Below are 288,358 nucleotides of genomic sequence, written 5' to 3'. Positions count from 1 at the left end.
CCAGTTGACGGAGAGACATTTCTGCCATAAGGAAGATTCTTTTCCCTACAAAAATTGCTCTCTGTGAGTGGAGTGGCCCATTCTCTCTCAGAAACCAATAACATCACTATTCTATAAAGGTAAAGGTAAAGGTTCCCCTCACACATATGTGCTAGTCGTTCCTGACTCTAGGGGCGGTGCTCATCTCTGCTTCAAAGTCGAAGAGTCAGCACTGTCTGAAAACGTTTCTGTGGTCATGTGGCTGGCATGACTAAACTTAACTTTGGGCTGCTGAAAATGTAAGATCAATTTCAAAATATAACACACATTTCTATGGAATCCACCAGATGAAGCAAAGATGGCAATATTAAACAGAACATGCTAGGGTTCTTCCCTGGGTTAAAATCTGTTCCCAATTTCAAGCCTTTGTTTATGATAAAACTGCATTTTCAAATGCTTTTGAAAGTTGTACATAAAATGAAGGACAGTTCTTACAGATTTGGTTTTTGGGGGGAGAATTTTTGAAAAGACCACATCAGGAATATGTATGCAAAATTGAAATACTTTTAGGAAATAAGTGAGTAAACAGAAATAGAACTGAAAGGGGGATCAGACTATTGATTCAGTGCTGAACTCCCGTGGAAAGCATTCCTAACGGATAACTGTTTAATAACCCCATCATATCTCTCAATAATGTGTTTGATTTTGAAACTTGTTACTGTTTTAACATATTTTTTCCTTAATTTAAAGCCATTATTCTGTGCTGTGAATCCTTGAATGATATGTAAGATATCTTGACCTTCTTCTGGGTGACATCCTTTAAGGCATTTGAAGAATGTTTTATATCTTCTTTCACCTGTTCTCAAGACTAACCAGTTGATTTCCTTCATTTTTTCCTTATAAGTTTTATTTTCTAGTTTCCTAATCATCCTCTTTATTATTTAATTGATTTATACTGTATGACCGCCCTTCTGATGAACACGAGTCTGAGGAGTTCACAATACTGAAATAAGTAAAAATATATGTATATATATAAAAAAAACAGCAGCCAAAAAAGTCATGTCAACAGTCATTAGATGATGACTATCACATAATCAGTGCTTCAGTCCTGAGTGCAGAACCAGATCTTCAAGGACTTATGGAAAGTCAGCAGCAGTGGTGGGTTCCTACCGGTTCGGACTGGTTCAGCTGAACCAGTAGTGGTTTGGTGGCCTGGGTTGCTGGAACCGGCAGCGACCCATGCCTGCCACACCCCTGAACTGGTTCTTCTGGTGGTGCCATATGGGCTGCCATCTTGTTTTTCACTTCTACGCATGAACAGAACAATTTTTATTGTACATGCATGCAGTGCACCTGCAAGCAAACCGGCAGTAGTGCCGCCGGAACCCACCTGTGATCAGCAGGGTTGGGGCCAGCCCAATCTCTAAAGAGATAGTATTCTATTTCACAGATTCAGCTTGATTGAATCTTTCTTAAATGTTCAAATTAGAAGTTGTATGCACATTGTTGCAGTTTTTGGAATGTTGTAAATAAACAAATAAATCAGGACTTTGAAAAAAATATGTTTTGAAAAACTGGAAGACTAATTGTTACCAAAATGTATGGATTACACTAAAGATTGTCATGGCGCTGTGGGTAGTCAGTTTGTGAAATTTTGCTGCACCCACTGATCAAGTGGTCATTGTAAGCCTCCCTGAGTCCTCCGGGATTGGGCGGCCTATAAATTTAATAAATGAAATAAATTTAATAAATGAAATGAAGAGGTCGACTGTCTAGTCTTTCTCATTACAGAGGCAACGTTTGCTGTTGGTGGTAACATGTTGAATTTACGCCTTCATGCAGTTTATGGCTAAGGCTTGTTCTTGAGTTGCCAAAATAAAGCCTTCTGTTTCTTTTTTCAGTGCTCCTGATCTTAACCAGTTCCAAGTTAGCTTTTGGTCAGCTTTGCCTTCAATACTTTTCAAGTATTGGCTATGCATAGCTTTGTTTTTCCAATTTTCAGCTCGCTTCTCAGTTACTTCTTTCTTATATTCAGCTTTTGACTTAGTTGTCTTTAAAGGGCCTCCTTTATTTACTTCCTTAATTATTGGTTCTTCAATTTTCTGGATGTAATCATTCAAACTGTGTTTTTGTTCTTACACAATCTATTTTACTTGTAGGAGTCCTCGACCACCCTCTGCTCTTGTTAGATATAATCGGTCAACATCACTTTTAGGGTGCAAAACATGATTCATTGACATAAGGGTCCTTGTTTTTCTGTCCAAATTGTCCAACTCCATCTGGGTCCAGTCAATTATTCCTGCAGAGTATCGAATCAAAGATATAGCCCAGGTATTTATGGCTTTTGGACTTTAATATCATGCGAATTCATCAAATGTACTTGGCTGAAGTTAATTCCTTGACTTTATTATGCATTAAGTCAGAAGCCTCTAAAATCCCCAAGTACCTATAGCCTTCTTCTGGTTTTACTGCCTTTATCATTTCTTCATTCTCAAGTTCTATTCCATCAGCTTCTATGACCTTGCCTGCTTTGGTTGCTATTGTTGTACATTTGTCAATTGCAAACTGCATACCAATGTCTTGGCTAAATTCTTTTGTGCTTTCAATTAATAAATTCAGTTCAGCTTTTGTTTTACCAAACAGCTTCAAATCATCCATGTACACCAAGTGCAAAATTTTCAGTCCTTTCTTTGCAAGTTCTTATCCATAGTTCATCTTCTTCAAAATGATTGTCTATTATTATTATACAATTGTATCACAGCGGCCAGTTGTTTCGCTGGATTTGGCATTGGTTACTAGTCGGGCCCCAACCAGGGGCCTAGGACGTCATAACGTATTTTCGTAATATGCGTGCAGATCCAAGCAGTGCGGCTTTTTGCATTTGACTGATGGTGATTTTGTCAATTTTTAACTGTTTTAAATGTAATTCCAGTGCTTTTGGAATAGCACCCAGTGTGCCAATCACCACTGGAATTACCACTGCTGGTTTGTGCCATAATAGTTGAATTTCGATTTTTAAATCCTGGTATTTCACATTTTTTTCATGTTCCTTCTCATCAACCCTGCTATTACCTGATATTGCGATGGCTATGATTGTGACCTTATTTCTCTCAACCAGTGTGATGTCTGGTATATTATGTGCCAGTATTTTGTCCGTTTGTGTACAGAAATCCCATAAAATCTTGTAATATTATTATTATTATTCACATCAGCCAGATATTTAGGCTGGATTTGGCATGTTTGTACACCTATTAAGACCTTCCCAAGAGCCTGGGATAGGAGGATGTACTAGCCATGTAATACACTGTTTTGCCGCTATCTCTTTTCATTGGCCTTTCTTATAGGCCAGTTTGGTTTCTTCAGTATTTAGGACGCCTTCACGGTTTACTAGTTTCAATGCATCTTCTTCACTGTTCAGATATTCTTCCAATGCTCTTTTTCTTTCTTCAGCTGTCTGGTGTACTTGCAACATCCCATGCTCACCTATTTTCCTTGCTAAGTAGAGTCTGTCAATGTTGCTGCAGGGATGAAGGAATTGTCTCAATGTCATTATTTTTTTAGTCTTCCCATCCAGGGCTTCTACTGCAACTTAAATCCAGTTCACTATTTGACCTGCGTATCTAATGGCTCCAATTACCCAGATGTCAATTTCTTTGATAGTACTTCCTTCACTGAGTTTATACTCTTCTGCCTTCTGACTACTAACCTTGTCTTCAGCACGCTTGATGTTCTTGGCCTGAAGGATGCCAAGATATTTGCAGTGATTTTCTTCATTCCAACTCTTGATGTTATTTCCATTGAGCATTTTTTATTCCACTTATGCCACTTGTGTCGGGAGGGGGGGGAGGCAAGTACTCTGCCAGCAAAAACAAGTTCCTGAGCTCTGTTTTCAGCTGTGACAGCCTCCTGCAACCATCTGTCAGTGAAAACAGAGCTTGGGAGGTCTGCCTGCATTTGACACCCCTGAGTTAGAGCATAAAATGGCGGAAGGAAATTGTACACGATCAGAAAAAGTGGAAAGAGCTGGTCCGTAGAATTATCCAGAGTCTGACATGATTGAATAGATATCAGATGCAACCGCAGCACCATCAATCCAGTCAATAACCACAAATTCTCTTCCTGATGAATTATGAAGATATGAAATCCCTATTCCCAACTTGTGGTCTAAGGACCATTAGTATCACAAGAAGAGATGCAGTTTAATTTTTAATTTGGAGTTCCTAGGAAACCTCTGGAGTAGTTTCATATGTTGTGGTGCTAATAGATGCTGCATTGCTGATCCCTGATTCACAAGTTGATCCTCACAAATTTTCACTGATGATATTAAGACCTGCATTACATGAAAAAGCCAATGCCTAATGCATTAAAGAAAATAGCAATTGTGACATTTCAAAGTATTATTTGAAGGGGGAAAATTATGTTTTTGCAGAAAATTCCAGCCAACTTAATTCAATTTTTATATTATAACTGTTTAAAAAATCTATAAAAGTTAGCTATTTTTTTCATCTCTTCATATGAAACAAGTATAAATACGCGGCCTATTTTGCTATTTTAGCTACAGCTTCAAACAGGGGAGAGTTGTTAATTGGTTAACTGTTTTATCAATCTATATTCTAGGTAAGGAGATATGTATTCAATTCATTCATTCATATCTGGGTAAACTATTTTAAAATAAATTGGAACTAAGCTAAATTTATTCATTTTAAAGCTTTTGTTTAACCAACTGATAGTCAACCTGGTCCCTACTTTATAAATCACCATCACTGTGGAACTGGTGGGCGGTTAGAAATTTTTACTACTAACAGAGATACAAAAGTGGGCGGTAGGTATAAAAAGGTTGACTAGCCTTGGTTTAACCCTTTGAGGTAGTTCAGACAAAGATATAGGTAGTCCAGACTAAGGTATAATACTATGAGTATTATATCTTTGAGGGACGTGGTGGCTCAGTCGCTAAGACACTGAGCTTGTCGATAAAAGGTCAGCAGTTTGGCGATTCAAATCCCTAGTGCCATATAACAGAATAAGCTCCCATTATTTGTCCCAGCTTCTTCCAATCTAGCAGTTCGAAAGCAGTTCGAAAGGAAGTAGAAAAATAGGAACCACATTTGGTGGGAAGGTAACAGCGTTCAATGCACCTTCGGCACTTAGTCATGTAGCCACATGACCATGGAGATATCTTTGGACAGTGCTGTCTCTTTGACTTTGAAATGGAGATAATCACTGCCCCCTAGAGTCGGGAACGACTAGCACATATGTGCAAAGGGAACCTTTACCTTTTTATTATATCTTTATTGTAAAATTACATTAACAGACTCTTGCAAGCACTCTCCTTCTTCTTACTCCAGGAAGCATCAATTTTAAATGTTTCCTTGTAGAAGTCTCCTTCTGTGGACTGAAATATCTTTTATATGCTGGTTGTCCAGTCCACCAGTGTTCTCCTGTCTCCCAAGGTAATTCTCACGTATCGTTAAAATACCTCCAACTTATTTTGCTTTTTCTCACTTTTCTCTGAGAAGAAAGCCATTTTGTTGCATTGTATCCAAATATTTTTCTACCGCTGTTGTCACCAGAATTCTAAAAGATGATGATAAAGACCAAGCCCTATGAAAATAAAAGTCTTCCAATTTTCTAACTCATAGGTGTTATTATCATGTGCAGCAGAACCACAAAGAAAAGTCTTAAGGTGAACTACAGTACTGCTTCTTCCATCTCAAATTATTCCCATACTAAAGAAACTATAGGAGAATTTCTCCTCCCCTTCCTGAAGAAATTTTGGTGAAATGCTTCTTTTGGGCCATTTTCTCTGGTCACAAAAGTACACATTTGAGAAGTTGCTTATAGAAAAAGCTAGAATAATTTCAAATCCAGCCTTCTGCTAATTCTAATAGTTGAAGAATTAGCAGTGATGATAAATCATCTTCTTTCTTTTTTCTTTGCTTCAGATTCTTGCAAAATCACGACACCAAATTATGTCTTTTCTGGCATGCTATTTTGTCGTAGGAACAAAATTAAACATTTTGCAACGTTCTCCTGAAGTGCCGCAATCAGCCTGTTGACACCTGCAAAGATAGCATTTCTGAGGTATATCATTAGAGATCAAGAAACCCAATGTCATAAAAAAAAAAAAATAAAGACTGTGATTATGTATTACAGATGGCCATGAGTACATCTATTAATAATGTCCTTGTTATCAGGTGCAGGAACATTGTTGTGATAGATCATCATATCTCGGCTATCATAATAGCACTATTACATCTTTGTATTGTAACAAAGAAATAGATTTAGGTTAAAGTGTAGAACAAAAATGAGAGCCAGTTTGGTGCAGTTTGGCTTGAAACCAGGAGACAGGTTATTTTTAAAAAACAAATTAACAGAGTTGGAAGGGACCTTATTGGTCATTTAGTCCAACAATTCCCCCCCCAAGCAGGAGACCCAACACCATTTCTGACAAATGGCAGTCCAGTCTCTTCTTGAAAGCTTCCAGTGATGAAGCTCCCACAACTTCCAAAGGCAACTTCTGTTCCATTGGTTGATTGTTCTCACTGTCAGAAAATTTCTCCTTATTTATAGGTTGGTCAGTTTCCATCCATTATTCCTTGTCTGGCCTTTGGGTGCCTTGAAAAATAGCTTGACCCCCTTTCCTCTAGGTGGCAACTCCTCAAATGTTGGAACACTGCTATCATGTCTCCCCTGGTCCTTCTCTTCACTAGACTAGCCATGGCCAGTTACGATAACCATTCATTGTATGTTTTAGTCTCCAGTCCCCTAATCATCTTAGTTGCTCTTCTCTGCACTCTTTCTAGAGTCTCAACATCTTTTTTATAGTGTAGTGACCAAAACTGGATGCAGTATTTTAGGTGTGGCCTTACTAAGGCTTTATAGATTGGTATTAGTACTTCACTTGATTGTATTCTTCTGTTAATGCAATTTAGGATTGCATTGGCTTTTTTAGCTGCCACCACACATTGTTGGCTCATATTTAACTGGTTGTCCACTAAGACTCCGAGTTCCCTGTCACAGTTGCTGCTATTGAGCCTGGTTTCACCCAGTCTATATCAGTGGTGGGATTCAAATAATTTACCAACCAGTTCTCTGTCCTAATGACCAGATGGATAGGCGGGACTTAGTGGTCATGTGACCCGTGTGGGCGTGGCCAACTCAACATTACTCAGGTCGATGGAGGCTTCGCCTTAGCTGTTACAATGTAATAAGGGTTAACCGGAGAGGCAGTTTCTGTAAGCAGGGCAATAAAGATTAAGCTAGAAACAATACCAGAATGTTTCCTTCCTGCCTTCCTTACGGGATTAGCCCTGTAAAGCGGAAAAAAAACCAAAAGAAGATTTCTTCCAACAACCGGTTCTCTGAACCTCTTAGAAAGTTAAGAACCGGTTCTCCTGAATAGGTGCGAACTGGCTGAATCCCACCACTGGGGTACTCCATCTCCAAGAGCTCTAAATCCTCTTGAGCAGGGGTCCCCAACAGTGGTGGGTTTCACAAAATTTTGGAACCTCTTCTGTAGGCCTGGCCTACTTTCCGGGTCCACTGGTGGAACCTCTTCTAACCGGTTCGGTAGATTTGACGAACCGGTTCTACCGAATAGGTGCGAACTGGTAGGAACCCACCTCTGGTCTATATGTGTACTTTTGGTTTTTCTTGCCTAAATGTAAGACTCTACTTTTCTCTACATTGAATTTCATTTTTTTAGATACGCCCCATTGTTCCAACTGTCCAGTGTTCAAGAGACTGTAAATTCTAGTTCTGACTTTCGGGACAAAGCCAACTGGGTGACCTTGGGCCACCTTAAGCTACTTTCTCTCAGCATTAGAAAGGAGACAAAGGCAAACCACTTCTAAAAAAACAGGTAAAGAAAACTACAGGGACTTGTCCATGCTGAGAACTGGACATGATTGAAATGAAGAAAAAAAAGGTGAAAAAAATGGAAATGGACAAATCACTCACAAATTCAATATCATTATGAAAAAGTGGAAACTGAGACTGAAGTTTGGAAAACGCAACGCAACAGGAAAAGCAATGTTCTTCCTATGGGTAAAAATAAAATAAAATAGGAGGCATAGGTTATGAAGTGATGATTGCTTGAAAGGAGAAGGCATTTGAAATGAATCTCATGCTGATCTTCAGTCATGTGTTATATACAAGTCACCAGTAAAAAAAAAAAAAAGGATGATGTAATTTTAGATTGCATGAATAAAAGCCAAAGAAACTGTCGTTTCATTCCATTCTGTTCTGGCCGATAGGGCTGTGCAATCTTTTGAATTCAAATCAAAATGTGCTAAACTTGGGCAAATAGAGGCAATTTATAAAACACCTGATTTATTATAAATTGTCATCATTTGTACTTCTATAAGATGTAGGTACCTAAATACACAACTTGGGCATTTACTGAGGATGTCATCATGAGAAATTCCATTTGGTTGTTATCTTATTTTGCTGCAGACATCACTACCTCTGCTCTCCCTTGCAAGTACTAACCATGTCTGACCCTGCTTAGCTTGTGAGCCTGAAAAGGTTCACCAGATATTGCCAACATATTAAAAATAGATTTGGTTGTTTTTTTAAAGAAAATACTGTTTCAAGAATAGCAATAGCACTTAGACTTATATACTACTTTACAATGTTTTGCAGCCCTCTCTAAGTGGTTTACAGAGCCAGCCTATTGCCCCCAACAACCTGGGTCCTCATTTTACACACCTTGGAAGGATGGAAGGCTGAGTCAACCTTGAGCTTGGTGAGATTTGAACTGCCAAATTGTAGGCAGCTGGCCGTCAGCAGAAGTAGCCTGCAGTACTGCATTCTACCCACTGCACCACCACGGCTCAAAGAATGGCAAAAATGTTTGCATATGCATTACAAGGCAGTTACATTTTGTTTTCCACAATGCAATGCAATGCAATGCAATGCAATGCAATGCAATGCAATGCAATGCAATGCAATGCAATGCAATACAATACAATACAATACAATACAGAGTTGAAAGGGACCTTGGAGATCTTCTAGTCCAACCCCCTGCCTAGGCAGGAAACCCTATACCATTTCAGACAAATGCCTATCCAACATCTTCTGAAAGACTTCCAGTGATGGGGCATCACAACTTCTGGAGGCAAGTTGTTCCACTGATTAATTGTTCTAACTGTCAGGAAATTTCTCCTCATTCTAAGTTGCTTCTCTCCTTGATTAGTTTTCACCCATTCCTTCTTGTTCTACCCTCTGGTGCCTTGGAGAATAGTTTGACTTTGGGGCAAAGATATTGGAACACTGCTATCATGTCTCCCCTAGTCCTTCTTTTCATTAAACTAGACATACCCAGTTCCTGCAACCGTTCTTCATATGTTTTAGTCTCCAGTCCCCTTGATACAGCATGGGTTGCACAGGTAAACCCACCAGTGGCTGGCCAGATTAGGTGGTCTTAATAGAATGGACCTTATAGATTCATTTTAGTTTAGCCTTTTACTCCAGTGCCCTGGAGTCCCAAAGTTGACTTTTAACTTCCTCATATTACAAATAGGGCTGAACAGTGTGGCAAGACTCTGTAAAGGAGGGGCACAGGAAGCCAGACGTGGGGGAGAGATACAACAGAGAAGTTGCAGAAAACTGTTGGTATGAATATCTGCTTTTGTATTTTTCCAAGATGTACTTCCCTGTTCTGGACAGGGGTTTTTACGTTTTGTATGAATACGCCTCTTTAAACGCCCTCTGATTGACGAAGTTTGATTAAAGGTATAAAATCACTGCCCTGGGCGTAGCCAGGCCAGTTCAGATGTTGGTGTGTGAACACGCTGAACTCGATGCATCCAATAAACCTGTTTCTCTTCCTTCGTGGTCTCAAGTCCTGATCTTTCGTAAGTAGATTACAAACCTCAATCTGCTGCAACATTTTTGGCGAGCCAGCCAGGAGTTGAGGGGTCTTTGGGACCCTCTGGAGCGTCCACCCCGGTGTCAGAGCTCATCTTGTCAGGGGGAACCTCCCTGGCGCCAACGGGCCCGTTTGATCCGAGGGACTTCCCAGCGACAGAGGGCTCTGGCAGCAGCGTTTGGCGATTCCAAGAACCACCAGAGAAGGACCAGAGACCAGGCATCTAAAAGGCATCTAAAAGGCTGGCCAGCATCGCAGGAGGGAAGCCAAGTACATGAGGCAAGTACTGTGGGAACCCTATTTAGACCCGGACTCCTTGTTGAGCCGGAGGTGAGGCCTGATCTCCCTCACTAGGTGAAAGGTTTTGGGGAGGATTGTCTAGTGTATGTGTGTGTGTGATTGAGGGGGGGGGGGGCTACTGCATTTCCCTACGATAGCCGTGTCCATCTGGTATCCTGGGTTAGAAGCCTGTGTGGGATGATTGTTAAATTTTTGTTGTCTGGTACCCTGGGAGGAGTTGGGGGGGCAGCAGTGTTCCCTTGACCCCTTACAATGTATGTTAAATCATTTTAAAGAAGGATATGTGACTCAGGACTATGGCATTGAGTGAAGCAGGCATGAGCTTAAAAAGTTTTGTGAATCTGAATGGCCCACTTTTGGTTTTGGGAGGCCCAACAAAGGCAATTTTTGATCCCAACATAGCTTTGAATATCCATAGGTTAGTGTTTGATCCTGTTCAAACAGGATCCGTATATTGATGTGTAGTACAATTTGTTGAGGAGACAGCTTGGCTAAAAAACAAATGCAAAAGACCAACAGTGTATTCTTATGGCTGCTTGGGTTGCACACCCCAGATGTCCCAAGCAGAGACCACCAATCCTAGCTAGTGCCCCAGAAGAGTTGCCAGAACAGGAAGAGGATCACCACGACCCTCACCACGACCATGCCAAAGGGGGGCTACACCTAGTAGCTCAAGAGACTTGAGGGCATCAACAAGCCGAGCATCTGTGGAGTGGATAGAGTGAGGGCTGGACGGTGTGACCTCTATGAAAGTCCTGTCAGAGGGACAGGGGATGTGGACCCTCTGAGCTCACCAGAATTTTGGGAGAAGAAGGAAGAGGAGATAGAGCAGTCTGAAGAGAGGGAGAAGATTAGAATTGCAGTGTCTAACATTCTAAAACCTGATGTTCCTGCTCACACCAATCTGGCTGACTTTATTGAGCAACGATTCCCTTCAAGGGACCCGAGATGGAGCCCCTATGACCCCCACCAGTTGACTCTGCTACGTAATCATCAACAGTTAATTGTAAGGGCTGGCCGGCTGGGAGGAAAGCCAGCCACTAAAATGTCTGAACTCTGCCGAAAGCCCTGAGGTTTTTATTTATGGTAACCACTAACCTTCCTGAAAATATTCGGATGCTAGCTATGGTCTTTATTTCTCAGTCATCCGACACAAGCTGTAGAAGCTGGAAGGGGCACTGGGGAAGCCCCTCAATGAGCTTATGAAAGTAGCTAGAAGAACTTTCGTCAATAGAGACTTGTTGGAGGAAAAGAAAAAAAAATCAAAAGATGCAGAAAAAAAGCAGAAGTGCTCGCGGCAGCAATTAGGGAGGGGAACAGGCCCCCACCCTTGGGACGGAACCGATGTGCCATCTGTTATGAACATGGCCACTGGGGAGGGGAGTGCCTCAACCGGGACTGGGCTCCACCCCCTGAGGAAAGGGAAGATGACCGCCCTAGGATCCCCCCCCCCTACCAAGCTGCCCCAGGAGACCTAAATCTTACAGGAGGGCCTTCAATGGCATGCAGAGGAAAATGGTTTTCAGTCATTGATTCAAAGGATGCTTTCTTTGCAATCCCCATCAATCAAAAAAAAAAAAAAAAGTCAGCATTCGTTTGCCTTCAAATGCCCAGTCACAGGCAGAAAGCAGCAATATGCTTGGACACGTTTGCATCAAGGCTTTGAGAAAAAAAAAACTCCCCCACCTTATTTGGAGCTGCATTAGCCATGGATTTGAAACTTTTAGACATTGCCCCACCTGATGTGGTTTTGCAAGATCTAGCTGACTTGTTGGTCACAGGCCAGACGGAGGAAGCCTGTCATGCCAATGCAGCAGCCCTACTGCTCCTCCTACAGGAGAAAGCCTATGAGGCCTCTCGGACCAAAGCCCAATTAGTCCAATTGGAAGTTAAATATTTGGGCTACAACATCCAGCAGGGACAAAGAACTTTGGGCCATGAGAGGAAGGAAGCCATTTGCCAATTTCCAGCCCCACGAAATAGGAAGGAATTAAGGAGCTTTTTGGGGGCAGCAGAATTTTGCCGCATTTGGATTCTCAACTTTGCATTGTTAGCAAAGCCACTTTATGAAGCTACCAAGGGGAATGGAAAAGGAACCCTTGAGTTGGGAGGAAGAGGAACAGAACAGCTTTTTGGAATTGAAGCATGCTGTGACTCAGGCTCCTAGTTTTCTGACTTGACAGCCTTTTCAGTTGTTTGTGGACATTAAGCAGAATATGGCCATTGGGATACTGACCCAAAAAATTGGGAACATGGTATCGTCCGGTTGCATATTTGTCCAAACAGCTGGATCAGGTGGCCAAAGGGTGGCCAGCCTGTCTCAAGGCTGTGACAGGGACTGCCCTACTTACCCAGGAAGCCAATAAGCTCACCTTTGGACAGCAATTAAATATCTACACCCCCCATGCTCTTCGGGCTGTCCTAGACCAGAAAGGTCATTTGTGGCTTACCAATCCACGAATGTTGAAGTATCAGGGGCTTATTACACATAACCCCCTCATCAAGTTTGTCCAATCTATGCTTTGAATCCAGCAACCGTGTGGCCTGAACCAGACTCTGAAATTACTCATGATTGTTTGCAAACCATTGAAGAAATCTATGCCAGTCACCCAGATTTGAAGGATAAACCCCCCTCACACAAAGATGCAACTCTTTGTACAGATGGAACCAGCTTTCTACATGAGGGCGTGCGAAAAGCAGCTTATGCTGTAGTCACCCTTGATGATGTGTGGGAAGCCATGCCCCTACCACCAGAAACCAGTGCCCACTTGGCAGAACTACATGCCCTCACAAGGCTTTGAAATTGGCATGAGATCTACGAGTCAACATTTACACAGAGTCCAAATAGGCCTTCCTAACTGTCCAAGTCCATGGAGTTTTAGGAAAGAGCTCTTCACAGGAAAAAGGCCTCATCACAGCTGGAGAAAGGACATCAGATATGACCCCAAATTATGCGTTTGTTGGACAGTGTGTGGGCCCCCAAACAAGTTGCCATTATGCATGTATGGGTCATCAGAAAGGGGTTTCAACAACTGAAAGAGGAAACAACAAAGTTGATCAAGTTGCCAGAGCAGCAGCCTTGGATCCCCCTTCTCTATAAGCCACATGCCTCACTCAGCCCCAGGAAGAACAACCCCCATCGTATAGTCACTCAGGAACCCAGCAAGCTGAAGCAATAGGGGTGGAACTACTAGATGGGTGGTGGGTTCTGCCGGACAAAAAGGTGTTTGTTTCCCAGCAGTTGGCATGGGATGCTGTCTCCTCCCTGCATAAGCATTTGCACTTAGGAAAAACAGCTTTGAAAAAAGCCTTGGCTCAGGGAGGTCTATATCAACAATTTTCTAGCCTGGCAGCTGCTGTTTGCTCTCAATGTCAGGTATGTGCTGCTAATAACCCTCCGTCAAGGCCCAGTTTAGGTGGGAGGGTCAAGAGGGCAGATCACACCATAGAGGATAAGTTGGCCAAAATTTGTCAGGAAACTCATCTCAAATGGCCGGATGATGCCCACAGCATGGCGTTGCTGGCAAAGAGGTGCACTCTCACCGAGGAGTTGGGTGTCTCGCCATTTGAATTGTTGTATGGAAGGGTTCCTAATTTGCGTGGCCCACAGGTGTTGCCCAACCCCAAGTTACAGACAAGGTGAAGCTCAAACAGTTGCAAGCCCTGAATGCCATAATCCACAAATTGCAAAAATATGTTTTGTCTTGTCGTTCTCATGAAATTGTAACTCCAGTCCACAACTTCCACCCAGGACAAGAAGTCTGGGTGAAGGACTGGTAGAAGGAACTATTGGGCCCCAAATGGTGGGGGCCGTATACTGTTGTTGTTTTTTCTCCCCTTGTTGTTAAGGTAACTGAAATTAGGCCTTGGATTCACTGGACCCGTTTTAAATTGGCTGCGAAAGCTTACTGGAAGGCCTCCAGTGACCCTGCCAAGCCTCTATACCTCACGTTTTGGAAACACCAGGAGGAACGCCACCTCTTCTGCGGACACACGGGAAGCTGTCGCTCTACGAACAGGTGGTGAAGAACCAGTGCCCTCTGCAGGTGTCGCTCCAGGTGCCGTCGACACCCATCGCACAGGCAACATATCGCGTCTACCATGGACACTCCGCCCCGTCCAATGCCCAGGCACAACCATGAAGACTGACTAGCGCCTACGCCGAGCTGCGTGCATTAGGAGAGGCCTGATGCTGGCAGTTCTGATCGTGTTTTTTTTCTCCTATTCATTTCTATTCTCATTGACTCTCTTTATCTCTATCAGGCAATCTTGGCCAGAGCAAAGGGTGAGGCCCATTGGTGGTGTGGGAAGTTCCGAATGATTACGAGGACCCCCACTCCATCCTTTCCTATAGGGGGGAATGAGGATAATGAGGGTACTCCCCAACAAATGGAAGCTAGGCCCCTCACCTCTATAAATGACTCCCCTGCACAGGTAACTTCTGAGCCAATGCTAGAAGAAATGGGTTCAGGGCCTTTCCCCTTTTGCAAAAACTGCTTTTATCAGGGTGAACAGGGACTGCATTTTGTGTATAATGAACGCTGGTTATTAAATTGCCATCCGGAGGAGGGGCTATCCCCCTGTTCAGAGGAGACAGGGAACTATTGGCAGTGTTGCATGAACCCCAATGTCACAACTTGGGCACCAAACAAATGATATACTTTGACCATTAGGTGCCATCGAAAAAAGCTCATTCAGAGACCCTTCCCAGACCCCTTTCCAGAAAGGACAAGGGCTCAGGTGAAGCGGGCCCCCCTTGATTTCAGTCTGAAAATGGAATATGACATAACTTATGACCAGATTCCCATAATAGTGGAGATAACTTGTCAGCTTATTGGGGATATAGGGAATCAGTGGTTTCTACAATGGTGGTCAGAGAATGAAAATCTGTCAAGCATGGATGCACAAGACCTGAGTAAGTACTGGCGCATAGGTGTAACGTGCAACAATAGTGCTAAAGCCAGTTGCCTGGAGGTCTGGATAACCCAATCCAACTACTTGGAAACATATCAATGCCATGCGGGGACACTTGATAAGAACCTCAGCAGAACAGCTATAGCCACCCTAAACACACAGGGAAAGGGAATGGTGGTTCTGGAGCCACTCCTACAACAGGGTAGGAACCCCCATCCCAGATGCACCCCTCAGGAGGGTGGGAGGGGCAGCCACAAGGGAAGGAAAAGGGAGCCCCAAGGGAACCCAGGGCCACAAGGGAGGCCATTACCCCCTCTCCATTGGAATGCCCTCAATGCCTGCAGGATCCACAGAAGGACAAAATGAGAAAAAAGCCACAAAACCCCATCTAGCACTTGGGAAGCCCCGGAGAACATGTATTGGATTCGTGGCACGTTGGCCTACGAAGTCCTCCCTGTGTTCTTGGATGGATAAAACTTTCGTTCTTTCTGTTGCCCATCCAATCACGACAGGTGCTAGGGGCCCTGGTGTATGACTCAGTAGGCCCCATCCGTCAGAAGAGGAAGGTGGACACAGCCTTCTCTAACTTTCCTTGTAAGGAACTGGCTGAATACGAGAAATCTGACATGTGGAGCTCAGAGAGAATCGTATGCACATATGGGAGGGCCACTAGGGCAGAGGATGGGTATTGGGGTTACCGCACCCCAATCTACATGATCAACTGGATCATGCATTTGCAGGCAGTATTGGACTTGGCTGGGGAGAGGATTGATAAATCTTTGAATATCCTCTCCAGTGCCACTGGCAAACTCTGTACTGCAGTGTACCAAAATCGATTGGCTCTTGATTACCTCCATGCAAGGGAAGGAGGGTCTGTGGGAAGTTCAACTTGTTTAATTGCTGCCTTCACATTGATGATACTGGACGTGTCATTAAGCAGCTCACCACAGAAATGAGGCAACTCACTCATTTCCCAGGGTAGGAATGGAAAGGATTTGATTTCACCTCCACTTCTAACTCCTGGTTCCCGAAATTGCCAGGGTTTCGCCCCTCTTGATGGAGAAATGGGCCACTGCAAAGGTCCTGGCCCTGGTGGGATGCTCAGAAGAAGGACGCTCGAGCAAATATGTTGGGCTCATGCTTCATGGAGAGGAACCTGCCATTTATGAAACTACACAGTAATCTTAGGATTGGGTGAAGTTTCAATAGGGGGGAATGATACAGCATGGGTTGCACAGGTAAACCCACCAGTGGCTGGCCAGATTAGGTGGTCTTAATAGAATGGACCTTATAGATTCATTTTAGTTTAGCCTTTTACTCCAGTGCCCTGGAGTCCCAAAGTTGACTTTTAACTTCCTCATATTACAAATAGGGCTGAACAGTGTGGCAAGACTCTGTAAAGGAGGGGCACAGGAAGCCAGACGTGGGGGAGAGATACAACAGAGAAGTTGCAGAAAACTGTTGGTATGAATATCTGCTTTTGTATTTTTCCAAGATGTACTTCCCTGTTCTGGACAGGGGTTTTTACGTTTTGTATGAATACGCCTCTTTAAACGCCCTCTGATTGACGAAGTTTGATTAAAGGTATAAAATCACTGCCCTGGGCGTAGCCAGGCCAGTTCAGATGTTGGTGTGTGAACACGCTGAACTCGATGCATCCAATAAACCTGTTTCTCTTCCTTCGTGGTCTCAAGTCCTGATCTTTCGTAAGTAGATTACAAACCTCAATCTGCTGCAACACCCTAATCTTCTTTGTTGCTCTTCTCGGCACTCTTTCTAGAGTCTCCACATCTTTTCTACATCGTGGTGACCAAAACTGAATGCAGCATTCCAAGTGTGGCCTTACCAAGGCATTATAAAGTGGTATTAACACTTCACGTGATCTTGATTCTATCCCTCTGCTGATGCAGCCTAGAACTGTATTGGCTTTTTTGGCAGCTGCTGCACACTGGTGGCTCATATTTAAATGGTTGTCAAAGATCCCTCTCACGGTTACTACTATTGAGCAAGGTACCACTTATACTCTACCTGTGCATTTCGTTTTTCTTGCCAGCGTTTCAGGACTGTACACAAGGACCGCTCAGATTTCTTTTTATTGCAGACTGAACTTCAGACATGGAGGATCAGCCAATTGTAGATTATAAGGCATTTTCCTGTCCTGTCATTACAGCTGGAGAGGATGTGGCTGGGATGGAGCACTGAGTGTTCTTTGTTTTCTTTTTAATGCTGTTGCAATCATATGACAGGAAAAGTGTGCCCCAATCTAAGCAGCTGAGAACCATGGAGTAGGAGATGGAAAGCTAAGATTCCCCAATATGAGAGTCAGTGGGGAGGCTGGAAAAGTAATAAAAAGTATGAATGAACATAAGTAACTTTGATGTAGTGTCAGTGGACTAAAAAGTAGTTGACTGTGATTCTAGTTCCACATTAGGCACAAAGCCAACTGGGTGACCTTGGGCCAGTCCGCCTCTCTTACTCCTAAGAAGTAGGCAATAGCAAACCACTCCTGAAATCAATAGAATAGAACAGAACAGAACAGAAGAGAACAGAACAGAACAGAACAAAATAGAATAACAGAGTTGGAAGGGATCTTCGAGGTCTTCTAGTCCACCCCCTGCTCAGGCAGGGAACTCTATACCAGGGTGTCAAGTTGGCAGCCTGTGAGCTGGATGTATCATGCCCATCCCAGCTCTGCAAATGGGAAAAAGTCAAGAAACGGCAACGTGATGCCGCCAGTTTTACACCCGTGCCCAATACCATTTCAGACAATCTCTTCTTAAAAGCTTCCAGTGTTGGAGCATCCACAACTTCTGAGGGCAAGTTGTTCCTCTGATTAGTTGTTCTAACTGCCAGGAAATTTCTTCTTAATTCTAGGTTGCCTCTTGCCAAGAAAACTGACTTGAAAGCATGAAAAAGAGAGAAGGTGATATGCAATCAAGAGATAGGAAGTTAATCATTCAGCAATTTATCTTATAAATGACAACTTAGCCCAGATGGCAAGACATTTCAAATTTTTCTATTTTCAAATCATCATCTATTTTCAAAGAGATTCTGCCTTAATAAAATCACTATACACGAGGACTGGAAATTCTCTACTGTAGTTAGGGTAGTTGTTTCTTTGCCTAGCTGTGTGGGGCTTGATACCCTGTGTTGAGAAATGAGTTCACATCAGGAGCACTAACTCCCCACTTTGCAGTCTTGATCCAGGGGATAATTTGTTCTCATCCTAATAAAAGGAGCGACAGTTATCAAACCAGGGCACAGATGGAATTGTCCCCCTTTACAAATGAAAGGTGTCCAGCCGCTTCATAGAAATCGTGAGAAGAAAATTGGTCTAAAATTGCCTACATAAAGAGGTCTCATTTGAAATTAGAATATTTGTTGGAGTCCTTTTGTTGTAACTTTCATTTAATGAATAAAAGTTGGATTATCCTTCCTTGGATTAACTATTTGCAGTCTAATGACAAGAGGGAAATCTGACAGTCTCTAGATCCCCTGCATGGAGCAGTTTCCCTATCTTAATACCGTCCAGCATTTTATCTAGATCTAGATTTTTATACATCATCATTATCATTATCATCATCATCATCAGTTAGAAGGGACTTTGGAGGTCTTCTAGTCTAATCTCCTGTGCACAAACAAAGACCCTATACCATTTCAGGAAAATTGATGTCCAGTCTCTTCTTTCTTTCTTTTTTCAAGAAATTTTTATTTTTATTAAACAAACAACATACAAACACACAAAAATCATCATCACATACAGCATGTCGTTTGGTTACAAGTGTTTTTGCATCCATATTCTCAAATAGCATTTACAATCACAAATTTTTCATCTAGTATAACTAAATACCTCACTTTCATTGTACAATATATATTTAATTACAATTGCAATTGCAATTGCAATATTCTAAGTTTAACTAAATTTAAATTAATTTTTATTATAGCATTTCATTACGTTATCCTGTTTCATTACGTTATCCTGTATCCATCCAATAGTAGTGCAATCTTATACCTCTTGCCATTTGTAGTATTTGTGTTCTAATTGCTTTCTTGGTAGATCTTATGTGGACTTCTCTTGGCAACTTGTTTTTCACAGCATATCTTGTAAAGACTCGAAACCCCTCATCTGTTCCTTCCATCAACTTCCCTATTATTTTTTCCCAATAAACCTGATTCCCTTACATTCTTGATTGTCTATTTAATAACAGTGTACCTTTATATAATCACGAATCCCAATATGAAAGAGATTTACCAGCCATTTATATTGGTATATCACTATTTTCAATTATGCATAATCCAGTCTCTTCTTAAAAGCCTCCAGTGATGGAGTACCCACAACTTCTGAAGCCAAGCTCTCCCATGGCTGATTGTTCTCACTGTCGAGAACTGTTCTTCTTAGTTCTAGGCTGCTTATCTTCTTGGTTAGTTCCCATACATTGTTTCTTGTTTTGCCATCTGGTGCTTTAGAAAATAAGTCAAACTCCCCCTCTTCTTTGTGACAGCCTCTCAAAGATTGGAACACTGTCCAAATTTAATTCTCTAAAATAAACAATGTTTACATCACTGGAGATGGTGGTGGTGATGGTTTTCCATTGCATAGTTGCTTGACCCATTGTTTATATTCTACTGCTTGAATTCCACACAATATTGATAGTTGTCCATAATTTTGTGCAATGAAAAGATTCTTTCCCATTCTTCTCATAATAATGCATCTCATTCTTCCTTCGCTCAATCTCATGTTCTCTGAATTTGCAGGAAAGGGCTTCAAACCACGATTGCTTATCTCTTCCATTGCCAGTGACAGTAGCAGCTGGTGGTACTCAATCTCATCTACAATTACAAAGGATGAATCACAGGTATGATTCAGCAGTTCTCTGCTGCTTAGCAGGCTCGGCCAGACCAAGGTCTGGCATTAACCCCACTCACTTCCTGCTGCTGGGTGTCAGTGCAATCTTTGAACCTTCAATGAACTTGAGGAATGTAGATTTCAGGAAATCACTCAGCAGAAGAATAAGAGGGGTGTGGTTTTTTTGGAAGGGGGGTCAAATATCAATGAATAGAGGGGTTTAAGCAACTGCACTAGCCCATTCTTGACCATATCCTATGGAACCTTAAAAAGAAAATGGCATTTACTAATTTAGAAGGAGTAAGTATAAAAACAACAATTTCAGAAACGCAAACATGCAACCATGCTGTCAGCATTCCAACTCATTCCTCATTGCAATTCGGAACTCTGAGACAAAGTCCATCAAAGTAAGATTTTATTAGAGAAGTCTTATTGGCACATCTGGGGAAAACCCGAATCTGAAATCCCATGTTTTCCCCCACCCATACTAGATCTCACACTGCCCTGTCCAGTAACATTCCCACCACATGGCCCAACCAATCCCCTGTCTCGGCTGCCGCCAAAATTTGTTCACTCCTCTCCAGGTGACAGCAGACTAACCTTGATCTCATGTGAAATAATGTTGTTATGATTTACTCCCTTCTCTACACTCCTGTAAAATATGATCAAAAATGGATCCAGGGCTGACACATGCACATAAATCACAATTCTTTAATTTAGCACATCACCTTAACACTTGTTTCTTTTTACAAACTCAAAAGTGGGTTTCCTGGGGGAAACAACTGAATAATCAATGATGGGATTAAAAAAACATTACTACCGGTCCTGTGGGCATGGCTTGGTGGGTGTGGCAGGGGAAAGATACTGTAATATCTCCATTCCCACCACACTTCAGGGGAAGGTTACTGCAAAATCCTCATTCCCTCCTGATCAGCTGAGACTCCGGAGGCAGAGAATAGATGGGGGTGGTTGCAGTCAGAGGTGGTATTTACCAGTTCTCCAAACTACTCAAAATGTCTGCTACCGTTTCTCGAGAACTGGTCAGAACCTGCTGAATATCACCTCTGTGAATAAGATACCATTATTATGAACACAGAACAACTTGTATCTAACTATGTTGCTGCAGAAACAACATATTGGATAATAGCAGAGGCTGCCATAAGTAGAATAAGGGGATGAATATTCACATTCCCTCCTCTCTCTTTTATTGGCAATCCAAAGATGTCAGATTTGGAAAAGGGATGGAGAAAACCCAGTGAATGCACAAATTGGTTTATTATTTCTGCACACACATCAATAAGGCTAATATGGTGCCCTGTGTATATACAACTGTACAGAATAACACAGGTAATCGTCTCTGATAATGGATATGAGTGAATATGAAGTAGTGAATATTGTACTGAGCTAAGATTGAGAAGACCACATATTCAAGCAATCGTCAACCACAAGAGCTCCTAAGTGATTTTTGGGCCAGATGTTCCCTATCAACCCAATTGATTGCGTAGGATTATTGTTTTCACTTCTACTGTGTCAATTTTATGCTATTGCAGATAATTCTCCCCATGCATTGACTGAATGCTGCTAATCATCAATCATCACTTCTGGGAATTTATGAAAAGGGCAATATATTAGTCTTCTTATCATTCATATCACCCATCTCCTCCCACTTATGACTGCATGACTGTAACTTTGTTGCTTGTATCCTTATGATTTATATTGATAGTGCTTGTTTCCTGATTGCTTATTTGTACCCTATAACTATTATTAAGTGTTGTACACCTTATGATTTTTGATGAATTAGGTTGTCTTTTTTATGTACACTGAGAGCATAAGTACCAAAGACAAATTCCTAATGTGTCCAATCTCACTTGGCCATTAAAGCATTCTATCCTATCCTATCCTATCCTATCCTATCCTATCCTATCCTATCCTATCCTATCCTATCCTATCCTATCCTATCCTATCCTATCCTATCTATACAGACTGTTTGGTGAAGGGACAAACACTCTCTTTACATAATTCATTGTATATTTGAAGGTGAAATGTTTGATGTAAAGATCGTATGTGAGCTACAAACATTTTTTTTCCACAGGAGAAAATTCACAGGAGGGAAGTCTGGTTGAAACTTTGTGACTAGACCACCAACTGTGCATATTTGGGATATGATGAGTAAGACCACCATTCATTCTTGGAAATGTTTCCTGTGGTTTCTGTCTGCAATCCAGATTTAAAATCACATCTTCTGCAGCAGATCTGTATTCCAAGTAAGGATCAGCCAAATGTACAATTGGCTTATACTAAGAATGTGTGTGTGTGTGTGTGTGTGTGTGTGTGTGTGTGTGTGTACGTACATCAGTGGTGGGTTGCAGGCAGTACGCCCCGGTACGGGCGTACCGGAGCCTGCCCGGAGCACCGGATACCGTTCTGGTACAGTGCTCTGGAGGGCCCACCCACCAGCCCGAGCTCCTTACCTGTCTTTTAAGGCTTCCGCACACATGCATAGCACATACAGCGCCTGCATGATGCTCCGCTAAGCCGCTGGAGCATTGCGGAGGCTTGCAGAAGCCTTGCTGACAGGTAGGATGCATGCACATATCGCACTGTTGGAACGGAATCTGGAACCCACTACTGGTACATACATACATACCTACATACCTACATACATACAAACATACAGGTTTATCCAATGAAACTCCAGCAAGGTTTAACAGGGCATTGAAAGTTCTAGCTGCTGCATTGAAACATGGTAAGCTCAACTAGGTTTAACCTAGTTAAAGAGTCACTTGGTAGAGAGATAGGCGGTATATAAGTTTTAAAAATACATAAAATAAAAAAAGTGTAACAGTTATCCTTAGATTTTCAATTTCTCCCCCTCCTCTCTTGAATAGTGTCAAACTCAAGGCCCGCAAGCTAATCTAAGAAAGATATCCTAAAGGAATTTCTCCTCTTGAAATAAGAAAAGGAAGTGTGAAAGCAAAACCACCATCAGGAGCATCTTCTGGTGCTTCCAGTAACAAAGTCCATTCATAGTCTGCTGAACAAAAATCAAAAGCACTTAGCAATAGTATTTAAACTTACATACAGCTCCATAGCGCTTTGTAGCACTCTCTGAGCAGTTGACATTGAGTGAACATATTGTTCCCAGAGCCAACATATTGTTCCCTTATCTTCTGATCTTGGAAGGATGGAAGACTGAGTCAAGCATGAGCTAGTCAGGATTAAACTCCTGGCTAAGGGCAGAGTTAAACTGCAATACTGCATTCTAACCACTGTGCCACCATGGGTCTTAAAACAAATTCTTAAATATCCTGAGAATAAGGTATAAAAACAAAAACATTTTACTTAATATTTTGACAATGTATCAGATGCCCTAGGCTGGCTCAAGCATCGATACTCATTATTTTGGAAATTGCCATAATTTATCCTTCCATATGCAAACACTAGAATAGCATAGGAAGGAAACATTGAAAGAAAGGAGGAATATCTTGTGAGAAAGAAAATGTCCTTATTTGCACTGTGCTTATTTAAAAATAGTGTTTACTAAGAACACATTATTAGCCTCTCGCAATTTCCCTTCCTTCAATGACTCTAAGAAGACATGGGAAAATCGAACCTACACCAGTAGTTTACCAGGATATAACAGGAAAAGTTCATGACCAAGATCCAATCTACTGTATATCAGTCAAGTGATGAAATTTCTCAGATTTCCTTGGTCTATGTAAAAAAAGAATGGAGCGGGGGAGAGAGTGTGGGAGAGAAAGAGAAACCATAACTTCTTCTATTGGTTGGCTTTCTTTTCCATTCACATTCCTGCAACTTGTTCTTAGTTTGAAGTGATTTCACTAGTTCTGAGCTTTTGATATTTTGGCACCATCCTATTTGCTTCATTGCACTTTAGTATTTACCAATATAACTAACCCAGATAGTGAAATTGCTTGCTTGTGTGTGAATGGCCAAATTTACGAAATTGGCAAAAGGATTATATTTTGTTTAAAATCAAATCAAAGTAATATACAAAACTAGACAAGGCGTTTAGATGGGGAGGAAAAAAAACACCCTGCAACATTCAACATTGAGAGAACTGGCATGGACCCAATTTAGATTGGTTTGCTATCTCTCCAGACCTATAGTTCAGAGGGAAGTGACCTCACCTCTTAATGTCCTTGTTTTCTCCTAATGGCATTTATAAATGGTAAGGTTAACAATGGTAAGGTTAACTGGTTTTCCCAGTTACAATGTATGGCTATGAAAGTTGGACCATAAGAAAGGCTGAGCACCAAAAAATTGAGGCTTTTGAACTATGGTGCTGGAAAAGACTCCTGCGAGTTCCTTGGACTGCAAGGTGATCAAACCAGTCAGTCCTAAAACCCCGACTGCTCTTTAGAAGGCCAGAACTTCAAGATGAAACTTAAATACTTTGGCCACCTAATGAGAAGGAAGGACTCACTGAAGAAGAGCCTAATGCTGGGAAAGATTGAGGGCAAAAGAAGAAGGGGACGACAGAGAATGAGGTGGCTGGATGGAGTCACTGAAACAGTCAGTGTGAGATTAAATGGACTCCAGAGGATGGTAGAGGAAAGGAAGGCTTGGAGGAATGTTGTCCATGGGGTCATGATGGGTCAGACACGACTTCGCAACTAACAACAACAAGGTTAGCAAACACCTGGTAAAATGAGACCCTGTCTTCCTTTTTGTCCTCAGATCTTCCATCCAGGAGGCATAGCCTTAAGTCAGAAATTGTGAAGCTTTTTGAGTATCTTTTTTAAAAAATTGAATGTTATCGCTAGAGTAGAGGTTCAAATTTAAGTGTAACCTAGTTAACGGTCTTTTTCTTTCTTTCTTTTGTTGCCTCCACAGATTCAGGAGCCTAGATTTATTCTATTTGTTTCCTGGTTCAGCAATTAGCTTCAATCCATCCCCTTTAAATCTGTGATCACTCGAGTCCGTAGACCACGCAATCGAGCACAACATAGGGTGAAATTTGAAAAGTGCATGGTCATCAGTTCTCTATTACTGCTAGCATATATCCTTGCAAATAAAAATTTGTTGGAAAAAGGTTGCTATTTAAAATGTTTCTGAATCTGTAAAAAAATAATTTCATATACATGTAAACCTAAGTACTTTTTTTAAGACTTTCATTGACATTTTTTTTTATGAATGCCAAAAAGCAACAACAAAGAGACAACAAAGCGAGAGCCAATATTATAAAGTAAGCTTTTCATTGTAAATAAAACAATTTGGTACTCATTTTTTATTTTGTCACCGTGGTAAGAGGAATTTAGATATTCAAGATGAGTTAGGGTCGAGCTGCCATATCTGGACTGCAAAAATAAAGATAACACTAGATGGCGATGAAGGGATTCAGCACATTAACTCTTTGATTCTATCTTTTTATCCAGATTTTTGCTGTGGTAGCTCCAAGGGAGAAAGGGAAGGGAAAAAAGCCAAGCGTTAGGTTAGCAAAGAAGGAGATTTTAAGGTAACTAAATCAAGTGTGGGTTTTAAAAGTTTTTTCCCCCTCACAGGGATAGAAAAAGATGGTTTTTGCTATAGAATTTTTGGGTTTTTTTGCCTTCCAGGTGAAGATAAATTGAGTGCTGAAGGAAGTAGGTAGTTTGATGTAAATAAGTAAACTCTCATGTTTGAGCAGCAAAAAAAATCACTGGACTTAAATTTAATTGAACCTCAAAACAAACTGAGCAACAGGAGCTTCTGATGATGCATCAGAGATCAGCATGCCTACAGCTTTTTGTATTAGTTGAAGTTCTTGAGTAACAACACACAAGCGCAGCCCTATGTGGAAGATATTACATAATTCAAACCTGGAACTTGTCATTGTTTTAAAGTCATTGTCTTGGAAGCTGATCAGAAGTGCTTCTGTACACAGCCTTCACCTGTGGGATCAGAAAAGGCTAGTTCTGGAAGTGCAGACTATTCTTTCAGAAATAACGGGTTCCCATATGGACAATTAGAATTGTGAACCATTGTTGCCCCAACAGAACTTCCTTTTAAAAAAAATCTATACTCAGTTTTAGTTTCTCTCATCCAATCAGTGGTGGGATTCAGATACTTTAACAACCGGTTCTCTGCCCTAGTGATTTCTTCCAACAACCAGTTCACCAAACTGCTCAGAAAGTTAACAACTGGTTCTCCCGAAGGGGTGTGAACTGGCTGAATCCCACCACTGCATCCAATCCAAAAAGAGTGTGAAGAGGTTAGAAAAGCAATGGGGTAGAAATTACCCACGAACGATAGATAGATAGATAGACAGACAGACCAACCCTTACACAAAAAGTGGCCCTTTGTGAACAGTGTCAGTAGCATTCTTCCATGGAACTCTATTCTAGCTAAAACATAAACAAAAATCAAGGATGTGATCAAGAAGCATCAAGAAGCAATGGGTGGAAATTAATCGAGGAGAAAAGCAACTTAGAACTAAGGAGAAATTTCCTGGCAATTTAGAACAATTAATCAGTGGAACAACTTGCCTCCAGAAGTTGCGAATGCTCCAACACTGGAAGTTTTAAAGAAGATATTGCATAACCATTTGTCTGAAGTGGTGTAGGGTTTCCTGCCTAGGCAGGGGGTTGGACTAGAAGACCTCCAGCTCTGTTATTCTATTCTATCAGCAACATATATTGACTCAGAGATCATTTGACATAGGTCCACAGTCGACATGGCCTCTGCAAACTCTTGAGCCATACCAGACCATCCAGAGTTAAAGTAGGTACTGAAATCATCCCTAATAGACCAGAGGACTTTAGCACCAACTCCCCAAACAGCTTAATTTATGCACCCAAGACTTTACAACGTAACCAGATAGTCAATTCTCAAGCAGAATCACTACTCTATCTCTTAGCCACTTTATGTGATAAAGGCACTCAATATATGGCTAGAATTCTGGCAAGGTCAGGGTCCTTCTTGTTTGGAAGGATTTGGGTACACACTGATACCATCAAATTAAAACTAATATTAACTCTATCTCTGGATACCATAGCTTCAGGCTATAAGGGCCTTTCTTGAGCATTTCTGCTCCTTGCAGTGAATCCTGTATAATGACTTCGGGATTTTAGAAACAATAAATCTATATTGCTGGGAAAGAAGAAGATGCACAGGCTCTCCTTGAGCATTAACAGAGAAGACCCGTGGATCATTTTGTAGCAAGTTCTTGTGCTAAGCATTTATGTATCTTGAGAAGTGCATCGTTTGTTCAGCCATATTGTCATTTGTAGCCATGTTTCCTGTAAACTGGTACAATATGTCTCAATCAGAACATTTTTTTCTTGCATTAAAAATCATCTAATTTACTCATATTTGGCACTCAAGCAAAACCTGACAAGTCCTTTTTCAAGGGTTTTTTTCATTGTTTTCTGATGAATAACTGCCTATGATAATAAATAATTATCATGTCTTCTTTTTTTTATTAAAAAGCAAGGACAAGAATATGAAATTACATAGAGGTGGTTTTCATTTAGCCTACTGATTTCATTAGTATTTCATTAACAGTCTTACTGTTTCACATTTTGTTTAAAGGAAATAATAAGATGGGGACTATGGGAGATTTAGTAGTTAGCTGTGGAGATGATTATTCTCAATGTCTAAGTAGAAAACAGCCTAGAATTTGCCAGTCAGAAGGTTCAGCTCTTCCGGCCATGAAATCCAAGCAGCAGGGCCAAAGAACTGGCATTCAGTTGTTTTTAACTTTTTGTGACCTCACAGACATAGTTTTGTCAGCACTCTCTGCTGGAGATTGTTTCTTGTCAAAGTTCCTACTTGTGTCATCAGTGATAGTATCTAACCACCTTGTCAAGTGGCCAAGGTGGCGCAGTGGTTAAATGCAGCACTGCAGGCTACTGCTAGATCAGCAGTTCAGCGGTTCAAATCTCACCGGCTCAGGGTTGACTCAGCCTTCCATCCTTCCGAGGTGGGTAAAATGAGGACCCAGATTGTTGGGGGCAATATGCTGACTCTCTGTAAACCGCTTAGAGAGGCCTGAAAGCCCTATGAAGCGGTATATAAGTCTACTGCTATTGTCTCTTATAACTCTCATTTTCTATTGCCTTGTATTTTTCCTAGCAGTGAAGTCTTCTTCAAAGACTCTTGCCTTTAGCCTATGTGACCAAAATATTTAAGCTGTAGCTTAATTATTTAAATTTCCAGTGAATACTATGTTTTTATTCAATTTATTATTAAGTTATTTGTTGTTCATGTGGAAAACACAATTTCTCCACAATTCAAAGGTGTGGAGAAAGTTTTTCCTTCATTCTGATATTGTAGTATTCACAGCCAGATGATATAGCTGGGAAATCCATGGCATTGCTATGTGCCACTGAGTGGTCAGGGTAATGCATCTGTATTTTAATATTTTTGATCAATCATAATCTTTTTGATATCTCTTGTATCATGGTTGCAATCACCATTCGTGTGCATTTCTGAGCCTTGGAAAACAAATCCTATTAACAATAGCATTTAGACTTATTTATACCACTTCACAGTTCTTTACAGCCCTCTCTAAGAGGTTTACAGAGTCAGCCTATTGCCCCCAACAATCTGGGTCCTCATTTTACCCACCTCGGAAGGATGGAAGGCTGAATCAACCTTGAGCTTGGTGAGATTTGAACTGCCAAATTGCAAGCAGCTGGAAGTCAGCAGAAGTGTCCTGCAGTCCTGCATTCTACCCTCTGCACCACCATGGCTCATCCTATTAAAACAAATCCTATTACTATTTCATTGGGTTGGCCTTTTGACATTAATCTCGGGGGTTTTCAGTTTTGGGTTTTTTTTTCTCATAATGAGCATTACATGCTCCTCTTTCACCATGATGCCCCACAAAGATGTCCTTTCTACGGTGGCACCATACCCCTGAATATGCTCTCCTTCTGAAATCCAGGAAGCACCTACTTGTTGTGGTCCACTAGTGGCCAGCAGAGCTGGCAGCAGATTCGGACAGTGAGGAGAGAAGGTTGGGAAGGAATATGGGCCAGTACTGGAGTCTGGGACGAGGGCTCTGCGCTGGAGGCAAAGAGGGGGCCAAGGCCATCTGGTATTTATTTGCTGCCTCTGGAGTCTGACATCAATGAGGTAGAAGAACAGCGGCAGCCTTTTCCAGTGTCCGTGTCAGGTGCTACTTCATTTAATAATCAGGAAAGAAACCACTCAACGCCATTTGCTTGAAATTAAGTGTACTTTTACTAATTACAAATGAATAGTAGCGAAGCAAAGCTGAATCTGGTTAATTAGGCGCGAAAGCAAAGAATATCATGTATAGTTCAATCCCCTCCCCTTGGCACCCCAGTCCATAGTCCAATTATAATTCACCCAACTGTCAGGTGGCAGATATCTTCAAAAAACCAGGATGGAATGCTTTAACCTTGGCAAGAAACTCCCTTCCTCCGCATGCACAATGAGATGGTCAGGAAGCATCTAGAATCTTCCTCCAGCACATGATTCCCTTCCCAAATACCATGCCTCCCCTCCCCGTTTCAATGGCAGCCGAAGCAGCAGCAAAGCAGAAGCTGACAATCCGCATGTGCAGAGCTGCCAGAAGGCAAGAAAAATTAAGAAAACAGAGTCGACTTGTGAGTAAGGCTTGGAGATGATAGGCTCCTCTCAGGGGTGGGATTCAGCCAGTTCGCACCTATTTGAGAGAACAAGTTCTTAACTTTCTAAACAGTTCAGAGAACTGGTTGTTGGAAGAAATCTCATTTTGTGTCCCCCCCCCCCCACTTTACAGAGCTAATCCTGTAAAGAAGGCAGGAAGGAAACATTCTGGTCTTGTTTCTAGTCTAATCTTTATTACCCTGCTTACAGAAACTGCCTCTCTGGTTAACCCTTGTTACATTGTAACAGCTAAGGCGAAGCGCCCATCGACCTGAGTGACATTGAGTTGGCCACGCCCACCCAATCTCATGACCACTGATACCCGCCTACCCAGCTGGTCATCAGGGCAGAGAACCAGTTATTAAATTATTTGAATCCCACCACTGGCTCCTCCCATAAGACATAAAAGAGGAGCAAACAGGACATGAGCTTTTGCAGGAAGCAATTAGTTCATCGGTTCAAGCTTTGGAAAGTTCTGTTTGACTTTGTGCTAAGTTTGCCTTTGTTATGCATTTGCAATTAGGTCTCTGGCAGCATTCCAAGAGAGATAAAGTGGGTTCTTATCAACAATCCCCTGAAAGACTGTGGCAACTCAAGCAGACATCTGACGGAACCTTCCCAGGCTGTTTGGGAAGCCTTGCAGACGGGGAATGGCCATAATTTCCAGCTGTATAAATAAAACAGATTTTTTAAGGCTAAGATTGTGATTTATGCTTTCTCAGGAAGCCTATGTCATAACACTACTATGAAAACCTAGAGGTGCCTGCTGATAACTCATCAGTCGAATACTTCCCCCCCACCTTCTCCGTGTTTTAATGTGTATTTGTGATTGCTTACTCTGTTAATGTATCCTTTACTACATATTATATTGTGAACCTGTTGCAAATTGCTTTGAGGTTCATAGGAAATGAGATAAAAATAACAACAACAATGACGACAACGATGATGATAGAAGAGAAATTAGTTCATGAGAAATCTCTTTTTCTGTCTGTTGGAAGAATCGGGGCTATGTGGCTGGCAAGAATTCAGGTGGATGATTAAAGGTTGTGTCTGCTGTTTAGTCATATACTAGAATAGAGTTATTGCTTCTGAGTTTATCAGCTCCATCCTCCTACCATGAAACACAGTTTATTTATTTGGTTTCATTTTGATTTATCTGACAAATGATGCAGCTTTGTTATATTTATCCTGTTGACTTGAGTGCTGTATATGTATCCTCTGTCTGCAGTGAGAACAGATGTATTTGAGGCTTCCTTGGAAGAACTTTTTTTCTTTTTTTATTTATTTATAATTTTTTTTATTAACAAACGTAAAATACACACACACAAAACCTAGATGAACACCACATTTATACAATACAATACGAACAGGAGCTTCCTGTTCTTTCTAATAGCAATTATCAATCGATACCACTCACCTTGTATTATTTCCCCTTCTATTGTATTTCATTTGGATTTCACTATTCTTAACCCTCTTATTTTACTCATAACTATTATTTTTTGAGTTTTGTTATATTCCTTCATTAATTCTCGTTTCTTTCCTCCATCCACCTATACCATTTATCCCATATCTGGTAGAATTCTGATTCTTCTTTTCCCTGGATTTCTTTAGTTAGTTTGTCCATTTCAGCACAATCCATAACCTTTCTTATTATTCCATCTTCGCTTGGAATTAATTTGTTTTTCCATTTCTGGGCAAAGGCAATCCTTGTCACCGTAATTATATGTAGTATTAAATATTAGATTTCTTTTTTGTATTTCACAGACATTATTCCTAATAAAAAAACTTCAGGTTTCCATTCTATTTTAACCCCTGTTATTGCTTCCAGCCAATTTTTGATCCTTTTCCAAAAATTTTTAGCCTCCTCACAGGTCCACTATAAATGGTAATATGTTCTGTGTATTGATTCGCATTTCCAGCATGTTGGAGAGGAAGAGCTTTTTTCTTTTCCCCTGATTTAGTGTTTCATACTTTAAGACCCCCTCACAAAGAATTGTTTCTGTGAAGAAGAAACCTCCAATTTGTGATAAACCTTAGCATTTATGCTTCAGAAAAGGGCTAGTTAGGATGATCATAGACAAAAAAGCTGGAACGGCTTGCCTTCAGAAGTTGTGGGTGCTTCAACACTGGAGGTTTTCAAGAAAAGACTGGACAGCCACTTGTCCGAAATGGTAGAGGGCCATGATGGCAAACCACAGGTGGCACACAGAGCACTCTGTGGCCACATGAGCCATCACCCCAGCTCAGCTCCACCATGCATGCACGCATGCCTCCTGCTGGCCAGCTGATGTTCAGGTCTCTTGTGTGGGGAGCATGTGGGAGATGCGCACATATGCACGAGGTTCGCATGTGTATACCTGGGGTCAGGGGTTCCGGTGCAGCCCCCCCCCCGCAGCCCATTTTTGCTCCCAGGAGGCAGGGAGGCCTACCTATTACACCCAAAGCAAGGTGGGGAGTCACATGCACATGCACGAGGGGAGCGTGAGAGGTTGCACACACATGCTCAGGGGGACAGGGAACGTGGGGCTCCCACACACCTTGCATTATGGGTGCGGGCAGGCACGGGTGCTGTAGAGTGCGTATGCCCTTTCAGCTTGCAATGACAAAAAGGTTAGCCCTCACTGGTATAGGGTCTCCTGCCTGAGCAGAGGGTTGAAGTAGACTTCCAAGGTCTACTCCCAGCTCTATTCTGATTCTCAATGTCTTTGATACTGTAAGTATGCAAGCAGACGATTTTTACTGGGTTCCATTTTTTTCAGGCCACTTTCTCCACCTGGCCATTTGCATTTCAGAACATAAGTTTCCTGCCAGTTGGGTCAACCTCTGTTTAATTTAGCATTTTGAATAAGATATCTAGTTGAGAACTCACCTGGAGTTCAACCTGTGTCCATACTCCTGGACGCTGAGGATAATTTCCTCCATGGAAAACATCAAAAGAAGTTTCAAAAAGAGATTCTGAAGATGGCCCAGATTTCAGAGGTTGGGAAATTGGAGTCAAAAGACCACAAAGAAACTGACAAGAAATCTGTAGCAAATTACTTTTCCTTTTCTTTGGAAATAACTAACAATTAGCTACATCTTGCTTCCAGATGTATGCAATTGATCTTGTTGTTTATTTGATTATCCTCTTTGGGTTCATCCATCCACCCATACAGCTGATGTGAACTGAGGACAGAGCAAGATGGAACAGTTAAGTCCAATTTATATGTACTTGCAAGCAAATGCCAAATCAGTAAATGCCAAGAAATGCTCCAAGGGAAGAGTTGAGATGCTTGGAAGTTTGTGGATGTTAACTACATACATTTCCCAGTATGTAAAAAAATGTATGCTTCAATAAGAAGCAGCAACTAGCAAATCTTGATTGGTCTTAGAAGGTAAATATGGTTGGTCTTAGTATTTGGATCAATAATCCAGGGCTGTAGACTGAACTGAGAAATGGAGGGAAGACAATATCCTGACAACAAATCACTTCTGCATCCTACTAAGAAAAAGATATAGATATATCCATATAAAGCACTAGGACTTACTTCTGATTCTAAGGTGGCTTTTCTTTACTTAATGAGCAGTATGGGGACTATCATATATTGTCATAATAATGTATTTGACCAATGGAACTCCTCTACATAGTAAGACACTCCAAATCAATAATATTTCTTGAATGACTCCCAATGCAATAAAGGAAGTCAAGTCATTCAAGAAATAATAATTGATTTGGAGGATCTTGCTATGTAGAGGAGTTCCATTGATCAAATATTATTCAAATGCCTGAAGTATTAATCACTAGTAGGTAAGGCACCAGGCTAGAAACTGGGAGGCTGAGTTCTAGTTCTAGCTATCTGCATGACGTTGGGTCAGTCATTCTTTCCCAGCCCAGCTTATTCACAGGGTTGATGTCAGTGGTGGGATTCAATTTTTTTTACTACCAGTTCTGTGGGTGTGGTGTGGCGTGACTTGGTGGGCATGGCAGGGGAAGGATACTGCAAAATCCCCATTCCCTCCCAATCAGCTGGGACTCGGGTGGCAGAGAATAGAAGGGGGCAGGGCCAGTCAGAGGTGGTGTTTACTGGTTTTCCAAACTACTCAAAATGTCCAACACTGATTCTCCAGAACAGGTCAGAACCTACTGAATACCATAAGGTGACCGGATTTTCAGATTGGTAAAGAGGGACACCATTGACCGGGGGCGGGAGGGAAGGCTTGATTAAAAATTTTATATTTTGCCAAAAGGTCACACAAGGCGATTACATGACCCCAGGACACTGAAAGCATCATAAATATGAATCTGTTGCCAAACATCAAAATTTTGATCACGTGACCATGAGGATGCTGCAAGGGTCGCTAAGTGTGAAAAATGGTCATCAGTCACTTTTTTCAATGCCATTGTAACTTTGGTCACTAAATGAACTGTTTGAAAGCTAAAGCTAGCTTGCATTATACCACCTCTGCTTAATGTTGTGGGTAAAATAAGAGGAGCAAACAGTATTAGGAATGCTTGCTGCTATTAAGTTTTTGAGAACTTCAACCAAACTTAAAACCACTTTGGGATCCCTAATATCTGGCTGCTTCAATCTGGAATGAGGAGCGGGATATGAGAGAACTAGATCCAGAGGGCTTGCTAAAATGATATTTTGCAATAACAGCATGCTTCCATGAATTATGTTTTTCACAAGACCTTTAAATTATGGGCAGTGCTTATCAGAACATGTATTTTTAACCCTGTGTTTTTTTTTTTTTATAGGAACACATTTCCTCCTCCTCTTTTAATCTCCTCAATCATAACTGGCTTGCAATCAGAAAATAGCTTACAAAACAAAAGAAATTTCTTATGTGTTAAAATTCATTGAACTTTAGTTCCTGGAGACTAGGATGTTAAGAACTCAACCATCAAAGTGATAATTTTTTCTTGATGATAGCGCTCCATTCTTATAGACTGTCACTGTATTGATATCACTTTATGACTTGCTATATAATAAAAAAGGAAATTACAGAAACAACTTCTTTTTCTTTTCCATATTTCTTAAATAGCCTCCATAATGCAGCCAATACTGGTGGAAATCATTTCTAAAGAATCTGAATTGTTCTCTGTGGGGAGACTAGAAAGACCTTGGATCAGATCTATTAGACCTTTTATATCCTTATTTTGAAGAGTCCCTAGGGAGTGGGTGGCATATAAATACCATTAAAGTTTGAAAAGTAAAGTTATTTTGAAAAGCTTTTTTTCCAGTAACATTGTATTGCTAACTAGGGCATACAAAACCTTTGCCAGACCAATTCTCAAATACAGCTCATCCATCTGGAACCCACATTGTTATGTTGGATGTTAATATGTTTGAGCTGGTCCAGAGGTATTTCACGAGAAGAGTACTCCACTCCTCTGCTCACAATAAAATCCCTTATGCCACCAGGCCTCGAAATTTTGGGCTTGGACAATCTGAAACTGTGCCGCCTGCAGTTGGACTTAAGCATAGTACACAAAATTGTCTGCTACAAAGTCCTACCTGTAAACGACTACTTCAGCTTCAACTGCAATAATACATAGGCAAACAATAGATAGAAACTCAAGGTAAACCGTTCCAAACTCGATTGCAAAAAATATGACTTCAGCAACAGAGTGGCCAATGCCTGGAATGCTCTACCTGACTCTGTTGTTACATTCTTAAACCCTCACAGGTTCAACCTTAAAACTGTCTACCATGGACCTCACACGATTCCTAAGAGGCCCTTAAAGGGGGGCATAAGCACACCAATGTGCCTACTATCCCTGTCCTACTGTCCTCATTTATCTGCATCTACTTCTTTGGTTCATGTTTATGTTCATACTTATACCTGTTATCTTGTACATGTTTGACAAACAAACAAATAAATAAAATATCATAATTAGTCCTGGTTTGAAAAACAAAATATGTGCCAAGGGAAACAGGTTTTGGGTTTTTTTTACAACTATGCAATGTATGGTAGTTTCAGTAAAGGAAGAGGAATGTTTTAGATTGTGAAATAGCTGAGGATGCATATACACAAAGGCCAATTTTTTTATCTCTTGTATTGGAAGAGGCATGATGGCACTGTTTCAAATAACAGACAGCAATTCACATGAGGATGACAGAGTCTTAGTCATCTTTGAAGACAGCACTAGCATTTAGATTTATATACCACTTCATAGTGTTTTTCAGCGCTCTCTAAGTGGTTTAGAGTCAGCATATTGCCCCCAACAATCTGGGTCCTCATTTTATTGGCTTCGGAAGGATGGAAAGCTGAGTCAACTTTGAGCCTGGTGAGATTTGATCTGTCAAACTGCTGGCAGCTGGTGATTAGCAGAAATAGCCTGCAATACTACAGTCTAACCACTGCACCACCGCCCGCTCTTCTCAAAGGTTTAATTAGGAATCATTTTATAGGTATCCATGATAAACCTTAGATGTCCTAAAATATTTGAAAGACCATCAATAAATGTTTCTTTCATTCAGGATTCAGGCTAGAGTACTTACTTAGCTTTAATTTATTATTTAAATTCTATCTCGGTTTGGACCTAGGAGAAAGTTATTCCCACAATGCTGATTCAGCTCCAGTTACCAATGTTTTATTTAGATCTATCTCTTCTGGCCTTCATAGATAGGCAAAATGCATTTTGGAAGAGAGCATAAACATAAATTACTAAATTTTGAATAGAATAGAATAAGCACTTTATTGTCACTTTAAATGTACACTAATCAACATATATGAAAATGAAATTTTGTTGCATTTGGTTCTCAAAAGATAACCATTATGCATATACCCACAAATACAGAGAAATATCACAGTCTAGTTCAGAGGTCAGCAACCTTAAACACTCAAAGAGCCAAAAAGATCCTAACCGGAAGCCCCCCACTCAATTCTGGAGCTGACCAGAAGTTCGATTTCCCCACCATAGAGTCTCCTCCTAGCACAGCGTCCCTTTTCCTTTGCTTGCCCTAACTATCAATTGTGGAATCAACTGGTGATAGAGAGCCACAGGAGAGGAATGAAAGAATTATATGCGGCTCCAGAGTGGAGCCACTCTGGAGCTGCATGTGGGTTGCTGACCTCTAGTCTAGTTCAAATGTATACATATACCTGGTGGGGGGGAGGGAGAGAGAATCCTGCGAGTTTACAAGACTGATGGCATAAGGAACAAAGCTGTTACAGAATCTAGTAGTCCTACTATAGATACTTTGAATCCTCTTCCCAGTTCTTACCCATAAAGTGGGTATATGGGGGTCTCTAATAATGCTTTGAGCTCTAAGCACATAGCGCTTATAAGCAATATCCTGAATAATGTGAAATGAGCTTCCTTCTTAAGCTTCTTCTTGGATGAGAAGTGAAACATCTTCAAAGAAAACCCAAAAAGTCCAGTTTTGGGACAACCATGACCTGGATGACTGAGAATCTCCATAGACATTTAGCTTCCTATAATCTTCTCAGCTGTCCTTACCACTCTCTGTATGGACTTTCTATCTGAAGTACTGCTGTCACCAAAACAAACAGTGATGCAATTTATTAAAATGCTCTCAATCGTGCCTCTGTAAAAAGTGGCCAGGACAGAAGGAGAAAGATGTGCTCTTCTCATCCGATGCAGGAAATGCTGACACTTTTTTCCATTCTTTTTGAACCAAATTGAACAAGGATAATAAATACTCAGGTGAGGGGCAAAAATCAAGACACTTTATTTCATTAGCAGAAGCATGTAACAATATGAACATTGAAGAACCTATTACAATCATTCTTCAGCATTCCATGTTTATAGGCTGCAATCATCTTCTGACCATTTCCATCAATTTAAACCATTCTGAGTATGTAAAAGATGTTATTTTTATTTCCCCCTACTTTTAGCTTAAATTATTAAATTACAGAGTGCATATACTCACAGTTTCCTTGAACTGGAAAAATAGATAGCATGTATGCAATAATAATTATCCAGTCATGGGATGTTGTGGAGATGTATTTAAGTGTAATAGGAAGCAGCCTGGTGTTCTTTACCTTTAATTATATACAAACATAGGAAATAAATTTGATGTAATTGCACTTTCAGTGTGAAGCAGAAAGAAATCTCCATTCAAAGAATTGGTTAGAATATTGAGTTACCATATTTTTAGGAATATAAGATGCACCGAAGTATAAGACACACCAAGATTTTGAAGAGGCAATTTTTAAAAAAAAGTTTTTGCACTCTGCAGACCTCCCAAAAACAGCCCATTTTTCGCAAGGAAGGGGCCCATTGTTTGTCAAAAAGGGCCATGCATAGCCTTTAGAGGCTTGTAGAGTGCTCTACTTCAGTATAGTTTCACCTAGTATGCTATCCCTTCAACTTCCATTTATTTTGCCAGCTTGGCCAAAAATGTTGCCTTATAGCAGTCTTCTGCATCCTTGGCAATTTTAAGATGTGTGAGCTTCAGCTCCCAGAATTCTCTAGCCAGCACAAAGTCTATAAAATGTAAAGTTGCTAAGGTTTAGAATAACTGCCCTAACAGAATAATAGAGTTGGAAGGAACCTTGGATTTCTTCAAGTCCATGGGCATCAAACTCGCCATGTCACATTGCCATCACATGACATTTTGCAACGTTTTCCCATTCAAGGAGTTGGGGTGGGCATGGCGTGTGACACATCCAGCCCACGGCCACCAGTTTGAGACCCCTGTTCAGGCAGGAAACACTATAGGATTTCAGACAAATGGTTGTCCAATCTCTTTTTAAAAACCCCCATTGTTGTAATACCCATCACTGGAAGCAAGTCGTTCCACTGATTATCATTGTTCTATCACTGCCCTAGAGAGATTGTTTTGAAATATTCTTAGATGATTCCATATAAAGTGGATTAAACGGCTTCCTATGAAGGTATCCACCAGGGGACAGTGATTAAAACTGTTATAGTATCATGACACAAATCTTGTGACCACAAAGTTGCATCTGACTTTGGTATGCCAATGCAAAAAGCTACTGGGATTGATGTGTTGTGATGCTTGGATGCACATCTATTGTTTTGTTCATTATAACAATTAGTGGCAGACACCTAAATGAGGTGATGAGAAACACTAAAAGTTAGAATAGCTGCTCCAAAGGATAGTTTATTTTAGATGTAAGGAAGGTCTGCCTTGAGGTATTTAATAGGCAATGGCTTGCCACAGTTCATCATTTGCTTAGCTTCCCCTAACCAGAATACCTGTTTGTTCAGTTCTATGAGACAGACAGCCCTAAAAGTATGATAGAAAGTATTTGAGGTTTAAAAAAGGAAATACACCTCAGAAGGAAAGGACAAAAATAACAAATTAATCCATCCAGTTCTTAAACCATATCAAATGTATGATATTGAATTAAGGGTGCGGTCTGTTTTGGTTTAACTCAGCTGTATTAAACAAGGAAATTCCCAGGTTCAATTGACATGCATACATAAAGTGCTTACTGAATTATGCCTATTTCCTTACCAAATAAGTTTATGATATAAGAGAAGGGAAGGTTCTTCCTTTTGTTCTTGATCTCTCTTTTAAAAGGCCTGCCTATACCTCGTTAGGGGATGTGGTGGCTCAGTGGCTAAGATGCTGAGTTTGTTGATCAGAAAGGTGGGCAGTTTGGCAGTTCGAATCCCTAGCACCACATAATGGAGTGAGCTCCCATTACTTGTCCCAGCTTCTGCCAACCTAGCAGTTCAAAAGCATATAAAAATGCAAGTAGAAAAATAGGGACCACCTTTGATGGGAAGGTAACAGCGTTCCATGTGCTTTCAACATTTAGTCATGACCATGGAGACATCTTCAGGCAGATGTCTTCAGCTTAGAAATGGAGATGAGCACTGCCCCCTAGAGTCAGGAACAACTAGCACATATGTGGAGGGGAACCTTTACCTTTACCTTATACCCAGTTATTGTCTAGTCCTTTATTGTTTCAGAAAAGAGCTATTTTTTGGGGGTATTGCCTTTGGGTATTAATGCAAAGATGCCCCCATATTTACAGTAAACTGTTATAATGTAAGACTACTGGAATTATCAGCAAAAATTCCCTGATGTACAGATTAATCACCTTCCTTTGTATGCAAATAATTTGTCTGAAATGGTATATAGGGTTTCCTGCCTGAACAGAGAGTTCAACTAGAATACCTCTGAGGTCCCTTCCAGTTCTGTTCTCAGAATTCCCAGTCAACTTGCAATTTTTAGAAATATTAGAAGTAGAAGTTCACACATTTTCAAGTTGCCCAGGGCTGACAAACACTGTATAGTGCCGAGGTGGTGCAGTGGTTAGAGTGCAGTACTGCAAGCTACTTCAGCTGACTACTAGCTGCAGTTTGGCAGTAAAAATCCCACTGGCTCAAGGTTGACTCAGCCTTCCATCCTTCTGAGGTGGGTAAAATGAGGACCCAGATTGTTGGGGGCAATAGGCTGACTCTGTAAACCACTTAGAGAGCGCTGTAAAGGTACTGTGAAGTGGTATATAAGCTATTGCTATATATCCATTCAGTGAAGATAGTAAATACACAGCTAACAGTAACAGCTACATTTTCTAAGAGCCACAAAGAATTGGATACTAGGAACAAGTAGTGCAAACAGCAGACAAACATCGTGACGGCGAGTTTCTGTGGGCCTCTCTTTTCTGTTACAGAAATAATCCATCCAGAATTATGGGGAGGATGTGAACTCATGCACAGTTCCCATGTTTCAATTGGGTAGCTGTGTTTTAGATAACATCAATGATTCAGCATGCTGGCTGAGGAATTCTGGGAGTTGAAGTCCACAGGTCATCAACTTGTCAGGGTTGCAGACCCCTGCTCTATACCATCTTGGAATTTCTTCAATTTATGCTTGTTCACTGACTTAAGTGAGATCATCATAATCCACTAGTGCATTAGTGAATTAAATTAATCAATGAAAAGCATACTTGTGATCCCTTCAGACAGTGAAAGGTCTATGAAGAATGGGCCTAATGAAGAATTAGATGCTGATTAAATTAATCAGATTAATTTTGTAGGTGGAGAGTATATTGCTGTAAAAGACAAAGTAGCATAAGATAAAGTCATTTAGTTCTTGAGTCATCAGGAAAATCTGTAGTCTGTATTCCTTATTAAATCTCTTATTATATGCTGGAGAAAACAGAAAAGCTAATCTTTATTATCTTAATCTGAGATGTCAATAGTCCCCTTATGGAAAAAGAACATGGGACTAGATGTATCTTTGATATTATATATATTGTATATTATATAACTGTTTCAGGGTTAGATTAGTTTATTATATCTAGCCTTCTAAGGTCTCTTTCATTTGTTGTTGTTAGTTGCGAAGTCATGCCCAACCCATCGCGACTCCATGGACAACATTCCTCCAGGCCTTCCTGCCCTCTACCCTCTATCATCCTTTGGAGTCCATGCCTACTGCTTCAGTGACTCCATCCAGCCACCTCATTCTCTGTCATCCACTTCTTCTTTGCCCTCAATCTTTCCCAGCAATAGGCTCTTCTCCTGTGAGTCTCTTTCATAGGTCTCACCATTAAATTACATATATGTGCCTAGAAATAAAATCCCAATGTAGACCAATGTTCATAAGTGTTATCCCAAGGAAAGCATGAGAAAGGAAATATCCCCAGTAAAAATCCTTTCTTGATTCAACAGGTGGCAACACTTAGCTAACTTTGGAAGTTAAGCAGAGTCTGGCCTGTTTGGAATGTACATGGGACACAATCAGGGAATACAATACAATATTTTAAAATAACATTTTGGAAGAAGGTAATGACAAACCAGTATTATTGCTGTGAAACTGTACAGTTATATCTTTGGAGTTACCAAGAGTCATACCTGGTTCAAGGGTGACTATTTAAGATTTAGGAAAGAGGTGAGAAATTTAAACAGCTGAAGACAATCAATGAGGTAGTGAATGTATATGTGAGAAGGCAAAGATTATTTTCAAGTATGGGGAAGTAAGGAGATAATATACTGAACTAGATGATAACACGACATTGCCTGGGTATTTATTTATAGAGGGAAATGTCCAAACCAAACATAATTTCTAATGTTGGATTTTCCACTTTACCAGAGGGAGCCTCATTGTGGAGTACTGTGAAGCCATTACCATGGAAACTCCACTGTGCTGTACAGTAGAAGCCAGTATGGCAGTATGGCACAACAGGCTGTATCTTAACAGAAAACACACCCTGAGGAGTGTTAGGGGTGTGTTACCCCAACAGTATTTTTCACCAGGGGGTAAGTCATCTGTGTATCAAGTTTGAAATTGTGTTCAAACCTGAGGCATTCTGAAGTTATGTCATATATTATATAGATAATAGATGGTGCTGGTATGGATTAGTCTTGCCATGCTAGCTTTACTTTACTCATATCTTGCCTTTCATTTATCTGTGTTCTATTTTGTATATAAACATTACATTATATATATATTGTGTATATAATGTGTAATGATGCTTATCTCAGAAGGCAATAGTGTCATGGATATGTAGATTTGTAAATATGAAAAATGTTCAGGCCACTTTTAATGAAAGGTTTCATTATCTCTTTGGTATTCAGTACATTTTCCCTCCTTGTTAGGATAAATATAAATATTTAATTAAAAAATAAAAATAATGAACAGGAGATGAGAAAGCTGAGGTTACTCTTCCATAATTGTCAATAATTCTTCTTCACTTATGTTCATAAAGTCAGGAATAGCCTAATAAAATTTTGTATTAATCTCTGTATTATTTTGGACACGTACCCTGGGAATAAAAATAACCATGTATTTCATCATTGAAAATAGCAACAACTCTTTTTCGCCTACAGAACTTGTGGGTACTCCAACACTGGAGGTTTTAAAGAAGAGATTGGACAATCATTTGTCTGAAATGGTGTAGGGCTTCCTGCTTGAGCAGAGGGCTGAACCGGAAGAAATCCAAGGTCCCTACCACCTCTTTTATTCTGTTATTCGTTTTATGCAACCTATTCTAATAAATGTAATGGCAGTGTATTAACAGCATTTGTGGTCTATTTATTCTTCTCTTGTTTACTTTCCTAAGAACTGTTTAGTTTGTTCAGGTAGAGAATTACTGTTTTTTTTTGGCTTACAAATGGGCCTTATCTGGTATTGAATTTGCATGAAGAAAATGGATGTATGCTTAAGCCATGACCTTAGTTTTCTGTCAAGATAATGACAAGTAATCATATATTCTTCATTTCCAGTTCTAGTTTGAAAGCAGTGATCTGTAGGACCATGGTGCTTACATTCAGAAGAAAACAGCTTCTTTGTGGCTGATATTTGCTCTCTTGTGTCCCTTGAAAAAGGTTAGTCATTTTGGTCATTCACTTATATATGATTGAATGCTTGGATAGTACTAAAGCAGGGAAACAGGGAAGTTTTATTCAACGAAAAAAGCCATTTATTTGTGCTTCAGTTCTATGTATCATTTATTGGTTGGCCAACTCATAATGGTTTCTATATGCACAGCAGCTAGGCAAAGTGAAGAAAAGCATCAATGAAGCAGAAGGGCCACTGTTACCATGCTTAAACTAATATCCCAAGAAATGCAACCATGGATGTGTGCATAAGCGTTAATTAGGAATGAAATTGAAGAACTGAATTTATATACTTGCAGTGAATCTATCAATACCCAAATTCTTCCATGTCATCATCAGTGGCCAATGCATCTTATTTAGGTGTCCCAGTTCTTCTTTAGAAAGTTAAGGGCTTAGTTTTCTATTGATATGCATGCACTGCGTAAGAAATACTGTTGGCTTTCCAGATCCTATTAAAAATGAAACTATTTTGGAGAACACTCGGGACATGAAATGATACCATTCATTATGACACTGGATTTGTGTGGGTTGTGTAGGGAGGACACTTAAGACTGTTTTTGTATTTCTGTTTAATTTTTTGACTGCAGATATTTTATATTCTTGCACTGGAGGTATCATAAACTTGAAGATTCTGATTATAGTGGATATAATCCATCCATCCATCCAGGCCTGAGGAGATGGGGGTGCAACCGGTACATTGTGCCCATAGCAATAGCAATAGCAGTTAGACTTATACACCACTTCATAGGGCTTTCAGCCCTCTCTAAGTGGTTTACAGAGTCAGCATATTGCCCCCAACAACAATCCGGGTCCCCATGGAGCTCAAAGGGTGCTGATGAACGGGAATGTTTTTTAAATTTTTTACAAAAACAATTTTTTAAAAAGAAAAACAATATTGGATATATGCTTCATACTCTATACTTTGTGTGTATAGCAAAAGCGACTTGCAGCCTTGTTTGACATAATTATTAATCTGAAACTCAGTGAACAGTTATTTATGTAATTTATTGAATGTTAATTTAATTACTTATTTATTTAGGTTTGCAAGTTTAGTTTCATTTTGTTTATGAATATATTTTATATTTCACTTCAGTTTATGCATGGTTATGAAATGTCATCTCAGAAATCTGGAGCTTAAAAAAGCTGTATATTGTAAATGTACAATTATGACATTATTGATTTATGTGTCCATGTGTAGGTGAGGCGGGCCCATACTAGTCTTGATAATACTTAATAATCCTCTTGGTGGTCTTGCATCCATCCATCAATCCTTGGTCTGTTGAGATAATTTCTTAAGAAATTACATGCAAAAGGTACAATTTTCTCAGCTTCCTTTTCATTCTCCCTTCCCATTTTCATAACTCATTTGTGAATTAGATAGTATCTTCCACCAGGATTCAAACCCATTTCTGTAAATGTCTGGAATGGTCATACTTGTCCTTAAAGTGATTTGGCCCCCATGGTTGAGTACAGAAGGGGTCCCTTGTAACCTGGAAAACCCCACTATTCTAATATAACATTCTTAGTTTTATAATACAGATTAAAACTCTACCTCTTTTGAAGTCACATAATTGAGATCAAGAAAAGGGAGAGGATTCATTTCCTACACCTTCTTTAAAGGCAAGATCTAAGTTTCTTGGAAATTAATTTCCTGCTGGAGGAAAAATCATCAATTTCCAGCAGATTAGCTTCCTGAGAAACTAAACCCTGTGGTTGAAGGTTCTGGAATAACATATAAAGCATAGCTTTGCAAAGCAGTAGTGTTGAAAATAGTTGCTGATTATCTTTATTTGGTTCCTTCAGACAGTGCCTGTCTCATCTTGTAACTTTAGTATTACATTATTCATCATCATACTGCAAGCCAAAAAAGGAAATCAATTTCACCACATTAAATTATTTTTGTACTCTGGGCTGCTTTTAAGCACTGACAAGTCTCTGGATGTCAAAAAAAAAAATTGGCCCTCCGTGATTATTCCCTGGGGGAGCATTAAACTAATACCTGTTTAAACTTTCTTTTTAATGTACATGCAGATTTTAAAAGAGTGTTCAGAAGCAGTTTCAAATCTGTCCTTATATTGCTCATAATAAAAATTATTTATGGAATGGTATTATTTATGGAATGATATTACTCCACCATTGTCACATGGGCTATATTATTATGTATTAAAAGCATTTTTCTCCTTAATGATATTACTTCCGTGAATATATTTTTTTCAGATGTGAACATTAATTTTTGACTTTCATGAAAGGACTCAAGTATTTTTTTCTATTTCATCTTAATATATCCAATTTTCCTTTTAGACATTGTAAGAGTTCTGACCCAGAATAAATTTCTCCAATTTTGATAGAAATTTGAAAAGTGAACAACCACTGTTCTGCCAATGGATGTATGCTTAAGCCATGAGCTTAGTTTTCTGTCAAGATAATAACAAGAAATCATATATTCTTCATTTCCATTTCTAGCTTGAAAGCAGTGATCTCTAGGACCATGGTGCTTACATTCTGAAGAAAACAGCGTAATCTTAGTTCTTTGTGGCTGATATTTGCTCTCTTGTGTCTCTTGAAAAAGGTTAGTCATTTTGGTCATTCACTTGTATATGATTGAATGCTTGGATAGTACTAAAGCAGGGAAACAGGGAAGTTTTATTCAACGAAAAAGCCATTTATTTGTGCTTCAGTTCTATGTATCATTTATTGGTTGGCCAACTCATAATGGTTTCTATGTGCACAGCAATTAGGCAAAGTGAAGAAAAGCATCAGTGAAGCAGAAGGGCCATTGTTACCATGCTTAAACTAATATCCCAAGAAATGCAACCATGGATGTGTGCATAAGCATTAATTAGGAATGAAATTGAAGAACTGAATTTATATACTTGCAGTGAATCTATCAATACCCAAATTCTTCCATGTCATCATCAGTGGCCAATGCATCTTATTTAGGTGTCCTAGTTCTTCTTTAGAAAGTTAAGGGCTTAGTTTTCTATTGATATGCATGCACTGCGTAAGAAATACTGTTGGCTTTTCAGACCCTATTAAAAATGAAACTATTTTGGTGAACACTTGGGACATGAAATGATACCATTCATTATGACACTGGATTTGTGTGGGTTGTGTGGGAAGGACACTTAAGGCTGTTTTTGTATTTCTGTTTAATTTTTTGACTGCAGATATTTTATATTCTTGCATTGGAGGTATCATAAGCTGTGAAGAGTCTGATTATAGTGCCAGTGAGCAACTTGTAAATGGCTTGACATGGATGTCCTTAGGAGAAACTCAAGAAATAAATATAGAACATTGTTGGAATGTTCTTGGAAGTCTCCTAATCCAACTCCATGCCCTACGGCATTCCATGGTTGTCCAACCTATTTTTGAAAACCTCCAGTGATGGAATGCCCACAACTTCTGGAGGCAAGACTTCCCACTCATTAATTGTTCTTATTGTTGGTAAATTTCTCCTTCATTCTGGGTTGGATCTGTTTTTAATTATCTTCCATTACTTCTTGCTCTGTCCTCAGGTGCTTTGGAGAATAAATTGGTTCCCTCTACTCTGTGACAGCCCCTCAATTACTGGAAGATTGCTATTATACGTATCACCCCAAAACCTTCATTAAACTACACATACCTAGTGGGGTATCTAGGTATGATGGTTGTGCTCATATGATAACATTCCATCCTTTAAAAAAAACAAAAATGTGCATTGTATATATGACAGCTACTGAAAAAGGAACAGGGCATTGATCGTGCAGTCAAAACAGATGTCTTGACATTTTGGCATGGATGCTTGTGAGATGAGGGTGCAAATCAGTATCACAGCGTCACTAGATGCTTTACGTTCTTCTAGAACAGGTGTGTCAAACTCAAGGCCCACAGGCCAGATTGGGCATGTGGGGGGCTTAGATCTGGCCTGCAGGGCCACCCTGGGAACAGCAAAGGACCAGCCTGTGGTGCCTGTGTGAGCGCAGAGCTCAGGATCTCCCCATGTGGTCCTCCCGAGCTCTGTTTTTGGCTGCAACGGCCTACTGCAGCTCTCTGCCAGTGAAAATGAAGCTCGGGAGGGCCTTGGGAGGACTCTGTTTTCACTGGCAGAGGGCTGAAGGATGTCAAGCTGGCCACACCCACCCTGGCCACACCCACTCACAACCTTGATGCAGCCCTTAATGAAATTGAGTTTGACACCCCTGTTCTATAATGAGAGATTCTCAAATATTACCTTTTTGTTTCATTTTTTTGTTTTCCTTAAACAAATCAATGTGGAATTCCAAAGAAAAATGAAGTAATGACAACAGCAAAAAGAATTGAAAGACAAAAAAAATATTGGGAAATAATCTGCTTACCATATAGAGAGAGGCAGAAGGATTGGCTTAAAGAGAAAGAGAAATATTTTAAACATATTATATAGCCAAATGTATTAAGGAAGATATTAATACATAAAAAGGTGTTCAGATATGAATACTCTTTAGTGATATCCTTTGCTGTTGTTGTTTCACCCAAAGCTACTTACTATATTTTAAAACACTGCTGAGACAATTAAAGATTCAGTTCTCCAGCATATTTTAATAATAACTTGGCAGCCTGTAGTAGGAACATATTTATGCAGGTACTCATTCCCCCCAAAAAATGTATGATATGTATTTTAACTATGTTTTATGATTAAAAACACCTTTGCAAATACATATTCCCTAAGAAACTGAAGCTGAAATAGCCACTTAACATGAGTGTTCATATATATTAAAATAACTTGCAATTTAAATTGGAATGGCAATAAAATTTTGAATAAACAGAAGATAATAACATGGACTTGAAATAGCCTCACCAGTTCCGTCTTGACTCTCTTTGGCTGTGGTTTAGCTGCAAAGGCATTTAAGGATTCAACTCCTTTTTCTTCAACTAATCAGAGCTTTACTTCATTCAGGATTTAAGATTTGGGTGCTTTCACTGTTAAAAATGTATTTTCTGGTGGAAATATGACAAAAGTTTCTTTTGGAGACAATCTCATAGGTTTTATATAAGCAGCCCTCGACTTACGACCAGAATTGGAACCAGAATTTCCATCATAAGTTGGTGCAGTCATAAAGCAACTCATAGCATGACTGAATGGTGGTTTTTACCGCAGTCATTAAATGAATCACATAGTCATTAAGCAAATACAGCTTCCCTAATTGACTTTGCTTGTCCGAAGCTGGATGGGAAGCTCACAGATTATGAATGGGTTTGCTTAATGACCATGCCGTTTGCTTTGTGATTGTGGGGTTTGCTTTGCGACTGTGACATCCACTTAACAACCAAGACAAAAGAAAACAAAATCTCATTAAAGTAAAATAATTTTAACCTATTCTGGAACTGCAGCAAGAAAGTGGCCCATGTTTGTGGGGAAGGGGAGATGTTCCATAAAGTGGGGAGTATCGGCAGTGGTGAGATTCAAATAATTTAACAACTGGGTCTCTGCCCTAATGACCACCTGGGTAGGCGGGGCTCAGTGGTCATGCGACTGGGTACGTGTGGCCAACTCAACGTCACTCACGTCAATGGGTGCTTGGCCTTAGCAGTTACAATGTAATAAGGGTTAACTGGAGACGCAGTTTCTGTAAGGAGGGCAATAAAGATTTGGCTAGACATAACACCAGAATGTTTCCTTCCTGGATTCCTTATAGGATTAGCCCTGTAAAGTGGGGAAAAAAACAAAGTAAGAGTTCTTCCAACAACTGGTTCTCCAAACTGCTTAGAAAGTTCACAACCGGTTCTCCCAAATAGGTGTGAACTGGCTGAATCTCACCACTGGTTGTCCTGCCATTTCACCCACAGCTCTGTTGAGGAATCAGACCAGACGGGCAGATTAAATTCTAACAAAGCCTTGCCTGGGGTATCTTGGCATTCTGCCATTTAGAGCTATAAAAAATAATGAGCAGCATTTTTAACCGGGCCTAGAAGCCTAGTGGTATCTACGTCTATATAAATTATGGACACAATATGACTTCATTGGCACGTTTGAATTGTGGCCTGTATTATAAAATCATTTTGCTCTGGCTTGGGAAACATGAATTGGTTCAATTTGCAAACAAATCAATGCCATGAATTTTTCCACTTTTCATCTCCCCCTGAAACCTGTCCAGGAGGGAGAAAAAGAGGGAAACATTTTTCAGACAGTCTGAATCATCCCAAGGGTCCCCACAAATTTTTCTACTATGATAGTGGAAACTCATTCACTTATTTCCCCACCACCTCCTGTTTAAAAAAATGTTGTATAGAATGGATGTCTCCTCCATTATCTGAATCCTTATATTATTCTGTCTGATTCTATTTCTTACCTCTGCAGCAGCTGGCCCTATTTGAACACCAGCAATGCAAACGTCTCTTTATCATTTGAAATCAAATATGAGGGCAAAACCCAATTTGTCCTGCTCTGTGTTAGGAACAAAGTGAGCACTTTAACAAGCTCCTACAACTCTTGACATGCAGGTTAGATAATCTGGGAAGTAGCAGGTCTGCAACCCCACTGGCCCTAAATTAATACACCAAGACAACCCCAAAATGCATCTGAAAGGAAGACAAAGCCAAAACAAAAGTAGAAAATAACCAGGTAGATTAGATAGATAGATGATAGATAGATAGATAGATAGATAGATAGATAGATAGATAGATAGATAGATAGATAGATAGATAGATGATAGGTAGGTAGGTAGGTAGGTAGGTAGGTAGGTAGGTAGATAGGTAGACAGACAGCTATATAGATAGATGGAGATAGATAATAGATGATAGATAGATTATAGATGAAAGATAGATAGATAGATAGATAGATAGATAGATAGATAGATAGATAGATAGATAGATGATAGGTAGATGATAGGTAGATGATAGAGATAGATAGATAGATAGATAGATAGATAGATAGATAGATAGATAGATAGATAATAGATGATAGATAGATGATAGATAGATGGATGATAGGTAGATGATATAGATAGATAGATAGATAGATAGATAGATAGATAGATAGATAGATAGATAGATAGATAGATAGATAGATAGATAATGGATGGAAACTAATCAAGGAGAGGAGCAATCTAAGAACTGAGAAATTTCCTAACAGTAAGAACAATTAATTAGTGGAATGATTTTCCTTTGTTGAAGATGTTCTATCTTTGGAGGCTTTTAGGAAGAGACTGGATAGTCACGTCTGCAATGGTGTAGAGTTTCCTGCTTGAGCAATGGATTGGACTAGAAGACTTCCAAGGTCTCTTTCTATTATTCTATTAAACCAAGACCATTGGTTAAATCTGTGCAAACCATGCTTGCTTCCTTCATATTCATGTGCTGCTACATATATTGTCTATTATTATTTAAATTTCTAACCTCTTCTTTTGGAGAATTTCATCCACTCTATTCAGCCATCATATTTTTGGTTTGCCCTTTCCTCTCAACTCATTCATTCTTCCTTCATAGATCTGGTTGATCAACCAACTCAACATACTTTTGTGTTGGCCATTCCCATTTGTATGCAATCCACATTCATTTAATCATGGGCCAGCCAGTTTACACATTTTTGAAGTGCTCAATTCCTGCTCCTTTCAATTTACTTTTATGTTTCTCCTGATATATCCAATCTGGCTCTTTCCTCAGCCATTTGGGCCAGAAAGTTTAATGATCTCTGCTGGATGACAGGTTGGTTAGTTTTATTGCTGTTTTTTTGTGGTAATTTGGGGATGATTTTTCTTCACCTCAGATTTTGGTTATGTAGATTATGTTTGTTTAATTGATTGTTTTGCATTTTTAACTTTTTGTTTCAACTTTGTTTTAACTTTGTTTCAAAGGGGGGGGGGGCTTTGCCCAGGTTCGTCTGGTGCACCAATTGCGGCCCTATTTGGATCGGGAGGCACTTCAAACGGTTACTCACACCCTTGTCACCTCAAGGCTGGATTATTGCAACACGCTCTACATGGGGCTACCCTTGAAAAGCATTCAGAGATTGCAGTTAGTCCAGAATGTGGCCGCGCAAACGATATTGGGTGCACCGAGGTACACCCACGTTACACCTGTCCTCGGTGAGCTGCACTGGCTACCAATTGGTCTCCGGACGCAATTCAAGGTGTTGGTTATCACCTTTAAAGCCCTACATGACTTAGGGCCAGAGTACCTTCGAGACAGCCTACTGCCACATACCTCCCAGCGGCCAGTAAGATCCCACAGATTGAGCCTCCTTCAGATGCCGTCAGCCAGACAGTGTCGGCTGGCGGGCCCCCGGAGGAGAGTCTTCTCTGTGGCTGCTCCGACTCTTTGGAATCAGCTACCCAGAGAGATCCGGACCATACCCACTCTCATGGCCTTCAGGAAAGCTGTAAAAACTTGGCTGTTTCGGCAGGCCTGGGGCTGTTGACCTCACTGTTGAGGTCCAGCCCCGATTAGAATGAATGTATGAGGTGTTGCTATTTTAAACCGTTTTCTTTTGTTATGTGTTCGTTATGTGTCTTTTTTTTTCTCTTTATTTTTGTAAGCTGCCCGGAGTCCTTCGGGATTGGGCAGCATATAAATGTGGTTAATTAAATTAAATTAAATTCTGCAACCACAATAATAGCTGTGAGATGGTCAGCGGTATAAATTGATTGCATAACTAAAATAAAGTAAAGCTTCAAAAGGTAATTATAATGGGAACATTCAACATAAGAAGCATGAACATAAGAAAGCTCAGCACAATGAGATATGAAATGAATTTACTACTCATTGACATTTTAGGCTGAAGTATAGCACAAATTAGCACTTAGCAAGGTAGCAATGAAAGCCTCAAATGAAGTAATATAAATATCTTTATGTTCAGATGCTGGGATAAAAGTGATCAAAATAATAATTCTATGTTCAAAGATCAAAATTCTGCATCCAATGTTTTTGCCTGTCACACTACATGGAAAAGAACAAGTAAGGTAGCAAAAGTATTGATGCATTTAAAATTTGGTGTTAAAGAAGACTCCTGAAAATACTATGGACAGCAAGGGAAACAAATGATCATTAAATAACTCAAACCCAGGTTGTCAAGGCATAAACAGTGAATCAAATTTTTAGAGGATCGGTGAAAGGGCGAGGCAGGAGCCAAGACTGCAGAACGAAGAACTTCCTTTGTTCACAGGTTAGAACTATGTACAGGCGATTCAGCACCTTCCCTGCTTGACAGCTATTTATACGGAGCTGTCAAGCAGGGAAAGCCAATAAGCGCGCCCCTAGCGGCCCGCGCTTAGCCAAGCCGTGCCTTAGCCAATCAGGGTGCGGCTTGGCTTGTTGCTAACTGCTAGGTCGTAAGTCGAGGACTTTCTGAGTCCTCAACAAAATTATCATAACTTGCACCTTTATTTGAGGACTCAACTTCCTTAAGAAGTCCATAATTCTGGGGAAATGGAAAGAAAGAGAAGAGGATGACTAACAACAAGGTCGATGGACTTGATTATAGTAGTGATGGGTGCATCTGAAAGACTGAGGATAGATATACTAGAGAAGATCTAGCTATGTAGGCACTAAGTATCAACACCAAACCGATGGAAAATAATCAATCATTTATAGCATTCATATTGAATTCCACATTATCACTATCTTTGTAGCTCTTCCAGCAATCTCTCAGAACAATTTCATCCAAGATTATTTTATCACTTCAACAAAAACAAACCAGCTATAACATGGGTTAGCATTGTATGTAAACCAGGATTAGAGACAGCAGGGAAATAAAAGTAAAGGGATGACTGGTTTTTTTTCCTGAGCTTCTGGGAAGATTGGTTTGACTATTGAAACTTTGTGTGCTTATCAGCACAGCTCTCCTCTCACCTGCAATCTGAAATGTGTCATTCCACCGTTTCACAGGAAGAACAATTCTGAGGCTTATGGCACAGTTAGAGTGGTCCTCTGTCTTAAATTACTGAGGACATTCATGTTTGAAAGCGTAGCCTTTCAGTGTAGGCATCCATCATGCTCAAAGATGGCCAAAGATATCAGAATAGAGTTGGAAGCGACCTTGGAGGTCTTCTAGTCCAGCTCACTGCTCAAGCAGGAGACCATATATCATTTCATGTCCAGTCTCTTCTTAAAAACCTCCATTGATGAAGCACCCACAACTACTGAAGGCAAGCTGTTCCACTGGTTAATTGTCTTCATTGTTAGAAGTTTCTCCTTAATTCCAGGTTGGTTCTTTCCATGATTAGTTTCCATCCATTGTTTCTTATTCTGCCCTCTGGTGCTTTGGAAAATATATTTACCCCCTCCTCTTTGTGACAACCTTTCAAATACTGGAGTACTGCTACCCCTAGTCCTTTTTTTCTCTAGACTAGCCAAACCCAAATCCTGCAACCATTCTTCATATGTTTTAGTATCCAGGCACTTAACCATCTTAGTTGCTCCTCTTTGACTTTTGCCAAAGTCTCAACATCTTTTTTGTAATGTGGTGACCAAAACTGGATGCAGTATTTAAGGTGTGATCTTACTAAGGCTTTATAAAGAATATAAGAATAAGCATCCAGTATGCTTTGAGTGGCCCATCAACTGTTCTCATAAGTTGAACTGGTATTCTGTATGGATCACCAATTATAATTTCTCCACTCAAATAATTCCACTTTATTGACAGTATTTCTAATTTGGTTTTTATGTATGTTTTATTAACATATGCAAATATTATGCCAACCCCGGTTTTCTTTTGTCTTCTTTGTTAGTATTGCATAAAAGAACTTAGTTGTAAGTGCTGGAGGTTGAAAGTGTGAGTTTAGGAGCTCATTTAAGGACATCTGTTGTATTTATAAGAAATTAGATTAAAACCAGGCATTTCCTGGTAAATAGCAATGCTTCTTTGTCACAGGCCACCACTGATTTCATGCTCCTTTTTTTCTTCTCTTGGCTACAGCCTTTCTCTCCATATCTGGAATCCATCAACATCCATCCCACATTCCATAGTATCCAACAATATTTCGAGGGGTGCTTGCTGCTCAAAGATGCTTTGACCTACAATTCCCATCAGTTCCAGAAAATGTAATTAATGATCAGGGTTGATTGTAGTTGTAGGCCAAATTATGGATACAGCCCCACACTTTGGAAATCTAATCAATTATCTTCTTCCTTTGAAGTTGGCTCAGAGGCTGGACCAGATTCATTTTCAAAGCTGCCTAATTCTTCCAAATACTGGGGCAGATTTAACATTTCCCCATCTGTCTCCCTGTTTTATTGGATCTTCTTTCAGCTGGCATCTGGATCTCTTTGGAAACAATGTTCCCACTTGATCCAGCTTTTCCCATTAAAAGCAACAGACACATTCTTCTTATCCATGTGCTCAAGGAAATATCCTCTTTCATTTTTCCCTCTGGAAAATGTTCTTTATGGGAATTTTTAGAACATATTCTTAGGATTACCTTGCCTTCACAAATATAAATCTATACAACTGAATATTGAGGAATCAGATTATGCCATTTCATATCCTACTGGTGTTAAGATAGGTGAATACAGAGAGAGGTGGGGGAGGGAGGGAGGGAGGGAGGTATACTTATGCATACATAACGCAATAAGAAAAAGCATTAACTTGGTTTATAAAACTGAGTCATTGCAATTTTAAGAAGAAATAAAATCTGGCTTTATCAACTGTTAGGGAGTGGATAAGGATAATGTAGCTAGTCAACTGCATAATAACTCAGAGAGTATACACAACAAATCTTGTGATTTAATAAAGATTAATAAGAGTATTACGACCTCAGATTATTTTAGGGTAAATCCATGAAAGCTGATGCTATAATAAATGTGTTAGTTCCTTAGTTGCCATAATCCTTTGCTAGTTTTGGCCCAACAGACTAGCATAACTAAACACTGTTAAGGCTTCTGTATATAAAATGCACACGTAAACAATCTTGCATGTTGAGTATCTTGAGGAATAACTTCATAGTTTGAAAAATATTAATGCTTTGTTAAGGAAAACGTCTTGTATTAGTTTTCACTTTATTTATGAATTCTTTAGTAGCAAAGCCTCTTGTGACTTCCTAACTAAATAACTTTGGACATGTTTCCATAAACGAAAGAAGAGCAGAAGGATTATTCAAAATAATTTGGTCCACCAGAAGACAATCAGAGTTACCCTTTTCTAATAATCTCAACATGTTGAATCATTTACCACACATTCTTAGAAGGAGCCTTATTAAAAACATCCCAAATCAACAATTAATAAGAACAATAAGAAGTTCTATCCCATATGGATTTTGTTAATAATATTCAAGACAGAAATGGGGCAGGGTAGAGAATAATGCTGATATTTGTGATCAATTGTACATTCACCTTGCAAAAATTATATCTCCTGTTCCAATGAGTTAAGTAAATAAAGCCTAATAATAATAGGGTAGAATTATTAAATGTTGCTGTTTTTCAGTGCAGGACCCAGAACTATTGTTCTCCAACTCAGCAAATAAATGTATTGGGATTGTCACACCAAAATTTCCATCCTAATTGAAAACAGGTGAAGTTTCAAAATACTTGAAGGTTTTGAGTTTTGAGAAAGCGGCTCTGGAGATTAAAAAAGACGATTGCCATCTAATTCACTCGTGCTGATCAACCTTATTGCTGCAAATTGATGGTTTATATAATATAAATCTAGTACATTTCCCAAAACTATGAGAAGTCAATCTGCTGCTCAGGAGCCTACATTGATTAATAACAGCCGAATCTCTGTTCTTTTTCCTTCGTTGCTTTATGTATGGAAGCCATTTAGAAAAGACAACATTCCTATAAAGGAGTGATGGCTAACCTTTTTGTTGTTGAGTGTCGAAAATGTGAGTGCACGCACACAATAGTACACGCATGTGCCAGCACCCATAACGCGAAGTGCCCCCACATGTGCATGTGCTCACAATCCACCTCCCATGTCCCCCCATGCGCGCTGCACTGCTCACCTCCAAGCTGAGCTTGGTTTTCCTCCAGGGCGCCGGGGGAGGTCATTTTTGCACTCCCCAGGCTCCAGGAAGCCGCTGGAGCCTGGGGAGGGAGAAAAATGGACCATTTCCAAACTTCCGGTAGGCTCATTGCTCTCCCCAGGTTTCAAAGGCTTTCCTGATGCCCGGGGGGGATGAAAACAGTCTCTCCAAGGCCTCTGGGAGGACAAAAATCAGCTGGCCAGCACATGCATGCTGGAGCACATGCGTGCTGAAGCTGACAGCTCATGTGCCAGCAGATATTGCTCTATGTGCCACCTGTGGCACATGTGCCATAGCTTCACCCTCACAACTATAGCTGTTGCCTTCAAATAAAGGATAATAGACATAGATAGACATCATTACAGTGGTGGGTTTCAAAAAATTTTCAAACCTACCCTGTGGGTGTGGCCTCCTTTGTGGGAGTGGCTGGCCGGCCATGTGACTTGGTGGGAGTGGCTTGCCGGCCATGTGTTTTCTCTCTCTCTCTCTCTCTCCTTCCTTTTGTCTCTCTGTCTCTTTTTCCTTTTTTTCTTTCATCTCTCTCTCACTTTTTCTTTCTTTTTTTCTTTTTTCTTTTTTTTCTTTCTTCCTTTCTCTTTCTCTTTCTCTCTCTGTGTGAGTCTTTGTGTGTGTGTGTGTGTGTGTGTGTGTGTGTGTGTGTGTGTGTGTGTGTGAGTGGTGGGTTTCAAAAATTTTTGGAACCTCTTCTGTAGGTATGGCCTTCTTTCCAGATCCACTGGTGGAATCTCTTCTAACCGGTTCGGTAGATTTGACGAACCGGTTCTACTGAACTGGTGCGAACTGGTAGGAACCCACCTCTGCATCATTATATCACATACATATATTAACTTGAAATTAATGCAATGGATGAATATTTACTTTGTTTTCAAGTGGTTTATATTCAAAGATCAGCCATTTAGAACAAGTAACTAATATGGGACTCTGTCCTTCCTCAACATTTCTGAAAAATGTCAGCCAGCAACAAAAACCCAAACATAATTAAAACATTTTTTTTAAAACAGGGAAGACTTTCAAGATTCTGATATATTTGTATGAGGTCTTGGTCATTTCAGTAATAAAAATAATAAATGTTTAAAGAACATTTTTTTTAATCCTGCCACCAAAAAATGTGTCACCTGAAAATGTTGACTATAGCATGTCAGATCCAGTAACACCAACCGGAATTTGACTTAATTATTCCACATGACTTTTGTGTAATCTGACACAAAAACATAGTAATAAAATCTACATTAACCATAAGATGTTTGTTTGAGTGCACGTTTGGATATCTTATGAAATGTATTATACTGTATTTTTCAGAGTATAAAGCACACCTTCCCCCCCAAAAAAAGAGGGTAAAATTCTTGAAAAAGGGGGCATTTTTTGCTCGTTTTTGCCCCCTCCCATCCCCCAGGAACACTTTGCGGGCCTCTCAAACTCTCTGCCCAGTTTTTCACAAAAAATGAGGCACACAGAGGGTTTGGGAGGTCTGCAGAGTGCAAAAACTTGTTTTTAATTTATCTCTTCAAAATGCGTCCTATACTCCGATGTGTCTTATACTCCAAAAAATACGGTAGGTAGGCCTCCACTAATGAGCACAACTGAGCCCAAAATTTCTGTTTCTAAGCAAAACAGTTGATAAGTGAGCTTTGCTCCATTTTACAACCTTGTTGTAAAATGAATCATTTGCAGTTGTTAACATAGTTGTTAAGTGAATCTGGCTTCCCCCATTGACTTTGCTTGATGGAAGGTTACAAAAGGTGATCACACGTCCCTGGCTTTTATGCAATCATCATAAATATCAATCAGTTGCCAAGTGTCCAAATTCTGATCACATTTGCAACATGGGGATGCTGCAAATGGTCTTAAGTATGAAAGGTTATAAGTCACTTTTTTCAGTGCTGCTGTAACTTTGAACAGTCACTAAATGGATTGTTGCAAGACGAGGACTGCCTGTACAAGATAAACCAATAACAAAAACAAGAGAATAAAAAATAAAGCATCAGCTGTTTTCTTTTAAAAACTCCTACTGACACACTGTTGTGGAATTTATTCACTTGTACAAAAACTCTTATTTTATTACCCTATCTGCAGGATGGCACTAACAATTGCTGCGACAACAAAAATTGGAACGTGTTGAAAGTAGCAAAAATGGTTCCTTTGTGTTTTAAGTATCAAGCCGAAAGCATTCAAAGTATGTTTGAGAAATTTAATCTGAAGGGATACTGATGTGAAATGCTGCGAAAGACATTATTCCTTCATTCAGCCACGTTCTTGGAAGTTTAGCTATCCATTTTGAAAGCTTTATAAAAACAGATGCTTCCACTGTGTTTGCAAAATATGTTTTCTATAAACTTTGCTCATTTGTTGCTAAGTTTTTAAAAATCAAGATTTTTAATGAAGTCGTCCTGAAATGTACCCATCCGAAGATAGTAGGACAGGCAGAGACTCTCAGGGACAGGTGGTCCCACAAGTTACCTGGACAAGCGCCGCCTACAGGGTAGTGGTGGGATGCTGTGGTTTAACAACCGGTTCAGTGAGTGTGTGCTTTGCGCGCAGGCACGCCTAAAGCGCTTGCAAGCAGCGCTGAAAATGCAGCATTTAGAAGCTCAGCTGCTTACCTTCCAAGTCAGCAACGGTAAGTAGAACAGCGAGGTGGGGGATCAGCTGTGCCGCGCGATTGAGATGAGCTAGAAAGCAGGAAATAAAGGATGGAATAGGGTGGGGGGTGGGTGGGTGGGGCCAGCTGACCGTCCGAACTACCGATTCACCCAAACCGGTCCAAACCGGCTGAATACCATCTCTGCTACAGGGCCTTAAAGGGATGGTCAGCACCTTGACTTGCATGCAGAAAGCAACTGGAAACCAGTGGGGCTCATGAAGCAATGATCTTATTTAGGTGGACAGTTGAGGACCCAAGAGTACATTTGCTGCTGCCTTCTGGGCCACTTCCAACTTCCAGATGTTCTTCAAGGGCAGCCCCATGAGGAGTGCATTGCAGTAATCCAAACAGGGGATGACTAAGGCATGGGTGGCTCTGAGCGAGGCATAATTATATACAAACACATTCAAAATTGAATTAAAAGATATTAGACAACCATTCTAGTCATTGGGGTGGAGATGGAAACAGACACAGTTTCTCAGTTTTTTCAGATGGGAAAGATCTTTGGTTAGAATATGACTGCTTTTTATTTCCTAATATTTGAAAATCACTGCTAAGTATACTTTATTCATTAGGAAGGAGCTTACATGACTGTTTCAGTAAAATAAACTATAAAGTGCTTTAACAAATTGGGTTCAAGAAAAAAAAATCAGGAAATGAAGAAAACAAAGGGTTAGGAATCCCCTAAAGAACTTTGTTGCAAGACTCCTTGAACTTTGTGTTCATCATTTTCAAATTAATTTTTTAAAAAGCCATTTCTGTTTGTCTGCTAAAACCACAGCAGTTTTGCATTCCGTTCCTCTGTTTTTGGACATCTTAATCGAGCATTTGGAATTATCTGTTTTATACAGTGTCATGAATCTTCTGAAGTGAAGGACTGAGGCAGTTCTTAATATTTCCTCCTTAAGCTACTGCTCTACCATCATAGTTAACCTGCCTTGTAACTTTGGCTTCACCATTTCCGAATGTCACCTTCCCATGGCATAGGATATATGATAAATGGCACTAAAGAACTTGAAAAGTGTGGTCAAGCATGGGCAACTCTCTTAATTTTGAGGCCCCAGAGGTGAATAGAGAAAAATCCCAGCATTTGTTTAGCAAGTTCAGCCAATTTGCAATTTGGAAAAAGGAGTACCATATTTTTCAGAGTATAAGACGCACCCCCCCCCACAAGAGAGTGAAAATTTGGGTTTGTCTTATGCACTGAATGTAGCCCCACTTTACCTGCTGGCACCTACCCATTGGCCTCTGCCTCCCAGCAATTTGCCTCCTTGCAGTAAACAGCAAACAGCCTGTTTCAGCTTCAGCACAGCCTGATTAGCACAAGCAGCTGATTGTCAGTTGGATCAGCCTCCTGACGATCAGCTGTTTAAGGCTGCAGGGATTGCCATACCCTATTGCTGCCTCTGCATGCCCCATTTTTGGCCTCCGCATCTCATTTTTGGCCTCCACACATCCTGTTTTCTACCCATTCTGATCTCTGCTGCCCGGAACAGGAGGAAAATGGGGCACATGGAGGCTGAAATGGAAGGCAGAGGCAGATTCCCCCCCCCCCTGTTTTCCTCCCCAAAAGCTAGGTGCGTCTTAAACTTCAGAGCATCTTATACTCTGAAAAATAAGGTATTTTTCAGCCATAAGTTTACAGAAAAGACTTGGCTCTCTTCAGCCTTTCTTTAGCAAGCTACCGGTGGTTACTAATGCTGCTTACAGCCAGAGAAACAATTCTCCTGCCTTATTTTCTATCATTCTCATTCCAGTTCATAAAACAAAAATTGTTTTAGCAATTTTTTGAATTAGAAGATTATTTACTTATTTAGTGATATGAAAGCTGGGAAATGTTTCATTACACACTGCTTGATAATCACCCTGGCTACCCATGTGTCATTAAATTCCAAGAAAAAAAACATAATAAGATAAATCTTTGTTATAAACTTGAATGGAGTTCATTTATGTTGAATGGAGCCAGCGTCAGTAGTGTACCTACACCTGAGGAACTGTTGTAATTTTTTCTCCTCCTGGTAGAAAAATTGGTTACACAATGTCTTTGCCTGATAATTTAGTAAGTAATTTTGAAAGATTGTCTTGCTCTTAATTATTGTCTATTAACTCTTGACTCAAGGGCAGCATTGTTTAAATACCAATGGTTCAGAGATCATGGCAGAAAAGCGCTATCATCCTTTGACCCAGGGGTGGGTTTCTCGCCCCGTTCCAACCGGTTCAGTTGGAACAAGGCCGGCGGCGTCCTCGCGCACGCACGCGGCGTCCTCGCACATGCACGCGGTGTCCTCGCGCACGCACACGGCACGCATGTGCACGCACGCGGCGCGCGCATGCGTACTAGCGTCTGTGCGATGCTCCAGCTGCTCCTGGAGGATCGCGCAGGCGCTGTATGCGTTCTGCGCATGCGTGGAAGCGCAGAATTCATAAAAACCGGGTAAGGAGCGGGCGCGGGTGTGCGGGCGCACGCGGGCACGGGGGGGGGGGGCTTCGCCGTTCCCAGAAGTTACTTACTTCCGGGTTCGGCGACCAACCGGATCGCAGGGACCGGTGCGAACCGGTCGAAACCCACCCCTGCTTTGACCCTTACTTGTGAATTTCTTGGGTATATTTAGTTGACAATATATGGAATTAACAAGCATTCCTCTGATTCACAAAGATTTTTTTTACATTCTTATGCTAAAAATAGGGAAAAATAGATGGATGGATCTCATAGCTTAAAAGGATTCAGGTTGCCAGCAGTTCCTGTACCTGCCAATCTTCAAACAGTAGGTCTCTCTGATCTGATCTTCCATTTACATCTTTATGGATTGTTCATCTCTATCTTGCACATAACTTTTTGTTATTATATTTCCATTGTTTTATATCACGAATTTCATTTCTATATTGAACAGTGTGTGTTATAGGTGTCCAATGTGTTAAAATATAAACATCCTCATAATTATTCTAATCATGTACATATAGACATATAAGCAATAGTATCAAGCATTATTGAAAAATATACGATGGTGCTGGGTCTCATAACTGGAGGGGACGAATCAGCATACAGGGAAGAAATCCAGAAGGTATCCACATAGTGCTCTAAAAACAACTTCCATCTAAATACTAGTAAGACAAAGGAGATGGTGCTAGATTTCCGGAAGCACAGAGAGGAACCTGCCCCACTGTATATCGTGGGGGTCTGTGTGGAGAAGGTTTCCTCTTTTAAATTCTTGGGAGTGCTTATTAGTCAAGATCTCACCTGGAAAAACAACACGTCTCTGGTGATTGGAAAGGCCCAACAGAGACTTCATTTCCATAGAGTCCTATGAAAAAATCAGGTGGAACAACGGCTGATAACCTCTTTCTATCGGTCCACAATAGAAAGTGTCCTCACATATTGTATTACAGTATGGTATGCTGGTTTAACAGCTGCGGACAGGAAAGCACTATAGAGAGTGATCAATTCGGCACAAGAAACCATTGGTTGCCATCTGACACCACTGGATGACACCGCCAGATCTTGCTGCTTCAGCTGAGTAAGGAAGATACTCAGAGATGATTCATACCCTGGTCAGTGTCTCTTTGCACTTCTACCAATGGGCAGAAGACATCAAAGTATAGCCAGATGAACAAGTAGTTTAAAAATAGTTTCTATCTTTGGGCTGTCAGACTTTTAAATACAACCACAATCACTCCATGCACATGCAGAAACATAGGACTATTTTCTTCTTTTACTATCTTTTTTCATTTCTTCTATAATTTTGCACCAGGGAGGCTAAAACCAATTTCATTGTATTTATTTTGTACAATGTCAATCTTCCATTATAATATAAATTATATAACCATCAAAATATTTGCTAATCATTTTTTTCTTTCTTCATATTTAGTCCATATTTCACATAAATCCACTCATCTAACCTCTGTATCTGTCAGCTAACCATTTGTAGAAAAGTTCCCATGCCATAAAATATTCTGAATCTTCTTTTTCTTTGATTGTTAAGGTTAACGTATCCATTTCTGCACATTCCAGAATTTTTTTGATTACAATATCATCTGTAGGGGTTTCTATATTTTTCCAGTATTGTGCGCATACAGCCCTGGCTGCCTGCGCATAACTTTTTGAGGGAAATTTATGGTTAGCTTGTCAGGAAGGTTTTTGGTGTCAGTTTGATAACAGCTCAAATTGTACCGGATAATGGATGTTTGACATGCAAAGCAATATTTGAGAAATATTGACAATAGTTTCTTTGTTTAGAATGTGGTTACTTCAGCTGGCACTGAAAGCTGGATATCACATAATGCGAATTTCCTCAATACTGTCCTTGTAGTTATCTTGGTAAACAAAACCTGTAAACCTCTTGAAATAAAAATCTATCGTTGCACAATATAGGAATACAAAGAAGGTCTCTAAGTGTGGGAAACTATTTATTCAAATTACCTGAGTTGCACAACCTGGGAGCTGAAGGCCTCATATAAGCTTTGGTTACAATTTTCAGGGGCCTCCAAAGTCTTATACAATTTTTATGGTTGCAGTAGAGGTAAATCATGAATAAAGATTATCATATTAACTTTCTTTTAACTATATAAGTTGAAGTAAATTCAAAATAAATTTTGTGGGGTCATTAGTGCTCTGAGCTTTCATGGAGGGTTTTTTTTTTTTTTTTGAGACATTTCATTTCCAAACTAGGTAACATCATCAGTGCTTGAAGGGAGTGGAGTGTGCTTTCATTTTATATACTAGTGGTTTTCTCTATCAGTATTGGTGGGAGTGGTATTGATGGTTTCTTGATTAGGCCACTGTTTATTGTTAGCTTGTTTGTCTGGGTTTCTAGTTTCTTGACTGGAATATTGTTTACTTCTTGGTTGTTGGCCTAGTGTTAATCCTGATGTTGATCTCTGTACATCTGGGTGTTGACTGCTAATGAGGAGATCTTTTAGTCTCTTTGTTTCCTTTTTGGCTTTTTTATTGTCTCTTTTAAATGGTATGTAGTTGTTGTTTAGGTCTATGTGCATGTTGATGGTCAGTTTGTCTGAGTGCCAGTTTTCCGGGAATTTTTGTACTTAGCTTAGTCTAAGATGCTCACAGTTTTCTAATTACTGTTAAGTCTGTGAAAGTATTGTGAAATTAAGGAGTTTTTATCATGCCAAATGATAGTCTCAATTGTTTGGAGCCTTCTAGCCCAACGTGCAAAGGCCCGAGTTTCGCTTTGACTTGAGGAAAAAGTTGTACACTTTTGAAAGAGAACATAGAGTTTTAGCTCTATTGAAAAGCCATCCTTAAGTAATAAGAATAGAGTTCATGGTAAGTTAATTAAATGTCTTTTGGAAGACCTTTGATGAGGTTATAAGCCAATGCTCTGAGTAAAAATATTTTTAATATGTATCATATGATATATTTTTTTCTTTGTTAGCAACAAAAATATTTTTAAAGAAAAGAGTAAGCTGTATTTTAAGGTGAGTAATGCACAAACAACCTTCTTAGATGCCAGGACAACTAACTCTCAGAACAGCTCTATCAGATGCTTCAATAGAAATGCCTCAAATCTATAGTATATACTTCTGCAGCTGCTTGGGGGCAACCTCTGATGATTGATAGTAAGGAGGACACTAAGAAATAAAACAGGCAGAAAAAATCTTCAGGTGTAGACACAAGAGGCAGGATTAGTTCCAGATTTATGTACGTCTGTCCTCAAACCCATACTTGGAAATATTAACAACAGCATCAGTCAAAGATAAAACTAGAAAAGGGGTATTCTGCTTCTAGAGGAACATGGTGGCTCAGTGGCTAAGACATTGAGCTTGTTGATCAGAGAGGTCAGCAGTTTGACGGTTCGAATCCCTAGTGCCGCATAATGGAGTGAGCTCCTGTTATTTGTCCTAGCTTCTGCCAACCTAGCAATTTGAAAGCACGTAAAAAATGCAAGTGGAAAAATAGGGACCACCTTTGGTGGGAAGCAGTGGTGGGTTCCGGATCCCGTTGCAACTGGTATGATGCAACGGGGACTGGTGTCCACCACATGAACACACACAGCACATGTGCATATGTGTGCAGCACAAGCTTACGTCCTTACCTCCTACGATGCTCCAGCTGCTTGGTGGAGTGTCGCACAGGTGACGTATGCTCTGTTCACATGTGTGGAAGCACCGAAGAGCTCAAATACAGGTAAGGAAGGCAGATAGGCAGGTGGGCCCTCCGGAGCACCGTACCGGAATGGTACCCAGTGCTCCTGGCAGGCACCGGTATGCCCATACTGGGGCATATTGCCGGCAACCCACCACTGGTGGTAAGGTAACAGTATTCTGTTCACCTTCGGCATTTAGTCATGCTGGCCACATGACCATGGAGACGTCTTCAGATAGTACTGACTCTTCAGCTTTGAAACAGAGCTGAGTACCATTCCCTAGAATCAGGAACAACTAGCACATATGTATGAGGGAAACCTTTACATTTACCTTATGTTGCTTCTGCTCCTGTTCAATAATTCTAAACATGTAAGTAATCATGACTAGCAATGATTTCAAGTGGGCCATTAATATTATCAGTCAAATTTAGAGGAGGCAAAGAATATAGGAGAAATGAATAATACTTCTTTCTTTGCTAAAGCCAGGGAGACCCTTGAGCTCTGATAGGCCTCATAATACATATCAGTAATAATTTGGAGATATGCTTGGTAAATTTTCAACTGGAAAGTCCTACATATAATAGCCTTCCCATCCCCATTCCCCTCCCTCTGGATGTGCATCTTAAAATGTTGTTCCTTCCTTGGGATTGAGAGAAGAAAATCAAAATTTCTTCTGACACTGTGATAACTGCATGGTTCAACTCAGTGTTTCAAGTCCAATCAAAAGAAGATGGAACCTCCATAACTGCACCATGCAATGCAAAAATTTACTTCATTCAGATTCTGAGTATGAATTTTCTCCTCTCATAATGTTCAGATGCATAATGAATGAAGTCAAATTTCCCCAAGAAGTTTGCCTCCAGCTCAGACTATGAATCAAGAGGCATTACATGTAGCATTATCATTTGGTTTGGACTGGATCATTTCTTGAAGCATATACAAAAGTATATGAATATTAGGCTCTGGATCATCACCAAATTCAGTAAAACATTTTATCATTGCTACCATCAATCCAATTGCACATGTCACAGTATAATAGTATAGCCTTTATTGTCATTGTGCATCATGATACAATGAAATTGGTTTTAATCTCAATGGTGCAATCCATGACAAAAAATACAAACAACATAAATAGTATAAAAAATAATCCCTATGCAAGTAATTAGGAAATTACCTCCCAAAGACCTATTAGATCCCACAGATTAGGCCTCCTCCGAATTCCATCCGCCGGCCAATGCCGGTTGGCGACCACCCGGAGGAGGGCCTTCTCTGTGGCTGCTCCGGCCCTCTGGAACGATCTCCCCATGGAGATCCGGACCCTCACCACCCTTCAGGCTTTCCGCAAAGCTGTTAAAACCTGGCTGTTCCGACAGGCCTGGGGCTGATGAGTTCCCATCCCCGCTCGAATTGTGTGGCTGTTGATTGCTTTTAAACTGTCTTTGTATTTTGTTCGCTTGTCTTTGTTTTTTGTTGTATTATCCCCTCCCCATGGTTTGTTAGCTGCCCTGAGTCCCTCCGGGAATAGGGCGGCAAAAAAGTGAAATAAACCTATAACCTAAAAGAAAAAGAAAAACTAGTCATGTTTCCACATGTGCGTGGAGTGATTGTGGTTGTGTTTAAGAGTCTGACAGCCCAAAGATAGAAACTATTTTTAAACCTATTTGTTTGGCTGGCAATGCTTCGATGTCTTCTACCTGATAGTAGAAGTGCGAAGAAACACTGACCAGGGTGTGAATTATCTGAGTATCTTCCTTACTCTGCTAAAGCAGTGAGGCCTGGCGATGTCATTCAGTGGTGTTAGAGGAAAATCAATGGTTTCTTGTGCTGAATTGATCACTCTCTGTAGTGTCTTCCTGCCCACGGCATAAACATATTGCTTATGAGCTGTAGATTTAAGTTTACCATGCAATATTTATTTAAACATTTTACTTGTTGAACTGCTTTTTCCTATGCTAAATTTAGATTATGTTTATAACTTATTTTGAGGGCTTTGGATGGTAAATAAAATGGATTGAATATTCTGTTAGGTATATTTCTTCATAAATGAGGACAGCTTAATTTAACCTTGTAATGACCAGATTTTGTTGTGAACTGCAAATTTTGAGAGTGACAATTCTACCGCATCTCTTTCATTCTTTCAAATTGTCTATCTATAGATATGAAAACCCTATCACTGCATTTTGGGAAGGTGGGTACAAGTGAATTAAAATATTTAATTTGGTTACTTAATGAATCCATTTTCTGAGTTTGCCCAATACATTGGATCTTATACTAACCAAACAGGTTGGGTTTAAACAACACAATATGGTTTATATGAACATTGCCAACATTTCAGTTCTCAAAACAATAAAACAGTTTGCCTCTCTGTGGCCATATTCATCCTAAGTACGAAGAGAATGTTTAAACAAGAAAAAAAATGTATACTTGATTGTCCTGTTAAAAAAAACCCCAGTATAAACTAATCTATTCTGGAATTCACTAATCCATTGCTAGTCCTAGATGGACCTTTTGCAGAGTTGATGACTGAGTATAAAGTTAATAAATCAAATGTGACAGCTCTTTTGCAATTCCTTTATTATTACAACCTCAAGACTATGAACAGGTGTCCAGTTAGCTTTTCTAAGGACCCATGTAATGCAAACTCAATGAATGTTTATCAAGTTATGTTCTTTGATGAGTACTTAACAATAAACAAATACTGTGAAATTGTAATATGCAGAGTAAAGCTTTTTGCGTCTTGAAAAAAAATTCAAAGTGCTTGTTCTTGGCAACTGCCTGGATGAATCCCAGCCCTTTTCTTCACAAGATTTTCAGAAGATGATTGCCATTATGTCCTTCCTAGGGCTGAGAGAGAGAGTGACTGGCCGAAGTTCATCCAGCTGGCTTTGTGCCAAAGGTAGGACTACTGTCCTGGTAGATCTTACTACCGGTAACTCTCTACTTCTCCTTTTTTTAAATGTTTCATTGGATTTTTATTTTTAAACATAAAACAACACCAATAAAAGAACAGTGTGGCCTCTGGGTATATCTCATATTAATAGAAATAACAACCATCAATTGTTACATTAATCAAATTTGTATAATCCTAATATTAACATACTTGATTGTTTTAGTTATTCAATGTTTCATGTTCCATTCTAATATCAATAATCTTCTTAAACATGCATAGTAATACCATCTTTCAATCTCTCATATTTTCTTTTAGTTATTACTTATATTCAATTGATATAGATATTATAACTGCTTAAATTCCCTCTAATTCTTACTTCTACCTCTATTTTGATTTCTAATCAGGTCACTCTTATTAATCCTAATATTAATACACATATTCTTATTTCTACCTCTATTTCTAGTTTTTAATCAGGCCATCATTATATTAGAAAAAAAGAAGAAAGAAAGAAAAAGAAAAAAATAATTTATATCCATCATCTCTTGCCTGCTTTAATACTTCAATTCTTATTCATTTTTTGGCTTTCCTCCCATACTTCTCTCTTGGATCCTTGTCTCTATCAACATTTATATCTTCATTATTCCATTTAAGTATTTCTCCCATCTCTATCCTCCTAAGCTGCCAGATCTCCAAAATATTCACCCCTACTCCTTTCTCCCTTTCAAAAACCTCTTGCAGATTATCCAATGCCAGTTCCAATTTTATATCTTTCAAAAAAAAATCCTCTTGGTTTATTTGGTGGTTTGTCTGTTCTATCTTTTCCTCCATTCTTTCTGTTGCCTTGTCTCTTTCCTGGACTCTTTGATCTTCAGTCATTGCCAGCTATGTCATTTTTTTCTAATTTGCCACTTATGCTTTAGATCACATATTTTAGCTCTCGGTGGTTCTGTATTATGATATCCCTAGAGCTTTGAAGCATTTCACTAAATTCCTCCTGAAAAAACTTCTTATCTTAGTTTAATAGATTGGCTTTTAGTCAGGGCCACAAACAATATATTCAGTTCCCATTTTGCTCAACTCTTTACTTCTTAATGGATCAGATTATCAAAACATAATAAGAAATAAATAAGCATATTGCATTAACTGCCTTAAAAATCCATTGGCATTCCTCCACCTGTGTCTTTGAGTGGTCTCTCAGGTTCCTTTTTTTGTCTGGCCAATTAATCATTCAGTTAAGTCCTCACATATATTTAAAATTATTGCTTTACCAAAATCACATGTACAAAACCCTGTTTTATTAAACAGTAAAAACGTTAATTTCTTTTTATTTTCTCTCTTGAAGGAGAAGAAACTTTCTTTAGAAGCAGAGTTCTTGTTCATCACTTAGCTTTGAGGGGACCTAAAATTACGGAGTCTCCCTAGTTTCTAAGAAAGACATTGTAAGGATCTTCTCCTTTGTGTTTATTCAGGTCGAGAGGTGGGGACAGATAAGAAAACTGCATATCCTGGAGAAGGCATGGCATAGTTTAGCATACCAAAGCAGAGCAAAACAAGCAAACAAGGAAACCAAACCAAACCAAAGGAATGGGACAATTCACCACAGCCAACTTGCTGTGGCCACCTCACCACTGCCAGCTCTTCACAGTCAACTCTCCACGGCCAAGTCACCAGGGCTAAATTTGCCATGGGACAACTTGCCATAGGCAACTTGTCATGGGTCAATTTGCTGCAGGACAAATTAACAATTAAATTCAATTATTTAAAATAAATTAAAATGTTTGAATTGGTATCATTCACTTTTCACTTTGTTCCTCCTTGTTCCTCCTTCTTTAAGTGATTCTATTCCAACATGTCTTTGATATTAGTCCAATTCCTGTCCCGCAGAGAGTTGCCCCACAGTGTGTTGGCCATGGCACATTGTCCCACTGCGAGTTGGCTGCAGCAAGTGGGCCATGGTGACTTGGCCATGGTGACTGAGTCATGGTGAGTTGACTGAAGAGAACTGACATAGATCACCCAAACCAAACTCTTCCATACCACAATGTCCAAAGCACCTTTAAAAAAACAACAGAATTTTAAAGCACCTAAGAATGAGTACAAAAAAAACCCCATTGGTTCATAGATTAAACATAAATTACAGACAGTTTAAAAATATTGAAGTTACATAATTTATGTTTAAAAACATGTGGTTGTTGTTCCTTGATTAATTTTCTGGAATCACTCGTAGCCATTATGAATTTATCTTTGTCAGAGAGCACCTCTACAAGAGGGTAGCCTTTTAGCTCAGCCTCTTCTTGAAGCTACTTGAATGATATGTCTCTAAGGCCACAGACTTCAAAAATCATTACAATATTACCAGAATTGATTTTTGTTAAAACCCTAAACTTCCTGGTGATGCAGTGGTTAGAATGCAGTATTGCAGGCAAATTCTGCCCATAGCAAGGAGTTTGATCCTGACTGGCTCAAGATTGCCTTAGCTTTCCATCCTTCTAAGGTCATTAAATAAAGACCCATATTGTTGGGGGCAATAGGCCGACTCTGTAAACAGCTTAGAGAAAGCTGTGCAGCACTGTGAAGCAGTATGTAAGTCTACGAGCTATTGCTATTGCATAATAGGAATAGGAATAGCAGGTATGAAGAAGCAAAAGGCTACTCTAGGCCTGTTGGAATTCTCTTAACTATTCATGTTTACACGCAGTTCTCTTAAGATTAAAATTCTTTTTTCAGAAACTGTTCAACCAGAAACATAGCAGAGTGTTTTCTTTGTATCTGTCAGTAGAAAATTGGCTGCTAAAGACAATCATAAATTATCAGTGGCAACTTTGGAGATAATTTTAGTTGTAAATAATCAGATAAATTAATACATGGTTTTCTTTCTTATGCTGGCTAGATTAAACCTTGTTACCATGGACAGGATGGTGAATTATGAGTTCCTTTATTCTTCATGCCATATTCAATACTAATATATATGATAACCAACAGAGATAGGGGGAAAAGAGCAGGGGTGAGATTCTACCAGTTCGGGTGAACTGGTAGCTCCGACAATCAGCTGGGAGCAAACCGGTTTGCTCCGATGGTCAGCAGGGCCCGCCTGCCCGCCCCTGCGCTATACTGACCTCTATTCCCTTTTCTGGAACTTAGCTGATAGGTGCAGCTGAGCAGATTGCCATGCTTCAGCTGTTTTGTACCAGAGCTGCAGTAGAAAGTAAATTTTCAAATGCATTGCTCACTCAGTGAACTGGTTATTACACCTGTTGAATCCCACCATAGGAAAACAGGAACCAGAATGTAGATGATTCAGTCTGATATTAATAATTGAGATGATTCTACAGAGAATCAAAAATCAACCCAAGTATAAGCACTTTGAAAACAATGTTATAATTACTAGAGGTCAACTGGGATTTGTCATTAACAAGCCTTTGTCGGATTTATTTATCTAATATAATTTTCTTAGTAGAATATAGTAATGGTTGTGGCTGTATATGTGACGTAACTTAACTTTAGCATTTCATTCAGCATGTCATTCTGATTGACAAGAATATGCCCTAAATGAAGATCTATTAGATAGAAGAAAAACTGTATTGAATATCATACTCAAAGTGTTTCAGATCAAACTGGAGAGAGATACTAAGAGATACATGGTATTTGCCTCTATATTTGGCATTTTTAAAAAATAATTTCACTAATAGTGTTGGTGAAAATTAGAGAGAAGCCACTTTTATTTTTGCTCCTTACATCTTGAATTAATTTTCTCAAATTTCTCAGAATACTTATATGCTAATGTTCGTATATTTTTCATTGTATCAGGCAGGCAGTGAATTGCACATCTGCCAAAACTGGTGAATGCTAATTATGTAATTCCGAGTTTTCAACTGGAATATAGCTCCTAAAAAATTGCACTATAACAAAACTCCTATATACTTTATGAAGATCTTTCAGTGTACAGAAATGCACTGCGTACTTAAATTAAAATTGAAAATATCTATCAAGCCATGAAGCTTGCTGTTCCTCACTGAGATGTGATTTCTTACCATATGAGTTTGATTCTTAATCACAGAACAAAAACTGTCCAGAAGCCAGTGGAAAATTACTATATAAATAGTTTGCCACTCAGATCTGTTTTTAAAAGTGCAAGAACCCAGGGCTCCTTAATTGGATATAATTGGACATTCGGCAGATCTGCAATCATAACACCAGCTAGGGTAAACATCCAGTCAACAGATCATAAAAGTATACGTGACTTAGTTAATGGTGCAGGAGAGTTGAGTTCTGTAGAAAAAAATATATGGTAGAATAGAATAGAAGAGGAATAGAATAGAATAGAGTGGGGCGGGGTGGCGTGAGGTGGGGTGGAATGGAACAGAATAGAGTGGAGTAGAGTAGAGCAGAGTAAGTAGGGTGGGGTGGGATAGAATGGAATGGAATGGAATGGAATGGAATGGAATAGAATAGAATAGAATAGAATAGGACAGGACAGGACAGGACAGGACAGAACAGAACAGAATGTTTTATTGGCCAAGTATGATTGGGCACACAAGTAATTTGTCTTTGGTGCATAAGGTCTCAGTGTGCATAAAGAAAAATAAAATACATTAATCAAGAATCATGAGATACAACACTTAGTGATAGTCATAGGTTATCATGTGTTCTTGTTATCATGTGTTTTTAGTCGTGTGTTTTGTTATGAAGAGAATCATAACAAACATTGTTGAAGTGACAATAGGAAGGACAAACTTGACAACAGAACTATTTTGAGATGGTTTCTTGAGGATCAGCTGTTTTTTTCATCAGAACAGATAAGAATCAATGAAATGCAGAATTCCATTATGTATCCCCCCCCCCCCTTTCTGTTCAATCGTATCTGATTCTCTGAGATTGCCTGGACAAGTCCCTGCAGTTTTCTTGGCAATATTTTTCAGAAGTGGGTTTGCCACTGCTTCCTTCTGAGAGAAAAAAATAATCACTGGCTTAAAGTCACCAAGCTGGCGTTGTGCCTAATGGGAGACTAGAACTCACAGTCTCCCAGTTTCTAGCCTGATGTAAGCCCAGATGCGTACATGGTCAAATAATATTGTTCATATAGAAGAGCTATGTATCAGCAGGTAATTTGAAAATCTTTGAGTGCAATTAATTAAAAAAGGTGATTTTCTCTTATATTAAAACATTATCATCATTTTTTTTAATGACCCCATAATCCCTTGCGGCGTGGAGTCTGAATGGCACTGAGTGTTTACTGGCCGGATGCTCCTCCTGTTGCCAATACGAAGTTACATTCAGCAGATATATTCTCATCGTGCCCAGAGAGAGAGAAATAGCTGCCTCTACCTAGGATCGAACCCACAGCCTCCTGAATGTGAGGTGAGAGCTCCACCTCTAGGCCACAGCACCACTCAATATTAAGACATTATAATGGTGGGGGAAAAAATAGATAAACTGAAAAAGAGTAAATGAATAAACAAAATTAAACACAAAGGACTAAATCGGTAGATGAAAATGGTCCAATCTCAAACAATATGGTACTACTTTTTTGTTATTTGTGAACTGCTGGGTTGGAAGTTTTTAACAGTCAGAAATAGATCCTTAAAAAAATTAATGTTGTATAATGTTATTGTGGCAATATAATTAATTGCATCTCATCCAACCGAGAGCAAACTGCAATAAAATAACATAAAACATAAACCTTTTAACCCTTCTACTGGTAGTGCTTTTTCTGTTTTTACTTTTTTTAAAAATACCCTACTTCTAATACGAGTGTGGCAAAGATCCATGTAGACAGAGACATGGGAATTTGGCTAGGGAGTAACAGAAAGCAAACATTGGGCCTTCAAGTTGTAGACAGCCTATCAAAGTCTATTTTTCTCAGTCCCTTGAGTATTCAGGATCAGGGCTTGAAAGCAAAAACAAACTCCTTGGAGCCTAAGCAATCCGAGAAATCAAAGAAACCATCAAAATAAAAGATCTAACCAAGGTGATAAATGAATCTGGCAGAAGCAGATTGAAACTTATTCATTTGTTCTCTCTCACCATCAATTTTATTAAGTCCTTACTTGTCCTTACTTGTGTAGCCACTGGCTCCCTCCCTCCCTCCCTCCCTCTTTCTTTCTTTCTTTCTTTCTTTCTCTTTCTTTCCAGCTTGAGAAACAAGTTCCTTCTTTGCTAAGACAATGAGCTAAGATCCCAGCAAGTGATACGGAGGCTGGAGGTATTTGGTATATAGACTTGATAAGTCATCCAACAAATGCTTTTCCTATCGTTTTTTTCTCTCCTCTGTAGGCTTCTCTTTGTCATCTTTTACTATCCTACCTGACCTAGGAAGCATGCCTTTTCTATGGCAACCCTTTACCTACAGAACATCTCCCCCCAAGGTCCAGCAGGCCCCCACCAATTTAACTTAAGCAGGTAAGATCTGGCTTCCCCCTCCCCAAGCACATGAGGTTAGCATGGGACAAATTGGAAGGTCTTGGAGGCTGTCTCAGAAAGTTCAGATGTGAGGTCAGGTCCTTTTTATTGTTTTGATAGCAATAGCACTTAGACTTATATACCGCTTCACAGTGCTTTTACAGAAAGCTCTAAGTGGTTTTCAGAGTCAGCATATTGCCCCCAACAATCTGGGTCCTCATTTTACCAACCTTGGAAGGATGGAAGGCACTGGTGGGTTCTGGAAGCCACTACTGTTGGTTCGCTCATCGATGCACTGCACCTGCGCATGTGCATTACAACAAAAATTGCTCTGTGCATGTGCAGAAGCAAAAAACAACTTGGTGGCACCTATGTTGCTGCCAGTTCGAACCAGTTCGGGGCGTGGCAGGCCTGGGTCGCTGCCGGTTCCAGCAACCCTGGCTGTCAAGCTACTACCGGTTCGGCTGAACTGGTTCGAACTGGTAGGAACCCACCACTGATGGAAGGCTGAGTCAACTTTGATCCTGGTGAGAATCAATCCACCAAATTGCTGTCAGCCGGTGATCAGCAGAAAAAGTCTGCAGTACTGCACTCTAACCACTGCACCACAGTGGTTTGATATGCTACTTTGAATTCCTTTATGGTATCTATTGTTATATTGTTGGGTTGTGAGCTGCATACAGTTTGGTTTCAGATGGGTGGCAATAATTTTAATTATATTATAATTGCATTAGCAATTCCTCATTATAAAATAGAATTATTTTAAATAAAACACTTATTTAAAACAAAACAAACCAAACCAAAATAAAATAACAGGCTAGAAACCAGAAAACCGTGAGTCCTACCTTCCTTAGACATGAAAACTGGCTGGGTGACTTTGGGCTGGTCACTCTCTCTCATCCCAATTCACCCCACCAGGTTGTTATTGTGGGGAAAACAGGTGGAAGAAGGAATATTAGGCAAGTTCACCATCGAGTTAAAAAAGAAAATCAACCTTACTCTCTAATCCCTCTACCATCCTATCTTCAGAGCAGCTTTTATGATCAACCGGCATTGAGTGTATGTTATTCAGCTTGCCATGGCAACTATGGACAGGAAGCAAAATAAAAACAAGTCCCAAATAACAACTAAAAAACCCAACCAAAATCTAAAAACATTTAATTACCACTGAAATAAGAATGGATCTGATAAATTTAGAGCATCCCATGGGCTCAAAGGCGTTAAGGCTTTTCAAAAGGCTAACAGGGTTAGCTTCATTTCCAAGATCCAAGCAGATGATAGTATGTAATTATTTGATCCTGCCAGATGATGGGATGAATAGAAACAATCAGGGAGGAATGGTCCCACAAATAATGAACGTTCTTCTTTTCTCACTTCATTCTGCATTAAGAGAGCAGAATAATCTACATCTCTTTAGAAGCACAGAGAAATCCCATCTAACCTTTTTTCTTCACGTTAATATGAGATCAAGGCCAAGCTTTCATTTTAAAACTCCTTCTTGCCTTCTTTGTCTGCTTTATGTACAGATAGCATTTTTTGCAGCTGTTTTTTTTTTATTGAATGAAATCAATTGCCCCAGAAGCTAAGGTGGATGGGCATATCCAAAATACTGAAATAATTCTTCAAAATATATGTGCACATTCATTTCACCCCCTTTAATAAGAACCATGAATTTTTCTGATCATAAATACAGAGACATATTATAATGGCAAATTATGTAGGAATGGACTTGGGAGACAGGAAGAAGAGCAATGGTTTGATAAAAATCATTTGATTCCCAAAGAGGATGGCCAACAAAACCATCTCAGAACATACCCTCCTTAGTTTTCAGGAGAGTAGAAATGAAGGATGGGAGGCGTACTTTCAGATTTGCAAGATTTTTCTAATATAGCCTTATGCTTACGATAGAACTTGTATTCCTGGTGGTGTTTCTTGTCTGGACTATCTCACAAGTCTAATACACATTTGGGATGAAGACTGCTGTGTATGGACTAGTTGTTTGGATGGATATCATCAATGTTCCCTATAGAAAAATAATCCTGCTTTATATATAAAGACTCACTGGAGAAGAGCCTAGTGCTGGGAAAGACTGAGGACAAAAGAAGAAGGGGACCACAGAGAATGACGTGGCTGGATGGAGTTACCGAAGCAGTAGGTGTGAACTTTAAGGGACTCCAGAGGATGGTAGAGGACAGGAAGGCCTGGAGGAACATTATCCATGGGGTTGTGATGGGTCAGACATGACTTCGCAATTAACAATAGCAATAGCAGTAGACTTATATACCGCTTCATAGGCCTTTCAGGCCTCTCTAAGCGGTTTACAGAGAGTCAGCATATTGCCCCCAACAATCTGGGTTCTCATTTTACCCACCTCGGAAGGATGGAAGGCTGAGTCAACCCTGAGCCGGTGAGATTTGAACCGCTGACCTGCTGATCTAGCAGTAGCCTGCAGTGCTGCATTTAACCACTGCGCCACCTTGGCTCTTAAGGTGGCGCAGTGGTTAAATGCGACAGCAACAGCAACATGTATAAAGAGCAACCAGATAGAATGGAGCACTAAAATTTACCCACTTTTGATAATATCATATTTGTTTAGCTCAAGGTCAAGTAATTAAAAGTCCAACACTGTGTGAGAACAGGCTTGTAGTTCACACTCATTCCAAGTCTGAAACTATTATTTTTACCCTAAGAAGCCAAGTCCTTTTTTCGTTAATATGATATACACACCAAAAAAGATCCTTATTCTGAGAAATGAAGGAAGGCAGGATAGTCATCAGACAGTACGATAATATTTAGCTTAGGTTGTTACCATTATTGAAGAAGAGTGTAGTTGCAGCCCCAACAGCTGGGAAATACGAATTAATGCATCTTTGTTTCACATATACAGTACTATGTGGAGAGGATTTCATTGTTTGTTTTTCTTAATTGACTTTGATTAATAACCTGGTTCTAAAAGCATGAAACGTAAACAGGAAAGTGTTTTTAGATCATGTTGTACAATATATGTAGCATTAAAAAAAATATGTCACTTGCAGGCTCTATAAGGAGCACAAAGGAATCTGTAAGGTGTATACCTACGAAAATTGAGATTGTGCTTATAATCATATAACAGAAGTCTTATTGGTTTTTTTTTTTTTAAATATATTTTATTCATTTTTCACATTCCATTTGCAATCACTTATATACAGGGTATTTACTATAAGAAAAAAAAAAGGAGATAAAACGAACAAAAAAAGGAAACACAACTCATCATTCGCAACCCCACCTAACCCTTCCATCCTCCATACACCCCATCTACCCCCTCCAACTTTCCTTTCTCCCTCTAACACTCCCCTCCTACTTCCCTTTCCCCTCAAGCCTTCCTTCTCCCCTTACTCCCCACACACCCTCCTTACATTCCCCTTACTCCTTCCTTACTCCTCCCTCTTCTTTCCCTCTACCTCCCTCCTTGGTGTATGCCTTTATTCGAGTGTTGTTTGATCTGATAAAAGTAAAATGAACCAAGGAAAAAAAAAATAAAAGAAAAAAAAGAACTACCGTATATAAATACATTCTTGTTCTTATTAAGACTATGTTAACACCCCCCACCCCCCCCCACAAATCCCCATCCCTAATCCTCCCGACTTCCCAGGGCCCACACCTGGCACTACCTTCTGTCTAAAATATCTTGTATACATATGGATTAAAAAATAAAAGTAATATGTCAAAAGAAAGAAAAACAGAAAAAAAGAAGAGAGAAAAGAAAAGAGAAAAGAAAAAAAGAAAAAAAGAAAAAACAACCACTCTTTGTGTTGATCTCAGCCCCCCATCTTTATCTATGCTTAAATAGTATAAATCATTCTATCTATATTTTATTCTCGTCTCTTACTTCTTTGCTATTTACCCCAACCTTCTGTAGACTCTCCCGTTCCTCTTCCTAAACCTTATGATCCCTTCCAATAAAATTTAAGCAACGTGGTTCATGCCACATATTCAAATTACTTTGCAGAAGAGTAATCAAGCATTCCCTTCTAGTAAAATTTAAACAGCGTAAATGATCTTTCTTGACCTCCTTTTCAAACAGTAATTCAAAATAATCTAGCCAAGCTTCCCCTTCTTAGTAAAGTTAAGCAGCGTAGATCAAATATTACTTTACACAGAAATCAACTTCTATCTTAAGATAATTCCAACCGACTTTCTCTTCTAATAGGATTTAAATAACATAGTTCATTCCACATGCATTTTACCCTCATCCCTTACTTGTCTGATATTTACCACTATCAAATTTATGCTAACATTTGTTTAAAATCTAACTCAAAGCAATTTCAACCAACTTTCCCTTCTAATAAAAGTTAAATAGCATGGATCATTCCACATATTCAAATAATACTTTCAGCAAGAGTCAGTTAACCTTCTGTTTTAAAATAGTCCCTTCTAACAAAGTTTAAACAACATAAATCATTCCGCATTCTTTTTACACCTATCTTAAGATAATCCCAACCGGCTTTCTGTTCTAATAAGCTTTAAACAACGTAAATCATTCCACATATATTTTACCCTCATCCCTTGCTTGTCTAATGTTTACCACTATCAAATTTATGCTAACGTTAATTTAAAATCTAGCTCAAAGTAGTTTCACCCAGCTTTCCCTTCTGATAAGAATTAGTCCGCTTTTTCTACCGGAGAGAGGTCTCAAACCCCCATTCAGTCCTTAACTTTGGCGAATATTTTGAAATGTCTAAATTCTCGATCTCCGTTTTTCTGCTTCTCCGAGGGAGGAAAGGCTACCCCCTCCATCTTGCAGCCACATGGCCTGCCACTTGCCTTCTTCCGCTTGTCTCTCCTCTCTTCCAAGTGAGTCAGGAAGTCCCGCCTTCAAAGTCCTACAGTAGAAATCTTGAGCCTCCGAAACAGAGTTAAGACGAAATCTTTGATTCTCAAATGTAACCGTGATGCCGGCAGGGGCCTCCCATCTGTATCGAATCTGTTGACTCCTAAGCTCTTTAGTTAAAAAGGTGTAGTCCCTTCTTGCTTTCAACATCTGGAAAGGTATATCTTTGAAGACAATCAGGTCCTGGTCATCAACTCGGAGACTGTTGTTATGAAACTTTTGCACAATCGCGTTTCTAGATTCTTTTGTAGAGAAATGTATAATTATGTCCCTCGGGAGCTGTTGCTGTTCCGCTATCAATGAGTTCTGGCGATAGATTTTCCGAATCTGCCAATCAAAATTAAGTCCCGGGCTTCCCACCGCATGGCTGAAGGCTTCAGCAAAGGTCTGTTTCAGATTCTCTTGCTCCTTTTCACGGAATCCTCTGACTCTTATTGCAAATGCCTTCCTATTAAAATTTATCATCATAAGCTGTTGTTCAGTGTCTCTAATTTTTTGTTGTAAAATTTGAATATTGGTAGTCAAATTAAAATTAGCCTTCTCCAAACTTTCCAATTTGTTCTCTATTTCAGCAGAATAATCTGACAGGGCAGACACGGCTGCAAACGTATTCGCCTTCATTTGATTAACTTTAGACTTTAAATCATCATATAGTTCCAATACAAATTCCTTAATTTCTTGTTTAAAATCATTAAACATTTTAAAGAAATATTCCTGTGTTAAAAGTTCTCCAGTAGAAGGCATAGGAGACAAAGGCTGTGGTTCCAGTAAAAATTCTTTAAATTCTTTAGACACATTTGTAGCAAGGCGCTTCTTTGACCTGGGTGCCATAATAAATAAACAAGTAAGCAGCGCTTTGCTCCCCTCTGTTTCCAAAGAAGAAGGGTTTATTTTGTTAAGGAGCGGTCTGCAGGAAGGTAAAACCGGCTAAGTATATCCACTATCAATCATCCACGGAGAGAAATCGCCATTTTGAAATCCATTTAGACAAAGAAGTCTCTAAGACAAATGGTGCTGGTATTTAAGATAGTAATAAAAACATAAATCTCACAGGGGTGGGACCCGCCCGTATCAATTCTAGCTTGAAAAAAACTTTGTTTTGTCCTGGGGGGGGCTAGCCTGTCTGGGGCTGCCAAAAAAAAAAAGGCAGCTGAGAAGAACTGGCTGGAGATAAAAGCTCCGCTCCGGCTGGATCTAATCTCTATCCACAGCCAAAAAAAGAAAAAGGCTGTGGCTTACGAATAGACCCTAGCCTACAGAGCTACTCCCTGCCCCTTTCTTAGCCAAAAAGGGGTGCTATCTATGATCTTATTTAGATATACAGACCAGATCTCTGAGGAGCTCGGTGGAGCCCTCCTCGGCAACAGGCCACGCCCCCAGGAAGTCAAGTCTTATTGGTTTTTAATAGCACTAGCAATAAAACTGAGATTTATATACCACTTCATAGTGCTTTACTCTTAGCAGTTTACAGAGTCAGCATATTATCCCGACAATCTGTCTCCTCATTTTACTGATGGAAAACTGAGTCAACCTTGAGCCAGTCAGGATCGAACTTCTGGCAGTGGGCAGAGTTAACCTGCAATACTGCATTTTAGCCACTGCACCACCATGACTCCATGCAACATGTGGAAAAAAGAAGACAGCTTTGATTTGATCACACAGTTCCAATCATCACCATCTTTACTTTTATAATCCCATCCCATATGGGATGCCCCTGAGGAAGCCCTTACTTCTAAGGGGTCTTATCCATATGAGCTGATTTTCTTCTGATGCCACAACCAAGTATTGGCATTGCCTTGGAAAATCAAGGCAATGATTTTCAAGGCAAATTTGTTATCTAAGCCAACAAATGAGAACAATTGCATTTACAATGGGGGTGAGCAACCTGAAACCATGGCCACAAGTGGCCTTTGGCTTATTTTCATGTGGCCTTCAGCCTAATGTATCACTTGGAGAGATCTATACTTTCCCTAACAGCTGTCTATGAGGCATAGACAAAGACCGAAAGAAAGGAGAAGGTTGACATTTTTGTATGAAACACAACCCCAACGGATATGTTCTGTGATCTTGCACAGGAAAAACAAGTGGCTCTTAATAGGGAACACAAACATTACTTCCTCCACTTCACCCTTCCCAATTCTGGATTTAGAGATACAGTACTATGAACTAAGAGTTTCATTCTAGAATCTCCTGCACAATGTCTGCTAAGATTCTGATATTATCTTGTCAAAGATGAAAATATTGACGAAGGCAAAGAAATAAACCTTTTGATCTGTGATAGCACAGGAAAACATATTCTCCTTAGCTGAAATTAATTGACTGTCCAAGATGTATATGTTACATTTAAAAAACTAGCACAGTTCTGAAGATGCCTGTGGTTGGATTGTTAATACAGAACAGAATAACAGAGTTGGAAGGGGCCTTGGAGGTCTTCTAATCCAACCCCCTGCTTAGGCAGGAAACCCTACAACACTTCAGACAAATGGTTAACCAATATCTTCTTTAAAATTTCCAGTATTGGAGCATTCACAACTTCTGGAGGCAAGCTGTTCCACTGATTAATTGTTCTAACTGTCAGGAAATTTCTCCTTAATTCTAAGTTGCTTCTCTCCTTGATTATTTTCCACCCATTGCTTCTTGTCCTCATTTAAGGTGCTTTGGGGAATAGCTTGACTCCCTCTTCTTTGTGGCAGCCCCTGAGATACTTTAAATATACTTATTAAAAAGGAATTACCCATGAATAGAATACATAAGAGAATATGTTTAATATTGCAAATCTAACCACCCCCATCTATTCTTTGCCTCCCGTGTCCCAGCTGATCTGGAGGAAATGGGGATTTTGCAGTATCCTTCCCCTGTCACACCCACCAGCCACGCCCACAGAACTGGTAGTAAAAATAATTGAATCCCACCACTGGCGATGATGGGAAGAACTCAGTTCCAACTAATGATAATTGATGGGTTGTGGGACCAACAGTGTTATTTCCATCTATAATTGCAGCCTGTAAGTTTCAGAAGCCTGTAAACATAGGCTTTCTCACATCGTGTGTGGGGCAGACCAAAGTTGATTTTAACAGAGAAGTGTAATATAAACGATGCTTGTTTGTTTATTTGCTTGTTTGTTTTTATGTAATTTATTCCCATCTTGGTTCAGAGGGATTAGACTGGTTTACTGACTGAACTCATCCAAAACACAGGTTTGTGCTGAGGTTTGTCACTTTTATCTAGTCTTCCTTGCAGGGGTGAGAATGACTTTAAAAAAAGGAAGAACAGTATGTGCAAGCATGACATAGGCAGGTAAAATTACTTTCCATTACATTATTTATTCATTTATTTTGGTAACCGGTTTGGTGTAGAAGGACGTGGTGGCTCAGTGGCTAAGACGCTGAACTTATCGATCAGAAAGGTCAGCAGTTTGGCGGTTCGAATCCCTAGCTCTGCATAACGGAGTGAGCTCCCAGCTTCTGCTAAACTAGCAATTCGAAAGCATATAAAAATGCAAGTAGAAAAATAGGGACCACTGAGGTGGGAAGGTAACAGCATTCCGTATTCCTTCAACGTTTAATCATGCTGGCCACACAACCACTGAGACGTCTTTGGACAGCACTGGCTCTTCGACTTTGAAATAGTGATGAGCACTGCCCCCAGAGTTGGGAATGACTAGCACATATGTGCGAAGGGAACCTTTGGTGTAAGTGGTTAATGTGTTGAGCTAGAAACCAGGAAATTGGGAGTTCTAATCCTACCTTAGGCTGAAAGCAGGCTGGATTACTTTGAACCAGTCATTCTCTTTCAACTCAACCCACCTCAAGGGATTGTTTTTTGTGGGAAAAAATAAGAAGAAGAAAGATTATCATGTATGTTCTCCACCAAGCACCAATGCACTTCTGGATTGAAAGGATTAGCTGGTGACATCACTGTTGCCCAGGGAACATCCAGTTGGGAGGTCCTTTCATGTCTCCTGACAGGAGCTGCAGCAAAGGATGAGAGCTCACCTGACCCCATGGCAGCACACGGGTCTCTAACACAGGCTTGCTAACCTCAAACCCAGCATCCTAACCACGTGAGCCACTGTGTTTCTTATAAAGTGATAAAGGCAGGATAAAAATCTAATAAATAAATAAAGTAAAAATCAAATTCAATTTCTAAATCTGTGAGAAGTTATATAGTTGTACATACAGACATATATACATGATATGGGGAATCAGATGACAGTGAGGGTATATACGTATACATTTACACACACACACACACACACACACACACACACACACACACACACACACATTCTGATTCCCCATATCTCTTCAGTAAAGAGAATAATGCAACTTGAGGACAAGTTTCAGACTAATTGAAATTGCGCAAAGAGCTTTCTGATCTGGCTCCTTCCTAGTACAAATAACCACCACAAGAGGTAAAACCGTCTGGAGATTCCTTGTGCATTCTGTAAATTCATTTCCTAGCATTGTATTTGGTCTTAAATCCCCTATTACAATCCTTGGGGTGTACAAATATTTAAATATAGTTGAAGCTTCCATTGGATTTATAAAATATCTCTCTATTTGAGAGATGGGAAATGATTCTTAGCCCAACAACTAGTAAATCTGAATGAAAACAACGGGACTTACTTCTATGTAAACCAACACAGGACTGCACAGGTTAGCTGCTCCCTTATCACTGTTTACTTGAAAAAGTAATCTGTATGGAACTCGGCAAAGTTTATTTTTGAACAGCCATGTTCATGATTGCCCAGTAAGTGGAATATTCCACATACTAATTCTTCAATAGTAGATTTTGGTATTTTTCCATCCAGCATTCTTACATGAAAATAAAAAAAAAGATGTCTAAATTTTTTTCTCAGTAGAGATGAATGGAGCAAATTCTGAGAAAGGGGGAAAAGACACTTAAAATTAACTAGAGAAGGGCCTTCTCAGAAATTGAAATGCTTATAAGCAACAATAGAGGGTTTACAACAAATCAGGAATAGGCAATATAGGAGAATTGGAAGATGTTCTAATTGCTGTCATCTCCATTCTAAGGCTAAAAATGCAGTAGCATTAGGGTATACGATGATTTAACCTTATTTGCAAGATTGCACATCAAGTTAAATGTTCTGTTCAATCATGTTTGATTCTCAAGGACCACAAACACACAAACACACACATAAAGGGAGAGAGGGAGGGAGGGAGGGAGGGAGGGAGAGCTTAATCCATGCCAATGGTGACTTCTTTACCACAAGTTAGAATATCAATTGAATTCATTTAAGGAGAAGTAAACATCTGGTTGAATTAATTTGTGAGTAGGGAAAGATCACAATTAAATGGGAATCAGGGGAACCTAATGCTTGGTTTTTGTTCCTTTTCCCTCCCCTTTTGCACATTTAAGAAATGTGCACAAAGATTTGCATACATTTCCTTGCCTCTTTTTCCTAAAGTAAACATTCTGTGCACACTTTTCCTAATGCATGCATTATGCCAAACTATTAAGCTTCTTGTTTTTTTAATGCACTCTCTCTCTATATAAATGTTTGCATAGATCTTCCTAATATATGAAATTTTGTATATCTTTTTTAAATTGCAAAGCACAATGCTTTGAGGCATCTTTCTGCTGTCATAACAAATGAGTGTTTTTAGAGATTTCCTATACCATTATAAATGGAAGAGTAAAAGACATTGTAAGACATCAATACACAAGAAATGGATCTTTCAGAAGACCGTTTTTGGATAACATCTTCCCCAAAGCCTCTTTCCTGACCAGCCAGTTACTAATGCTGCATTTTGAATATCTGTCTGATCAGTCATATTATGCTTTCTGTTATCAGCTACTGAATCAGACTTTAGGGTTACTAAATGCTTTTCCTTTTTTTTAATGCAAAGTTCTTTATTTTGTTATCCTTATTTTCTGCAGTTTCAACACAGAGAGTTTGGAGTTGGGTAATCTTTCACCTATAATTAATTTTTGTCTCTAAAATGATTAAATATTATATTAAACTAAATGCTAGAGAGAGTACAGCCTCAGGTATGTTAGGTAAAGGTAAAGGTTCCCCTCGCATATATGTGCTAGTCGTTCCCGACTCTAGGGGTCGGTGCTCATCTCCATTTCAAAGCCAAAGAGCCAATGCTGTCTGAAGACGACTCCATGGTCATGTGGCCGGCATGACTAAATGCCGAAGAGACACGAAATACTGTTACCTTCCCACCAAAGGTGGTTCCTATTTTTCTACTTGTATTTTTACATGCTTTCGAACTGCTAGGTTGGCAGAAGCTGGGACAAGTAACAGGAGCTCACTCCATTACGTGGCATTAGGGATTTGAACCGATGAGCAGCCGACCTTTCTGATCGACAAGCTCAGCATCTTAGCCAGACATGGTGTCAGACATGTTAGTTCTACCCAAATGTTGATGCAAATCTAGGCCTTTTTCTCCCGCCAGCATAGACCTCAGATCCGTGAGGTAGCAGAAAAATATACTGGAATACTTTGCATTGCCTCATTTTTGAGCTTTCTTCTGCTTCAGGAAAAAGGTAGAGAATTGCCCTTTCAGTTTAATGTGGGGCAAGTGGAGAAAAATAAATAATTCATGGCTTTCCTCTGTTATCTTTGCTCTCCCCTCAAAGACAATCAGAGACAGAACATCCTGTCTGTCCTGAATTATGGGGTTGGGAATGGAGTTGAGGAGGAGACAAATATTAGCAGATGTTTAAAGAGGCAGGTTCAGCACTCAGCCAAATTTTGTCTGGCTTTTGCACAGACTTGAGGAAAGCCAATTATCACTTGAAATTTATGATCCATTTGTGATTGTTTGGAGCAGTGCTAAACATATGTCCAAAACTAAATTGAAAATTGGCTAACAAGAACAAGATTATGAGCCAGGTAGGATCATCAGGTAGAGTAGGGTAAGGGGTACCAGATAAATTTTACCAGTTGAAAAACTGCAGATTGCTTTAAAAAAGAGCAGAAAGTGACAGCTAGGAAGCACAACATTGGGAAATAAAGAGGACATAGTATTTTTGCTCATCATTTAAATCTATGCTGGCTCTTCCTTTGCCGTTGGATCCAAAAATGTTGAGAAAGAAAAGTTTAACAGGTTTTAATTGGGGAAGGGAAGAACCTTTAGTGTCTAAAGCTATCCTGCCCAATTTATTAGAGCAACTGATGGAGTAAAGTCGTCTGGAAACAATGTACTATCATCTACTAAGGTCTAAATATTTGATCATATTTCTCGTTTTTATGATCCTCTAAGAAACAAATACAAGATCCAAGAAATTCCTTGTCCTGTTTTTAAAGACAAGACTACTTTTTTTCCTATTTAAAAACTGTCTATAAAAGTAAATATAAATAGGGCAGATTCCTTCCCTTGATCAGATCTGCAGCAATTTTGCTGAAGTGTCCTAGGTCATGTCTTATATTACTAAAGAGGGAAAACACCACTGAAAAAGTTAAACATGGGTGTAAGTTGTCCCCAGAGAGCCAGCTTGGCATAGTGCTTAAGACATCAGGCTAGACCAAGGGTCAGCAACCTCTGGCTTTGGAGTGGCACGTGGCTCTTTCATTCCTCTGCTATGGCTACCTTTTGCCAGTCGGCGCCACAATTTTGAGAGGAGCTTCCGGTTGGGAGGGTGGAAAGCACAGCATGTTAGGAGGAGACTCTATGGCATGGGTTTTATGGTCAGCTTTACAATTGATAGGACTTTTGGTTAGAGCAGGTAGATGGAAAAGGATGCTGTGCTAGGAAGAGACTCTATGGCAAGGGGCAGGTTTTCCGGTCAGCTTCACAATTGATAGGACTTTTGGTTAGAGCAAGTAGATGGAAAAGGATGCCATGCTAGGAGGAGACTCTATGGCAAGGGGCAGGTTTTCCGGTCAGCTTCACAATTGATAGGACTTTTGGTTAGAGCAAGTAGATGGAAAAGGATGCCATGCTAGGAGGAGACTCTATGGCAAGGGGCAGGTTTTCCGGTCAGCTTCACAATTGATAGGACTTTTGGTTAGAGCAAGTAGATGGAAAAGGATGCCATGCTAGGAGGAGACTCTATGGTGGGGGAACAGGACTTCCGGTTGGCTCCAGAATTAAATGGGGGGGGGGGCTTCTGGTTAAGACCTTGGTGGCTCTTTGAGTGATTAAGGTTGCTGACTCCTGGGCTAGAAAATGGAGGACCACAAATTCTAGTCCAGCCTAGGGCCAGAGTCAGCTGGATTACTTTGGCTAATCACTTTCTTTCAGCCCTAGGAAACAGGCAATGACAAAACCATATCTGAAAAACTTTATCAATAAAACATTCAGGGACTTCTCTAACCAGTCTCCCAGAAATGGATCTAATTGAATGGAAGGGGAAAAGTTGCTTCTACAGTGGGCTGGGGATGAAAGGAAGAGAGAGTTGGGAGTTCATGTTCCTTAAGAAGGGTTAGCTGGGCAACATTATGCTGTGGTTAGAAGCAGTGGTCTCCAACCTTGGCAACTTTAAGACTTGTGGACTTCAACTCTCAGAGTTCCTCAGCCAGCAAAGCTTTGGGAGTTGAAGTCCACAGGTCTTAAAGTTGCCAAGGTTGGAGACCACTAGTTAGAAAGACACAAGCATGAATCCTTAGAAATTTCTATGGCCAGATTTACACTTTTTTCATAATATTTATGACAGCAATTTTCAAACATGTCAGACCAGAAAATAAAATACGTTTCATTGCTACTATTTGTAAGAGATATCTTTCTGAGCTTTAATATTCTTTAATATTATTAAAGAAAGATTATAATATTATGTACTTTTAGATGGACTTGAAGACACTTAGACAATTCCTGAAGTTTACCTGGACTCTATATATTTCTCATCAAAGAAATTGTTCAGGGTAAGAACCAAGATATTCAAACCAACCTGTCTGCCTCTTCATAATAATTGGTCTTGGGAGGCATCACCTTGTAAGGTCTTTCTAGTTTATCATTTCTATCAGGCTAAATAACATGGTGAACTTTGGAATGAATTTCTTGCTATTTTAGTGTGATGGGGGAGTTGTTCTCGTGGTTTCTTTTCCCACCGCAAGTAATAAGTTATTGTTTGGAATTCAAATCTCTCAGAGATTTCTGAATAATTTTCCATCACCAAATAGTTGAAATAAGTCTTTAATTAGCTTCCTTTATCCAGAATTTTCAAAAGGCCAAGAAAGTCTTGCAGTTACTACTCTTAGTTCTGTCAGATGGGCCATTAGTAACTGAAGAGCAATTGAATAAGTATGTGCAAATCTGATGCTTTGTTTGAATGAAGTGTTGTGGTCCACCTGTGGCCTGCAGAGCTCGCAGTAGAGTCGGACAGCGAGGAGGTTGGGGAGGAACATGGGTCAGTTCTAGAGTCTGGGGAAGGCTTGGATGAGGGCTCTGCATTGGAGGCAGAGGTGGGGCCAAGGCCATCTGGGAGTTATGTGCTGCTTCTGGAGCTTCTAGAGTCAGACAACAGCGAGGCAGACAAACAAGCTCCCCCTGTTCCCATTGCGCGCATGGGCAGAGCTGCCAGAAGGCAAGAACAGTTAAGACAGAAGGGACAACTCAGGAGCAAGGCTTGGAGGTGATTGGCCCCTCCCCTAGGACATAAAGGAGGAGCAAAGGGACATGAGTCTTTGCAGGAAGCAATTTGGTTCATGCTGGTCACTTTACCTTCCGAAAATACATTTGGACTCTTTGCTCCAAGCTAATTGCCAATTGAGTCTTTGGCAGCATTTTCAAAGAAGATAAAGGTGGGTGCTTATCAGCCTTATCCTGAAGGACTTTGGCAGCCTACTGTATGACTCTTTACAACTATTTGGGACTCATTACGGGCTGTGAATGAATATAATTCACAGCCTTTGAAATAAAAAGAAGGTTTTTGGACTTAATCGTTTTATTCAGGAAGCCTAGGTCAAAACATGACGATACCTGTGAAGCACTTTTAAAGCTCCTTTCCAAAACAACATAGACCCAGACTTTGAAAGAATGAAACAATGCTGCCATATTGCTTTAACTTATCTCTGGGTAATTTCAATCGGCAATATTTTTTCTCCCCCCCCCCCAGGAATTTGAGTTACATTGCTTTGCTAGCTATCTCCAAAAAGGATGAGAGTTAGTGAGCAAAGTTTGCTTACTGGGGACAGATTTGGGATGAAGATCCTGAAGTAAGAAAATCATAGGTGAGAACAAAGGTGCCAAGGAGACATCTCTCTCTATTCATAATAGGCTGTGAGATGCTGAAGAATCAATGCAACTGAGGTGGCAACTTTCAACAATTTTGGAAGACTTGGGACAGTAAAGCTGGTGACTAAATGGAAACAACCTTCACTCAGACAGAGCTCTTGAGCTCTTACAAGTCTGTTTTTAATCCTTTTGTGGGCTTTTTATCTTCAAGAATAGAGCAGGAAGACACAATCCAAACATCTTCCCCTTCTTGAAAATTTTCTTCTATTAGTTCATAGAAATCAACATCCATTGTTTTTTTTTAAAAAATAGCAATAGCAATAGCAGTTAGACTTATATGCCACTTCAAAGGGCTTTCAGTCCTCTCTAAGCGGTTTACAGAGTCAGCATATTGCCCCCAACAACAATCCGGTCCTCATTTTACCCACCTCGGAAGGATGGAAGGCTGAGTCAACCCTGAGCCGGTGAGATTTGAACAGCCGAACTGCAGAACTGCAGTCAGCTGAAGTAGAAAAAAAATGAAATAATTTTCTGATCTTTTTCTCCCTTAGAATCTACAGATATCAGTGTTCCAATAGCCACAAAGTAGTTAGGTCAAGTTATTTTCCAAAGCACCTGAAAGCAGAACAAAGAGCAATGGATGGAAACTAATCAAGGGGAGAAGCAATCAAGAAACAAGGAGAAATTTCCTGACAGCTAGAACAATTATTGGTGCAATACCTTGCCTTCAGTAGTTTTGAGTGCTCCATGAGTGGAGGTTTTTAATGAGGGGTTGGACAACCACTTGTCTGAAATGGTGTAGGGCCAAGATGGCGAACCTATGGCACATGGTGGCACATGAACCATCAGCTGCCATGCGCATGCCTCTGGAGCTTCGGGAGGGTAAAAAACGGGCCCAATGGGTGGGTTTCAAAATTTTTTAGAACCTTTTCTGTAGGTGTGGCTGTTTGTGGGAGTGGCTTGCCAGCCATGTGACTGAGTGGGAGTGGCTTGGCAGCCATGTGACTGGGTGGGCGTGACCAACTTATAAAATGTGGTGAAACTTACTTAACAACACTCTTGCTTAGCAACTGAAATGTTGGCTCAGAAACGCTAGCATTTGAAGCACGCAAGTCTTAAAGCTGTCAAGTTACAAGACCCTTGCATTCCTAACCCTTTAGAAAAAAAAAACCCTGGGGTGTTCAAACTTTAAGACTTTAAGACTTGCAGACTTCAACTCCCAGAATTCCTCCTCTCGCTCTTCATCTTGATGATGTGCGGACGGGCAGGGGTGAGGGAATTGGAACCGGTTCTAAACGGCACTGTAGATTTGTGAAACCTCCTCTATAGAAAAGGTTAGAACTGGCAGGAACCCACCCCTGCAATGGGTCTACCGGAAGTGTGGAAATGATCCATTTGTGGCTTCTGGGGGGCAAGGGAGGCCCTTTTCACCCTCCCCAGACTCCAGGAAAGCCTCTGGAACCTGGGTAGAGCAGAAAATGGGCCCAATGGGCCTACTGAACTTCTGGTAGGCCCTTTGGGCCCATATTTTTGCCCTCCCCAGGCTCTGGATACTTTCCTGGAGACTGGGGAGGGTGGAAACAGCCTCCCTTGCCCCCCAGAGGAAATACCAAGCTCAGCTTGGAGACAAGCAGTGTGGTACGCATGGAGGGGGTCTTGTGCACACATGCTTTGCATTATGGGTGCTGGCACGCATGCACGCTATTGTGTGCGCACACTCACATTTTTGCCACCCAACAACAGAAAGATTAGCCATCACTGATATAGGGTCTCCAGTTTGAGCAAAGGTTGGACTAGAAGACTTCCAAGGATCCTTTCAACTCTGTTATTCTGTTATTATTATTTTTCATCACATAAATCAAATGATTATTTCTCATGCCAGTTGTTTCATAATCTGCATTGTTTAAAAGGAATAAACACTTGGTTGTTTTTTTCCTCCCAATTTAATCAAAACCTGGGTCAGACTGAACTTTTGACAAAATGATTAGATTTGTGCAAATCATTCCTTTTCACAGCTTCTGATTTTAAGCCAGAGCAGTAGTCAAACACCTCCTGTTTTTGAAACATTTAATGTGTCTCAGTTGCCATGCGAATTGTAATTTGTTTGTTATTTCTTTCAGTAGGCATTTGAAAGAAAAACTCGTGTAAGTGCATAATTCATAATTTGCGTCACAAAATTGTGAATTGTACATCAGGCAGTCTTTTAACCGGAACAGCCTTCTACCATTTGGAGCCTGCCAGATGGGGTCCAACAATTCCCATATTTTGGAACCAACTTGGCTTTTAAATTATGAAATATCTACTGCAAAACTACTGGAGACCAGAAAAGCAGGAAAGGATGGGGTAGAATATTAATTTAGGCAACTATAGAGGCAATAGTTTTTTTAGAGGAAGAGGGTTGTTCATACTTGCCCAATGAGAAAGACTAGAGCTTCTCAGCTAGCAAAGGTTATCACAAGCTGCTCAGAACACCATAAACTGAGAGATTGCAGCAAATAAATTTGATAATAATAATATATAGCTTGCGAGATGAAAAATGACACCCAAGTGTTGACGCCAATGGCTTTAAATTATAGGATGTAAATCCTATAAAATTATAGGATGTAAATCTCAGTTCACTACTAGGGTTGTTTTTTTTTTTTTTTTTGGTAATAAGAAAAGTTTGAGAATAAAAGCACAAATTGGAAAGATTGATGGACATGCCTTCCATGTATGTCTAGTAGCAGAAGATGGATACTCACTTATCTTGGGATGGGCCACGGTGGTGCATTGGTTAGAGTGGAGTACTGCAGGCTACTTCTGCTGATTGATGGCTGACTGCAATTTGGCAGTTCGAATCTCACCAGGCCAAGGTTGACTCAGCCTGCCATCTTTCTGAGATGGGTAAAATGAGAACCCAGATTGTTGGGAGCAATAGGCTGATTCTGTAAACTGCTTGGAGAGGACTATAAAGGACTATAAAGTGGTATATAAGTCTAAATGCTAGTCCTAGTGCTATAAGAGGAGCAGGTTAGACTTGATGACTAGAGCATGGAAAATCCATGAACTGTTTTATTGGGGAGATACAGTATCTTTGGAGATTCTCGGTAATCCAGGTCATCGTTATCCCAAAGGGCAACTGGACTTGGGTTTTTCCTTTCTCATCCAGGAAGTTTCTTCAGTTTTAATTCCATGGAAAGAGTTTCGGTGTTTGCTCCAAATTGGACCAGCTCCAATTTTCAGTTGCTGAAAATTTGGTTTTGGTTTCCTGCTACTATGAAAAAAGGAATACCAAATCTTTGTGGTTTAAATTCAAACTAAGCTTAAAGCATCTTAAAAATAAAGAACATTTATCTTTATTGAAAAAATGTTCAGAGCTCACTGAATTTGCATGAGTCATTCTCTCCACTCTAAAACTATTAAATATTAAATAGTATAAAACATCCTTCAACTTGATGCTTCCATGATTACAACTTTGGTATTATACTATTGATCGCATAGTCAGCCAGAGGTTTAGACTAGATTTGGCACTTATATCCTCCTCTTAAGGATTTCCCTGGGACCTGGGAGATGTTGTTGTTTGGTGAAGTTAACACAAGATGTAAGCTGTTCCAATCTACTTTTTGCATTTGACTGATAGGAATTTTGTCAATGTCCACATTATTCAAATAATGCTCCAGAAGTTTCGAGATCACACCTATTGCCTGTTATTATTGATACTATCTTTGCTTTCTTTTCCCATAATTATCTGTGGAGCTTCTCAGTCATCCAAGTCACAGTTGTCTCAAAGGCATTTTTTCAAAAGGCAACTGGACTTGGCCACCAGTCAGGCTTCAGACCTGGCTGCAGCACAGAAACCGCTTTGGTCGCGTTGACCGATGATCTTTGGAGAGCCAGGGATGGAGGCCATCCTTCTGCGACGACTGCGGGAGGTGGGGGTGGGAGGCGCTGTTCTACAGTGGTTCTCCTCCTACCTCTCGGACAGGTCGCAGTCGGTGTTAGTTGGGGAGCAGAGATCGACCCCTAGGCCCCTAACGTATGGGGTGCCGCAGGGTTCGGTCCTGTCCCCCTTACTTTTCAACATCTACATGAAACCGCTGGGTGAGATCATTCGACGGCACGGGATAAAATACCACCAATATGCGGACGATACCCAGTTGTATCTGTCCACCCCGTGCCAACTCAACGAAGCGATGGATGTGATGAGCCAGGGTCTGGAGGCTGTTAAAGACTGGATGGGGGTCAACAAGCTTGTGCTCAATCCAGAAAAGACCGAGTGGCTGCTGTGTTTCCCTCCCGCGAATTGGCCAAGTGTTCCATCTCTCAGGCTGGGGGGTCAAATTATACGCCCCTCAGACAGGGTTCGCAACTTGGGAGTCCTCCTGGACCCACAGCTGACCTTCGAACATCATTTGTCAGCTGTGACCAGGGGGGCATTTGCTCAGGTTCGCCGGGTACACCAGTTGCGTCCCTACCTGAACCGGGAGGCCCTCACAACAGTCACTCGTGCCCTTGTGACCTCTAGGCTGGAATACTGCAGTGTGCTCTACATGGGGCTGCCCTTGAAGAGCATTCGGCGACTTCAGCTAGTCCAGAATGCGGCCGCGCGAGCTATTGTGGGTGCACCTCGCTTCACCCACATTACACCTATCCTCCGTGAGCTGCACTGGCTGCCTGTCGATCTCCGGGTGCGCTTCAAGGTGCTACTTATCACCTATAAAGCCCTTCATGGTAGTGGGCCTGGGTATTTGAGAGACCGCCTACTGCCAATTACCTCCACTAGACCGATACGATCGCATCGATTAGGCCTCCTCCGAATTCCATCTACTAGCCAGTGCAAACTGGCAACTACCCAGAGGAGAGCCTTCTCGGTGGCTGCTCCGACCCTCTGGAACGAACTCCCCGTGGAGATTCGGACCCTCACCACCCTCCAATCCTTCCACGCCACTTTGAAGATCTGGCTGTCCCGGCTGGCCTGGGTTTAAGATTCCAACCCCACCCGAATTGTGTGACTGTTGTGCTCTCTTTTAATATGTTGTATTGTTTCCATATTGGAATACTGTTTGTCTTCCCCCCCTCCCTTTTTGAATTGTGAGCCGCCCTGAGTCCCCCCAGGGAAAAGGACGGCATACAAATAAAGGAAATTCAAATTCAAATTCACCATTGTTCTACTTCTAGAACTGCAGGCATTTGTGTTTTGTGATTTTCTCCAGTTCTTTCTCTTCCCTTCTGTTGGTACTGCAAAATTTACTACCCAAACTTTTTTAAAATCTTTCTTACCAACAGTTATTAAGTCTGGGGTGTTATTCAGTAGTAGCTTGTCTATTTGAATTCTAAAGTCCCATTTTCTATTACTTTGTCTATTTTGTGGTCCTACCAGTTCTCACTTCAAATGATAATTCTAGAAGATATTTCCATTGTTGCTACTTCGCCATGCCATTGTTTGTAATCAGTCTATGTAATCTTGTAACAGCTAACTGGGTAGTCCAATGTTTCTTTAGCTTCTTTGCATTTGCTGTCTGTTGCTATCTTCTAAATTCTGGCTTTATATGTTCTTGAGGCTTGGTCTTGTTCAGCCAGAATAATCCCCTCTGTCTCTTTCTTCAATTGTCCTCTTCTTAGCCATTTCCAAAACTTATTTTTATCTGTTTTGCCTGCCAGTTTTTCTAGGTGGCTAGGTGGCTGAGGTGGTGCAGTGGTGAGAGCACAGTACTGCAGGCTTCTAATCTCACCAGCTCAAGTTGACTCAGCCTTTCATCCTTCTGAAGTGGGTAAAATGAGGACCCAGATTGTTGGGTCAATATGCTGACTCTGTCAAACTCTTAGAGAGGGCTGTAAAAGCACTATGAAGTGGTATATAAGTTTAAGTGCTATTGCTATTGGTATGGACTAGTCATGTAATATTTTGCCTTGTCATCTCTCTTTTCCACTGGTCTTTCTTATAGGCTGTAACAACTGCCTTTCAGATATTCTTCCAATGCCCCTTTTTCCTTCTTCAACTGTCTGGCGTACTTACAACATCCCATGACCATTTATTTTCCTTAGTAATAGACTCTGTCAGTGTCGTTGCATTGATTAAGGACATGATTCATTGTCTCAGCAAATTCATGGGGAAATGAATGCTAACATGAATTAATCTGGCTAATAATACGCTATTCCCAGAAAACAAAATAATTACTAGTGGGGATGACTCCCATGCAAGGGAATGAGTCAATGATGTTCGATCAAAAAATATCAGGAGACAAATGTGCCAAGATTGAACCATCCAAGCTTTGACATAGTACTCAAGCTTTGTTGGAAGTCGTAATAATATATATAAAAATACAGTCCTTTAGGGCCACCATATACAATGAGGGTCTGTGTAGTATATGGTAGTATGCATCCTTGATTCTTTTGAAACTTAAAACTAGCATAACAAACTAGAATTTTTGAGTTTGGTACATATAGCTATGTAAATGTCTTTATTTATTTATTTTGTCAAACATGTACACAATAACATGTTTAAGAATAAACATGGACATGAACATAGGAAATGGGTACAAATAAATGGGGATAATAGGAGAGGGACAGTAGGCACACTCGTGCGCTTATGCACGCCCCTTACAGACCTCTTAGGAATGGGGTCAGGTCAACTGTAGACAGTCAGGTTAAAATTATGGGGGTTTGAGGATGTAGCAACAGAGTTGGGTAGTGCATTCCAGACATTGACCACTCTGTTGCTGAAGTCATATTTTCTACAATTGAGTTTGGAGTGTTTTGTATCTATTGTTTGCCTGTGTATTATTGTGGTTGAAGCTGAAGTAGTCATTGACAGGTAGGATGTTGTAGCAGACAATTTTGTGTACTACGCTTAGGTCAGACCTTAATCAGCATAGTTCTAGGTTGTCCAGGCCCAAAATTTGAAGCCTGGGGGCATAAGGTATTCTATTGTGAGCAGAGGAGTGGAGTACTCTTCTCATGAAATACGATTGTATTAATGTATGAGTGAATGGAATTTTTAGTTGAGAAAGTAAATAATAAAACTTGTACCTAACATTTTTTTCTATATGTCTGACTCTCTAGAGAAAAAGAAGACAGGAAGCACTGAAGATGCTTCAGTGTTTTCACTGGTTGGAAGGATAATTGGAAGGAAGCAAAGAACATACATAGTTTCATCCAAATTTATAAGATATTTGGAAAAAAATACAATGTTAGGAATTCAAACATTCATAGGATTCTTCTTTTGCTCCTTCAGAGACTCTTTGTTAACCTCTCCTTAAGAATAAGCTGCTCAGGTGTGCTTTCAAAACACTCATCTACCCAGAAAGACGGTACAACAGGAGTACACCCTGACATCCAGTCTACTCAACTTCTATATTAACTCTACAGCCGAAAGATTAGAAAAGCTAGTTTTCCATCCACCTACACTTGCCCGTTTCACCACTCCCATCTTCTCCATGTTAACAATGCAGTGATCATTCCACATATTCCAATGGTCTTTAAAAAGCCATAAAGCCTATAGTCCAAATAGTGCTAATTGCTAGATATTGCCTGGTAGATATTAACTTTAACCAGCTACAAAGTCAGTTGGTGTCAATGTCATTTTTCAAGAAGAGCAAACCAAAATATCAGGAGAAATTGTTTTGAATTACAGGAAGCGGAAATGAATCTCTCTTTAAAATGTTGTTTATCATAATGATTTTCACTGACAATGTACTATAGAAGATTTAATTATGCCTTCTTTGCTGGGTAAAAATATGCCTGTTTGTGGTGATAAGTTGACAGAAAACTGATAGCAATCCCTTTTTCTTATTGTATTATTTTAAAGCACATAGTTATTAACTGTAATGACTGATGACATTAATCAATAGCTTTATTTTTTAAAAAAATAATCAAAGCTCTATGTTCTTTAGTTGTACGATATGACTGAAATGGTTGACAGAGATCTTTGTTCAACAACACTCGGTGTATTGATTGAGATGATGAAAGAATAAAGAATACATGAATTATCTGGGCCTGAATAAGCTATCCAACCCACACTGAAGTATTTTCAATGGATTGTTTTTTCAAATGTTAATTTGGAAACCTCAATCTATGTTTCAATTAGTGTGTGCAAGATGGTTAATCTGACTGGTATGCATGCAGGATTAGTTGCAGAAATGAAACATGCAGTGCCAAACATACAAAGCCAACAACGAGAACTAAAAGAATATGTCCCAAATTAAATGAAATGTTAAAACAACAACTGTCAAAATCATCATCTTTTCCAATTTTGTGCTTTTAACTCACAACTGCTTTCTATTTTCTGGGATGAAGTGAGATCACCCCATGAGTATCAGCAATAGCACTTAAGACTTATATACTGCTTCATAGTGCTTTTACAGCCCTCTCTGAGCGGTTTACAGAATCAGCCTATTGCCCCCAACAATCTGGGTCCTCATTTTACTCATCTCGGAAGGATGGAAGGCTGAGTCAACCTTGAGCCTGGTGAGATTTGAACTGCCAAATTGCAGCAGCCGGGAGTCAACAGAAGTAGTGTGCAGTACTGCACTCTAAGCACTGCGCCACCGCAGCTCTTATGTGTATATATATGTGTGAGTGTTGCCGATGAAAGGGGGTGTCTATGAAGATTCTCAATCATCCAGGTCATGGTTGTCTGAAAGGTCCTGTTCAAAAGGCAATTGGACTTTCTTGGGTTTTTTTCCCTTGAAAACGTTTCGCTTCGCATCCAAGACATTTCTTCAGGATCACTTGAACCAGAGGGCAAATGTGTATGGACCTTCTTGGTACTGCTGAAAGGACTGTGTTGTAGATAGGTTATAGGTGAACATGGAAGAGATAGAAGCCAAAGCCCTAAACTCCTTCACAGTAATTCTACCTACTCAATGGTATAGATATGTGGATGATACTAGGGTCAAGATTAAAACACAGAAATGGAAGTTTTCACCAAATATATCAACACTTGAACAGATACATTAATGGGTGGAAACTAATCAAGGAGAGAAGCAACTTAGAACTGAGGAGAAACTTCCTGACAGTTAGAACAATTAATCAATGGAACAGCTTGCCTCCAGAAGTTGTGAATGCCCCAACACTGGATGTCTTTAAGAAGATGTTGGATAGCCATTTGTCTGAAATGGTGTAGGGTTTCCTGCCTAGGCAGGGGGTTGGACTAGAAGACCACCAAGGTCACTTCCAACTCTGCTATTGTATTCTTGTATTCTTATTCTTGCATTAAGTTCACATGGGAAGATGTTAAGGAACACAGTCTGGCTTTCCTGAACTATGCAATACACATTAAGGAATTCAGAAGCCTCAACATCAGAGCATTCAGAAAACTCACACACAGATTCTCAATACCCACTGTAGCACAAAATGGGAGTGATACCGTAATGGGATTCAACATTTTTTATTACTGGTTCTGTGGGCATGGCTTGGTGGGCGTGGCAGGGGAAGGTTACTGCAAAATCCCCATTCCCTCCCAATCAGCTGGGACTCAGGAGGCAGTGAATAGATGTGGCGGAACCAGTCAGAGATGGTATTTACCAGTTCTACGAACTACTCAAAATTTCCGCTACAGGTTCTCTGACTGCTACCGAGGTGGCACGGTGGTTAAATGCAGCACTGCAGGCTACTTCAGCTGACTGCAGTTCTGCAGTTCGGCTGTTCAAATCTCACCGGCTCAGGGTTGACTCAGCCTTCCATCCTTCCGAGGTGGGTAAAATGAGGACCCGGGTTGTTGTTGGGGGCAATATGCTGACTCTGTAAACCGCTTAGAGAGGGCTGAAAGCCCTATGAAGCGGTATATAAGACTAACTGCTATTGCTGCTATTGCTATTACTGGTCAGAACCTGCTGAATATCACATCTGGAGGAGTGCCACCAGCTGAAGAGTTTCTAACCAGCAAAGAGGTAAAAGAAAAATAACTAAAACATATCAAGGAAACCCTCAGAAGTTGTGGCTGTCCCAACTGGGCCTTCATCAAATCCAGGAAAAGATCCAGCAGGAGCACCTTCATAACAGACAAAGAATAGAACAACAAATGAAGCAACTTTGTCATTCCATACGTTGCAGACATACTGTATCTGAAAATCTGAAATGCACCGAAGGATTGTCAACCAACACAACATATATGCACACTTTAAACCCAAGAATACATTAAGTTAGAAGCTTGTCCATCCCAAGGAAAAACACCCAGACATAAATTAAGCAATGTGGTATATGCAGTGCAATACAGTGAGACATGTACAGGTCTGTACACTGGGGAAACTAAACATCCCCTTCACAAACTCATGGCACAACACAGGAGAACAAACCCATCAGAACAAGATTCTGCATCTGAAAGACAAAGTCACACTCTTGAACATAGGAAAATACTCATTCTGGACAGAGGGGACGACTGGTTTGAAAGAGGGGTCAAAGAGATCATCTGTGTAAAAATTGAAGAACTGTCTCTCAACAGAGAGGGAGGGATACAACACCACCTGTCTACAATACAATCCTTTCAGCAGTCCCAAGAAGATTCCACACCCATTTACATGCTGATTCAGGAGATTCTGAGGGTACAAATAAATTCCCAAGTGGTCTCAACAGCATTCAGAGATCTCAAGGGTTGAAATGCTGTTTAACATCATCATTAGCACTGATGATGTTGCTCTTTATGGGTAATGAAACATCTACAAGAAAACAACAATGCTCAGAGAGCACCAAGGACCTCTTATACATGTGAATCTATTTTAAAAATGCAAGATGATCTTTAGACAACATTTTATGACCACAGGTAGGCATACACCAGCTACCATGAAAAAACAAGAACTTTAAAATGCCAAGGTAAAGTAACACTTTTCCTGGCATTAGAAACTATTATCTGTGGTAAAACTCAATTTTTTTTTACTATTGGTTCTCTGGGCGTGGCTTGGTGGGCATGGCAGGGGAAGGATACTGCAAAATCTCCATTCCCATCTGACTCTGGGGCCAGCCAGATGTGGTATTTGCCAGTTCTCCAAACTACTCAAAATTTCCACTATTGGTTCTGCAGAACTTGTCAGAACCTGCTGAATTTCACCCCTGGTTTAAACCCATCAATTGGAACATGAAATTGAACTGCCTTGTATACATGTTCTAACATTTGAGCAAATTCGGTTTCTTTATTCAGGGATCATAGAAAAATATATGTGACAAAATTATGAGTTATGTTGTGCATGGCAGACAGGCTCAATAATTCACAGACTGCAGATATTCTCAAATAAATTCAGAAGTGCTGGGAGTCCTGCTTGAGGCAGAAAGCCAGCTGGATAACTTTAGGCTAGTGTCTCTGTCTCTCTCTGTCTCTGTCTCTGTCTCTGTCTCTCTCTCTCTTTCCCTCCCTCCCTCCCACCCACCCAACCCTCTCTCTCTGCTCTAGGAAGCACACAATGACAAACTACTTTTGAAAATGTTGACAGGAAAACTTTAGGGGCTAGTCTAAGTAGTCACCTACACACTGACTTGAAGGCAATACATCTATCCATCCATTCACAAGTGAGGCATGATTCTTGTTGAATATGAAGATATATGTAAACAAGTCAGTCTGTCCCTCTGCTAAAACTGAAGATTTGTTTGGAGTTAGAACAAAGAATAATTGAACTTTAGAGAAGAGGCAAGAAAGGAAATAGGATTCCCTGATCGCCCTTGCAGTCTCTGTTTTGGAATTCCTGTAGAGGTTGGAAAAATCCAGTAAGGAAAACATTGGCTTTTGGTTCAGGAATCCAATTATTTCTGTCAGAAAAGGGACAACAGATTGAATTTTGTTCTAGAGTGTTGATTGTGTGCTTATGTAAACCTCCTGTTTGCTTTCTTTTTGAATATCTGTGTACAAATTCAGGAATAGTGTGCATTTCAGACAACAAACCTCAGTATAGGCATGTGGAAATAATTATTTAGAACTTCTTTGAACCAAAATAATAATTTGAATTCTGTCCAGGTTCTTTATTAAGAACTTTTCCATTTGTTGAGTTCTGCAGGGATTTTTAATCATACGTTTAATCAAACTCTGTTCCAACAGTGCATATTTGTATTTTTATAGAATACTTAACCTTAAAAATATATACTTAACCTTAAATATAAACAGTTTATTTTTTGTTTATTTCTTGAGAGATTGCTCATTCTCCTAAGGAAATACTGAATCCTATAGACCAATGTTTCTAAAAACTTGGCAAATTTAAGATCCTTGGAGTTTAACATGGCTGGCTAGGGAATTTTAGGTGTTGAAAAGTTTAAACTTGCCAAGTTTGGAAAAAAAAAACATTGTTAGGGATCCTTGCTTGGAGGGGTAATATTGATTAATAATCACTGACTGGAAATATAAGAAAAGCCATAAGCAATTTCCAAGGAAGAACATAACATATCTTTTCAAAGATATAAAGCAGGAAAACAATGTGTGGTTATAGATACAGGTCAGCTTCCTTCAAGCTTTTATTTTCCTCATGTGTAAGACTGTAATGTAAGCTAAGAAAACTGAGGATTATGTTAGTTGAGATGCTACGTATCTGGAAGGCATCATTGTCTGGTTTCAGTTACATCATGCTATGATCATATTATGACTCCAGGTGGAATGAGCTGTATGCCTGCATGAAGACTAGATGTATATTGTAATAAACATTTGCCTTCAGATGCAGAATTTCATCAGATGTTTACTTGTGATGCAGAATTTCATCAGATGTTTATCACTAACTGAGCAAAGGTGATGAATAATCATTATTAAGGTGTTAAGAATAATTGGAACCTTTTCAAGACTTTAGGCAATAGAGATCAATACTATTAAAATAATTCTACAATAGACTTTGTCATAATCCCTTTTTACAGTGTTTCTTAACTTGGCAACTTCAAAATATACTTCCATAAATCCAGAGTCGGATAATAAAATTGTTGGCTGGGGAATTCTGAAAGTTGATGTCCACCTAGGTTAGTGGCCAAGATGAGAAACACTATCTTAATAGGGTGTAGGGTGATATTGAAGTCAGTTACAACTGTTGCGTTAGGAATTCTATTTTAACTAACATAATTTTTTTAAAGTCTATACAAATTGAATTTATTTATATTACTGTTATGACTCTAAATAACTTTACCTGCATTCTGTTATTAAAATAATTGCTTCAATCTAGTAGTGACTCATGAATACAATGTAGATGCCTTTCTCACAACTGCGTTAAATACTGAAATTGAATTTCAGGAATGAAATTGACTTGCTAATCTTGTTTTTCAAATAATCCTTCTTTTTCAGTTTCTTAATATTCTGTACTAGAATCTTAGGTTTGCTTCAGTCTTAGTGTTGGTTTATTTAAATTGCTTACCACTCATTGAACATAATTCTAATCTTTTAACAGATTAAGTGATACAGCATTGACTGACCCATAGCTATCTATATGAGTTGGATCCATGGAACATTTTTGTCTCAGACCCTGGTTGGCAATATAATTAATCTGATGAATGAATCAATCTATTGTCTGTAACTCTGTAATACATTGAAGCATGAACTAACCAAAAAGGCTGAATTTACCCAACACAAGTAAGTCAAAACCCAAATTGAGCTTCCCATGCTGTACAAATGCACATAGTTAAAATTTTTAATTGATCTCAATAAACATACTGAATGAAGACAGCTGCTTTTTCATATTAAATTCCTAAGTATAGAATTAAATCTGAGCTATCCTATCAAGTTGACAATTTATTGTTTAATATTTCTGTCATTACTTTTATGAAATTAAGCATGGGAAATGGAAAAAAAGTAAGCATGATTAAGTTTGAATACTAAGGATTAGAAGCATCATGTCCGCCAAATACCACTCTTATTGCATATAGCAGAAAGAGAAGGAGAAGTAGAAAGAAAAGGAGATTGAAGATAATCATATTCAACACTATTATCAAAACTGTCCAAGACATATTGCATCAAAACATCAGAGTAACTGTACTTAATCAGAATTAAATAGTCCTTATAATCAGAAGATCACTAAACCAGGTGTTCCTTAAATTTCATGAATGTAATGAAAAAGGGACAACCATTTCTTAAACACAATATATATGATAATAGGTATATTTCCTTGTAGATGATTCCAGCAGGTGAGAAAAGATCTCACAAGTTCTCACAATAAGCAAAAGGCATCAGTGCACCTCTGAACAACCCCAAAGAACTCAGAATTTCCCTCTGATCTATATACCTTTAACTGCTACATATTATGGTGATTCCAATCACAGCTGAATCGATAGCAGTTTATTGGGCAACCCATTCACCATACCTTATATGTTTAGTTGACATCAGGTAGGAAATCCATGTATTGATGATATCAATGTGTACTGTTCACCTTCTGCAAATGAGCCTTCTGCATAGTCCTCTGACAAATTCCATACATGAAAAGCATATATGTGCAATCTATACTAGGTCTGAAACAAGGAGGAGCATGAACAATTCTACAGGGAATCTAGAAATACAGTATAATAAATGGTTTCCTGTTTGCATAAACAGCAGTAGCAATCTAGCAGCTGGCATGTTAATACTTGTCTTATAGTATTTGGATGCACAGAAATATGGCTTACTAAAAAAATGTGGACAACCTTTTTAAAAAATCCAATTCTTAATATGCACTTTACTAAAATGAAAAATGACCTTAAAACTGCACAGGTGCAGTGAGTATGGTACTTGCTCAATAGTAGTAACTATGAGAGGGATCTTGGAATCCTAATGGACAACCGTTTAAATATGAGCCAACAGTGTGCAGCAGCTGCCAAAAAAGCCAACACAGTTCTAAGCTGCATAAACAGAGGGATAGAATCAAGATCACGTGAAGTGTTAATACCACTTTATAATGCCTTGGTAAGGCCACACTTGGAGTACGGCATCCAGTTTTGGTTGCCATGATGTAAAAAAGATGTGCAGAGATGATTAGGGGACTGGAGGCTAAATCATATGAAGAACAGTTGCAGGAACTGGGTATGTGTAGTTTAATGAAAAGAAGGACTGGGGTGACATGATAGCAGTGTTCTGATATCTCAGGGGCTTCCACAAAGAAGAGGGAGTCAAACTTTTCTCCAAAGCACCTGAGGGTGGGATAAGAAGCAATGGATTGAAACTAATCAAGAAGACAAGCAACTTAGAACTGAGGAGAAATTTCCTGACAGTTAGAACAATTAATCAATGGAACAATTTGCCTTCAGAAGTTGTGAATGCTCCAACATTGGATGTTTTTAAGAAGATGTTGGATAACCATTTGTCTGAAATGATGTAGGGTTTCCTGGCTAAGCAGGGGGTTGAATTAGAAGGGCTTCAAGGTTCCTTCCAATTCTGTTTTTCTATTCAATGTAATATGTAATATATAACAACACTTTTGAACTCCTTTGTCTTATTAATTCAATATCTGCAGTTTGCATAATACTGGTTTAGCCCCAAACACTTTTTTTCTAATTTCAAATCCCATTTTGGTATTGCATTTACATATTAAGTATGGTGTGTTTGAAAATCCCTCCCTCCCTCCCTCCCTCCCTTCCTTCCTTCCTTCCTTCCTTCCTTCCTTCTTTCCTTGATAGGCTCACTGTTACTATTTTATTGAAAATCAGTTGCCATTCTGCTTATAGCTTATCATAACAGAAAGGAGGAATGGCAATCATTTATAAGCACTAGATTCTAGCTTTAAAATTGGCTCTAATAAAACATTTTCATAAAGCACAAGGTAAGGCAGAATTACCTGCCATACATATTCATCTACCCCCGCACCGCCACTCTGAAACGGAAAGAAAATTTTTGTATCCTCATATTTCTGCAGAAGATGGAAGAAAGTCATCCTGTGGGTATTGTTCTGCTAATAGGTATCAAGTGGAAAAAGTTGTTTTCCACCTATTGTTTTATGACAGTAGCAATAGTAGTAGCACTTAGACTTATATACCACTTCACAGTGATTTTACAGCCCTCTATGCAGTTTACAGAGTCAGCATATTGCCCCAAACAATTTGGGTCCTCATTTTACCCAAATTGGGTAAGGATGGAAGGCTGAATCAACCTGGAGCCTGGTGACATTCAATCTACCAAATTACAGGCAGCTGTACTACAGTACTGCAATCTAACCACTGGGAGTTGAAGTCCACAAGTCTTAAAGTTGCCAAGTTTGGAGACCCCTATAGAGGATTTTAAATGGAGAGATTAAAAATATTTTGCCTCTGGAAACAAGGATCTTATGAATTGCCCTACACATGAGGGGTGTATTTATTTATTTAGAGCAGGTTAAGATTTTCATATGGTTTGAACATCTATAAAATTCTTCATATATAAAACAGAATATCCATCCAGGCAAAATCTGCAAATATTGTGCACATGGGTGTGAATCTTGTCTGCATAGTAATGTATGAATCAGTATTTCTGTCTCTTCAGTTTTGATACGTTCTTCAAAGACATTCCCTGAGGATGTATTTGTATTTGTATTTGTATTTAGTTTATTTGTATGCCGCCCTTCTCCAGGAGGGACTCAGGGTGGCGAACAACTCAGCGGGGAAAGGGGCCATAAACACAGTACACATAATTAAAATACACGAAAATCACACAGCCATACAAGTTGAGAGGGGAGGGGAACTCATCAACCCCAGGCCTGCTGGCACAGCCAGGTTTTTACGGCTTTCCGGAAGGCCTGGAGAGAGGTGAGGGTCCGGATCTCCACGGGGAGTTCATTCCAAAGGGCCGGAGCTGCTACAGAGAAGGCCCTCCCCCGGGTAGTAGCCAGATGGCATTGGCTGGTGGACGGAACCCGGAGGAGGCCGACCCTGTGAGATCTAACGGGTCTTTGGGAGGTAATTGGCAGCAGGCGGTCTCTCAAGTACATGGGCTCCAGCACTGTCCAAAACTTTTTTTTAAAAAGTTTTTTATTAAACACACATTAAAACATTGGACACAGTGTAAACGTCCTGGCAATGCCTTTGCCGTACATACTAGAATATAAAATTAAATATTATAACCACCATGCTTATTTACAATTGGCCTATTCAGTATTTACAAATATTTAGGATATCGTATTTGCATCCATGTTGCTTTGTTCTTGTCTTATACATTTTCACTATTATGATTTCATACATAATTCCAATCTCTATTTTGTAAATTTTAGTCATTGCTTATTTTAGGTCTTTCCTTTTTTTGCTCCAACCATAGATAAAATTTATGCCAGATCTTATCATATTCTGATTCATCCTTCTTCAAATCCCACGTCAAGTTATCCATTTCAGCACAAATCAGAATTTTCCTAATTACTTTTTCTTCTTGTGGAATTTCCCTGTTTTTCTAGTTTTGGGCAAAGACCATTCTTGCTGCCATAATAATATGCATTATTAAGTAGATTACCCCCTTGTTATGTTTATCGTTTATGATTCCCAAAAAGAAAAAGTTCTTTTATGAATTCTATTTCCTTTGTGGTTCTCTCTATCAGCGACCTTTGAATTTTCTACCAATATTCTTTTATTTTTTGGCATGACCACCACATATGGTAGTACACAGCACAGTCCAAAACTTTTGAGTCCAAATGTTCAGCAGACTAAACCTCTGGTCCCAGTGGCTGATCCAGAGTGGATCCTGCGACATTATGCTGGAACACCTCTATTTGCCTTCATTTGTGACATTCTTCACCTGCCTGGTGAGACTTGTGCAATGCAATCTTCTGTGGATGGCTTCCTCTTGTCTGGGATGGAAGGATACATCAGAAAAAGGAATTAGAAGTTGAGTTTACTCCTATCATTGACTTTTGATGGTTAAAATCCTAACCACCTCTGACTGGGCTTTTAAAAACAGAATGGAACCACATTTGGTAATTACTTTTGATCAGCTTGTCGTTTAAAGTGGCTCTAAGGGATTAATATGTATAAAAGAAATAAATGTACACATAGCTAGATATAAGCTGTCTTGCATATAAATTAATACATTAGTAGTCTAATATATATAAAAGAAGTATAAATACATATGTATGGCATAAGAGGTATTGTAGATAAATTAATATATTAATAGACGACCATGTATAAAAGAAATATATGTACACACGTATGGACAAAAATGGTATAATGGAGGTATACCGATGTGAAAATGTTGCAAAGATGATAATTGTGTTAAAAAACTGAAAGAAACTATGCAATAAAAATATTTTTTTTAAAAAAATAAAGTGGCTGTTCCCCTTTTTTGGGTTGAATTGATAGGCTGAGAACTTCTGGAGTTGCAGTCTCACATCTGAAGGGTGTCTGATTGAAAAAAAAACAAATCTAAAACTTTCTCCATCTGAAAAACCTTTCTGTAATTCAGCAATACCTTCTGAAAATAATACCTTTTAGCTGTTTGTGTTGAAAAGAGCATTGCTAGAATTATTCTTAATCTAAAAGTCAGTGGCATAACTTTTTGGAGGCCAGTAGCCAGAACAGAGTGCAACCTTTATGAGAAAGGGAGAGAAAGTACAGCTTGTGCTTCACTTGTTTTCAGAAAATCAGCGTATCAAGCCTGGATATCACTCAGATGTATTTTTATCTGAGTTCTACCTTGTCGCTCGTAAAAACTACTTGTTAGTCTTAAAGAAAAAGAAAGTTTTCCATTTCTTTCCTCCCATGTTTCTCACTGCCAACTCCCTTCACCCCGCAATCAAAGATGACCCTCCAAGTGAAACATGCCACAAAATATTTCAATGTACACTATTTTTGTTTGTTGTTCCATGTTGGTTTTCCAGGAAATTCTCATTTGTTTTCTTCCATTTTCAAATGCTGATCAGTTTTTGGAAAAATGAATATAAACGGCTGCCATAAGGCTATTTTGGACCTGTGCTCCTTGGATTTTAAAAATGTTTACGTTATTTCTGCAAAACTTGCAATTTTTTTTCCTCCTGTTTGAGATGTCTCTCTCTTACATATGACTACATACATAATGGCAGGGATATGTAAAATTTTCATTAACAAATCCATTCCTCTGAATATAACCAAGTATCCAACAATAGCTGTACATTTCAGAGCACGCAATGTATATATTTTATCTTAATTATCATTCACTCTTAGCTTTCTTCTATGTGCACTGATTTTCTTTTTATTATCTCAAAACTGATACCAGCATGATATCAATTTTCTGGTAATTTTATGGGTGTGTTTTAGTTTTAGCTTCCTACTGATCAGTGGTGGGTTTCAATTTTTTTTAGAACCTCTTCTGTAGGTGTGGCCTGCTTTGTGGGAGTGGCTTGCCAGCCATGTGACTGGGTGGGAGTAGCTTGCGGGCCATGTGACTGGGTGGGCGTGGCCAAATTGTAAAATGTGGGGAAACTCACTTAACAATGCTCTTGCTTAGCAACCAAAATGGGGGATCAGAAACTCTGGCATTTGAAGCACGCAAGTCTTAAAGCTGTCAAGCTACAAGACCCTTGTACCCCTAACCCTTTAGAAAAAAAAACCCAGGGGTGTTCAAACGTGACAGCTTTAAGACTTGTGGACTTCAACTCCCAGAATTCCTCATCTCGCTCTTCATCTTAATGATGTGCGGATGGGCGGGGGGAGGGAGCTGGAACCAGTTCTAAATGGCACTGTAGATTTGTGGAACTTCTTCTGTAGAAGAGGTTAGAACTGGCAGGAACCCACCCCTGCTATTGATGTCTGCTTTTTATTGTTTTCTTGAAAAGCCTATATGCAATAAAATATTCATGGGGATTAATGTGCAAATGTTAAAAACAGATAGTTTGAAAAACCTGCATTAGTACTATTTTTTCCATGCTATTAGTCTGAAAAATATTGTAACTAATGTATGCTGAAGTGATCATTCTTTGTTAGGGCTGTAGGGCCGGAATCGCAATTGCACTTTCAGCCAATATAGCACTATAGTGGCCTTCCTTCTATGTTCCATATGCTATTTTTCAATTGGGTTCTTTTGGATGAGAATAATCAAGGATAGAAGTGAAATTGAGTGTTCTGGCAAAGCAAGAGAATTGGAAGCCTGCTTTTCTATTTTCGATCTCCCTTGTTTTGTTGCACCAGAATGAAAGAGAAAATTGATCCAATATTCATCCTTGCTGTGTGCAGAACTGTAAATCAAAGCAAGAGGAAAAATATCCTCTTAGCCTTAGCTAACTCCAACTAATCTTTTCCTAGAACTTATGAGCAAGCTCTCTGAGTTCTAATAATTTTTTAGAACTACCATATTTTTCGGAGTATAAGATGCACCTTCCCCCCCTAAAAGAGCCTGGAAATGTTGGTGCATCTTATACACCGAATACAGCCATTTGTTAGCTTCCTGAAGCCCCGTCCCCACATCCCATTTTTGCAAAAAATGGGCTTTTTTTTGCAAAAACAAAGGCATTTTCCCTTCCTGCAGCCCCCAGAAACACTGTGCAGGTTTCAGTAGGACTGAGGGGAGGAAAAATGCCCCCATGTTTGCAAAAAATGGCCCATTTTCCACTTGTTTTTTTGCAAAAATGGGGGCAGTTTTGCCTTCCCCCAGCCCTGCTGAAGCCTGCAGAGTGCTTGTGGGGGCTTGGGAGGACAAAAATGTTTTTTTCTTACTTATCTCTTTGAAGTCTTGGTGCATCTTATACACTGGTGCGTCTTATAATCCAAAAAATTCAGAATACCTTCTATAGAAGATACTTGGAAATGGGAGATCACTTGGAGATGGGGGATACTTCTAATGTAATCTACTGGATCCCCTGAATGGATTACCCCTGCAACTATGTAGGAGAGATGGAGGAAGAAGTGTCAATGGAGATTCTCAGTTATCCAAGTCATGATTGTCCCAAAGGTGCTTTTTCAAGAGGCCACTGCACTTTCTGGTTTTTCTTTGAAGACATTTTGTTTCTTATCCAAGAAGTTTCTTCAGTCAGAGCCAGAGGTGGGTTCCTACCAGTTTGCACCTATTCGGTAGAACTGGTTCGTCAAATCTACCGAACCAGTTAGAAGAGGTTCCACCAGTGGACCCGGAAAGCAGGCCACACCTACAGAAGAGGTTCCAAAAATGTTTGAAACCCACCACTGGTCAGAGCTGAAGAATTTATTTAGTCAATGTGTTTATTTAATCAATATTTGCTATGGTAATAGGTTTTTTTTTTGCATAAATATAAAAATGTTATGTAATTAATGTTTACCAAAGGATGCCTAAAATGAGACTCTAAACTAAGGTTAGCTACTTATTTTGGTCAACAGACCACCATCCAGAAAGGTTCAATTTTTTTGCTTCCTACCTGTGGTCATTAATTCATAGATTTGGGGCCATCAACACATAAATGAAGTAGAAGCTGGAATAGTTTATTGAAAAAAGCAATGTAAAAAAATAGCTTTTATATTGGGGGCAGGACAAGAAGCAATGGGTGGAAACTAATCAAGGAGAGAAGCAACCTAGGGAGAAATTTCCTGACAGTTAGAACAATTAACCAGAGGAACAACTTGCCTCCAAAAGTTGTGAATGCGCCAACATTGGAGATTTTTAAGAAGATGTTGGCTAGCCATTTGTCTGAAGTGGTGTAGGGTTTCCTGCCTAGTAAGTCATATGATGGGAGTCCATCAGGAAAGTTCAGATTGCAAAGCCCAAAAACATATTGGAAAAGGCATTGACAAACCAGTTCTATATTAATGTTGAGAAAATATTATTTTATTTATTTATTAAATGTATATGCCACCCATCTCACTGACAAGGTCTCCATGCAGAAACAAAACTTAACTTAAACACTTGACCTTAACAAATATGGAAAATTTCTTTGTTTAGGATTCTGCCAGTGTTAACTCTAGTTTAAAAATACAATTTGACTGACTCTGTCATTTAGTGTATGTTATCCAGCTATCTATATTTAAAGCAGGACTGGTTTGTGGTTCATAATCAGAAACCTTTCTGCATGGTAGCTGCTCATTACCTCTACCAAACAAGGCAATGAAGACAGATTCCAGCTGCAAATAATTTACTAACCATGCCAAAGATGTAATTCTGTGAATTAAGAATACAAGTTAACCAGTTTGTTGCATCTTTTGGAAAATCACCCTATCCTTCCTACTCTCATCTACAATAGTTGCTTCTACAAACTGCGGGAATCAGTTAAAGATTGTATGGGAGTCAGGTTGGAGCCGAGAGGACGTTGTTGTGACTGAATTTGGAGTTGCTGTCACTTAAAATTTGGAAATACATTTGACATCCCTGAACAACCCATCACTGCAAATCCTCTAAACCACCTGAAACATAATTTATATTATGTAGAAAATTAGCATTCAAATTATACCAAAAGGAAAAGAGAGGCTAAAATAATTGGGTTAAGAAGAACTTATCTATAATTGTCCCTTTATTACAGACACAGACTTCATTTTTTCTTCCATTACTTCCAAGAACTGAGTGACAAACTTTGAAGCATGGGGAGCCATAAATACTGAACTGATTTATTCTTAAGGGAGACAAATATGCTACAACCATGACTGGACATTGCTTCTACCACACTCCATAGATAAATGTTGAGGTATTTGGGACAAACAGATGTTGCAAAAGAGAATTGTGAACAAAACCAGGCTGAATGGGGCTTCTCAGAAGCAAGGGAGATAGATAGAAAAAAGGGAGGAAGGAAAAACTAAGCGTGATTATGTTACAATAAGTAGACTTTTCTCTAGAGGACAAGGCAAAACAATTTACGGCTGGATCTTGAAGAGTGGCATTTCCTCCAAAGAGAGGAAAAAACCCACTTGAAACTAGGGTTCTTCATTCAAACTTTACTGTGGTTAGTGACATATGACAAAAGAACAAAGAGCCACATTCTCCATAACACAGTTACAAAACCTTGGAATTAACACAAAATTTGCCTGTATGAAGCAATGACAGCTGTCAGAAATTGTTCGACTCTTCTGGAAATGATCCAATAATATACTGTAAATCAAATAAAACCATCCTGAGAACAGCTAGGATTTCTGTTTGCAAACTGAGTGATGAGAGAAGCAATCAAGTTGTTATAGAAAAGATATCAAAGGAAGAGACAGCCTAAATTCATTGTTTCCTCCAAATCACAATAACAAGTTTGTTTTAGCATGGCAGAAGTCAAGGCAGGCCAAAAGTATAGAATTACAGTGTAATAGGTTGGTTTTATGTTGAATAGATAGTTTAGGATCAGTAGAATAGAAATGGAAGATTTCTGTTTATATCCTGCCCATATAAATTACTTAGATCTACCTGATATATTATATTGTAGGTTTAGACCTTAATAGCCCCTTGAGAAACTGAGCTTAATCCAAGAAACTATGGTGGTTTGGGTTCTAGTTTTCTAAATGGAAGAACAATTGTCAAATTCTCAGTTTTTTGACTAATAGCAGAATGGCAAAAAAAGGAAAGGAATCAGAAGGTCCTCCACCAGTCCAGTTTCCCACTGCAGGGCTGCATTTGGAGTATTTGACTCTCTGAGTATGCAGACTATTGCAGAGTTCAGAACTAAAAATATGTACACTTGAGTGCATTGGTTTTAGTGCATTGGAACTCAATGATAGAGCAGACGTTTTGCAGGCAGAAAGTATCTAAGTTCATCTCCAAATAAGGTTGGAGGAAAATGTTCTCCCTAAAATGTTGGAAAGCTGCTCTTATCCAGTGTGGACAATGCAAAGCCAGAGGAATTTAATAGGTGGCCAATTTCCAAATTTCCTTTCTTTTTAGAGGAGTCTTTAATTTTATGACCTCCATTTCTACAAAGTACTTGAACAATAATCTAGTAGGAAACTAAACCTAGACAGCTTAGCAATTTAGCAAGTTCACTCTCTATAATATGGAACTCTTTTACAATTAACATAATTCTTAATCTGAATAAAAAGGAAGCGTAATACAAAGACAAAGATGGCAAAAGATAAAATTTTAGATTCAAATAGGGAGCAAGGTGCTTCTGAGACTTATGGTAGATTTTTCTTTGCCATCAAGCAAATTTCTTGTCCCAGCCAGACTTGATTAAAAAAAAGAAAAGAAACTCCAACTTATATTTAACTCTTGGTGAATATAAGTATGTCTCTAGGCATACTTATAGTATAGTATAAAAGCAATTTTTCACTGATGTTTCTCTATGATGTTCTTCCAGTCCACCCTACAGTTCTGCCACTTCCATTAGCTAGGGTTTTCACTCAAGCAAGACTGTTATCTGTTGAATCAGAGGGATGATTTACATTCTTTTAATTATTAATAAATAAATAAATAAATAAATACATGACATGTTGCAAAGCAGCAGCCTCCAGCATCATCTTCCAAGCATGACTTTCATGATTTCCTGGGCATTCTTGGGAGGGATAAAGAAGGTACTACTGCTTTTTCCTTTTTCTAAAGCTCTGCCCCCTTCTGAAAGGGAAAATATATGATAGTTGACTTCATGAGGAGATAAAGGGACCGGCAAGGACCAGTCTTCTCAGTTTGCTTGATAAATTAGCCCTCTGAGAATGACCATGCTTGCATTTCACAAGAGGAATTGCACGCTCCCCAAATCCCAACTATATCAGAGGTGGTATTCAGCAGATTCTGACGAATTCGGGAGAACCGGTAGAGGAAATTTTGAAAACTTTGGAGAACCAGTAAATACCATCTCTGACTGGCCCCGACCCAAATCTATTCTCTGCCTCCTGAGTCCAAGCTGATCAGGAGGAAATGGAGATCTTGCAGTATCCTTCCCCTGCTACGCCCATCAAGCCATGCCCACCAAACTACACCCACAGAACCGGTAGTAAAAAAAATTGAATCCCACCACTGAACTATATCTCCATTCCCCAAAAATTGATTAGGGCTGTTGTATACGTGGCAAATAAATAACTACTGTATATCCGAATGGCATTCATCCCTCAACTCTTAAAGAATCAAAGATAAAATGGCCAGTCTTTGGACAAAAACAGAACTCACATCAGGCTCTGTAGAAATGCTGAATTGAAGTCTTGTTAGTTTTGTGTGTTCTGAATAAATTGGTGGCTATTGTTATTATACCTGACCCTTCTAAGCATAATTAATTTCTGGAAATTGTGGTCACTACATGTAGGGGTATCCATTCGTTTTAACAATAACTTGCTGTTACATGAGGATAAAGTTATCAGCAGCATTGTTTATGATAATTAAATGGGATACCATTAAATTCAGAGCTGCTGTGCCAGTGATTACCAGTTGTTGGATACAAATCAGCATAAAAGAACTGCTGACTTTCTGCTTTTTTTTGCTGAAGTGCTAACATTCTTGTGCCATCTGCCAGGGTCCCTGTAGGAAACAGGATGATAGACTAAATCGAGGTCCTGTCATCAAAGCTCCTTCTCTGTCCTTAAGACTTTACAAAGAGTCCTTGGACTGCAACTTCAGGATCTTCAGAATCAGTGGTGGGATTCACATGTTTACCATCAGTTCGCAAATGTGAGTGTTTGTGCATGCATGCTCACGTTGCTTATGGGCGTGCCTTCCACACATGCATGCAGTTTTCTGCTGATGCACTTTGCATGCATGTGCAGGATGCATGTACACCGTGTCGAAAACAAGGCTACGTATGACATTATGGAGCTGGAGTGGGTGGGCAAGCTCACTTGTTAGTTGCTGCTACTGGTTCACCCAAACCGATCTGAACTGGTTGAATAAGAACCTCTGATTGGAATGGGAAACTACATTCACTATAATTAATAATAACTTTCAGAATTACAAACTAGCATTTCTGAGAATTGCAATCCAAGTGTTCTGGACAGCATCAGATTGGAGAAAGACCATCTGATTGGTCAGAATAGTAGCCTGTCATACAAAAAGAATAGCTCATAATTAAATTGCTTTTATCCAAATGCAATTTAGAAAGATATGCAGAAGGTAAGCTAAACAGTTATTCTCTGTCCTTAACACACATTCTTCCATTGCACATTTGCCTTGATTGGCCTGGAATCTGGATATTGTCATTCCCCACCACAGCGTAAGACTCACATTTCTTCTGTGCAAAGCTACTTCTACGTTAGCAGAAGCTACTGTTTATATTAAGCACCCTTATTGATTTCATGGGACGAGTATCTATTTAGGTTACTGGCAAATTGACGTTTGCACATTTTGCTGTGGCTGTTGGAGACGAGAGCCAGGAATCCGAGAGTTGGCAAAGTTACTTTGTTCAACTTTCTCAGCCTGACGAGGGTCATTTCCCAGAAGCTTTTCCTTTAGACTGGTGTTTCTTCTCAAACCCATCAGAATTATCACTCGTGACTTGGATGCCAGCTTCAATGATGTACTTGGAAAAATACTGTGTTCCATTTAGAACAGTGAGCCATCAGCTCCTTCCTGCAGACCCAGACAAAGTATTTTAGATGATTAATAAATACTACATTTATTCATATTCATCTATTTATTATTGCAATTGCATCCGGTCTTTGAGGAGCTGAAGGCAATGCCCGTAATTCATCCATACACCAACCTTCTAAGGTCGGTTTTCCTAAAAGACTTGAAATGTCCCGTGCTTCTACCTATAGCTGAGCTGAGCAAGGATTTTACCTACAGTAAACTTGAATCTATAATGGGACAATGGGGATGGCACCAAGGTACTCCTCCTGTACTGAATCTTCTACTGTATCTAAAGTGACCTAGGTTTTCAGAACAGTAGCGTTCATTGCATTTAGCAAAACGTTTGCAATCTTAGCCATGACCTGGTCTTTGCTTTGTACCTCCAATCTCATTTTTCAGGGGCTGCTTCTTTCTGACAGAAACAGAAATCCGCTGTGTTTTATGACTCTATCAGTGCTTCTTCCAGGAATCGTAAAATTGCAAATGTATTCTTTACAGCTATGTACCTTACAATAGCATTGTTCATCATTTCAAAGGACTTTGGAGAAACTCACTATAAAAGGGAGAGCACAACGGTGATTTGCTGCGACTATTATTCTCCAAACAGAGTCATGTTCCTAAGTCTCAGCGGAACCTGAGGTGGGAGTTTTAACAGTATCATTCTCATCCCAGATTCCAAAGATAATACTGACAAGCAATTGGCCAGTTTTTATATAGCTGCTGTTGTCCCAGAAGGTAAACAACATGGTGTTCTGCTGTAATATTCCTCCCTGGAAAGCATTTCTTCTGTTGGTCTGTGGCACTTAAAATAATAGAGAGCAACAGCATTTGAAAGACATGCTGTGGCTCAAACTTTAGAAGTGTAGCATTTTTCTCCCTTGCTGAGCAATGGCCTTACAGCAAATAAGGCTGCTTGCTATTTTATTTTATTTTATTTTATTGCAGGCAAGATAAATGGAACTCTTATTTGAAATGTCTGGTCTCTTGCTTTGGCCCTCATGAACTTCCATGAAGCACTGCAGAAAAATAGGGGAAACATTTTGGATTGGCCTTTATTTTTGCATGCCCGGGGGCTAAATAACAGTCACGGTATTGTAAGGTACCTTTTCAGAAGAAGAATTATAGAAATTAGTAGGAATGTCCAGAGAGGAATACCAAAGGAGATCAAAATGGCAGTCACAACCAAGCAACAATCTACACTTTACAATTTAAATTTACAATGTAAATTAACAATTTTCACGGGCAAACAATTGATATAAACTCAAAGCAAACCGTTCCAAACTTGATTGCAGCAAATATTTGATTTGATTGATTTAATTTGATTTGATTTGATTACATTTATATGCCGCCCTTTTCCCCAAGGGGACTCAGGGCGGCTCACAATTCAAATCAGGGAAGGGGGTACAGACAGGAAATAAAAAGACAAAACATAACAATACATAATTTAAAAACACACAACAGTCATACCATTCGAGATGGGGGGCAACAGCTCTTTAGCCCCAGTCCTGTCGGAACAGGCAGGTTTTAAGGGCTTTGCGGAAGGCCTGGAGGGTGGTGAGGGTTCGAATCTCCATGGGGAGCTCGTTCCAGAGGGTCGGACTAAATATGACTTCAGCAACAGGGTGGCCTGGAATGCTCTACCTGACACCGTTGTTACATCCTCTAACCCGCACAGCTTCAACCTACTGTGGATCTCACCCCATTCCTAAGAGGTCCATAAAGGGAGTGTGCATATGTGCACCAGTGTACTTACCGTCCCTGTCCTACTGTCCCCATCCATTTGTATTCATTCCTTTCATTCATATCCATGTTTATATTTATACCTGCTATCCTGTACATGTTTGACAAACTAATAAATGCAAATACAGATATAACTGGAGCCCTGCCTCTTTTTTGCATTCATCATGAGGAACATAAAAAAAAAAAAGACCAGCATTTGATTGTGACTACCATGCGAATATTCCTGGAAAACAGCAGGTAGTTTGTTCCTTCCTGAACCAATCTGTACTCTGCCTTTGTCCTTATCAACTTAGTAAGAAAGAAGCACATCTCTGAGTTGGGAGAGATGGAGAAGCAAGCTGAATGTTTGCCAGGGGAACGGCAGTATGTTGCAAAAACTAATTTTCCCAGATAAAGAGATTTCAAGGAATCCTTTCAGTAAGAGAAAAAAAAATCAGCCTATCTATAAGATCTGGGAAGTTTCAATTACCCTAAAGAAAATGTGCTGATTTAGTTCATCCGGTTTTATTTTCTAGTTCTTAAGAAAAGTGTATTAGTCCAGGCTAAATAATCCCATAGTTAAAGCAGACTTAAAGCCTCCTATGCAGTGGTGGGTTCCTACTGGTAGTGGTTTGGCAGCCTGGGTTGCTAGAACTGTCAGCGACCCAGGCCTGCCACGCCCCCAAACCAGTTCTCCAGGTGGCACCATAGGCACAGCCATCTTGTTTTTGGCTTCTGCGTATGTGCAGAACAATTTTTATTGCACTGCGCATGCACATGCAGTGTGCATCAAGTGTGTACAGCGTGTATCAAGTGTGTACAGCATGCATCAAGTGCAAATGCATCAAGCACAACGAGTGAATCAGCAGTAGTGTCAGCCGGAACTCACACCTGCTCCTATGGAGATATCTATCTATCTATCTATCTATCTATCTATCTATCTATCTATCTATCTATCTATCTATCTATCTATCTATCTATCTATCTATCTATTTCTCTTTTTCTCAATCTATCTCTATATCTATCTATCTATCTATCTATCTATCTATCTATCTATCTATCTATCTATCTATCTATCTATCTATCTATCTATTTCTCTATTTCTCTTTTTCTCAATCTATCTCTATATCTATCTATCTATCTATCTATCTATCTATCTATCTATCTATCTATCTATCTATCTATATCTATTTAACGCTCCTTCCCTCTATCCCCCCCTCTCTCCCTCTCTTCCTCTTTCTCCTCCTCCTTTTCTCTCTCTCTTTTTCTTTCTCATTTATTAATCCCAGTGACTGAAAGCAACTAATATCCATACTTCCTTATTGTTGTTCTTTCTTATTATCTTTTCCTTATTGCAGAACTAGAAGAACCTTATAAAAATGATGAGTCAGGTGGCTAATTTTCCTTTTGCTACATATTTGGAATTTTTTAAGTGAAGAAAATCCAAAAGGCAGTGGTTTGCTTTGAAGGGGAGGGCATCCCAGGTGCAGGCAATATGGAGGGTATTACTGAAGACACAAGGAGGCCAACAGCAGGCACAGAGTTGCGTTGTTTCTGCCAGCATGATGATTCAGCTCTTGTTTCCTTTTCTAGGAAATCAGCCAATTTCATCACTGACATAAACATGATCAAACTTTTTTTAACAGGAAAATAATCAAACATTCTACCTTTTTAGCTTTAAATATTAACATGATTGTAAAGAAAATTACAAATCTAGTTCAAAATCATAATAAAACTATTGGCAACTGAGGGAGGGATGAGATATGTGACTGTCAGTGTATGTGACGTGGAATCCACACCATTGTGAGGGAAATATGTTCTTATATGTCCCTCACAATGATGTGGATTCCACATCCAGCCAGTTGTCTTCAATACCGTGAATGTCTGTCAAACTGACACATTCACAATAATCATGAGCCTCTCCTTGATCTGGAGTGCTAACGTTCAGAGGACTGCAAGGAATATAAATCCTTCCATTCCCCAAAGTTCAGTCAGAACTGAAGAAGTTCTTGAGGCAAAATGTACTCAAGGGGGGAAAAAAGGCCAGTTGCCTTTTGAAAAATATATTTGGGACATCCCCTTGATCGTTGCCCCAGAAATCAATACAGTAGAAAGTGAACAAATTAGATAAATAATTAATGGCATTGGAATGAAATTGGTCTTTGGTTTTCCATAAAAGTTTTCTTCCATTTGATAGAGGTTTTTGTTTTCCATCTCTTCCTTTGAATTATTTGAATATTTTTGGTAGCCCTACTAAGTTTGCCTTATTGTTGCATAATAGTCTTTTTTTTCTGCCTGCCTTCCTTTGCTACAGAAAATGTCCAGCATAAAAGGAAATTGCTCATGGTTTAATTAAAGAGAAACAAGGAGGCCAAAGACTTCTAGATGTGTCATAATGTATCATATGTTGAAGGGCACTGAATTTTTAGACTAAAATGTAGATGGATTGGTCATGATGACTGCTAGTCCTAGGAACTTAGATTGTAACTCCCCTATTCCATTCCCCCTCCCATTCATACTTCAGTTTCAGGGACTCACTAAAATTATTTCTAGACCATTAAATTCACAACTGCAGTCCTAGTCCCCACAATGTCTGCCATATATCTGAAGTTCAATGCAATGTCTATCTGTGTGTCTCTCTCTCCCTCTCACTCTGTACAGTCAAAATCTTGGAAGATGGTCAAAAGTTTATAAGCTCTCAAATCTTGCAATATACTGGCAACACCAACAATCTTTTGAAATTTAACAACTTCTCAAGTTGTTAAATTTTGACCCTTAAAAAAGATTGTCTTTATATTATTTTTCATTTAATTTTGGAAATGCTGGGGTACCCCATGAAAGAATAAGAGCGCCATTGTTCCCACAGGGTCTTTACTGATGACCACCACCCCCCCAGCTTATATGTTTAAGTGACAGTTCCTTGAAAACCTCCTATGATTATGCTATGATCCACATTAAGGCAGGATCTGGCTGGTCTGGTATGTAGGGTAAAAAAATTGCCGTACTCTCATACACAATGAGATTGCAAATTGCAAGGAGATATTATAGTTTCTACATATGCCAGTGTAGGGACGCAGTGGCTCAATGGCTAAGATGCTGAGCTTGTCGATCAGAAAGGTCAACAGTTTGGCAATTCGAATCCGTAGCACCGCATAACGGAGTGAGCTCCCATTTCTTGTCCCAGTTTCTGCCAACCTAGCAGTTCAAAAGCATGCAAAAATGCAAGTAGAAAACTAGGAACCACCTTTGGTGGGAAGGTAACAGGATTCTGTGCGCCTTCAGCATTTAGACATGCTGGCCACATGACCACGGAGACATCTTTGGACAGCGCTAGCTCTTCGGCTTTGAAATAAAGATGAGAAACACCGTGACCCGTCAAAACCGCGGTCCACAAAAGCGCGATCGACGAAAGCGCGCATTTGACGTCATCACAGCGCGACGAAAAAAATTAAAAATTGAAATAACAATAAAATTAAAGCAAGCCGATTCACATAAAGGTAAGGGTTAGGTTTAGGGTTAGGGTTAGGGTTAGGTTAAGGGTTAGGGTTAGGGTTAGAGCGTTAGGGTTACGTTAAATTTTACGTTAAAGGTTAGCGTTAGGTTTAGCGTTAGGTTATGGGTTAGGTTTAGGATTAGATTTAGGCTTAGGTTAAGGGTTAGGTTTAGGGTTAGGGTTAGGGTTAGGTTTGGGGGGGTTAGGGTAAGGTTTTCGCTTTATTTTTACATTTTTCCATCACAGCGTGATGTTTTCGTCGCGCTGTGATGATGTCAAATGCGCGCTTTCGTCGACCGCGATTTTGTCATCCGCGGTTTTGTGGTGGAACCGAGAAACACACACCAGTAGAATTGGGAACAACTAGCACATACGTGCAAGGGGAACTTTACCTTTACCCTTACACTTGCCAGAATCCGCATCCCACCCAGTTATTAAATGATACTCCTAAGTGCACATTCTAGATGACCTCTCTAGCAAAACACATGGAAACGTACAGGGAGAGCAAATGAGTCTTAACAGTAATAACAAGTCTTTCACAGCCAGCTGGAAAAGAAACATTCATGGCAAGAGAGCAAAAATCATAAAAGCACCAAGTGACGCCTATAGGAGTTGTGTCAACAACAATGAGCTAGCAGTCATTATTTGAAGGCAACTTTATGGCAAAAACTGGATAGAAACACTCTTATTGCCTCAACAATGAGGAAGGAAAGAATAAGAAGGGGGAAAGATTTATTGCTACAAACCATGCAAGCAGACAGTTTAAGGGCCATATTTTACAGGGAAGAATGCAGAAGAGCCAGATGCAAATATCACATCCTATTGTAATTTATCAAGAAAGAAGCATGGCTTTGTTCCTCCAAATGGTTTATTGTCAACATGGGGGAGAGGGTTATTTTAAATTAACTGAGAATATGGTATTATTATAGACACGCGGTGGCTCAGTGGCTAAGACGCTGAGTTTGTCAATCAGAAAGGTCAGCAGTTCGGCGGTTTGAATCCCTAGTGTTGTGTAATCAAGTGAGCTCCCGTTACTTGTCCCAGCTTGTGCCAACCTAGCAGTTAAAAAACATGTAAAAATGCAAGTAGAAAAATAGGAACCACCTTTGGTGGGAAGATAACAGCATTTCATGCATTTTTGATGTTTAGTCATGTTGGCCACATGACCACAGAGACGTCTTCAGACAGCGCTGGCTCTTTGGTTTTTTAAACAGAGATGAGCACTGCCCCCTAGAGTCAGGAACGACTAGCACATATGTGCAAGGGGAACCTTTACCTTTACATTATGGTATTAGGTAAAGTTTTGCTTAACTGTCCAGTCCTCTTTGTGGAAGAAAAGAGGGCTTGAATTCAGAGTAATTGTTCAGGTAAACTCACCATTATGCAAAGGTGCTTTCTTTCAAAAGGCAACTGAACTTTGTTGTTTTCTTGAAGACGTTTTGCTTCTCATCCAAGAAGCAACTTCAGTTCAGACTGAATGGTGGAAAATTGAAGGATTTATATTTCTTGCAGCCATCTGGTCGTTATCACTCTTTCTGAGAGTCATTGAAGCCACTTGGAAGTTTATCTGTGCCCTCATGGTCACCTGGATTCTGTCATCTGTCATTTTTTCCCTTGAAATCCATTCATACTCCTCACCATTTGAAGGTTGTTCATCCCAAATGCATAACTAAATGTCCATGGAGCCTTTCAGTTCTAAAAGAATGTATTTTGTTATGTGCACTTCTTATGTATTTCAATTTTAGAACTTGTATTCCTTCTTCCATTGAAAACCAGTAGAAGTTGAACCTCTAGGAGGTTTCTAAAGGATATTTTATTTATTTATTTATTTATTTATTTATTTATTTATTTATTTATTTAGTTTGTCTAATAAATGGGGACAACTGGACAGGGGCGGTAGGCACATTGGTGCGCTTATGCATGCCCCCTTACAGACCTCTTAGGAATAGGGTGAGGTCCACAGTAGATAGTTAAGGTTAAAGTTATGGGGGTTTGAGGATGTAACAATAGAGTCAGGTAGTGCATTCCAGGCATTGACCACTCTGTTGCTGAAGTCGTATTTTCTGCAATTGAGTTGGGAGTGGTTTACCTTGAGTTTGTATCTATTGTTTGCCCGTGTATTATTGTGGCTGAAGCTGAAGCTGAAGGAGCTACAGATTAAACCAGGACATTGCAACTAATCTATAGGGAATAAGTGAATAATTCCAATAGTATCCCAACTTCGGGGAAATATAATATTTCTGTATAACAAATTATTTGAAATAGCTGCATCTTATTAAAGTGCTATACACTTGATATATAAGCTTGAAGCTTATCAGGCATAGATTTTTATTACCAATGTAGTTTGCTTATGGGACAGACTACAAAACTTTTAATGTCATGATGGAACTAAGGTTTCTGCCAACAACAAAGTTCTTTATGAGTGCAATATTCCTGCATACTTGTAATTTAGGATTTACAAGTCTAAGGTGTAACTTTTAGTACTGAGAATGCCTTCTCCACAGACAGTTTTCTTGGGGTATAACCAATGAAGTGCAATTCTTTAGCATTTCCTCCCTTAAACAGTACTCTGCAGATGAACTCAACTCTAACTCCACTTCCCAAACAAGTAAGTATGACTGTCCATGTTAACAAAGGAATCACAATCCAATCCATTTGGATAATAGAAGACCATGTGTGAACAGAACTGAACTCCAGACTAATTTTGAAGCCAACATACAGGGTGTCAGGGTTCCAAATAATATACCCACAGCAAACAAAACTCTGAGGCAGGTAGATTCCTCAAAGAATAGCTTTATCAGACATGCCATATCGCAGTAGTGGGTTTCAAAAATTGTTTGAACCTATTCTGTGGGTGTGGCCTCCTTTGTGGAAGTGGTTTCCCACCCATGTGACCGGATGGGAGTGGCTTGCCGCCCATGTGACCGGATATGAAGATGCCAACAACACTTGTCAGAACCACCTTAAATTACCTCACACACAGCACTGGCATGCATAAGAATATGAAGTAAACTTGTTTTTTAAAAGGCATCTTTGGTTTGCGTTAAAACAACTTCAACCCAGCAATGTTCTGATTGCACCACAAATGCAGTAGTTATCCTTACCTTTCGCAGAGGCACTGAGTTTTATAAATACGAGCATGATAGTGTAGAATAATCATATCCAAGGACCAGTGGTGGGTTTCAAAAAATTTTGGAACCTCTTCTGTAGGTGTGGCCTGCTTTCCGGGTCCACTGGTGGAACCTCTTCTAACCGGTTCGGTAGATTTGACGAACCAATTCTACCAAATAGGTGCGAACTGGTAGGAACCCACCTCTGCCATATCGACACGGGCTGGTGGAAACCAACTTTAAACATTCTTGCGGTTTTCATCTAATTAAAAGTAGAGGTTTTTCACTTTCTCAAAACAATTAGTCACCCGGTCCAATCAGGATACAGTCCAGTTGCTAGGTGACCTCAGTCTGCTCCTTCCAAGCACCTGCTGGAATGTCCTTAGTTCCCAAGAGAAAGTATTTTCTTTTGGCTACAAACCCCAGCTATCTCTACTCCCTATCCCTTAGTTGCAGTTGTGGCAGCCCTGAAGCCTCAACATGTCCTCAGTCAGGTCAGTTTCAGGGTTGACACAGGGGAAAATAACTCCTCTCATCCTCGCGTTTAACTAAGATGCAGGTCAATTGTGCGCTTTCTCAATCAGGTCTGGTGGCTGAGATCATTTTCCCAATTATATCAGGGACTGGGGAAAAATACTCAAGGAAAGAAGCTCTAATTTTGGTACAATCTGCAAGACTATGCTGAGAAGAAGGCGGGGCTTAGCAGTGAGAAGACGGATTTTCAGGCTATTCCTGAAATTCCCCTATTCCGAAGGAAATTGGATGGTCCATTTCGGACCCAAGTTGTCCCGGAGAGACAGTGAAAGATAGGAGGAGATCCAGTGACCCCAGAGACGTTCGCAAAGTCCCTGGGGGCTTGGAATTTAACCTCCTTTGCCAGTGACTTCTGGATTAGCTGTAAGCTAACCGAAACTGCAGGTTGCCCCTAAGAATGGTGAGAGTGTTTCCAGCTGGTAAGGTGATTTTATTACTCAGAGAGAGACGGTCCGCATAAAAATTTAAGCTAATTGAAACCAAAGAACAGAAGAAACTAGCGGCGATTTTGATCTCTTTATTGGTTTATGGATGGTGGTTACCCTATTTTTTAAATGTTTTAAATGCTACTTACATGGACAAAGGAAAGATTACTCCAACATCTCCTCTGACTCTCTGTAAGTGGGCTGTAAACCAATTTACTATAATTTGGCTCCCTACAACTTGACACTTTTATTGCTTGGCTGGGTTGGTCTAAAATCAGATAAGATTGTACAGCTCCCAGCTTGTTTTTACTTGCAAATACCTTAAAGCTTCTAAAGGGAAAATACTAACTGCGTACAAAGATGGCGTCTGTTCAAGTTTCAAATGATTCATTTCAAATGATTTTTTCCGCACTACAAAAGTTATCTGACACAAACGATAGATTTGAGAGGAAGCTGGATTATTTGCTGTTTCTAACAACAAAATATGAAGAAAAAAATGAGAATGTTGAATGTTTGAATGTTCCTGAAATACAAATGAAGGATGTCAGAGATGAAGATTTTCAATTTGCTGACATTCCGGGCATCTGGTTTACCTCTGAGGGAGAAAAAGATGGAATGTTTGAAGGGGGGGCAGCCACACAGAAGATTTACTTCGAAAGACAGAGCGTAGGAGGAATGAGAAGCATTAAAGAATTTATACTTTATGAAATATCATTTGCAAAACTTTTGATACCACCACTGAGAATTAAAGACAAGCTGAAAAGGGGAATAAACGGAGGACGGCAACATTATATGAGAGGCACCTTAAGCAAAAAGGTGCAAAGATCTTGTTTGGACTTGCTCATAAAGACGTTTGGAGAACTTGATCCACGAATGGCAACAGGATTAAGGAGGCTTTGTTATTGGAGAAACACAGGCTGATAGATGGAAGAATACAATTCAAAATTAGCTAAACCTAATTAATTTTATTTGTAATAGACATAGTTGAATAATAATTGATAATGATAGTAATGTATATAATGTGGAGTTGATATGATAAATAATAATTGGATATGAGAAGGGAAGGTTAGAAATATTTTTGGATCATATATAAAGGTTATTAATCACAATAATTATCACTATTAAAAAATAAAATAAAACTATATACAGTTAAATCTTAACTAATATGGGGAAAATGCTATGATATACAATATAATTACATAAAGAAAGGAGAATGATAATAAACTATATACATGGAGGATGGAATTTTTGGTATTAAATATTATGGATGTTTAGCTAAAACAGGATATGAGGATTTGATGTTAATGGAGGATTTTATAAACAAGTAAATGAAATGCTAGCATGTGGTTATGGATTAAATCTTTGGCATAGTTAAGGATGAAGGATGTTTAAACAACTGTAGTCAACTAAAAGTGGAGGTATGATGATGTCAATATGGTAAACATTTTAGTTAAGATATTTGAATTAATATGAATTAATGGAAGAGATGCACAAAAACATGTTGTAACCAGCTGATATACTTTTTTATAATATATACTTGTGTTTTTTCTTTTTTTCTTTTTTTCTTCCCCCCCCCCCCCTGCCTTGTTTTCTGTTTTTTGTCTTTTTTGTGTTTTGATTTTTTCTTTTCCCACTGGTGTGGGCATGTGTTGTTTATGTAACAAAAAAAATAAAAAAAATTAATAAAAAAAAATCTGCAAGACTATGCCATCCACACTGCTGGTTTATCAGCTTCGTACAATTTTGGGTTCTCTCAACTGACCATGAGCTGGAAGAACTGGGCCAATCTAGGAGATGAGCTGTCTATGTGCATTGGTGCTTCAGAACTGTTTCTATCTAACATGGCTCTTACACTGCAATTGTAAAATTGGCTACCTAATTTTCCTCATTTTCTTTCTTCCTTCTTTCCTGCTATGTTTTTAAAAGAATTGCTGTACGTGAGGGCAAGGGTCCTCTTATTAGTTACTGATCTTATGTGGACTGCTCTGGTAACACCTTCAACAAAGGAACAGGTACAATGCTAAAAAGCATCATAATTGAAAAACGTTCTTCAGCTGCATTCATGTTCTCCTCCTGGAACACACACACACACACACACACACACACACACACACACCATCAGGTTTCTGGATAGCTATGTGAAAAACAGGATATTGCACCATTTTGGTTCTCATGTTCCCTTCCTTGGAATTGTTGGTTCCTTTAAATTAAAAATTGCTGAAGAAAAGAGGTATATTAACGTTCAACAAGAGCAGCTAAGCAGCTTCCGCCATATCTGGCTAGTCTAGTTTTACAGTATTTGTTCATAACTATTTGAAAACATGCAATAGGTTTAATCATACTGAAGTACATGTGGCCTTTTTGTTATCTCTTTAAAGCAATGGGGAATTTAAGAAACAAAAAACAAACTCCCCCAACGTCAAACAATTAGTTGACCCTGGCAAAACAATTTCATAGTTTCTATTCCAGCTGTTATCCATGCAACTGATGGATACACAAGTAGTGCTTTTGTGTTTATTTTCTGATCTGCTGCCATTTGAATTGCTCTGTGAGTATTTTATCAATGTGCATCGCTTATTGGCAGCTTTTAAAAGCTTATTGCTGACTTCTTCCCAGCCTCCCTCTGGAAAACCAAAAAAATGCACCCATTACTGGCATTTTTTTTTCTTTTTCCCCATTTATATTTGTAGAATTGAGCGGAATTCTGACCAAGCCATAACTGTTGGCGCTGAGGAAATTTCAACCCAGCTGTGCAATATTATGTCACTTTGTTTTGAATCTTTATTTTCAGATAAATCTATTAAATGTTTTGATTGCTCACCCGTTTCTCAACAAAATTTGATCAATGATTCCTGTAAATATTTGGAGGCAACAGTGTCTGTTAAAGGCTGTCTGAGAGGGTTTTGTTTTGTTTACTGGAATTACAGAGGATGTAATTTCTTTGTCAACAGCTCTGTTGATTCCTGGTCACAGGATGAGTCCTTATAGTTTTCTTGCTACTGCTTGTTTCCTAGGACTGAGAGAAAGTGACAGGCCTACCCAATTGGGTCATTTGGTTTCTAGACTGATGCTTTAATCCAAACACCATGCTGGTTCAGTTATTCTGTATAGTCAACAGGCAAGAAGGAGCACCTTTGTCTTTTCATATGACTTTTGACTCCTTCATCCTATCCTTGCTCCTTTCTGCAACCACTCCCAGTCTATTGAACTGCAAGAATGGAAGAGTGCTTGTCCCTGCTTTCAACTTGAATTGATTCACCTTGTAATTACCATTCCTTCTTCCTGGGATACGGAAGTATTAGAGCTCCATTTTTGCCCATTTTTCTACTTGAATTGGTTTCTATTCTTTTCTGTAGTTCTGTAGTGTGCTTCTGAGACTTGGTGGTACAGGGACTTGAACCCACGTTCCAAATCACAACACAGCACCTCAACATTCATCCTTTAGCTGGCATAATGCATGGTGTAGGCAAGTGTGAAAGAAAGGGGCTGAGTGGTCCCCATGAAGAACGCTGGGCAAAGTCATATTGTTCATTACTCCAGTATCTACTGAAGCTCTTTAAGATACTGTCTGTCTGCCTACCTGCCTGCCTGCCTGCCTGCCTGCCTGCCTGCCTGCCTGCCTGCCTGCCTGCCTGCCTGCCTACCTACCTACCTACCTACCATATTTTTTGGAGTATAAGACATACCTTTCTCCCTTAAAAAGAAGGCTGAAAATCTGGGTGCGTCTTTTTTTTTGTCCCTCAAAACCCCTCCCCCTTCACCAAAATTGAGTTTGAGTTTTGAGTTTTATTGAACACTTATAGGCCGCCCTTTTCCCTGAGGGGACTCAGGGCGGCTTACAATAATGAGGGAGGGGAGTGCAAGACAAGACATAAAAGAAAATGTGAGTAAAAAATAATTAACAATAAAAGCACAACATTCACTCAGCATTCGGGCGGGGAGAGAGTAAAGTCCTATCCCCAGGCCTGACGGGATAGCCAGATCTTGAGGGCCGTGCGGAAGGCCTGGACGGTGGTGAGGGTGCGGATCTCCACGGGGAGATTGTTCCATAGCGTCGGAGCTGCAACTGAGAAGGCTCTCCTCCGCGTAGTCGCCAGTCGGCACTGACTGGCGGATGGGATTCGGAGGAGGCCTACCCTGTGCGATCTGATGGGACGCAGGGAGGTAATGGGCAGAAGGCGGTCTCTCAAATAGTCAGATCCACTACCATGGAGCGCTTTATGGATGGTAAGTAGGACCTTGAAGTGCACCCGGAGATCAACAGGTAGCCAGCGTAGCTCACGGAGGATCGGTGTTATGTGGGCGAACCGCGGTGCGCCCACGATCACTCGCGCGGCCGCATTCTGGACTAGCTGAAGTCGCCGGATGCTCTTCAAGGGCAGCCCCATGTAGAGCACATTGCAGTATTCCAGCCTAGAGATCACAAGGGCTCGAGTGACTGTTGTGAGGGCCTCCCGGTTCAGGTAGGGCCGCAACTGGCGCACCAGGTGAACCTGGGCAAATGCCCCCCTGGTCACAGCTGACAAGTGATGGTCAAAACTCAGCTGTGGGTCCAGGAGGACTCCCAAGTTGCGGACCCTGTCTGAGGGGTATAAATTTTGCCCCCCCAGCCTGATTGATGGGACATTAGCCAAATTGTTGGGAGGAAAACACAACAGCCACTCGGTCTTTTCCGGGTTGAGTACCAGTTTGTTAGCTCTCATCCAGTCTTTAACAGCCTCAAGGCCCCGGTTCATCACGTCCACCGCTTCATTGAGTTGGCACGGGGCGGACAGATACAACTGTGTATCGTCCGCGTATTGATGGTATTTTATCCCGTGCCTCCGAATGATCTCACCCAGCGGTTTCATGTATATGTTGAATAGTAGGGGGGATAAGACCGAGCCCTGCGGCACCCCATAAGTTAGGGGCCTCGGGGACGATCTCTGCCCCCCCACCAACACCGACTGCGACCTGTCCGAGAGGTAGGAGGAGAACCACTGCAGAACAGTGCCGCCCACCCCCACCTCCCGCAGTCGTGGCAGAAGGATACCATGGTCGATGGTATCGAAAGCCGCTGAGAGGTCAAGGAGAACCAGGATGGACGCATGGCCTCCATCTCTGGCTCTCCAGAGATCATCGGTCAATGCGACCAAAGCGGTTTCTGTGCTGTAACTGGGCCTGAAGCCGGACTGGAAGGGGTCAAGATAGTTAGCTTCCTCCAAGGTACGCTGAAGCTGGAAGGCCACCACCTTCTCAACAACCTTCCCCACAAAGGGGAGGTTGGAGACTGGACGGTAGTTATTAAGAACTGCTGGATCCAAAGACGGTTTCTTCAGGAGGGGTCTCACCACTGCCGCCTTAAGCGCAGTGGGGAAGTACCCCTCCCGAAGAGAGGCGGTAACAACCACCTGGATCCAGCCTCGTGTCACCTCACTGCTGTTGGCAACCAGCCAGGAGGGACACGGGTCCAGTATACAGGTGGAGGCGCTCACAGCTCACATAGCCTTGTCCATATCCCCGGAGGCAACATCCTGAAACTCAACCCAGAGATGGTCTGCCAAGTCATTCCCTTGTGTCTCGGCTGGATCTGCAGGAGTGGAGTCCAGGTCCGATCGAAACCGAGCAACTTTGTCCGCCAAGAACTGAACATACTCCTCAGCCTTACCCTGTAGGGGGTTCCCCGTCTCCCTCCTATTTAGGAGGGAGCGGGTTATCCTAAACAGGGCGGCTGGGCGGGACTCGGCGGACGCTACCAAGGAGGCAATGTGTGATCTTTTGGCTGTTCTCAAAGCCCGAATGTACTCCTTGGTGCATGCTGTCAACAGTGCTCAGTTCGACTCGGACCTATCGGACCTCCACAGGTGCTCTAGGCATCTCCTCTGGCACTTTATCTCCCGGAGCTCCTCGGTGAACCAAGGAGGCCTCCGTGAGCCGCTGACCCGGAGGGGCCGTAGTGGCGCAATCCGGTCCAGAGACCCTGATGCTGCCGAGTGCCAGGCCGCAGCAAGAGTCTCCGCCAAACTGTGGCCGAGAGCATCTGGAATAACCCCAAGCTCCATCTGGAACCTAACAGGGTCCATAAGTCGCCTGGGGTGGAACCACCTGGTCGGTTCCTCCTCCCTACGGTGGGGGTTTGGCCTCCGGAAGTCTAGCCTCAGTAGGCAGTGGTCTGACCATGACAGGGGAATGGTCTCATTTCTCCTCAGACCAAGATCATAGCTCCACTGCTCCGAGAGGAATACGAGGTCGAGTGTGTGCCCCGCTGAGTGGGTAGGGCCTCGGATTACCTGGGTCAAGCCCATGGCTGTCATGGAAGCCATGAACTCCTGCGCTCCATCAGAGTGTTCACCGAGCGAAGGCAAATTGAAGTCCCCCAGAACCATGAGCCTAGGGAACTCAATTGCTAGCTCGGCTACTGACTCGAGGAGCGAGGGGAGGGCTGCTGCAATGCAGTTGGGAGGCAGGTACGTTAGCAGCAAGCCCACTTGACCCTTGAGGTCCAACTTCACTAGTAGGGACTCACACCCGGCAAGCTCCGGAGCAGGGATCCTACGAGGTGCTAAAGACTCCCGGACTACAATAGCCACACCGCCACCCCTTCCCTGGGCTCTCGGCTGATGAAGCACCTGAAATCCGTCTGGGCACATCTCTACGAGGGGGACTCAAAATGGCCATGCATAGCCTTATGGAGGCTTTCAGAGAGCTCCTAGGTGCTGGGGAGGGCAGAAATGAGAAAAAAAAGTTTGCTCATTGTTTGCTCAATTTTGTCCCTGACCCAGCCCCCAGGAGCACTCTATAAGCCTCCTAAAGGCTATCCATACTCTTTTTAAAAATGGGCCATTTGGGGGAGGTTTGCAGAATGCAAAAACATTTTTTTTAATTTTCCTCTTCAAAATCTTGGTGCGTCTTATACTCCAATGCATCCTTATACTCCAAAAATATTCTTTCTTTCTTTCTATCTATCTATCTATCTATCTATCTATCTATCTATCTATCTATCTATCTATCTATCTATCTATCATCTATCTATCATCTATCTATCTATCTATCTATCTATCTATCTATCTATCTATCTATCTATCTATCATCTATCTATCATCTATCTATCTATCATCTATCTATCTATCATCCATCTATCTATCTATCTATCTATCTATCTATCTATCTATCTACCTATCTATCTATCATCTATCTATCTATCTATCTATCTATCTATCTATCTATCTATCTATCTATCTATCTAGCAATAGCACTTAGACTTATATACTCCTTCACAGTGCTTTATAACCTTCTCTAAGTGGTTTACAGAGATAGCCTATTGCCCCCAACAATCTGGGTCCTCGTTTTACCCACCTCAGAAGGATGGGAGGTCGAGTCAACCTGGAGCCGATGACAATTGAACTGCTGGCAGTTGGCAGAATTAACCTGCAATTCTAACCACTGCACCATCACGCTTCCATGGAGCTACATATCTATTTGGGCCTTTCTTCAATGTGACAGGTTCCTGCCAGTGATGGGTTCCTACTGGTTCAGACCAGTTCTCCCGAATCGGTAGTGCTGCCTTCAAACAGAGAGCGAACTGGTTCCCTGTTCCTTTGAAAGTGGGATCGCTCACCCGCCCCTGGATTACCTTTATTCCAGCTTCTGCAGCACAGCTGATCTGGGGCAGCAGATTGAATTGCTGTTCCTCAGCTGTTTTTCTTTTTTTTCTGAGTAATTTTCGTTCAATTGTGCTCACACACAGAGCGCACGCTCAGTGAAACTGGTAGTAATGCCAGTAGGAACCCACCACTGGTTCCTGCATACAATTTTATCCCAAATGAACATTTTGCTTGGTATTTTCTAATTACATATTTGTATTTTCAGTTCATCTTTCCATGTGTGTGATCATTTTTATAATGAGAGAACTGAATGACCAAACTCAGGGATGTGTGGCTTTTGATTATTAACTACATCTTAGTTGATATATAGCTATAAAAAATTAAGCAGGTATGCATAAAAATGTAAATTGTATTGCTCTTCAATCACAGGAAGTGGGGTTTTTTTCCCTGAAGGATCTGCTCCCTATCTTGAAAAGAAAAAGGCCTTTTTGCGCAATTCACCCAATAGTTGTTGGCCTGGAAGCTTCATTGAGATGGAATCTCAGTAATTTGAACAAGCAAACAATTAGCAAGGCACGGAGACCCAAAAAAGCTGGAGTCCTTTGCTGTGGGAACAAATCTGAGAAAAACTAACAGATTTCTGACTGCCAGAGACAAAAGGCTAAACAGCTGTTCTTGCAACATTATGGTATGATTGAATGCTTTCCGTTTTATGGCAGGTTAGCATTTCTGGGTTTTATATGAATATTACTTCCATATAGGAAACCCAATGTACTCTTCCGTTTAAAGCATTGCTTTTCAAAGTTGGCAACCTGAAGATGTGCAGACGTCAATTCCCAGAAATCCTTAGCCAGATGGGGATTGTCTCCTTCCAGTGGCTGTATTCCAGGGTCTTGAAATTGGGTTTTCCTCATTGACTAAAATTGAGATGCTCGATTTTTAACATTATTCATGGAATGCAGATGCTATCAATGAATCTGGGATCCTCTGGCAACTAATTGGCAACTAATTGATGGCAGCAATGGATGGCAGCAATTGAGACCCAGCATAGGATAGTACTTTAGATAATGGGTTAGGATCATGGAAATCCTGATCCTTCACACTTTTCTCTCACCAAAGGCTATCAGTCATTCACCATATCTCTGCCTAAGCTGCTTCCAGGGTTGCCATTCCTGGCCCAGAATGTAAGCCCCATTGTGTCCTCACTAAACAGGCAAAACAGAAATGCAATAAAAACATGAAATGGCTAAACTCTGTTTTAGGCCCAGCACTCTTCAACATCTTCCTCAAAGGCTTGGATGAGAGGCTAAATGGGGAACTCATCAAATTTGCAGATGACACCAATCTGGCAGAAATAGCAAACACTCCAAAAGATAGGCTTAAGATATAGAAGGATCTTGATAGACTTGAACAGTGGGCACTATCTAACAAAATGAAATTCAGTGGTGAAAAAGGCAAGGTTCTACATTTAGGCAAGAAAAACAAAACGCACAGGTACAGTATAGATGGTACCTTGCTCAATAGTAGTAACTGTGAGAAGGGGATCTTGGAGTCCTAGTGGACAACCATTTAAATATGAGCCAGCACTGTGCAGCAGCTGCCAAAAAAGCCTATACAGTTCTAGGCTGCAGAAACAGAGATCATGTGAAGCGTTAATACTACTTTGTAATGCCTTGGTAAGGCCACACTTTGAATACTGCATTCAGTTTTGGTCGCCACAATGCAGAAAAGATGTGGAGACTCTAGAAAGAATGCAGAGAAGAGCGGCAAAGATGATTAGGGGACTGGAGACTAAAACATATGAACTGAGAAGAAATTTCCTGACAGTTAGAACAATTAATCAGTGGAACAGCTTGTCTCCAGAAATTGTGAATTCTCCAATACCAGAAGTTTTTAAGAAGATGTTGGATAGCCATTTGTCTGAAGTGGTGTAGGGTTTCCTGCCTAGGCAGGGGGTTGGACTAGAAGACCTCCATGGTCTCTTCCAACTCTGTTATTCTGTTAAACTATATGATGAAAGCATGGATATTTATTTCATGTTAGAATATGAGAAATTGTACCAATCAGATTGCACCAATATGTCAGATGGGATCAGTCTATTTTTTGCTTTTATTATTTGTGTGGTATTATGATGAAAAAAGATGGGACACACAGATGATTTTTGGAGAAATATATCAAACCACTTTCCTAGATAATACTCAATTAGCAACTGTTCATTTAGTGATCATTCAAAGTTACACCACAATCAGTAGTGGGTTTCAAAAAAATTTGGAACCTCTTCTGTAGGTGTGGCCTGCTTTGTGGGAGCTGCTTACCGGCCGTGTGACTGGGTGGGAGTGGCTTGGCAATCATGTGACTGGGTGGGAGTGGCTTGGCAGTCATGTGACCAGGTGGGAGTGGCTTGGCAGTCATGTGACCAGGTGGGAGTGGCCAAGACGATATCACTGAATTCTTTGCCCCAATGGATGATCTACAAAAAGAAGATATAAAAAGGAAATTTATCATTTTGTGCACTTACTACTTAAATAAGATTAAACTAAGTACACAAAACAATAAAAGAGCTACGTACAAAAGGAAGATGTCTGTCCTTGCCAATCTTCAGTATCACTGACTCCAATGAATGGCCTGCACAAAGAAGAGATACAGAAATTAACTCTTCCATTGCATGCACTGCATTAGGATGAAACCAGCACACAAAACAATAAAGACAGCTACTTACAGAGGAAGGATAACTGTCCTAGCGGTCATACTCTGTTGCCTCTTCATCCCGTTAAATAATACGAACTGCAGAAGAAATAAAACAATATTGGACTTGATTGTGGTTGTAAGCTGAGGACTACACTAGAGATAACAGAAGGCACCTCTGTTTTCACCCAACAATGTACAGTCTTTTCAGGAAGGATGTCCCCCAACAAACAGGAAAGATATAATTTTTCATCTAAGAAGTTAGATCAAGAATGAATGTCATAGGTAGATTTACCGTGCAATAAAGATTTCTTTTTCTGAAATTTATACCTCAGTTCAAAAAACAGAAATATATGAATTAGGTTCAGTACTTAGGACAGACCAAGTAGCTATTCAAGAGTTAGTTGTGTCATGGTTAGAAGTAATGGTAAAGCAAAATAAGGATTTAAAATCAGTAATATTTTGTTGTGTATTTCAAAGGGAATACAATACATGTTTAATTTTACACATGTTAACAGCTGCTGGAATTGTGTTTGCACAACAATGGAAAAACAAAGATATGAAAATGAATACATATTAGAATGTGGAGGAATGAATAAATTGACAATTAAAATCAAGAAGGCTTCGAATACTTTTTCACGTGGGATTTGTTTTATCAATTGCTAACTAACAGAAACAGAAATCTAAAAGTATGAAAGAAAACATGTAAGCAAAGGTCACTAAAATGTACAAGGAAATATTATTAGTACTTGATCATTATTAATGTGTAGATAACTGTGGGACATTACACACACACACACACACACACACACACACAAACTATGACAGTGCCAGGAAAACACCAAAAAATAAAAAAAATTTCCCCCAAAAGACTGCAGATGAAACCAGTTTTTTCCCCTAAGCCTAAGGACAGAAAAGACAAAGCCACTGGAATAAAAACCATCAAGGCATTGTGGGAAATTATAAAGGACAGTGCCAGGAAGTTCACAGAACCAGCAACCACCTCACAATTACCTAAACAACCAGGTATCACACAGAAACACACAAAATCTGGCAAAGCTGCCTTGCACCAACGTGGCCTGCCCATAGAAAAGCAGCCACTTTGTGATGCATAAACCATGCACCAATCTGCAGACTTAAAAGCAACATATTGCATTACAAATAAACCATTTGCAAAAAGGAATAGCATTTCTTGTAATAAACATTCTATAAACAATAAATAAATAAAAATTCCCTAAAATATTTTTAAAAAGATATTCTATAAATAATAAAAAATCCTTAAAAACCATTTAAAAATATTCTATACACAATAAATTAAAATAAAACCATTTAAAAATATTCTATACACAATAAATTAAAAATAAAACCATTAAAATATTCTATACACAATAAATAATTTTTTTTAAAAAAATAAAAGCAAAAAGGAAAAAAAATGGCTCACTTACCAGCAGGCAGAATCAGCAGCTCTCCGATGTGATGGATGCAAGGAGCAATCAAGCTACCAGGCAGCAGATAAGGTGGCCTGGCTTGCAGGCTTAGCCAGCCAGGCAAGGCTGGGGACTCAGTGGCAAGAAAGGCTCCAGCTGGCAGCAGGACTGGCTGCCAGCAAAGGACTTCCTTGGACTATCTTTGTGAGCACAGGGCGACGGGAGGTAGTTTGCGTGGAGCGATGGCGGTAGTTTGCGTCAGCTGCGCCACACAAACTACCTCCTGCCGCTCCGTGCTCAGCAAAGCAAGTCCGGGGAAGTGTTTTGCTGGTGGCCAGACCACACCGGACTTGCTTTGCTGAGCACGGGGCGATGGGCAGTAGTTTGCATGGCGCAGCTGGTGCCTAGGAGGTAAGCTCCCGCTGCCGTCCCCACTATGGGGCCCGTGCTTGCTGGGGGCCAGGCATCTTAGGCAAGTCCGGGGACCTTGCAAAGGCCTTGCGAGGTCCCCGAACTTGTCAAAGATGCTTGCCACACCACATAAGCTCCTACTGCTATCCCCACCACTACGCCCGTGCTTGGTGGCAGCCAGGCACCTTAGACAAGTCTGGGGACCTTGCAAAGGCCTTGTGAGGTCCCCAAACTTGCCAAAGACTCCAGCCACGCCACATAAGCTCTCGTCTCCGTTCCCATCCCCATGGCCATGCTTGCTGGCAGCCATGCGGCCCTGTGCTATAAGCAAGCCCGGAATCCTTGCAAGACCGTAAAAGGTCACCAGACTTGCTTATAGTGCAGAGAGGCTCCAGCTGGCCTGCCATGCCCCTCCCCGTACTTTGTTGCAGCTTACTTACCTCCTTGGCAGGCAGTGGTGCAGATTGGTGGGGAGTTCAAGCGAGCGGTGATCGGATGGGCAGGGGGAGGAAGGGAGGGGGCTGTGGGAGGCGTTCTGGTACTGTCCTACCACTGGAACCGGTTCTAAACAGCACGGTAGATTTGTGGAACCTCTTCTATAGAACCAGTTAGAACCGGCAGGAGCCCACCAGTGACCACCACTGAAAAAGGTGTGTTATGATTGTTCTTCACACATATAACCTTGCAGCATCCCCCTGGTCACATGATCAAAATCCGGCATGTTATTTAAGATGCTTGCAGCATTCAAGGTCATGTGATCATCATTTGTAGCTTTCCCAGCTTGCGTCCTCCAAGCAAAGTCAATTTGAGAAGCTGAATTTGCTTAACAACCATGTGATTACTTAACATCTGCAGTGATTCACTTAACAATTGTGGCAAAGAAGGTCATAAAATCAGGCATGATTCACTAAACAACTGTTTTGCTTAGCAATGGAAATTTGGATCCTAATTTTGAATTACCTAAACAGTGCAAAACATCAAAAATTAACCACTGATATTGATATTGTGAGTGTCAGATCTATGTTTTAAGTGCTAGGAATGACTGAATGAAGTCCATTGAACATAGAAGAAACATAATAACTTTCTTAGAATATCTATTGAATATATAATATAAACACAACTGGGATTATTAATTCTTTCCCTCTAGCTCTTTTCTCAGTGGCTGAGATATCCCCTATTTTTTAAAAAAAATCATTTTTTTATCTCTGCCATGTCCATTGCTGACCAAAATCCTTGCTCCCAAATGAACAATATACAAATTATAGCCATGAAATGTTATAATGCCAGTGACATTATTTATAATTTCAATGGTTTTCCTGCAGCCATTGTAGCAATACAAGCATTGGAAAGTGTTGCTCAGATAATTTTGTAAAGCAGTTAAATAAAGCATTAACTTGGGGCAGTGGCAAAAATAATCCATTTAGGTTAACGCTACATACCTGTCCTTTAGAACCAAAAATCAAATCATTTTAGCTTGGAGGAGTTACATAAGGATGAAAAGCTCATACTTTATTTTAATTACTTTCATGGAATTGTAATTAGACAAAGCTAAAAGAAGAGAACCTGAGGCCACTCTAACATTATGAAACTAGGCTCTGGACTGAATTAAAATGAAAGACCACTAGATGGCAACAAAGAAATTTTTTAAAATATAATGTCTCCATGATGACGCCATCTACTGGAAACTCACATTTTGCACCCAAGATATGATTGCACTATAAAACTCCCAGCAGCCCTTATTGGTGGCAACTTTCTGGAAGGCCCAGATTGGTAGCATGAAGCTGAATTTTATGATATATCACAATGACATATTTGACAAATGTAACTCAGTATTATCTACATCCAAACTTCCCCCATACTAATATCTTAGAGATATACTAGGCTACATCTCTTGTGACCTACATCCTTCTGCCTTCCTTACCTGATAACTGTTTGGCATATGAATGGCTTGGCAGAAATTTCTCACTGATCCACATAATACATTATTCATTTTTCCTGGTGGGAAACATAGTCTCTAAATTTCAGAAGCCATTTGAACTCGAAGCTCAAAACAAATTTGAGGGCTCCTGGTTCCTTGTTGTCCATTTATCTCTGCTCTCAAGTTGCAGAACCATAGGAATCACATTTGGTGGCATGCTAGTAAAGGTAAAGGTTCCCCTCGCACATATGTGTTAGTCATTCCTGACTCACGGGGGCGGTGCTCATCTCCGTTTCAAAGCCGAAGATCCAGCGTTGTCCGAAGACAAGTCTCCGTGGTCAGCATGACTAAATGCCAAAGGTACACGGAACACTGTTACCTTCCTACCAAAGGTGGCTCCTATTTTTCTACTTGCATTTTACATGCTTTTGAACTGCTAGGTTGGCAGAAGCTGGGACAAGTAACGGGAGCTCACTCCGTTACACAGTGCTAGGGATTTGAACCGCTGAACTGCTGACTTTTCTGACTGACAAGCCCAGCGTTCCAGCTACTTAGTCACCGTGTCCCTGGTGGAATAATAATAGTGCCCTAATTAATTTGAAGTAATAAGCATTCTTTATAGATCTTCCAGTGTACAGTAGTACTGAATGTAGATTCCCACTTGCTTGAAATCTCAGCTTTCTTTTTATGAAAGAGGAATGGAATTCTAATCCATATGGTTAGAAAATAGCCTTCCTACTATAAAAAGAATGCAAAAAAAAAAGCCCATAAATCATTCTTATTTCTCCCCATTCTTAGTTTTATATTAATCATTGTAAGTTTATTATTAGTGTGAGATTTTATTTGGGATGATCGGCTGTTGGTCTCCAATTATAATACTGTAAGTAGAAAATCCCAAGGTATGAGCATTCTTGTTTAAAGCTATATGCACAGGTGTAATGCAGAACTGGGTGGATAAGTAAGACTGAATAGTTTCTGGCCCGAAGGAAGGAAATTGTCAAATGAACAACATACGTGATAAATTGAAAAGCATTTATGCCCTGAAATATTAATGGCCTTAAATGCTGCTGTTCAGATGTTTTTTCAATATTTGTTGTGAGTCTCCAAGGAAGAGTGATTATAGTATTTGATAGGAAATGGTTCGAAATAGATTGCTCTGAAACAGACATAGCATGTGTGAATGATAAGTGAATGTACATTAAATTTTTGCTAGTGAAAGCAAAGTTTCCAGCTTCAAGGCCAGATTAGATCACAATGATGAGACTAATGAAGTAAGAAACATAGCAAACAGCAGGAGGACAACAAATTGACCCAGACAAATAAATATATATAACTTTAAATCTCATTCCCAATCTATTTTAAGTAAATCTATTCATCGTGCATTTTGTTTTTTAAAAGTTCAAAAAGAGGAAAAAAAGGAAATCGTTTTTTAGGTAACAATATTGAAGGATTGGGGCTGGGGGGGAATAGCAACATTTTGTTGAATCCCAGACCGCTAGATTTTTCTTCTCATAATTTGAAGGCATATTGTGAAAGCTATTTGATTTCTCATTACATTGAAGAAGAGCAATAAAAAATTAAGGCGTGATTTGGGACACAGCATTGAAATACAATGAGGCATCTCATGTATTATTCTGCAAAGCTATTACAAGCCATTACAAATGTGTGTAGGGTGTGTGTGTGTGTGTGTGTGTGTGTGTGTGAACGCTCTCTTCTCTTCTAGTGGTGTGAACATGATGATTTATAGGAAACAGAGTGATGAGGAAGAATCACCCAATTGGAAGAAAAAGTTAGAGAATAACAGGGATAGGTTCTAGTCAGCGTTACTGCCGGTTCGCTCGTTTGCGCACTTTGCGCATGCGCCGGATGCACCCTGCACGTGCATGCACAGTCCAATAGAAATTGTTCTGCACATGCATAGAATTCCAAAACAAGATGGTGGCAGCAACTGCTGCAACCAGGGAACCGGTCAAGAGGCGTGGCCAGCCTGTGTCTCTGCCGGTTCTGTGATCCAGGCCGGCATACCACTAGCGGTTCGTCGAAACTGAGCCGAACTGGTAGGAACCACCTCTGGAGAATAATATGTACTAAGACACTAACATTTGAATACCAGACAAAGAAGTAGCAACTAAACAAGTTTGCCTTCTGGCAGACAGGTGCTTTGTAAGCCACTGAATGGCCCCACCCCCGGCATCTATTTTGGGAATTTTAATATAATGTTCATGCAGTGGCAACTACTGTTCTGACCTAGGCTTCCCCAGCAGCACAAAACTGAGTCCTCATCTTGATAAACCGCTTTTATTTAATTTACAGTGATTTCCTCTCCAGCAAAGTCGTGGCCCATAGTTATATATACTGATCTTGTTGTGTTCGTGTCTTTTCCCGTGTAAGATGTAAGAATCGTACACGGGAAAAGACCCGAACACCACACACACACACACACACACACACACATACACACACACACACACACACACACACACACACACATACATACATACATGGGGGGGTTGTGTTTTCAGCTTATTTTATATTAATTATGGTACTTTGTGTTGTAGTTTGGTAGTTTTCATGTAGAGAAAAACTTAAGTTTTTCTCTACATGAAGGTTTTTATAGAGATATTGTTTTAATGTTTTATTTTATATTTATAAAATTTATACCCTACCCTTCCATGACAGAATCTAACCAAAAGCAGTTCAAAAGACAATGAAGTGTAATTAAATTACTTAAAAATAAAAGTGAATGCAATATACCATGATTTGAAATAGAAACCAGCAAAACATATACAATATGTTAATAATAGCATGGCCGGGTGGGAAATTCTGGGAGTTGTGGAAGTCCACAGGTCTTAAAATTGCCAAGGCTGGACAACCCCAATTTAAAACATTTCTCACCAGCAGTATATGACGCCTGGATATTTACTCAATTTTCAGAAATCTCTTGACTATTCTGTTACACAGAGAACAGGGATATTAACAGTGATAGAGCTGCCACGTGGATAAGTTTTAGTATTATTTTTTCATTATTTATTATATGTTATTTGAGCACCAGTTACCCTTTTTTTAATTGCACTGATAACTACAATCTTTTCTGCTCTGGCATTATTAAACACTCTGAATCTTTTTTCCACAAACACGGTAAATGGTGGCATTCCTGCTTCTCCAACAGCAGATGTTAAAAGGCAGTGATATTTCAAAGCTGAAAACGTTAAAACTTCTCTTATCAAAGTAAAACAAATCATATCCTAAGAGATTAAAAGTAATCTTGCATAGAGTTTTGGCTAGGGCCAGATGTTTCAAACCTTGGCAGCTATCCCTTTTGATGGAGAATTGATGTTCCACTTTATTAGGACGTGATCCTAGTAAATGCAGCTTTTTTTGTGATTATGGCTTGAGGGCGATTACTTAGAAGAAAGCAGTTAATACCACTTTCTTCTATTTTCAGTTGCAGAGATGTTTATGAAGCTATTGTCAGCCTAAAAGTTACCTCATTATTACTCAGTAGCCAATACCATTTTAGGCTTATTTTCTGATTATAGTCTTATATAAACTTAGCCATTTTGTGATTCAGTCAAATCTTGTGATCTCTAGCCAGCACTATCACACTAACTGTCACATTACCTCATTTTGTTTATGACCAAACACTTCTTTCCAGATAATTTAGGGAAGCATAACTTCGCTCTCACTTAAAGCAGAGCCTATAAGAATAAGTATAGAAGTAATTTTTTACATTGTAACTTCAAAAAGACATCACGAAGATGGAATGTCGAGGCCGTTGGTCCAGGCGGGAAGCACTCACGCATGCGCAATCCAAGCATCTGGTACATCCTAGAACATTTCTCCAGCACATCGAATAACCCCTCCCAAATACCAGCCCTCCCTCCCCGTTTCATGACAGCTGAAGCAACAGCAAGGCAGAAGCTGACATCCGGCCGTCCCCCGGAAAAAAGGCTGTTAGGCCTGAAAAAAAAAAAAAAACGAACAGACAAACAACAAAACATAAAAAGAAGAAGGGGGGGAGAGAAAATTAAGGCTTGTCGGGATAAGCAGCATAAAACTTTTGAAGCAGTCGGGGAGCACGAACATGGGATTTATCAACCCATTCTGTGTGGGAGGGAGGAAAATGCTTCCAAGCCACCAGGTATTGGATGCGATTACGATGCTTGCGGGAATCAAGAATTTCACGAACTTCGAAATGACGTTCCCCATCGACTAGTAACGGAGCAGGCGGAGGATCATCAGGGGGACGCAAGTGGGAAACCCGAACAGGCTTGATGAGGTTAATGTGGAACACCGGGTGGATCCGGTTGAGGTGTTTGGGCAATTGTAAACGAACAGAGACAGGATTGATGACCTTTACAATGGGGAACGGGCCCACATATTTGGGCCCCAACTTCTTTGATTTCTGCGTAGTGTGCAGGAACTTTGTTGACAAATACACCAAATCCCCAGTTCGGTATTCATAGGGCTGAGAGCGTTTCTTATCCGCTTGTTTCTTATGGGCCTTATGTGCAGCGTCCAAAGTGGAGAGGGTCAATGGCCAAACTCGACTGAGACGCTCACTCCAGTCCGCAACTGAAGGAACCTGCGGTTGGTCCCGAGGCAATTCAGGAATAGGAACAAAATCCTGACCGTAAACGACCCAAAAAGGGGTGAAACCCATGCTGGAATGAACCGAGTTGTTGTAGGCCACCTCAGCATGTGGTAACAAGTCTACCCAATCATTCTGTTGATAATTGATGAAACAACGTAAATATTGCTCAAGAACGGAATTAGTACGTTCACAGCCGCCATTAGTCTGAGGATGGTAGGCGGAGCTAAGGCCTTGGGCGGAGCCAATGCGTTTGAGAAATTCCTTCCAGAAATTAGATGTGAACTGGACACCACGATCGGAGATAATGCGGTCGGGCACTCCATGCAAACGGTAAATGTGGGAAATGAAAAGTTTAGCCAAAGCCTTAGTGGAAGGAATTTTGTGGCAAGGCACGAAATGAACTTGCTTGGAAAACAAGTCGGTGACCACCCATATGACCGTATGCCCCTGGCTTTCGGGAAGCTCAACAATAAAGTCCATAGAAATCTCCTTCCAAGGGGCAACCGGCCGAGCGACAGACTGGAGCAGCCCTTGTGGTTTCCCCGGCGGTCTTTTGGCGGTGGCACAAACTGGGCAACTGGCCACATAAAGTTCAATGTCCTTTTTTAAAGAGGGCCACCAGAATTGCCTCTTCACTAGATGCAAAGTTTTGACGAATCCAAAATGACCCGCCAATCTGGAATCATGTGCGCGACGAAGGACCACGAGCCGTAGGGACGTGGGGATGTACAATTTGGCGCCAATCCACGGCAGATCATCCCTCATAGTGCACTCATCCCGATGGTTCAGGAACCAGTCATCGTGAGGAAGCGCTTGTTTGAGGTCAGAAAGAAGATCTTGAGGCACATCCTTTTTTGCTCGGGTCTGCTGGCGCGTGACCACTGGAGCCGCTAGGAGCGGTTGGACGATACTTAGTTTAGAGCAATTATATTGAGGTAGTCTGGACAAGGCATCAGCCATGAAATTTTTTCCCCCCGGGATATACTTAAGTGTGAAATTGAAACAGTTGAAATATTGGGCCCATCGCATTTGTTTGGGGGAGAGACGTCGTGGCGTTCTCAAAGCTTCCAAATTCTTGTGGTCAGTCCACACCTCAAACGGGTGTTTAGCGCCCTCTAGGAAATGGCGCCACATGGCTAGGGCCCAACAGACTGCGAAAGCCTCTTTCTCCCAAACCGCCCAACGACTCTCCGTGTCAGTGAGCTTTTGGGAGGTGTACGCGCAAGGTTGTAGGTTACCTTGGTCATTGGCTTGCAGCAAAATGGCCCCCACAGCGACGTCGCTGGCGTCAGCCTGGACGACGAAAGGCCTGTCCAGGTCAGGATGCTTTAGCACTGGCTCAGCGGCAAACAGACGTTTAAGTTTTTCGAACGCTGCCTGGCATTCCATGTTCCAGTCCAGAGGCTTATTAGGTTTAGGTTTCGGTTCCCCCTTCGACTTGAGCAAATTAGTTATAGGAAGAGCAATTTTAGCAAAAGAAGGAATGAACTGACGGTAGAAATTAGCAAAACCCAAAAATTTTTGTAACTGTTTACGAGTTTTGGGTGTGTCCCATTCAGTGACCGCCCTCACTTTCTCAGGGTCCATTTCAATGCCGTCAGGTGAGATGCGATATCCAAGGTAGTCAATTTTAGTTTGGTGAAACTCACACTTAGACAATTTGGCATAAAGATCAGCGGCTCGGAGTTTTTTCAAAACAGTGCGCACAAGAGCGACGTGTTGGTCATAAGTGCGAGTATAGATAAGGATATCGTCTAAATATACGATAACTCCTTTGTAGAGGTGGTTGTGCAAGATCTCATTGATTAGTTGCATGAAAACTGCAGGAGCCCCCTGTAAGCCAAAAGGCATGACCCGGAACTGGAAGCAACCAAGAGGGCAGTTGAAAGCAGTCTTCCATTCATCTCCCTCCTTTATGCGGACCCTATAGTAAGCTTCCCTGAGGTCCAATTTAGTAAAAATGCGGCCCTTCCCCAGCTGGGCCAACATGTCTTTCATCAACGGGAGTGGGTAGAGATTCTGAGTTGATATAGCGTTCAGGTTTTTAAAATTACAACATAATCTCAGAGAGCCATCTTTCTTTTCACGAAAAAGTACAGGGGCAGCCACTTTGGGGCGAGCCGGTTCAATGAATCCACGTTTCAAATTTTTATCAATGAAAGTCCGCATTTCCTCCATCTCCCTGGGTGACATGGAGTAAATTTGGGGTTTTGGCAGTTTAACCCCGGGTAAGATGTCTATGGAACAATCAGTAGGCCTGTGGGGAGGCAGTTTGTCAGAAGACTTTTCGCTGAAAACCTCCTTAAGGTCCCAATACCCTTTAGGAATTTTCTCCTCTCCATCAATCCTCTCCTGCCCTCTAGCGGCCACTTCAGGAGTGTCAGTCATAGGTTGCTCCGGAGTGCCCTCCCCCTCTGGAGGCTCCTTTGTGCGAATGCGCAAGCGGCCTGTTCGCCAATTTATGTGAGGGTTCCACTTCCGGAGCCATGGGAGGCCCAAAATTAGTGGCCTGTCCATGCCAGGCGCAACCACAAAAGAAATTAGTTCAGTATGGGAACCCATCTTCATCTCCAAGGGCTCCGTAAAGAAATGGGCGGGTCCCCCCCTGCAATGGATCCATCTATTTGGCAAAACACAATCGGGGTTTTCAAAGTGTGCAATTTAAGGCCCAATTTTTCCACCATGGCTGGATTGATCATGGACCGGGAACAGCCCGAATCGAGCAAGGCATGAAAGGTTGCTGGTTGCCCCTCAGGGGGAACTTTTAACTCTATGGGGATTAGCAGGGGCCCTTTGTTTGAACTCACCCAGTGAGGCGATGTGTCGTCATCGGAGTCCTCAGAAGAAGAGGAGTTGGCGTTCGCGTCTCCCTCCAATGCCTGGGCGAAACGGGGGGGCCTGGAGTCCACAGCGAAGGCAGCTTCCTTCTTCTTCTTGTCGGAGACTCTGCCAGACTTCTCCTCACGTTTGGGTGGGGGCTGGGCGGAGATGGGCAATTTAGCACGACAGTTGGGGGCGGTGTGCCCTAACTTCCCGCAACGGAAGCATGTTATGGGTCTGGAGAGCCCTGAAGGAGGCCCCCTCCCCTCCCCCCGTCGTTTGAATTGCGATTTGCCATCTGGAGGGGGGTGCTCTTAGCAGCTTTCTCCTTCCTCTTCTTTCTTTCCTCTTTAGCATAACGGAGCCTGGTTAAGTCGAGTTCAGCGTCAGCTGCGTGTTCAAACCAAGTGGTCAACCGTCTGGGCAGGTTGCAATTGACACATTGCTGATAAATATCTTCGTCTAAGCCCGAAGCAAATTTGTCCAAAAGGGCGTCCTCCCCCCATCCTCTCATATATTGGGACAGACACTGAAATTCCTGGATGTATTGGGCGACAGGCCTATCGTCCTGCTCGAGGGTTATAAATTTCAATTTGCTCCGCTTCTCAGTCAAAGGGTCATCAAAGCGTTGTCGGAAAGCCTCCATAAATCGGTTGAAATCCCCCAAGAGGGGGGAGCCAGACATATGTAGAGCTGTGGACCAGGTGGCTGCCTCGCCGTCCAAGGATAGGAGAACCATTCTGACCCTCATGCCATCTGTCTCAAAATCACGGCCATAAATTTCCATGTAATTAAAAACTTGCATAATAAAAGAGGCCAGGCTAGCAGAATCACCATTGTATCGCACAGGCAGGGGAGGGATTTTTGCCATCCTGTGCCTTCGGGGAGGTGGGGCCCCCGGTCCAGCAAAACCTCTAGCCACAGGGGGTGAAGCAGGTCGAGGGGGGGTGTGAAGGCGCGCGTGGGTATTGTCGCTCCCAGCCCCTCCAGTCTTTTTCATCTTCCCCACTCCTTTCCCCAAAATACCTTTGACCCCAATAATCAGGTAATTCACTCCTCTGGGGTTTTCTCACGGCTCCCGTCTCCAGCGTTCGTTGTCAGGGTTGCCTTTGGGTGACCCCTGCATTCCAGCTTGTCTCTTCCTCTCTTTGTCCTACCGAAGTGGACCATCGTGGGGGGGAGGGTCAGGCTGGCTGGATATTTGTAGTTGAAACAAATCTTCATGAAGTGAGAGGTCGGGAGGCCCGGGCTCGTGAAGCGAAAGTTCGGGAGGCCCGGCTCCGCTGGTATCCACATCGCAAGCGGCCCCCTCCTCTTCCCTGATCGGTGAAGACATTCCTCCCTTCACGGTAGACGTAAATCTCCTGGAAAGGGAATTAAGTAGACTTTGCTTCTTGTGAGCATCACTCCATTAAATAATTAGGAAAGAAAGACTAAGAAGTTCCATGCGTTGGAAATCAAAAGCACTTTTACTAATTACAAATGGTAAGCGAGCAGTTGCGAAGCAAAGTCTACTTAATTAGGCGCGAAAGCAATTGATATATAGAATAGTCCATTCCCCACCCCTTAGGATCATAGCCTCAGGCCAATCATAAGTCCTTCAAATGTCAGGTGTGAGATAACTTCAAAAAGACATCACGAAGATGGAATGTCGAGGCCGTTGGTCCAGGCGGGAAGCACTCACGCATGTGCAATCCAAGCATCTGGTACATCCTAGAACATTTCTCCAGCACATCGAATAACCCCTCCCAAATACCAGCCCTCCCTCCCCGTTTCATGACAGCTGAAGCAACAGCAAGGCAGAAGCTGACACTTAGTCTCTCTTTGCACATCCATTTCTAATGCACTTGTGCAGTGGTGGGATTCAAATAATTTAACAACCTTAACAATCTGCCCTAATGACCAGCTGGGTAGGCATGGCTCAGTGGTCATGTGACTGTGGGAGCATGGCCAACTCAGTGTCACTCAGGTTGATGGGTGCTTCGCCTTAGCTGTTACAATGTAATAAGGTTTAATGGGAGAGGCAGTTTCTGTAAGCAGGTCAATAAAGATTAGGCTAGAAACAACACCAGAATGTTCCCTTCCTACCTTCCTTACAGGATTAGCCCTGTAAAGTGGGAAAAAAACAAAAGGGGGTTTCTTCCAACAATCGGTTCTCCAAACTGCTTAGAAAGTTAACAACCGGTTCTCCCAAATAGGTGCGAGCTGGCTGAATCCCACCATTGCACTTGGAGCACTCTTCCATTCCTCTCAGGCACATTCCCTTCTAAAAATTGCATCCTTCTTACTTGCTCCAGAACAAGATCAGTCTGCCTACCATCCTCAACCCACCTTCAGTCATTTGGGAAGGAAAATTCTGCCTGATCTTTCTTGCTATGTATCATAGTCCCCTTTTCACCAACCCTCCAAAGATATGCCTGCAAAAAGACTGCAATGGGCCCTTTTTTTGCTGGCATGGGTGGGAGATGAAAAGAAGCAGGGGACTCAGGGGTGGGTTTCTGCCAATTCTAACCTCTTCATTAGAAGAGGTTCCACAAATCTACAGTGCTGTTTAGAACCGGTTTCAGCTCCCCACCCCACCCCTCCCATCCACACATCATCAAGATGAAGAGCGAGAGGAGGAATTCTGTGAGTTGAAGTCCACAAATCTTAAAGCTGTCAAGTTTGAACACCCCTGGGTTTTTTTCCCTAAAGGGTTAGGGGTGCAAGGGTCTTGTAACTTGACAGCTTTAAAACTTGCGTGCTTCAAATGCCAGAGTTTCTGAGCCAACATTTTGGTTGCTAAGCAAGAGTGTTGTTATGTGAGTTTCACCACATTTTACAAGTTGGCCATGCCCACCCAGTCACATGGCCAGCAAGCCACTTCCACCCAGTCACATGGCTGGCAAGCCACTCCCACAAAGCAGGCCACACCTACAGAAGATGTTCTAAAAAAATTTGAAACCCACCACTGAGGGGACTTCACTAATCAGGAAATACATTGACTGTCCAAACAGATCAGAGGTTGTGTTCAGCAGGTTCTGACCAGTTCTGGAGAACCGGTAGTGGAAATTGTGAGTAGTTCAGAGAACCGGTAAATACCACCTCTGACTGTCCCACTTCCATCTATTCTTTGCCTCCCAAGTCCCAGCGGATCGGGAGGGAATGGGGATTTTACAGTAACCTTTCCCTGCCACACCACCTGGCCATGCCCATCAAGCCATGTGTCAGCCTCTGCTTCGCTTACTTGCTATCGGCTGCCATAGAAATGGGGAGGGTGGGGCATGGTATTTGGGATGGGAATAAATGGTACAGGAGGTGAAATGGAAAAGGGATTTTCTTCTCACCGTCTTCTGCACATGCTGGTGGCCAGTGTTTGGACATGGTCAAGGTCAACCATCTTGCATAACAACATGATGAAGCCTTTGGGAGATGCAATCCACATGACACCTAAGGGAGTTGCAGATTGGACACTGGAGTGGGGTCATTGGAGGGAGGGGACTGGGTTATCATTTGATATGTTCTTGTTCGCGCCTTTCTGGCTCAGATCTTGCTTTACTTTCGTTGCTAACTTTTCATAACCAGTAAAAGTATTTTAATTCCATAAACAATGGAATTGGGAGTTTTATTTCTTGGTTATTGATGGAGGCATGCCTGACACCATGCCACACCCACCAAGCCATGTCCACAGAACTGGTAGTAAAACAATTTGAATCCCACCACTGAAACAGATGTAGAAAACCTTCCCATCGCTGTGACCGAGGGGAAGAAACCACTGAAATTCAGAAAAGGATATCTTCATTTATACCAGATTTATGTTCAACGAGCCAACATAATCTTTTTCATGGTATTTCAAAAATGTTGCAACGTTGGGAAAACTGAGAAAAAAAGGTCTTAGTTTTTTAATCTTTTGAAAAATCTAAAAACATCTGCCAACCAGAATATTTCTCTATTGATAAGAACAATGTATACTGTAAACCAATGAGACATTTTCCCCCTAAGATTCCAATTGTCTTTTGTAAGATTCCTAAGAAATTCTAGATAACCCCGCGTTAGCAGGAATCATTTTTTACAAGTCTCATGTGGTTTCTCTTATGTCAGGGCTCAGCCAAAAATATTAAGTTTAATAGCTTTTTAATAGTTCTGATCTAATTAGTGTACCAACAACTAAATTCACATAGATACTATAAATGGATAGCTGGATGGAGATAGGTATATGGATGGGAAATGAAAGAGAGAGAAAGAAAGAGAAAAGAAGAAGAAGAAGAAGAGGAGGAGGAGGAGGAGGAGGAGGAGGAGGTGGAGGAGGAGGAGGAGGAGGAAGAAGATAGATAGGTAGATAGGCAGATAGGCAGATAGGCAGATAGGCAGATAGGCAGATAGGCAGATAGGCAGATAGGCAGATAGGCAGATAGATGATAGATAGATGATAGAAGATAGTAGATAAATGATAGATAGACAGACACACAAACACACAGAGACACAGACACACAGACACGCAGATGGTAGAAAGATGAATAGATAGATAGTGATAGGTGATTGATAGATAGATAGCTTGATTGATTGATTGATTTCAGGGTCAAAACTGTATAATAAATTAGGACATAATAGAGAGGCAGAATTCCAATTATTTAATAGCAGACTAATGGCTTGTCCCCAGCTATTTAGGAAGTAAAGATCTATGTTTGGATAGTTAACTATTTTCCTAACAAGAGGACAATGTAGAATGATGTGCATTAATTTCTATATAACGCATACACTACAATTAAAATAGAAATAAAGTGCCTATTATTTTAGAAGAGAAGAACATAGCAATTGAGCTTAAAAACCAGCCTTGGGGGGGGGGACAACTCTTTGTACAAAGAATCCAATGAAGAACCGTTCAACTTGCCCTTGACAGATCATTGTTTTTAGTTCTTTAGGATTTTGCAAAGCAAAATAAGAAGGAACAGCTATGGAGGCAAGAGGAAACTATAATTGCCATCTTTTCTCTTGTCCACATGGAAGAAGATCATTTTATCTATTACCATTCACAAAAAAATAGCAAAGAATAAACTGTCTTCTTGGTGGTATCACAATGACAAGACACATGAAGTCTACAAGTTTTTCTTAACTGTATAACATAGCAGCAGCCTGTTTTAATTCCATTAATATTGTTTTGCTTTGCATAAAAGGGATATCTTTTCTAAAACAGTATCTTTTATAGGGGATACTGTTTCTGAAAACGTTTTTTTCCCCTTTGTAAAAACAAACTTCTCCATTCTAGGTCAGTATTTTTTATTAAAACGGATTTCTCTCCTAGAAAGCAAAAACATTACTTGTCCATCGAAAACATGATCGAGAGGGACCATTTCCCCAATTAACAGTTAATATTGCCTTCCCCCATGATGACACTTTAGTCCTGATGCCACTAGTGAGACACTAATAAATATAATCCTTAATAGTCAGTCAAGGAAATAACCAAGCAATTTCCTATGTTTGACTTCCATTTGGCTCTGTTTAAAATGTACACAGTCGACAGGGTCTGAAACAATACTGCTTGCAAGTTTAGCATGGATCACAGTTCTTCATTTTTTATTACTCTGTTTCTGCACACAAGTGAAGGCAAGAGCAGCTGATTTCCTATGCCTGGGAGATTACTAGAACTGGCCATGTTGTTTGAGCTTCCTCTTAACTTCTTCCCAGGTCCACCATTCCAACCAGAGGAAGTGATGTGCAGGAATGACTGAGCTTGTCTTCTCTCTCTCTCTCTCTCTCTCTCTCTCTCTCTCTCTCTCTCTCTCTCTCTCTCTCTCTCTCTCTCTCTCTCTCTCTCTCTCTCTCTCTCTCCTCCTCCTCCTCCTCTCTCCCTCCCTCTCTCCCTCCCTCTCTCCCTCTCTTCCTCTCTCTCTCTCCTCTCCCCCTCTCTCCCTTTCTTCCTTTTTCTCTCCCTCCCTCCCTCTGCCTCTCTCCCTCCCTTACTCCCCTCCCTCTCTCTCTCTCCCTGTCTTCCTCTCTCCTACTCTCCCTTTCTTCCTCTTTCTCTCTCCCCCTCTCCCCCCTCTCTCTCCCTCTGTGTGTGTGTGTAAACAAGGAGGAAAGGAGGAGTCAGAGGGGAATGCTTTGATATCTCCAGTGAATAAATTGCAAGCTCCTGTTTTGTAAATATTGTATCTACCTATCATTTAACAACTACTGTCCATCTTTAAGAACTGGTGCCTGAACCTGCTCCTTCCATTTCCTCCTCTCCACCACCTTTCCCCTTTCCTCAAAATAATAATACCAATAATACCAATAATACCAATAATACCAATAATACCAATAATACCAATAATACCAATAATACCAATAATACCAATAATACCAATAATACCAATAATACCAATAATACCAATAATACCAATAATACCAATAATACCAATAATACCAATAATACCAATAATACCAATAATACCAACAATAACAACAATAACAATAATAACAATAATAATGATGATGATGTCGTCTGATAAATTTTAAATTTATCAGACTTGAACATTCTGATTCTACAAAAAACCACCCTACTTAGAGCAGCTTATATCCTCCGACGTTACCTTAACAATTCCTAGGTCCTTGGTTAGGACTTGAGCTGTTGAGCTACCAGCCAGCCCCAAAGGCTGTGAATCTCACCAAAGATCATCATCATCATCATCATCACAACAACAATAACAATAATAATAACAAAATAATTTAGCCAAGACATTGATTTGCAATTTAGAATTGATAAATGTACAACAATGGCAACCAAAGCAGGCAAGGTCATAGAAGATGATGGAATAGAACTTGAGAATTAAGAAATGATAAAGACAGTAAAACCAGAAGAAGGCTACAAGTACTCGGGGATTTTAGAGGCCTCTGACTTAATGCATAATAAAGTCAAGGAATTAATTTCAGCCAAGTGCATTCGACGAATTCACAAGATATTAAAGTCCAAATTGAATGGAGGAAACATCATAAAAGCCACAAATATCTGGGCTATACCTGTGATGAAATACTCTGCAGGAATAATTGACTGGACCCAGATGGAGTTGGACAATTTGGAGAGAAAAACAAGGAAGCTTATGACAATGAATCATGCTTTGCACCCTAAAAAGTGATGTTGACCGATTATATCTACCAAGAGCAGAGGGTGGTCGAGGACTCCTACAAGTAAAACAGACTGAAAAACACAGCTTGAATGATTACATCCAGAAAAGTGAAGAACCAATGATTAAGGAAGTAAATAAAGGAGGCTTTTTAAAGAGGACTAAGTCAAAAGCTGAATATAAGAAAGAAGTAATTGAGAAGCGAGCTGAAAATTGGAAAAACAAAGCTATGCATAGCCAATACTTGAAAAGTATTGAAGGCAAAGCTGACCAAAAGCTAACTTGGAACTGGTTAAGATCAGGAGCACTGAAAAAAGAAACAGAAGGCTTTATTTTGGTAGCTCAAGAACAAGCCTTAACCACAAACTGCATGAAGGCAAAAATACAACAACATCAAATGTCGCCTCTGTAATGAGAAAGACGAGACAGTCGACACTTGATCAGTGTGTGCAGCAAAATTTCACAATCTGACTATCTACAACACCATGACCGCGTTGCTAAGATCATTCACTGGAAATTGTGCCAAAAGTTTGGATTTGAGTACAGCAAAAACCACTGGGAACATCAGGTTCAGAAGGTTTTAGAGAATGAGAAAGTCAAGATCTTCAGAATTCAGACTGACAGGTATTTGCCCACAACACACCTGACATAACAATAGTTGAAAAGAAAAAAGTATGGTTCATTGGCATTGCAATACCTGGAGATGCACGAATTGAAGATAAACAGCAAGAAAAAAATCACAAAGTACCGGGACTTGCAAATTTAAGTTGAGCGACTGTGGAAAAAGAAATCGTGTGTTCTCCCAATTGTAATTGGAGCCCTTGGAGCAATACCCAAAGGGCTACCTCGCTATTTGGAAATTTTAAATTTATCAGACTTGAACATTCTGACTCTACAAAAAACCACCCTACTTGGAACAGCTTATATCCTCCGACGTTACCTTAACAGTTCCTAGGTCCTTGGTTAGGACTCAAGGTGTTGAGCTACCAAACAGCCCCAAAGGCTGTGAATCTCACCAAAGATTAACCAAAATAATAATAACAACAACAACAGACGAAACAAGAATACAGAAAAGATGTGATAAAATCAAGAATGGAGAGTTGGCAGAACAAAGCATTGCATGGCCAATTTCTGGAAAAAATAAAAGATAAAGTTGGTGGTGAACAAACGTGGTTATGGTTAGCAACAGGTACATTAAAGAAAAAAACAGAGTCACTAATCCTGACTGCACAAGAACAAGCTATCCGCACATATGCCATTAAGGCCAAAATCGAAAAATCCTCTGATGATGCCAAATGCAGACTTTGCGAAGAAGTTGATGAAACTGTTGATCACATACTCAGCTGCTGTAAAAAAATTGTGCAGACTGATTATAAATTGCGGCACAATTCAGTAGCACAAATGATCCACTGGAATATGTGCAAAAATTATAATATTAAAACAACAACAAACTGGTGGGAACATAAGCCTGAAAAAAGTCACCGAAAATCAGATGGTCAAGATCTTGTGGGATTTCCGTATACAAACGGACAAAATACTGGTGCATAATACACCAGACATCACACTGGTTGAGAAAAATAAGGTTACAATCATAGACATCGCAATACCAGGTGATAGCAGGGTCGATGAGGAGGAACATGAAAAAATCGCGAAATACCAGGACTTAAAAATCAAAATTCAACGATTAGGGCACAAACCAGCAGTGGTAATTCCAGTGGTAATCGGCACACTGGGTGCTATTCCAAAAGCACTGGAATCACATTTAAAACAGTTAAAAATTGACAAAATCACCATCAGTCAAATGCAAAAAGCTGCACTGCTTGGATCCGCACGCATATTATGAAAATACATTACGATGTCCTAGGCCCCTGGGAGGGGCCCGACTAGTAATCAATGCCAAATCCAGCGAAACAACTGACCACTGTGGTACAATTCTGTTATTGCGATAATAATAAAAAAGGCCCAAAGGGCTACCTCATTATTTGGAAATTTTAAATTTATCAGACTTGAACATTCTGATTCTACAAAAAACCACTGTTACCTTAACAGTTCCTAGGTCCTTGGTTAGGACTCGAGCTGTTGAGCTACCAACCAGTCCCAAAGGCTGTGAATCTCACCAAAGATTAACCAAATTATAATATAATATAATATAATATAATATAGTATAGTATAGTATAGTATAGTATAGTATAGTATAGTATAGTATAGTATAGTATAGTATAGTACAGTAAAGTGCAGTGCAATACAATACAATACAATACAATACAATACAATACAATACAATACAATACAATACAATACAATACAATATAATATAATATAAATAATGCTAAATAATAAATAATAAATGGTAATAAATGATAAATAAAATAAATGTACATTAAAATAAAATAGCAGGCAACTCAGATAATAACAAGAGCTGGCAATGGCTAAGAGCAAGAAAGTTGAAGAAAGAGATAGAGAGACAACAGTGTGCAAGACCAAGACTTAAGGGAAATGCATACAAAGCCAGAATTGAAAAGATAGAAATACACAGCAAATGTCATCTCTGCCTTCAAGCAAGAACTGCTGGGACCACAAAATAGACAAAGTTGTAGAAAATGAAGAAGTTAAAGTGCTCTGACATTTTAGAATTCAAACAGACAAGCACCTGGTGCATAACACCTCAGACTTAACAATTGTCAATAAGGTCATTTTCTGGATAGTGGATGCCACAGTACTTGAAGACAGCAAAATAGAAGAGAAAGAACTGGGAAAAAAAATCACAGAACACAAACACTGGGAAATAGAAGTAAAACTACTGTGACAAATGAAAGCAATAGGCACCTTGTGTGCAATCCCAAAACTTCTATAGCACTACTGGAACACCATTGACAAAATCACTATTAGTCAATTGCAAAAGGCAGCTTTATTTGGAACAGCTTACGTCTTGCAATGAAACATTTAACACCATTAAATAAAACATCTGTCCTACCCGGTTCTCTGGGAAAGTTTCAATAGCTATATAAATTGTTTTGTTGTTGTTAGTTGCGAAGTCATGTCCGACCTATCATGAGTCCATGGACAATGTTCCTCCAGGCCTTCCTGTCCTCTACCATCCTCTGGAGTCCATTTAAGTTCACACCTACTGCTTCAGTCACTGCATCCAGCCACCTCATTCTCTGTCGTCCTGTTCTTCTTTTGCCCTTAATCTTTCCCAGCATTAGGCTCTTCTCCAGTGAGTCCTTTCCTCTCATTAGGTGGCCAAAGTATTTGAGTTTCATCTTCAGGATCTGGCCTCCTAAAGAGCAGTCAGGGTTGATGACCAGTTTGATCCCTTTGCAGTCCAAGGAACTCGCAAGAGTCTCCTCCAGCACCAGAGTTCAAAGGCCTCAATTCTTTGGTGCTCAGCCTTTCTTATGGTCCAACTTTCACAGCCATACTTTGCAACTGGGAAAACCACAGCCTTGACTATACACCCTTTTGTTGGCAGGGTGATGTCTCTGCTTTTTAGTACGCTGTCTAGATTTGCCATAGCTTTCCTCCCCAGGAGCAAACATCTTTTAATTTCTTGGCTTCAGTCCCCATCTATAGTGATCTTGTATACAAAAATGCCAAATTCCAAATGACACAATTGGGTCCCCAAAACTTACTACAAAAATAAATTAAAAAATCACCAAGAAGATGTCAGCAAAAAAAAAAAAAAAAAAAGGAAAAAGAGAAAGCGAAAGAGAAATAGAAGGGAGGGAGGGAGGGAAAGAGAGGGAGAGAGAGAGACAGAATCTTTAATTATAGCTCATGGCATTACAGTGACAGCACCACACAAACCCCACCCACAGTGGCATCTTAAACCACATATGAATCTGGATTGTATTTGCAGCAGAATATGGGAACAAGCCAGCCTGGCCTGAACAAAACAAAATAAATTAGTGATCACTGTTAATTTTAATTCAATTTTTTTTTTAAAAAAAATGTCATTGTCAATTTTAATTGGGTTTGGGATATTCTATTTAATTTTTTTTTAACTTTTGTATTATGTGTTTCTTTTAGTAATTGTACGCCGCCCTGAGTCTTTGGGAGAAGGGCGGCATATAAATCTAATAAACCTAAACCTAAGACCATTGATTCCTAAAATTTAGAATGGGCTCTACTGCTTCAGACTGTACAACCCAATTAGAAAACTAGTAGAGCAAAAAAATAGTTGGGTCAGCTTATCTCACCTTTGTGTCTCAATTTTCTACTTCCAGACATTACTTGCTCAATTTTACATATGCATAACCACACACAATTAAAAGCCGCAAACTGCTTTCTGCCTAGAAAATTTTTGCAGCCCATTCTGTTCCAGTATACAGGTAGTCCTCGACTTACAACCATAATTGAGCCCAAAATTTCTGTTAAGGGAGACATTTGTTCATTGAGATTTGTCCCATTTTATGACCTTTCTTGCCACAATTATTAAATGAATCACGGCAGTTGATGTTAGTAACCCGGTTGTTAAGTGAATCTGGTTTCTCCATTGACTTCACTTGTCAGAAGGTCACAAAAGGGGATCACATGATCTCGGGACACCGCAACTGTCGTAAATATGAACCAGCGGCCAAGCATCCGAATTCTGATCACGTGTTCATGGGAGATGCTGCAAAGGTTGTAACTGTAAAAAAATAGTCATAAGTCCCTTTTTTTAGTACAGTTGTAACTTTGAACAGTCACTAAATGAATCATTCAGTCAAGGATTACTTGCACTGCTCTATGGTTAAATCAGAGCACATGAGTTTCAGGACACAAGACAGAGATGAGAAACAAAATGGATGCTAAAAATTTCCTTCTTTATTTTGCTTTCTCTGATATAAAAGGAACGAATTGAACTAAATACAAGACCTGTGTCAAATTTCTTAGGATGTCCAATGGTTATCAATTTCTCTTATCCCCCCTGAAGAGAATACCACCAATTACTGCCTCTGAGAGCAAAGGTGGGTTGCTCCCAGTTCGGCCTGGATTGGGTGAACAGGTAGTGGCGGTGGCGGGAGGCTCCGCCCTCTCAACCAGAGGCTTCTGTGCATGCGCAGTAGCGTTGTGCATGAGCGCAACACACGCACACACAAACCAGTGGTAAAAAAACTGGAAACCCACCACTGCCTGAGAGCAATAAATATTGTATTGAATCAGCTCCATTGAAATCAGTAGAATGTAAAAGCTTCTGTGAGCTTGATACCTATTGTTTTCCAGCACACTTCAATTTGTTCAGGATCATCTGCATGTTAAAATAATGATTTTTTTTTTTTAAAAAAAGGAAGTCACCCACTACAATAAATGCACCCTCCGAATAACTAGCTTGTAAGTCACTGATGGTATGATAGACAACATTCAGGGCCTCATTTCTGTTTGCACAAGGAGGACTATACACAGCTGAGATAATGATAACAGAAAATTCCCTAGGCAGATAGACGTGCCTGTATTTGATAGTCAAAAGCTCCACATCAAGAAAGCACAGATGTGAAACCACCTTGGCATTTATTATGCCATCTGTCATTTATATAAAAGCAAAACCCCCTCCACGGGTTTTACCTCTAAGAGCAAAACTCTGGTCCAGCCGAAATGTTGAAAAATCCCATCAAGCTAACAGCACTATCTGGTATAAAGTGTTTTTTTTTTAATCTTGGAAAATGATGATGTCAGCCATGTAAATAAGTAAATGATAGCCTGTGGTAGGTTCTTTGGATCATCAGGTACCTTCTGGATGAGTCACTATGTACTGTAGCTAATAATAGATTTTATGAGTTTGTAATAAGCGTTATCATGAAGAAGTGTCATTTTATTGCACAAATTAGAGTTTAACTTCAAGAGTGCATTCAGTTCAATCTTATGTATGTTGGCTCTTCAAACAATCTCATAGGTGGAAAAATTACAGGAAAAAATTGATATTGCCTCCCACGATACCATCCCATAGAAACACAGAAACATGAGACTAATCCACCATAGCTATTTTATACAACAAATGTGGCAAATCCTTTTGTATTGCTATTTCTTTGCTTTTTAGTATTTAATGACTACGGGCCTCGCAGTTTATGGATTGTTATTATAGTATATTAGGCCATATGTAACTGACAGACTGGATTTAAATATAGATTTTATCTGTTATTTTATTATTTTATTCTATAATTCTATAATTTTTAGCAGGATATTCAGTGTTTTTATTTGTTCTGGTCTATGGTCTTTGACTAGAGTGTCAGGCTTGCAGTCATATTCCTTTTTAGGATCTTTGGCCTCCCACACTCTCTATTATTTCATTATGCTGTTTCACTAGTGGAGTAATTGGGAGGGGGAATAGGAAGGAGTAGAATTGTAGAATGTGTTGTTGTCATTCCTTTCTAGAAGCCCAAGGTCATCTTTTGTCTCCACACCTCTGCACATGATCGGAACCAGCTGGGTGGAGATGCCAGTGTGGCTGAAGAAGATGGATTTATGGGTGTGGGGATAAGATCATGAACTTTTAACTGGGTGGAATCCCAGGAAGCTTTTAGATTTGGGATTCCACAGTTTGTTGCCAACATGTCTGTATTATTAAATTGGAACTTTAAGGATAGCTCTGACTTGGACTCTGATTTAATTCTGCATGATATTTGGAACGCTGACATAGAGTGCATTAAATTTGGGAAGGTTTGATGCATCTTGTCTCTATAGGAAGTAGAAGAAAAAGAATTCGAACGAAATATAGGTACTTATTAATGTGAACCTTTAACTATCAGGGGATATGTAGCCAATAATACAAATTGTGCTTAGTTTTTATATATTTATGTTTTGTTTTATTTTTTGGGTTTATAAAATTGCCACTTTCCTGAACCTTACAAACATGGAACATTAAACCATCCTGCATGAAATTATTTCTTACGTACAAAATCTAAAGAATCACTTCCAAAGTCTCCTCAAACTCAAAAATTCTATTTTACTAGACGATATGTTATAATTAATGTATAATTGTTGTATACATTCCTATTCAAGGTCACGATTGTTGTTCTAAGCCAGTGTTTCTCAACCTTGGTGACTTGAAAATGTGTGGATTTCAGTGTGCTAGCTGGGGAATTCTGGGAGTTGAAGTCCACATATCTGCAAGTTGCCGAAGTTGAGAAACACCGTTCTAAACCAACAAAATATTATTAATTGAACAATGCTAGTAATTATTAGTCTCTACTGGGCCTTCACACAATTGTTCTCCTTGAGGGAGATTGGTGGTTTAGAAAGATGAAATATAAATAATAAATAAAGATCCCATTTCCCTAAAATTGCTCAGTCATGTCTTTGTGGCAATGTCTAATTTTGGTTCTCCACTGTTGTAGCTTTATATGATCTTTTTTGCCATATGCAACTTCACTTTGATGATTTCTGTAAATGTTTGGGACCAAATAAAAAGAGCATTTCAAAAGCTTGTTACTGAGCAAGTTAGTTCTATATTTTGCTATTCCTTGAATAAAAATCTAATTGAAACAGGTTAGCAAAAGACTTTTCTATTCAGGCTTAATATCAAATCTCTGATCTATGCTGTAATACAATGTTGTTCAGAAAACCATTCACAAAGCACATGTTTGGTTCTTATAATTTTGGAATATTTAACCCAAACCCTTATTTAGTACGTGAAAGAATGTTAGCATATTACTGTATTTTTCTTACATATTTCCCCACAAATTGAACGACTCATACATATTGTGAATCTGAGTTCTTCAGATGATTCATCTCTTGAAGCTCCTATGAGCCGCATTTTGCTTCTCACTTTTTTCTCAGGGCTAAAGCTTGTCAGAAAGTGTTGTTAATATTGAAGAAATTTAAGGTAATGGCAGCCAGCGGCAAGTTATGCAGATTGACCAATCTATAGCAGCTGACTGTCATTCTTTCATATGTTGAAACATGCCTTTTACCTTGTAAGTTATATCTGGAATACATTTTGTTCTTGTGCTCATTTGTTTATTCAGCTTCTTCTTAAAATTCTTCTTATCTGTTTAGACTATGTGAATTGCCATCATCATAAGTTTTGAGAATAAATAAAATCATCTGGTCTTCGGTCATAGTCTGTGCTAGCACATAAGTTGTAACAAAACCTCAGTTATTGTTCCGTATCAGAAAACCTGGGATGTGTCTGCTTTGTACTTCTTGATCAATCAAGTCACTTGGAAGGAATCCAGGTTGTAATCTAGATGAAAGCCATTTCCTCAATTAAGCTTCAGTTCCTTTGCATTTTGCTATAACCTGTCTATTACTAAGTCCAAATTGAACACTGATTGGGAAGATGACTTCATTTTGGCATACTTAAAAGAGCATTTGTAGGTTTTTAATGCACATTATTAATGGAGTCCTTTTAACCTCAGGACGAAAAGGCATGTGAAGTTACATTTAGCTAAAGGCTATTAAGGGCAGGATCTCCCCCTGGAAAATAAAATCATTTATAGTTATTTGTCAGTTATCTGGTATAGCATTTTCTCTCATTCTTCAAATCTCAGTTGCATGATAAATCATGACTGGTAGCAGTTAAAAGATTTATTTTGTGCACTGTAGCCAAGCCCTGATCTCCAAAATCACGTAGAAAGAATGTGCATGTGAGATGGGAATGGAAGGATCAAAGATGGAAGAAACAATTAGCTTTTTTTGCCCACATCTGTTTTTTTTTTAAAAAAAAAAAGAACTCTCCATCCTGTTTATGATGGAATACGAAAAAGTTATTTGAAAGAATGAGCAAAAATGTGTTATTTCACATGTTCTATTTCCCTCAGGACTAGGCCGAAACTCCTGAAAGATGCTGTTCCAGGGTTTGTTGGCTGGTTCAGGAAATAAATCCTCCAACCACTTCCCATTCATGGTATTCAGGACAGGATGTCTGGATAAAGCCATTCACAAGAATGTTCTGGAAAGAACTGTCATGGTCTGTTCTAGAATTTTCCAGAACGTTCTGTTCTTGGACTGATGAATTTACACACTCTTACTGAATAAAATCATGTCCATGAGTACTAGCCAAATTCAGTAGTACAGTCATTTAATATTGATTAACTCTATCCAACATTTTCTTGTCAAAAGTGACACTGAGGGGGTTCTCAGATGCTGCTCTTTTTTAGAAAACTCAAAACTATGAAACCAATATAGTGATGACTACTCCTGTGGCTTACATTTGATAGTGAATGAGTGTCTGATGATGAATCAGTTTAAGTCAGATATGTCTGAAGACTTATTTTTCTGTAGTGGTTAAAGTATTGGACTAGGATTGCAAAAAGCCAAATTCTGACCCTAAAGTACTGTTTCATTATAGTGATTATAGGACTAAGAGTACAATCAGGGTTCCAACAGATGCCCTAATTAAATCATGAGCCTCGAGCCAAGCTTCAAAAGAAATCCAGTTATTTATTAGGTGCTTCATGTTGGGACGTTCCAAGTGAAGCCAACTGACCCCACTTAATTTATGTCCTGGTTCTGACCATGTTTCCCCCTCCCCCCAAAGTGTGTCATCAGTCAATTCTCCAAGCAACTTTGCTGGTTGTAGATATCACTCCCCTCCAGCCACTATGGGTAACTGCAGAGATGGCCTTGACAAAGAGATGGCTGGAATGTTCTTTTGTTTTGACTGAAGTGTTCCCTCGCTGCAGCTGCAAAGTTCATTTTCCCACTCCCCTTACCTACAGCAACTCGAGAGCAGACCAGGGATGCTTTGCAAGTTAACACCTTACCCTGTAACCTACTCAGTTTGGCCAATTACACTCATAGAGTGTAAGTCACAATTGTATGAAATATGTTAGGCATAGAGCCTAACATACTTCATACAATTGTGACTCAAGAAGGTGACCCCTCTATATGCTGCCATTAGAGGTTTAGAGGTTTATTAACATTTATAGGCCGCCCTTTTCCCTGAGGGGACTCAGGGCGGCTTACATAGGATCAGGGGAGGGAAATACAAACAGTGACGTAGACAAACATAGAGTAAAATAATGAGCAACATTCATTCATCATTCGGGAGGGGCGATTATCTTTGTCCCCAGGCCTGACGGGCTAGCCAGGTCTTAAGGGCTATGCGGAAGGCCTGGACGGTGGTGAGGGTACGAATCTCCATGGGGAGCTCGTTCCAAAGGGTCGGAGCTACTACCGAAAAGGCTCTCCTCCTTGTAGTTGCCAGCCGGCACTGGCTGGCAGATGGAATTCGGAGGAGGCCCAATCTATGAGATCTAATTGGTCGCAGGGAGGTAATTGGCAGAAGGCGGTCTCTCAAGTACGCAGATCCACTACCATGAAGGGCTTTATGGGTGACTAGTAGCACCTTGAAGCGCACCCGGAGATCGACAGGTAGCCAGCGCAGCTCGCGGAGGATAGGTGTTATGTGGGTGAACCGAGGTGCACCCACGATCACTCGCGCGGCCGCGTTCTGGACTAGCTGAAGTTGCCGGATGCTCTTCAAGGGCAGCCCCATGTAGAGCACATTGCAGTATTCCAGCCTAGAGGTCACAAGGGCCCGAGTGACTGTTGTGAGAGCCTCCCGATTCAGGTAGGGTCGCAACTGGCGCACCAGGCGAACCTGGGCAAATGCCCCCCTGGTCACAGCCGTCAGGTGGTGATCAAAGGATAGCTGTGGGTCCAGGAGGACTCCCAAGTTGCGAACCCTCTCTGAGGGGTGTAGAATTTGACCCCCCAGCCTGAGTGATGGAATACTGGTCGAATTGTTGGGAGGGAAGCACAACAGCCACTCGGTCTTTTCCGGGTTGAGTACAAGCTTGTTAGCCCTCATCCAGTCCATAACGGCCTCAAGGCCTCGGTTCATCATGTCCGCCGCTTCATTGAGTTGGCACGGGGCGGACAGATACAACTGACAAACATAGTCCTGGAAATGCAAATAGCCTCTTTTTATGGTGCAAACCCAATTTTTACAAGTATAGCATAATGTTCCCCTCTGCATTGACATAAGCACTTACATACAAAGCTTTTTATTTGATGACACAACTTATATCTGTTATGTAGCAACAAATGACAATAAATCCAAGGGCTACGATAAGCTGTTAGTACCTGTTCATCATTGTGTCATAATGCAGGACAGAAAACAATGGATAATATGTGTTAACAATCAATTACATATGTTGACTTAAGACCACAACTGAACCTAACATTTCTGTTGCTAAGTGATACAGTTGGTAATGAGTTTTGCCCCATTTTATGAGCTTTCTTACCACAGTTGTTAAGTGAATAACTGTAGTTGTTAAGGAAACTGGCTTCCCTATTGACTTTACTTGTCAGAAGGTCACAAAAGTTTGTTTTATTTTATTTTTACTTATTTAGTTTGTCAAACATATGCAAGGTAACAGGTATAAGTATAAACATGAACAAAAGAAATTAGTACAAATAAATGGGGACAGTAGGACAGGGAGGCATGCTGGTGCATTTATCACACCGCTGTTACGGACCTCTTAGGAATGGGGTGAGGTCCATGGTAGACAGTTTAAGGTTGAAGCTCAAGGGGTTTGAGGATGTAACCACTGAGTCAGGTAGAGCATTACAGGTGTTGACCACTCTGTTGCTGAAGTTGTATTTTCTGCAATTGAATTTGGAGTGGTTTATCTTGAGTTTGTATCTATTGTTTGCCTTTGTATTATTGAGGTTGAAGTGAAGTAGTCATTGACAGATAGGACATTGTAGCAGACAATTTTGTGTACTATGCTTAGGTCAGACCATATGTGGCGTAGTTCCAACTGTCCAAGCCCAAAATTTCAAGCCTGGTGGCGTAAGAGATTCTATTGTGAGCAGAAGAGTGTATTACTCTTCTCGTGAAATACTTCTGGACCTGCTCCATTGTATTAATGTCTAATAAATGGTGTGGATTCCCGGCAGTATTTGAGAACTGGTCTGGCAAAGGTTTTGTATGCCCCTAGTTAGCAGTACAGTGTTACCGGAGAAGAAGCTTCGCAAAATTAGGTTAACAACTCTTAATGCCTTTTTGGCAATGCTGTTACAGTGAGCTCTGGGGTTTAGATCATTTCAGATGAAGTTGATCATATGACCTGGGGACACTGCAACTGTCATAAATAAGAGCAAATTGCCGAGCATCCAAATTTTGATCACATGATCATGGGGAAGCGGCAGCAATCATAAGTATGAAAAACGGCCATCAATTACTTTTTTAGTGCCGTTCTATCTTTAGTCACTAAATGCATGGTTGTTAAGTCGAGGTCTACCTGTATATTTCCACTGAATATTAGGAGAAAGACACACCTTTCTAACAGTTAAGAGCAGTTCAGTAAAGGAAACCAATTACCTAGGAGGTAATATGAGGAGATTAAAAGAAAGATAATGTCTCTCAAGGATGCTTCCCTTTGGATTTGTACCCAAACATCCTTTTCCAACTCCATGTTTCTGATTTTAGTAGAACTGATTAAGACAGAAAGAGATTTCCACCTTTTGTCAACTAATATGAGGCTTTGGAGATTTTATCTTTATTTATTTATTTTAGCAATAGCAATAGCAATAGCAGTTAGACTTATATACCGCTTCATAGGACTTTCAGCCCTCTCTAAGCGGTTTACAGAGTCAGCATATTGCCCCCAACAATCCGGGTCCTCATTTTACCCACCTCGGAAGGATGGAAGGCTGAGTCAACCCTGAGCCGGTGAGATTTGAACAGCTGAACTGCAGAACTGCAGTCAGCTGACGTAGCCTGCAGTGCTGCATTTAACCCCTGCGCCACCTCGGCTCCTTTATTTTATTTCATCAACCATGCATTAGATAACAGATCTAAGTATAAACATGATTTTGGATACATGAAATGGATATGAATAAAAGGAAACATTAGGACAGGGATGGTAAGCATGTTGGTGTGCTTATGCATACCCCTTACAGACCTCTTAGGAATGGGCTGAGGTCGATAGTAGACAGTCTAAAGCCGGGAGGGCGAACCTATGGCACGTGTGCCACAGGTGGCACATGGAGCCATTTGTCAGGGCACGCGAGGCGTTGCCCTGTCAGCGCGCATGTCAATGTGTAAAACAGAGCATTTCTTGTTTGAGATTTGAAGTTGCCAATTGTTTAACCATTCTGAGACATAGTCAAGGTCTTTTTGAAGGGTAGCAGCATTGTCGGTGGTGTTAAATAGTTTTACATCATCAGCGAAGAGAATGCAGTTCTTGTAATACAATCACAAAGGTCATTTACGCAAAGTATAAAGAGTGTTGGTCCTAAATGCTGCCTTGAGGGACTCTGCTGTTAACAAGTGCCGGATTTGTTAGGGTGCTCCCTATTTTAACCACTTGTTGTCTGTTTGACAGGAATGCAGCTATCCAATTATGTAGGGGTCCATAGATGCCATAACATTTTAGTTTTAGAAGTAGTTTATCATGTATGTTTATTTTTAAATATGTATGTTTAGTTTTAGAAGTAATTTATCCTGATGGGAAGAGAATTGCATAAGCATTTCTTGCTAACCATGAATCAATGGACAACTCACCGGGCAATCAAAAGTCAATCTCTGCAATTTGAGGTAGACCAGATCAGGAAACATACTCCGCAGGAAAAGCAGAGCTATATTTTATTGAGATACACCACAACAGTAGAATCTTACAAGTCTGTGCTTCTTCCCTCCCTCTTGTATCCCAGGAAATTATAGAGAGCCTTCTGGTTTCTTTTTTCCCAGGATTTAAGGAATGTTTTTGCCCTCTGTTTACATCATGGTTTCTGAATATTTGTTTCAAAGCCATCTTTCTGTCACTCTACAGTTGATAAACATGGGCATTCTTCTTCTCTTTGGCAGGGTAACAAATACGATTTGCTCTATTAAAATGCTTTACTAGTTGCTGCAATACTGAAATAAAAGAAGAAGGGGTAATTCATGGAGGTTTCTTTCAGATAACAACTGTGGTGTATCTCTTCCCCTGCTGAGATTAATTCATTGCATACATTTAGATAAAAGACCAAACTAGGTTTTGGAAGTCATTGATATTTTTTTTAATTGCTGTGTCATTGTGAATGCAACATTAAAGAATGACATAATGTTGGGAATTTGTATCCCAAACTTGACTGGTTCTGTAAACCTCGCATTCGTTCATGTATTAAATTTATGTTTTATCGACAAAGGTTGCTCTGATAGACCAGTCTCACTGGAGAAAAAACACTCATAATTTATATAGTACATTTAGTCATGGTTTCACAACTACTTATGTTTGATAGAGAGACAGATAATAATACAGACCAGTCTTTATTTTTAGCTAGCAGAAAGACCACTCCACCCTGGGAACAGCAACAACTTCAATCAGCTACAATAACACAAAAATGGCAAGATGCACAGCGATACCATGATAAAATCCTGTCCGTATGTACTTGTGCCCCAACATTTGACATGAATATTTAAGTTGTGATATTTGTGCATGATGCCTGTTTCCTGGCTTGTCCCCATCTGCCATACATGGACATTCAGCAACTATTGCATTCACATAAATCTCTGTAGAGCTTCTCAGTCATCCAGGTCATGGTTGACACAAAAGTGTCCCAGAAGGTAACTGGGCTTTCTTGTTTTTTTTCTTTGAAGGCGTTTCACTTCTCATTATGGTGATAACCATGATCTTGAGGACTGAGAATCTCTACAGTCTTGTAGCTGTACAATTTGGGATGGACGCCTTTGGAATAGTGTGGGAGTTGGGATGGATTTCCAGAGAAATAATTGCAGATAACAGAATTATTAGCACTACTCAGGTGACCCTGATGACACAGATCAACCTCCAAGTGCTTCAAAAACCCTCTAAAAGGATGCAAATGACCAGCTGTCTTCAAGGAATATAAATCCTTCCATTCCTCACAGAAGAATGTCAGAGCTGAAGAAGCTTCTTGGATGAGAAGTGAAATGTCTTCAAAGAAAAAACAAGAAAGTCCAGTTGCCTCCTGTAAAAGCACCTTTGGAACGTTCATATAAATGTTTCATCTGGCTCATGAACAAGCCCATTTTCTGAATTTAAAGCATACACATTGAACCATAAACTATCTAAAAGGATTGAGTTCATCAACATACTAAACTACAAAAGGTTTATCCAAGATTAATGTTGACAAACTTTACTCTCTTTTGCAGAAGCATCTGCTAGACTGTTTGTTTGTTTGTTTGTTTGTATGTATGTTTGATTGATTGATTGATTGAGCCTTTGAGACTTTGAGACTTTGAGTCATTGATTATTAATATAAATGGATTTTTTCCAGGAGGATCTGTCCTCCACTGATCCTTCAGATCTTCTAACAATCTTCACCTGGCTTGGTTCCTGTTTAATCTAATCAGGCTTCTGTCCTATATATTTGGCCAGACGGTTAAAAATATTAAAATGACATCTATGACTATGCAATTGAAGCCCTGCTCTTTTTTTTTAGATGTGACAGATATAAAAAATACATTATGCAAAGTTTCAATCATGCAACCATGAATGCCATCTTGCCTTTGACACATATACACATAAATATTCCCATTGGCACCTCTGGGTTTGGAAGTCATGTGAGTTTGTGTACATATGCACATGCATTGTGGAGATGCATCAGTTTGTTGAGTACTTACAGCAAGTGATAAACTACAGCTGCGAGCAAATAATCAGAAACTGCATAATAAAAATAGCTCAGTGCAAGAGTAAACTGTTCGCACATGAACAGAGATCCCTTTTCTCCATAGGTGTTGTGAGTAAGAAAGAAAAGCACAGATCTGTTGTTGGATGATTTCATTTTGTTCCATGGAATGCAATAAACTCAGTAAAATCATTTACTTTAGATTAAGTGCCCTACTGTTCCATATTAAGTGTCATGAGTTGATAACAACTAACCCAAACCTTGGAAGATATAGAAACCTTCCCAATAAGAAATGCATGCATGGCACAATGTAAGAGTATGAGTGGAAGAAAAGAACATGACATTAACTAGCCAAGAGAAGGAGTACAATCATACCATTTTGCTAAAATGGAAGATATTTTTTTCCTTTTTTTCCAGCAGATTCAAAATTTCAAAATGTTTGAGGTGGCTGTCCATGCTGTACTAATATGGTGAAAGTATGTAGACTGGAAAATAAGGTCTTTAGGGTTGTGTGTTCTTTTCAGTAAATGTGGGGAAAGCTAGAAAATGAACAGACACAAGCATGATGTTCAATCAAGAATCACATAAAGTTCCTGACGTTCATTACTCAAGGAGGGAAACAGGGGAGGACTTGTTGAGCATTACCAGCTGGCTACACCATCAGAGATTTTCACAGATCTCATGATAAAAGGTATAATAACTCAGCTAAACTGAAATCTTTTTTTTCCCCATGATGAGGATAGTTCGCCAACAGCCAAAAGAAAAAAAGCATAAGGTGAAGACTCCCCTAAGATCACTCCAGTGGCGGGATTCAAAATGTATTACTACCAGTTCTGTGGGCACGGCTTGGTTGGTGTGGCATGGCTTGGTGAGCATGGCTTGGTGGGCGTGGCAGGGGAAGGATACTATAAAATCTCCATTCCCACTACACTCCAGGGGAAGGATATTGTAAAATTGTCATCCCCTCCCAATCAGCTGGGACCCGGGAGGCAGATAATAGATGGGGTGGGACCAGTCAGAGGGGGCATTTTCCAGTTCCCCAAACTACTCAAAATTTCCGCTACCGGTTCTCCAGAACTGGTCAGAACATGCTGAATACCACCTCTGGATCACCCTCTCCTTCAACAAAGTGGACTTAGGGGTAATTCTCATTACTAAGGCAGAATGAAAATTTGACTGATTTCATTTTGTATAAGAACTTATCATAATTTGTAAATTTTATTCCAGGACCAAGAAGGAAAGATTTGACATCTGAAACATCTGAACGTGAATGAAAGCAGCATGGGCTGATTGAACCATCCTAGAGAAAGCTGTGAACACTTTATTCTGAAAATCTACATTTGAATCTTTGTAAATTCAACTTTGTAAATTGAGATGTTGAAAAAGGTTGACCAAACTTTTCTTTAGACAGTCTATTATATTGTGGTCTGCTCTATAAAAAGAAATAGTTACATCTATTAAAATATGCCTCCAAAAAAAGGAAAATTGATTTCTCCTATTTTCTGGTAACGATGTGTTCTAATAAAAATACCAATTGGAATTCTGGCAACATATCTGCTCTGCTTGCCTAGGCTGAGGTAATGCATGAAGCCATTTTTGTAGATAGTCCGGCTCATCTTCCAGAAGTTTTCCTGGATTCTTAGCAATGTTAAAGTTTCTTCAAACAGTCCTCTTACATTCAGAGAACATGCCAAGGAGAAGAAGCCCTACCATATCCAGCAGATAGGCTTTTAATGTCAAATCTGAAAACATTGCAAGGCTCAGCTTGACCATAATGGATAGGTTAGAGGTAAAGGTTCCCCTTGTACATATGTGCTAGTCGTTCCCAACTCTAGGGGACAGTGCTCATCTCCGTTTCAAAGCCAAAGTCTCCATGGTCATATGGCTGGTATGATTAAATGCCAAAGGCACACATAACGCTGTTACCTTCCCCCCAAGTACGGTCCCTATTTTTCTATTTGCATTTTTACATGCTTTCGAACTGCTAGGTTGACAGAAGCTGGGACAAATAACGGGAGCTCACTCCATTATGTGGCGCTAGGGATTCAAACTGCCAAACTGCCAAACTTTCTGATCGACAAGCTCAGCATCTTAGCCACTGAGCCACTGCATCCCTTCTATATAGGTTAGGAGTACAATATTCATATTTTACTTAGCATAATCCTAAGGAATTTCTGAGGATGTCATTATGTATTTATCCTGGAACCCAAGAAAAGCAGAATCTTCTCTGAGGCTTTTGCACTTGTTTTCTCGGTATTGAAGAATATTTGAGGCAATGAAATGGCATAAACATTAACACTATGATGTAATCTCGCTTCTTCACGTGAAGCTCCCTAAATCCTTCTGCCACACAATGGGAGCCACAACAGTGTGATCAACGTTTTATTTGCTATTTTTCAAGTTGATCCCATCATGGTGGTGCAATGAAAGTTTCACCTGTTTATTATGTACATTTCAGCCTTTAGGGTGACTTTTTTAAAACCCTGGATTCTAGGCTGACATGCAGCAGCCAGATGTCTCTGCATAATGGGAGACAACAGAAGAAAGGCAACAATAGCACTCCCTCCCCCTTTAAAGATTCACCTGAAAATGAGGTTATGAATTGGCAGCTGTGCCAGTGGTAATAGCTATGCCATTCCCTCTTGCATTTCTCCTTGTACTCCACCCAAGGAGAAGAAGAAGTTGGCTCTTTATAAGGAGCTTGTGTGATAGCAGCATGATGAAAGAGAAGACACCGGTGAGGACGTGGGGGGTATGGTGCCAAATAAAAGAACACCTGGAACAATGATGAATTTTTAAACAGAGACAAGAGTAAAGGGGAAAAAAATCAATAGAAGCTGAAGACTCACACAATTTGGAATGGAGTAGCAGCTACAGCAGCAGCAGCAGCTGTTAGAATGCCTAGGTTAGTCATTCTAACCTGCCGAAAAGCCAAATAAGGCATCAGCAATAAGAGGCAGGACTGGGATGACAGCACTGGTGGAAAACCTTGGCAGGGTCTCATGTAGTTAGTACTTGGCTAGAGGACCCCCAGAATTTCCCAAAACTAAAGGCCAGCTTGGAAAATTGAAAAAAATTGTCCTGGATGAAGTTAAACTACTTCTATATATGTATGCTAGTAAAACGTTATAACTTATAAAGGTAAAGGTAAAAAAAGTGACAGGGTGGCTAAGACACTGAGCTTGTCAATCAGAAAGGTCAGCAGTTCGGTGGTTCGAATCCCTAGTGCTGCGTAATGGAGTGAGTTCCCGTTACTTGTCCCAGCTTCTGCCAATCTAGCAGTTCAAAAGCAGGTAAAAAAATGCAAGTAGAAAAATAGGAACCATCTGTGGTGGGAAGGTAACAGTGTTCCGTGCACCTTCGGCATTTAGTCATGCCGGCCACATGACCATGGAGACATCTTCAGACAGCGCTGGCTCTTTGGCTTTGAAACAGAGATGAGCACTGCCCCCTAGAATCAGGAACGACTAGCACATGTGTGCAAGGGGAACCTTTACCTTAAAACTTTATGGAGATCATTGTTGGGAGTCAAGCTTGACTCAAAGAAAAAGAAGTTATCATGGTTGGTCAGTGGCATTTTTTTCTCTACCTATTGTGATCTTTCTAAAGAACTGGGATAGGCAGAAGTTATTTGATGGATTTAAAGGTATCGTCACAAAATGGAAACTGCTCTAAGTAAGGCTGCCTTTTGCAATTGACTTAAGATTTTGTCAAAGCTGATAGTGTTCAAGTGGTGTTGCAGAGGTTTTGGGATTTGCACCTACAGTGCCTATTTCTATTGGTAGTATTTTTGCTTGTTTTTGTTAAATCTGTTCTACTTCTATGTAGCAGGTGCCTGTCTTTATGAACTTTTACTGATTAATTGTTTAAGCTACTCAATAGATCTATGTATATGTGGGTATAGGTTAGAATCATCTAAGCTTGGTATAAAATGTGTACTTCCTCTCCTGTCCACTTTTGACATGTTCATACAAAACTAGGCATTAAACGTGACTTGTAGAGACTTTACTTTTCATAGTAATATATCAACTTCTAAGGTTAAAAAAATCTCCCCACTCAAAAGTTCTCTAGGAATGCCCAAATGCTTAAAACCGAGGTGTCAAACACACGGACCGCGGGCCAGATGTGGTCGGATCCATCCCATGGGGCTGTCCTGGAAAATATAAGGGGTCAGCCTGCATTGCTTTGGCCCCAACTACCCAATGAGAAGAGGAAACATCAGGCCAGTGTTGCTTCAGCCTAGTCTACTCAATGCAAAGAGGAAACATGCCAGCAATTTGGGGAGTGGCATCAAGCTGTCCACACTCACCTAGTTGGCGATACTCAGCCAATCATCTATGCCCACCTGCACCGCCCCCCCTTCCAGGTCAACCACAGTGCTGATGTGGCCCTCAATGAAATTGAATTTGACACCACTGACTTAAAAGAACAAAAATCTCCCCATTAGTTGATATTGAGTTTTTCCTATGATGTAGCAGTACAATGCTTAATTTTATTTAATCTATCCCTGTCAGGAAATATAACTGATGAGGCTAAAGAATGTGCAAGTAGTATGCTCAAGCAAGAAGGATGGAAGTAGGCATACAGACCACAAAAAACCTCTTTGTAGAGCAGTCAGGCATTAAATCAATGAACATTTAGATGTGGAGTATAGAGTAACAAATGACACTCCAAAATAGGCATCATCAAACTTATATAAGTTAGCTGATGTATGTTCTTACAAAATGGGGGAATATGATTCTGTTTATGAAAACTTGACAGAGGGTGAAATAAATATTATATCTATATAGATATATAGATATTCCCCCAGGCCTTGACCTAATACTTGGTGTTGCAATAAAATTGGTGGAAGGCCTATCAAGAAAAAGAAATCATGACAATCTATGACTCAACTGAAATATTAGTCATAGGAAGCCAGCAAAAGAGCAGCCAGTAATTAAACGTGGCATTTGAAGGGAAAGGTGAAATCAAGAACACATTATTACAAATAAAATATAATAAATGACTAAGTCCTAAGTCCTCAGGTTACACAGATTTTATTCCATTTCAGTAAATTCAGGAAGAATTCATTTGGTTGCTCAGTCTCATTGTTTGCCTTAATACTTGAAGGATTGGGATATTTAACATACAAATATCTCTTTGTGCTAAAAGCGATTTGGCTCAGTTGCCAAGTGAATTCAGAACCCCAGAGAGATTGGGATCCAAACCAAAAATGGATTAAATCATTCATCCTTTAAGAACTGAAAATTCTCATTTATGGACAACTATGTCAAAGAAGTAAAATAATTACAATTTCAGGATGTGGATTAATAAATGAATTTCAGAACTATTTATCATCTATCATTTATCTATCTATCTGCCTATCTGTCTGTCTGTCTGTCTGTCTATCTATCTATCTATCTAACATCATCATCATCAATCAATCAATAGTGTTGGCTCCAAGATACTGAATAACTGTCTATCCATCCTAATGTTGTTGTTGTTGTTAGTCTCAAAGTCATGTCTGACCCATTGCAACCCCATGGACAACATTCCTCCAGGCCTTCCTGTCCTCTACCATCCCCCAGAGTCCATTTAAGGTCATGCCAACTGCTTCAGTGACTCCATCCAGCCACCTCATTCTCTGTCATCCCTTTCTTCTTTTGCCCTCAATCTTTCCCAGCATTACATTGCAACTAGCAAAACCATAGCCTCGACTATACACACTTTTGTTGGCAGGATGATGTCTTTGCTTTTTAGTATGCTGTCTAGATTTGTCATAGCTTTCCTCCCCAGGAGCAAGTGTATTTTAATTTCTTGGCTGTAGTCCCCATCTGTGGTGATCTTGGAGCCCAGGAAAATAAAATCTGTCACTACCTCAATTTCTTCCCCATCTATATTCCAGGAATTGACAGAAAAGGAGGTCACGATCTTAGTTTTCTTAAGGTTGAGTTTCAAGCCTAATGCTACCTCCTGCAAATGGCTGCTTAGATAAAACTCATTCATTTTACTATTCTTTTTTAACTGGGCATGCTGCACAGATGATATGGGATCATCTGCAGTCAGAACATAGGCTTTATTTATTATGAAATTTATTAGAGCTGCTTAACATCAATGAACTTATAACAAGTCTATAAACTGTAAGCAAAATTAGACCGTTTTCTGGCCACTAAAACCTTCAGAAGATCTAGAAGACTACAAATATTGAAAATAATAGTATAGCTTGTAACCATCGAGAGGCAGGAAATGCACAAAAATTGCAGTGTAACCTCAGAATAAGCTTATCAGTTCTTTTAGAGAAGATACCCTGAAATTCTACCACAGACACTAACAATATCTTGTTTCGTATATGTGTAACCCAATGAATCTACTTTATCTTACTCCATCTACTGTATCTCATGCCCATCTTATAAATGGGAGGTACAGCTATGGGAACTGTAAATGAAGTTTGCCCACTTCCTCCAATAACATAAACCAGGATTTTCAGTTAATTATTATTTCTTATTTATTGATTAAACTAAAATAATAATACAAAAATAAATTTTCAGTGAATGGATTCAGAGTGAGAAGACGTCAATAAATTCAGCTGAAGTTGGCAAGACTTAGAAATTTGTATGCCTTAGCATATCCTTCTTGCCTGCCTTATTAAAATGTAATTATTTTCATTTCCAGCATTGTCCAATCTTCTTTTTCTTTAATCCATATTAAAATAATTTTTAAAAGCCTCCGTTCTAATGCCTGCTGCTCACAATCTCTTTGGGATAATAGATATATTTCAATAGAAGCTGTTTGGATAAGGGTTTAACTCAGGCCTTTAAAAGCCAGGTATAGATTTCATTAATAGCTCAAGGAACCGGCAAGGGTCTGAAATCAATGTTAAATGAATACTGCTTCACTTTAAAACTGGAGATGTGTTTGTTCATTTTATGGGGCAGCTCCAACCAAGAGGCTCTTGATAGAAGCAGGAGGGAGGTATCTATATTCACATCAATGGTAAAGCCATGGTTGCCAGAAGGGAAGGCACAGATGTTATATGTAAATGCAAGTGATAAGATATGTAGAAGTCCATGACCTTTAATCAACTGGAGAACTACTGGAGGAAACTAACAACAGTTCCCAATTGTTGTGTGCTCCTTTCTAGTGATGCCATATCCTTTTTCTTAGTCTGCAACAGTGGTGGGATTGAAAACTTTTTACTACCAGTTCTGTGGGCGTGGCTTTGTGGGTGTGGTATAGTTTTGTGGGCATGGCAGGGGAAGGATGCTGCAAAATTCCCAGTCCCTCCCCACTCCTGGGGGAAGGTTATTGCAAAATCCCCATTCCCTCCCCACCCCACTAACCTGCTTTCCGGCTCCATTCCCCTGTTCAGGGCAACAAAAGAAGATCAGCTAGGAGGCAGCAGGGGTGTGGCCAGCCTATTTGCCGGTTCTCCGAACTACTCAAAATTTCTGCTACTGGTTCTCCAGAACCTGTCAGTACTGGCTGATTACCACGTCTGGTCTGCAAGGCACTGCCATCACCCCCCTCCCCCAAGAAATAATATTGTACATAAAGCTGTACAGTGATTGACTGTCGTTCTGGAAGCAGTCCATCACCACCTTATATTAACTTGAGTCTTAATTCACTGCAGCATGTTCCCATTTCAGAAGTATGAAAGACAGAAGCCAGGGTTGGCATTAACAATCTGTTCTGGACATCTATTTTTGTTACAGAGTGGAACAGTAGTGCCTATATTTAATAAATAATACATACTATTAATACTTCAATCAACATTACTTTTTCTATTATTTCCTGATAGTATTAACTTTTGAGATGTGTATGTGTTTTTGACACCTTATTTCTGAAATGTTTCCAAGGTCTTTGATTTACCCACTTGCAGAACATGACAAAGCTCCAAAACCAGACAATCTGATTCCTCTTTTAAATGTTTTAGTGTTGCAGGATGAGATTCACAAAATCATGTCCTCTTGGTTTCAAGGGCAAAACCATTTTACTGCAGCGTCAAAGGCTGGTTTTTAAAATCCATGACTTAGAATCCCCAGGAGGGAAAATTGTGATCTATTAAAAATTGCTGGGGGATTTTATTTATTTTATTGACTTCTGAAGAGATGAGGCTGGAATTTTCAAAAAAAGACATAAGGTGATACATGCCAGAATAAAAGAACATTATTGATTGTACCTTTGATTTTTTTAAAAAAACAGTACAGTTTGTTGCACTTGTCTTGTTTCAAAAAAAGCTGGAGACGATGTAATCTACTATGTCAGATCTGGAAGCAACAAGAATCTGCACAACTGAGCAACTAGCAAGATACCAGATGTCTGTCTGACTCACCTTATTCAGGCAACTTAGTCTGTCATCTCTTATGGAAAATCTTGGGGTATTTTCACACAGCGTGAGAAAGTAAACAGGAGATTTTGGGTAAGGATGCAAGAGAATGAATGTACGGATTTCTTTCAGGATGAAATATATTTACTAAACAAACCAGGTGGATTTTCTTCCTTAATAATTCACATAAACTTTGATGGGATGCATCAAATGAATGTTGTTTACAAGGAGTAAAATTAGAGTAATCCACACATTTCTAGTAGGAATAGAAATTTGCCACAGGTTTAATAGGAGCAGAATGGTAAATTGCATTGCAACAGATTCCACCCCTAGCCAAAGCAAGAGTTGTTAATGAAATCCTCCTTTTCCCCCCTTCTTCTTCACAAATGACATGATCCATGCATCATCACGTCACAAAGTGCATGTAAGACATTTGTGCCTGGCTACCTCATGGAAGGAGAGAATCCCAGGAGGCAGGATGAGGTAAGCGCTCCTATCAGCTCTACAAGAAATATGCAAAAAGCATTTTCTCTGGAGCAAAAATTGAACTTTAACTCCCACACAAGCCCATGACATCAGAAGGACTCAGTTGAGTACTGCTCCTGTGTGTGGAATGGTCTGTGCTTGAGATGACTATATTTTCCTGAATCTATAACTCAAAGAGAAGGTCATGAGCTTCTACTTGTTGTTAACATCTCTTTTTACATAATTCGTTTTTCAGATGTTCAAGTTTTTTCACTAATTATTCTCAAGTTACTGTACTCATCAGCTTGCTGTTAAGTACATCTTCCCATTATTTCTCATCAAGGGAAACCAGCTCATTTTTATGACACAGCGATGCTAAGAAACACATTTCTTAACTTTCCCCATTTTTGTTTTGGTTTCATTTGAAGAGCATCAGGGATTAGAGGTGGAACATCAAAGAACATGTCTAGTTAGTTTAGACAAAACCAGGGGAAATATATGTAACTCAAAACCAGAGCTTGCATCACTGGGACGATCGGCAATTCTTCAAAAAGTACACAAACAGGATTGAATCAATTCACTCTCTTGCCGTGAAAAAGATGGGGTGATTCATAATTACTCACCTCATTTCATTCAAGAGATAATTTGCGGCATAGCAGAAAACTAAGAAGTCTCACACTCAGAAGGAGCCTGCAGGATGCATACACCGCAGATGAAGTGAAGAGACAAAATGTGCATCACAACATTATGATAAAATCACATTAGAACTTGTATGTTAGGTCATCATGTAAGTGGAAAATCCAGGGTTTGCATCATGATGACATAACACACATTTCATTCTTTTTGTATCATTGCTAATCATCTATGATGGTCAACTATATTCTCCTTTGTGAAAAATCTTTATTCACAATCACAAACACTGTAAAATAACAATATATTGAAAATTCTGCTGAGTCAGACTAGGGGCTTATCTGGTTTAGGATTCTGCATCATATGGTGGGCAATCAAATGAGAAGAGGGGGTGCTTTTTCTGGTGAGGCCAACCTGGTCTATCCAACTATGGGACTGAACAGACTGCTTCCCCCTTCGCCCTCCAGCCCCAATCCAGGAGCCCTTCATGGCAAACTGTTTCCATGTTGAATTTATGTTTACCGACAAAGAAGTAAAGGAAGACTAGTGATGAGACCAGTCTATCAGGACAATGTGGTCTACCCAATTATGGGTTGGAGCATACTGCTTCCGCTTTAGAGCCGAGGTGGCGCAGTGGTTAGAGTGCAGCACTGCAGGCTACTTTAGCTGACTACAGTTCGGCAGTTCGGCTGTTCAAATCTCACCGGCTCAAGGTTGACTCAGCCTTCCATCCTTCCGAGGTGGGTAAAATGAGGACCTGGATTGTTGGGGGCAATATGCTGACTCTGTAAACCACTTAGAGAGGGCTGGAAGCCCTATGAAGCGGTATATAAGTCTAACTGCTATTGCTATTGCTATTGCTTTCGCCTTTCAGCCCCAGTCCAGGAGCCTTCGCAGGCAATCACCTTTGCGACAAACTATTTCTATGTTGAATTTATGTTTACCAACAAAGAAATAATGGGAGACTAGTATGAGATCTATTGCAAGCTATTTACTGGGTTTGAATCTCATAAGGGTATGGCTAGCTGATAAGACCTAAATAGTTTGAAATAAATCTATAGTAGTCTCCCTTGATTTCTTTGTCAGTAAATATAAATTCAACAATCAAACGAGAAGTTGACAATCATGAATAAGAGGACAGTTGTTCTTTTTCAAGCCTTGCATCCCAGCAGTTGATATATGGCCATGACGGTGAACTATGGCACACATGCCAGAAGTGGCACGCAGAGCCATCTCTCCAGACACATCAGCCATCCCCGTTGCTCTTCCAGGTTCCAGTGTGCAGATGTGCACTGATCAGTTGGTCTTCACGTGTGCATATATGCCAGAAACCGGAAGACCAGGTGACTGGCGTGGATGCGCACACCAGAAACCGTAAGCTCAGCTTCCCAGAATGTGCATGTGCACCAGGGAACTGTTCTTCTGGTTTTTGGCACTCCACCACCGGTGCATGCTCCCATTTGGCAGAAAAGGTTAGCCAACACTGATATATGGGAAGTTGCCTGTAATTCAAGAGGGAATATACAGCCATCAAGACTAATTCCCTTTAATAGTCTATCCAAGATAACATCCAAATGTTTTACTCATAGATGAACTCTGAGCAAGATCTCATGCAAGAGTTCTGCTACCTTTCTTGCATCAGATGGGAAGCAGCAACAGTAATTACAGAATAAAACAGTAATTACAGGAAAAATGGCTTTGCAGATCAAAATAGCACATGATTGTTATGCGATCGATTCATCCTACTGGGAATTCACCCAAAATGAAAAGAAAGTTATTTTAAAAAATGGAATCTACCAAGACTTAGTGACTTAATTGCTGGTATTGCTAATGCAGACAACTCGTGATTCATGTTCTGTATGAAGAATTTCCTCACTACTCTCTTGAGGGTATAAATCAGAGGTCATTAGCTTCCTGCTTTGTGGTTTGCTTATTGTCTCAGACTGAAGCATCATTTGTGTGCATTTGATAAGCACATAAGAGCATCAATAGAAGATGCAACCAAATCACTTATCTAATCCAGTATTGTATTCCCGAGTAGGGCATTAGAGCAGCAGCAACCTGCTCCTGTTCTGTGGATGTCCATGTTTATTGTTATGTGTTTCTGTGTTTAATGCAGCCTTTTAAGCTAACGCATAAAATCAACTATTTTAAGAAATTGAAGAATTGAACGGAAGTTTTCCATTCTCCATTAGGTCAATAAAACTATTAGGTCAATAAAACTATAGGGGACACTTTAGAATATCAAACAGCTTGAGTTGCTACTGTGAACAGATTCATTATTCCAGAATATCTCTGCTGAGTATCAAACTCATGGAATTGGAAAGCCTAACAAAGTAGATTTGCCAAGCATTCTTAAGGGTGTGATTTTAATTAATGTAATTAAATTTTAAAGGTGCACTCTTCTATGTAGACAGATTTATTCATAAGTCTCAGCATTTTGGAATATTTGGAATAAATTAAATGTATGTTTGAGTCACAATGAGCCATATTTTCATTGTCGGATGAGATGAACTACATTCCTTTAAATGTTGCCTGTAGTGCTAACATTCATAGCTTAAAAGAAGATATTCAGACTTACTAAGATCATGTTTCATGTTATATTTTACATTGGTAAAAGATATTGAGCTTGGAATTCTGGTTGGTCACTGTCCAACAGATCTGGAAGACATCAAGCAGAGGAAGAGGAATGTGTGTTATAATTTATTGTGCCATTGTTTTATCTAATAAATACTTTGGGGGTCTCTAAGCAGGAATAAAGAATCTTTGGATGGTTGAAAGGCACACTTAAATTTTTGCAGAAGGCAGGGTCACTGATTGGGGCAACAAGCCATTGGTGGTGCAGTGGTTAGAGTGCAGTACTGCAGATTATTTCTGCTGACTGCCGGTTGCCTGCAATTTGGCAGTTCAAATCTCATCAGGCTCAAGGTTGACTCAGCCTTCCATCTTTCCTTTGCTAGATGGGCTCTCTCTGAACATTTTTAGTTTGTTTCTTCAGTGTTTTAAAGAGTTTCTTATTTTGCAGAAGCTCAAGCATTGAGATGTATTCTTCAATACATGAAGAAGAAAACAGAGAGGTATTAGTGCATTATTTCTCAACCTTAGCTATTTTGAGGTGTATGGATTTCAACCAACTCAAACACCCCTGCCAGGATTTTAAAATGGCTAAGATTGGGAAACACTAGTGCAGTATGTTAGGGGTTTTGATACAGACTTGATATAAACAAGTGAGTTTTATTATTTGCAAACCTTGTGTGTTGGAGAGCAGGTGGAATTATCACTTTTGAATTTGTTTCTCATTCCACTGCTTAAATTTCCTTATGGAAATTTGCTTGCCAGGAGTGAGAATTCAAGGCATGAGTGAGCCTGAGGTAGTGTTCTTATTTTTATACTGTTGGCCAGGGGTGTCAAACTCACATTGTCATGGCGCCATCACGTGACGTATCACAACTTTCCCCCCTTTGCTAAACCAGGCATGGGCGTGGCCAGCATGTGATGCATCCGGTCCTTGGGCCGCGAGTTTGACACCCCTGCTCTAGGCTATAAGTTTTATTCTGTTCATTTGTGTCATTGTACAATGGGTCTTTGAATTGTGGTAGCACCGTCTTAGAAATATTTTTTTTTAATTTTTGCACAAGTATCATATAAAGTATCGTTTTCAGAAGAGCTGGGGGAAATGTTAACAAACCTGCCACTCCAGAAAACAAGTGTCAGATGATGGGATTTTCAGTCTTTATCAAGAGCTTACTTTTTTATTTTTAAAAGTTTCTATTTTTGAGATGGCACAATTTCTCTAGAGGCTCTTCGCCAGATCCTTTGGGGCTGATCTTTCAATTTCCCGGTTGTTTCCGCCTTATGAGAAATACAGAAGGAATATGCAAACTGTTATCAAGGTTTTGATCTTCTGTGACTGAAACATTGTGGGATTAATGTTCTCTAAAGGGCCATAAAATCTTTCCCATGTTCACACCCCTCTGGCAAAACAAAAATGAAGCAACCTCAGGCATTTTGTTGATTCCCCCGTTAAATCTCATTGACAAGCTTTTTTTATTAAATAAAAGTCATCGAGGTAAGGGCAACAGATTTCTGGGGAAATGTCTTTCGGTGAGTTTAAATTGAATCCCTCTGGCTTTGAATGTCAGAATTTAATCATATCTTAGGAAGGGAGGGAGGAGGAAGGGAGGGAGAGAGGAAGGGATGGAGGGAGGAGGAGGGGAGGGAGGAGGAGGGGAGAAAGGAGGGGAGGGAGGGAAGGAGAAGGAGGGGAGGGAGAGAGGAAGGAAGGAAGGGAGGAATGGGGGAGGGAGGGAGGAGGCGAGGAAGGGAGGAGGAGGGCGGGAAGGAGGAGGCGGAAAGGAGGGAGGAGGGAAGAATGGAGGAGGAGGGGGAGGGGAGGGAGGGAGAAGGAGAGGGAAGAGGGAAGGGAGGGAGGGAGGAAGGCTCAGATATCAGATATCTATCCAAAATATTGATGTAATGATATCAAAGTGGGACCAGTATTTCCAGTAATCTTGTTCATGGGGAATTTTTTTCTTGATGTTTTATTCCCAAAATAAAACCCATGTGCGTGTGTATGTTTATGTGTGCGTGTTTCTTTTGAAAAAAATGAGTCAGTGTTCCTCAGGACTTTTCTCTGGAAAAGGGGGAGGGACAACAAAATGGCGTTATGAGTTCCTGACCTGCTGCTTACTACACCCTTACTTGAATCGCTTTTAATTTCACCTTTAAAAAAAAAATTATGAAAGAAGTTATAGGTCCTTTTAGTCCGCTAGTAGAAAAGTGAAGTAAAGTTATTAAAATAGAAGCACACGTTTTCATGTAGTCACCATTGGGATTCCCAGCCTTTTCTTGGAGTTTTGTTCTTGTCTTCTGCTTTTAGCTCTAACCGTTAGCTCTTTTGAAAGTCACTAAAAATAAGAGTTCCTCTTTTTGATTGCAGAATCTGGCAGTTTTTTACTGTAAAAAGTCTGCCAAATCTTTTCCTATCAATTGAGAAGTCCCAAATAGGAAGGATGGCCATGGGATACAAAGCTGACAAAGTATTCTTAAAATATACCTGAAAATCAGAGAATGCCAAACATTTATTTAATTATATATCTTTATTGCAAATTCTATTGTATATTCCAGTTTTGAGACCTCAAGGTAGATTAGAGCAGAGGTGGCGCAGTGGTTAAATGCAGCACTGCAGGCTACTTCAGCTGACTGCAGTTCTGCAGTTCAGCTGTTCAAATCTCACCGGCTCAGGGTTGACTCAGCCTTCCATCCTACTGAGGTGGGTAAAATGAGGACCCAGATTGTTGTAGAGGGAGGGAAGGAGAAGGAGGGGAGGGAGAGAGGAAGGAAGGGAGGAATGGGAGGAGGGCGGAGGGAGGAGGCGAGGAAGGGAGGAGGAGGGCGGGAAGGAGGAGGCGGAAAGGAGGGAGGAGGGAAGAAGGGAGGGGAGGGAGGGAGAAGGAGAGGGAAGTGGGAAGGGAGGGAGGAAGGAAGACTCAGATATCAGATATCTATACAAAATATTGATGTAATGATATCAAAGTGGGACCAGTATTTCCAGTAATTTTGTTCATGGGAAATTTTTTTCTTGATGTTATGATTCCCAAAATAAAACCCATGTCCGTGTGTATGTTTATGTGTCCCTGTTTCTTTTGAAAAAAATGAGTCAGTGTTCCTCAGGACTTTTCTCTGGAAATGTGATGGCATCAGAGGAGGGGGAGGGACAACAAAATGGCGTTATGAGCTCCTGACCTGCTGCTTACTACACCCTTACTTGAATCGCTTTTAATTTGACCTTTTACAAAAAAATTCTGAAAGAAGTTATAGGTCCTTTTAGTCCGCTAGTAGAAAAGTGAAGTAAAGTTATTAAAATAGAAGGACACATTTTCATGTAGTCACCATTGGGATTCCCAGCCTTTTCTTGGAGTTTTGTTCTTGTCTTCTGCTTTTAGCTCTAACCGTTAGCTCTTTTGAAAGTCACTAAAAATAAGAGTTCCTCTTTTTGATTGCAGAATCTGGCAGTTTTTTACTGTAAAAAGTCTGCCAAATCTTTTCCTATCAATTGAGAAGTCCCAAATAGGAAGGATGGCCATGGGATACAAAGCTGACAAAGTACTCTTAAAATATACCTGAAAATCAGAGAATGCCAAACATTTATTTAATTATATATCTTTATTGCAAATTCTATTGTATATTCCAGTTTTGAGACCTCAAGGTAGATTAGAGCCGAGGTGGTGCAGTGGTTAAATGCAGCACTGCAGGCTACTTCAGCTGACTGCAGTTCTGCAGTTCAGCTGTTCAAATCTCACCGGCTCAGGGTTGACTCAGCCTTCCATCCTTCCGAGGTGGGTAAAATGAGGACCCGGATTGTTGTTGGGGGCAATATTCTGACTCTGTAAACCGCTTAGAGAGGGCTGAAAGCCCTATGAAGTGGTATATAAGTCTAACTGCTATTGCTATAGATTAGGGTTGGAGTTTATAACTATGAATGTCTCTCAAGAGACACCCCCCATCTGCCTAATCCAATGCTAAATGACTATTTTCCTCTCTTTTATTATTTGTCATTATCATTCTATAATTTTGAAATTTTTAACCTTGAGTTAATTTTTGATTCTAAATGTTAATTTCTAGAGCAGAATGCTCTAGATCAGGAGCGTCAAACTCAAGGCCCAAGGGCCAGATCCATCCCGCAGGGTGTTTAGATCGGGTCACCCTGGAAACAGTGAAGGACTGGCCTGTAATGCCTCTGCCAGCAAAAACGGAGCTCGGGAGGGATGTGTGCAGCCTTCCCAAGCTCTGTTTTCACTGGCAAAGGGTTGCAGGAGGCCATCACAGCCCAAAACAGAACTTGGGAGACTGTTTTCGCTGGCAGAGTGCTCAGGTCATCACAGGCAGCCCCGACATGAGTCACATTGAGCTGGCCATGCCCATCCTGGTTACCATCCCCCCTCCCCCCAAAGTCAAACACAACCCTGATGTGGCCCTCAATGAAATCACATTTGACACTCCTGCTCTACATGCTTCTGACATAGCCCTTTTTTTTTTTTTCTTAAGAGCAAAACATTTTTACTGCCTAGAATCTGTATGGTACAATTGGAAAAGAGTGCAAAGTTATGGGAACAACATGGGACATGTGTACTTCTGGGACTAGCTGCAATTCATGACCTTCATGGGGTTCTACATTGTCTAGAACAGCAGTCCCCAAACTTTCTGGCCCCAGGGTCTAGTTTCGGAAGGACAATTGCCTTCCCCACATGGGGAGTGGGATGGTTTCATATGCAACCTAAATCCCACACATGCTCAGATGAAGCTTTGCTCATTTGCCTGCCACTTGCATAGCCCAATTGCTAACAGACCAGGGATCACTACCAGTACATGGCCCAGGGGTTGGGGGCCCCTGGTGTAGAACCTAGAACCTAAAAAATATGATAGCTGTGAAATCCCTAAAAATGGTTTTTCAGACTCTGAGACCAAACCCCACTCCCCACTGGCACTGATGATGTCACCTGGTAATGAAACATCTGCAAGAAAACATCCAAGGTCATAGAGCCTATACAAGGACCTATATAAGTAATGCATAAACAATGGGGGAGTTCAATGAGAAGAAGCTGTGGAGAAATTATAGATTGCCATTAGCTATTGCTGCTGTTTTCCAGGATAGTAATTGTGATATATCACTATTTTTCCTTTGCTCATTTTTATTTTGTTGCTTTTTTCATAGCAGATTTTCATTGGTTTTAATGAAAAATTCTCCCTTCCCAGTAGCAGGATATTTACTTTTATCTATTCTGAGGGAAGAATGATATTTATTATTGTTGTATGTCATTTCATATATATATGCTGGCCACCTTAAGGCAGGCTTTACACTGAAGGTTTAGCTCCTGATCAGCTTGCAGTAAATGCTTTTGATTACTTCCTGTTTTTTAATGTATGTTAATATCTATTTTGCTCCAGTGGTTTCCCCAATTTTGGTCCTGAGTTCATCACTCTTGTTGATTTCATCTTTTGTTTAGAAACAAAATGGTGGCTCTATGGTCTTTTCTTTTAGGCACTTCTCTATCCAAGAAACAGCATTTGCTAGGCAAACTATTTATTATGAAATTTGACAGTCCAATAATATTGACTTCTAATGGCCCATTTGGCTATCCAGTGGTTCTTGAAGTCCACAAGTCTTAAAGTTGCCTGGTTTGGGAACCACTGGGCTAATCTAACAGATTTTCCTATAAATACTAGGGATGATGAGTGACTATAACAGTTTATTCTGGCATCTGCAAACAGAGAACAATATCTGGAAAAAGGATAATAGATTGAAACAAACAAACAGTAGAAATGTTTGCAGAAATTAGTAAGCATATGAAAGTATACAGGAAACTGAAAAATCAAAACAAACCAGTGGTGTTTATTTGGGTTATGTGCTGAATGAAAAGCTTAACAAATGACAGAAGTTGGCTGAAATGCTAGCCCTTGCTGCACAAGCTAAGCAGGGTCATACTCGGTTGACAGTTGGATGGGAGGAAGCAAAACCAGCTCTGCGGAAGGAAGCTAAAAAATACAGAAGCGTGCAAATGCCAAATTACTTTTGCTTTGTAGCCAAGAAATAGCATGGAAAGTCTTCATGTTCCCCCAAAAAGGCAAATTAAATTTTACCTTTCCACTGAATTGGACTTAATGCCATTTTCAAAGGATTTGCCATTTTCAAAGGATTTGATCTTGGTTGAATGAGAAGTTCTGGGTGTTGAAGTCCAAACATCTTAAAGTTGCTAAGAGTGGGGACTTGTGGTGTAGAGGATTACAGAGATGGGTTTGAAGCAGGAATTCAATAGTTGTTAGATGAAATCTATTTTTTTTTGCCACTGGTTCTGTGGGCGTGGCTTGGTGTGGAGGGGTCATGTGACTGGGTGGGCGTGGCCAACTTTCAGGTGAATAGGCAGGAAAAAAATCCTTTAAAAAGTGGGGGGGGGAGTTTCCAACACTCCCACGGCTCAGCTGTGATCATTAGAAGCTTTCTTTTCCCACTTTTTAAAGCATTTTTTCCTGCCTATTCGCCTGAATTGGCAGGAAAAAGATCCTTTAAAAAGCGAGGGGGGAGCTGATGATCATCGTGTGGCTCACAGCTGAGCACTGCGATCCTCGGAAGCTTTTTTTTTTTACTACTGGTTCCCAGAACCAACAACAATTGTCCCTACTGGTGTGGCCAAACCAGGCCGAACTGGGAGGATTTCACCCCTGGGTGAGCACTGATTTAATCCTGGAAAGGAAGAGGAAATGAGAAAGAAATGCAAGATTGCTCTGACTTTATTCTCTTTGGTATAAGAAGAACCGGCTGCTTTCATGCTTTCAAGATTGTTTCATTATACTTTTAAAAATAGAATTCCACTGGTTCTTATGGAATCTGTTTCTGACTTTTCCTACTTTGAAAGACTAAAACTGAGCTATCTGTTAGGATTCCTCCTTCTCCTGAGTAAGCATTCAAACAATCTCACTATTCAGTGTTTCTCAAACTTAACAACTTTAAACTTAATATCTATTTTTTTCAGGGGTATTCCCAAATTTGGTCCTGAGTTCATCACTCTTGTTGATTTCATTTTTTGTTTAGAAACAAAATGGTGGCTCTATATGGATTTTTTTTTCTAGGCTCTTCTCTATCAAAGTAACAGCATTTGCTAAGCAAACTATTTATTATGAAATTTGTCAGTCCAATAATATTGGCTTCTAATGGGCCAATTGCCTACACACTTGCTTTAACACAAGCGGACTCCAACTTCCAGAAATCCACCTGATTTAAAGTTGCCATCTTTGAGAATCACTGCTGTACATATTCCTTGAAACTGTACATAAGACTGAACTACAGATCAGACTAGGGGTGAAATGCTCTAAAATCTGCTACTGGTTCGCTTTGTGCACGCATGCGGGCCAAATGTGTGCTTTGCACGCATGTGCACCACAGGAGCTACTGCACAGCGCTGAAAAAGGAGGATTAAGAAGCCTTTTTTGAATCTGCAAAGGTAAGTAGAACAGCGGGGGAGACAGCTGTGCCGTGCAATTTAGATTCACTAGGAAGCAGGGTTTCCTGCTTTCTAGCTAATATAAATCGCACGGCACAGCTGATTGTTGGAACTACTGGTTTGCCCGAACCGTTAGCATTTTTTTTACTACTGGTTCGGGTGAAATGGTCCAAACCAGTAGCATTTCACCCCTGGATCAGACCTAACCTATATCCAAATATAGAATGTTTCCTAGTTATTAGGAATAACTTTCTAATATTCTAACAAAGGGTTTAAAAAACATGAGTCAATAGAAGAAGAATCTAGATCTAGGATTCTAAAAATCTTGGTCCAGAATTGTAGACTAATTCAATAGGCCAATTCTAAAATAAGCTTTTAAAACTTATGTTGTTCTTCTTTTCACGAAAATAACATCAGGTAATATAAAACAGGAAGAGTTGGATTTGTTCACATTTTGTGAAAAGGTTCATCCAAAATTAGATGTTGATTTAACAATCTTGACTTGTTCCAAAGGATTGATTATGGTTTTGCCAAATATGTGTAATTAGAACATTCATTTATTTGCTTGCTTCCTCGCTTGGGATGCCCGGACCTAGTGTAAATCAGATATAGAATTAAATATATCTTGACTACAGATAATGCCTGATGTATCTGATTAAGCAAGCTCAATAAACCATGGGCCAATCAAGTCTGAATAAGCATATGCTCTAATAGAGCTTCTAAACTTTGAAAAAGGTCATGAAGACTCTTGACTAAAATCTAAGGAAGGCCACCTTGTCCTGAAAGGAAAGCATACACAACCTAATCATGCAGAGACGTAGGGACAAAAGAGCAAAATAATACCCTGCACAATAACCTAGGGGCCCAATTAAGATTTCTATGGCCAGTGCTGCAAAGTTAATATTGATGGAAGGTAATGAGATAATTTGCTCTTGTTTACTGAGACTATTTTCTATAGAACACTTCCTTTCACTAGTAGTTAAGCAAACCAATCAGCAGAGTTCAATGAAGGCGTTGACACAGAGCGTTCATCCACTGTAAAAGGAAGGGGGGAAAAGCCCAGCGGCAGGTTAAAGATGATAACAAATGTTATTAGAAATAGAGAAGCTACTTTTATAATATTGGTGACATAAATGTATGTGTGTGTGTGTTTGTGTGTGTGTGTATCATTTATCATATCATAACAATAAAAAAGCCAGTAGTGTACCATATTTCATGGTAGCAAATTCCAAATTTGAATTACATGTGCGAGTTTGTGTGTGTGTGTGTCATTTAGCATATCATAACAATCAGAAAAAAGCCAGTATTGTACCATATTTCATGGTAGCAAATTCCACATTTGAATTATAGCAGTGGACTTATATACCGCTTCATAGGCCTTTCAGGCCTCTCTAAGCGGTTTACAGAGAGTCAGCATATTGCCCCCAACAATCTGGGTCCTCATTTTACCCACCTCGGAAGGATGGAAGGCTGAGTCAACCCTGAGCCGGTGAGATTTGAACCGCTGACCTGCTGATCTAGCAGTAGCCTGCAGTGCTGCATTTAACCACTGCGCCACCTGCGAATTACATGCGAATTACATGTAATTATATATGTTTCTGTGTGTGTCTCTGTGTTTGTGTGTATAAAGATACAGAGACACACACAAACATACATACATACATGCATGCATGCATGCATGCATACATACATATTGTGTTTCCCCGAAAATAAGACAAGTTTTATTTTCTTTTGACCACCCCCACCCCCCTGAAATAAGTGTTTGGCCTTATTTTTGGGGAGGTCTTATTATTTTTGAGGTTCAGAAGGCAGCGAGCATGGTCAGCTCATGGCTGCTGCTGTGTTGCAATATTTTTGGGGAGGGTTTATTTTCAGGGGAGGGTTTATTTTAGTGCATGCGCTGAAAAGCCCGATTGAGCTTATCATCCGGGGAAGTCTTATTTTCAGGGAAACAGGGTACGTACGTACATACATACATACATACCCCATGTAATTCAAATTTGGAATTTGCTACCATGAAATATCGTACAATAGTGGCTTTTCCCCCCCTGATTGTTATGATAAAATGTGTTTAGGTAAATAAGCTATCGTGACAAGTAGCATTGAGTATCTCCTACGCATTATGGTCAAAAGTACATTCTGTGATCCTCACTATATATGGCATCAAATGTTTAAGAGGAGGTTTCGGGTTTTCCTGGTTAACCTTCATTTGTTGTAAACAATAAATGACCTAAAAGCAAGAAGCAAGTGGAAACAGTATCTAAAGTCATGCAAACAAGCAAAAAAGTCAGTATAACCTAATCCATGGGAAAAGTGGGATCTGCAAAGAATGCTAAGGGATCTTGGGATCCTGGCTGCCATCTTGACCTTTTTTTTAACCTTTTTTTTGTGTGACTCATGCACAGAAATCAAAATGTTGGGCTTCTTTTTTAAGCCAGGAAATTAATCAGACAGAAGAACAGAATTCACAGCAGGGTTCATCTTTTCATCGGTTGCTAATGTACTAATAAATAGCTGCATACGATCGCGGTCTAAATGTATTTATTTAATTAATTGGTCAGATTTGATACTGGCTGATTCCAAATGAATACCTCGCATATTAAAATTCATAATCCCCCCCCAAAAAAAATCAAAAGAAAAGAAGATCATAAACATCTGGAATAAGAGCACAATGTTCCCCACCCGTAAAAAAAAAACCCAAAGCAATAGAAGGCTTTGACATACAAAAAAATTTGAGGCTTAGAAATCATTCTGCAAATGCAAATGGCAGCAAATTAAGGGATTTTAAGGGCATCTTTTTACACCCCAGGTCTTCTAGGCATATTTCTACAATATTTCAGTATTGTGTCTGGAATGAGAAGGGAAGATCCCAAAGGTGTTTTTTTCAAGAGGCAACTGGACTTTCTGGTTTTTCTTTGAAGACGTTTCTCTTCTCATCCAAGAAGCTTCTTCAGCCCCTTGGATGAGAGGCAGAGCTGAAGAAGCTTTTTGGATGAGAAGTAAAATGTCTTCAAAGAAAAACCAGAAAGTCCAGTTGCCTCTTGAAAAAAACACCTTTGGGACATTCAAGCTACTTTCCTATACAGATAATACTCAATTAGCGACTATTCATTTAGTGATCATTCAAAGTTATACCACCACTGAAAAGGGTGTGTTATGCTTGTTCTTTACACTTACAACTTTGTGGCATCCCTATGGTCACATGATAAAAAATCAGGCATGTTGTTGTTGCCAGTGGAGCTGGTGGCAAACTCGGATGATGACGAGGTTGGGGAAGATGTTGGCCCAGTGCTGAAGTCCGGGGAAGGCTCTAATGGATGCTCTACATCGGACACAGAGATAGAGCCAGGGCCGTCCAACAATTCCCAGCTACTGGAGAGGCTGCTGCCTTTGAAGGCTTATAGGAATGAGGAGGAAGAACAACCGGAGCCTGTTCCAGATGCACGTATGTGCACAGCAATTAGGAGAGGTGAGCAAGGGGGGACAAGGAGTCGACTCGGGAAGCATTCTTGGATGAGAAGTGAAATGTCTTCAAAGAAAAACCAGAAAGTCCAGTTGCTTCTTGAAAAAGCACCTTTGGGACCACCATGATCTGGATGACTGAGAATCTCCATAGATGAAAAGGAAAAATGTTGCCTCCCAGCCAGGCACCTCCATGTGGGAGGGGAGGGGGTGTTTGTCAAAAAAAAATCCCCAGCCCCCTCTCCTCCCTAACCTAGGAGTTTTGAGGATGGAGGACTGAAGCTTCATCCATAGCACATTTTCCCGTTTGTACTTTGCCACATTACAAGCATTTGCTGGCAACCCCTTGATTATGCTGTGTCTCCATCATATCGCATTTGTTTAGTCCCAATGACCTTTTGGGTAGTGTTTGGGGATGGGGGAGGAGGGAAAGGCCATATCATGTGTGACAGCTCCTGTATGAAAGACAAGCTGTAATTCTAACCAATAAATATGTGGTTCCTAACTCATCGCTGCACGTATTCTTTGGAAATGGAAAGATGGGCCCACTGTGGCTTTATAAGGTTAAAAGAAATGGTTGTGATAGGATGTCTTCTATGAATCAAGTATCTCTGCTAGGCGACCAGGAGATGGGAACTATTATGTAGCCATGGACTAAGTGCAGAGTTTAGGGAAGTCTGCTAAATATAGCATTGCAACATCCTACTTTAATGTGCAAACTGGCTCCTGCAGGATGCAAATTAGCCATAAAAGCATTTGGAATAAGAACAAATCAAATAAAAGATCACTGAACTGGATTATATTGGATGGCTTTGATTGTCATGCCACAAAGTCTTCTGAGTCCTTCTTACATATTATGTAAAAAATCAAATAATAGCTGCATCCATGTGCTTCACATCACATTGCAATACATGGAAATCAAGATAGATATTTCTCTCTACTGAATAACCATCTGGTAGTTAGTGTGTGTGTGTGTGTGTGTGTGTGTGTGTGTGTGTGTGTGTGTGTTTGCCATTCAGGTATTCAACTTTCAGTCAATGGGACCATGAGAAGAAATTATCACAACAACTTCTAGGTATGGAGGTGGTTTTGGACTGATGAGGGTGTTCTAATACTGGGAGCATGACATAATCTTGAGCTGTGGAAAGCCTCAGAGTCCTTCCCACTGATGTACTATTTACACAAATAGTAGAAGTGTTTCTCTCTCTGTCTCAGAAAGTTATTACATCTGAGTTTCTTAGCTTCACATTTGCTCCTGATGCTTCCTCTGGTACATCCAGGACCAAAAGTTACATCTCGAAGAAGCATGTTATGTAGCTCAAGGAAACCTCACATTGGCCTACAGACCACAGAGAAGGACAAATTCACCCTCCAGAAGGATCAGATATTTTTGCTTCCAGATACATATATTAAAATTGCTGAGGTTGAGAAAACTTGCCCCAAAGCACAATTTTCCATGCAAGTCAAAAGGGAAACTGTTTTGCAGTCACATTTTCATTGTTTACAGGTAGACCTTGATTTATCACCAATATTAGGGCCACATTTTTCACAGCTAAGCAAGGCAGATGTTAAATGAATGGCACCTAATTTTATAGCCTTTTTTGCCATGGTTGTTAACTGAATCACTGCAGTGGTAAAGCAAATGGAATTATTAAGGAATCAGGCTTTTTCCATTGACTTTGCTTTTCGGAAGCCACCTGAGAAGATTGCAGATGGTTTCACCTGACCAGGGGTGGGCTGCTGGGAGTTCACAGGGGTTCGGAAGAACCTCTAGCTAAGATTCTGGGCAGTTCAGAGAACCCTCAAATCCCACTCCTAGCTGGCCCCACCCACCCTGCCCTGTCCCTCCCAGGAGTCCTCACGTGGCCCATTTGGGATGCAAGTAAGTGCACGGCACTCACGGAGGCTTGGGAAGAGTGAGAAATTGGCCTACCAGAAGTTTGGGAAGGCTGGGCTCTCCAGAGGGTGTCCGGAGCCTGGGGAAGCCATTTTCGCCCTCCCAGAGGATTGAGGAAAGCCTCCAGAGCAGTGGTGAAATTCAACCTTTTTTTACTACCGGTTCTGTGTGTGTGGCTTGTTGGGTGTGGCAGGGGAAGGATACTGCAGAATCTCCATTCCCACCCCACTCCATTCTCACCCCACTTCCCACAGAGATAATGTTTGCCAGTTCTCCGAAGTACTCAAAATTTCCGCTACTGGTTCTCCCGAACCTTTTAGAATCTGCTGAATTTCACCCCTGCTCCAGAGTCCGGAGAGGGCCAAAAGCCCCCCCCCCCACTGTAGTGCAGGAGGCTGACTAGACCACACCCACCATGGCCACATCCACCATGGCCACACGCACCCAGCAACCGGGCAGAGAACCCCTTGCTAAAAATTTGAAGCCCACCACTGCACCTGACCCTGGGATGTTGCAACCATCGTAAATACAAGCCAGTTGCCTTCCAGCTCTGCTTCCACACTTCCAGAGAGTTTCTTTAAATGTTATCTCTCTCCCTTAGCTCTTTCTCTCTCCCTCACTCCCTTTTGCAGCTGACTCTCTCAAAAGATTTTCCCTCCTTTCCACCACAAAAGTCCCTGGAATCTCCCCATCCTCTGATGCATCCGCTTAGACATTCCAGTGACAGCTCCTGAATGATCAGTCATCACTGACTGGCAATCCGGAGAGTCCATCAGAGCAGCCATCCCACCCAAGAAGTGAATGTTCACAGAAGTAAAATAAAATTGGCCATCCAGCTTTCCTTTGTGTAAAAGATCAAAATAGCAGCACAGTTTACTTTGGCAAAAACTCACACCGGGTTAAAAAGATTTCCGTTTTAGACCTAGTAATTTACCCCCCTCCCCTTCTAAAGAATAACTTAACCTGTTATTCAACATGGAAAGAGTTAGCCTAAAATATTCGTTATTTCTTTTTTCTAGTTCTAAGAGAAAACATTTTGACTAGCAGTGGGAACAACATGTTTGCAATTAAATGGAATAGTATGTCTTGGGTGCATTTGTGAGGAAAGCCTGAGGATGAGTAAGAGATGAATGAGACATAAGAAATGTCCTTTTCCATAATTGATGCCACTGTGAAGAACATGAATACAACACCTGAATGTTCTACTTGAAACAAAGATGTATCCTAGTGTGTTTGCTATACAAATCTTTCCTGGTTGTGAATACAAACTGGCACATCCAGGAAGAGAGGGCAAAGATTGCTCACAGATAAATTGAATGTGACCTTTTCAAGTCTCAATGAATGTCCTGAACAAACAGAATAAATTCGCACATTGTTTCATCGGCTGGCCTTGAAGTGCTTGGCTGGCATGATAATTCTTTTGAGAGCTGTCTCTATTTTATCTGCAAAAGGAAGGAGAGGTTTACTTCAATTTCCAGAGGTAAACCTTGATATTTACCAGCTATCCTGACAGTGCACAGAGTCAGAGAATACTTTCCACCAAGTTGAGATACTCACTTCAGCACTAAACCTTGGACATCTGCTGGGCCATGCAAAGAAGCTGGACCTAGGAAGTGGCGGCCTGTTAAACTACCCAGAATACTCTTGTTCTAGGTTTTCTTCTGCAAAACACTGATAAATGTATGCTTTAAAGGTTATCTGGGCCATTGCCCATCCTTCATTTTTAGGAGAGGATCCTTCTTTGTTTGGAGTTCTTTAAAATAGCTGTTTAAACAATGTTTAAACATTGCAGGGACACGGTGGCTCAGTGGCTAAGAGGCTGAGCTTGTCGATCAGAAAGGTTGGCAGTTCGGCGGTTCAAATCCCTAGTGCCACATAATGGCGTGAGCTCCTGTTACTTGTCCCAGCTTCTGCTAACCTAGCAGTTTGAAAGCATGGAAAAAATGCAAGTAGAAAAAATAGGAGCCACATTTGCTGGGAAGGTAACAGCGTTCTGTGCGCCGTCCACATGACCACGGAGATGTCCTCGGACAGCGCTGGCTCTTTGGCTTTGAAACGGAGATGAGCACTGCCCCCTAGAGTCGGGAACAACAAGCACAGATATGCGAGGGGAACCTTTAGGTTTTGTTCTGCAAAGCACTGGTAAATATACGCTTTATAGGTTATCTGCCCATCCTCCATTTTTAGGAGGGAATCCTCCTCTGTTTGGATTTATTTAAACATAGCTATGACAACAATAGTGGAATGATGTCTTTGAACTCCAAAGGCATTAAATCTAACAGTGGGAAGAAGTGGGGCCAACCAGGCACCAAAAGTTGCTGGAGATAATTTAATCAGCTCTTATTTCGGAAGTAAGCTTGCAATATGTCTCAGAGAGGCATTCTGTATCGCTTTATCAGCTACTTAAACCCCATCCACTAATCAAAAAAGAGCTCTCAGGCATGTATTACAACTAGCGCATATGCCAATATTGTTTTTGGCTTCTGTACATGCTGAAAGAAGCTTTTTGAATGATGCAAAGTCCCCTGGTGAGACAAACGGCAACTGATTTTTTTTTTTTAAAGGCGTCTGCTGAAGGAGGTGGCTGAGATCAGGCAAAGTGAAGCAACGTAGGAGTTTTGCTTCATGCTTCAGAAGAATAGTTTACTGGAAGCAGGACCAAAGTAAAACACCCTGTGAAGTATTGCTCAGCTCTTTCAGCCTCAAGCTTCACCTGTTCCAGGGCCCCTAAATTTTCTGGCTCTGAGAACAGGTGGTGTTGGTGGGGGGGTAGGGAAGGGGATGGTTTTACATGTGCGTCTGCCACTTGTGCAAATACAGCTTCATTCGCATGTACACTTGCCCACTGCTTGTGCAAATGAAGATTCACCTGTCCACCTGCCACATACACAACCCAGTTCCCAACTGGGCCACGGCTCGAAGGGCCAGTACTGGGCCACGGGCCAGTATTGGGCCACGGGCCAGTACTGGGCCACGGCTCGGAGGGTTTGGGGACAGGGGTGGGTTCCAGAATGTTTTACTGCCAGTTTGCTCAGGGATGCACTTCAGGCAGGCACACAGTTCACATGTGCACACACATGCACAGTAGTGTAAAAATTGCTTCTGCGCATGCGCAGAAGCAAAAAACAAGATGGCGGCACCATAGGCACCATCAATAGAACTGGTTTGGAGGCATGGGTGGCCGAGTTACTATCTATTCGGCCGAACTGGTCCAAACTGGTAGGACCCCACCTCTGGTTGGGGGCTTTGCTATATTCAATGCAAGGGTAGCTAACTCAGTTTGCTAAGATATAATTCATCTTCTGCACATCCAACCTGTATTGCCAGTTGCTCTGCCTCTCCTGTTGCATACCTAACCAGTCTTGAAGCATCTAACCACCAGAGGACTTTTACCCTGGCATGATAATCACACCCATCCCTCAGCTGCCCTTGAAGGCAATTTAAGAAGATCCCCCTGCCCAGAGAGACAAGGCCTCTGTGATTCTGAACATGTAGAAAGCATAGAACATGTACTTCTCCAGTGCCTGTACTTCAGAGAGAGTTGTATAAACCCAATCTCACCATTATTGTGCAAATACCTGGGACACATAGGGCATTTATATACATCCCTGCTTACAGATATTAGCCCTGCCAGAACATAGAATGTTCTGCCATGTTCTGCACAGCTGCACTTAAAATTTGTCATAAGGGATTTGAGGATTTAGAATAGAATAGAATAACAGAGTTGGAAGGGATCTTGGAGGTCTTCTAGTCCAACCTCCTGCTTAATCAGGAAACCCTACACCACTTCAAACAAATGGCTATCCAACATCTACTTAAAGACTTCCAGTGTTGAGGCATTCACAACTTCTGGAGACAAGATGTTTCACTGATTAATTGTTCTAACTGTCAGGAAATTTCTCCTTAGTTCTAGGTTGTGTCTCTCCTTGATTAATTTCCATCCATTATTTCTTGTTCTACTCTCAGGTGCTTTGAAGAATAGTTTGACTCCCTCTTCTTTGTGGCAGCCCCTGAGATATCGGAACACTGCTATCATGTCTCCCCTAGTCCTTCTTTTCATTAAACTAACATTCCTGCAACTGGTCTTCATATATTTAAATCTGATCTGGCTGAAAAAGTATTGTGATTAGTACTAAGGTTAGAATTTTAAAATATATAATTATTCTATTTGACAATTTACTATATGTTATATTACAATTAAGAGAATGTAGAATGATTATTTTTTTTTAGAGTTTTTACTATTAGTATTTTAAGATAGCTTAAATACTGAATACTCATCCAAAGTAGAGAAAAGTTGTTGTATTGTACAGGTAGTCCTCAACCTATGACCACAATTAAGCCCAAAAGTTCTATTGCTAAGCAAAATAGTTGTTCAGTGACTTTTGCCCCATTTTATGACCTCGTGAACCACTGCAATTGTTAAGTTAGTAACACAATTGTTAAGTCAATCTGGCTTCCCCATTGACTTTGCTTATTAGAAGTTACAAAAAGGGGATCACATGACTTGGGACATTCGACTCTCATAAATATGAAGCAGCTGCTAAGTATTTGAATTTTGATCACATGGCTATGAGAATGCTGCAATGGTTGTAAATGTGAAAAATAGTCATATGTCACTCTTCAGTGTTGTTATAACTTTGAAGAGTCATTAACTGTATGATTGTTAGAAGGGAATTATCTATTGATTGAAAAATGTTGGAGCTCACTTTTATATTTCTTCAACATATTTTCTTGGTCATGTTTTAATTTGCCCTGGTATTCCAACCCACTTTTTCACTTTATATTAGGAAACTAATCAAGGTGGAAACTAATCAAGGAGGGAAGCAACTTAGAACTGAGGAGAAATTTCCTGACAGTTAGAACAATTAATCAGTGGAACAGCTTGTCTCCAGAAGTTGTGAATGCCCCAACACTGGAAGTCTTTAAGAAGATGTTGGATAGCCATTTGTCTGAAACAGTATAGGGTTTCCTGCCTAGGCAGGGGGTTGGACTAGAAGACCTCCAAGGTCCCTTCCAACTCTGTATTGTATTGTATTTTAATGTTTGAAAAAAAATAAGAAAGAAAGAAAGAAAGAAAGAAAGAAAGAAAGAGCGAGAGAGAGAGAAAGTAAGAAGGAAGGAAGAGGAGAGGAAAGGAAAGGAAACGAAAGGAAGAACGGAAAGGAAAGGAAGAAAGGAAAGGAAAGGAAAGGAAAGGAAAGGAGGGAGGGAAGGAGGGAGGAACTATTTGTCATTATAGAGTGCTCTTTATTATGATAGATTTAGTTTGCCATGTTCCCCTATATTCATCTGCTGTTCTTACCCCTCCTTTTGGACTCTTAGATTCTTTTTAGATTTCTGTTTTTGTATTTTTTAGCCTTTTTTCATGGATTTTTTTCATTTCTTGAATTCCAACTCCCTTGTGCTTGTCTTTGACGATAATAAAAATTTGATTTCATTTGACACATCCACACCTTTGCTGCAGGTTATCACAGAGGAGACCAGTTTACTCTTCTAGACGGCAAGGTACATGAATAACAAGATTGCTGAAATGAATCATGATGCATTAGAACTATGGAGGATACCCACTGTTCCAACTATTGTGAGACTACAGAAAATTAAATAAAAAGGAAAACTGACGGCAAAGTTGTGAAAATCTGTCTTGTAAATCAGAATTTACAAGAGCACAGAGATGGTGTGATATGATACAGAACTATGAGATGTGTTTTTGACAACCTTCCATCCTGACAAATAGATATGTGAATGAAACTGCTAGAAATGCATAAGAGACTGCTCCTTAGATTCTGAGCTCATCTAAAAGTGAGCGCTGAATATTATATGACAATCATGCCTTTTCTAATTGAATTATCCACTTTGCAGGACCTATTATTATAACATTTAAAGGTAAGGGTGTCCTTCAACCCAATGTTTAATTCCAGAGCATTTCCAGCTCAAAACATTAGAATAAATGAGTAATTTGCCCTTTTGAAAAACTTTTACTGAAATGGCACTGACACAGAAATGGGTTTCTGTATATAAAAGGTACATTCTGAGTAAATATTTAGAAATTAAGTTTGGGTCATTAGGAGCAGAATGTTTGCTGGAGAAAAGCGCTAGCTGCTCAATGGATAATTGTTACTCTTAATGAGCACTGACTTATCAGACATATTCAGAGGAATAACATGTGATTTTACTTTGCCTGGGAAAAGAGTTATTCCATAAATACAGAATTTCAATTTTAAGTTTCCTCTATCTTATGAAAAAAAATGTATCATGAATCAGGTCAGACCACTGGGCTGTAGCAATAGCACTTAGACTTATATACCACTCCACAGTATTTTAGAATGTTTTACAGCCCCTCTCTAAGTAGTTTACAGGGTCAACCTATTGCTCCCAACAATTGGGGTCCTCATTTTGCTGACCTTGGAAAGATGGAAGGCTGAGTCAACCTTGAGCCAATCAGGATCAAACTCCTGGTGGAAGGCAAAGTTAGACGCTGCAATGCTGCATATTGCACCCCCATGGCTATCTATATTGTTTGCACAGAATAAGAAATCTTGTCACAGGAAGATAATGACATATTGAGAATTTTGCAAGCACCTCACAATCCTTCTCAGAAAATAGCTGTTTAGGTGGGTTAGTCTATGGACAAAATGGCTGCCCTGTTGCAGATCCCTAGTTGCCAAAGGGTAAACTGCAGAGTTTTGTCCCCAACCACTAGGGGTTGGTGGGATACAAATTCTTTTACTACCGGTTCTGTGGGCGTCACTTGGTGGATGTGGCTTGGTGGGTGTGGCAGGGGAAGGTTACTGCAAAATCCCCATTTCCTTCCAATCAGCTGGGACTCAAGAGGCAGAGAATAGATGGCGGCAGGGCCAGTCAGAGGTGGTATTTACCGGTTCTCCAAACTACTCTACATTTCTGCTACTAGTTCTCCAGAACTGGTCAGAACCTGCTGAATACCACCTCTGGTCCATATCTTAACTTTTCTGGGATCCGAGGCACTAGACCTAATTCCAGAGAGAGCATAAGTCTCAACTGTCTTTAATTTTTAAGACTCTTAAAAGGCCTTGGGCATTATTGTAAATAGAACTAATGCTAGAGAGTGTTGCATTATTTTGCAACATGCTAGTCTTTTTAAAAATAATATTATATGTATTAGGGGGTGGGGGTGGAAGTGAGATGGGACAGAGAGCTGACTATAACAGGAAAAGCATTCAAGATTGTGTGGGTCTACAATCTATATTAACTGGAAGAAGCCCTCAAGAACAAGGATCCAGATAGTGTTTTCCAGAGCATGTATGTATGAAACCTTTTCCATGCACACCATCTAGCATCTTTTGAATTTATTGATCATGTGCCGCCAAGTCAGTATTGACTCTTAGCAGCCCTATGAATAGACCTTCTGCAGGATGGGTTATCCAGACTGTGATCTTTTAGGTCTCCCAGCACTGTAGCCATTACTTCAACAATGAAGTCTATCCACCCTGATGTTCGGATGGATAGTTTGTTTGTGATCTGTGTGTTTGTTTCCTTGGCTATCTGGGATATTTACGAAGACCCAAGTTCAAAAGCTTCAACTTTTACTTCGCTTCCATGCATTGCCACAGGGAAAACCAGAGGAGAGGAGGGGGGAGGGGAGAGGAGATGAGAGGAGAGAGAGGAGACGAGAGGAGAGGCGGAGAAGAGAGGAGAGAGACGAAAGGAGACGCCAAGTTTCTCAACTATTTATGATTGAGGTAGCTCTTTGAAAGTCAGCATGGAAGTTAAGCACTAAACACACATAGACACATACAAACACACATGCATGTGCCCCTCCAACACACAGAGTGTGTAACTTAAAATAGCTCAGAGATCAAGGAAAATGCTGTTAAAAGCTTCACTAAGCAGCAGTTTCTCCAGTATTGTAAATGTGGGAACAAACACAAGAGAGTCGTGGATATGAAAGGTCAGAAGCCAAACGCTATCACCCTCATTTCTTCCTCTTCTTCACTCAGAGACTGACAAGGCTTCTGAATAAACACTTTATTAACTTCTTTCCGGTTAGAGAATAGAAATATAAACACTGGGAAGCATAATGCTTCATTTTTTAAAAAAATGATTAATTTGGAAATTTTTAAATCCTTAGGTAGCATTGCTAAAACTTAGATTCTAAGCTTGAAAGCAGGAAGGAGGGAGGATGGGATGGAAGGAAGGAAGGAAGGAAGGAAGGAGGAAGGAAGGAAGGAAAGTTGATTCATTTGTATCTTCTGCAGTCAGCTTGCATAAATAATTCTGATGTTCTCATACGTTACAAATGAACTATATGTGTAAAATATACCAAGTCAGTAAAATACTGTAGTGTGAGAATTAGAAGTAGGATGAAGCAGTTCCCTGGCAGATATTGCAGAAAGGCCAAAAAAAAAAAACCTGAAGAAGTGTGTTACTGAATTTCGAATTGCTCAGCTTGTAAGAGGAAAATAACCAGAATCCCTAACTGGGTGTCCTCCCTCTCTAATATACTAGATAATGGTAGAAGACATCAAGAAATCTCCAGGCTTTGCAATACCAAAACTAAATAAACACAACACATCCTGGAAGAAAGCAACAGCATACCTCTTCTATAGTGTTTCCAAAACAAACCAATTCCTATGCAAGTCACCACAGTTGAGTTCATTTCAATATTTTTCTTTATTGAGGAAAAAATCTCAACCAGATTGAGACTTTGGTTTCTTGTTTGTCTATGTGCAATAAATACTTTTATGGAGGGCACTATGATTGAGCCACAGCAAAATCTTGGAGGAATTGGATGCGGTTCTTAAGCCTCAAGATATATACTTCTGACTTTTAGCTATACTAATATGGGCAACAGTGCAAAGAGTATAAAATGTGTGAGGACAAAAGCTCAGCAACCCAATAAATCCAGGAGACAGGAACCTAGGTTAATTTAAGCCCTATTTGGACATCCCAAAATGGAATATATCATACTCCAGTGAGATTTCACGTAGTCCTGAAATTAATCAGATCATACGGACTTCCCTATAGGTAGTTTTGTGTTTGTGGAGAGAAAGCCTATGTGTGTCACATGCTGGCTTCAAAGTGGCTTAATGTAGACTTAATATAGGCTTTCAGTTTACATGGAAGTCCATTTTGCATAGAAAGGGTTGTTGCCTTTTATACATGCCACAAAAGCAACATTGTAGGGGGCAAACAGATCGTCCATAATACTCAGCAAAAAGGGCATGGGAAGTAGGGGGGGGGAGGGAGTCAATTGTCAGGTGATAGGAACCAGAACAACACCCTGATCAGGTGTCCCCTGTGAATTTTTCTCTGCTAGTCATTGCTGATTATAGAGCAGGGGTGTCAAACTGGATTTCTTGGATGGCCAGATCAGTATTGTAGTTCAGTGGTCTCCAACCTTGGCAACTTTAAGACCTGTGGACTTCAACTCCCAGAGTTCCTCAGCCAGCTTTGTTTTAAGTCCACAAGTCTTAAAGTTGCCAAGGTTGGAGACCACTGTTGTAGTTGTCCTCTGTGTGCTGGCTGGGGGGGGGGGGGGGGTGGAGATGGGATGGATGCCCACCTGCAGCAACCTGCTGGTCAAAACAGGGCATGGAGGGGCCGTGGGCAGCCCCTGTGTGCCCCATTTTCAGCCTGAATAGCCTTTTGCAGCAACCTGCCAGCCAAAATGGGGCTCAGGGGGGGCAGCCCCCCATGTGCCCCATATGTGGCCTGGATGGCCTCCTGCAGCATCCTATTGGCCAAAATGGGGCATGGGGGGGCATGAGCAGTCCCTCCAGGTCCTGTTTTTGCTAGGAGAGGCACCTTGGGGGTGGTCCTTTACTATTTCCAGCCCAGCCTGTGGGCTGGATCTAAGCATCCCGTGAGTTTGACACCCTTGCTATAGAGGGTGGTACTCATCTCCATTTCAAGACCATGGAGCCAGCATTGTCCAAAGACATTTCACAGTCATGTGGTCAGCATGATGTCACCGAGCACTGTTACCTTCCCACCAAAGTGGTGCCTATTTATCTACTTGCATGTGCATGCTTTCAAACTGTTTGGTTGACAGAAGCTGGGATGAATACAGGAGTTCACCCCATCATGGATCACGGTCATGAACCTAGACTGCCGGTTTTCCAGCCAACGATTCCAGCACCCTCAACCACTACAGCGGCCCTGAACTGATCAGAGTAATTTCTTTATTGTTGCTTGCCTATTTATAAGAATCTTACCAGACTAACCACATTCTCTTGGGAACAGGTAGATAAAGTGTTCAAAGATTCTTAGGGAGGACTGGCCCTTGTTGCTCCCTCCACTGGAAGGAATACAAGATCACCAGTCTCTTTACTCCACTCTAACTGGAGAGTCCACCATTCCAGTGGACAAATCCCTTGCTTTTAGTTGGCTATGATTTTGCTCAGACAGGAGTAAAAGTAAATTTTTACTTGGAAAGGCAAGATTAAAACTCTTAGAAAGGAATGTGGACACATTTAGAACAGTACCTTTCTTCTGAGACAGTTTATAAATAAAGTGGATATACTCTTGTGGAAAAGAAAGATAGATGACATTCAACTTCCAACGTTTGAAACACAAGCGTTTCAGCGAGTTCCTTCTTTCACTGCTTTGCAGGGCAAGAGTACAATCTAAACATGACAACTGGAAGAAAGCCGATATAAACATCCACTAGATGCCAAGATGCTATCATGTGCGTCAATATCACCATATAAGTGACACAAATTATGTAATTTTATCAGGCCTGTCACAAAGCAATTAGGGCCATTTATATAATCTGAATGATTCACTTCCTTCACAGGCTAAACATTAAAACAAACTTCCTATCAGTTGTAACCCTTGGCCAGAATTGATTGCCATGGGAGGTGATAACGTCTTTTTGGAAGTATTTAAACATAAACTAGATGCTTATCTGTCCCGTATACAATTTTTCATTATAAGTTCTTTGTTGGATAGATTCCTCCCTGAGCAAAAAAAAAAAAAAAAAAGGTTTTAAATGCTAAATACTAAATAGAGACTTAACTCGCTTTTTGGCAGCTTCATAACGGAAGTTCAACTTTTACATAACTTTCATAACTTAATATCCTTGTTATTCATTAGTTGCTTTAGAGTGAGGAGCAAATGGAGAACGATTATTTTGAATAGTAAAATATATAAATATATTGCAGTATTTACTATGTGCTGAAAATTATTTTAATAGGCTTTCTAGTACAATATGAATGTTCCCTTTTATATTTGCTTGAGTTCAACTGCCATATATTTTTAGAAGCATCAGAGCTCATGTTTTATTGATGACCCTTTAAGGGTTTTCACAACCTTGGCAACAATAAGAAGGGTGGACTTCAACTCCCAGAATTCCCCAGATAGTCTGTGGCTGAGGAATTCTGAAAGCTGAAAGTCCACACATCTTAAAATTGCCAAAGTTGAGAAACACTGCTTTAAACAGATGATTACTGTGTTTTTACTTCCCTAAGCAGAAATGGGAACACTGTACAGCAGAGGTAATGAATTTGCTGGTTTCTTGAAGGAAAAGTTAATTTTCTGATACATTATATTATTTTATTTATTAAATTTAAACATTGCCTGTCTCATCTAACTGATTCAGGGCAGTTTACAACAACATAATAAAATCACATTAATACATAAATAAAAGCATAGATGTTGCTTGTATTCTAAATAATAATTCTATTATTTATAATTTTAAAAAACAGATTAAAACGTATAAATAAAAATTAAAAAACAAATTCAAAATTTAAAAGGCTGGAGGTGTCCTCAGGCCCCTAACCAATCTCAGGGTTGCATTAGGAATATTTAATTCTCCATTCCACTGTAACCAATATTTTGATGAGAAAAAGGCTCTTATTGAAGATTTTTTAAATAAAATTATGTATGGTTAGTATTTGACCCAGATAGACTAGTGAATATGCATAAAGGGACTTTAATAAGTATGGTAAGTCAAAATCCAGATTAATTTTATCATATGTGTGGTCTTGCAAATACGTGACAACATACTGAACAAACATAACAATGACAATGCAGAAAACACAAATATTAATTAAATCTGAAACTTTTCTTTTAATGTACTATAGACAAGCCAATTGAAAAACTATTTGGGGTGCTATTCCTTCACACGGAGATGGCTGCAAGTGGTGGTGGGATTCAGCCAGTTCGCACCTATTCGGGAGAACCGGTTGTTAACATTCTAAGCAGTTGGAACAACCGGTTGTTGGAAGAAATCTCATTTTGTTTTTTCCACTTTACAGGACAAATCCTGTAAGGAAGGCAGAAGGAAACATTCTGGTGTTATTTCTAGCCTAATCTTTATTGTCCTGCTTACAGAAATTGCTTTTCTGGTTAACCCTTATTACATTGTAACAGCTAAGGTGAAGCGCCCATCAACCTGAGTGACATTGAGTTGGCCATGGACCCACAATCGCATGACCATCGAACCACACCTACTCAGCTGGTCATCAGGGCAGAGAACGGTTGTTAAATTATTTTAATCCCACCACTGGCTGCAAGGATTGTACTTGCCAAACAATGGAAAGAAAAAGAGATGCCGACTATTGAAGAATGGATTTTAAAATTGACTGATTTAGCAGAGATGATGAAATGAACTGCTTTGATCAGAGATAATGGACTTGACAGCCTTATAAGAGACTGGAAACCATTTGTGGACTTTCTACGTGCCAAATACAGTAACAGATGCTTAACAGAGGGATTTGAAGATTAGTGTAATGGTTAGCTTAACTTTTGACTGCTTTCTATCTTTTTTCATATGTGTGTGTATATATATAGTGTATATGTATGTGTAGGTGTGTGTAAGGTTGTGTGTCTGTGTGTGTGCGCACACGTGCATTCACGCACATGCACACACACATTTGTAAAAGGGAAGGAGAATTTACTGTTATTGTTTTGTTGTTGTTGTTGTTTTTCAACATCCAGTCAGGATAGATTCTATATGTTAAATGTTAAATTTATTTGAACCACCTTTTTCTCTTTTTTTGTACACCATTTTTTCTGTGTTGTTAATGCTGGATGTATGTTTCTGCTTTGTTTGTTTGTTTTTCTGTTTTATATTTTACATTTTATGATAAAACAATATATTTTATCCCTTATTGCTCTTATTGTTTGTTTAAATTCTTGAGTTGCTCAATGCCATAACTGTTTAAAAATAAAATAAATATAATAATGTTATAAAGGGCAACAGAGCAGGCAATAAAATTATGAAAACATTAACTACAGAATAAAATGTGTAACGAGTGCAAAATTGAAAGACAAAAACATTCTAAACCACACTCACATTTTTTTTGAGACAAGGGTGTGGGGAAATGAGGCTTTGGAATGGATTTTCTGAGTTGTGGTGAAATCTTGTTGACTTCATTTGGATTGTAATACTGTAAGGGTGAAAAACTTGGCTGTTACTGTAATTTACTTATTGCCTTTTATACCCATCAATGTTTCTCAACCTTGGCAACTCTAAGATGTGTGGACTTCAAATCCCAACAAGCTGGCTGGAAAATTCTGGGAATGGAGATCCACATAACTTAAAATTTCCAAGGTTGAAACATCAACATGTGTTATTGCTCTATGTACATAAAGGCCTCCTGATTTTATTTCTCTGTTAATACACTTGTAAATCAGTTTAGCTGAGAAACCATGATTAGCGTAAAACCAATACAATACAATACAATAGCAGAGTTGGAAGGGACCTTGGAAGTATTCTAGTCCAACCCCCTGCCTAGGCAGGAAACCCTATACTGTTTCAGACAAATGGCTATCCAACATCTTCTTAAAGACTTCCAGTGTTGGGGCATTCACAACTTCTGGAGGCAAGTGTTCCACTGATTAATTGTTCTAACTGTCAGGAAATTTCTCCTCGGTTCTAAGTTGCTTCTTTCCTTGATTAGTTTCCACCCATTGCTTCTCAGGTGCTTTGGAGAATAGTTTGACTCCCTCTTCTTTGTGGCAACCCTTGAGATATTGGAACACTGCTATCATGTCTCCACTAGTCCTTCTTTTCATTAAACTAGACATTAAACTAGACATACCCAGTTCCTGCAACCGTTCCTCATATGTTTTAGCCTCCATTCCCCTAATCATCTTTGTTGCTCTTCTCTGCACTCTTTCTAGAGTCTCCACATATTTTCTACATCGTGGCGATCAAAACTGAAGGCAGTATTCCAAGTGTGGCCTTACCAAGGCGTTATAAAGTGGTATTAACACTTCACGTGATCTTGATTCTATCCCTCTGTTTATGTAGTCTAGAACTGTGTTGGCTTTTTTGGCATCTGCTACACACTGCTGGCTCATATTTAAATGGTTGTCCACTAGGACTCCATGATCTCTCTCACATCATGTGATTATGTTGTCAATTGACACTTGAATCTGGGTCTTTCCATTCAAAACTGTCATCTGAATTGCTAGGTTTTTTTTTTATAACACGTTTCCATGCAGACATCCTTATTCTGTTGTTTTTGTGCTGTTCTCTCAGTTCAGTTTCAATTCTTCTTGCTTTTTAGTTAAAGAGCTTCTGAGGAAAAGCAGAGGAGATGTTTGGAAATTAAAATGATTCAATAGCTGGCTAGCTTCTGAAGCTAGCTGACTGGCTTCTTCTGCTACCAACCATGGCTCTTGGTTGGCCTCTATAGTTTTAGCTACTTCTGCCCTAGATATGACTTTGCAGATCTTCCAGTTCTATAAATATTTCATATTATAAATACACATTGATGTGCTGGCATCTGTTCTGTTATTTCTGATTCTGGATGGTGTCCTTTCCAGAACTGGCACATTCTTCTTATACATCTTCTTCTAATTGGATTGGATTTATAATAACAGTACATTATTTCTTTGTTTTCAGTCTTTTTATATTTGCAACAAGAAAACCACTTTTGCAATAGTGGCAAATATCTGTAGCTCGGGTATAGGATGAGGATGAAGATGAAGATTCATTCTCTGAGCTTGTGGGTTGATTTCCAAACATTTCATTACCTGGATAGCAGAGGTAGGTTGCTCCCGGTTCAGCCCAGATTGGGCGATCTGGTATTAGCGGCAGCGGGAGGCTCCGCCCACCTGCCGGGATGCTTCTGTGCATGCACAGAAGTGTCCCGCGCAACAGCATGCATGAGGATGCCTGAACCAGTAGTAAAAAATTTGACAGTTAGGTAACATCTTCAGCAGAGTTTAGGGGATGTCAGTGTTCTGTTTCGTGTGATCAGCGGGTCTTGTGATAGGTCAGCTGTGGGTATGTCAATGGCGGTCTTGTAATGAGTTGGGTGTGAGTCATCAGTGGGAATCTTGTGATGTGGAGGTTATATCAGATGAGGGTCATTGGGAGTGCTGGTTGGGAGCAGCTTGTGTGGGTTAGTTGAAGTTCTGTGCTGCGTTTTGTTGGCTGTGCAGTTGATTTAGATTATGAGGGATTTGTAGGCTGGTTGTAGGTCAACATGTCTGTTGATGGAATTGCTTGTACAGTGCCAGACTTTGATGAACTCGTGAGCATGGCAGGTGGTAGCATGGCCAATGATTTTTGTGTTTCTGATGATTTTTGTGTTGAACCCTCATGTAGTGGGTTCCTGATGTAGCCTCCCTTTCCTGCAGCTGCTGGCCCTGGTTGCTTAGCCAACAATCCTGAGTCCTGTAGCCCATTTGTCACCAGATTCCTGAAACTCCAACACCTAGTGTGTTCCTTTTTGGCCCAGGTGACAGCCAATTTGGTAGAGTGTGGGTTTCTATAAATTATGCCTCTTCATATTGTTTATGGGAGAACTTCATGTGGCTTCTTTAATAGAATAGAATTATTTATTAGCCTTTTTTCTTCTTCTTTCAAACTTTTTGATAATCCAGCTTTCTTTCTTTTTTAAAAAAATAATTTTTATTAAACATTTTAATCTTTAAAAACAGAAAGAAAAACACAACAAGAAAAAACAAAAAAAGCATACATAACAATATAATTATACAGCCTTCTATATCGGCATTCAGGTTTAGCCTTTATAGTTCTCCATTCTGCATTGCCTTCCTATTAATTTTACCTTGTCTAATAATATAATAACAGTTGTACTGACACTTGTGGTAATATTAATTGTTCATATCACCATTATATTTACATTCTCTATTTCCTGTTTTGGTTTCTGTTTTCTAGCCACTTATAAATTCTATTCTATATTTTATAGAAATCCGATTCTTCTCTTTCTTTTAGTTCCATGGTCATTTTGTCCACCTCTGCACATTCAAGTACTTTTCTAATTATTGTTTCATCTGCGGGTTTATTGATTTGTTTCCAGTTTATGTGTAAACAATCCTAGCTGCAGTGAGTATGTGTAGTGTTATGTATTGAAATTGTTTGTCCATTTTCGGATCTAATATTCCTAATAAGAACATTTCTGGTTTCAGTTCTATTTTTTGCTTCATAATTTCTTCCAATTTTCTGAATTTTGCACCAGTATTTCCTTGTGATGGGGCATGTCCACCACATATGGTAGAATGTTCCAGACATTCTACCATATGTGGCTATATCTCCAACATTTGGGGGATAAATTTGGATACATTTTGGCCAGTGGTGGGATTCAAATAATTTAACAACCGGTTCTTTGCTTTAATGACCAGCTAGGTAGGTGGAGCTTGGTAGTCATGGGACTGGGTGGATGTGGCAAATTCAAGGTCACTCACATAGATAGGCTTTGCCTTAGCTGTTACAATGTAATAAGGGTTAACAGAAGAGGCAGTTTCTGTAAGCAGGGCAGCAAAGATTAGGCTAGAAACAATACCAAAATATTTCCTTCCTTATAGGATTAGCTCTGTAAAGTGGGAAAAAACAAAATGAGATTTCTTCCAACAACCAGTTCTCTGAACTGCTTAGAAAGTTAACAACCGGTTCTCCCAAATAGGTGCGGACTGGCTGAATCCCACCATTGATTTTGGCCAAACTCACTGGAAGCAAATACTTGCTGATCCAGCTTTCACAGCCATATATTACAACTGGGGAATCCACAGCTTTGACAATATCTGCCTACTATATATTGTAGTGCGACAAAAAAAGTGATCTGGCTTTACAGCTATAATTACCAAATTTCTCAGGTAGACCAGACTTAAGAAATGGGCATGATGCACTGTGCATATCTAAGATATTAGAACAACTTTATTACAACAATTAAAGTAACAGAATCTTTCGAGTCTGGATGTGCTACTTTTCTCTCTCTTTGTCTTCATAAGAATTGGGGCTGGTGCCTGAGGCGTTTTTGCAAATTGCTTTCTTGGGCTGAGCTCAAGTTTCATTTCCTTGGTTGTTCTTGGTACCAAATCCTCCTTCTGCCCTTCAAGGCCATGATATTTATCCACTACACTATGACATCAAAGACATATTAGAATAATTGTATCCCAGCATTATCCTGGAATACGGTGACCAGATGACCCGATTTCAGCGTGACAAGCACGCTTTATAACAATTTTTCCCATGTCCTTTTAAAAAAGTCCCGATTTTCTGGCTTCATGTTGAAAGCCCAGTGGATTTGCTTAAGAAATCCTAACCGGGGCAAGACAAAAGACACCCTGTCTAATCCCTCTCTCTCTGTGTCTCAGTACTTTCATTGAAGATATTAAAACGTTAAAGCAACAAAACAGACCTCCCCCCCCACCCCTGCGCCAGTCACGTTTACCTCATTTTATAAGAAAAAAATGATCTAGTACCATAGAGCTGCAGGAAATGGCTAGAGAGGTCGCCAGTGTTACTTCCTGGATTTTCCAGAGGGGAGGGGCACAGAGGTTGGAGGACTCCAAAATGGTGGGAAAGTTTCAATTTGCTCAGTTCTTTGTATTAACATCTATATCATTTTGGATTGACTTGGAGTTTCTGCCTGCTGGTAAGTGTGCTGGGTTTTTTTCTTTTATTTTTTTAATGCATTTTAAAATAATGTAGGTTTTTAAAAATGTGCAGCTGCTGTTTTTTTATTCAAAACAATATGTGATGTGCCATGGAAAAATCATTAAAAAAAAAAACCCTGAAAGAACAAAAGGGTTTTTTTAGGGTATTTTCCTGATCAAAACTATAATTGTTTCTGCATGACAACCTTAATCACAAATAGCCAACTACACTTCATTCTAAATAGTTTTATTTCCTTTATTGTATGTGATTACTCAAGTCCAAAAACTGAGTTAATTGGATAAACTCAGCTCCACAATTTGCTAAATATACAGTTACAGGAATTTCATGTATAATATGCTGTCTCTTAGGGTTTATTGAACATAGGAGAATAATATGAGAGGGATTTGATGTAAAATAAGCTCTTTTAATGAATTCAAAATCAACGCAGCAGACAAGACATGGGAGTGAACATAATACACACTTTAACAATTTTTTTTTCTTTTAGCTATCAAATACTGCAGCAAGTGTGTCAGTAATAATAGCAGGACAGGCATAGGATTTTCCAGCCAGGTTAATTTTACTTTTTTATGGTTTTGATGTTGTATTTAATTTTATCTGTATTAGAAACTTATGAAGGCTGTGCAACATTTTGAGGTGATATAGAGTATGTAAAGGCATGAATACAGTAGAACCTCTGGTCACAACCATAATTCGTTCCATAACTTTGGTCGCAAACTGATTTGGTCATGAATCAAACCTAATTTTGGAAATTTAGCGCTTACAAAAAAAATGGTGCAGAAGGGGAAATCAGCAGCGGGTGTGTGTGTGTGTGAATATTTTGGTCAGAAGCGTTCGTGACCAGAGGTTCTACTGTATAACATCTTCACTTAAGACTTAAGATTCACTTAAGATATAACATCTTCACTTAAGATTCACTTAAGAACTGTGGCAAGAAAGGTGGTATAGTGACCAAAGTTACAATGGCATTGAAAAAAGTGACTGATGTCCATTTTTCACACTTAGCTACCATTTTCACACTTAGCGACCGTTGCAGCATCCTCATGGTCACGCGATCAAAATTTTGATATTTGGCAATAGATTTGTATTTATGATGGTTTCAGTGTCCTGGGGTCATATAATCATCTTTTGACAAAGTCAAATGGGGAAACCAGATTCACTTATGTTACTAACTTATCAGCTGCATTTATTCACTTAAGAACTGTGGCAAGAAAGGTGATATAGTGACCAAAGTTACAATGGCATTGAAAAAAGTGACTGATGTCCATTTTTCACACTTAGCGAGCATTTTCACACTTAGCGACCGTTGCAGCATCCTCATGGTCATGTGAACAAAATTCAGATGTTTGGCAACAGTTACAATTTATATTTGTAAATTGTAGTTATGTTGAAATTAAAAAAAACATTACAATACTATTTTTGCATTGTATGAAAATTTTTGTTGCTCCGTATAAAATTTTTAATCAACCCACCCACCCACCCCCACCCCCCGGTCAAAGGTGTCCCTCTTTGCCAATCTGAAAATCTGGTCACCTTATCCTGGAAGGAAGCAGAATATAGAATAACAGAGATGGAAGGAACCTTGGAGGTCTTCTAATCCAACCCCCTACTTAAGCAGGAGACCCTATATCACATAAGACAAATGGTTATCCAGTCCCTTCTTTAAAATCGCCAATGTTGGAGCACCCACAACTTCTGAAGGTAAGCTGTTCCACTGGTTGAGTGTTCTTAGTTTCAGGAAATTTCTCCTTAGTTCTAGTTTGTTTCTCTCCTTAATTAGTTTCCACCCATTGTTTCTTATCTTGCCTTCTGCTGCTTTGGAAAATAGGCTAATCCTCCCTCCCCCAATGTAATATATGTTGATATTATGTTAGAATTCTATTAAAATTATTATAATAATATAACAATAGGTAGAAACATTCCTGCTCCCACTTTTCACCTGATTATGACTATTATTATAGTGTATTTTTTGTACAACATGCCTATTTTATTGCAATATGAAATGTTAATGTACATCAAAGTTAAAAGGAGAACCAATTCGCTAAACAAGTTTAGGCTACGAGCATTCTTAATCTTGACATAATATTTAAACGTTCATTTTCTCTCAGTCTTTCTCTCTCTCTTTTTTTTTAAAGAAATTAGACTTTGGAGAAGAAACTGTCACACTGATTTGCGATTTTACAACACAAAACAATGTCTTTTGTCTTTCTGTTCTGTTTCAGCAATGTATCTGACACTTGTGCAATTATGCCTCCAGTCCCTACTTGTTCTCTTGTTCCTCCAAAAAGTGAAAAACTAAGCAGGAGGCCATATCCAGAAAAAGAAACAGAAAAAGAGTTGTCAAAAGTGCTTCTGTAATTGTTTGCTTTTTAGGCAGTGATTCAGAGATTTGAACCCTTGGATGTCAATTGCTTATGCTGTGGTCAATCTACAAATTGGTATGATTGACAAATGTGCAAACTGGCTATGTAAACAGGACAGTTGCATGGTGTTGATGATTTAATGGCAGCTGGGTTTTCCTAAGTTTACAATTCTCCTCCATGCAATGTATTTGATTTGGGATAAAATCAGCAAATAGTTTTCAGGTATCTTAAGGATTATTTGCACAAGCAATCATGCATGGAGAATCTACAGTTATTCCTCAACCGACAGTCACATTTGGGACCTGACGTTTTGTCATAAGTCATTGTCACAAGTCAAGGTGCCCATGTGAGCAGATCCGATTTTTCAACTATTTTTACGGTGGTTGTTAAGTGAATCATTTATTTATTAAGCCAAGGTGGTGCAGTGGTTAGAAGTACTGCAGGCTACTTCTGCTGCCTGCTGGCTGCCTGCAATTTAGCACTTCGAATCTCACCAAGCTCAAGGTTGACTCAGCCTTCCATCCTTCCAAGATCGGTAAAATGAGGACCCATATTGTTGGGGGCAATAGGCTGACTCTGTAAACTGCTTAGAAAGGACTGTAAAAGCACAATGAAGCTGTATATAAGTATATATACTTATATGTGCTCTTGCTACTGCTGTTAAGCAAATGCATTCATCTAAATGAGCTTTTTCTACAAGTTTCCAGCTAAAAACACAAATCATGGTCATGTGACCACAGGATGATGCAACTGCTTATAAATATGAGCCAGTTGCCTGAAATACAGCATTGTGACTGTGTCTGTGGATGTTTTACAATGGAAAAAAATCATTTAAACTTTACAAGCCATAAAGCATCCTTTCTGAGGCTGTCAAAGCTTCAAACCAGTCATAAGTCAAGGCCCACCTATATATCTACGTGGTTTCTAAGAGTCGACAAGGACTTGATGGCACATAATAAATCAAAGAAGGAATTCATGGACTTCTCCAATCAGATGTTTTCTAGATTTGCTGGGATTCAATGGCCATCATTTTTGTCTGGTATAGCATTTGGCATGGAATTGTAGAACTCACACATTTCTGATTTAGGGGTGTATTCCTCAATTGACAACCTTTAAAATTTCACACACACCCTAACCATTAGCACATACACCCTTGATCAAGATGAGTGTGGAACAGATTGTCAATATAATATTTTAATATATACACTACGACGTATATGAAACATTTTGTGCATTATATCATTCCTGTGTTTTTTTATGTCCACCATTCTTACCTAGGAAATCCTGGACATCAAAAAACACAGGAATGATATAATGCACAAAATGTTTCATATACGTCGTAGTGTATATATTAAAATATTATTTATCATGATGGTGAACCTATGGCATGCCAGCTGTCGCCCCAGCCCACCTCCACCATGCATGCGTGCATCTCCCAACAGCCAGCTAGTCTTTGGGTCTCTGCCATACATGCATGGGGGGGGAGGGCGCATGTGTAGGGTGGGCCCTCACATTGCATTTTTGGGTTTCGCACACACACACACTTTGGGCACTCGGCAGCAAAAAGGTTAGCCATCACTGCCCTAGATCAGTTTTTCTCAATCTTGACAGCTTATAGATACAATACAATACAATAGTAGAGTTGGAAGGGACCTTGGAGGTCTTCTAGTCCAACCCCCTGCCTAGACAGGAAACCCTATACTGTTTCAGACAAATGGCTATCCAACATTTTCTTCCAGTGTTGGGGCATTCAGAACTTCTGGAGGCAATTAATTGTTCTAACTGTCAGGAAATTTCTCCTTAGTTCTAAGTTGCTTCTCTCCTTGATTAGTTTCCACCCATTGCTTCTTATTCTGCCCTCAGGTGCTTTGGAGAACAGTTTAACTCCCTCTTCTTTGTGGCAACCCCTGAGATATTGGAACACTGCTATCATGTCTCCCCTAATCCTTGATGAATGGACTTCAACTCCCAGAATTCCCCCACCTCATAGATGGATGAAGTCCATCCATCTTCAAGGTGCTATGGTTGAGAAACACTGCACTAGATAGATGGATCATGTCTGGACTTTCATTTCTAGAAAATGTAGGCAATGCCAAGTGATAGTGGTAGCACTTTCCAGTAGATGAAAACAAAACAACAACACAAAGGCGGATATATTACAACACACTGACTTTTAAGCCTTGCACTGATGGATTTTGCATAGTGGAAATCCTCTCATTCTCTTTTGCCATTCAACCAATGAATAACTTCCTTTTCTCCATACACAGAACAAGTAGTAAATGAAATACATATTATTTAATGCGTAAAAAGCAGGTCACCTTCCTGATAAACAGAAATAAAACAATAATGCCTGAAAGACGAATAGCTGCAACCTCTATAGAAATGATGAATATTGAACCCCAAATTTGTTGCTTTCAGAAATTCTTGAAGACTGAACTATTTCAGAGAGCATTCCCCCGATTTAATGTTGTTGAGTGGCTAAGACTCTGAGCTTGTCGATCAGAAAGGTCAGCAGTTCAAATCCCTAATGCCTTGTAATGGAGTGAGCTCCTGTTACATGTACCAGCTTCAGCCAACCTACAGCATGTAAAAAATGCAAGTAGAAAACTAGGGACCACCTTTGGTGGGAAGGTAACAGAGTTCCGTGCACCTTCAGTGTTTACTCATGCCAGCCACATGACCACGGAGACAGCGCTGGATCTTCAGCTTTGAAACGGAGATGAACACCGGCACCTAGAGTCGGAAACAACTAGCACATATGTGCGAGGGGAACCTTTACCTTTAGCTTTTTATTATATTGTTGTTGTGTTTTTATCTTTGTGTCATGGATGTGTTAACATGTTCTTTTCTATGTGTGAAAACTGTTAATTAGAGCAGCATAGAAATATGTTCAATTACTAAATATTTGTGCCCCAAAACATCTTCATCTGATCAAATTTCTCTCCTTCCTACAAACCTAGACATATGAAGAACTATCCAGAAACTTCACCTCGTTTCAATGATGGGATCAGCTCCATCCATGGAGTTTTGCATTTTTAGTGATCCAGAAATAAACCCACTCACTGTTCTTCCAGTGACATAAAAATGGTGTTATGTGAAATACTATATTATCAATAAGATGTAGCAGGATTAATTTGCAGAACATATTCTTGATTCACTAGGTTTTAAAATAACCATTACTATTAAGTGCTTTCGATTCAATTTTAAAGATTTTTTATGCACAATACAATACAAACAGCACAATAGAAAATACATTTGCACAGCAATATCCTCACATCTTTTATAAATGCATCAGGTAACTTCAGGTGCACAGAAAGGTTGCCCTTCCTGCTGCAGGTTGCGTTAAACAAATATATGGGCTTACATCATACTCTAATAATACAATTTAAGTGCAATGGAGTAAAACATTCTAACTGACCCAAGGTACATATCCAATATCAAAACTAAATAGGACTATAAATTGTGCTGAATTGCTTCAGTGTGTTCATTACCACATGATGTTGATTCATTGATGTAGTATAGTAAACTAGAATTATTACTACACCAAGGGGACCTGGTGACACAGTGGCTTAATGAAGCTGGAACTGCTGAGCAGAAATGATCTGGACTCTGACAGTTTGAGCCAGTTCCATGAGATGGAGTGTGCTCCTGTCGCTTGATCCCTACCTCCTGTCCACCCAGCAGTTCGAAAGCAGGCAATATTGTGAGTACATAAATGGGTGTCACTTTAGTGGGAAAATCCTAGCTGCATTCATGTGTACAAAGAGAAAAAGTCAATGCTAGACCAGGCTGGGTGCGAAGTACCACAACATGAGACAAGACAAGGCCAGTGGACGAAGCCCAGGAAAGCCAGCAAGCTGAATGTTGCTAGTTAATTGGTGTAATGCTAGTTCTTGCCCTGAAGTGCACCAAGGATAGATGTGCAAGTGTCAAAGAGATTGAACTAGCAACTAAGCTATTAGGACTGCATTGTGTATAGCTTGTGTAGATTTTCCTGACATTGCCCTAGGCTAAATAAATGATGATGATGATGATGATGATGATGATGATGATGATGATGATGATGATGATGATGTCTGGCTCTGAGCTTGCATTATTGCATATACAGGTAGTCCTCAGTCACTAAGCAAAGCATGCCCTAAGTGACACCGTGACTGTGCTTATGAGTTTATTTTTGCTTTCCTTTGATTTACAGACCTGTGAAGGTTGTAAGTGTAAGGATTGGTTGTAAAGTTACGTCTTTGTCTCTATCATAACCGTGAAGAGCTGCTAAACAAGGTCTACTTGATGTAATTCTGGCAGTATAATTTGAAGTAGTTGATGACTCAAGTGACTTCTTTAATTGGAAGACAAGAAATGACAACAATGTCTTGAGAGAGAGCTATCTTCCAGCTGTTATCTGACAAATATGAAATAAATGGAAAATTACGGGCAAAGAAGAAAACAAGGCAAATTCCAGAACATTAAAATGATGTAATTCCCAGCAGATAATGAACAATGCAGATGAGGAGCTCAAAGATAAATTCATAGGTCAGTTTCCCAACTCTGCTAGGCAAGGATATGATTTGTGTGTGTGTTTTATGAACCCAGTCATAGATCTATTTTGGCATAGGCTCAGTTAAAGAAGAAAATTCAGCCTTAAAAAAGATATTCAGCCAGCTGCAATGCGTTGATTAGATTTTAATTACAATACAAACCATTCAAGAAGAATGTTTCCAAGCAAACAGCAAGCATCAACAAAAGGAAGTGATTTCTACCCTTTCCTTAATTAATTTCTACCCATTTTCTAATTTCCTCTGAACTAACCTGCCCCAAATAATAATAAAATTTGAAAGCTGTATTTTCGCGTCATTTGTTGATTTGCCAGTTCATAACATGGTAACATACAGATGCTCTTTACCAGTAGAAACTTAATCCTGACTGAGATAATTTCAAGCATCATAAAGTTAAACTTTATATTTCCATTTCAGGCAGAGGAGAATAGACACGGCTAGGGCCTAAAGTTTTTTTTTTTAAAGCACTGATCTAATTAAAAGTTTACATTTGTATATTAGGAAGAAAATTTTTTTAAAGTTGCTACACATTTAAGTTTAACTCAGGGACGTAGTGGCTCAGTGGCTATGACGCTGAGCTTGTCGATCAGAAAGGTCGGCGGTTCAAATTCCTAGTGCTGCGTAATGGAGTGAGCTCCCGTTACTTGTCCCAGCTTTTGCCAACTTAGCAGTTTGAAAGCATGTAAAAATGCAAATAGAAAAATAGGAACCACCTTTGGTGGGAAGGTAACAGCATTCCGTATGCCTTCACTGTTTAGTCATGCCAGCCATATGACCACGGAGATGTCTTTGGACAGTGCTGGCACTTCAGCTTTGAAACGGAGATGAGCACCACCACCCTAGACTCAGGAACAACTAGCACATATGTGCAAGAGGAACCTTTACCTTTATCTTTCTTTACACATTTAACATATAGAGTTTTGCTTTTCATGAGTTGCCTTTTCCATTTATGAAAGACTTTTGGTTGCAATTTCTGTGACAGTATCAAAGTAGTTGCACGCTATATTGACTGCAGCACCACAAATGTACCTGTGTGCGCTCTTGAGAAGTTCCTTGGTGACCAGACCACACAGGCCACAATGTTATGATCTAATTATGAAAGCATGGAAACATAACAAACAAGAAACCTAGCTCTCATCTGAACAGGACTATTCAGAAGCATCCCGCTTCACGGCAGGGGATTTCCTGTAGAGAAAAAAAACCCACACACATTTGGTTCTGTTGATGGCACATTTCAATTTGTTTTCATCAAGCGTTGTCTTACGTGGGTGAAATATCCATCTCAGCGCAACCACAACATTTCCCCAAGCTAGGCTTGATTTCAAGGTTGCTCGTGATGTGCTGTGAGTCATAAAAAGAAAAATAACCACAAAGTACTGGTAAAGGAACAAGCAAGGTAAATTAATATCTGTGTTCCTTATCCTACCATTTGGATCATACAGTGCAATGAAAGAATAGTACTGACCCAGATGTGGTGGCTCAGTGGCTAAGACATTGAGCTTATCGATCAGAAAGGTAGGCAGTTCGGTTGTTCGAATCCCTAGCGCCGTGTAACAGAATGACCTCCTGTTACTTGTCCCAGTTTCTGCCGACCTAGCAGTTCGAAAGCATGTAAAAATGCAAGTAGAAAAATAGGAACCACCTTTGGTGGGAAGGTAACAGCGTTCCGTGCACCTTTGTTGTTTAGTCATGCCGGCTACATGACCACAGAGACATCTTTGGACAGCGCTGTCTCTTCGTCTTTGAAACAGACATGAGCACTGCCCCCTAGATCTGGGAATGACTATCACATATGTGTGAGGGAAACCTTTACCTAGTAAAGGGAAACTAAAGAGAGATCTTACTATCCAAAGTGGGTTAAGTTGAGCAGCCCTAAGGAAAAGAGGAAAAAGTGGTTGTAGCTTCAGTAATTGCATCAATGAGGAAATATATGGGCAGCCTTAGCTAGCATGGCAAAGGAACACTTGCTCAGAATTTCCTTGCTTAACTGCATCCTTTTCCTTTTATCATCTAGCAGCTGAAAGAAAAATGACCCCATTTATTGATAAATAAATAATGTGAATTTTATTATGGCAATTATAATGTAAACCCTTGCACATAAATCTATCCAATGTCCAGGGGTATTTACTGATGTAGGGTTAAAATACCATTCAAGATGGCAGGGGCAACTGCACATTGAAAGCCCTGCCACCTTTTTCTATGTCTGTGTTACACACAAAGCGTACATAAAAAAGGCAGAACTTCAGCCACATGACCATATCTGCTATCCCAATATTTATGACCCAAACTTCCATCCCATGGATACTCTTGATAAGGGTCTTATTTCTATATACTACAATGATTAAATCTGTGTGTGATGTCATTCTTATTCACAACCAAATGTTTAACCTTAATCAACATTGGTCTTCTACTGATCAAACTAATTCCTAAATGAAGGATTACATGTCTAAAGAGCTGAAATTTACTGAGAAGCCTATCTGAATCCCATTGTATCTTTCTAACATTCACATGACAGTCCTATAAAGCAACTTAAGAAAACATCACCACCCGCTAACTCTAGATAGGAAACCAAAACTGAATCACACAGTCCTGGTTTACACATTATGCTAAATCAAGCCAGCTATTAGGAGGCATGGGTGACACCAGGACTCAGCAGTTAAGACACTTTCCTTGGCAGGAAAGCTGGCAGCCCAGAGTGAGCACCCGTTTTCCCCTAGCCACTGCTCACCTAGCAGTTTGAAAGCATGTGAATGTAAGTAGATAAGCAGGTACCACTTTGGAGGGGAGGAAACAGCTGTCCATGACATTATGCTGGCCACATGACCATGGAAACATCTTTGGATAGTGCTGGCCCACAGCCTTAAATCAGAGATGAGGGCTGTCCCCTATAATCGGCATTGACTAACAGAGTAAAATCTGGTGCTCTCTCAGTTTGCTTGTTTTATTGCAGACATTTCATTACCCTAACTAAGTAACATCAGTGCTAGTAGGGGGTTCTATTTATATTCTGTCTGTGTGGGTGGGGGTGAACTTAGAGATTCCTTGGTTGGGCCCTTTGGCAGTTTCTTGATTGGGGTACTGCTCACTTGATTGTTGGTCTGAAGTTAACCTTGGACTTAATCTATACTGATCTGAGTGCTGATTACTGGTGGAGAGGTGCTGGAGTCTTTTTTCTCTTTTGGCCTGGTTGATTATCTCTTTTGCATAGTCTATAGATCAGTGGTGGGATTCAAAAAGTTTTGCTACCGGTTCTGTGGCATGGCTTGGTGGGCGTGGCTTGGTGGGTGTGGCAGGGGAAGGCTACTATAAAATCCCCATTCCCTCCTGATCAGCTGGGACTCGGGAGGCAGAGAATATATGGGGGCGGGGCCAGTCAGAGGTGATATTTACTGCTTCTCTGGGTGTGGCATGGTGTGGTGGGTGAGGCATGGGAAGAAAACTATAAAATCTCTATTCCCTTCCCACTCCAGGGGAAGGTTCCTGCAAAATCCCCATTTCCTCCCGATCATCTGGAACTTGGGAGGCAGAGAATAGATGGGGGCAGGGCCAATCAGTGGTGGTATTTATCGGTCTGAACTACTCAAAATTTCCATTACCGGTTCTCCAGAACTGGTCAGAACCTGCTGAATACCACCTCTGCTATAGATGTTGCTAATGTCTATGTGTCTATTGATGTGTGATTTGTCAGAGTGCCAGGCTTCTAGGAATTCTCTGGCATTTTTGGACTTGGCTTGGTCTAAGATAGTCACATTTTCCCAACTGAATAACATCCACAGAGTAAAATCCGCAGGGACTCATTTCCTTCCTTCCTTATTGGGGCTCCTGTGCCAAGAGTGGGCTGACAAGGTTCATTACATCAAGGTATAGATATATCATGTATAGGTTAAGAAAACATGCCTGAATTGAATGCTCCTGGTGACTATATATCACATCCATCAGTGCTTTACAGCCCTCTCTAAGCAGTTTACAGAGTCAGCCTATTGCCACCAGAACAATCTGGGTTCTTATTCTACTCACCTCGGAAGGATGGAAGGCTGAAACAACCTTGAGCCTGGTGAGATTCGAACTACCAAATTGCAGTCAGTCAGCAGTCAGGAGAGGTAGCCTGCAGTACTGCACTCTAACCGCTGCGCCACCACAGCTCTATACATTCTACAAGCCAAACATAAGAAGCAACTGATACTCAAATAATATCAAGTTATAAACAGCTTTTCAGTCAGTATCCTACATTTTGTTTCACCCTATAGATCCAAGTCCTAATCAAGTTTGGTATAATCTATTCCATTGTTTCTTAACCTTGGCTACTTTAAGGTGTATGGACTTCAACCCTAGCAGGGACATTGTGGAAGTTAAAAGCCCACACATCTTAAAAGTTGACAAATATCAGTCTATACTATCAAGTGGCCAGCCAAGCTGCAGATAGAAGTCTGTTTCTGATGTAACTGTGTTACTCTCAGGAAAAAAAAGAAGAACAAGGTGGCAGCAGACCTGTGGCTTTTCTCTCAGAATTGATTCATGTCTGGGTTTGCACTAGTACACAGAGGATGTGGTAGAATGGTGAAGCAAACAACAGAAGGCTACTGACAGTTTTCAAGTATAATTTCCACCTAAGCAAGCTTTTCATAATGCAGCACGAAAAGCTGCTACAGGAACACTGTAAAACGACTTCCCATCAGGCAGACGATAGTGGGTGGATGTGTGAGGATGTGTAAGACTTAAGAGTTCTTTCTTGGCAACTAATTAGCCTTCTCATTCTGATTTCTCAGACACTGAGATCTACAGTAAGTACCAATTACAGTGTTTTTGCTAGCTAAATATTTGGTGCCATCCAAAGCGCTTATTAACTCCTTAAATGAAATCACCTGCATGCCAATGAGAAAAGAAGAAGGAGAGAGCAAAGAGAAATGCTTGCTACTATGAACAACCCAGTCTGGACTGCTAAAATCCAGACAACCACAGGATGGCAGGAAAGAGCTGAAAATGCCTGAAAATGATCTGGCAGGCATCTACCAAGGAAGATGAGGGGGATGGAAAGGATTTGAAACAACAAAAGGCAACATCGCATGAAGTGTGGGAGAGTCTCTGCTTTAATTAGATTATCGGAATCCATCAAATCCTTCAATATTGCTGCATTCATATTGTTCAGCAGGTTTTATGTGTTCCAGGAGGCAAGGAATGCATCCAGTGTAAAAAATATTTACTCATCATATCACAGGAAGGGTAAGGAACAGAGGTGGTATTCAGCAGGTTTTTACCAGTCTGGAGAACTGGTAACAGAAATTTTGAGTAGTTCAGACCGGTAAATATCACCACTGACTGGCCCCACCCCTATCTATTCTCTACCTCCCATGTTCCAGATGATCGGGAGGAAATGGGGATTTTGCAGTAACCTTCCCCTGGCACACTGACCACACCATGCCACACCCACCAAGCCATGTTTACAGAACCAGTAGTAAAAAAAATTGAATCCTACCACTGGTAAGGAATCACTATCATGGGAATATACTCTTGTTTCCCCAAAATAAGACCTCCCCGGATAATAAGCCAAATTGGGCTTTTCAGCACATGCACTAAAATAATCCCTCCCCTGAAAATAAGCCATCTCCCAAAATATTGCAACACAGCAGCAGCCATGAGGTGACCATACTTGCCGCCTCCTGCACCTCAAAACAAATAAGATCTCCCTGAAAATAGAGCCAAGCACTTATTTGGGGGGGGGGGTGTCAAAATAAAATAAGACCCTGTCTTATTTTTGGGAAAACATGGTATGTTTATCAAGGCAACAGGAACAAAAAGGTGTGTATTTTATTTCTCAATATTTTTGGTACTGATGTGTTTGGAATGATGTGTACCTCCACCTCCCAGGTATTGCTTCTATAGAAATTTAGCACCATCCCTCTCCTAGAAGAATGAAACATTTTGAGAAATATTAAAAAGGCAGGATATTATATTTCCCTGGATGAGAAATGGAGAAACATGCTCTTGGAAAGCAGCCCCTACTTTTCTTAACATCCCTCAGCAAATGACAGCACTTAAGAGATAAAGAGATAGATAGCTCTATTCATAGGCAAATACCATCACCCAAGATCAAACAAAGGTAGGATTAGCCCTCAGCCATAATAGGAATTGTCCAATGCCTTTTCAGAACACAAGTCCCTTCATTGCATCATCTCAATTGCATCACCCCCAGAAAACTTCAATCAAACTTAGCTCAGACAAACTCCTAGGATTTATACATGGCCCCATGAGAGTCTGACAACAGCCAATAGAATGCATGTTGTTGCATAGGAACAGGAAGTTCAAGTGCAAAGCCCAAGAGAAGGTATAAAAGCCCATCACTCTCAACTCCAGCTGCATCAGAACCATGTGCTTCCTGGTTCTGCTTCATCGTTATACCATCTTTCCAATCAGCCTCCATGTCTCCAGTGTCTTTCTCCTGGCTTGGAACTGAACCAGATGGAGATTTCTTCCAACAATTCCATTCCTCATCCTTGGTTTTCCTAGCTGTGGCATAGCACCAGCAATATTTGAATAGATACGTCTGTACATTTGGAAAACACCTGCCTGCCTCCCCATCCACCCACATGCCTGTCTTCCTTAACTTCTAAAAATGTGTCATTTCCTGCTGCAAAAAAACAAATCTTGTGAAAGTAGGATTTTTGTGAGGAGATGGCTGAATCCAGGGGTGTCAAACTTGATTTCATTGAGGGCCGCAACAGGGTTGTGTTTGACCTCAGGGGGCTGGGCTGGGTGTGGCCACAGTGGGCATGGCCAGCTCAATGTCACTCGTGTCGGAGGTGCCTGTGGTGGCCCAAGCACTCTGCCAGAGAAAATGGGCTCCCGATCTCCATTTTTTGGTTGCAATGGCCTCCTGCAACCCTCTGCCTGTGAAAACGGAGCTCAGGAGGGCCACTCTCCTGAGCTCCATTTTCACTGGCAGAGACACCATGGGCTGGTCCTTCGCTATTTCCAGAGCAGTCTCATGGGCCAGATCTAAGCATCTCGGGGACCAGATTCAGCCCGCGGTCCTTGAGTTTGACACCCCTGGCTTAACCTGGTCTTGACCAGGCAGAACAGAAGCCATAGATGCAGCAGAAGGATCCACAATGAAGGCAGCAAATGTGATATACCAGTACAGTTTTCTTCCAGTGCACCGGTAGACAGAGAGCACTTCAACCAAGCCACAAGAAAAGGATCCATGGTGCCCCAAGTCCCATCTTTATTAAAAATGTATGACCACTTTTGCTTTATCAATTAAGTTGACTCAATGTCAACCAACTCAGAGAGGTGGAATATTTGGAATATTCAATTTAGTGAAACTCAATCAATTAACTAATTAAGACAAAATGTAATAAATTGATAGCATATTTGGAATAATGAACAAGAATATTAAGATGAACGTGGGTCTTTAATCAGTTTCCCTTTTATAGATGTCCAAACAATTCCAACTGGCTATTCTCAAAACATCTGATATTTAAAAACAAGCAAACATTCCAAGTACACTAAAAGCAAAGCTCCCATCAATCCTTGCTGCAAATAATATATTCTACAGGCTCATCGGGAATCAAGAAAGCTATTAGCAGTGACAACTGAGTCAGCTTACAAGCAACAAAACCTCCTAAGATTTTCATCTTGAGGTCCCTATGGTCATTTGTGTCAACATAAGCTGTGATTTGAGGTGAGTAAAAGCTTTTTTCTAAACTTTGGTTCTGTTTGCAAATAGCAAAGGGAAAGGGAGGATGACTATTGCCTGTGTTGGGTTTACATTCTTTCTACTTGAAGGTCTTATTGTTTCTATTCTGCCCAACCTACTCTTTGCATCTCCTGGAATAATTATCATCCCCCCTGGTCCTCCTGTGATATAGATAGTGAACAAATCCAAATGATCTGTCTGGTGAGCCATGGTGGTGCAGTGGTTAGAGTGCAGTACTGCAGGCTACTTCTGCTGCCTGCCGGCTGCCTGCAATTTGGTGATTCAGATCTCACCAGGCTCAAGGTTCACTCAGCTTTCCATCCTTCTGAGGTGGGTAAAATGAGGACCCAGATTGTTGGGAGCAATGTCTGTAAAGCAGTACATAAGTCTAAGCGCTATTGCTATCTTCCATCTGCAGGCAGATAACGTTCGTTGAATATTTGTGTTCCAACAGAATACACAAAAATGTTATGTAACAAGTGCCTCTAAGATTGAACAGAGGGGTTAGGTGTATTGATCCTCAAGATGCAAGCTGAAGGTTAAATGTTAGGTATAACATTTTATATTTTATGGGGGCTTTTATATTTTATGGAGGCTCTTCATCGAGACTCCTTGTGGAACAACTGTAGAAGATATTGTCAGCATCTGCTTTGCTACTGCTTCGGATGCCATTGAAACGGGGAGGTGGGGGGCATGGTATTTGGGAGGGGACTACTAATTGTGCTGGAGGAAGATTCTGGAGTTTCTGCTCCCTGTCTTACTGCGCATGCGGAGGAGGTTTCCCGCCAAGGCCAACGGCACTGACATTCCATCTTGGTGATGCCTTTTGAAGTTATCTCGCACCTGACACTTGGGAGAATTATGATTGGACTGTGACTGGGATGCCAAGGGGTGGGGAATGGGTTATTCTATATATCATTTGCTTTCGCGCCTAAATAATCAGTCTTCGCTTTCCTACGCTTCTGATCATTTATAATTAGTAAAAGTACACTTGATTTCTATCAATGGAGTCTTGTGGTTTTCTTTCCTGATTATCCAATGAAGGAGTGCTGACAGATATGGAATCAGTTCAATTTATTAACATCTTCAAAAATCTCTATCACAACAGTAGGGGTGTCAAACTCAAGGCCCAAGGCCCAGATCTGGCCTGTAGGGTGTTTAGATCTGACCCACGGGGCTGCCCTAGAAACAGCAAAGGACTGGCCCGCAGTGCCTCTTCCAGTGGAAAAGGAGATCAGAAGGGCCACATGCATCCCTCCCAGGCTCTGTTTTTTGCTATGATGGCCTCCTGCTGCCCACTGCCAGCAGAAACAGAGCTCAGGGGGGCACATGTGTCTCCTCAGCTCTGTTTTCACTGGCAGAGAGTGACAGGAGGCCATCACGGCTGAAAATGGAGCTCGGGAGCCCATTTTCACTGCCAGAGTGCTCAAGCCACCACAAATGCCCCTGACACAAGTGAGGTCAAGCTGGCCACACCCACCCTGGGTCCCCAATGTCAAACACAATCCTGATGCAGCCCTCAATGAAATCAAGTTTGACACCCCTGATCTATGCCAAGGAATCATGGGCAATAGAAGCACACAGAGTACAAATGCTCAATGTGTTGTATCAATAGTGCCTATAGGGAATTCTGGGTGTCACTTGGTACAACTGTATCACCAGTGAGGAAAGTTTGCAGTTTAGTGATCCAGAAGTTGCAGGCCATTGTGACAGAGTGTTGAATGTGTCTAACTGGCCATAACCTTGCAAAAATATTGATATCCAAAAAATTATGTATGGTGAGAGCCACTAGAGAGAAAGCAGAAGCAGGGTAGACCATGCTAAACTTGGTGTCAGATGTTAGAAGATGACTTATGGACAGTCAACCTCAAATGAGAAGATGCCAAAGTGCTGCCATGGATAGGATTCATTAGTAGAAGCTTGCTGCCCTATCCGCTTCATGCTAAAGGAACCAATGATGACGATCTTCTCAAGGAAAATGTTGAAACTATGTTAAGAATTATCTGTCATCTATTGAATTTGGTGAACTTGGCGGATTGTGTATTTGGATATGAATAGGCCTACCACCCACAACAAAGTATGATTGTTGTTAGTGATAAAACCAGTATGTAAAATCAGCCTGTTTCTTATGAATTAAAGAGCATGACTGAACAATCATTTTGATAAAAAAAAAACTAAACTGTTTTTTTTTATATACAGAAATTTATAAATGCTGGGTGTCTAGTTTTCAGTTGGAGTGGCAGACTATTAAGAAATGTACACCATATTCATTTAGGAACTTTCTTCCACCCAAGAATTGGTTTCCAATTGAATCATAGCAAGATTAACTAGCATGACAAGTTCATGGTGAATTCCCTGAATCTTCAAGATTGTCTGGGGTTGCTGAATTGCATTTGTCCATGTTTGGAAAGAAAAAAAATCTTTTTAATTTAGGAAAATATTGGTAGAGTCATGGATGAATAGCAAATGGTGATAGCAATTGGCCTGACATTCATTTAGAAAGGTCTCTATCTCAGTAGAAGAATTTTGTGTTATCATAATAAAACCTGATCAGCCTAAATTGATGGTGGAGGAGAAAGTTGCTCCAATCCTATAGTTATACAAATTTAGAATAGAATAGAATAGGATGGGAAGGGATAGAATAGAATAGAATAGAATAGAATAGCTACTATTTCCTCTCCTTAATATGTGGTGGTTTAGATGAGTACAACCATAGCTGGCAGGTCACACAAAGAAGTGTGCTTGACCTAAGAAGACTTAAGAAGACACCAACAATACTGCATCATTTCAAATATATATCTTCCAGCTACCATGTGAGTCCAGTACAAGTCACAGCTTCTCTGAAGTTTCATTATGAGAGGCAGCTAGCATGTCAAGGTCCCTTTTCCATTCCAAATTCAAATAGTTGTACATTCCTAAGAAGAGTCTGGCATCCGGCCCTCTCAATTCCTGGCAAATAGATGGGGAAGAAATTGAGATAGTGACGGATTTTATTCTCCTGGGCTCCAAGACCACCGCAGATGGGGACTGCAGCCAAGAAATTAAAAGACGCTTGCTCCTGGGGAGGAAAGCTATGGCAAATCTAGACAGCATACTAAAAAGCAGAGGCATCACGCTGCCAACAAAAGTGCTTATAGTCAAGGTTATGGTTTCCCCAGTTGCAATGTGTGGCTGTGAAAGTTGGACCATAAGGAAGGTCAAAGAATTGAGGCCTTTGAACTCTGGTGCTGGAGACAACTGAGTTAGTCCTAGAGGAGATCAACCCTGACTGCTCTTTAGAAGGCCAGATCCTGAAGATGAAACTCAAATATTTTGGCCACCTAATGAAAAGGAAGGATTCACTGGATAAGAGCCTAAATCTGGGAAAGACTGAGGGCAAAAGAAGAAGGGGATGTCAGAGAATGAGGTGGCTGGATGGAGGCACCGAAGCAGTCGACGTGAGCTTAAATTTCACTCCAGAGGATATTAGAGGGCAGGAAGGCCTGGAGGAACATTGTCCATGGAGTCATGATGGGTCAGACATGACTTCATGACTAACAACAGCAACAACAAATAAGAGTCTGCATAAGACCCCAAAGACTCTTTGAAAAACATCAGTCATGCATTAGGAAGGCGGCTGCCTCCAAAAAGACCCCACTGTCTGGTCTCTCTCACATCCCAGGCCAACATGCCATAGAGACCCAAAGACTGGAAGAGAGGATGGAGACCTAAAACCGCTTAAAATAATCAATGGGAGATGAGCAGATGGATAAAAATTCAAGATGGCAGCTACCGCCATGCAATGAAAGCCTCACTTCTTTTATGGGGTTGCTTTCATGCCAGCCTCTGCCCGTGTCATTATCAATGAACTTTCAGTTCTTTATCCATGAACATTAAATTTACTGAGTTTGCTGATTGATAATATCTTTGCTTCCTTATCTTTAATAAAAAAAATTCATTTTCCATTTTTACTTTCATAATGAGACATTTTAAATCTTCCTTTATCTTGGTTTAAGTGCCCTCACTTGACCCAATTCATATCTGCATATCTGAAATTTTAGTTTTATAAACTGTTCCCTTTATGAATAAACCAGATACCAAAGGATAATTCCGCTATTTAAATGATTAAAGGGGGAAATCTTCAGAATTTACCTTCAGCTATTGCTGTAGAATATACCCACTAACATTTTGGCAAAGTTATGAAGTTTTGCTCTGGAGCCATATAAAAATATAAATGCCCCTTACATTTTTGCACCTTGGTAAGAAAACAAAAATAGGCTTAGTAAGGTGAAATGTTCTACTGCATCCCACCGTAATGTTGTGGGCCATAAAATTGTTTACTACCTCCTACTTCAATTTTTATTCTTGCGCATACTCAATCAAGGGTTGTAAAATAATAAGGTAGACCAGTTTTGTGATAATAGGTTTGGCTGTTTTAACTAACTAGATCATCTTAACTGGTTTTATAGGTTTTGTGTCAATAATTTCAATGTTGTCTTCAAGTTATCTACTTATTCATTTGTCTATATGTACATGGATATTTTGCTTTATTTTCTTTTTGTTTCTTCTACTTTGCATAAGTCATTGGCCCATAATAATGTTCAAATAGTTAGTACTTTCAGATTTAAGCCAGCCCACATTTATGACAGTTTGAGGCATTCCATGATCAGGCAACCATATTGCTAAAAACCAATATTTACTTCTGGTTTTCAACAAAACCAGCCCATAGTGAACCATTGGTTCGCTTAAGAACCACAGGGTTCACTTAATGTCCATGGTAGTCACTTTCCAGGTATCACAGAAAGGACATAATGTCGGGTGGGTCACATCAGCAACCTGATTTATGATTGACCATCATGGCATATGACCATAATGGTCAGGGCCCAATATGGTTGGAACTTGAGGACTATCTATATATGGAAAACGTGCATCAGTGTCTCACTTCCTGTTGAATTCTGAACTACTGTGTTTCTCTAAATTCTCTAAATTCTTACACAACTTTCCATGTAAAGGTTTCTTAGAAGAACAATAATCTGTCACACCCATTAGCCTTCATATGTTCCACTTTTTGGCATGCTCTATACAATTAAAGTCCTTGTTGCAATCCATAAAGCAAAAGTAAACCTCCTTCTGATATTCTCTGAATATAGTGGGCTATCTGTCTTATTATGTTCCTTTGCTTTTTCTGAAATCTGTCCATTTGACTATTTCTCTCTTCTTATCTGATTCTATTCTTCTTTTTAAGATCTAAAGCAAAACTATGTATGGAAAGAAGCCAATATTTCAGTAATTTGCACATTATCTTCCATTTGTCTCCAATTATTTAATTGCTTAGACCAGTCTTGCTCCATAGTTGTTAGCAAAGAGCTGTTGACTCTTGAAGTGCCTTTTCTCCTGCAGCTTTAAGTAGTTCAGCGATTCTTTAATCTGAGTTTGCTATATTACACTTTTTTTTTGAGTTCAAAAGTTTTATTTCTTTTAAGACAAACATTTCATCATTCCTCAATCAGTAAGACATCGAAGTACAATTTTTTGTATGTCAAAATAATTCTAGTTTACCACCAAATTCTTGTCTAGCCTAATATATACCCCTCCCTCCCTCCACCCTCCCCCCAACCCCCCTCCTCCTCCCCCCCCCCCGACTTCCCAGAACCCATACACGGTATGGATTTCTAACAAACACAGTCTAAAATCTATTGAGAAAAAAAGAAATAAAGAAATTAATAACATTCTACATTGACCTTAGCTTCTTCTTGCTGAACTAACTTTAAACAATTTAAATCATTTCTGATCTTAAGCATAGGCTAACTGGAATTTCTTGGTCCCGTATTTATTTTGTATATAGTCAATCCATTTTTTCCAGTCTCGTTTATATCTCTCATTTGAGTGATCTTTAAGATATGCCGATATTTTAGCCATCTCGGCTAAGTTTGTAACTTTCAATGTCCATTCTTGAGTTGTAGGCAAGTCTTCCTTCTTCCAGTATTGCGCCACCAACAGTCTTGCTGCCGTTATTAGGTGCAGAATCAAGTTAGTCTCTACCACTATAAAGTCATACATATACCTAGTAAGAATAACTGAGGAGTAAACTTTATCCTTTTAAAGATATTTTGCATAACCCACCATATTTTTATCCAAAATGCCTTAACCTTTTGGCAGGTCCACCATATATGAAAATATGTAGCATCGAGAGAGCCACATCTCCAACATTTAGGCTGTGAGTTCGGATACATAGAAGCCAGCTTTTTAGGATCTAAATGCCATTTATATTACACATTTTAATGGCCTGGATTTCTAAACATATTCTCCTTTTGCAAATGCTTTTCCAATTCATTTTCCTCTGTTGATACCCTTTACAATTACTCTTGTGTATGGCTACTTTAACTGTAAATATTTCTATGAGTTCTCTGATTTGTTTAAAAGCCTCTCCCTTTCTCTTTCATGTTATTTTCCTTTGTTAAGGTTCAGTACTGAAATATCTTACTTTATCCTTTTTTTCTTTCTTGCTTGCTTGCTTGATATTGGAAGTTTGGGTTTAGTAATCATACAAATGTCTTATCTGCCAAATGCAAACATTTCTATTATTTAAAGTGCTTGGATATTTCATTGAGATTGTGTATGCTGCTCAGTTGCAGTTCTATATGTGCAGAATCTGGGAGATTTGATTTCTTAGAGAAATTATTTATATTCTTCTATTTCTTGAGAATAATTTAACTTTTTCAGTTTCTTTTAACAAACTCTTTTTAAAAGCTGTTATTATTATGGAGCATTGTACAAATTTTACAGATACATTCTGAATTAAAGCTTTTCCTTGTTTTTCCATAAACATTTTTCAACATATTCCCCTTTGGGATAAAATTTTAGCTTTTTTTTTTTTTTTGCTAAAGTGATATTAAACTCTATGTATTAAGCACTTTTTAATGTGGCTGTTGGCAAAAATGGGATCGCCAACATGATCGCCAACGTCTGATAACGAATATGGCACAAGAAGAAGAAAATTAAGTACTGGGATGTTTTTCCAATGAAATGTCCTTGATGCTGAGAAAGATTGCTTCAAACTGTCCTCAGTTATCCTCATTGTCATTTATGTTGTTAAATGTGACTGGCTATATGGACTTATGATTTAAGCTTGGTTCCAGACCAGAAACATTAAACAAGTGTGACAAGAGAATTAGAGGTTGAAGGCTGCTAGGAGAAAACAGTAGAATCTTTCCTGATCTTAATTATAATTATATTTATTATGGTATAGACTAATCAGGAATCCTTCACTAGGTTGAGAAAGATAATATAGACCTTCATGAATTATAGTCTACTTCACTTGCTGTTGTTGTTGCTAGTTGCGAAGTCCTGTCCAACCGATCACAGCCCCATGGACAACATTCCTCCAGGCCTTCCTGTCCTCTACCATCCTCTGGAATCCATTTAAGCTCACACCTACTGCTTCAGTGCCTCCATCCAGCCACCTCATTCTCTGTCATCCCCTTCTTCTTTTGCCCTCAATCTTTCCCAGTATTAGGCTCTTCTCCAGGGAATCCTTCCTTCTCATTAGGTGGCCAAAGTATTTGAGTTTCATCTTCAGGATCTGGCCTTCTAAAGAGCAGTCAGGGTTGATCTCCTCTAGGACTCACCGATTTGATCACCTTGCAGTCCAAGGGACTCACAGGAGTCTTTTCCAGCACCATAGTTCAAAACTCTCAATTTTTTGCTGCTTAGCCTTTCTTATGGTCCAACTTTCACAGCCATACATTGCAACTGGGGAAACCATAGCCTTGACTATATGCACTTTTGTTGGCAGGGTGATGTCTCTGCTTTTTAGTATGCTATCTAGATTTGCCATAGCTTTCCTCCCCAGGAGCAAGCATCTTTTAATTTCTTGGCTGCAGTCCCCATCTGCGGTGATCTTGGAGCCCAGGAAAATTTATGTGTTTATAAAGGCATGCCTGAGATGGTGATCAGTTCATGAATAGCAATGTTGGGTGGGCAAGTGGATATAATTTAATTTCAACATTGTTAAAGTGTAGCAAGATACCTCACTGGTTTTGCTGCTTGTTGTTAAGGGACATTTCAAAAGCATTTTCAGTATGATATGGGGTAAGAATTCTTTATCATGTATAAAAATGTACAGACTTTGTTATCTCTAAATGCTTCAAGCTAAATCAGATCGTTTGCGGGAAGAGAAATCAGACCATTAAAAAAAGTCAAGATGGCATTCACAGAGACCTTACAAGATATTTAAAAAGATAACTTTTTTTTACATCCCAGGTAAATTCCAACTAGTGTACTAGTCTGAGTATACCAATTGCATTAGGGGAATACTTATATGATGTAACAAATTGAACAACTGTACATAATTCTCTGACTTAGACCCACAAATTCAGGGCTATCAGAATATTTAAGGTTTGCCTCATACAGCAAGGAGTATATATTCTAAGCATTAGCTAACTTTGTAATAGTTTACACTGGACTATATTAGATTGTTATTTGAGGAGCTATTCCACTTTGATCTGGGTTGATTTGGCTACAGAAGGCAACATCTTTCATAAAAACAAATAAACAAATAATAAACCATGCAACTGAAAAAAAGTTTCTAATTCTTTTACTGACCTTTTATTTAGCCATTGTGAGGAGTAAATGTGGTAATTTTAATTAGGTTCGCTAATGATGGCTACCCAGCCAAAGATATTTATTGGACCATAGTACTCTATTTCTACTCTTTCACTGTTAAATCAATTGGGATATTGCAGATAAGTAATCCCTTAAGGTAAAGGTTTCCCTTGCACATATGTGCTAGTTGTTCCCGACTCTAGGGGGCAGTGCTCATTTACGTTTCAAAGCCGAAGAGCCAGCACTGTCCAAAGAAATCTCCATGATCATGTCGCTGGTATGACTAAATGCCAAAGGCATACGGAACTCTGTTACCTTCCCACCAAGTGTGGTTCCTATTTTTTCTACTTGCATTTTTTACATGCTTTTGAACTGCTAGATTGGGGAAGCTGGGACAAGTAACGGGAGCTCACCCTGTTACGTGGCACTAGGGATTTGAATTGCCGACCGTTTTGATTGGCAAGCTCAGCATCTTACCCCCTGAGCCACTGTGTCCCTTAAGTAATCTCTCAGTTTATCATAAATAATCATTCTGAAAATTAACCTTTCCTAGGCACTTAATTTCTAAGTAACTTGGCAGGTTGCATTTATAACGTTGTTGTATTGCAAGTATAAGCTATGACCTCTTGCTCACTTGGTACTCAATGACCATCTCAGCAAGAAGTAATAATCTCCAAATTGTTGGTATTGGAGTTAACCAACCTACTTGATTCAATAGTAGTGGAAGGTGCTTCAGAGGACATCTTACTAATTAATTATAATAAATTAGGATGTTTCAGCCAAAGTTAACAGCTTCAAAACCTCCTATTGCTGAAAGACATCCAAGGATGCATTATGCTTCATTTGACTTTGAGAACCAAAACACTGAGTCAGTATTTTAAACTACACAAAGAGAACTTTCTTTCTTGATCCTCCTCTGAGCTACTAAAATATTACAAAAGAAAGAAGGTATCCTGCCAATGCCTGACAGCAATGGTCCATGCAAAGAACTCTACTTTGTTTTTAAAGGTTAGTAGCTCCAACTTTTTCAAATGATACCTCTAATCTAGCTTCCATTGGTAGGTGGGAACCTCATTTTTCCATTTTATATGTGCAGGTAGAGAACTGTTATATGGATCTGGAATTAGACATGACCTTCTTCTGTAGTCTCCAATGTCATGTTCAATGTCAAGTCCTAGTTAAAATAGTCTAAGCTAGGAAAAATCTCTGCTTCATATCTCATTGGTTATGAAGATATAAAGGATAATTTGGTTTAGGGGCACCAAATTCTGCCTTTTCTTTTTATAGCAAAATAAATCCTTTAGAATATTTGCAAATATTCCAAAGGATAGAGTTTGGGCTATTATAGTTCTTATATAAAACTAAAAGATGAAAGGATGATCATGCTAACTTCTATCAAGAGAGAGACCGCCTACTGCCAATTACCTCCACTAGACCAATTAGATCCCACAGACCAGGCCTCCTCCGAATTCCATCAGCCGGCCAGTGTCAACTGGTGACTACCCGGAGGAGAGCCTTCTCTGTGGCTGCTCCGACCCTCTGGAACGAACTCCCCGTGGAGATTCGTACCCTCACCACCCTCCAGGCCTTCCGCATAGCCCTTAAAACCTGGCTGTTCTGACAGGCCTGGGGCTAAAGACTCGCTGCCCCATTTCGAATGGTACGATTGTTGTGTTTTTAACTATGTATGGTTTTTGTGTTCTTGTTACTCTGTTTGTATTTTCCCCTCCCTTTTTGAGTTGTGAGCCGCCCTGAGTCCCTTCAGGGAAAAGGGCGGCATACAAATAAAATTAAAACCTAAAACCTAAAACCTATCCAACGAATCTATTAAATCAAATCAAATTGTATACCAGGTACTCACAGAAATCCAGCCTGCTATAGTGGTTAAAGCACCAGGCTAAAAAGAGAAGTCTGTGAGTTCTAGTCTTACTCTAGGTAAGCCAACTGACCCTAGACCGGTCACTTTCATTCAAACTTAGGAAGGAGGCAATGGCAAATTGTTTCTGATAATTTTACCAAGACAACTTCAGGGATAGTCCAAACAACCACCAGGAATCAAAATGGACTCAAAAGCAGGAGAGAAAAAAGTTAAAATTTTTGACTGATTCATACTCAAAGACACCTTGATGGGTGAACTGGCTGAGTTCAGGACAAGATAAAAGTCTACAGAGATTCTCAGTCATCCAGGTCATGGTTGTCCCAAAGGTGCTTTTTCAGGAGGCAATTTGATTTTCTTGTTTTTTCTTTGAAGACATTTCACTCCTCATCCAAGAAACTTTTTCAGCTTTGACAGGATAGTGAGGAATGGAAGGATTTATATTCCTTGTAGACAGCTGGTCATCTGCATCCTTTTAGAGAGTCTTTGAAGCCCTTGGAGCCTGTGTCCTTGGGGTCACCTGTGTAGTGCTCCTGGTTCCTGTAGTCTGCAATTTTTTCCCTCTGGAAATCCATTCCTACTCCCACACCATTCAAAGGGTGTTCACTCCAAATTGCATAGCTAAAAGTCTGTAGAGATTCTCAGTATTCCAGGTCACGGTTATGTCCTGTCAGAGCTAAAGAAGCTTCTTGGATGGGAAGCGAAATGTCTTCAAAAGAAAAAAGAAGAAAGTCCAGTTGCCTCCTGAAAAAGCACTTTTGGGACCTTCAGGACAAGTTAATCAGCACTAGACCATATTTCAGAACCGCAAAACCTGGCAGGAAACTACTGTATATACTCATAGCCCTGGTTCATCAGTCTGCGTTCTTGATTCTGTGGTCTTGATTTTAGGTTCACTAACACATCTTCTTTGCACTCACTGCTTATCATCTGAATCACGCAATCTTCATGGTATCACTATCACAATTTTACAGTGTGCACTGGTGATTTAATCTTCAGCATTTCTTATAGTATATAGATCAGATTCACTGGACAAACTTTTGTTTTCAAAACCTTTCTTGAAAAACTTTTAATGTTAATTATGTTTGTGTTCATCAAACTGAACACAAACATAATTGCAGAATCTCTGTATCATGTAGGAATTTCAAGAAATAGGAAATCAACTTTTAATGACTATAATCTATTTAATCACATAATATTTCCAACACATTGCATGAGTTCAGGCCCAAAGTGTTTTGTTGATGATTTTCATTTGTGCTCAGTGTCTGATGCATTTTCATGATTACCAGCCAAACATTTGCAAAATACACTCAAAAGTGTTCAGAAAACAAAATCTTTGCTATTCAGTGAATTACTATAACAATGGGAAGGGTGTAATTTTATCATTGAATCATATCCTCTTACACAATGACCAAAATCAAAATGCCAACATCCATCAAAACCTCTATAAAACTTTACAATGTTTATGTGTCATCAATTTGGTGTGGACTCTTAGCAACTATATAGCTAGATTTTCTCCAGGAAGATGTGTCCCCCAACATGACCCTTCAGGACTTCAAGTGGTTCACCTATTGTAATTGAGACTATCTATCTTGCTTTTGGGTGTGTTCGTCTATTTTTTATATTTAAAAAAAAACTTTGTATTTGCTTTTAGGATAGTTACTATAGATTAGGTTTTTAAACCAAGGTATGTAGAACTTTAGAGTTCTAGGAGAACTTGATGGGGCTCCAGACAGCATTAAGGGCTGAAAAAATGACATGTATTCAAATGCACTCATGTTCCTACAACTAGAGTTTTTCCTCTGGATTAGAAGATCCAGGAATTTTTTTTTTTTTAAAAAAAAACAATCTCCTGAGCCTGAAAAATGACTGAAATCCCTGCTATGGGCCACCAACTCTTTTTAAAATGATTGCAGCATCCCACAACAGGTTTTTCCAGTTATGTCCATTGCCCTAAAAGTTATTTTTAGTTGATGCTGTCCTTGAAAGTTCCGGAGAGGAATTCGATCCCCTGATTCAGCAGAGATTACATGCAATTTGGTAACTTGTTTATTTTGTGGCACATTTACTCCCTTCCTAATTATTGCTTCTCTCACTGGTAGGTGTTTTCAAGAGGACAAGTGCATTAAGATTATCCCACGCTCAAATTTAGTTAATGAAAAACACACAGGAATCCAAAATGAGCATGTCCATAAATCTCACTCTTCTGCTGGTTCCACTAAACAAGAAAGAGCTGAACTAAGTTAATGCATCTTGCAGCTGTACCACATTTTATGTAATGGCCTGGAGCAAAAACTGGGTTTTGTCTAGCAGATGCTCAAAAATAATAAAAGAGGTGGTTCTTCTTATGTGATTTATATCAGAACTAAATGATCTGAAAGATGCATAGAATAAACAAAGGGAATTGTAAATTAAATAAACTGTAAATGAAGACAAAAACAGATTCATGTTTTTTACTTTTATTTAATATTTCCAAGATTTATTAGAGGTGTCATTTCTTATTGCATATTCTTAATCACAAACCAGGCTACAAAATTACAATGATTCAAGAAAGAGATATGAAACACACAGGCAGTGTGCAGCCCTCTCTAGATTCAGTGCAGAAAAAAAAAGGTTTGAGCATGGAAATGTGAATGTTGCATTGGATATTGAGCATCTCCCTTCTTGACCACATCACAAATGACACCATTCAACAATTTGGTGTGACACCAATTATAGAGAAGATAAGGGAAGGCCGGCTCCACTGGTATGGATATGTCCTGAAAGCAGCACCTTCCACCATTGCCAAGATTGCCAACCAACTAGTAATCAATGGCCAGTAACAGAGATGGCAAGACATCATCAACAAAGCTATGCAAGCTATGGGTATATGCCCTGGAGACACAGCTGACCATGCAAATGGCCCAAAAAAGCAGACCCTACACTTGCAGCAAAAGAAGAAGTAGAAGGAGAGGAAAAGAAGGAGGAGAAAGAGGAGGAAGAAGAGGAGGAGGAGGAGACGAAGAAGAGGGGGAGGAGATGAAGAGGAGATGAAGAAGAGGGGGAGGAGGAGGAAGAGGAAGAGGAGGAGGAGAAGGAGAAGAAGAAGAAGAAGAAGAAGAAGAGGAAGAGGAGGAAGAGGAAGAGGAAGAAGAAGAAAGAAAGAAAGAAAGAAAGAAAGAAAGAAAGAAAGAAAGAAAGAAAGAAAGAAAGAAAGAAGTTAGTTTGAGAAAGAAATCTAGCGGGCACCAAGGGAGGTATCCATATTTCCAGGTGCCATGTTGGAAGCCATGGCCAATCCCACCCCAATCCAAAGCTTGTATGACATTAAGTTCTATACATTTTATTGACTTTTCTTTACACCACATCTTTGACAGGAGTTGAATAGGCAAATAATTGAACATCATACATATAGGGGACATACTTTGATAAGCATGCTCATTTGTGAGAATGTGTGGCTCATTCACATTGAAAAGGATTGTCCAGATTGAAAGAAAACACAATGTAGCAATCTCATTTTTAGATTTAGGAATATGACCTGTTCCAATTAATAATTTTACAATTTAATGTTTCCCAAATGACATTGCTGAATGAAAACACTTCTAAGCCTGCACTTTTATACACATTTATCTGTGTTAAAACATTCAGATACTTTTGAACACATATATAATAGCAACAGTACTTAGACTTATATACCACTCCACAGTATTTTACAATGTTTTACAGCCCTCTCTAAGTGGTTTACAATGTCAGCATATTGCTGCCAACAATCTGGGTTCTCGTTTTACTGACCTAGGAAGGATGAAAGGCTGAGTCAACCTTCAGCCAGTCAGGATCGAACTCCAGGCTGTGGGAATACAGATTAGCCTACAATACTGCATTCTAAGCACTGCAACACCATGGCTCTCAGTACAAATGATACCAATGTTTGTCAGCCTTGACAACTTCAACAAGTATGGACTTCAATTCTTAGAATACTGGAAGCTGAAGTCCACATATCTTCAAATTGTCATGGCTGAAAAACACTGAATTACACCATAAGCCTAATTTTAAATATCTGTTCATGCCTCAGTCCAGTTACTAAGAGCTTGAATGGTGTCCAGCTCCTCCTGGCTGGGTTCACATGATATGCAAACTCTTATTTTTAACTTTAATCCCAAAATGTTGTGCTCTTAATAGTGAAGGGATACCAAAGCAAGAAAAGTAATTGTAGGAATGGTGTTTGTAAACTTTTCTTTGTTTGCTTGCGCCTGATTTTTGATTAGCAGGGAAAGGAATAATTGCAAAGCCCAAAGCCTTTGTTGATGAAAATCTGAAAAAAAATAAGTTTGTATTTTCTTTTTCTCAGCAAAAGTGTCATTTCAATCACGCAAGAGTGGAAAGAGGTAGGAAAAGATAAGTAGCAGCACCCTGACCTTGAGGAATAAATGAGATGTTATCTCTGCAAAGGCGTGGTTACCAATCTTATGTTCACAAGATAAAATGGGAATGTGGGGCAAAGTTAGAGGATACTTTACCGAAAGTGCTCATTCTTACTTATCTGCTTGTGTGACTCTCACTACTAGTTATAGAGGCCAGAACTTTTTAAAGTTCCAGAAGGGGATTATTTGCAAAGAAGAATCAGTAGCAGGGTTAAACGTCATTATCACATTCTACATGTGATCGGTAACTGTCTGCTGGCCAGCTGAATATATTTATATATATTTATATAAGTATTTCTTAACAGGCACAATTGACTTTCCCTAAGATCCTCATAAGGGACGTGGTGGCTCAGTGGCTAAGTTTGTCAATCAGAAAAGTCAGCAGTTTGGCAGTTTGAATCCCTAACGCCGTGTAACAGAGTGAGCTCCCGTTCCTTGTCCCAGCTTCTGCCAACCTAGCAGTTCGCAACCATGTAAAAATGCAAGTAGAAAAATAGGGACCATTTTTGGTGGGAAGGTAACAGCTTTCCGGGTGCCTTCCACATTTAGTCATGCTGCTCACATGACCACGGAAACATCTTCAGGTAGCACTGGATCTTTGGCTTTGAAACCGAGATGAGCACTGCCCCCTAGAGCCAGAAACAACTACCACATATGTGCAAGGGGAATCTTTACCTTTAAGATCCTCATCTTAGCAGCACATTTCCTAAGCCAGGCACAATTTTCAAGTGAATTCTAGAAGAAATTTATCTTTTATTCATTGTTATTATTACTGTGAACCGTATCTCAACAACTGAAAAATGTAGATGATAGTATAGATTCAGTTTCCATTAGAATAGAAAAACCTAATCTTTTCTCCCTTCCTTCCCCTTTTAAAAAAAGTAATTTGCTTTCAAGAATTTCTGATTTTGCACAGCACAACATTTGCAATTGTTGTTTTTGGGGGGGGGGGGGGTAGTCTGTTTTTTGCATTATTATATAAAGCAGGAGAAGTTTACAATGCATGCCTTCTGGGTTATATTTAAGAACGGAGCAATTCACAACATGCCAAGCCAATGGATTATACTGGGAGGTTTTTTTTCTGAATTTCCCCCTCATGCTCTAACCATATTTGGCCCAGTTTTAAATTCATTTTTCTTTTCCTAGATCCTCTGACCACATTTGGTCCCATTCTATTTTCTTTCTGAAAATCTTCTATCTTCCTGATAGAAAAATGGACAGAATCCCAAACTACTTTATCTAATAGCTCTCCAACATTCCACTGAGTTGGAAAGAATAAAAAGGAGTAGATTAACTACCTCATCCTACATTGTGTTTTATTGATTGTTTTTGTTTTGCTTTGTTATTTGGCTGATTTTTAAATGGAGTTGCATAATTTAGGACGCAATCCAAAATACAACTATTAGGAAAAGAACAGCTCACATAAACATATACAGAAAAGCTCTTTTTGTTGGTTTTTCTAAATCAAAGCTAGACTCCTTCATGGTAAAAGGATGTCTAGCTCATTCTATCTGGAGTCACACATGATATGCTTGCTATTGGTATTGATATTATTAACTCTTAATCCCAAATTAATAATTGTCAATTGTGTTTTTAGCAAGGCATGCCTGAATAAATAATCTTTATTAAGTTTCCATGTGTTCTCATTGTGCTTTAATATGTTTTCATGTGATGTGTCAAGCACAAGCAACCAGAGGTACTCTTGAATAGGCCTAAGTAACATTGCTAAGATCTCCGGTAACGTTGTACTGCTAACATTGATAAGATCTCCGGTAACATTGTACTGCTAACTAGGGCATACAAAACCTTTGCCAGACCAATTCTCCAATACAGCTCATCTGCCTGGAATCCACATTGTTTATTGGACATTAATACGATTGAGCTGGTCCAGAGTTATTTCACAAGACAAGTACTCCACTCCTCTGCTCACAATAGAATCCCTTACACCAGCAGGCTCAAAGTTTTGGACTTGGACAACCTGGAACTACACCGCCTACGGTCTGAATTAAGCATAGTATACAAAATTGTCTGTTACAGCATCCATAAATAGGCAAACAACAGATACAAACTCAAGGTAAATCGGTCCAAACTCGATTGCAGAAAATACGACTTCAGCAACAGAGTGCTCAATGCCTGGAATGCACTACCTGACTCTGTTGTTACAGCTCAAACTCCCACAGCTTCAACCTTAAACTGTCTACTGGTGGACCTCACCCCATTCCTAAAAGGTCTGTAAAGGGGGCGTGCATAAGTGCACCAGCGTGCCTACCCACCTTGTCCTACTGTCCCCATTTATTTGTACTTATTTCATTTGTTCATGTCCACGTTTCTACATATACATATTATTTTGTACATATTTGACAAACTAACTAAATAAAAATAAATAAAAGTAGATATTTTACTACTGATCACCTATATTGCAAGAATCTCTCCAAAACACCTGCCTTCCCTTGAGAAGTGGCAGATATAGATCTAAGGGTTTTACTTCATGTTTCCACCAACCAAAGTGGAATGTTTCTTTACTTACTCTAGAGAAGTTCCCTCTCCTTCAGCCAGTGATTCCACCAGAGAGTGATGCAAAAAAATGGTTCTCCAAAACATATTGAATCACTCAGTGCCCACCCTTACACTGTTGCATTGTACAAACACATCCTCTGTGCCAGACAGCCTAATCCAAAATATTTGCAATTTCCAAGGACCAGATGGACTGACATAACACTGATGGAATCCTTGTGAATCCAAGATTCTCACAGCATGAAGAGCAAGAGAGATGAACCATCGCTGCACCCATTGGGCATTGAGATTATCCTAATGCTAACCTCATTTGAGCTAGAACTTGGACATCTCTTGGTTTAGCTGGGTTGTGCTTTAGTTTAGATTTAAGGTTTCTTATTTACATTATCTTAGGCTGTTTTCCCGCATCTCTCTGCTTAGATTTTTTTTTGCCAACAGCTAACCAAATCATTCAGAGAGACAAAAAAGTTATTTCAGAAGACAAAGGAATTTTAGTAGAAAGTGGCTTTGTCATAAGCTCTTCTTGCCGGTGCATTTTTGTTGTTGTTAAGTTTGCATTATTATTTTAGGAAGTCTTCTTTTGGCTTTTCAGATATGTCTGATGTTGCTCCCATAATTAGAAACATATGATAGCATAAGAGGGTTGAAGAGAAGGAGAAGCATTTCAGGAAACAATATATTGCACCTAATGTTCCATTTTGTGGCTTTTTTGTGCCTTTGTGGCTTTATAGAACATACAGAGCCTGAAGGTCAATAGAAGATCTTCACAGAAGAGGTGCCGTAATTGACTAACAGCTCTAGAGTGCTTCAAGATTATGACTTTATGCAGGCAGTGAAGCAACAACAAAATACATGAGGATTACAAGCAGGTTCAAATGCTGCAGAGCAGCTCTATGTAATTATGTCAAAAGAGTACTTTTTAACCTTTGCTTTGCTTAGAATCAATGTTATGTGAAGACTGAATCACTTGCCATTTGCAAAAAGTCTGTAGACTTTCTCAGCCATCCAGGTCATGGTTGTCCCAAAGGTGCTTTTTTTGGGAGGCAATTGGACTTTCTTGTTTTTTTCTTTTGAAGATGTTTCCCTTCTTATCCAAGAAGCCTCTTCAGCTCTGACAGGATAGTGGGGAATGGAACAGCCCAGATGTGCTTCAATGACCAGCAATGGTCATGAATGAATGCAAATGACCAGCTGTCTGCAAGGAATATAAATCCTTCCATTCCCCACTATCCTGTCAGAGCTGAAGAAGCTTCTTGGATGAGAAGGGAAATGTCTTCAAAAGAAAAAAACAAGAAAGTCCAGTTGCCCCCTGAAAAAAAGCACCTTTGGGATTGTCATTTGCAAGTTATTAAGTGAGTTTATAGCAGAGCAATTATAGGATGGGTGCACTCACTGGTTTAAATGGACAGAAGTACTAGTCTTTTTTTTTTCAATCAATTTTTTATTTTTTATATTTTTATACATATCAATGCGTGAATAGTGTGGTAACTGGGCAACATACATTTCAATACACAAACATAATTTATTATTCCTAAATATTACATTTCATTTCCATTGTTTCATATTATTTATACATGCCTTTTATTATCACCATTTCTAAACCATCTTTCTGTTCTTTTGTATATTTTAACATATGAATATATAATTATTATTTCCCCCCACTGTTTTCTATCCCTATTTTAACTTCCACCCCACCCCCATTACACATTGCTATAATATTCAAAGATGTGTTTCCTACCTATTTTGTTGTTCATATTTCTTTAGTTAAATCAAAATTCCATCCTTCATTCTAGAAGTACTAGTCTTTTTTAAAGACAGTCAAGTATTTGAGAGACCGCCTGCTGCCAATTACCTCCCATAGACCCGTTAGATCGCACAGGGTCGGCCTCCTCCGGGTTCCGTCTACCAGCCAATGCCATCTGGCTACCACCCGGGGGAGGGCCTTCTCTGTAGCAGCTCCGGCCCTTTGGAATGAACTCCTCGCGGAGATTCGGACCCTCACCTCTCTCCAGGCCTTCCGGAAAGCCGTCAAAACCTGGCTGTGCCGGCAGGCCTGGGGTTGATGAGTTCCCCTCCCCTCTCGACTTGTATGGCTGTATGACTCTTGTGTATTTTAATTACGTGTATTGTGTTTGTATCCCCTTTCCCCTTTTGAGTTGTTCGCCACCCTGAGTCCCTCCTGGAGAAGGGCGGCATACAAATAAACTAAATCTTAAATCTTAAATCTTAAGTAATCTTTGAAAAGCTGTACGTAAAAGGAACCTACACAATATTGACATACCTTCCAAAACAATGGTCAGAAATTATATGGGCAGATGCACCTGGTCTCCCTGGCAACAGAAGCAAAAATTATCAGGGAGCACAGTGCTTAGCAGCCTGAGGGAAGGGTGCATGCCCACCATAACTTCATATGCCCCATAGGAATTAGGCAGATGCATTATTCCCAAATTCATCAAGGTGCTGCATCTCATTCATGCAGCAAGAAGAGGAAAAATGCTATTTTAAACAAGAAGAGTTAAATGCATCTTTCTGATGCCTCTTCAATAGCCTGGAGATGAGTTGAATGGGCATCATGAAGATGCCTTCTAAAAAGGCGCATGGGCCGTATCCTGATGCTGGGCCTCATAGGGCATGAAGATGAGCCTTCTGTGTGTCCTCAAAGACTTCTCTGTACAAAGTGTTTCCTTAACTAACTGGGGGGGGGGGAGAGAGAAGGAAGAAAGGGAGTTGCCCTCATCAAAATGGCTCTCACATTCTTGGCATTTTATTTACGCCTCCTCCAGAAACCTTTCTGAGGAGAAATCTTAAGCCATCCATGTGCAACAACCTGTCACTAACATTCTTCTGCCCAAGGAAGCTATGGCTATGACTGCATTCATAACCCATTATCGGAAGTTGCAGGCATTGGAATTACTGACTAGAAACTGACCCTTAAAACTGTCGAGCTCACCCAAACATAAATCCCTTGGTTTCAGTGGAGGGATAAGCACATATTTTCATTGTGCTACTAGAACTAAAGATTGTGGTTTTACGCTGAACAGAGGTTGCTGTTGTTGAACTTATCTCGCTGAAACACAACAGGTTGGATGCTTTCCATGAGGACAAACACTGGCTTTTTATTAGAGTTATTCATTTGTCACTTCTGAGAAATAGCCTGAACCATTTTCTAATCACCAGTTTAAAGAATAGGTTCTTTGCAGATTCCCCCCCCCCCCCGCCTCAGAATATTACTCACTTCACCTAGAATATGACCAATCATTCTCAGGGCCACCAACAATGCACCAGAATAATAATAGATCCAGGTGTTATATATCCTGAAAGGGAAGCTTCTGATTTTGACAGGATGGGACATGTGCGGTTTACTTAAAAGAAAAAAAGAAATTATTCTCAAGGAAAGGAAATAAATGCTACCAATTATACAGTTAATATAACTTTCCAAGAGATGATCACAGGATATGGTGAAAAAAAAGTCAAGATGGCAGCCATGTTGAATGATTGAAATTGTGCCCAGATTTGTGTGTGTGTGTGTCATGGTTTCAGGTACCATCAATGGTGGGATTCAAAAAAAAATTACTACTGGTTCTGTGGCTATTGCTTGGTTGGTGTGGCATGGCTGGGTGGGAATGGCAAGGGAAAGATACTGTAAAATCTCCATTCCCACCCCACTCCAGGGGAAAATTACTGTAAAATCCCCATTTCCTCCTGATCAGCTGGGACTCAGGAGGCAGAAAATAGATGGGGATGGAGCCAGTCACTCCGAACTACTCAAAATTTCTGCTACCAGTTCCACCTCTGGACCATCTAGACTAGGGGTGTCCAACTGTACTAGCTGAGAAATTCTGGGAGTAGAAGTCCACAAGTCTTAAAGTTACCAAGGTTGGAGACCTCTAATGTAGACTGTTTTGACGGCATCTTGAAGATATCTCTGAATTTTTCCCTTGTTCCAGGAGCATGTTGTGAGATAGCTTTACGAGCTCTTCCATTATATATCCTTAGCTCTTCTCTGAATTTGGAATTCTGCCAGGAAAGTCCCGCTTACGAGATCCCATTTATCAACTCGGTTTCAGCCATCTCAGTTTGAATCAATATTCACTTTCAGATGATAGAAAATCAAATAAAACCCTTTCTCTCTTATCCATTATAGCTATACTGTTATTACATTAGTTTCTCATTTTCAATGTAATTTTCACAGCAAGGAGAATACTTAGTGGATGACTCCATCAAGAAAAGAATGCTAATTATTTTCAACCCCATATCTTTCAGACTAAAAAAAAATCATAAGAAGAAGTTCAGTCCCTGCCGTATTCACAGAAGGGTGCCATGATAAATGCAAATTATCTTTGTTGAACAGTACTCTGAAAGAACTTAGCCTAAAGGAACATTCCCACGCCGTCCTCAGAAGACAGAAAAATCCCCACACCATGTGACTTCAGCGTTCATGGTATAGGTTGAGAGTCCATCATAGTCAACATACCAAACAGCATGTTTCATGCAGCTGAAGCCGCCGAAGCCGTTCCTGTTTCATCTTCTTGGCTTTCTAAGATTGCTTAATATTTTTGGTGTGGTTGCATCCAGAACTGTGGTTTGGCTTATAGGGGAGAGGTTTACTGGCTTGGTTTCTTGCAACAGTGTCACCAGCATAGCCTGGCATCCTTGTGACACTATTACAAGAAGATGGACTAAAAAAATTCTTGCTTTCTGCTTTCAGCATTCCCTCCCCACCCTCCCCACACACACCCCTGCGTTTTTCTCCTCTGCATATTCACTACTGCTTTTGCAGTCCCTCACACACATGCAAATATACATAAACACACACACACACACACACGTGTATGAGTGTGTGTGTATATATATATATATATATATATGTGTGTGTGTGTGTGTGTGTGTGTGTGTGTGTGTGTGTGTGTGTATACTCGCTCCCCCCCGCCCACCTGCATATCATCAAGATGAAGAGTGAGAGGAGGAATTCTGGGAGTTGAAGTCCACAAGTCTTAAAGCTGTCAAGTTTGAACACCCCTGGGTTTTTTTTCCTAAAGGGTTAGCGTTGCAAGGGTCTTGTAACTTAACAGCTTTAAGACTTGCATGCTTCAAATGCCAGAGTTTCTGAGCCAACATTTTGGTTGCTAAGCAAGAGTGTTGTTAAGTGAGTTTCACCACATTTTACAAGTTGGCCACACCCACCCAGTCACATGGCTGGCAAGCCACTCCCACCCAGTCACATGGCCAGCAAGCCACTCCCACCTGGTCACATGGCCAGCAAGCCACTCCCACCTGGTCACATGGTTGGCAAGCCACTCCCACCTGGTCACATGGTTGGCAAGCCACTCCCACCCAGTCACATGGCCAGCAAGCCACTCCCACAAAACAGGCCACACCTACAGAAGAGGTTCTGAACAATTTTGAAACCCACCACTGATACATACATACATACATACATACATACATGCATATAAAATACAGTTTATTAATAATCACAAACAGAATGAACAGCTTCCAGCTGTTTATAAACTTGTCCTAATACATGGACTAAATAGAAGAGTAAAAAAATTATTGCTTTCTGTTTTCAGCATTCCCTCCCCTCCCTCACACACATATAGATATACATACACGCACACATACCAGTGGTGGGTTGCAGGTGGTATGCCCTGGTATGAGTATATCGGTGCCTACCAGGAGTACCAGGTACCGTTCCGGTATGGTGCCCCGGAGGGCCCACCCCCCCTCCCTCATTCCTTATCGTATTTGAAGGAAACGCGCCATTTGTGCACACACACGCAGCGTACAGTGCCTGCGCGATGCTCCACCAAGCAGCTGGAACATCGCAGAGGCGTCGCAGGAGGTAAGGATGCATGCGTGCATTGCATGCATGTGTGCATGCACTGCATGGGTTCATGTGGTGGCCACTGGGCCCCATTGCACCATACCGATTGCCATACGATCTGGAACCCACCACTGACGCATACATACACATGCACACACATATACATACATACATATAATATACAGTTTATTCATAATCACAACCAGAACGAACAGCTTCCAGCTGTTTATAGATTCATCCTAATTGATTATTTCAGTGCTTCATGTTTCTCCTTTAACTTACATGACTTTTTTTTTCCCCTCAAAGATTCTTTTATTACATTTTCATTTTCCTTTATACAATCACTTAAATACTGTGCAGTTAAAAAAAAGAAGCAATAAACAACTCATAACACTTCTATCCTACATACACCCTTCCTTCTACCCCTCCAACTTTCATTTCTCCCTTCCAACCATCCCCTCTTCTACTTCCCCTCCCCCTCAGCCATTCCTTTCTCCCCTTCCCACCATCTCACCCTCCTTACATTCCCTTCTCACTCCCTCTTAATTCCCCCCTCTTCTTTCCCTCTACACCTCGCTTCGGTGTATTTCTAGTATTCATTGGTCTATTTGTTTTGTACTAAAACAAAAGAAAAATAAAAGAAAAAGAAAGAAGAAAAGAAAAAAAAGAAAAAAAGCAACAGTATCCAAGTGCATTCATTGTTCTGAAAATTGAGTCTATATTTCCACCCTCCCACCCACCCACCCCCTGAACCCCCCTCCCTGACCCCCTTCCGACTTCCCAGGTCCCATTCCCGGCATCGTTCTTTATCAAGCAAAATCTGGAGTATATTGAAACCAAATAGATTAGGAGTTACAAAATAATAATAATAATAAAAAAGAACAAAAAAGAAAAGAATAATAAAAAGAAAAAAAGGGGGGGAACCCCCCCCCAAGAAAGAGAAGTCAATATACTCTCTAACATTAAACTCAGCTTCTCATTATTTTTAAAATCTTAAACAATGTCTTTACCTGCTTCCGCATATAAATTCTAAACCTCCCATCCTGCCTTTACCCGTGTCCGCATATATATTTTATCCTCATCCATTGCTCCTCTCATATTTACTCCACCCTCGTGTAGACTCTCCAGATAATCTTTCTTAACCTTGTATTCAAATAACAATTTATACAAAAATCAGCTTACATTCTGGATCAAGGTAATCTAATTGAACTTTCACTACCCTTCCATCTACCCCACGCCACCCGACTCCATTCATCCCAAACCACAATCCAAGAAAACTATGATCTCCGCTCTCCTCACCCCAAAGAATAGATCATGCACAGTTTAAATTAAGATTCAAACAAGTCTTATATAAGTCCCATACAATATATGTCCAAATTCAGCACCGCTTCTTTCAGTCTCAATATCTCTTCATCGATATACAGCTTTGTCATTTTATACCAGACAGGAGTCCTGAAATTTTATTCAAATTAAAGATTTAAGAAGTATTTTAAAGGCATAGCTGGATCTTTATTCTTTACTCTTCTGCCCTTCCGGAAGGGGAAAGCAACACCCTCCACCTTGTAGCCACGTGTCCCGCTGCTTATCTTCTCCTTCTCCTTGTCTTTCTCCAATCCGGGTGAATCAGGAAGTCCCGCCTTCAGAGTTTTGTAGTAAAAATCTCGGGCTTCGCAAACAGAATTGAGATGATATTTTTGGTTCTCAAATGTGACTGTGATACCAGATGGCACTTCCCATTTATATTGTATCTGAGAATCTCTGAGTTTTTCAGTTAAGAAAGTGTAGTCTCTCCTTGCTCTTAATATTTGAGATGGTATTTCTTTAAAAACAATCAAGTCCTGTCCATCGATTCGCAGCCTGTTATTGTAGAACTTCTGTATTATCACATTTCTGGATTCTCTTGTGGTGAAATATATAATTATGTCCCTTGGAAGCTGTCGTTGTTTTGCTACACACGAGTTCTGGCGATAAATTTTTTGAATCTGCCAATCAAAGTTAAATCCCGGACTTCCCACCGAACGTCTGAAAGCCTCAAAAAAGGTCTGTTTCAAATTCTCCTGTTCCTTTTCACACAATCCTCTGACTCTTATTGCAAACGCAGTCTTATTGTAATTTATCATAACGAGTTGTTTTTGAGCATTTTCAACTTCCTGTTGTAACGTTTGAATTTTAGATGTCAAATTAGAATTAGTTTTTTCCAAAAGTTCCAATTTGTCCTCCATTTCAGAAACATAGTCTGTCATAACAGTCATAACTCTGATCGTATCTTCCTTTGTTTGAGCAATCTTGGCGTCCAGTTTATCATATAAGTCTGATAAAAGTTGTTTAATTTCCTGTCTGAACTCTTTAAGGGTTTCAAAAAGAAATTCTTGCGTTAAGAGATCTCCAGTAGAGGGCGTGTGAGGCAAGGGCAGCGATTTTGTAACAATTTCTTGGGATGTATTATTAAGGAAACGCTTAGACTGCTTCGATTTGGGAGCCATTATAAAAAACGCACAAACAAATAAGCAAACAAACAAAGTCTCTGCTCCCCTCGGTTTTAAATGGGATACTATTACGATTATTTCAGTGCTTCAGTCAGCAAAAATGTATATTGGCATTATTTGTTCTGCCTCAAGAACTTATACTACTATAAATCCTTTGTCACAAAATGCAGTAGAAAACTGATATAAGGTCATCCACAACTTACGAATGTAATTGTGCTTGGAATAACAGCTAGAAGTCCGTACAGTCATTAAGCAGGTCACCCAAGTGACTGTCCCCAATTTTACAGTATTTTTTGTGACAGTCATTAAGTGAAGTCCATAGTTGTTAAACAAATCTGTTTTATCCAAGGTGTGGTTATTGCTGGATACCAGAAGCAGATGTCAGAAACCAGCAAAAAACATTGAAAATCAGAATCACATAACTGCCGGACATTGGCAATGGCTATAAAAGTGAGTCAAACTGCAATCAGATGGCAGAGGCTGGAATTTTGAAATGTGATTTTAAGTACTTTCTGGAAGGTCCATTGTAACTTCAAATAACAGTTGCTAAGCAACCAGTCCTTAAGTGAGATCTATCTGTAGCACATTCATTTGAGATATTAAAAATGGTAAAGGTAAAGGTTCCCCCGTATATGCGTGCTAGTTGTTTCCGGCTCTAGGGGGCAGTGGTCATCTCTGTTTCTAAGCCGAAGAGCCAGAGCTGTCCAAAGACATCTCCGTGGTCATGCGACTGGCATGACTAAACACAGAAGGCACAAGGAACGCTGCTACCTTCCCACCAAAGTGGTCCCTATTTTTTTCTACTTGCATTTTTTACATGCTTTCAAACTGCTAGGCTGGCAGAATCTGGGACAAGTAACGGGAGCTGACTCTGTTATGCGGCACTAGGGATTCGAACCGCTGAACTGCCAACATTCTGATTAACAAGCTCAGCATCTGAGCCAACGCTTCCTTGTTTGAAACATAGGAAGCTACAAATAGCTGGCAGTTATGTAAGTGGAAGCAACTGGGATATTCTCAGCTCTTATTGGTTGTTTGAAACTGCAGTGGCAGTTTCAATCCCTTCTAAGTATAGGCTTGAGCTGCAGGAAAAATTGGGACCGGTTCCCACAGAAGCATCTCCCCAGGAACTGCCTGTCCTTGCCTTACGTTTTGCAAAGTACTATTCATGCATTACGTGGGCTCCTTGAATATATGGGAGTAGAACATGGGGTCAGCATTTTTTGACTAGAACTTTTCCCCCCTTTTTTGATACCTCCTTTTTTCTGGCCCATAATTGTTCTTTCTCTCAAAAGGAAGCCTTTAGGGAATGCATGGATAGATCTCTTGCAAAGGGCTTTTGAAATTATGCTACTGGCAACTGAAAATTACGCCAAGGGTCACCTACAGATCTTGGGTTTGACCTATAAACTCTACCTAAACCATATTTCCACATAGTGAAAGTGATTCCGATGACTGTGTATCCTGTACTTCTGCTGTATCATCAATTTCTCAATCTTTAGAAAGAGGATGCATGAGTATTCAATGTTGAGTGTTGAGAAATTAAGCCTATTAGCTGACTCTGGGGAAATCTTAAACAAGGAAAAGAAAGAAAGAAAGAAAAATAACTGAACAAGATAAAATTGCTGTTGCAGAAATATGCAGGATAAAACGTGTTGACCCATGGAGGATGTTGGAGGTTGTACCCCAAAAGAGGAAGCTGACAGTATGAAAAACAAGATGTAGCCAAATCAGACAACTACTTATATGTGAGCCAGCAGGGTGCTGCAGCTGTCCCCCAAAAACCAATGCAGTCCTAGGCTGCATCAACAGAAGGATAATATAAAGGACATAGGGAAGCGTTGGTCTGGAATGGTATGGGGTCTCTTGCTTGAGGAGGGGGCTGAACTGGAAAACCTCCCAAAACCCTTCCAACACTATTATTCTGTATTCTAGATCTGAAGAAGAGTTAACAATCACATCAGAAAAGTGGGAATATTTGCTTAGCTCACTGGATTGTTGCTGGGAAAATAAAGCAAAGTAGGAATATGATACGCATGAACCGGGAACTGCTAAGAAACAGTGGAAGAAAATTCCATGCAATTGGAACCACAAGAAAGGGACTAAAACAGTCAACAATCCTAGCAAGCCAACTATGAGTTACTTTCTTAAAGTAATCCATATTGCATATATTGAAGTAATTTCAATTCAGTCTGTTTTTAAGTAACTGATTGAAAGTGATTTTATTTAACAGCTATTTGATGGCTAACAATTATATTGTTAAAAAAAATAACTGGAACTATGTTTGTAATAATGAAAATGTTGCCTTTTAGCTAATGAAGTAAGAAGTTTATAACTATTTATAATTAATAAATAAATCTATTAAATTGGGCAGGTAAAATGGGATTTTTTGGATTGACATCATCAGAAATCAGGATTGCGCATGCCCAAGATGGTGTCCTGTCGCATTTGAGGAGAGCTTCGGGGAGATGATTGTCCTTCTTGGGGCTTGCAGGGGGTACCCTATACCAGTGGTCCCCAACCCCCGGTCCGCGGACCGGTGCCGGGCCGTGGAGTACCTGGCACCGGGCCGCGCAGCGGCCGGGGGCCATGATCGCTGCAGCGGCCGGGGGACATGATCGCTGCAGCGGCCGGGGGACATGATCGCTGCAGCGCAAAGGCTCCTGGGCCGTGCGCAAAAGCTCCCGGGCCATGCGCAAAGGCTCCAGGGAAGAGAGCCCCGCGCTGGTACGCACGTGATATATAAACAATCAATGTGTCGTCGCGAACAACGCCCCCCCACCCCTGCGCGCGCTCAGCGGGCCACGGTAAAATTATCAAAGGCTGACTGGTCCGCGGCGATAAAAAGGTTGGGGACCACTGCCCTATACCATCGCTGGTTCCAGTTCCAGCTATGAGAACTTCCTGGGACCTCGGGGATACCCTTGAGCTGTGGTTTCCTGCCTTGTAGCCGGAGCGTCGTGAGTGAAACGGGGCAGTTGGCAGTGAAATAAGAATGAAGAGCGTTGGCAGCTGCTGGTGTGGGTGTGGTCAGCAGCAGCGGTGGGATGCCCGGCCTGGGGTCTCTGCATCTGCCACTCCCCACACCGTGGTGTTATCCCTATTGCTCCCCCCCCTCCACCTTGCTTATGGACATGATAAATTGGATCAACGGGGAGTGGCTGAGGCAGCTGGCATGGATATTGACACCAGCAGAAGATGGATTTGGTAGTTGGTGTGGGCATGGTTGAAGTGGGGGGGGGTCCTTCATTGTGGCCCCCTCCGGTATTACCGCCGTTGCCTGGGCCACTGTACTGTGTCATTTGGCCATTTGGCCCCTCCTCTTCTGACACTATGGACTGGGTCAATGGAGTGCGATGGATATGAGTGCGGCTGGTGTGGACGGAACTTAGCTGTTGGAGTCGTTGAAGTTGCAGCAGCTGTCGCTGCCGCCACTGTCCTCACTACCACCATCACTGGCCGCTTCACCACCTCGCAATTTATCATCTGCTGCGATTTTGACATCTGGCCATTACTCTTACATATTGTCCTTAATACCGACCATTGCTATGATGGACATAAGCTTCCCGCTACCCCCTTGAACACTGTCACCTGCCCCCCCCCCGGACATGTCATCTCCTCATTCCATCTCCCTGTGATGTCACCCCATTTGGTTGATGCCACACTCTCCTCTATGTTATATTGCGACAGAACTTTACTCCCTTCGGGAACTCCCCCTTCCCCGGGGATGGCCTTCTTGCCTATCAAGACGCTTCCTTAATGATGGATCTTGGGATCCCGAGAGGTGGCATGTGAAGAAAAGACTTCTTAGGGGTTTTTTACAGGGTTTTGTAAATCAACTTTTAAGGGGGGAGAGCGGTGGACTGATTCAGATGGCTCAGACGGGCTTAGGAGGGAGTCTGCCAGGGCACAGGGCAGAGCTAACTAATGGGCGCGGGTTGGGAGTGCCGAGAAAGGTTGGGATTCCGGGGGAGACATTAAGCCATTCCATTGGGGGGTTTACCATGTCTACTGTTTGTGGGAGAGGCAGATATGGTGGGGGCCAAGGGCCTAATTATGTTTGGGGGACACAGGTTCGCTGTTTAAGAGTGATTGCGTGTTCCGACCCTCTTCGCCCTTCTCACACCCCCGGGAGCTCAGGATTACAGGACCCTGGTCTCCAGCTGGTGTTGCTTAACGGCAGGTCCATGGTACATAAGGCTCCCCTCATTTACGACCTCATACAAGAGAGTAGAGCGGACCTGGCGTGCATTACAGAGACCTGGTTGGGCCATGAGGGGGGTGTTCCCCTTAGTGAATTATGCCCACTGATGTCAGAGATAGATTCTTAGAAATTCTCTAAGGAAAGCAAATGTAACAGCTTTTTGTTCAGACTTCTTTGTGGATCACAGTCAACTGCATGGGAAAAATCCCATTGCCAATGAAAATGAAATCATGGTTATAGTTAGGGTTAGGTCTCCTTGGAATGAAGGCCAACGTCAAGGATCGATTTATTGAGGCTCTCTAAGGAGAGAGAGTAACACTAACCCTAATCCTAACCCTGGTTTCATTTTCATTGGCAAGGACATTTCCCGATGTATTTTAGGTGTGGTCTACAAAGTAATCCAAAAGAAAAACTATCACCATTGCTTTTCTTAGATTTTTAAGAATCTATCCCTGACATCAGTTTATCGCCTTGATTCCAAGAAGATCAAATCCTAACCCTTATCATAAAAATGGTTTCATTTTCACTGGCAATGGGATTTCCCCATCCCCTTTGTGCGATCCACAAAGAAGACCAAAAGAAAAGCTGTTACCATTCCTTCCCTTAGAGAATCTCTAAAAATTGATCCCTGACATCAGTTTTCAGCCCTCCAAAGAGACCTAAACCTAATCCTAACACTAACTTCATTGTCATTGGCAAGCAGATTTTCCCGTGTATTTTACTTTGCTTCACAAAGAAGTCAGAATAAAAATCTGTCGCCATACTTTTCTTTAGGCAATTCCTAAGCATCTATCCCTGACACCTGTTTTTAGCCCTAACCCTCACCCAGTGGTGGGTTTCAAAAAATTTTAGAACCTCTTCTGTAGGTGTGGCCTGCTTTGTGGGAGTGGCTTGCCGGCCATGTGACCAGGTGGGAGTGGCTTGCTGGCCATGTGACCAGGTGGGAGTGGCTTGCTGGCCATGTGACTGGGTGGGAGTGGCTTGCCAGCCATGTGACTGGGTGGGCATGGCCAACTTGTAAAATGTGGTGAAACTCACTTAACAACACTCTTGCTTAGCAACCAAAATGTTGGCTCAGAAACTCTGGCATTTGAAGCACGCAAGTCTTAAAGCTGTTAAGTTACAAGACCCTTGCAGCCCTAACCCTTTAGGGAAAAAAACCTCAGGGGTGTTCAAACTTGACAGCTTTAAGACTTGTGGACTTCAAATCCCAGAATTCCTCCTCTCGCTCTTCATCTTGATGATGTGCGGATGGGCAGGAGCTGGAACTGGTTCTAAATGGCACTGTAGATTTGTGGAACCTCTTCTATAGAAGAGGCTAGAACTGGCAGGAACCCATCCCTGCCCTCACCCTACCTCTAGTTTCATATTCATTGCCAATGGGATTTTCCCATGTATTTTACTGGGGTCCGCAAAGAAGTTCATAGGAAAAGATGGCACTGTTCCTTTCCTTATAGAACATCTAAGAATCTATCTCTGATATCAGTTTTCAGCCTTGTCTGTATGGAGACCTACCCTAACCCTAATCTGGTTTCATTTTCATTAGCAATGGGATTTTCCCATGTATTTTACTGTGCTTCACAAAGAAGTTAGAATGAAAAGCTGCCACTGTCACTTTCCTTCGAGATCCTATCCCTGACACCAATTTTTGGCCTTGATTCCAAGGAGACTTTGAACTCTAATCCTAACTCTACTTTCATTTTTATTTGAAATGGGATTTTCTCAAATGTTTTACTGTGGTCCCCAAAGAAGTCCAGATCCAAAGCTAACATTGCTTTCCTTAGAGATCCTGAAAGGATTAATCCCTGACATGTTTTCAGCCTTGATTCCAAGGAGACCTAACTCTAACCCTCACCTTCACCTTAATCCTAACCCTAGCCATAATTTCATTTGCAATAGGATGGCCCAATGTATTTCACTGAATTCCTAACTTCTTTTGTGGAATTTGACTTTGTTATGGCTAAGTAATCTGCACATTGTGCACTGAGGTTAATACCAGGAACTATTAAATGGATGCCTTCCAAATGCCATCTCCACATCTTAGAATCTGTCTTAAAAAGAGAGTGGCAAAAATGTGAGGCAAATTAATTATTACCTATACATGAGGACTGTCTCAATCAAATATTCAGACTCAAATCTCAGAACCCATCATGGAAACCTGGACAGCGGTTAGTCAAAGAAGATTTTAACACAGAGACAGCATGGCTCCAGTATGGGCAACGTCTAACCCAGATCTGTTTAATTTGGTGTCTAATCCAATACAATGTCCCTTTGGCTATGATCATTCAAGGAAAAATTGGACAGTGCTCAACCAGATCTGAACCAACCATGGCAGGTGCCAATATTGGAAATAAAAATGAGGGCTAGTTGATAATACTAACTGTGACTATGGGACCCTCCCACAAACGTTACATCATACTGCAATATAATGGCCCCTCAAAAATTCCTTGGACCCTTGCATGAACTACATCATTTTGAGAATTCTGCTGTCCAATGGCTAAACAATCTAGATATCCAGCCATAGGTTTAGTCACTCTAATAATTGCTTGTACATAATTTAATTTTATATACTGTACTTTTATTCATCATTCATATTGTGAATTTTTAAAATGATTCACTGTCCTGGTTTTTGTATTTTGATACACATTTTATGTGCTGTTTTTGTAAATTTTATACATTAATGCTATATATATTCTGTTAGGCCAATGGAAAAAATAAATAACAGGAAGATGTTTATAATGTAAGACTATACTTACAATATAGGTATTTTTTTAAAATTTGCATTCTACTTTATAACCAACCAGTAGGACTTTACCATTAGTCAACAATAATGGAGTTGAAAGGTAAGGTTATGTGTTAAGATTACTAGTTGAATCAAAAACTGGCTTGAGATAGCCATAATAACTACTGTAGTTAGCCATTCTTTGATCATAATTGTGTTTCGTTCTGCTTGTTCCCATTTCTATTGGCAGAATTTATGGAGCAATATTACCAAAGGGCAAACCTATGTCCAGCTACCTGTAAATAAGTTATTGGACTATGAGGACATGATCCTGAAGTTAATGAAATGCACAGGCTTGAACTTAATTAACTTTGTGTTGAATCATGTCCTAGAAACCACTAGTAAATATTTCCCAGAAAACAACACACACAAAAGTAATGAAATAAATGTTGAACATGTGGATTAGCCCAGCTTTCACTGAAATGATGTGATGAAGCCAATAAAAAAAAAAATGCTTTGGTTGTGTAATGCATGTAAAGGTCAATGTAACCTGAGTTGTGTAACAGTTGCTGCTTTGGAAGTGGTTGTTTTCATTCTTTTCCAAATATATTTTTGAGAATATATGAGAAACTATTCCTCAGATTCTGAATGTTCATGATATTGATTGATTTTCCATTAATAATGTCATAAGAAAACCCTCATGCACCACGGTAACATTGTCTTCCTTTTAACCTTTAAAAATATATTGATAATTGAGTGTCTATGGAGATTCTCCATCATCCAGGTCATGGTTGTCCCAAAGGTGTTTTTTTTTTTCAAGAGACAACTGGACTTTCTGGTTTTTCTTTGAAGATGTTTCGCTTCTCACCCAAAAAGCTTCTTCAGTTCTGATAATTGAGGACTGTTTCATTTTTTGATGGGGAAACAAGGAGAATAACCATCTTCTCCTAAAAGGCTGGTATCCGCTGCAATTTCTTATCTCTCTTGACCCTTAAAATCTGGTTACAGAAGACAAAGCAGAGACATTGGATTTGTTAGCAGCTATGGAGCAGTGGTTAGAATGCCGTATTGCAGGCTAATTCTGCCCACTGTCAGCAGTTCGATTCTCACCAGCTCAAGGTTGATTTTAGCCTTCCATCCTTCTGAGGTCAGTAAAATGAGGGCCCAGATTGTTGGGAGCAATATGCTGATTCTGTAAACCGCTTAGGGAGGGCTGCAAAGCACTATGAAGCAGTATATAAGTCTAAGTGCTAGTGCTATTTTCAGGGTTTTAAAAAAAAAATCAAGATGAGATATTAGGGGATCCATTTCTAAGCCTTGTTCCATATAGCCCAGTGGACAAGCAAAAACATGAAAGAGGGGTGGACAGTGTCTTAAGACACTCTTAATAGTTAACACATTAGGTTGTGCTTTCATAAATTAAGTAGTATTTCATCAGAGGCAATGTGAGAAACATTAAATATCAGGGTTGGGGGGGAAAGGAGAATTCAGAGAAAGGTTAGAATAATGGTTAGGGATAATTATTTACACATGTGTTAATGGTGACAATGTTTACATCACAGCCAGCAACATTTTTATGAATGGTTACTTTCTGTAAGTAACTGTCTGTCTTCATCTCCTATATTTTATTATTCCCTTCCAAACTCTATTTAGGCATTCTCTCTTTTCTTCTCTCTCTCCCTTTCTCTTTCTCTCTTATGCACACATGCAACTCTGTCTCAAAAGAATAATTATGTATATGTAGAAATGGATTTAAGCTAAAATATATTTGTTAATTAGCAAGGTGATATCAATCTCTGTTAATTTTACTATATAGAAGAGAAATGAGAGTCACTAAAAGGGGAAGAAAAAGGTAAAAAGGACAAACAAGTAGGGATATTGGTAAGAGGAACAACAATGTCGCACTGTATTTGTATGGTTAACTTTTTTAGCCTAACTCTCCTTACATATTTTCTCTTACAAAAGATTCCTCCAGACTGCTATCTTCTTTTTAAATTTATTCCATATTTGACAATTCTAAGATGAGATGGATTTCAGGCTGATTTTGAAAACCATCCCCGTCTCCCCCAGATTTGGGAGTATTAGGAATGCCTACTCACAACATAATCCACTTGTAGCTGGGAAAGCCCTTGGCCAAGAGGAATAAACAGCACAGCTGAATTCAAAGTTAAGTACAAGGATTTATTGACTGGTGTGGAAGTGTTAGAGTCCAAATTCTGATTTGACAAGTAATGATTCCAAAGATGAATAAGATGATTTTTTTCACTTGGCTACTGACTGACAGAATAACGAATAGGCTAAAAGAGGACTTAGCCCCAGGACCACTGTAAAAAAAGCAATGTTTCCTTGTACTAAATCAATGTCACTTAGGATTTCTCAAACTGGTGCTCTTCAAGGAACCTGTTAGTAGAGTAATCTTGAAATCATCAACTACCAATCACCAAATATTGGTGTTTTTAATGGGGAAAAAAACCCTAACTGCCCAAAATGAAATGTCTCTGTTTTGTAGCTGTTCTGTAACAAAAATCCTTTTTTAGGAATATTGTTTAAAAATTATGTTTATGTATATTGTGCTGAGCTTTATTTTCTACAGTTTTGAGTCTCTGGAGACTTTTACTTCAATGCAGTGGTGGGATTAATACAATACAATAGCAGAGTTGGAAGGGACCTTGGAGGTCTTCTAGTCCAACCCCCTGCCTAGACAGGAAACCCTATACTATTTCAGACAAATGGCTATCCAACATCTTCTTAAAGACATCCAGTGTTGGGGCATTCACAACTTCTGGAGGCAACTTCTGTTCCACTGGTTAATTGTTCTAACTGTCAGGAAATTTCTCCTCAGTTCTAAGTTGCTTCTCTCCTTGATTAGTTTCCACCCATTGCTTCTTGTTCTACCCTCAAATGCCTTGGAGAATAGTTTGACTCCCTCTTCTTTGTGGCACTGAATTTGATAAGAGTACATTTTATCCACTGTTTCAATCTTCAGCAACAAGGACAAGAGAATATGTGAAGATATTTGACTTAAAGAATTGTCTCCCAGTTCTTTCTTTTTATAACTACTAAATATTTCTAAAGTCTTCTGTTTCATATATAATCACAGATAATGGTATTTGTTTCTGTACATTTGGAATTGGCTGAGATATTCATTGTTCCCACTTGATAGATGGTTATAAGGTTATTTCAGTTTTACTTCTCTTAGAGGTGTACTGTAATATTTATATGTTTGCTTTGCAGATATAGAAATTGAGCTACCAGCTCCATCAGTGTAATCTGAGTACTTTCACTGCATGGTTTTTATTGAACTATGATTAACAAACAATTTATGAAACAATAATAGAGCTGTACTGTTAACAAATGAAAACTATATGAGATTTTAAAAGCTTCCTCAACCCCTAGCTATAGCTGTGGTGACACAGTGGTTAGAATGCACTATTGCCATAACTCTGCTAGGAGTTTGATCCTGACCGGCTCAAGGTTGATTCAGCCTTCTGGGGTCAGTAAAATGAGGACCCAGATTGTTGGGGAAAATATGCTGACTTTGTAAACTGCTTAGAGAGTACTGTAAAGTACTCTGAAGCAATATATTAGTCTGAGTGTTATTGCTACCTAGCTTATACCTAAATCCAGGCGACCGCTTTATTTCCTGTAAATAAATTTTCACTGTGTTGTAGTGAAAATGACAAGCTAATCACTTGTTGTAAATTGACTAGCTTTACTAATAATTGCTTAGATCAGATTCCCACCCTCAAGAATGCTTGCACAGAATCTCTAACCTCCAGCACACACACTTCACTTATCATGACTTAAAAGACTGGCATATGGCAGAATGCCAATCTAGTAAGGTCTGCTTCTCTGCAATGTTTTCTGGAATCTCCCCCCCCACACACACACACATCCTTTTTTTCACAATGCAGTAGAAGGATTTAAATTGCATATATTTATTCTGAAGTGTAATTTGTTGTCATAAGGGCTGCTATTTAAACCAGGGGGCTCCAACCTTGGCAACTTTAAGCCTGGAGGATTTCAACTCCCAGAATTCTTAAAGTTGCCAAGGTTAGAGACCCCTGATCAGTGGTGGGTTCCTAACCGGTTTACTACCAGTTCGCTTGTGCTTGTGGCACTCTTACGCGCATGCACAGAAGCTTCTATGCATGCACAGAAGCATCCGTGTGAGTGGGCGGAGCCTCCCGCTGCTGTCACTACTGGTTCAGCTGAACTGGGCCAAACTGGGAGCAACCCACTCTGTCCCTGATTTAGACTACAGCCCTGGGACAGTGGAAAGAGAAGCTTTAACAGTTTATTCCACTCTGGCCTTTTCCAGACATCCACTTCCTACTTGCATGTTGGTGAGGTGGGCCTTTGTTACTATTTGGACCAATAATAGAAGCTCTTCTTCCAGTGCATCTCAGGGATCACAGTGGCAGCACCAAGCAAACTCTACATTCCACTCACCACTATCACTTGCTTGCTCTTTACTTTTAAACTTATTTAAAATCCGTAAACTGGCCAATGGGCAAGGTGTAGATTTGCCCAGTTTAATCCTAAGGGGGTTGTTAAAGAAGTAAGCCAGCATCTCCAGATGAATCACGACGCTCCCAGAAATCCCAGCTAGCAGAAAGGACATCAGATCGTATCTATCTGAAAAATATCTACAAATCCCTCAGCAATGTAAAAGGATATTATTTTAGAATTTCTGGAACAACTTATAAAAAGTCTGACTCACACTCATATTTGAAAAATTAGGAATACATACAAAAATATATTTTTTCCCAAAGCCGTGTATTTATATAAAGATTACAGTGGCCATGTGTATGGAATTAGAGAGTTGCTTCACTGCAGACAGAATATTGATGGCTTTTAATGAAAGCAAGAAAGTCCCAAGCGGTCCCATTTCTATTTTAGTTCCAGGTTCTCATACCATCTGGCTTTAATATTTCCTGCTTTGCTTTATTACATAAATGTTTGGAGATCAATAGTAAGGAAAACATGTTATGTATCTCAATACCCTGTTTCCCTGAAAATAAGACCTCCCCGGATAATAAGCCCAATCAGCTTTCCGAGTGCATGCGCTAAAATAAACCGTCCCCAGAAATATTGCAACATAGCAGCAGCCATGAGGTGATCACACTCTCCGCCTCCTGCACCTCAAAAGTAATAAGACCTTCCCAAAAATAAGGCCAAGCACTTATTTCGGGGGTCAAAAGAAAATAAGTCCCTGTCTTATTTTCGGGAAAACACGGTAGTGCCCAACCCTTAGGGATTTTTTTCAAAGGTTTTCTCTTTTTTGCCATGTTTTCCAAATCCAACATGAAATTATCTTTAAATAATAAATTTCCATCTCTCCCTCGCCTTCTTCTACATCATCTATAACTCCTGAATGTGGAAAATCTTGCTTGTGTCCTTGATAGGAATTGTTCACACTTTACTGATACAGTCTCATGTTTCTAATTACATGTATTTTTTTTAAATCCCTCAGTTAATATATTAAATGTATCTTCGAGAAACTGATGAGCCAAGTTAGAAAAAGTTGCAAAAGGGGATGTGAGATTACAATGAAAAACATGTAGATCAACAAGAAGACTTGAGAAAATAAGAGCTGTTTTAATGAACAGCAAACAGATGCTGGGTCCATTTTAGGTCCAGGTATTTCTTCTGTCCTGACATGTAATAGATAGGTTGGTAAATCAACCTATATAGCAGTGGTGGGATACGACTGCTACGCCCCGGTACGGGCATACCGGTACCTGCTGGGAGCACCAGGTACTGTTCTGGCACAGTGCTCTGGAGGGCCCACCGACCAGCCCGCTCTCCTTACTGTTATTTGAGCTAATTGGGGCTTTCGCGCATGTGCACGGAGCATATGGCGACTGCACTATGCTCCACTGAGCAGCTGGAACATCGCGGGCGGTAAGTATGCATGCGTGCACTGCGCGCATGCTGCGCATTTTCACGTGGCGGACTCCAGGCCCTCTTGCAGCGTACCGGTTACAATGGGATCCGGAACCCACCACTGCTCTATACAAATTTCAAACACTCTATAAGAATCACATGGATTTTGAAAAAGCCATACAGAAAGATTATTGATACTTTTGGATGCTAATATTGGAGAAGATTCCTGAGAATGCTATGATAGCCAAAAAAAAAAAAAAACCAAACAAACGGATCTTCAAATAAATCAACTTAAAGTTCTCATTTAAGACATAAATAACCAGGCTCCAATTATCCTACTTAAAATACTTGATAGAAGGATCTAGATCTCTTTCTAATGCTAGTAGAATGAAAAACAAGAAGTTGATCAACAGCATGTTCTATGGACACAATTACATTTGTGATGGAGTTACTGTTGAAAGTACTGAAAAACCAGATTGGAAACATTTCATCCTGGAGTAAATCCTATGTGGTTGCTAAGAGTTAACATTAACTTAATAGCACACAATCATAATCAGAAGTACTTTGTGGAGCTATCTAGATATATAGGTAATGGTAAATTACCAATGAAGCGGTGGACGTGATGGAACAGGGTCTGGAAGCTGTTAAAGACTGGATGAGAGCAAACAAACTGGTGCTCAACCCAGACAAGACCGAGTGGCTGTTGTGTTTTCCTCCCAATAATTGGACCACCGTACCATCAATCAGGCTGGGGGGACAAAATTTATACCCCTCAGATAGGGTCCGCAACTTGGGAGTCCTCCTGGATCCACAGCTGAGTTTTGATCACCATCTATCGGCTGTGACCAGGGGGGCATTTGCCCAGGTTCGCCTGGTGCGCCAGTTGCGGCCCTACCTGAATCGGGAGGCTCTCACGACAGTCACTCGAGCCCTTGTGATCTCTAAGCTGGAATACTGCAACGTGCTCTACATGGGGCTGCCCTTGAAGAGCACCCGGAGACTTCAGCTAGTACAGAACGCGGCCGTGCGAGTGATTGTGGGCGCACCTCGGTTCGCCCACATAACACCTATCCTCCGCGAGCTGCGCTGGCTGCCTGTGGATCTCCGGGTGCAATTCAAGGTCTTACTTACCACCTATAAAGCGCTCCATGGTAGTGGATCTGACTATTTGAGAGACCGCCTTCTGCCAATAACCTCCCTGCGTCCCATCAGATCGCATAGAGCGGGCCTCCTCCATATTCCATCCGCCAGTCAGTGCCGACTGGCGACTACCCGGAGGAGAGCCTTCTCAGTTGCTGCTCCGACGCTATGGAACAATCTCCCCGTGGAGATTCGTACCCTGACCACAGTCCAGGCCTTCCGTACAGCCCTCAAGATCTGGCTAGCCCGTCAGGCCTGGGGATAAACTCTTCCGCCCCTCCCGAATGCTGAGAGAATGTTGTGTTTTTAGTATTTTTCAGTTATTGCACATTTCTTTTTATGTTTTGTCTTCACTCCCCTTCCTTTATTATTGTAAGCCGCCCTGAGTCCCCTCAGGGAAAAGGGCGGCCTATAAATGCTATTAAAATCTACAAAAAATCTAAAGGTTCCCCTTGCCTAAATGTGCTAGTTGTTCCCAACTCTAGGGGATGGTGCTCATCTCAGTTTCAAAGCTGAAGAACCAACGTTGTCCGAAGTCATCTCCGTGGTCATGTAACCAGCATGACTAAACACTGAAGGCGCACAGAACGCTGTTACCTTCCCACCAAAGGGAGAGAGATTTTCAAACCAGCAACATTCTACATGTAAAGCATGTAATTGCATCAGTATTGGGACAATAATCATATGATGTGTTACTTATTGCAACGTAGAATTCTCAAGCCCACGATAACAGATGATAATTCTTAATCTTCTTCCACCTAATTCCCCCAAGATATTTTAGGACTACAATTCCTTGAATTCCCAGTGATGCATGTCTCAATACATCTGGAAACTATAAGACCCAGGGAAGCTGTTCCAAGACTTTATGAGCTCTGCTTTCAGGAATTGCATCTATCTTTAATATTTTACTGACTTGGGAGGAAAAAATAGGGTTTTGACACTTTTTCCAAGGAAGAACAAAACACAACAGATCAATGCAAAACCGTTGGGATTTCAATTCCTATCCAGTGCCTCAATTTATATCTCGTAGACACCTTCCAGCAAATTAGCTAAAGAGCAAGCTCCCATTACTAAGTCATAATTTGCCAAGATAAGTTACTGAACAGTAAGGGCTAATGAAATATTTAAGAGCTGAACTGATACCCCCAAAGACATTTAGGTTCTAAAAAAAAAGTACTATTAACGGCCTTCCAAATTGCAATGATTATTTCTGAGTCAGGGTGCCAAAGGGATGTTGGGGGGTGGGGGGGATGGTTTCATTAGGAGCCAGACTATTTGCAAAAGAACTGTTTTAATGAACAGCAAACATATGCTGGGTCCATTTTAGGTCTCAAGTAGCATTGTGATGGCATCGCTAGAGTGGTGGAACCAGTCTTATGACTCTTTGTGACATATTTAAGGAACCAGACCCATATTAGGGATCTTCTGGGGGTTCACCTTACATGAGAGGGACGAGGTTCCAAGTTGCCTATCTCTACAATTGTCATATTGTAAGTAAAACAGGATTGCAAGACACTGTAGGAATTTAGCACCCAGCCCTCTCCTAGAAAAATGAAATATCCTGGGAAATATTGAAAAGGCGGAATATTATATTTTCCTGGGTAAGAAATGGGGAAACATGTCTTTAGGCAGGAAATAGACTCACTCTTAATAGCCCCCACCTTTGTTAATGGGCCATTAAAAAAATCTGGGCCAGTCTATTTTGCATAACAAAGACCCCTCCGCTTCAGCTCCAGGATAAAGGCATGACAGTATGAGCCCTTTACCCCATTCACCACATGGCTTCTGGGAACTCAACCAAACTTGGACTCAAGACAGCCCACAGAGTTGCCCTTGCATGGCCCCATGGGAGTCTGGCAACCAATCAGAATACATTTCTTACACAGGAACAGGAAACAGAGGTGGGGCCAAATAGAATATAAAAAACCCAGCCCTTTCTTTTCTCTCTCTTCTTCTTCACTCAACATCTTGAAGCATGTGATCACCTTTTCTGTTCAGGAGCTCAAGCCATGTGGTCCTGTCCACCATTAAACCATCTTTCCAAGCAGCCTCCATGTCTCCAGTGTCTTTTTCCCCACTTGGAGCTGAACCCAGAAGGACATTTCTTCCAATAAAACAAAGGATGGAGATTAGTATATTTGAGGGCAACTTCAAAGAAGCCACACTTCTTCTAAGGAGCTCCTTTTTTGCCATCATTATCCTCACAACAACCATAAGAAGTAGGTTATAGAGATAGAGATCAACTGGTTCAGCTGGTGATTTCAGGCTCAGTAGGAATTCGAACTCAGGTTCCCCTGATTCCAACTTGAAATTCTATCCACTGCTCCCCATTGGTTCTCAATCACTTGCATGCAACTTTATTTTGTGGTGTGTGTGGGCCACTTGGAGATAGACTTTTGAACCTTCAACCTGGAACTACGTCGCCTACGGCCTGACCTAAGCATAGTACACAAAATTGTCTGCTACAATAATAAATAATAAAAATGAGTACTCTGAAGAAAAGATACTACAACCATTAAAACAGGAAAAATAAGAGAAAGGGGGAGAAGAAGAAAAATGATTAAAAGTGGAATTTGTGAGAGCCCGAGAGAAAATGGATAAAAGAGGAAGAAGGGGGGGGGAGAGATGTATTAGTAGATTAAAGGGAATAGTAGTATGATTGATATTGTTATGCAACTAATTGAGAAATAAAGAAAGTATAGTACATTGTTAATTGTAGAAACAATTGAAAGAAATGCTCTCTATGTCAAAACGTAATTAGAGGCTATATACTGTTTATAGTCAAATAGACCAAGAGAGAAATATGAAAGAATAATTTGGTTCAATTTGTGAAGGGACAATTGAAGATATTGTTTATGTACTAAGAAAAATGAGTATAAAAAGTGGAAAATAATGGAAGAAAATAATTTGGCTGAAAGTGAAAACCAAGCTATGATGTAAAATGGATTATGTAAATGAGAGGATATAAAAAGGAAGATCCGGTCAAATATTATAGAATATGTATAAAATTGTATTAAAAATAAAAACCTCTGGAAAAAAAAATTGTCTGCCACAACATCCTATCTGTCTGTGACTACTTCATCTTCAACCTCAATAATATGCGGGCAACAATAGATACAAACTCAAGGTAAACCGCTCCAAACGTGATTGCAGAAAATATGACTTCAGCAACAGAGTGCTCAATTCCTGGAATCCTCTACCCAACTCTGTTATTACATCCTGAAACCCCCACAGCTTCAACATCAAACTGTCTACTGTGGACCTCACCCCATTCCCAAGAGGTCCCTAAAGGGGGCGTGCATAAGTGCACCAGCATACCTTCCCTCCCTGTCCTACTGTTCCCATTTAATTGTACTCATTTCCTTGGTCCATGTCCATATTTATACTTTCACCTGTTATCTTGTACAGGTTGGGCAAACCAAATAAATAAAATAAAATAAAATAAAAAATTCTTTTTCAATCTCCTGCATAATTTGTGGCTTAGCTGTCTCACCTTGCTGACTCAGTGTTCTTTAGGGCGATCTGGCTGAGCCTATAAGAGCCCCAGTTGATCAGTAAAAGGCAGCAAAGGTATACCGCACACATCCTTTGCCATTATCTAGCAGTTGGATTTTTGCAGCCCAAATAAGGTATCCTTACACTTGATACAGGATCATTTATTCCAAATAATACCCCTTGTGATGTAAATATCTTGAAGGCTTCAGTGCTTTCATCCTTAAGCCTGTCTATTTATTTCTGCTATATTAACTAGAGTACTGTGTAACAGTGGCACTGCTTAATTAAATGATAAACATCGTAATTCTAATCAATAATGAAATAAACACCTGATTTTCTGGAGTTTAACTAGGAATAAATACCACAAATGGGGATTTTCAGACTCAACGCCCTCTTGATTTAAAAAAAAATAGCATTATTATCATCATCATCATCACCTGGATGTATTTTAACAATCAGTGTGCCTTCATCTTTTTAAAACACTGAATATAAATTTAAAAATGGCAAAAGAAAGCTGCAAATCATACTTTGAATTTCCACAGCAAGTAAGAAAAAAATTCTGGGGACCATATGATTGTACTTTTTTTTGTAATATTTTATTTTTTTATGAAATATAAAATAAAAACAAAACAAGAATTGCAAACCAGACAAAACACACACACACACATCACAATTATGCACAAAATTTCTGTTGTTAAGTGAGACATTTGTTAAGTGAGTTTTGCCCCATTTTACAACTTCTCTTGCCTCGGTTGCTAAGTAAACCACTCCAGTTGATAAATTAATAACCCATTGCCAAGTATCTGAATTTTGATCAGATGATCATGGGGATGCTGCAAAGGTTGTAACTATGAAAAACGGCCATAAATCACTTTTTTCAGTGCCATTGTAACTTTGAATGGTGACTAAATGAATTGTTGTAAGTCAAGGACTACCTGTATAGCAAACTTATAACCACTCTGTTGAATTCTGATACCTGTATCTCAAACAAATCTAATCAGGTCCCCGCTTTTATTGTAGGTCTACAAATAGTTATACATTATCTATGTATGCTGGCTAAATTACTGTCTTACATCACATTCTCTTAACAAATATCCCAAATATACAAATCTAACTGTCTATCAATCAAGTCAGGACCATACCATTATTCAATTTCCTTTTAGATCCTTTGGGGAGGTCTAGAGATTCTGAGAGATTTCAGAATTTTCTATAATTTGAGAGCAAAGATAGAAATAAAAAAGCACTGATGATACTACTTATTTGGGTATTGAAATATCTGCAAGCCAACAAAGACCTTCAGAGTGCTCCAAAGACTCTAGAGATCAGCCCTGAGCTATTGATGTTTTCTCCTCTTGAAAAAGGCACATGTTCAGAAGTAAACATTCTGAGCCCAAAAACTGCAACGAGTTCAACATCCTGCTGCATGATGTTTTAATTTCAAGTCTTGTTATAGCCAGATCCTGAGGCACGACATAACAGCATCAACAGGCACTGTGTATGTGTGTGTTTGTGTGTGTGCCTTTTCTTTGCAGTAAGCTTCTGTCTTCAGAGAAAGATGAAAACTTTGTCACAGCATCACTCATTCATTCATATTCATCTTCCAATCCATCCAGCTCTTGTTTTTGCAGAAAGAGAGTGATAGGAAAGAAGATAAAGAAGCTGCTGTAACACCAGAGACAAATTTCTTGTGTGTCCAATCACACTTGGCCAGTAAAGAATTTCTAATCAACAGTTCAGACACAGTCAAAGCACCAAAATCAAGTGCTCAGACTGAGTCAAGTCATCAGATAGGAATCCTAATTAGAACATCCATAACTTAAGGCAGGCACAGTCCAGTAGAACTCAAATCATGCAAGAAGGTTTCCCAGAATAGAGCAAGGTCCATGGTATCAATGGTCCTGTTTCCAGGTCCTACCCACACATTCTGTTAGCCTTAGGACAAGGCTGGGCTATGTCTTCAATCTATCTGTCCATTTTGACCTTTGTTGTCCTAACTGGAGGAATTGTAGGTATCTGGCAGACTCATGACATTATAACAATGTAGGGAGGAGACAAATTTTCCAGTCCACTTACTTTCATATTTGGGGCTGGTGTGGTGCCAGCAGACCTGCCATATTGTCTCTTCCCCCCAAAAGGGGAGGGGGGAATCAGTCCAGAGGTTTTAAGAACGCAAATGCTAAATTCAGCCTCTGCATTCGTTATTGTACCTTTTTCAATCTGAAACCTATTCAAAACATCCAAATGAAAAAAGACCTCCACCTACCATTTAACTCTAAGGACACAAATGAGGAGGGGAGCATCACATCAACCTGTGAGCCCAGCATTGTCTACCTTCTCATTAAGACCTTAGTCCAAAAAGCTTCTCGGTTTTAAAATAATACTTCAAAGTACATCCATCTTACAACAGTCTGCTTTTAAGGAATCTTGTTTCTACCCTGTTTCCCTGAAAATAAGACCTCCCCGGATAATAAGCCTAATTGGGCTTTTGAGTGCATGTGCTAAAATAAGCTCTCCCCTGAAAATAAGCCCTTTCTGAAAATATTGCAACACAGCAGCAGCCATGAAGTGACCATGCTCGCCGCCTCCTACAGCTCAAAAATAATAAGATCTCCCTAAAAATAAACCCAAGTGCTTATTCCAGGGGTCAAAAGAAAATAAGGCCCTGTCTTATTTTGGGGGAAACACTGTATCAGCTTGAGAAGTCTGTTTGCTATTTTATGTAGCTATATATTATACTATTATATATTAAGATTCAAACTCAGGAATATGTAATTCTTTTTTTTTTTTTGAACCAGCAAAATATCTTAAGCCAACATTATGAAGCGAGCAAGGAGATCATGGCTGATATACTTTAGTTCACCAATGGATCCCACAGAAGATTGTGTATGCCAAGTTCTGGGATAAGAAATGACCTGATCTTTATGCAAAAAAAAAACCAGAGAAGCAAATAAAATCAGAAAATATTTTGAGATTTCCAAGACAGCGATAGAAGTTTTTACAAGCACAAACTGTTCAGAATTCTTTCCTTGTTTTCGGACGGGAATTTTCCTGTCTGCCGTTGTCTCTAAGACAGATCAGGGGTCATCATATAAATCTTGTTCATGCATGTTTGCATCATAAGGCAGAGAACTTTCTCTTAGAGTTTATTCATGTAGGCACTGAAAACGTTTCACTTTTTTCACCAGTATGCCATAGGAAAATTATGAATGTTTTTCCTAGCTAGCAGAAGAAATAGGGGGTTATTGCCTTGGGAAAAGTGATCAACTAAAGGCTCTACAAACATAGAAGGGCCCAATCTGAACCATTATAATGGTGTTCTAGTTACATTTGTACATCAAAATAAGAGAAGATCTTCTAATTCCTAAATACCTTCCTTTTCTCTCTCTTATGTAACTGCCTTGCAAATATCAATGTGGATCCACCTCCCTAATTATATCAAATTCCTTCTACCTGAATTTCCATATGGAGCAATCGAGGCCATCTTAGATTAGAAATGTTCATTCAGAGGGCCATCTTCCTAGTTTCAACTTTAAAACTATTCACTTCCACCAGATAAACAATCTTTCTGGGGATTATTAGCATGTGGTTGCACTAAATTGCGTAATCAATGGTCATTGGAGGGATGGATTTGTCAAATGAACATCATACCCAATCAGTGAGTGAGCCGATCTTTCTACTGAAAGAAAATTAAAACAGAAAAATGCTATAGGATGGAGAAGACTCTGATGTACTGTAAGTGCCAGTAGAGAAAGTGGGGATTTGGGGAGCCACAGAAAGAAGCCTCCATGAGCCTTATCCATGGTAAGGAGATCTGTCCTCACTCTGTTGTAAATTTTGCCATCATAACATTTTTTTGGCCTCTCTCATGAACACTCCTGTAGCCTTACATCCAAATTCAGAGATATACAGAATCCATATAGAATCAATATAGAATCTACTCAGGGTTGGTATTTACTTACCTTCCCTACCGGTTCGCAAATGTGAGCAGGCACATGTGCTTTTCACTTTAAAATGACCTAAATGGGATGCCATAGAGCTGGGGGGAGGGGGCACCCGTGATTTCCACTTCTGGTTTGGGCAAACCGGTCCACCTCTGAATCTACTTTATGCTGGCCACTACATCTCTCCCACATCCTTTGCATAAAGAATAATACAACATCTTGGCATTAGAGTGGAAATACCCACAGACGACTTCTTTTTTTAATCTGTGAAAAGGTTCAGCTGCCATCGCTTGAATGAGTCAGGGAACTGGAAGTACATCCACTTCAGCCTGTATATGTTGCTACGCTAACCCAGAACACATATATGAGTCATTAAAAATCACCAAGGATAATTAGACCTTCATCGCTATGGATAAATGCCAGCATTTCTTTCCAATTAGGAAATGCTTAAAATGAACCTGATTGTATCTACCATCTAGAAATGTTGTCTTGATGTCCAGCTGGACTTTCTGGCCTGGTGCCAGAACTGCATCGCAAAGGGAACCATGTCTGGAATTGTGCTGCTGACAGCCAATACAATATTTACAGTATTTCCCTTATGCTGGTATTAAAAAAGGATTCTTTATCATGTATCCTGTTTTAATGTGGCAAAATAATATTCCCATTTTGCATCTGAACAAAAATTTAATTTTAAATAGCAATAGCACTTATATACCACTGTAGTGCTTTATAGCCCTCCCTAAGTGGTTTACATAGTCAGCATATTGCCCCCAACAATCTGGGTCCTCATTTTACCTCAGAAGGATGGAAGGCTGAAATCAACTTTGAGCTGGTGAGAATTAAATTGCCAAATTGCAAGCAGCCAACAGTCAGCAGAAACTGCACTCTAACCACTGCACCATCACGGCTCATCTTATAAATATAAGTTTTCCCCCAAAAAATTGCCTTTGTATGAGGGATAGGAACTGACTATCTTTGCAATGAATCCATAAAGAAAAAGATGATCCATCAAAGAAAATTTGTTTGTTTGTTATGAATGCACTTTGTTATGAATGTACTTGGGGACTCTTATTTTAAGGCAGTGCTTCCCAAATCTGAGTAAATTATCTAAAATTGGGTAAAAGAGACTTTTCTGGGGGTAATAATATATTTACATTATATGCAGAAAACAATATACTAACCAATTATAACAGGGACATTTAAATAAGGACTTTCTGGTAAGTGATTTGGGGTAATGAAGAAATTTTTTTGGGGAAACACCAGTTTAAGATGTCAAAAAGTTGAAAAACAAAATTTGTCAACACTGCTGAAAAAAAGCACAAAGGTGCTTTTTTCAGTAGGCAACTGGACTTTCTTGGGTTTTTTTTCTTTTGAAGATGTTTCGCTTCTCATCCAAAAAAACCTTCTTCAGCTCTGACTGGATGGTGGGGAATGGAAGGATTTATACTCATTGAAGACAGCTGATCATTTGTATACTTTCAGAGAGTTGTTGAGGCAACTTGGAGGTTTATCTGTGTCCTTAGGGTCACCTGAATAGTTCAAATGTGTGTGGAGCCTTTTTGGCCGCAGGATGTTTTTTCTGCCCTGTGGCCCTTCACTGTTGAGGCACAGGCTGTTGGGGATGAGTCTGGGTTGTCTACTCTCAAACTGAAGTGCAAATGTCAGTGCTGTTTGTAAATTTGAAGTTGCAAAATTAACTAAAAATGCATATGCATGGAATGTCGAGCAATGATAGTAAATAATGTTTCCCACAACTTGCATACAGTGTGAGCAGTTAAAGAACTGCATTATGTCTGTGGATCCATTTACAAAACATGGTAACAAACCCAGCAATTTTAACCTTAAACGACTGTATTCTCTTCGACTGGAATCATTTGATGTGGTCTAGCAGTCAAAGAGGTAGGTTAGCAAGTCAAATTGAAATTCTTAACATATCCCAAGTCTTGATTTTAAGCCATTCACACTCTTTTGGCCTAACTTTCCTCAGAGATCTGTTGTGAGGATTCAGTGCAGGAAGAACATGTTAGGGGGACCATTCTGTGTTTCTTGATAATGAAAAACAGATCTTTCTTAGGATTAGAAAGTATTTGGCACAGAATTCATTGCTCTTCTTCCCAAATGTTTAATTGCCAGCATTGTAGCAGGCTTATAAGAATATACTACAAAGCGTTTTCTTTGCATGTGTCTCTGTGTGCTTCTTACTAAATATATTTGAGTACATAATCATGTTGCTAATCTGAGCCAGGTAATAAAAGAAACAATAGGAACAGCATCCAAAACAAACAACCACTTATTCAATTTATCTCAATAAACACCAGACAGCTGAGAATTCCAAGCTAAAATATATAGTGGCTTCATCTTACCAGAAAAAATCTCTTAAATTGCTAATTACTCAGTGTATAAATCACACCATGTTCTCTTCAGACAGAATAAAATCATATTTTATATATATGCTATATTGCCAAAATATTCATGTGTGTGTGTTTGTGTTTGTGTGTGTGTGGAGAGAGAGAGAGAGAGAGAGGGAGGGAAGGAGGGAGGGAAGGAGGGAGGGAGAGACAGAGAGAGAGAGACAGAGAGAGAGAGAGAGACAGAGAGAGAGAGAGAGAGAGAGATGCTGGTCTTGTTGTATTCAGGTCTTTTCCCATATAAGATTGAGATTGTCCCACTTGCCATCTTCAGGCTGGTGTCTTCTTTTGTGTTCTAATGACCTGGGTGGTGGGTAGGGTTTGTTTGTTGACTAGGGCTGAAGATGGCCAGCCTGAAGATGCCGAGTGGGACCTCGCCAAAACGTTGCCAAGACAATCTCAATCTTACACGGAAAAAGACCTGAATAAAACAAGACCAGAAACCAAAAATGGGGCATGGGGGACACCTCCCCCCCCACATTCCCCCTGCGCATGCATGCACGATCCCCACCCACCCCAGCCCCGTGCATACATGTGCTTCTCCCACTTGTGTGGCAGAGAGCCAAATATCAGCTGGCTGGCGGGAGGCACACATATGCGTTGGAATGAGCTGTGCGACGGTTCATGTGCCCGCAGAGAGGGCTCTGTGTGCCACCTATGGCACGTGTGCCATAGGTTCGCCATGACGGCTCTAGACCATTTAGCAACATATTTTTTTTAAAATAAACCAGTGTTAGTAGGAAATATAGTTTTTAAATCATATACTGTGATTCATGTAGTAACATGATTGTGTTTCCACAACACTTTAAGACAGACTCCCTGATAGCTTAGCATTGTTTATCAATCCTGAGTGAAGGTTTTTTTTAAAAAAAAGATATGGAACTTTGCCAAAGGAGAAGCTTTAGAATTTGAATGACAGTCCATTATCTTCACAAACTGGTAGATAAATCAACCAAGCCACATTGCAGATGGCCAGAGCCATACTGACCTCATATTCAACAAGTCCTCTGGTTATTGCAATGTTTCAATATGCAACAGGTTCAGGTTATTTGCATAACATCGACCTACAAATTGCTCAATTATAATTGAGCAATTGGCCTGTCCTAAGAAGGCTCGGTTAATAGTCCTATAATTCATTCTCAGTTAAAGGGAGAACCGCTGTTTCACGTACTACATTTCAATCGTAGTTCTAAAGATGAAACGGATAAGAAAGAGCTACACCCTGGAAGAACTTCCCCATTCAGAGCAATTGAAGGAAAACATTGAGACTGTGCACAGGAAATGGGTGTGTGCAGTAAAGCATCCCCTTCTCTTCGGGTCAATAGAGACCTCCACTTCTGCCTACATAGAAATCAGATTTATATTAGCAGTGCAAAGTGAGGGCTCTGGGATCAGAGCAATCCCAATTTTTTATCCTGTGCTTCATAGTTGCCTGGTACTGAAGATTAGTCAGAGGAAAGTTGCATAAGCAATTGAAGAAAATAAAATGCAAATTACTAGAACCACTAAACATTTTGCCCCCAGGCATCTCCAATTAGTACAGAGAAAATGAGGCTGCCCAATGCATAATGCTAAATCGGGATTGGTTTGTTGAGTGAGCCACAGGGTGGATTCAACATAAATTTATTTGTTTGCCTTGATGTAGCACAAAGTATGAAACTAGCTGTTCTGTTTTTATGACTTAGTTAGCATTATACTGTGGCCTATGCCACACCATAGTTAAAACATAGCTCACTGCTATGTATAAACCCATCAGTCCTATATGAGCAGAGAAATAGGATGGCAATGTTCTTGGTTAGATCAGACCAGAACTTGTATGCCAATTGCAAAAGAGATTTATTTTATTTGTTTTGTCAACTGTGTATAAGATAATAGATATAAAAACATACAAAATTATGAATACATGAAATGGATATGAATAAATGGGGTTGTTAGGGCAAGGATGGTAGGCACATTGATGCACTTATCAGAGGTGGGTTTCAAATCCCAGCACTACCAGTTCTCTTATGCTCGCATGCTTGAACACAATGCTTCTGTGCATGTGCAAAAGCTTCTGTGCATGCGCAGAAGCTTCTGGGTGGTTGGGCGGAGCCTCCCATCAACACTACTACTGGTTTGGCTGATCCAGGCCGACCCGGGAGCAACCCACCTCTGGTGCTTATGCACGTCCCTTACAAACCTCTTAGGAATGGGGTGAGGTCAACAGTAGACATCTAAGGTTAAAGTTTTGGAGGATTCGGGAAGAAACCACTGAGTCAGGTAACGCATTCCAGGCGTTACCTGTTGCTGAAGTCGTATTTTCTGCAATTGACTTTGGAGTGGTTTACCTTAAATTTGTATCTATTGTGAGCTCGTATGTTGTTTTGGTTGAAGCTGAAGTAGTCATTGACAGGTAGAATATTGTAGTAGATAATTTTATGTACTACGCTTAGGTCAGACTGAAGGCGGAGTAGTTCTAAATTGTCTAAGCCCAAAATTTCAAGCCTGTGGCATAAGGTATTCTGTTGCAAGCAGTGGAGTGCAGCCCAGCAATTTTGACTTTGCTGCAAAACATAGTTCCTTTCTTGGGATGAAATCAAAATTCATGGATAAAAAAATGGACAATGAAAGCAAAAAGAAAAATAAAACAAAAAAAAAATACATTACCCAAATCCTTTTTTGAGATGGCAATGGAATGTAAATTACATGATATTTGGAGAGAAAGGCACAAAACAAGAAAGCAATATACCTTTTATTCAAACCCACACCAGTCCCTATCAAGAATTGACAAGGCTTGCATTTCATCTGGTCTATGTAATCAATTAGACGAAATTGAAATAGAAGCAAATGAGTGGGCAGATCATAATCCAATAAAATTAAGATGGAAAGGTCAATGAAGAAGAAAAAGATGGATGATGAATTCAAATATTGTAAATGAAATAGAATACACTCAAATGCTGGAGAAAGAATTAAAACTATTTTTTAGAATAAATAAAAAAGAAGACACCTCAATTCAAAATCTCTGGGACACTATGAAAGCATACACAAGAGACCTTACAATTGCCTACATGGTGAGGAAAACTAGAAAACAAAAAACAACAAGAATGTATGCAAAAAGAACTTATGGAAGCTGAAGATGAACTATGGAAAGACCCAAAGAATAAAACTAAAAAAGAAAAAAGAGAGATGATAAAACATAAGATCAACTTAATAGCTCAAAAGAAATTAGCACAGAAAATTAAAGTGGCCAGACAAAATTACTTTGAACAAGCCAACAAACCTGGACGATGGCTGGCATACAGATTGAAGAATGAAAGAGAAAAAAGGATGATATATCAATTAAAAGATGATGAGGGAAAAATTCAATACAAAGCGGAAGAAAAGAAGCATATTATTCATAAATACTTTGCAAAACTATATGCTCAAGATAGTATGGAGGAAATCAAAATAAAACATTATTTAAACACAGAAAAGATAACACCAAACTCAAAAGAACAAAGGGAGGTGATAAACAGACCAATAATATTAGCCAAAGTGGAATTGGTCCTGAAAAATCAGAAAAATAATAACACCCCAGGACCAAACGGAATACCGATGGAGCTATACAAATATAATAAAATAATATTGGAAGAGCTAGGAGTAGAAATGTTTAATAAAGTTTTAGGAAAAGCCAAGATACCTGAATCATGGACAGAAGCAATAATATCACTAATACCAAAAGAAGAAACCAACCTACAAGAAATTCAAAATTACAGGCCAATTTCTTTACTAAACTCTGATTATAAAATATTTGCAGCAATTATGGCAGGAAGAATTTAACAGGTTTTAAATGAACGAATACACCTGGACCAAAACGAATTTTTACCTCACAGACACATTAAAAATAATATGAGAGTCATCCTAGATATAATAGAGTATTATGAGGCATATCCAGAAAAACAAATGGTACTGGTTTTCCTTGATGCATAAAAAGCATTTGACAACGTAATCTGGAAATTTATAATAACACTATTGGATGAGATGAAATTCGGAGAAAAATTTATAAAAATGATAGAAGGACTTTATAACAGTCAGACAGCCAAAGTTCTCATGAATGGAGATCTAACACAGAAGATCTAGAAATAAAAGGAGTCAGACAGGGATGCCCCCCCTCTCCTTTACTGTTTATATTAACTTTAGAAATTTTATTAAATGAAATTCGGAAGGACCAGGGAATAAAAGATCTAAGACTCAAAAATGAAGAATATAAGGTCCAAGCCTATGCCAATGACTTAGCATTTGTTCTAGAGGATCCATTAGAATCCAGCCTGAAATTAATTAAAAAATTAGAAGAATATGGCAAAGTAGCAGGACTAAAGATCAATAAAGAAAAAACAAAAATGATAACCAAGAACATGACAAAAAAGCAAGAAGAGGAACTGAAAATAGCAACCAGAATGCAAATAACTAAGAAAGTGAAATACTTGGGGATCTGGGTGTCGGCAAAATGTTCCACAATTAAAGATACAAATAAAGAAAGATTTAGAAAATTGGAAAAATATTCAGCTCTCACTCATGGGACATATAACAACAATTAAAATGAATATTTTACCAAGAATTTTATTCCTGTTGCAAGCCGCACTTGGGTAAAAAATTCTTTCAAGAATTAAACGAAATAACCGCTAGGTTCATTTGGCAGGGACGAAAAGCGAAGATTAAACTAAAGTAAATGCAAGATAGCAAGGTGAGGGGAGGTTTAGCATTAGCAAACTGGGATTTATCAGCAGTAACAATAACATGGGTGAAGGATTGGATAGAACTAAAGAATAAAAGAATTTTGACCTCAGAAGGCCATGATTTGCAAGCAGACTGGCATACATTCCTATGGGATGATAAAAATAAAACACACAAATACTTTCAAAATCATTTAATTAGAAGAGCGTTATTGCAAAAATGGCTCAAAGTAAAAAAAAATCCATTATGTGAAAATCCCGAATTGGCTATCACCGACAGAAAGGACGACCCATCCAAATTTTATAGATTTGAACAAAATGCTAAGATACAGAGATTTAATTGATAGACAGGGAAATTTAAAAACAATTGAAGAATTGGCAGAACAGAACATGAAAATTGACTGGCTAACTTACCTCCAAATCAAAACTAAATACAATAATGATATTAAATTATATGACATCGAAACAGAACCACACGAATTGGATAAAATTATTCAAAGCACAGATAGAAAGATTATAGGGAGAATATATAAATTTCTCCTGAAGTATAAAATGGAAGAGGAAATTGTGAAAGAACAAATGATAAAATGGGCACAGAACTTTGGCTATAATATTGAATTAGACAAATGGGAAAATTTTGGGGGGGAAAACTTAAAAGTGACATTATCGGTTGCATACAAGGAAAAACAGTACAAAATGTTTTACAGATGGCACCAGCAAGGTTAGCTAAAATCTTAACAAATACCTCCACAAAATGTTGGAAATGGGAATCATACACGGAACATATTACCATTTATGGTAGATCTGTGAGGAGGCTAAAATTTTTTGGAAAAAGATCAAAAATTGGCTGGAGGCAATAACAGAGGTTAAAATAGAATGGAAGCCTGAAATTTTTTATTAGGAATAATGTCTGTGAAATACAAAAAAGAAATCCAGTGTTTAATATTACGTATAATTACGGCGGCAAGGATTCCCTTTGCCCAGAAATAGAAAAACAAATTAACTCCAAGCGAAGATGAAATAATAAGAAAGGTTATGGATTGTGCTGAAATGGACAAACTAACTAAAGAAACCCAAGGAAAAGAAGAATCAGAATTCTACAAGATATGGGATAAATGGTATAAGTGGATGGAGGAAAGAAACAAGAATCAATGAAGGAATATAACAAAACTCAAAAATAATAGTTATGAGTAAAATAAGAGGGTTAAGAATGGTGAAATCCGAATGAAATACAATAGAAGGGGAAATAATATAAGGTGAGCTGTATCGATTGATAATTGCTATTAGAAAGAACATGAAGCCCCTGTTCGTATTGTATTGTGTAAATGTGGTGTACTTCTAAGTTTTGTGTGTGTGTATTTTACATGTTTGTTAATATATTTTTTAAAAAAAGCAAAATTCATAATAATCCCAAAGAAAAGCATACTGGGCTTGACCAATTGCTACCATTTAATGTATTTTTCCATTAAAAGTGCTTCAAAACCCAGAAGCAGGATTTCAATGGAACGAATACGACTGTTACACCTGCACTTCTTAACTTCATGTTTTTGTTACATACTGTGCTTGTTCTTCTCGATGTCACCAAATTAGACCTCTGTTTACTTGAGGTGATTAATAGATGCAGTGTACATACATTATTGGAACACAAGCAAAAGGTCACTATCCATTTGAGAGCTGCAGTCATCTCAGTACTGCTTGTTGCAACCTTCAAAACAAACATCCTGTGTTCTTGGCTAATGGCTGGTAATGCCAGGTGAAAAACCATGATGTAGTAAAATGCTGCTGTGCCCCCCCCCCAAAAAAAAAGATAACAGGAAGTCCAAAAAAATCTAAACCATCAATTAACAGAGAAAAAGTTTACATCAATGTCCCATGAGAAATAAAAGGAGATGGGTAAAATCTAGGGTAGTTGCTCTATCAGGAGTCACATTAAAGCAGGGGTGTCAAACTCAAGGCCCACAGGCCGGATCCAGCCCACAGGGTGCTGAAATCTGCCCCACAGGGAACAGCAGAGGATCCTCCAGAGCTCAATTTTCGCTGACAGAGGGTTGCAGAAGGCTATCCCAGCTGAAAATGGAGATTGGTAGCCTGTTTTTGCTGGCAGAGGCACCGCGGGCCACTACAGGTACCCCTGACACAAGTGATGTTAAGCTGGCCACCCCCACCTAGTCACATTCACCTTGGCTCCCCAAGGTCAAACACAATGCTGATGCGGCCCTCAATGAAATCAAGTTTGACATCCCTGTGTTAAAAGAACAGAAATTCAGAACCTTAAGAAGAAATCTTGGCTTTCTTTCTTAGGAGACAAATAATATTTTTTGCATGGTTAGATTGGAATTCTGAGAGATAAAATTTTAATACTTCTGGAAAGCTAATGCTTGGAAAATGCTGCATAGCTCTCAAACAGCAGAGTCATTTGAACTATGGATTACAAGCCATAGTTCTGACATTCATTACGCTATAAAAATTTCAGCTGTACTATTCTAACCAGGGAATGTAGCACTTTTGCATGACATCAAAAGTTAGCCGTTTCATTTTTTTTAAAAAAAAATTGCAGTTCATATTTTACTCAACTGTTTCACATTTTTTTTTTAGGGAGAGAGAAAATCCATCACATAGCTTGCAAAAAGCAAGGTATAAAGAACAGCTATTAATGGAAGAAAAGCCTGTGTAATTTGAACATTTTGTAAAAAAAACTTATCTTCCCTGCTGCTTCCAGAGGTAATGGAGAAAGCATGCCTTATCCAGAAAGGATGGGGGAAAATATTTAATCCAGCCATCAGAGGCATAACATGCCAAGAAGAAGCAGATATCAAGTATCAAAGCGAATGGAAAACCTCTTAAGAAAAGCAGGGCATATATATCAAATTACAGTCCAGCAAAAATTCATAGCCAGTAGTCAAGATAAAACTATATACAAATATCCCAAAACCTACCTCATTGGCATCTGAGTGGCTGTGCCCTATTTTCTGACCTCCATGCCAGGAGATATAACTATATCTTCAAGACCTTATAAATAGTGGGAAATCACACATCATGCCAAAGCAATAAAGCACGTGATTGAAAAGAATATATGTGGAAGTCTAACTATGTACTATAGTAGCCACATTTTTTCCTTTGCTCACTCACAAATCAACTTCTGTTGATTAGATAGCTTCATTTTCTTAAGCTGCATCCACGACTATATTTGAAATATCATTTGACAAATGTTAACAAGTGGGGTTGACAGTTAAACTATTGTTTTAATTAAGATGGTAAACAACTGTCATTAACATGCTATTACCAAATCATCATATTGGGAATATGATTTGCAATGTTGTCATACAGGAATGGGTTTGATACCCATTGAACTAGTTACGTAGCTGAAACCCTCTTCTCTATTTTAAGTGTGAAACATAATGAGAAGGAGGCGGGCGTGGGCTGCTGGGGGTTCGCAGGGGTTCGGGAGAACCTCTAGCTAAGATTCTGTGCAGATCAGAGAACCCCCAAATCCCACTCCTGGCTGGCCCTGCCCACAGTTCCCCTCCCCTCCTAGGAGTCCCCATGTGGCCTGTTTTGGATGAAGGTAAGTGCAGGGCACATGTGGAGGCTCGAGGAGGCCAAAAAATGGACCTACAGAAGTTCAGGAAGGCCATGCATGGAGGCTCCAGAGGGCCTCCGGAGCCTGGGGAGGCTGTTCTTGCTCTCTCGTAGGCTTGAAGAAAGCCTGGGGAGCCAGGGGAGGGCAAAAATGCCCCCACCATGCCAACTAGGCCACGCTCGCTAAGGCCATGCCCACCCAGCAAGCGGGCAGAGAATCCCTTGCTAAAAAATTTGAATCCCACCCCTGGAAAGAAGCAATGAATCATGTCCAGTTATCATCTCTGTGGATGGCAAAAGTGTCTAATAAAAATGTTTCCATTTATGGCACCATGGAGAATATGTATCAGCGAATAAAAGCACCCTTCTTGCTTTTGTGATAAAATCCTTATATATCCTCAGAGCAAGGTGCTAAGGACAATACCGTCCCACCAACTTGGTCGCTAATTTGAATGCCCTTGCTAAAGTTACCAATTACAAAAGCAAATATTGTGGCATCAGATCTCCAAAACCAAAGTCTGTGGCCAAGAATTTCCTGTTTTCAGTTTGGCCATAATGCTTAACCCTTTATATGCTCTAGAAAAAGGAAATAATAAGGGTAAATCAGTTGAAAAGTAAAGAAAACAAAGGAAGAATTGTAGTTGTAGTTCATGAATTCTTAAAACAGCCTGAAGAAATTGTTTGTGAAATCTTACAGCGGAAAATGTGTAGATATTGAACAAATGATGAATCATGAATCTCAAAGATACATTTCTACACACCTATTAATGTTCCATGTCCATATATTGAAACACAGTGCTCTCTGTGTATGACCCTCTCATGTTTCTTTCATTTTATATGATCTTTGGGCTTTGGGGATTATAATCCTTCATCTTTCTGACTTCTATTCTGGTCAGAACCACATCTCGTTTTTAAAACACGTTTTTCAAATTTCTTAGTCATGAAGTCTAAAAGGTCATATTCTACAAGATTTCTTTTCCGCTAAAGATCATAAGCTGTCCTCTAGGATAGCAGACGTCAACTGTGGTCGCGGACTGTACCAATTCTACCTTTTAGTTTGACTTGGGTTTGTGGTTTAACCATGTGATCCCATCCGCCATTTCCTGTGTCTGATGGAAATTATTCTTTCTTGATTAAATTCTAGATCAACAGACCTCTCAGCTGTTCAGCATTATTTTGTGGCTCAGCTACATCTTGCTTGTCCAAATGCTGTTTCTCATAAATGTGGACTTTGATGGTAGCGATATTAAAATAAGTTTTTTTAAAAAAAATAAAAATCCTTATTCATTCTATAGTTTGTTTAAGAAGAATTTATGGGGAAGCCCAGTCATAGATTATGGAGTATTGGCACGAGGCCAGGATAACCAGCTCTTAAAATCTAGGGAAAAGCATTTATACCATACTACTCAAAACTAATTAAGTAGAAATAGTAAGACGGCAATAGCAACATATAAGATTGACTAAGTGGGTAAATAAAATGTAGTCTAAAATGTACACGCCAAATATTTCAAGCCTTTTAAAACAATCAGTTGGGGTATTTTGTAGCGTTAGATGAATGTAAAGGAAGTGGAAATGAATGAACAGAACATCTTGTATTAATACAACTTTGAATCTTATCATAAATAAATTACAAAGGAATGCCTTTTATATTGACAAGAAGGCTAAACTTAGATGGACACTGTAAAGCTTTCAGAAGATCTTCTAAAACCCAGTTTGTTATCTCACTTTCTTCAGTGATAATGATAAATTATTATGCCCTTTTTAAGGAAGTGGATAACAAAGCAGAATTTGAAAAGCAAACCTTTTAATTTCTGTGCAAGAGCCAGCAGATTCCTTGTATTGACTGAGATAGGATATGTGCACTTTATTCCCATTTCGGGAAGAAAACAAAAGCAAGGCATTACAACAACAACAAAAAAGCACCGAATGAAGAAGACGAGTGGGTGGATGGTTAGACCAATTTAGCAGAAGGAATCAACCTGATTAGTTGCTCAACCTACAAGTGCTCATTCCAACCCACAGAAACGGATAGGTACACCTAATTGTTTGGTGAGACAGAAAAGGTTCTTGTGTCACTAGTGGCTCTAAGGGAAGCTAGAGGAGCTGAATGGATGAATTGGGAGAAATGTGAAGATTAGATGAAACAGCAAGGTAAAAAAAGATTGTTCTACAACTATCTGTGTTGAGGCAAAACTCCTAGGACGTTTCTCCTGATCTTATGAAGGTAGCAGAGACTAGGTTCCATTTTCCACTTTATATAATCCTGACAGACTCAAAGGAACTATTCCTGTCCTTAAATAACCCCCTCCATAATCTTTTCTGACCCAGAGAAAAGAATATTACCTACCTTAATAAGGTAGGATGAAACTGACCAGAGTAAAGGGAACTCAGCCCAGGTAATAGTCCAATGAAAGACAAACCTAATAAGGGAATTCCAACAAAACAATTAAATAATTAGTTCTGTTCTAAATGGAGGACATTTAACATTCCACTAATGTTCCAATGCTCGTTAACATAGGAAAAATAGGCATTTTAGCATAGTTCATGATTTAGAAAAAACTGTTTGCTTTTCTAAAGAAAAAATCCCTCCTAGTATCTCAATTTATCATCACTCAATCAGAATTCTAGAACGTCCTACTCCATAGATCACAATTTGTATGAAAGTTTCTTGTTTCCACTCATTTCTTTTGTAAGCTGGAAAGTAATGGTCATTGTTTTGATAAAAAAAGTGATCTTCCTCTTCAAGTTGTACTCTATCTCTGACATTCACAACACCTAGAAATTAGAAAGTGCTAAAGCCCCTTGTCCAAAAGCAAAATCTTTTTGTTTCAGACATAAAGAAATGGTGCCACCTACTTATTTCTGGAAAAACTGGACTGCAGAGCAACTTACTTCACATTTTAGCCCAAACTTAGGTAATCCTGACAATAGTCTTGGATACATTTATGCATGGATTTGTTAATTTGTTGAAGCTTGATTTCTGATAAGTATGTGGTCAGTTCCATGCACTACTATCCCCCAAATGATTCTGGAGACCAGATTGTTTTAAGTGAGATTTTTCCTAGCATGAAAAAGTTGTTTGCCACTCAATAGACAGGTGGATATTCATAATTTGGCCGTAATTGAGAATGAAAGGAAAATATTGAAATGTGGGTAAGCAAAATATTTATCAAAAGTCTGACAAGCTTAGTTTTATGAATAGTCAGCCCTTTCTCTTTTATCACCAATGTTACAGCCAGAATCTGTTGTATTATCATATTCTCAGTATCAAAAATGTTGTCTTTATGGCAAGCTGCAGAAGAAGAGAGAAGCAGACCTCTGAAGCATGAAGATTGCAGGAGTGGAAACAGAAGAATTCAGAAAGGGATGAGTGGGAACTGAAAAGAAGAGGGGAATATCATCAAAGCAAAGGTTGACAAACAGCAGAAGCTGAAGAAGGCAGCCTATAAAAATGACTCAAACTTCTGACATTTCTTAAGATTTCCCAACAGAAACACAACTGATTAATTATTATGAAGACTGCATGCCATTTTTTTGAACAGAATAGAAATATGTATAAAATTTGGAATGTCTAGATTCCCCTAAAGCAGTGTTTCTCAACGTTAGCAACTTGAAGATGTCCGGACTTCAACTCCCAGAATTCCCCAGCCAGCATTCGCTGAGAAACACTGCCCTGAAGCAATAGTGTCAATCAAGCACACTTAAAAGTTCGCTCTTTCCAACATATATCATTTAGAAAATAAGTTATTTCCTGTGAGATGTAAATCAAGGTAACTCAATATATTTTAATATTTCAAGTAGGTTGTGCATCCCATATCCAAAGTAGTTCACAATATTATTGAAAAGAAACAAAGGCAAAACATATTCCAATTAAAATTAGTAATTAAATATATTTATATTAAATATATTCATGGTATCCAAAGCAGAACATCTAGATTCAGTCACAATTTTATTCCACATAGCATTAATCTTGTGAACTCCCAAATTTCCTCTTTCCACTATGTATTCAAATTGGATAGTTTATTTATATTTTGTGTGTGTGTGTGTGTGTGTGTGTATGATTGAATACATATACATTCAAACATTTGTGTGTGTGTATATAGCATGTGCATATATGTGATAAGTGTGTGTTTTATTAGATACATACTTTCTTTTGAGAGCAGGTATCAGAATTTAATTTTTAATGTGTGCCAATGTGCTCACAGTAAAAAATGACAATAAAGGTTATCTCATTTTATCTATTTAATAAAACATCAATCCGGGTCCTCATTTTACCCACCTCGGAAGGATGGAAGGCTGAGTCAACCCTGAGCCGGTGAGATTTGAACAGCCGAACTGCAGAACTGCAGTCAGCTGAAGTAGCCTGCAGTGCTGCATTTAACCACTGCGCCACCTCGTAGTATTCATCAAACTAGTCTTTTAAAAAAATCCTCTGAAGCCTAAGGATTAAAGTTTCTATCAAATATAGAGATTAAATAGAAAACTGCTATAAGTCTATGGAGATTCTCAGTCATCCAGGTCATGATTTTCCCAAAGGTACTTTTTCAAAAGATAACTAGACTTTGCTTTTCCTTCAAGACATTTCACTTTTCATCCAAGAAGCTTCTTCAGTTCTTACTGAATGGTGGAGGTTGGAAGGATTTATATTTCTTGGAGTCACCGGGTCATTAGCATTCTTTCTGAGAGCCGTTGAGGCCACTTGGAGGTGTATCAGTGCCCTCAGGGTCACCTGAGTGTTAATGTGCAAATGGATGTAGAACCTTCTTGAAGCTGCTGAAAGGCCTGTGTTATAAATAAGAGATAAGTGGTATCCCTCACCCTCTTTGCCTTTTGAAAAAGCACCTTTGGGACAATACTGCTATAAATTCTCTTAGGTATAAATTTGGAAATTTTCTTGGTGGAATTGAATGAAATCTGGGGATGAAATCTCAGTAGTCAGAGCTTCAATCGCAACATCAAAGTTGACATCTTGACTTTCTTTACCACGTTCTCTGGACACTCTTGCATGCATCTTTCCCAGGGAGGAAAAATCCATTTTAAGACCAAATAAAGGTTATAGTCAGTTTTTTGGCTGACAGGATGTCTTCTACTCCTAAGTCCAATGAACA

Source organism: Thamnophis elegans, chromosome 3 (assembly GCF_009769535.1).
Source record: "Thamnophis elegans isolate rThaEle1 chromosome 3, rThaEle1.pri, whole genome shotgun sequence".
NCBI lineage: Eukaryota > Metazoa > Chordata > Lepidosauria > Squamata > Colubridae > Thamnophis > Thamnophis elegans.
The sequence above is the reverse complement of the archived record's forward strand: the minus strand, read 5'-3'. Positions refer to the sequence as shown.